Source organism: Oncorhynchus tshawytscha, linkage group LG06 (assembly GCF_018296145.1).
Source record: "Oncorhynchus tshawytscha isolate Ot180627B linkage group LG06, Otsh_v2.0, whole genome shotgun sequence".
NCBI classification, from domain to species: domain Eukaryota; kingdom Metazoa; phylum Chordata; class Actinopteri; order Salmoniformes; family Salmonidae; genus Oncorhynchus; species Oncorhynchus tshawytscha.
In genome coordinates this window covers 47,815,478-48,091,287 of record NC_056434.1, presented here as the reverse complement: position 1 = coordinate 48,091,287, position 275,810 = coordinate 47,815,478, and the positions used below count along the sequence as shown (strand labels likewise).

Below are 275,810 nucleotides of genomic sequence, written 5' to 3'. Positions count from 1 at the left end.
TCTGGAAGAAACCTGGCACCATCCCTATGGTGAAGCATGGTGGTGGCATCATCATTCTGGTGTTACGGCTTTCTTCCGTCGAAGGAGAGTCGGACCAAAATGCAGCGTGGTTAGTTCGATACATGTTTAATGAAAGAATAAACACGACAAATACAAAAACAAGAACAAGAACAAGAAACGGAACGTGAAAACCTATACAGTCTGTCTTGTGCTAACACACACAGAGACATGAACAATCACCCACAAAACACACAGTGAAACCCAGGCTACCTAAATATGGTTCCCAATCAGAGACAACGAGAATCACCTGACTCTGATTGAGAACCGCCTCAGGCAGCCATAGACGATGCTAGACACCCCTACTCAGCCACAATCCCAATACCTACTAAAACCCCAATACCAAAACACAACACAAAATAAACCCATGTCACACCCTGGCCTGACCAAATAAATATATAAACACAAAATACTAAGACCAGGGCGTGACATCTGGGGGGATGCTTTTCAGCGGCAGGGACTGGGAGACTAGTCAGGATCGAAGTAAAGATGCATTCTAGAAGGTGATGATCCTTGATGAAAACCTACTCAGGACCTCAGACTGGGGTGAAGGTTCACCTTCCAACAGGACAACAACCGTAAGCACATAACCAATACAACGCAGGAGTGGCTTTGGGAGAAGTCTCTGAATGTCCTTGAGCGGCCCAGCCAGAGCCTGGACTTGGACATGATCTAACATCTCTGGAGAGACCTGAAAATAGCTGCGCAGCAACTCTTCCCATCCAACCTGACAGAGCTTGAGAGGATCTGCAGAGAAGAATGGGAGAAACTCCCCAAATACAGGTGTGCCAAGCTTGTAGCGTCACACCCAAGAACAATCGATGCTGTAATCGCTGCCAAAGGTGCTTCAACAAAGTATTTTGTACATATGATATTTCAGTTTAAAAAATGTATTTAATCAATTTTAGAATAAGCCTGTAACGTAACAACATTTGGAAAAAGACAAGGGGTCTGAATACTTTCCGAAGGCACTGAATGTTACATATGCTGCTTCAGTCGTTCTACTCATTGCCTCATCTACCTACCGATAGCTTCAGAGTATCCACAGGGTGGATGGGTGGATTACTTCATATCTGGCCACTAAGGAGTCAAGTGGCTTCAGTTTCAAATTAATTAATTTAACATTTATTTAACCAGTGGCTTCAGTTTCAAATTCATTTATCTAACCAGGACATCTCATGAGGGAGAGAACCGAAATATAGAAAAACCTGGAGTGTCTTGCTGAGAGTTGGGGGGGGACAATTATAGGTGCCTAGAATACTGGGTTTTATGACCCTGTGATAACAAAGTGTTTCAAAAAAGTAACATTTGAATGGTAGTGGACATTGAATTTGACTGATTGGAACTCCTGTTTGGATAACATGTAGGAGTATACATTTACGACCCGTACCTTTTGTCTCTATCCTGTTAGCTTTGTTCTCACTCCTTCAGCCTTCTCTGCTCTCATTGGCTAGTGGTGACCTCTGACCCCTCACCTTTCTTTACCCTCTCCTCTTTTGTATTGCTGTCTAGACAAGCCTGGAGTTTCCCTCTGTGTAGCCTGGCCGTGACCGAAGCTTTCATTACAGGTCATCCTCTCAGAGTTGCTTGGTGACCCTGGATCTGGGTTGTTTTCACGACGGCACACCGTAGCAACGGAAAACAAAAAATGAATGTTTCTAATTGGTCAAGTTCAGATATAGCCTCCTCGTTTCACTCAGTTTAAAGATGCTTTCTTCCTATTTGTGCTTACTGAACAAGACCTTGTTTGAGAACGATCTGTCTTTGCCTATAGCCTAATCATGCCACCCTGGTCTTAGTTAAAAGGCCATCATATGGAGATAGATAGAGGAGAGGACCTCTGAGTGCCAGTGCTCTTCAGTTATGTACTAATCAGTTGCTCTGTAATGGCTGGAGCCTGCACCCTGTTTCTCTCATTCTCTTTCTTACTCTCTCTCTCTCTCTCTCTCTCTCTTTGTATTTCTTTCTCTTTATCTTTTTGATACACATACACAAAGAAAGAACAGGTGTATGTTAGATGGGCACAGTTCAGGTATGTTATGTCATAGGATGATTCAGGACCTTTGGAATGCAATGCTGGACACACTGCACTAGTACCCCCCCAACCCCATGCCAACTGATAACGAACCTATCCCAACCTCTCCTCAGCACCCATTCTGACCTACTGAGTCAACACGCACTCATTAAGGCACTAATGTGCTTTGGCAAAGAGCATTGGCAAGAGAGAGATTTAGGAGATATATTTAAAGGTACACAACGACTCCTTATATTCATTATCAACCAATCACTCATGGTTCTAATACTTTACGCTGTTTTTCTTTTGGATAAATCAGTACAGAACAACTCGCTTGAGATGTGAGTTTTTGGGGTATAGATGCCCCCTATTGGTACTCTGCCACTCTTGCAGCTAAAGAACCATTATTATTTTCTGCTGATTTCCCAACCTAATGTATAAATGAATTAACACACACATGTTTTGTCTAAAACCATTTTCATAAGAGAAGAAAGCATTTGCCGCCTCTTCTATAGCACTGGCAATTTTCCCAATATATTTCACAATTCCTAGGTTCTACATTTGGATGAGATTAGGTGAACTTCAACACCTTTATCTATAATTCAAGAACTTGGTTGTCACTCTGTAGATGAACACATCTCAGATGATACCTACAGGCTGTTGGATCTTGGCCTGCATCAAACATTCCTCCCTCCACACACATTCTGCATCAAGGTCATCCAACTCAACCCCAGATATGAGCCGAATAGCATCTGTGTCCCAAATGGCACCTTATTTCCTATATAGTGCACTACGCTTGATCAGGCCCCATAGAGCTCTGGTCAAAAGTAGTGCACTGTACAGGGAATATGGTGCCATTTGGCACAGACTCAGACTGCCCCTGGCATAAAGTAAACAAGACTAATTAGAAGATGGTTTGGGTATAACTATATTCCAGAGTTTAGGTTTGCAGTGGTACGTACACGTGGATGTATCACTCTTTGCACCCATTTTTTATGGAATATTCCAGGCTTCGATCTGCCAGACATACAGTACCAGTCAAAAGGTTGGACACGCCTGCTAATTCAAGGATATTTCTTTATTTGTATAATTTTCTACATTGTAGAATAATAGTGAAGACACCAAAACTATGAAATAACACACATGGAATGATGTAGTTACAAAAAAAGTGTTAAACAAATCAAAATATATTTTATATTTGAGATTCTTCAAAGTAGCCACCCTTTGCCTTGATGACAGCTTTGTACACTCTTGGCATTCTCTCAACCAGCTTTATGAGGAATGCTTGAGGAACAGGTTAGTCGAGGTAATTTGTACAGGGATGAAGTAACTATGCATAGATAATAAACAGCGAGTTGCAGCAGTGTATAAAACAAATGGGGGAGGGGGGGGTGTCAATGTAAATAGTCCGGTGGCCATTTGTTTAATTGTTCAGCAGTCTATTGGCTTGGGGGTAGAAACAATTAAGGAGCCTCTTGGTCCTTGGCGCTCCGGAACCACTTGCCGTGCGGTAGCAGAGAAAACAGTCTATGACTAGGGTGACTGGAGTCTCTGACAATTTTTTGGGCTTTCTTCTGACAGCGGCTATTATTTAGGTCCTGGGCGGCAGGAAGCTTGGCCCCATTGATGTACTAAGCCATACGCACTACCCTCTGCAGTAACTTACGGTCAGATGCCGAGCAGTTACCATACCAGGTGGTGATGCAACCGGTCAGGATGCTCTCGATGGTGCAGCTGAAGAACGTTTTGAGGATCAAATCAAATCAAATTTATTTATATAGCCCTTCATACATCAGCTGATATCTCAAAGTGCTGTACAGAAACCCAGCCTAAAACCCCAAACAGCAAGCAATGCAGGTGTTGAAGCACGTTGGCTAGGAAAAACTCCCTAGAAAGGCCAAAACCTAGGAAGAAACCTAGAGAGGAACCAGGCTATGAGGGGTGGCCAGTCCTCTTCAAGCTGTGCCAGGTGGAGATTATAAGAGAACATGGCCTGTTCGGCCCGCCTTTTCCTAGAGTCCACGATCAGCTCCTTTGTCTTGCTCACATTGAGGGAGAGGTTGTTGTCCTGGCACCACACTGCCAGGTCTCTGACCTCCTCCCTATAGGCTGTCTTGTCATTGTAGGTGATCAGGCCTAACACTGTTGTGTGCTCAGCAAACATAATGATGGTGTTGGAGTCGTGTTTGGCCACGCAGTTGTGGGTGAACAGGGAGTACAGGAGGGGACTTAGTACACACCCCTGAGGGGAGAACATCCCTGGTAATCCCTACTGCATCTGATCTGGCGGACTAAACATATGCTTTGTTTGTAAGTGATGTCTGGGTGTTGGAGCGTGCCCCTGGCTATCCATAAATAAATTTAAAAAACAAGAAAATGGTGTCATCTGGTTTGCTTAACATAAGGAATTTGAAATGATTTATACTTTGACTTTTGATACGTAAGTATATTTTAGCAATTACATTTAATTTTGGTACTTAAGTATATTTAAAACCAAATACTTTTAGACTTTTTATTTTATTTTACTGGGTGACTTTCACTTTTACTTGAGTCATTTTCTATTAAGGTATCTTTACTTTTACTCAAGTATGACAATTTGGTACTTATTCCACCATTGTAATATTGGCACAAGGCACATTCAGACTGGCCACTGCTCTCCTCCCTCAAACAGCTTTTAACACAACAGCTATCTAGTGGTCTGACAGGAACTGAAGTCTAGAGGTGTGGACATAATCTCAGTTACCCTGATGGCACTGCCTCTATGTACACTTTGATGCCGGTCCAAAAATACTTTTCTCACAGTGATACTAAGAAGGGAGGGGTAAAGAGAAAAGAAAAGGACACAATTGTGAAGATTTGGCATATTGTAATGATACTGTATCCAAAAGTTCAACCACTCCTTGTAATTTTATCCTGATACTTCGCACTTCTTTGATTTCTTCCCTGTTTAAACGTTTATTGAGCGTTTCTACTGAGGATTATCTGAGCGAGGTGTTTGTAATGGGTATCTGGAGTGACTAGCGGGTAACTGAGGGTGAGTCAGAGAGAGGCCTTTTGAGTTCTGGTCACAGAGGTAATGAGTAGCTCACAGATAGCTCCCATGCATGTCAACACAATGGCACAGGCAGCAGACTACAGTTTGTGTCCTAAATGGCACCCTATTCCCTATATAGTGAACTAGTCTTGACCAGGGCCAGGAGGGCACTCAACATCTGGAGAGATTATAGGGGCCTCAAATGCCCTTTTGATCCTATGTGTTCCTCATCTGGGACTTGAACCTCTGGGATCACTAGCCCTCTTGTCTCTCTGGCTATACATATTCAAGATAGTGATGTTGTTTTATTGTATACAGTAGAGTAGACCGTATGGTCCTTGCAGCATATCAACATAGATGTAAAAAGGCATGTTTGAAGTAACTGACTAATGTTAGGCATTATTGTTTGGTTTAAAAGAAATGGAGTAACAGTCAACTGAGCATACAAAGTAGACTGGTGTGTGATTAGGGGTATTAGTCACACAAAGAGGGATCTCTTAGATTGCCATAAGCGACTGAGAATGGGGGATTTGCTAGGAGGTCTAAAGGTGTGCCCAGCCCATCCACTTTGATAGATAATGACAGAGTGGATTATTAAAATCACCTCTAGTCGCCCACCAAGAATGGAAGAAATACATAGAAGACGCGATACTGTAGAAGACAACACGGTACTGTGGAAGAGAACACGGTACTGTAGAAGACAACACGGTACTGTAGAAGACAGCACTGTACTGTTGAAGACAGCACTGTACTGTAGAAGACAGCATTGTACTGTAGAAGACAGCATTGTACTGTAGAAGACAGCATTGTACTGTAGAAGACAGCATTGTACTGTAGAAGACAGCACGGTACTGTACTGTAGAAGACAGCACGGTACTGTAGAAGACAACAAGGTACTGTAGAAGACAGCACTGTACTGTAGAAGACAGCACGGTACTGTAGAAGACAACACGGTACTGTAGAAGACAACACGGTACTGTAGAAGACAACACGGTACTGTAGAAGACAACACGGTACTGTAGAAGACAACAAGGTACTGTAGAAGACAACACGGTACTGTAGAAGACTACACGGTACTGTAGAAGACAGCACTGTACTGTAGAAGACAGCACGGTACTGTAGAAGACAACAAGGTACTGTAGAAGACAGCACTGTACTGTAGAAGACAGCACGGTACTGTAGAAGACAACAAGGTACTGTAGAAGACAACACTGTACTGTAGAAGACAACACGGTACTGTAGAAGACAACACGGTACTGTAGACGACAGCAAGGTACTGTAGAAGACAGCACGGTACTGTAGAAGACAGCACGGTACTGTAGAAGACAGCACGGTACTGTAGAAGACAGCACGGTACTGTAGAAGACAACACGGTACTGTAGACGACAACACGGTACTGTAGAAGACAGCACGGTACTGTAGAAGACAACACGGTACTGTAGACGACAACACGGTACTGTAGAAGACAGCACGGTACTGTAGAAGACAACACTGTACTGTAGAAGACAACACGGTACTGTAGACGACAACAAGGTACTGTAGAAGACAGCACGGTACTGTAGAAGACAACACGGTACTGTACTGTAGAAGACAACACGGTACTGTAGAAGACAACACGGTACTGAGAAGACAGCACGGTACAAGACACACGGTACTGTAGAAGACAGCACGGTACTGTAGAAGACAACACGGTACTGTAGACGACAACACAGTACTGTAGAAGACAGCACGGTACTGTAGAAGACAACACTGTACTGTAGAAGACAACACGGTACTGTAGAAGACAGCACGGTACTGAAGAAGACAACGCGGTACTGTAGAAGACAACACGGTACTGAAGAAGACAACACGGTACTGTAGACGACAACACGGTACTGAAGAAGACAACACGGTACTGTAGACGACAGCACGGTACTGAAGAAGACAGCACGGTACTGTAGAAGACAACACGGTACTGTAGAAGACAGCACGGTACTGTAGAAGACAACACGGTACTGTAGAAGACAACAAGGTACTGTAGAAGACAACACGGTACTGTAGAAGACAACACGGTACTGTAGAAGACAACACGGTACTGTAGAAGACAACACGGTACTGTAGAAGACAACACGGTACTGTAGAAGACAACACGGTACTGTAGAAGACAACACGGTACTGTAGAAGACAACACGGTACTGTAGAAGACAACAAGGTACTGTAGAAGACAACACGGTACTGTAGAAGACAACGCGGTACTGTAGAAGACAACACGGTACGGTAGAAGACAACAAGGTCCTGTAGAAGACAACACGGTACTGTAGAAAACAATAAGGTACTGTAGAAGACAACACGGTACTGTAGAAGACAACACGGTACTGTAGAAGACAACACGGTACTGTAGAAGACAACACGGTACTGTAGAAGACAACACGGTACTGTAGAAGACAACACGGTACTGTAGAAGACAACAAGGTACTGTAGACGACAGCACGGTACTGTAGAAGACAACAACGGTACTGTAGACGACAACACGGTACTGTAGAAGACAACACGGTACTGTAGACGACAACACGGTACTGTAGAAGACAACACGGTACTGTAGAAGACAACAAGGTACTGTAGAAGACAACACGGTACACTGAAAACAACACGGTACTGTAGAAGACAACAACACGGTACTGTAGAAGACAACACGGTACTGTAGAAGACAACACTGCGGTACTGTAGAAGACAACACGGTACTGTAGAAGACAACAAGGTACCTGTAGAAGACAACACGGTACTGTAGAAAACAATAAGGTACTGTAGAAGACAACACGGTACTGTAGAAGACAACAAGGTCCTGTAGAAGACAACACGGTACTGTAGAAGACAACGGTACTGTAGAAGACAACGCGGTACTGTAGAAGACAACGCGGTACTGTAGAAGACAACAAGGTACTGTAGACGACAGCACGGTACTGAAGAAGACAACACGGTACTGTAGACAACACAAGGTACTGTAGAAGACAACACGGTACTGTAGACGACAACACGGTACTGTAGAAGACAACACGGTACTGTAGAAGACAACAAGGTACTGTAGAAGACAACACGGTACTGTAGAAGACTACACAGTACTGTAGAAGACAGCACTGTACTGTAGAAGACAGTACGGTACTGTAGAAGACAACAAGGTACTGTAGAAGACAGCACTGTACTGTAGAAGACAGCACGGTACTGTAGAAGACAACAAGGTACTGTAGAAGACAACACTGTACTGTAGAAGACAACACGGTACTGTAGAAGACAACACGGTACTGAAAGACAACACGGTACTGTAGACTGACACAGCACGCACGGTACTGTAGAAGACAGACAGCACGGTACTGTAGAAGACAACACGGTACTGGTACTGTAGAAGACAACACGGTACTGTAGAAGACAGACAACACGGTACTGTAGAAGACAGCACGGTACTGTAGAAGACAGCACAGCACGGTACTGTAGAAGACACAGTACTGTAGAAGACAACACGGTACTGTAGAAGACAACACGGTACTGTAGAAGACAACACTGTACTGTAGAAGACAACACGGTACTGTAGAAGACAACACGGTACTGTAGAAGACAACACGGTACTGAAGACAACAACAACACTGTAGAAGACAACACGGTACTGGAAGACAACGCGGTACTACACGGTACTGTAGAAGACAACAAGGTACTGTAGAAGACAACACGGTACTGTAGAAGACAACACGGTACTGTAGAAGACAACAAGGTCCTGTAGAAGACAACACGGTACTGTAGAAGACAACAAGGTACTGTAGAAGACAGCACGGTACTGAAGAAGACAACACTGGTACTGTAGACAACAGCAACGGTACTGTAGAAGACAACACAGTACTGTAGAAGACAACACGGTACTGTAGAAGACAACACGGTACTGTAGAAGACAGCACGGTACTGTAGAAGACAGCACTGTACTGAAGACAGACAGACACAAGGTACTGTAGAAGACAACACGGTACTGTAGAAGACAGCACTGTACTGTAGAAGACAACACGGTACTGTAGAAGACAACAAGTACTGTAGAAGACAACACTGTACTGTAGAAGACAACACGGTACTGTAACAACACGGTACTGTAGAGGTACAAGAAGACAACACGGTACTGTAGAAGACAGCACGGTACTGTAGAAGACAGGTACACAGGTACTGTAGAAGACAGCACGGTACTGTACTGTAGAAGAAGACAGCACTGTAGAAGACAGCACGGTACTGTAGAAGACAACACGGTACTGTAGACAGCACACGGTACTGTAGACAACACGGTACTGTAGAAGACAGCACGGTACTGTAGAAGACAGCACGGTACAGCACGGTACTGTAGAAGACAGCACTACTGGTACTGTAGAAGACAACACGGTACTGTAGACGACAACACGGTACTGTAGAAGACAGCATGGTACTGTAGAAGACAACACGGTACTGTAGAAGACAACACGGTACTGTAGAAGACAGCACTGGTACTGTAGAAGACAACACTGTACTGTAGAAGACAACACGGTACTGTAGAAGACAACACGGTACTGAAGACAGACAGCACTGTAGAAGACAGTAGAAGACAACACGGTACTGTAGAAGACAGCACGGTACTGTAGAAGACAGAAGACAACACGGTACTGTAGAAGACAACACGGTACTGTAGAAGACAGCACGGTACTGTAGAAGACAACACGGTACTGAAGAAGACAACACGGTACTGTAGAGACAGACAGAAGACACACGGTACTGTAGAAGACAGCACGGTACTGTAGAAGACAACACGGTACTGTAGAAGACAACACGGTACTGTAGAAGACAGCACGGTACTGTAGAAGACAGCACGGTACTGTAGAAGACAGCACGGTACTGTAGAAGACAACACGGTACTGTAGAAGACAACACGGTACTGTAGAAGACAACACGGTACTGTAGAAGACAACACGGTACTGTAGAAGACAACACGGTACTGTAGAAGACAGCACGGTACTGTAGAAGACAGCACGGTACTGTAGAAGACAACACGGTACTGTAGAAGACAACACGGTACTGTAGAAGACAACACGGTACTGTAGAAGACAACACGGTACTGTAGAAGACAGCACGGTACTGTAGAAGACAGCACGGTACTGTAGAAGACAACACGGTACTGTAGAAGACAACACGGTACTGTAGAAGACAACGCAGTACTGTAGAAGACAACACGGTACTGTAGAAGACAACAAGGTAATGTAGAAGACAACGCGGTACTGTAGAAGACAACACGGTACTGTAGAAGACAACGCGGTACTGTAGAAGACAGCACTGTACTGTTGAAGACAGCACTGTACTGTAGAAGACAGCATTGTACTGTAGAAGACAGCATTGTACTGTAGAAGACAGCATTGTACTGTAGAAGACAGCATTGTACTGTAGAAGACAGCACGGTACTGTAGAAGACAACACGGTACTGTAGAAGACAACAAGGTAAGTACTGTACTGTACTGTAGAAGAAGACAAAATAATATATCGAAGACAACAAGGTACTGTAGAAGACAGCACTGTACTGTAGAAGACAGCACGGACAGCACTGTACTGTAGAAGACAACAGCACGGTACTGTAGAAGACAGCACGGTACTGTAGAAGAGAAGACAACACGGTACTGTAGAAGACAACACGGTACTGTAGACAGACAACAGCACGGTACACGGTACTGTAGAAGACAGCACGGTACTGTAGAAGACAGCACGGTACTATAGAAGTCAACACGGTACTGAAGAAGACAACACGGTACTGTAGAAGACAACACGGTACTGTAGAAGTCAACACGGTACTGTAGAAGTCAACACGGTACTGTAGAAGACAACATGGTACTGAAGAAGACAACATTCACTTCAAAGGCTTCTACCGACACAACATTATAAATGAGGCAAAACATGTTAACAAAAACAGCTCAAGTCAGAAGTAATGTTCTCCTTGCATGGTATTCATTCTAAAGCCTCTAGAGAGTGTGTGTGTGTGTGTGTGTGTGTGTGTGTGTGTGTGTGTGTGTGTGTGTGTGTGTGTGTGTGTGTGTGTGTGTGTGTGTGTGTGTGTGTGTGTGTGTGTGTGTGTGTGTGTGTGTGTGTGTGTGTGTTTTTAGACCATCTGATACATCCATATTCCAAGGTTTCCCAAACTTTTACTGCACACAACCCCAAATTGACACTGGAAAATGCAGGAGACCCTACTTGGAAAAATGACGTTCTCTAGTTCACATTGGGCATTCGGCAGGCTGTCGCAACACACCATGACATGAACGTGCATTCTAGTGTTAGTACTAAAACGTTGAATTCTATACCCATGTGAAGAGAAAAAAGTTCTTAATTTGTTTGATAAAATGACAGAATATCTCAGGCAACCACATCTCACGGGTACCAGTCTTTTTAGCTAATATTCCACTCCTGTTATTTGTCTGCGTTTTCACAGGAAAGAAATGTACCAAGAGAACATGAATCACTCAACTGTAGCCCAACAATAATTGACGGCATCCTCGCATTACAAAGCCTTAAGCCAAACGTTTAGGTGCGATCGAGTAGCGTAGCCATTGGGCTAGTGAAGGAATTGACACCAGAGAGACTCCTATAACTTTTCTTGGGTAAAATGTAGACCAAAGTCTGACTTGAGCAAACTGTTGTATTTGCTAGGGAGCTGTCCTTTGAAAAATGTACTTTAAAATCTCATTTGATCACTTGTTTTGTGGCCTAAACAAGTTTAATAAAGGATACAGTTATTTTAAGGCCTAACTCATATGATGGAAACATTACAGTACGATTACATGACATTGCCATGATAATGCTACTAGACTGTAGCGTCCTGGTTGTCGTAGTGTAGCAAAGTAATCACTCGGATTTTAGAATTGAACCATTCTCTGGAATTCAGAATTCTGGTTGGTATTGTGAAGCACAGCATCCTCTTTTATGTCATAAGAGATCATCAAGTGTTCTAAAATCCATGATCAACAAAAACAAAAACAAATTCTGAGAAACATTTATTTATTTTCACCTTTATTTAACCAGGTAGGCTAGTTGAGAACAAGTTCTCATTTACAACTGCGACCTGGCCAAGATAAAGCAAAGCAGTTTGACACATACAACAACACAGAGTTACACATGGAATAAACAAACATACAGTCAATAATACAGTAGAAACAGTCTATATACAGTGTGTACAAATTAAGTAGGGTAAGGGAGGTGAGGCAATAAATAGGCCATGGTGGCGAAGTAATTACAATATACCAATTAAACACTGGAATGGTAGATATGCAGAAGATGAATATGCAAGTAGAGATACTGGGGTGCAAAGGAGCAAGATAAATAAATAAATACAGTATGGGGATGAGGTAGTTGGGTGTGCTATTTACAGATGGGCTATGTACAGGTGCAGTGATCTGTGAGCTGCTCTGACAGCTGGTGCTTAAAGCTAGTGAGGGAGATATGAGTCTCCAGCTTCAGTGATTTTTGCAGTTCGTTCCAGTCATTGGCAGCAGAGAACTGATATGGTGACCAGTGAGCTGAGATAAGGCGGGGCTTTACCCAGCAGAGACTTGTAGATGACCTGGAGCCAGTGTTTTGGCGGCGAGTATGAAGCGAGGGCCAACCAACAAGAGCGTCCAGGTCGCAGTGGTGGGTAGTATATGGGGCTTTGGTGACAAAACAGATGGCACTGTGATAGACTGCATCCACTTTGTTGAGTAAAGTGTTCAAGGCTATTTTGTAAATGACATCGCCAAAGTCGAGGATCAGTAGGATGGTCAGTTTTACGAGGGTATGTTTGCCAGCATGAGTGAAGGATGCTTTGTTGCGAAATAGGAAGCTGATTTCTTTTTTTTTGCTTAATGTGAGTCTGGAAGGACAGTTTACAGTCAAACCAGACACCTAGGTATTTGTAGTTGTCCACATATTCTAAGTCAGAACCGTCCAGAGTAGTGATGCTGGACGTGCAGGTGTGGGCAGCGATCGGTTGAAGAGCATGCATTTCGTTTTACTTGCATTTAAGAGCAGTTGGAGGCAACAGAAGGAGAGTTGTATGACATTGAATCTCGTCTGGAGGTTAGTTAACACAGTGTCCAAAGAAGGGCCAGAGGTATATAGAATGGTATCGTCTGCATAGAGGTGGATCAGAGAATCACTAGCAGCAACAGCAACATCATTGATGTATACAGAGAAGAGAGTCGGCCCGAGAATTGAACCCTTTGGCATCCCCATAGAGACTGCCAGAGGTCAGGACAACAGGCCCTCCGATTTGACACACTGAACTCTGTCAGAGAAGTAGTTGGTGAACCAGGCGAGGCAATCATTTGAGAAACCAAGGCTGTTGAGTCTGCCTATAAGAATGTGGTGATTGACAGAGTCCAAAGCCTTTGCCAAGTTGATGAATACAGCTGCACAGTAATGTCTCTTATCAATGGCGGTTCTAATATCGTTTAGGACCTTGAGCGTGGCTGAGGTGCACCCATGACCAGCTCTGAAACCAGATTGCATAGTGGAGAAGGTACGGTGGAATTCGAAATGGTCGTTAATCTGTTTGTTAACTTGGCTTTCGAAGACCTTAGAAATGGCAGAGTAGGATAGATATAGGTCTGTTGCAGTTTGGGTCTAGAGTGTCTCCCCTTTTGAAGAGGGGGATGACCGCGGCAGCTTTCCAATCTTTGGGAATCTCAGACGATACGAAAGAGAGGTGAAACAGGCTAATAATAGGGGTTGAAACAATTTTGGCAGATCATTTTAGAAAAAGAGGGTCCAGAGTGTCTAGTCCGGCTGATTTGTAGGGGTTGAGATTTTGCAGCTCTTTCAGAACATCAGCTATCTGGATTTGGGTGAAGGAGAAATGGGGGAGGCTTGGGCGAGTTGCTGTGGTGGGTGCAAGGCTGTTGATCGGGGTAAGGGTAGCCAGGTGGAAAGCATGACCAGCCGTAGGAAAATGCTTATTGAAATGTACAATTATAGTGGATTTATCAGTGGTGACAGTGTTTCCTAGCCTCAGTGCAGTGGGCAGCTGGGAGGAGGTGCTCTTATTCTCCATGGACTTTACAGTGTCCCAGAACTCTTTTGAGTTTGTGCTACAGGGTGAACATTTCTGCTTGAAAAAGCTAGCCTTAGCTTTCCTAACTTCCCTGAAAAGTTGCATATCATGGGGGGCTATTCGATGCTAATTCAGAACGCCACAGGATGTTTTTGTGCTGGTCGAGGGCAGTCAGGTCTGGAGAGAACCAAGGGCTATCTGTTCCTTGTTCTACATTTTTTTAAATGGGCATGCTTATTTAAGATGGTGAGGATCAAATCGAATCAAATCAAATCAAATTTTATTTGTCACATACACATGGTTAGCAGATGTTAATGCGAGTGTAGCGAAATGCTTGTGCTTCTAGTTCCGACAATGCAGTAATAACCAACAAGTAATCTAACTAACAATTCCAAAACTACTGTCTTATACACAGTGTAAGGGGATAAAGAATATGTGCATAAGGATATATGAATGAGTGATGGTACAGAGGAGCATAGGCAAGATACAGTAGATGGTATCGAGTACAGTATATACATATGAGATGAGTATGTAAACAAAGTGGCATAGTTAAAGTGGCTAGTGATACATGTATTACATAAGGATGCAGTCGATGATATAGAGTACAGTATATACGTATGCATATGAGATGAATAATGTAGGGTAAGTAACATTATATAAGGTAGCATTGTTTAAAGTGGCGAGTGATATATTTACATTTCCCATCAATTCCCATTATTAAAGTGGCTGGAGTTGAGTCAGTGTCAGTGTCAGTGTGTTGGCAGCAGCCACTCAATGTTAGTGGTAATGGTGGCTGTTTAACAGTCTGATGGCCTTGAGATAGAAGCTGTTTTTCAGTCTCTCGGTCCCAGCTTTGATGCACCTGTACTGACCACGCCTTCTGGATGATAGCGGGGTGAACAGGCAGTGGCTCGGGTGGTTGATGTCCTTGATGATCTTTATGGCCTTCCTGTAACATCGGGTGGTGTAGGTGTCCTGGAGGGCAGGTAGTTTGCCCCCAGATGGTGAGGAAGGCACTTTTAAAGAGTAACCAGGCATCCTCTACTAAAGGGATGAGGTCAATATCCTTCAAGGTCAATATCCTTCCAGGATACCTGGGCCTGCTCGGTGAAGTGTTTTAGGGAGCGTTTGACAGTGATTACGGGTGGTCGTTTGACCGCAGACCCATTACGGATGCAGGCAATGATCACTGAGATCTTGTTTGAAAACAGCAAAGGTGTATTTGGAGGGCAGGTTGGTTAGGATGAAAAGAAAAGTGTATGCAGTCCTATTAGCCAACGTACAATCATTGGATAACAAAATGGATGAGCTCCGATCAAGACTATTCTACCAACGACATGGATAACATACAGCTGGCTGGGTTTTCGGTCCATCGGCAAGATAGAACAGCAGCACTGGGTAAGACAAGGTGTGGTGGTCTGTGTCTATTTGTAAATTACATCTGGTGCCCAGAATCTAACTTTAAGAAAGCCTCGAGGTTTTGCTCACCTGAGGTAAAGTATCGCATGATAAGCTGTAGACCACACTATTTACCAAGATAGTTTTCATCTATATTTTTCGTAGCTGTCTATTTACCACCACAAACCGATGCTGGCACTAAGACAGCACTCAACGAGCTATATAAGGCCATATCAAACAAGAAAATGCTCATCCAGAGGCAGCGCTCCTAGTGGCCGGGGACTTTAATGCAGGGAAACTTAAATACGTTTGACCTAATTTCTACCAGCATGTTAAATGTGCAACCAGAGGAAATAAACTCCACACACAGAGATGCGTACAAAGCTCTCCCTCTCCCATTTGGCAAATCTGACCATAACTCTATCCTCCTGATTCCAGCTTACAAGCAAAAACTAAAGCAAGAAGTACCAGTGACTCGCTCAAAACGGAAGTGGTCAGATGACGCAGATGCTAAGCTACAGGACAGTTTTTCAAGCACAGACTGGAATACGCTCTGGGGTTCTTCACATGGCACTGAGGAGTACACCACATCAGTCACTGACTTCATCAATAAATGCATTGATGACGTCGTCCCCACAGTGACCGTATGTACATACCCCAACCATGGTTTACAAGCAACATCCGCACTGAGCTAAAGGGTAGAGCTGCCGATTTCAAGGAGCGGGACTCTCTTAAGAAATCCCGCTATGCCCTCCAACGAACCATCAAACAGGCTAAGCGTCAATTCAGGACTAAGATTGAATCGTACCACCACCGCCTCCGACACTCGTCGGATGTGGCAGGGCTTGCAAACTATTACGGACCCAGTTGCATAGGGAGGAGTTCAGTCCCAGGGCTGTGAGCTTTGTGGTGAGCTTAGAAAGCACTATGTTATTAAAGTCAGAGCTGGAGTCAAAGAGCAGCCTCCTCACGTATGCATTCCTTTTGAATTGCTCCTCCACTTTGTCCTTATATTTGTGTATCGCTATCTTGATCGATCTGCACAGGTCGTATTTGTACTGTATAACCATACAATTGTCCCCGTCACCTTGCATGTTTATAAGCAGCATCTCTCAGTTTCCCGACTAGGCTGTCATCAATCCACGGTTTTTGATTCAGGTAAGTTTTGAAAGACCATCGGAATCACATGTTTTTATGAAATCGGTGACTGCGTATTCATTGATGTTATCCCCAGAGGTTCCCCAGAACTTATTCCAGTCCATGTGATCAAAACAGTCTTGGAGCATGGATTCTGATTGGTCAGACCTGACCACCGGAACTTCCCTCTTGAGTCTTTGGTTTTTTGAGGCGGGGAGAAGCAGAATGGAGTCATGGTCAAAATACATGTAGGAGTCAGGCTTAACTCGGGAAAGACCTAGTCAGTTATACTACTGAATTCCTTCAACTGAAATGTGGCTTCCACATTTAACCCAACTTCTCCATATCAGAGAAGTGCAGGGAGCTGCTTTAATTGACGTCCATGTCTTTAGTACCCAGTGCAGAATGACAGATTTTTACCTTGGGGATTTGATCCAGCAACCTTTATGGTTACTGGCCCAATGCTCTAACCACTAGGCTACATGCCACCCCAACTAAGCCTAAAACATATGGTCTTCATGAGAGTTACTCTTTGAGACTTATTTGTTACTAGCCCAACTCATTAGTGCTGCACATCGGGATTCTGCAGCTTGTGGTCAGGTTCCTACCAGCTTGGAAAGCATGAGCTAAGGTCATGCTGAGGTCATATTGAGTTCACGCTTGGTTCAAAGACAACAACAAAAAGTGTCCCAGCCATAAAGGTATTATATTAACTAGAGATCCCTGGCCTAGTATAATCTGCTGGAAACAACCAACCAGTGAGAAAGATAAGATGACCCTAGGCCTACAAAGCTCAACGTCATATTTGGAGTTAATACAGTAAATCAAATGTAGCATATTTTTGTTCCGCTTCAAATAATCCCTTGATAACGACTTTTTCTCATTTCAAGCAATCCAATATTTCTGTTTCCACCTTTACCTAGTGTACGTCATTGGCGTAGGCTGATGGAGGCTGATAAAGCCTGGACCACTATTTGGACAAAACACTTAATAAGACATTTTAGCGTGTATTGTCACAGAGTAGGGTAATAGTTTGTCTATCTGGGATTTTACTTTTTTCCAATGTGTGCACTTGTCGTATTCACCTTCACTGGTAATCAAGCATGTCTGATGGCGATTCAGGGTTTATACATTTTACCACAGTAATTAATCAGAGTAGTTCACCATGCAGGATTACAGTACCATCTAGTGGAAATAAATAGCGCATCCACGGTAGTGAATGACATACTGTATACCACATGCATATCCCTGTTGCATTGATACATTACTGCAAATGTGGTCAAATGTAAATACATTTCACCCCCCAAAAATCAGAAACAAGATACAACTGGCAATTAATTCTAACTGGGTACATTTAACACGCACGCTATACTTATAACATATAACACAATTTACAACTATATTATTTCAATGTTATTTCGTATGACCAAACATATGCTTGCAAAACCATGGACTGTATGTTCAACACATGAAGTGGGACTGACGTGCTTATGGATAATAATTAGTCCCTGATTGGTGAAGTGATGATATCTTTCATATGTATGTGCACACAAAGCAAAATCAACTGTATGATGCTGCCGAAGTTGTGATTCGGCTTCGACAAGCTGCTGGTTCCGGAAGAAAAGATGGCGGATCATGAGGAGCAGTTATCTGATGAGGCTAAGGTAAGATGTCGTTTTTATCCACATTGGAGGATATATGATATCTTTGGGGTTTGTATGTGCATGCTTTGATTTAAGCTACTGTGTATAAGAGCTGGATAAACAAACCGCGATTATTGCTCGGCTAACGTTAGTCTAGCTGTTATTTTTAGCTCGGCAGCCGCTTTGCCCAACTTCCGCTCCTTTGCGAATCTCAAATGCAGACTCCTTGTACGGTCCTAGCTCTAAAATAGGAACCGTGCAGCATATAACACATTAATCAAAGTTAACCTCGCACCCTCCTAATCGAAAACATTGTAACAAACGTTGTGCTTTCATTTGTCTCTATCGCTTTGTGATCATGTCTTGAACTTCTCACAAATGAGCAGCTAACGTTAGCTAAGCTAGCAACCTACACCTCCTGTCAACGTTCTTTGCACAATCATTGCTGATAATGTGCTATTTACTGCCGTTTGTGTGTGGCCGATATGATTAGTGTTGAATCTCTTATTTAAATATAGGTCCAACTGTCTAGCATGATGATCGCCAGAAGATAGCGACACTACCATTACGCTTGTTTACACTGAGCTGCACGGGGGTCGGAACGCAATCATGGTAATGGCAGAGATCCCATTAACGCATAAGTTCTGATAGCTAGGCTTGCTTCGCCCCCATGTTGGTGTAAGCAGGCTAGGTATTGCTACGTATCAACAGTCAATCCACTAGGGGCTGGAAACTACACTAGAGTGAGCTTCAATTGGTTAATCACGACGAGACGTTGCAGAGTATTTGAATAAAGTTTGGTTTGTTCCAACTTTGGTGTCACCCATGCTCGCATTGCCCAATGCCCAATTTGCTCCCTTCATTGAAAATGAATGGGCTTCCTTTGTTTGATCGCCTTCAACATACTATGTTCATCTCCTGCGTTACATTAAGACACCTTGGAGCCGGCAGGAGATATAGGTTGGGAAACGTACCTCAATACAGGGTGGGGTATTCCACTGTACTCCAAATGTTACCTTTAACCACACTGCTCCACTGAGAAGCTTGAAATACTGCTAGCTAGCTGTTTACTCCCCACTTGAGAGATGCTGAATGTACAGAACCCTAACCGCTTTTTTGGTATTTTATTAGGATCCCCATTAGCTGTTGCAAACGCAGCAGCTACTCTTCCTGGGGTCCACACACAACATGACATAATACAGAACATTAATAGACAAGAACAGCTCAAGGACAGAGCTACATACATTTTTTTTAAAGGCACATGTAGCCTACATATCAATGCATACGAACTATCTAGGTCAAATAGGTCAGTAGCTTAACACAGCCAGATACATAGTTGCGTACATGTCGACTTTTGAAATGCCAGTTTGTGCCGATGTACTCAAGTGAGGGCTGAACTTGATCAAAGTGTACCATGGAAAAGCCTAAGAGAGAGTGGTGCATTGGTTCCTCCTTCAGAGCCCAGAGATGGCAAGAATATGGCGTAGCCTAATGGCATAGAAAGCTTTCAGGTGTAGCCTACTGAATATACTAGGCCAATGCATGCCTTGTTCATTGAATTGGCTAGAGCAGATTGGCTGTCGACGGTTTGATAGGGGAAGTAAAGTGCAGCCTCACAGAGCCAGTATAGCGATCAATTTACAAACCTCCGAAATACCACAGCCCAGCTCCACTGCTGTCTGTCTGGTGTTACCCTCCCACACATACTTGACTACTCCTGTATCACTGTCTGCTCCACCCTGACTTTTAATGGCCGTTTTAAGCCTCAGCCATTTAACATGGCTTAAGTTGAAACTATGAACAACTGGTGTTTGGGTGTTAGTCGTGTGGTCTGTGTAATCGGAGACTTTACTGGAGGAATGTTGTCAAGTTCTCTAATTCGCACCATAGTTACTGGCTGGACAAATAGCCACATAGAAAACACTTAATTTTTTATTGGCCTTCCCCATTTTGAAGTCTCATCATGATCTATCTAGGTTAGGTCGAGTCCTATGTAACGGAGTTGATAACATTGCTGTAAACGTTTGATGGAGCCATCAAATCGATTGAGTGATACAAAAAGCTACCGATTGGAACATTGTCAAGGAGGGTGGTCACGTGTTTTGAATCACTGGTTTGAGCCCAGTATGGGGCAGTCGGACAGCAAAGGAAGCTAAGCTGTTAACCCCTTTACCGTTCGAGCTGCAACTATAAACTGAAAATTGAAGCATTTTGCGTACGTCAGTAATTTTCTATGATTTTTGCTACACAGCGTTCTTGTTTATTGTTCTAAAACCATTATATGGTCAACAGTGATAGCCTATGCATTATGTTGATTCCTGCTATGAAAGTATCGGTCTGTTTCTGTTTCACTGTCAGCTGATGTGTGACCGACACACTCTCACTCCCATTGTGCGCAACGAGGGAGAGATGCATTCTGAGAATCACAGGCATATGACCCTTGCTCAATTGTAATTGTGGAAGAACATGCAGTTAACTGCTGTTCTAGTTACAGAGAGAAGAGTCACAGCTTTCTGTATGTATTTCTCACTTCTTAAACCCCTTAAGGTTGATATCCACACCAATTAAATTAGCATAATACAAAAATCTGCATAAAAATTTCAGTTTAAGCTGGAGAGATGTTTTTTTTTTTTGCGTTGGATTCATCTGTCCACCAGAGCATGTGAGCAGAGTTGAGCAGTTGGAAAATCCTGCTCATGGAGTGGCGCTTCCTACTGCTCCGCTAAAAATCGCTCTGTGCTCACAGGAAAAAAACTGCTGCTCCAAATCCGCCCCATTCATTAAAATCACAGTTTAACCAACACCCACCTATTTTGTTTGACTACCTGGACCGACCATTTAGGTTTTATAGTATTGAAATCAAAACGTGTGAATTTGAATAAAAGTATTTGAATTAACATGAAAAGGTGAATGTAAGAAGCGCATATTTCAAATTGGCTACATGTCATATTAAACAGTATATAAACACTCTAAATAGGTCATGAGCCAGACAGGGAGCCGAAGAAGGAATAAACATGGATTATTTAGGCTATATTCCTTCAAGGCTATAGCCTACAAAGAAATACATTGAAGCATTTGCATGTGTGACACAATAGGCTGGTAGGGACATAAAGTGCTCAGCATTTAAACAACATTTAGTTGAATTAAATCATTATAGTCTATAAATTGCGCATATAGGCTGTGACTTATTTTAAAATAAATACAAATTCAACAAAAAATGGCTTAGTGCCTTTTTGTATTCTTAAAACATTTTTTTTTGCCACTCTGTGGCTTCAGGTTCATGCAGTGGTGCCTGGAGAGCAGGTCAGCAGCGGAGAATACGCTCCCCACACATGCAGAGCCACTGGGGAGGCTAAACACCCATTTCGCCATTCTTGCCAGGCTGGGCAGAGTTGATTTTTCTATAATAAAACAAATGATATATATAAATAAAGCCTAAATGTTTTTAGGCAAAATAACCCAATCAAAACGTAAAACTCCTTGAATGTGGGAATGTTCCAGGCCTATTTGGCCCAAATTAATGATGGCCTATTTGTATACATTGGGGCGGCAGGGTAGCCTAGTGGTTAGAGTGTTGGACTAGTAACCGGAAGGTTGCAAGTTCAAATCCCCAAGCTGACAAGGTACAAATCTGTCGTTCTGCCCCTGAACAGGCAGTTAACTCACTGTTCCTAGGCTGCCATTGTAAATAAGAATTTGTTCTTAACTGACTTGCCTAGTTGAAAAGGTTAAATAAAATACATAATAAAAACCAAAATGAACGATGTTTAAGAGATCAGATTTTTTGTTTGCAAATGCTTTGCTAAAATGACACACTTAGTTATCTACCCCCCTCATCCCTTTTCGCATGTGCTTGTAGTGTGTACACCATCATGCTTTCGGGATATGTCTTTGCAGATTCCACAATGATTATTTAGTTGTGGACACGACATCACTGCACTCCCTCTAAGTCATCTTGATTTAGCACCTGTGTGTTTTATCAGTTTCTTTATGAAAATGTTTAGCAAACTCCATGACAGTAGCTAAAGCAAGTGTCGATAGCGGCACACAAGTAGACTACAAGTGCATGCTGGGCCGGGCATGCCCTGAGCTCATGAAGTGAGCGCTACTGGAGCGAAATTGGAGCGGGCGAGAAGGTTCCAGCCTTTGGGAATCTCACACTGCGTTCCAGTCAAATTGGGCACGCTCAGCTCCTTGCTCCGCTTACATGCTCTGCAGTCCACTTATGTTGCACTTTCGCATCTCAATCAATCAAATGTGTGTATCTATTAAGCCCTTCTTACATCAGCCGATGTCACAAAGTGCTAGACAGAAACCCAGCCTAAAACCCCAAACAGAAAGCAATGCAGGTGTAGAAGCACGGTGGCTAGGAAAAGCTCCCTAGAAAGGCAGGAACCTAGGAAGAAACCTAGAGGAACCAGGCTATGAGGGGTGGCCAGTCCTCTTCTGGCTATGCCGGGTGGAGATTATAACAGTACATGGCCAAGATGTTCAAATGTTTTTCATAGCCGATGCTTTTCACAGCCGTTCATTCAGAGTTAGAAACAGCAGGTGCGGTAGAGAGTGAGTCAAAAACAGCAGGTCCTGGACAAGGTAGCACGTTTGGTGAACAGGTCAGGGTTCCACAGGCAGAACAGTTGAAACTGGAGCAGCAGCACGACTAGGTGGACTGGGGGAAACAATGAGTCATCAGGCCAGGCATGGTCCTAGGGCTCAGGCCACCGGATAAGACGGGAGAAATTTTCCAGATATAACAGACTGACCCTAGCCCCCCGACACAAACTATTACAGCATAAATACTGGAGGCTGAGACAAGAGAGGTCGGGAGACACTGTGGCCCCGTCTGGCGACACCCCCAGACAGGGCCAACCAGGCAGGATATAACCCCACCCACTTTGCCAAAGCACAGCCCCCACACCACTAGAGGAATATCTTCAAACCACCAACTTATTACCCTGAGACAAGGCCGAGTATAGCTCACTGACATCTCCCACACGGCACGAACCCGAGGGGCGTGCCAACCCGGACAGGAAGATTACGTCTGTGACTCAACCCAGTTTAGTGACGCACCCCTCGTAGGGGTGGCATGGAAGAGCACCAGTAAGCCAGTGACTCAGCCCCCGTAATAGGGTTAGAGGTAGAGAATCCCAGTGGAGAGAGGGGAACCGGCCAGGCAGAGGCAGCAAGTACGGTTCGTCACTTCAGTGCCTTTCCGTTCACCTTCACACCCCTGGGCCAGACTACACTCAATCATAGGACCTTCTGAAGAGGTGAGTCTTCAGTAAAGACTTAAAGGTTGAGACCGAGTCTGCGTCTCTCACATGGATCGGCAGACTATTCCATAAAAATGGAGCTCTATAGGAGAAAGCCCTGCCTCCGGCTGTTTGTTTAGAAATTCTAGGAACAATGAGGCTTGCATCTTGTGACCGTAGCCTACGTGTAGGTATGTACGGCAGGACCAAATTGGAAAAATGGGTAGGAGCAAGGCCATGTGATGTTTTTTTTTTCATCTGTAGGGTCCGAACTGTTTGGTCTACACACAAATATGTGACTCGTTTCAAGAAACTAGGCATATGTCGCACGTCACTATTTCACAGGAGTTTGAACATAAACATTAGATTTTTTAACTTCAAAATGTGTTTTTTGTTGTTGTCAGAAATGCCTTCTGGAACATGTGAACTTTCATGTGCCTTAAAAAGATGAGGCCTGTAATTTTCATCATGGGTACACTGCAACTATGACAGACAAAATGAGGAAAAAAATTGAGAAAATCACATTGTAGGATTTATAATGAATTTATTTGCAAATTATGGTGGAAAATAAGTATTTGGTCACCTACAAACAAGCAAGATTTCTGGCTCTCACAGACCTGTAACTTCTTCTTTAAGAGCCTCCACTCGTTACCTGTAGTAATGGCACCTGTTTGAACTTGTTATCAGTATAAAAGACACCTGTCCACAACCTCAGTCACACTCCAAACTCTACTATGGCCAAGACCAAAGAGCTGTCAAAGGACACCAGAAACAAAATTGTAGAAATGCACCAGGCTGGGAAGACTGAATCTGCAATAGGTAATCAGCTTGGTTTGAAGAAATCAACTGTGGGAACAATTATTATGAAATGGAAGACATACAAGACCACTGATAATCTCCCTCGATCTGGGGCTCCACGCAAGATCTCACCCCGTGGGGTCAAAATGATCACAAGAACGGTGAGCAAAAATCCCAGAACCACACGGGGGGACCTAGTGAATGACCTGCAGAGAGCTGGGACCAAAGTAACAAAGCCTACCATCACTAACACACTACGCCGCCAGGGACTCAAATTCTGCAGTGCCAGACGTGTCCCCCTGCTTTAGCCAGTACATGTCCAGGCCCGTCTGAAGTTTGCTAGAGAGCATTTGGATAATCCAGAAGATTGGGAGAATGTCAGATGAAACCAAAATTGAACTTTTTGGTAAAAACTCAACTCGTCATGTTTGGAGGACAAAGAATGCTGAGTTGCATCCAAAGAACACCATACCTACTGTGAAGCATGGGGGTGGAAACATCATGCTTTGGGGCTGTTTTTCTGCAAAGGGACCAGGACGACTGATCCATGTAAAGGAAAGAATGAATGGGGCCATGTATTTTGAGTGAAAACCTCCTTCCATCAGCAAGGGCATTGAAGATGAAACGTGGCTGGGTCTTTCAGCATGACAATGATCCCAAACACACCGCCCGGGCAACGAAGGAGTGGCTTCATAAGAAGCAATTCAAGGTCATGGAGTGGCCTAGCCAGTCTCCAGATCTCAACCCCATAGAAAATCATTGGAGGGAGTTGAAAGTCCGTGTTGCCCAGCAACAGCCCCAAAACATCACTTCTCTAGAGGAGATCTGCATGGAGGAATGGGCCAAAGTACCAGCAATAGTGTGTGAAGACTTACAGAAAACATTTGACCTCTGTCATTGCCAACAAAGGGTATATAACAAAGTATTGAGAAACTTTTGTTATTGACCAAATACTTATTCATTAAAAATCCTACAATGTGATTTTCTGGATTTTTTTCCGTCATTTTGTCTGTCATAGTTGAATTGTACCTATGATGAAAATTACAGGCCTCATCTTTTTAAGTGGGAGAACTTGCACAATTGGTGGCTGACTAAATACTTTTTTGCCCCTGTGTGTGTATCCAAAATGTACATTTATTTGGCGCGTTTGATCCAGAAACATTTGTAGTCACGTTGCGCAAGTTATCTCAAAAGTTACATGTAAACTTTGCCATAAAATTGAAGACGGGATGATCTGTGTTCAATACAGGAGGAAAACAAACTGTAGCTAGCTTTCTGGTCACGCACCTCTATCTACAGTACACTTCAAGTTACCCTCGTTCAAGATGGCCGTACTTCCTTACACAAAGGAAAAACCTCAACCAATTTCTAAAGACTGACATCCAGTGGAAGCGATAAGAACTGCAAGAAGGTCCCTTAGAAATCTGGATTCCCAATGAAAACCCATTGAAAAGAATGACCTCAAAAAACAAAACATCTGATGGATTGTCCTCAGGATTTCGCGTGCTAAATAAGTTCTTATACTCAGACATGATTCAAACATTTTTAGAAACGTAAGTGTGTTTTCTATCCAAATATACTAATAAGATGCATATCTTATCTTCTGGGGATGAGTAGCAGGCAGTTGAATTTGGGCATGCATTTAATCCGGATGTGAAAATACTGCCCCCTGTCACCAAGAAGTTAATAACAAACTTGCATGCCATCTGTAAATAACAATGGAAAAAGTCAGGAACCTTCCTGCTAGCTATGATTGGCTGAGATAATGGATGGGCTGGACATGCTGAGAGATGAGTTCAGATTGGTTTGCCATGTATCATGCTTCTGTCTATAACATGAGCTGCTCAGTATGTGTAGCTAATCCTTTCTCATGCAGCTTTTTTTGAACAATATCACAAACTGCAAAAAAAAAATGCTGTTTGCATTGCTAGTTATAGCCTAATGTTAGCTAGCTAACATTGAACCTAGTTGGTTAGCTTTAGCTACCTGCAGGTTCATGCATTGTAGTAACGTTATGAGTTGTGATTTTGGTTCATTGTAAACAAAAGACTCCACTATGCAAGTAACCATTTCACTGTACCGTTTACACCTGTCTCCTGTGCATGTGAAATGCATTTAGATAATATTTTATATAGTGTGTGTTTGCCAGAGAAGGTAATGTGAAGAACAGCATGACCTGCACCAAAGTCAAATTAGGATATAACGTTAGGCCAATGAGACGGTGTCAAAGTTATAAAATTCTCCAGTAGAATGCCCTGCTTTTATTTCGTAACATTCACAATTGTCAGCTATTTTCTGTAATTAGCTCGCCGTTAATTATTTTCCCGTAATAATGAGTACTAATTAGCTAAAGTTAAGACGTTGTCAGCTATGATATAGTCATTGTTAGAACTAACAAGCTAGAAATGAACCAAAACGTTGCTTGGTTTGCTAAATTTAACTATTCTAAATTCATTTTTAAACAGATGGGTTTATTTGTGTTAAATACCCCAGTTATACTATTTTGGACCACCAGGCTGTTGATGTCATGCAGCCTGTCGTTTTTGTGTTATACTTTTTCATAACTACAAGTTTAATGTCGGACGACAATAGAATGTTCATGATGTCACTGCGACAACTGTCTACAGACATGTCGATAGACATAGTATAAACCTTTTAGTCTTGAAATGTTTGGTTGTTTAGTACACTACTCACTCTGTTTAGCACATGGCCTCACATGTGAATCCTTAAAAAGATGGGTGGGGCTTAAGAAGGTATGAACTATGCTGAATGGGTATAGACAAAGAAGAGCTCTCCAGTAGGTGAACCAAAATATTCAAGGGCCATTTTCTCAAAGTTGGGTTACAAGTTTATCAACTTTCAAAGTAGAATTACTTTCCCATTGTTCCTCAACTGTAGTGTATGATATACCATTTTCTAGCTCAGTCTCTATTTTTACCCAATGTAAAAAAAAAAAAAAACATTGGTCACAAATGAACCCTCTGTGAAAAGGTGAGACTCGAACAAACACATACAGTACCAGTCAAAAGTTTGGAGAACTACTCATTCAAGGTTTTTCTTTATTTTAACTTTTTTCTACATTGTAGAAAATAGTGAAGATGTCAGAACTATGAAATAACACATACGGAATCAAGTAGTAGAGGTCGAGCGGCATGGCCGATTTAATTAGGGACGTTTTCATTAAAAATTGTTAATTGGCATTTTTGGGCGCCGATTACATTGCACTCCACAAGGAGACTGCGTGGCAGGCTGACCACCTGTTACACGAGTGCAGCAAGGATCCAAGGTAAGTTGCTAGCTAGCATTAAACTTATCTAAAAAAAAAACAATGAATCTTAACATAATCACTAGTTAACTACACATGGTCGACAATATTACTAATTTAAATAGCTTGTCCTGCGTTGCAAATAATCAATGCTGTCCCTGTTTCATCAAATCACAGCCTACTTCACCAAACGGGTGATTTAACAAGCGCGTTTGAGATAAAAGCACTGTCGTTGCACCAACATACCTAACCATAAACATCAATGCCAAGCTTAAAATCAATACACAAGTATATTTTTAAAAACTTGCATATTTAGTTAAAAGATTCATGCTAGCAGGCAATATTAACTAGGGAAATTGTGTCACTTTTGAGTCTGGGTGTATGCAGCAGTTTGGGCCGCCTGGCTCGTTGCGAACTGCGTGAAGACCATTTCTTCCTAACAAAGACCGTAATTAATTTGCCTGAATTTTACATGATTATGACATAACATTGAAGGTTGTACAATGTAACTGCAATATTTACACTTAGGGATGCCACCCATTTGATAAAATACGGAACGGTTCCATATTTTACTGAAAGAATAAATGTTTTGTTTTCAAAATGATAGTTTCCGGATTTGACCATATTAATGACCTAAGGCTCGTATTTCTGTGTGTTTATTATAATTAAGTCTGATTTGATAGAGCAGTCTGACTGCACGGTGGTGGGCAGCAGCAGGCCCGTAAGCATTCATTCAAACAGCACTTTCCTGCGTTTTATCGGCAGCTCTTCGCAATGCTTGAAGGACAGCGCTGTTTATGACTTCAAGTCTATCAACTCTCTAGGCTGGCAATACTATATGAAATACAAATGGTATAGAGAGAGTCCTATAATAACTACAACCTAAAACTTCTTAACTGGGAATATTGAAGACTCATGTTAAAAGGAACCACCAGCTTTCATATGTTCTGAGCAAGGAACTTAAACGTTAGCTTTTTTTACATGGCACATATTGCACTTTTACTTGGCACATATTGCACTTTTACTTTCTTCTCCAACACTTTGTTTTTGCATTATTTAAACCAAATTGAACATGTTTCATTATTTATTTGAGACTAAATTGATTTTATTGATGTATTCTATTAAGTTAAAATAAGTGTTCATTCAGTATTGTTGTAATTGTCATTATTTATTTAATCTGTATCGACTTTTTTTGATCCTCCAATAATCGTTATCGGCGTTGAAAATTCCTAATCAGTCGACCTCTATCATGTAGTAACCAATAAGGTGTTAAACAAATCAAAATATACAGTTGAAGTTTACATACACCTTAGCCAAATAAATTAACTCAGTTTTTCACAATTCCAGACATTTAATCCTAGTAAAAATTCCCTGTTTTAGGTCAGTTAGGATCACCACATTTTAAGAATGTGAAATGTCAGAATAATAGTAGTGATTTTATTTCTTTCATCACATTCCCAGTGCATCAGAAGTTTACATACACTCAATTGGTATTTGGTAGCATGGTCTTTAAATTGTCTAACTTGAGTCAAATGTTTTGGGTAGACTTCCACAAGCTTCCCACAATAAGTTGGGTGAATTTTGGCCCATTCCTCCTGACAGAGCTGGTGTAACTGTCAGGTTTGTAGGCCTCCTTGCTCGCATGCAGTTTTTCAGTTCTGCCCACACATTTTCTATAGGATTGAGGTCAGGGCTTTGTGATGGAAAGTTTTAGAAAAGTTTTGAGAATGACAAATATTAAGTTCCACAAAGTTTGCTGCTTCATTGTCTTTAGATATTTTTGTCAGATGTTACTATGGAATACTGATGTATAATTACAAGCATTTCATAGGTGTCAAAGGCTTTTATTGACAATTACATGAAGTTGATGCAAAGAGTCAATATTTGCAGTCTTTTCCAAAACCTCTGCAATCCGCCCTGGCATGCTGTCAATTAACTTCTGTGCCACATCATGGCTGATGGCAGCACATTCTTGCATAATCAATGCTTGGAGTTTGTCAGAATTTGTGGGTTTTTGTTTGTCCACCTGCCTCTTGAGGATTGACCAAAAATTCTGAATGGGATTAAGGTCTGGGGAGTTTCCTGGCCATGGACCCAAAATATCAATGTTTTGTTCCCCGAGCCACTTAGTTACCACTTTTGCCTTATGGCAAGGTGCTCCATCATGCTGGAAAAGGCATTGGTTGTCACCAAACTGTTCATGGATGGTTGGGAGAAGTTGCTCTCTGAGGTTGTGTTGGTACCATTCTTTATTCATGGCTGTGTTCTTAGGCAAAATTGTGAGTGAGCCGAATCCCTTGGCTGAGATGCAACCTCACACATGAATGGTCTCACTGTTGGCATGACACAGGACTGATTGTAGCGCTCACCTTTTTTCCGGATGCCTATCTAAGGTCTTCGAAAGCCAAGTCAACAAACAGATCAATGACCATCTCGAATCCCACCGTACCTTCTCTGCTGTGCAATCTGGTTTCCGAGCCGGTCACGGGTGCACCTCAGCCATGCTAGAGGTACTAAACGATATCATAACCGCCATCGATAAAAGACCGTACTGTGCAGCCGTCTTCATCGACCTGGCCAAGGCTTTCGACTCTGTCAATCACCATATTCTTATCGGCAGACTCAGTAGCCTCGGTTTTTCTAATGATTGCCTTGCCTGGTTGTCCAACTACTTTGCAGACAGATTTCAGTGTGTCAAATCGGAGGGCATGTTGTCCGGTCCTCTGGCAGTCTCTATGGGGGTGCCACAGGGTTCAATTCTCGGGCCGACTCCTTTCTCTGTATATATCAATGATGTTGCTCTTGCTGCGGGCGATTCCCTGATCCACCTCTACCATTCTGTATACTTCTGGCCCTTCCTTGGACACTGTGCTATCTAACCTTCAAACGAGCTTCAATGCCATACAACACTTCCGTGGCCTCCAACTGCTCTTAAACGCTAGTAAAACCAAATACATGCTTTTCAACCATTCGCTGCCTGCACCCGCACGCCCGACTATCATCACCAACCTAGAATATGTGGACATCTATAAGTACCTAAGTGTCTGGCTAGACTGTAAACTCTCCTTCCAGACTCATATCAAACATCTCCAATCCAAAATCAAATCTAGAATCGGCTTTCTATCTTGCAGCAAAGCCTCCTTCACTCACGCCGCCAAACTTACCCTAGTAAAACTGACTATCGTACCGATCCTCGACTTCGGCGATGTCATCTACAAAATGGCTTCCAATACTCTACTCAGCAGACTGGATGCAGTTTATCACTGCCATCCGCTTTGTTACTAAAGCACCTTATACCACCCACCACTGCGACCTGTATGCTCTAGTCGGCTGGCCCTCGCTACATATTCGTCGCCAGACCCACTGGCTCCAGGTCATCTACAAGTCCATGCTAGGTAAAGCTCCGCCTTATCTCAGTTCACTGGTCACGATGGCAACACCCACCCGTAGCACGCGCTCCAGCGGGTGTATCTCACTGATCATCCCTAAAGCCAACACCTCATTTGTCCGCCTTTCGTTCCAGTTCTCTGCTGCCTGTGACTGGAACAAATTGCTGAAGTTGGAGACTTAGCTCCCTCACCAACTTCAAACATCTGCTATCTGAGCAGCTAACCGATCGCTGCAGCTGTACATAGTCCATCGGTAAATAGCCCACCCAATTTACCTACCTCATCCCCATACTGTTTTTATTTATTTACTTTTCTGCTCTTTTGCACACCAGTATCTCTACCTGCACATGACCATCTGATCATTTATCACTGCAGTGTTAATCTGCTAAATTGTAATTATTTGCCTACCTCATGCCTTTTGCACACAATGTATATACTCTTTTTTTTAAATATATATTTTTTGATTCTACTGTGTTATTGACTTGTTTATTGTTTACTCCATGTGTAACTCTGTGTTGCTGTCTGTTCACACTGCTATGCTTTATCTTGGCCAGGTCGCAGTTGTAAATGAGAACTTGTTCTCAACTAGCCTAGCTGGTTAAATAAAGGTGAAATAAAAAAAAATGCCCCAAACAATTGGAAATGGGATTCATCTGAGAAAATTACTTTACCCCAGTCCTCAGCATTCCAATCCCTGTACCTTTTGCAGAATATCAGTCTGTCCCTGATGTTTTTCCTGGAGAGAAGTGGCTTCTTTGCTGCCCTTCTTGACACCAGGCCATCCTCCAAAAGTCTTCGCCTCACTGTGCATGCAGATTCACTCACACCTACCTGCCTGCTGCCATTCCTGAGCAAGCTCTGTACTGGTGGTTTCCCGATCCTGCAGCTGAATCAACTTTAGGAGACGGTCCTGGCTCTTGCTGGACTTTCTTGGACACCTTGAAGCCTTCTCCACAACAATGGAACCGCTCTCCTTGAAGTTCTTGATGATCCGATAAATAGTTGATTTGGGTGCAATCTTACTGCAGCAATATCCTTGCTTGTGAAGCCCTTTTTTTGTGCAAAGCAATGATGACGGCATGTGTTTCCTTGCAGGTAACCATGATTGACAGAGGAAGAACAATGATTCCAAGCACCACCCTCCTTTTGAAGCTTCCAGTCTGTTATTCAAACTCAATCAGCATGACAGTGTGATCTCCAGCCTTTTTCTCGTCAACACTCACACCTGTGTTAACGAGAGAATCACTGACATGATGTCAGCTGGTCCTTTTCTGGCAGGGCTGAAATGCAGTGAAAATGTTTTTTTTTTGTGATTCAGTTCATTTGCATGGCAAAGAGTGACTTGGCAATTAATTGCAATTCATCTGATCACTCTTCATATCATTCTGGAGTATATGCAAATTGCCATCATACAAACGGAGGCAGCAGACTGAAAATTACTATTTGTCATTCTCAAAACTTTTGGCCACGACTGTACATTATTTTCTTTAGGAATGTAGTGTAGCAAAAGTACTATTTTTACTTAAGTACTTTACACCACTGTTAGTTGCAGTAGTGCCCGTGGACCATATCTGCAGTTGGGTTTAGCTGAACTCCCGGGGTAGCTTGCTTTGTAGTGATTTTATGAGGCGTTAGTGTAACGGATTTATGCTGTAAACTCACGCCACGGCTTGCTTGAAATGTTGCAGCTGGAGCCACCCAATCGGTGCCTTTTTGCATGGCTCAATCGGTTTACACATTGTCAACCATCATGGTCATGTGTATGCTGCGAAGCAGAGGTTCACTTTCGAGCCCTGTGTGGGGGGACTGGGACAGTGGAGGAAGCTAAACTGTTTAGCAGCACACTGACCTCTGTGACACCTACTTCTCCTGTGTGGTTTTGTGAAGAATGCATGGCCAAAGTAGGAACGCTTATCCTTTTCTGTGCATGTCTGCCCTGCGGTCATAGATTTGGATGTAGAGAAAATGGCCCCGTTGGTGCTATTCTGTCTACAAACAGCTCCACATATGGGTCTTTCTATAAATAACGGGGCCAATGTGTGACATTGGGATGAACATTTCAAAATGGTTTGAAACAAAAATAAAAAAGATTTTCATGCATTTCCACAAGTGTACTTAGAGGAATAAAAATGTATATGCGAAATGACCCATAACTCGAGCTATACTACACCATAGGTGTAGGACTATACATCCTTTTTAAGCAGGGTTCATACAGACATTGGCAAGTCACATTCAAAGACTTTCAGGGATGTTTTAAAGCTCTTAATTGTAATTTAAGGACCTCAATGTTATACAATTATATATATTTTTTATGATTGTACATATAGGACCTAATATGGAACCCCCCCACCCTCCCGATTCTTCTGTAGCCTGTTTCCCCATTGCTGTTTTTATAATGAAAGTGACTACAAACCACGTTTGTTTTTAAAGGAAGGATTTGTATGGAAAGCCAAGTAGAAGCCAATATTAGATTTTGTTATCCTCCTAATAGCTGCATGTGATTTTTCAACAGAGTAGCGCAATACCCTTCAATTGAAGCAGCGGGAAACAAACACAAATGGTCACATCTCTCAGAATAACCAATATAAAATGTAATTATAAGGGTGCAGGAGAACTTATAAATTGGCTACAATAATTACAATATCTTTTCAAGTCCCAAATTGAGGAAAACATGTAATAAAGTAACAATAAAATAACAAAGCTATATACAGGGGGTACCGGTACTGAGTCAATGTTCGGGGTCACATTTTAGTGGAGGTAATTTGTACATGTGGGTAGGATGACTATGCATGGATGATAAACCGTGTGTAGCAGCGGTGTAAAAACAAGGGGGGGGTCAGTGTAAATAGTCCGGGTCGCCATTTGATTAATTGTTCAGCAGTCTTATGGCTTGGGGATGAAAGCTGTTAAGGAGCCTTTTGGACCTCAATTCGGCGCTCCGGTACTGCTTGCTGTGCGGTACTGGAGAGCACAGTCTGTGACTGGAGTCTGACCATTTTTGGGGGTCTTCCTCTGACACGCTTAGTATATAGGTCCTGGATGGTAGGAAGCGTGGCCCCAGTGATGTACTGGGCCGTATGCACAACCTTCTATAGCGCCTGCCGAGCAGTTGCCATACCACGTGGTGATGCAACCGGTCAGGATGCTCTCGATGGTGCAGGATGCTCTTTGTCACGCAATCTTTGATAAATCCATCAAGACATCAACCATTATAAAGGGTTAAACAGGTTTTAAATGAACGTGACTTTTTTAAGTATAGCGATGACCCCCCCCCCTTATTTCTTAATGTAATGGCATTACATTATTTTTGCCAATTATATTTTCAATTACTTAACTGTAACAAGCTGCCCAGTGTAGGAAGTCCTCACTGGTACCCCTAGTTTTTTACAGAAGACTCATAGATGGTCTGGGCCTGCTACAGTAGGACTCTGGGGTGGAAGAATAAAATACAATACAGCTAGCATAAGTTTGAATTTGTTTAGATGGGCAGTAGTATTATTAGGTCAAACACTAACTGCATTTGTCAAAGAAACAAAATCAAGGGCTAGAAGAGCAGTGGTCTCATTGTGCCAAAAGCTGAGGAATTGGGTAACATGCTGACCACTCTCGTTGCAAAATCAAACATGTTATTCAATTATTGCACCCACCCTGCTCGCGCACGCCAACGAGCGTTGCCAAGCTCTAAAATAGAAGTTATATTTGTGATGCTGAATGCGGTGTTCTGCCTCTCCCATCTCCTCATTGGTTTATTGAAGCAGAAACCCACGTGCCATCTCCTCATTGGTTATACCCACGTGGGTGATTGAAAGATGAACTGAGTTCGGTCAGTCATCGTGGTAACTATGAAAGTTAGATGAAACTTAGTTAGATGCCAAAGAAGAAAAAGCCTGGAAGGAGGAGAAATTACTAAACTATTCGGTTGACCGTTTTATGTGTGAATTAATTGTCGGAGTAGAGGACCTTGTGCATTTCAGGTAAAAATAACAAAGCCGCGTTTTATATCCGTGGACAAATTATCTAGCAACAGCAAGCTAGCTAGCTAAATTGCCATAAATGTTTAATGCTTTTTGACCTGTCCCCAAATTAATATAATTGGTTCAGAGTTTGTTTTGATATTTTAACTTGTGTGTCGTGATCGCGTTTGGTGCGGGGGGACAAAGTCAACTTGCGCACGATGGCGCACGTGTGCGGCCTGTTTGGATACGGTGTAAGAATGACAGATGAGTGGCTGATAAACAGCTCAAAAGGTACTAGACATTTTGGTGTTGTCCTTTTTGCCCAATTTATTTTAGTGGTTCTGGTCCAGTTACTTACAGGTACATTGTGGAGATGAACTTGGTTGGCAGTGGGTGGGGAATATATTCTTCCCATCGCCTCAATGGATGAGACGGGACAGAAGACCCTATGCAGGCTCTACATGTGTACTGTTTTTCTAGTTATTCCAGTTCTGTTCTCAAGGTGCCTATTCATAAAGGCCTGGTCCCATTACATATATGGGGATGGATGGAGAGGTGCCAGGAAAGAGGATTCAGCCTCCTAGAGAATAGAGTTGGTGCTGTCTTCTACCTCTATAGGATTCCTGCAGGTCAGATTATACCCCCACTCCCATTCCTCACTCTCATGGTTTAGGGTTCTGGAGTGTCCCGATAAGAGGTGTGATTCTGGGATAAGGGTTAGTTCCACTGGAGATGCGTGTGTCTTGGGATAATAGATGCTACTGGGAGTGTGAATGTGGGGAAACAAACAACACATTATCACTGGAGGACAGAGAACACAAGAGAGAACAGAAAGCCCAGCTGGTGACTGTCTGCCCAGGACCTTGCAAAGACTAGGCTCCCGCAGGGGGTCTTTGTGTGTTCATTGTGTATGTGTGCGCATGACTTTGTTCGTACAGTGTATGTGTTTTGTGTTATTGTCTAGGCCTAAGTATGTTTTAGGTCAATTCCACGGTAACAGTGATGCTGAGATTTTTCACTTTAAAATATTAAACTTTGGATTGCAAAGTTACCAAACTTCTGCACTGCTTTTTAAGTAAATGTGTTTTTGTAATCTATTCTGTGGAAATTGGTAAAAGTTGCCCTTGTGCATAGTTGTATGGTTTGTTTAACTTTGCAATCATTCCTTTTTTTTGCTGTACATTTTTAAAGTGAAAAACACTCTGTTATGGTAGAATTGCTCTTTATAAGATTATATTGAGTAGAGTGGCTGTCTAAATTGTGCCCAAAATGTAAACAAAAAGATTACGCCCTTTGTTGGGAGTTGAGGAAAGTGTCAAAAACAATTTTCCTCTTGAGTCTGTCCCACGATCCGCTGTCAGCATCCCTGTTCTCAGTGTTCCTGTGAAATGACCTAAGTGTGTGTGCGCGCGCCCGCCCACCCGCCCACCCGGGTGTGATTCAGACCTAGCGCCATAAAAGTTGTTTCTTCTGCAGACACGACAGCTCAAGCTCTCTCACGCCAAACAACCAGTTAGTCAGAGGCACAGATAAAGTTGCAGAACAATAATTGTCAGTGTGTGTCGTCTGTCAGACCAAAGCTCCCCACGTGGTGAAGCATCGCTTCATTGTCTCGCGTCATAAAATATTCACAGCTGTGGACAATAGAGTTAATGAAGTGCCATTCGGTCTTTTATTTATGCTCTGCACCAGAGGTGTCACTGTTTAAAGAATAAAGATAGCCAAGGGGTTGTGTTTTGTGGTGGCAAGTGAGATGCAATGACATATTCTTCCAGTCATTGATCCAACAACTATCCATTTAAAAGCGCGTCTTGTCAGAAATATATGAGTGCATTCGCAAAGTAATCAGACCCCTTTTTCACAGTTTGTTACGCTACAGCCTTATTCTAAAATGTATTGCATTTTTCTCCCCTCAATCTGCACAAAATACCTCAATGACAAAGCAAAAACAGGTAAACATCACATTTACATAAGTATTCAGACCCTTTACTCAGTACTTTGTTGAAGCACCTTTGGAAGCGATTACAGCCTCGAGTCTTCTTGGGTATGACACTACAAGCTTGGCACACCTGTATTTGGTGAGTTTCTACCATTCTTCTCTGCACATCCTCTCAAGCTCTGTCAGGTTGGATGGGGAGCGTTGCTGCCCAGCTATTTTCAGGTATCTCCAGAGATGTTCGATCGGGGGCAAGTCCGGGCACTGGCTGGGCCATTCAAGGACATTTAGAGACTTGTCCCGAAGCCACTCTTGCGTTGTCTTAGCTGTGTGCTTAGGGTCGTTGTCCTGTTTGAAGATGAACCTTGACCCCAGTCTGAGGTCCGGAGCGTTCTGGAGCAGTGGTGGAAAAAGTCCTCTATTGTAATACTTGAGTAAACGTAAAGATGCCTTCATAGAACATTTACTCATGTGGAAGTCACCCAGTAAAATACTACTTGAGTAAAAGTCTATCAAAGAATTTGGTTTTTAAATATACTAAAGTATCAAAGGTAAAAGTATAAACCATTTCAAATTCCTTATTTTAAGCAAACCAGGCGGATAGCCAGGTGGCACACTCCAACACTCGGACATAATTTACAAATGAAGCATTTCTGTTAAGTGAGTCCAGTCCGCCAGATCAGAAGCAGTAGGGATGACCAGGGATGTTCTCTCTTATAATTTGTGAATTGGACCATTTTCCTGTCAAAATGTAACAAGTACTTTTGGGTGTCAGGGAAAATGTATGGAATAAAAAGTACATTATTTTCTTTTAGGAATGTAGTAAAATATGAATAGTACAGATACGCTTAAGTAGTACTTTAAAGTATTTTTACTTAAGCACTTTACACCACTTCTCTGGAGCAGGTTTTCATCAAGGATCTCTCTGTATTTGCTCCATTCATATTTCCCTTGATCCTGACTAGTCTCCCAGTACCTACAGCTAAAAAACATTCCTACAGCATAATGCTGCCCCTACCATGCTTCACTGTAGGGATGGTGTCAGGTTTCTTCCAGACATGGTGCTTGGCATTCAGGCCAGAGAATCTTGTTTCTCATGGTCTGAGAGTCTTCAGGTGCCTTTTGGGAAAACTCCAAGCCGGCTGTCATGTACCTTTTACTGTGGAGTGGCTTCCGTCTGTCCACTCTGTGGAGTGGCTTCCGTCTGTCCACATCCTTCTGGAAGGTTCTCCTATCTCAAGGCTGTAATCGCTGCCAAAGGTGCTTCACCAAAGTACTGAGTAAAGGGTCTGAATAGTTATGTAAATGTATTTCAGTTTTTTTTAAATATACTTTTGCAAAAAATTCTAAACCTATTTTCACTGTCATTATGGGCCATTGTGTGTAGATTGAGGAAAACAATTAATTGAATCCATTTTAGTAGAAGGCTGTAACGTAACGAATGTGGAAGTCATGAGGTCTGAATACTTTCCGAATGCACTATATATTTTTGAATTGCATATTTTTTTTGCACCAGCAAGAATTTAGATGAGTGTAGGGGAAACACTGATATTATTATGGGGTTGGAAAAGGGCAAGTGAATTGCACTGAATTCATATTGAACCTTTTTTTACCTAGGAAGTCGGCTGGTGAAATGGATGCGTCACGGACCATGGTTTAGTAACTAACTACTGACATGGTTCAAATTGGTTTCATGAGAATCACCCCAATAGTCGCAATGAAGTGCATCATGCTTTTTATTCACGCCCAACAGACGTGTTGTTGTCACGATATAGAAGTAAACCCAGTAAGGCGGTAGGGTAACGATATGATGGGGTTGTTTTTAAGGATAACGCTTATTTTTAAGACGACACATTCTCTTTTACGAAAGTGACCCGACCCAAGAGGGAGCAAATTAAATAGAATCGCACAGCTTCTCACAATGCTAGGCTATAAGAGCAGAGTTCAGTGTAAATGGAGCATAACCGATAGCCCCGTAGTGGCCCTGCAGTGTTTTTCAAGTAAAGTTTGTTTACATCTCTCTAAAGCATAATAAGGGAGTCCTGATCCAAATGGTTCCTCCATAGGGATTTCAGCAATGCACATACTCTCTTTCCAGAGCAACACACACACGTAAGAGTCCCTGAGTGCCTCTCTGGTTCACACTGTATCATCACTCATTATGAGAATCGGTCTGCAGCTCGTGCATGAGAAGCTTTGGTGCTCAGCACACCACTGATGAGATGCGCGCATGCGCGCACACACACCTCCCTTTCCAAGCTTGTCAGTCCAGGGGGGTGGGGATGATGGACTAGCCAAACCATTGAAGCCACATGCCAAGCCTTACACTGGCAGAGAAAGCAGGAGGGGTGTACTTCACTACTAGGCTTCTCAGCACATTTTCATGCCCTTATATGTTCACGAGCCACTCGAGGGAGGGGCTGCCCGCCCCTGGCTGTTAGTTTCACATATCGCCTCCAAACAGGAAGTGTTGTGGTGCAACTGAGTAGCGGCGGGCAGACAGATGCTGGAGGCGCCAACGTTATGAAGAGAGGGATGAAAACACATCTACCCAATGTTTTCCCTATGATATTCCCTGTGCTGGTCCTGATGTTTGTGTTGCTGACCTCACCAGTCTCCAGACATGAGATCTCAAAGTTTAGGAAAGCGTTCAGGAAAATGTTGCCTGTGTGACTCACTGATCTCAGAGATCTGTGTTGGTACTAAGCCTACCCTTGCATTTCTGACGTGTGTGTTTCTTTGTTTTTGCAGGTACACATAGCAGCGAACTTTGTCATCCACGCCCCACCAGGAGAGTTCAATGAAGTTTTCAACGGTGAGCTTTTGTGTGTAGGCTCTTTCTTTTTTTGGGGGGCGGCGGCGTGTGTATTGACCAAAGCCAGGAGCAGGGGATCACAACTTGCACTTTAGGTAGTAAGCTGTAGCGAGTATTTCTCACTAGAGATGTTATGACACAGATAATTCCTCAGCACCTTGAAACCACACACTACAGAGCAGAGCACTCACACATAGAGCCTTCTCTCTTAGCATCTAGCTAACACCCACACATACAGAGCCTTCTCTCTTAGCATCTAGCTAACACCCACGCATACAGAGCCTTCTCTCTTAGCATCTAGCTAACACCCACGCATACAGAGCCTTCTCTCTTAGCATCTAGCTAACACCCACGCATACAGAGCCTTCTCTCTTAGCATCTAGCTAACACCCACGCATACAGAGCCTTCTCTCTTAGCATCTAGCTAACACCCACGCATACAGAGCCTTCTCTCTTAGCATCTAACTAACACCCACACATGTAAGCTTCTTAAGTATCAGCTCTGAAAGAGAGGTGAGTCTTGTTTTTAAAAATTTTATTTAACCTTTTATTTAACTAGGCAAGTCAGTTGAGAATAAATTGTTATTTACAATGACGGCCTACCAAAAGGCAAAAGGCCTGCTGCGGGGACGGGGGGGGGCAAGAGAGGCACAACACTACATAAAGAGAGACCTAAAGACAACAACATAACAAGGCAGCAACGCATGACAACAAAGCATGGTAGCAACACAACATGGTAGCAGCACAAAACATGGTACAAACATTATTGGGAAAAGTCGAGAGCACAAAGGTCAAGAAGGTAGAGACAACAATACATTAGAGGTCAACCGATTTAATCGGAATGGCTGATTTTAATTAGGGTATTTTGGGTTGCTGATTTTTATATTTATTTTATACCTTTTTATTTAACTAGGCAAGTCCGTTAATAAATCCTCTTACAGCTCCCCCCCTACTTTGTGCAATTTCCACCTGAAGACACCCAAATCTAACAGCCTGTAGCTCAGGCACAGAACCAATGATATGCATATTCTTGGTACCATTTGAAAGAAAACACTCTGAAGTTTGTGTAAATGTGAATTGAATGTAGGAGAATAACACACGATAGATCTGGTTTAGATAAAACTATGAAAAAAAACATACATTTTTTTATTCTTGTGTCATCTTTAAAATGAACAAGATAAAACAAACATTCAGATATGATGATGGGGACAATTTCAGTGAAAAATATACGAGGGCAACAGTACTTGTGCAAAGTTTCAGAATGATAACTTCCAAAATGAGTGTGCTACATGACATTTATCATGAAGTCACCCAGGTGTCCCACACAAGTAGCCCAAATGTACCCAAGTGGCCAAATTGGTGAAGGTATACATTTTGAAACAAATAACTATAAACAAAATACCAACATGGTATTCTAACACACCCCCAAAAAAAAAAAAAAAAAACATTGAGAAAAATAAATGAGAGGAAAAAAATGATTTTTTAAAAGTTTTTATTCATTATAAAATATATGAAAAAAAAAATATATATATATATATATATTTACAAAATTACATTGGTAACTCTTTACACACTTTCAATATTTGGAAGACCCTCAGTCCTCTATCAAATCAAATCTATTTATATAGCCCCAGCCTAAAACCCCAAACAGCACGCAATGCAGGTGTAGAAGCACGGTGGCTAGGAAAAACTCCCTAGAAAGGCAAAAACCTAGGAAGAAACCTAGAGAGGAACCAGGCTATGAGGGGTGGCCAGTCCTCTTCTGGCTGTGCCGGGTGGAGATCACAGTGGTTGTAGAGGGTGCAACAGGACAGCACCTCGAGTAAAAATTAACAGTTTAGGGTTCCATAGCCGCAGGCAGAAGTGTTGAAACTGGAACAGCGGCAAGGCCAGGTGAACTGGGGACAGCAAGGAGTCATCATGCCAGGTAGTCCTGACGCATGGTCCTAGGGCTCAGGTCCTCCTCCTCCGAGAGAGAATTAGAGAGAGCATACTTACATTCACATAGGACACCGGATAAGACTCCAGTTTGGAGTCAGTGTCACTGTGAAAGAAAATGTTCAGTTAGAATAGTTTCACATATGAGCCCTGTATCAACAGGTATAATAAACAGATATATTTATTTATATATTTATTTATTTATTTATAGAGAGAGTTGAAGGTTGAATATATTAGGTTTAATATATTATTATTACCTGCTAGATGTACATTTCTCTTTTATATTATGACAGACCAGCTGTATCTACTGTCTCCATTTCACTTTGGCCATTGATGTGGTCCTGCCCTCTCCTCAACATCCTCAAATAGGCTATTTCATGTGGGTTGGGGTGGGGCGGCAGACACACGCATCTCACATTTCATGACATTACATGTTTTTATATATTGCTTCTAAATTTAAAAAAAAAATCACAAATAATATTTTATATTATTAATTTCAAACAAGGGCATTAGCATGATAAGAACTTACCAGTCCAAAACGATGTCCTCTCCCGTTGAAAAAATATTCCTCCACAATCACTAAATGAAGCGTCCTACAACAATCTCTGTCTCACCTTCCCAATCAATGTATTCTAAAATTGTGTGTACATCTGTATATCTAGACTTAGATTTAGCTTTCCTTGACTTAGTCGTCATAATGATTGATATATAAACAGCTGAATCTGTACGTTCACCAAACACTGCAGTGCGTAATATGTGTAGCTTCTTCCGGTATGAAACTTCAATAGCGAATGACTCACTTTACGCTGAAGCTTACTACATGGGTTGGTCTTGCAACACATAAACATGGCGTATTTCTGTTTAGCTCAGCTCATTGGCGATCTACCCAGCTAGATTTCAAGACAATCAGTGGTCATTGGGTTAAAAGACAGTCAATCAACGAAACAGCGGGCAAGTCATTGGTGCACAATGATGTCATGACTTGTTGTCTTCAAATCGGTTTCTTTCAGTCAATATGTCCCACGGAATGGCCCATTAGGTTTGATTGTGTTACAAACAAACCAGTTGATTGCAGTGAAACCAAACATGACTGGAAAAGTCATGTTCTGTGTGGGTTATTTACCTGGAATGTGTTGTCGAAAATGGAATGAGACAGTATTCAGTCCTCTAGCGGTTCACAAAATGTTTCGTGTTAGGCTATAAAAACAGATTTATTTTTCAAACAAAAGATCATTCATTGTGTAACAATGAGCATTGGAATTGCAAACAGATGAAGATCGTCAAAGGTAAACTATTTATTTTAATGTAGTTTGTGATTATGTTACGCCTGTGCTGGTTAATAAAAAATTAAATTTATGGGGCTCTATGCTCAGATAATCGCATTCTTTTGCAGTAAATCATTTTTTAAATCTGACAACGCAGTTGGATTAGCAAGATTCTAGGCTTTCGATACATGTGAGACACTTGTATTTTCATGAATGTTTAATATGACTATTTATGTAGCGATCACCGTATGTTGTGGAATTTCAGCCCGCTAGCGGGTTCCGTGCGCAGGGAGGTTAAGAACACATGCTTATTTTCAATGACGGCCTAGGAACGGTGGGTTTAACTGCCTTGTTCAGGGGCAGAGCAACAGATTTTCACCTTGTCAGCTCGGGGGATCCAATCTTGCAACCTTACAGTTAACTAATCCAACGCTATAACCACCTGCCTCTTGTTGCACTCCACGAGGAGCCTGCCTGTTACGCGAATGCAGTAAGCCAAGGTAAGTTGCTAGCTAGCATTAAACTTATCTTATAAAAAAACAATCAATCATAATCATTAGTCATAACTACACATGTTTGATGATATTACTAGTTTATCTAGCGTGTCCTGCATTGCATATAATCGATGATTTAACAAAAGCGCATTTGCGAAAAAAGCACAATCGTTGGACGACTACCTAACCATAAACACCCATGCCTTTCTTAAAATCAATACACAGAAGTGTATATTTTTAAACCTGCATATTTAGCTAAAAGAAATCCAGGTTCGCAGGCAATATTAACCGGTTGAAATTGTGTGACTTCTCTTGCATGCAGAGTCAGGGTATATGCAAAAATGTTTGGGCAGCCTGGCTCATTGCGAACTAATTTGCCAGAATTTTACGTAATTATGACATAACATTAAAGGTTGTGCAATGTAACAAGAATATTTATTTAGACTTAGGGATGCCACCCGTTAGATAAAATAACGAACGGTTCTGTATTTCACTGAAATAGTAAACGTTTTGTTTTCTAAATGATAGTTTCCGGATTCGACCATATTAATGACCAAAGGCTCGTATTTCTGTGTGTTATTATGTTATAATTAAGTCTATGATTTGATAGAGCAGTTTGACTGAGCGACGGTAGGCAGCAGCAGGCTCGTAAGCATTCATTCAAACAGCACTTTTGTGCGTTTTGCCAGCAGCTCTTTGCAAGCACAGCGCTGTTTATGACTTCAATCCTATCAGTCTCCAATCAGCCTCATGGCTGGTGTAACCGATGTGAAATGGCTAGCTAGTTAGCTGGGTGTGCGCTAATAGCGTTTCAAACGTCACTTGCCCTGAGACTTGGAGTAGTTGTTCCCCATGCTCTGCATTGGTAACGCTACTTCGAGTGTGGCTGTTGTCGATATGTTCCTGGTTCGAGCCCAGGTAGGGGCAAGAAGAGGGACGGAAGCTATACTGTTACACTGTTACACTGGCAGTACTATACTACTAATACTAAAGTGCCTATAAGAACATCCAATAGTCAAAGGTATATGAAATACAAATGGTATAGAGGGAGAGAGTCCTATAAATACTAAATTAACCACAACCTAAAACCTCTTACCTTGGAATATTGAAGTCTCGTGTTAAAAGGAACCACCAACTTTCATATGTTCTGAACAAGGACCTCAAACATTAGCTTTTTTACATGGCACATATTGCACTTTTACTTCAACACTTTGTTTTTGCATTATTTAAACCAAATTGAACAGTTTCATTATTTATTTGAGGCTAAATTGATTTTTTAAAATGTATTATATTAAGTTAAAATAAGGGTTCATTCACTGTTGTAATTGTCATTATTACATACCGATTAAAATCGGACAATTTTTATTTGTATCGGCTTTTTTTGGCCCTCCAATTATCGGTATCGGCGTTGAAAAATCATAATCGGTCGACCTCTACAATACATCATACAAAGCAGTCATAACTGGCAGTAAGTGTGTCCATGATTGAATCTTTGAATGAAGAGATTGAGATAAAACTGTCCAGTTTGAGTGATTGTTGCAGCTCGTTCCAGTCGCTAGCTGCAGCAAACTGAAAAGAGGAGCGACCCAGGGATGTGTGCACTTTGGGGACCTTTAACAGAATGTGACTGGCAGAATGGGTGTTGTATGTGGAGAATGAGGGCTGCTGTAGATATCTCAGATAGGGGGGAGTGAGGCCTAAGAGGGTTTTATAAATAAGCATCAACCAGTGGGTCTGGAATGGTCTACCATATCAAAAGCTTTGGCCAGGTCAATAAAAATAGCAGCACAATATTGCTTAGAATCAAGGGCAATGGTGACATTGAGGAACTTTTAAAGTTGCAGTGACACATTCATAACCTGAGCGGAAACCAGAGAGAATACTATAGACATCAAGAAAGCCAGTCAGTTGATTATTGACAAGTTTTTACAACACTTTTGTTTAACAGGGCAAAATAGAAATAGGCCTGTAACAATTAGGATCAGCTTGATCTCCCCCTTTAAATAAAGGATGAACTGTGGCTGCCTTCCAAGCAATAGGAACCTCCCCAGAAAGGAGAGATGGGTTAAAAAGGTTTGAGATAGGATTTCTTCAACCTTAAAGAAGAAAGGGTTTAAACCATCTGACTCAGATGTTTTTTGGGGGGTGAAGTTTAAGGAGCTCCTTTAGCACCTCGGACTCAGTGACTGCCTGCAGAGAGAAACTTTGTAGCGGGGCAGGGGGAAAAAGGGAGAAGCATCAGGGATAGTCGCATTAGATGGGGTGGGGGATGAGGAAATGTTGGATGGGCAAAGAGGCTTGGCTGAGTCAAATAGGAATCCTGACTTAATGAAGTGGTGATTTAAGGAGCTCAGCCATGTGCTTCTTGTCAGTAACAACCACATCATCAACATTAAGGGACATGGGCAGCTATGAGGAGGGTTATTCTCCAAGTCTTTAACCGTTTTCCAGAACTTCCTGGGGTTAGACCCACTGAGAGAGAACTGCTCCTTAAAGTAACTAACTTTGGACTTCCGGATAGCCTGAGTGCACTTATTTATCATTTGCCTGAATGATAGCCAGTCAGCCTGCGCGTGCCGAGCCTTTCGCCAAATGCAATTATCGAGGTGGAGTAACTCTGCAAGATCACGGTTGAACCAGGGGCTGAACCTGTTTTTTTAATTCTAATTTTCTTTAAGGGGACGTGTTTGTTAACAATACCACTGAAAATATCAAAAATTAAGGTCCAAGCGGTTTCAACAGAGGAGATCAAGCTGATTCTATACCATTTTACAGAGGCCAGTTCATGAAGGAAGTTTTTTAGCAAGCGTTTATGACAAATCAGGACAAGTCGTTTCTCTGAGCATCCATTACGAACACAGGCTGTAAAACATTACAGAAAACACCAGACTGATACCTATCAGGTTTATTTGTGAGGATAACATCGAGGAGAGGAGCCTTTTCTAGGTGTTTGGAGTCATATGTTGTGGGATTGGTGATTTAATCTGAGAAAGATTTAGGGAGTCCCATTGCTTTAGGATTTGGTCAGGTGGTTTAAGCATGTCCCAGTTTAGGTCACCTAGCAGGGCAAATTCAGACTTAGTGTAAGAGGCCAGGAGAGAGCTTAGGGCAGGTAGGGTACAGGCTGGTGCTGACGGAGGACGATTGCACCCAGCAAGTCAACAAAGAGCTATTTGAAAGTTTTAATGCTTAAAACCAGCAAATCAAATTGTTTGGCGACAGACTTGGTAGAGACAACCGAGCACTGAAGGTGATCCTTGGTGAAGATTGCCACTCCCCCGCCTTTTGTAAGATATGTCTTGACGAAAAAGGTTATAACCAGAAAGGTTAACCTTTCTAGGACACACCGCTAGCGCAACCCCTCGACAACATTCCGCTGAAAAGGCAGCGTGCGAAATTCTAAAATATATTTTTTGAAATATTTAACTTTCACACATTATTAACAAGTCCAATACAGCAAATGAAAGATAAACATCTTGTTAATCTACCCATGTCAGATTAAAAAAATAAAAATGGTAGAGTGGCCAGACGGAAGCCACTCCTCAGTAAAAGGTAAATGACAACCCGCTTGGAATTTGCCAAAAGTCACCTAGACTCTCAGACCATGAGAAACAAGATTCTCAAGTGTCGACAGCCTGCGCAAAAAAAGCTTGTGACTGTTTCAAATCATCATTAGTCGCGTCATGCAGCCTTAGAATGTATGAAAAATCAAAACCTATAGTCCACCATTTGTATCACAACTGAAGTTACATTGCTCAAAATTAAAGCATATTGGAGGACCTGCTTCTTTAACTGCTCAACACAGAATAGCCGCGTGTGCACACTCCCTGAAATTGTTTGGAGAAAATATATTTTCTAAGCTAATCTCTTTGCTAATTTTAATGAATGTAGCCCACAGACATATGGCATAGCCAAATCAGGGCCTAATATAAGGACAACTTGGGAGTATGCTTCTCTGTTGTAAAAAAAAATAAAAATAGACTACATTTTCTTCATACCTGTCTTAAAATAAGGGATTTATTGTGATTGTGTATGCTATATTACACAGATGTATTTGCGTGGAAGCAAGGAGATGCTAAATCTTTTTTTTTTTTTTTGTTAAATGGTCAACTATCGTGAGACCGGCAGTTATTTGCTTGACAGTCACCGACTGACACAATTTCATGACCGTCACAGCCCTAGTCATCACCAAGCCAGACTGGGTCATACAGTCAGTAGGGCAGCTCTTCCTCACTGAGGCCTCAGCCCAGTGCATATGAACACTCACATGCTAATGGAGGGACAAAGACCCAGGGACTAATTAGCACACTAGCTAGGTTTCCATCCAGTTGACAACAGATTTTATGCAAATATTCTAAAATCTGCATAAAAACAATATTCCCACCAGAGATTGTTCCATCAAATTGAATTGCTGCAGATTTAAAGGCTGTGAGTGATGACGGTGCACATAAAAATACATTTTGCGGTTAAATCTACTGTACCAAATAAAACTGAAATGGGTTTGCATCACATTTTCAGCTCTAGTGATGGTTTTCTCACAATTTATTTTGCATTATATAGTGAGTCTACCCATGCTGGTGTTGGCATATGCTCTCTAGCCAACAGCACTCACTATCTGCGTATATCCTACATGATGAGAATATTATGGACAAAAGAGTGAGATTATAATTTTTCCCAACATCAGCCAAGCATCGATTATCATGTCACCAGAATAAGACCCTAGATATTTATTGTAAAGGAGCATCAAGCTCATCACCTTGTACTTTTAACACCCTGTGACGTTCATCACTTATTTCTTCTGTAGTTGAATAAACTGCATGCTTTCTCAACAAGTCATAGTGGGAGAACCACACTACATGTCATTGTGTGACTCAACATTTAATTCGATATAATGGTTATGTTAATGTTTATGCATAAAAGCAGTTCTGTTGACATTTCTCGCGTAGTTCATTTTACTGACAAGATCTCACCTTGTCTAGCGGATTTTGTTTTGTCGACATTTGGAAAGTTGACTGAAATATGTTCTGTTTCCATCAGGCCTATCATGACTATTTTTTTTATTTTTTTTATCCGACATGTACTTTACTCACATAAAAAGGTTGGAATGAAACCTGGTTATTGACGCACACAGTAACACTAAAGCAAGAAATACACAGAGAATCTCACTGCTGACAGACTGCTGATAGGTACTCCCATTGGGAGGCCTTTCCTGTTCTTGCTAGAACAAAAGCGGTACCTGCTACGTGCCGACCCCGGTAGCGACGAACCTATCGTTTCTACTTGTAGAATGGCAATGCCCGTCAGAGGCCAACAACTTGACTTTGAGCCAGTCAGAAAGCACGAACCCCCACATGGGGGAACCAACAGGAGTGACAACAGAAAGGAAGGAAAGAGGGCATTTTCTCTGTACAGCCACAGATTAGCCAGTCACACTTCATATGCAATGGTAGCTAGCTAAGTGCACAGACGCAATGCACACAACGCTAAATACTTCCTCCAAGCTAGCTAAACACTGTAGCTAGTATTGACATTAGAATTAGTGGATTAGCTAGTTTCCATGAAACAGCTGCCTATGTTAGTGCCTGTAACTAGCTATGTTGGGCTAGCTAGCGAATATGCTAATGTTATTGGGCTAGCATTTGGATGTGGATTGGCACTGGCACTATGGGATTATGGAGAGTACATTTGACTGTTTCTTTGTTATCTATCTTTGGTCATCTGGCTAGTATCAACAAGGGCCTTCTACAAAATAGCAACATTTAGCGCAGCTAGCTACTGATGGGGGTCATGATAGGGGCTGCACCAAATGATTGATGTATTATAATAATTGATTATGCTTATATTGTTAATAGAAGGGGAAGGGCTATAAGACCCACTACATTTATAGGGTCCTGGACTAGATTAGCTATTTATTTATTTATTTATTTATTTATTTATTTATTTATTTATTTATTTATTTATTTATTTATTTATTTATTTATTGTTCCACAGTTCTTTTCTCGTCTCTGCCTCTTATATTGAAACGGTCTGAGAGATGTGAGTTATTGCAGTCAAAACAGGGTGTCTGTAAGAAAGTGCCTCAAGACTAAAAGAGATTCATAGACACAGAACCCTGCAGGGGAGTGAAAGAGATGAGACTATTCAGACATACAATTACTGCTGAGCCCTTAGAAAACACTCGTACTATTGTCTCTCCTGCAAGTTTGTATAACTGTATATGCATGGGCTTGGTCTCGTGAGTAGAAGGTGTTGACGTAGGCATTTACATCACTGCAAGCATATTAAATCAACTTGGACCCTTTCCTATTTTGCAGAACTTACTCGGAAACATCAAATCAAATGTATTTATATAGCCCTTTGTATATCAGCTGATATCTCAAAGTGCTGTACAGAAACCTAGCCTAAAACCCCAAACAGCATGCAATGCAGGTGTGTTGAAGCACGGTGGCTAGGAAAAACTCCCTAGAAAGGCCAAAACCTAGGAAGAAACCTAGAGAGGAACCAGGCTATGAGGGGTGGCCAGTCCTCTTCTGGCTGTGCCGGGTAGAGATTATAACAGAACATGGCCAAGATGTTCAAATGTTCATAAATGACCGGCATGGTCAAATAATAATAATCACAGTAGTTGTCGAGGGTGCAGCAAGTCAGCACCTCAGGAGTAAATGTCAGTTGGCTTTTCATAGCCGATCATTGAGTGTCTCTACCGCTCCTGCTGTCTCTAGGGAGTTGAAAACAGCAGGTCTGGGACAGGTAGCACGTCCAGTCAGGGTTCCATAGCCGCAGGCAGAACAGTTGAAACTGGAGCAGCAGCGCGGCCAGGTGGACTGGGGACAGCAAGGAGTCATCATGCCAGGTAGTCCTGAGGCATGGTCCTAGGGCTCAGGTCCTCTGAGAGAATTAGAGAGAGCATACTTAAACCATGCATGCTATGTTTTCATTGTCAACTTCTGTCTGCAATTGCATTAATAAAAGTTTTTGCTTGATTTACTTAAAGATATTGTCTGATTGCTGATTTCACCAATAAGCAAATGATTGACAAGGAACCTACACCAACACTACCTAGCTAACATTGGAATCTAGACCATAAGCAACACGAACATTAGGACTTCAAGGTCTTTGCTGTGTGAACACAAACGAGACCGACTGCCCACAGTGTTCAGAGGTGCTAAGTACTGTGTGCGGCAAACGTTACACAATCCCTACCGGTGTGTCTGAACTTTAACACACTGCCTCTCGGTTACAAATGTGACACACTGTCACAGGACAGGGGAGCCTCCTTTAAGCAGCTGACAGTGAGATGAGGTTGTGAAAAGAGAGGAGGAATTGAGAGGATAAGTGTGTGTTGGGGAGAGGGTTTAAAGATAATCTATTTATTGGATGGATTCTGAGGGCTGTGCGTGCGTATAATCCTGCCCCCCATCATGATTAGCTTTGTCACTGAGGAGCGCTGGGGGGCTGTCTTTGCCTCCTTATCGCAGCCAAACACACACACTCCCCGCTACCAATGTGCCATCGCTTCTCCTTTCATCTCTTTTGATTTCACAGCCCTTTTCTTTGTGTCAGCTTGTCATGACTTCTTTAACATCATTCTAAGTCCATCTTTCTCTCTCTGTTTCTAATGGTCTTGCGCTGTCTCTCTCTCTCGCGTGCTCTGATTTGTCATTTTTAGCCCCATGCTAGGTGTGTGCACTTATTTTATTTTGTGTCAATCCTTCTGTGTGTTTGCTGTAGGTTTCTGAGCTCTGACATGTGGTTCTGTTCTTCCCCACAGATGTACGATTGCTGCTCAACAATGACAATCTTCTCAGGGAAGGCGCAGCGCAGTAAGTCGACACTCTTTACTGTCAAAGTGACTCATAGACTTGTGGTCAGTTGACGTCATAAACAATCTACTACATGGAGTGAATGTACTATTGACAACTGTGAAATAGTCAATTGTTTCTCCAGGAAATATTTGACTGCTGGCACTGATTTAAACTTGTTTCTGTTTTGATTCTGTAGTGCTTTTGCACAGTACAATGTGGACCAGTTTACTCCGGTGAAAGTAGAGCAATATGAAGACCAGGTAGGCTACACCCATTGTCTTTAGTCAGATCGCAATTTTTCGCCTGTCAGTTGAGAAACGAGCGTCCCGTAGGAGTCAAGCTATCTGTCAGAATACAATGGTCTTCACCATGTCCTCTGGAAATGCAGAGAAACAAGACACTGTAGTCAGCCCCTCTAGAACCATACCCTATGATGCTAGTGACTATTGACCTGGTGTCATTGGAAACAGAAATCGCTATAGGGATAAACAGCTCTGGTCATTTGGACTAGATGAATGAATGAATGAATGAATGAGACCAGCCTTACGGATGTCTAAGTGGATGAACTGAAGAATATTAGCCTTGTCGCATTGAAATTGATTGTGTTGTTTCTGTGTTTGCTATACAAACAATGAATTCCTCTCTTGGTACTATTCCAGTTCAGCATGATTGTGCTGTTGCCTAGGTAACGCTATGATTCACTGATAAATGTTTTAGTTGGCACACTAGACTGAATGTCATGAATATAAGGAATGGGTCACACAACTCGTATACCAGTGGTGGGCCGTCAGGGCCAGCAAGGCCTTCTCTGCTGGCCTAAACATCATCAGAATATATATATTTTTTAAATATATTTTCCCACAAATATGTATTAAATTATTCCCCAGAGTAAGAGTTACACTCTTCATTTCATAGCGTTCCTCTTGGTTGCACTGCTTCCAGCCCCAGGTTGAGATTTGGAGGGCTGGTATTTATGTTAGATCTTTTATCATATTCAGCCATCATGTGTTGCCAGGGGTCTAAAATCTGCCCTCAGGCCTTCAGAATCAACAGTGCGGGCGCTTGTAGCTTAAAGTGAATGGAAATAAAAAAAATTGTGTCAACCAATCAGCTTTAGAGTTGGCTATTGTACGCCTGCTGGCTGGCTCCAGTGTTACACAGGAGCCAGCTAGCAGGCGTAGTGCGTGCACGTCTTTTGATTGGATTACCAATATTGAGAGGCAGGTCAATATTATATGGGCAGGTCTCAGAACTAGGAAACTGAAATTGATCAACGAATTAATTTGCGTACTACTAAGCTGTTTTTTCAACCCACAATGGCGGAAGGAGAAGATATCTATTTGGTTGAGGATATAATTATAACGCCATTCTCAAGACAAACTTTTCAAGAAAAGTTAGACATTGTCAGGAGAGGTAGACGCCGACACTACAAAGCCTGTCACAAGCGGGAAAGGGGTTCGTTCGCCACTTTCAACTATGAATGAGTCACAGGCTCCGAGAAGCACTGCAAACTGTACTGCTGGGATACCTATTATTTGCAAGTGATCAATTTGGTGTTTGGGGCCACACTGGCTTTGCAAACCTGAGTTGTCTGACCAAGGCAGCAACGAGACACCAAAGTACGGCTGGGCACTTACAAACAATGGTGCTTTTGAAAACTTTTGGGGACACCCGAGTGGATCTACAGCTCAACGAACAAGCGCGCAGGGCAACGAAGCTGCACAATGAAAAGGTATTGTACTCTTCCCCTGCAATTCTCTGAATAAAAATGTCAATTTCAAGGTGACGCCTGGTTATACTGCATTTCTGTCTAAATGTTTAGTGTTTAGAACCATGGCATCATAATGATGGTAATAAGAGGTGGATTAATTCGGGTGGGACTGTGTAGGACTTCACTGAAGGCCCAGGCCCCAGAACCACGGCACGCTACTGTCATATACACTGAACAAAAATATAAACGCAACCATTTCAAAGATTTTACTGAGGTACAGTTCATCTAAGGAAATCAGTCGATTTGAAATCAATTCATTAGGCCCTAATCTTTGGATTTCACATGACTGGGAATACTGCTGCGTCTGTTGGTCACAGATATAACTTAAATTTCTTTTTAAAAAGCTAGGTTCGTGGATCAGAAAACCAGTCAGTATCTGGTGTGACCACCATTTTACCTCATGCGCAACACTTCTCCTTCAGAGTTGTTCAGGCTGTTGATTGTGGCCTGTGGAATGTTGTCCCAGTCCTGCTCAAAGGCTGTGCAAAGTTGCTGATATTGTCAGGAACTGGAACACGCCGTTGTACACGTCGATCCAGAGCATCCCAAAACAGGCTCAATGGGTGATATGTCTGGTGAGTATGCAGACCATGGAAAAACTGGGACATTTTCAGCTTCCAGAAATTGTTTACAGATCCATGCAAAATGGGGCTGTCGTGCATTATCATGCTGAAACATGAGGTGGATGGCGGTGGATGAATGGCACTACAATGGGCCTCAGGATCTCGCCACGGTGTCTCTGTGAATTCAAATTGCCGTCAATGAAATGCAATTGTGTTCATTGTCCTTAGCTTATGCTTGCCCATACCATAACCCCACCGCCACCATGGGGCACTCTGTTCACAATGTTGACATCAGCAAACCACTCGCCCACACGACACCGGTACAGTTGAAACCGAGATTCATACGTGAAGAGCACACTTTCTAACATGCCAGTGGCCATCGAAGGTGAGCATTTGCCCACTGAAGTCGGTTATGATGCCAACCTGCATTCAGGTCAAGACCCCTGGTTCGGACGACGAGCATACAGACTGTTTCTGACCGTTTGTGCAGAAATTATTTGTTTCTGCAAACCAACAGTTTCATCAGCTGTCCGGGTAGCTGGTCTCAGATGATCCCCAGCCGGGAAGAAGCCGGATGTGGAGATTCTGTGCTGGCGTGGTTACACGTGGCCTGCGGTTGTAAGGCCGGTTGGACTTACTGCCAAATTCTCAAAAACAACGTTGGAGGCGGCTTATGGTAGAGAAATTAACAGTAAATTCTCTGGCAACAGCTCTGGTGGACTTTCCTGCAGTCAGCATGTCAATTGCCCGCTCCCTCAAGTTGAGACGTCTGTGGTAGGGATGAATATTTTCAAATCTACCAAGTTTCAATACTGGGAATAATTCTTATTTATCACGAGAGTCCTGGGAAATACCGCAAAAATTGCAAGTGACCATTTAAAACCAAGATATGGTCACTCGGGTTCTCCCAAAATAAGATTGTCGGTGAGCCATATTGCCATCTTGGCTGTGCCACTATTTAGTCATGAGAGTGACGTTTAGCACCAATTATATTGTTGTGAATTGCAAAACAGGCCGTTCAAAATTCAGAGCTTTATCATGTTCCTCAATTAATATGGCGCATTTCACCAGTAAGCCAAGGCTATCTCTACACAGAGCGCCCTCAGGAAGCACAGTGCACATCCCCTAGTAGGCCATTAGCTTTATCGAATCATACAAACCTTGTAACGGCAGTCAAACAAAAGTCAAATGACCAAAGTTAGCTTGCTAGATAACCTCCAATGAATGACTGAATATATTCAATTTGGCAAAATTGAGATGATGACAGTGCATCCAGCTGAAGAACAACGGTTAGATAAGAGGAAATTGTTTAAATATCAAGGTATCTTAACTAGAGGTCGACCGATTTTATGATTTTTCGCACCGATACAGATTATTGGAGGACCAAAAAAAGCAGATACCGATTAATTGGCCTATTTTTATATATATATATTTATAATAATGACAATTACAACAATACTGAATTAACACTTTTATTTTCACTTAATATAATACGTAAATCAAATCAATTTGGTCTCAAATAAATGAAACCTGTTCAATTTGGTTTACATAATGCAAAAACTGTTGCAATAGAAAGTAAAAGTGCAATATGTGCCTTGTAAAAAAGCTAACGTTTAAGTTCCTTGCTCAGAACATGAGAACATATGAAAGCTGGTGGTTCCTTTTAACATGAGACTTCAATATTCCAAGGTAAGAAGTTTTAGGTTGTAGTTAATATAGTATTTGTAGGACTATTTCTCTCTCTACCATATGTATTCCATATACCTTTGACTATTGGATGTTCTTATAGGCACTTTAGTATTGCCAGTGTAACGGTATAGCTTCCGTCCCTCTCCTCGCTCCTACTTGGGCTCGAACCAGGAACACATCGACAACAGCCACACTCGAAGCAGCATGGGGGTTCCTTTTAACATGAGTCTTCAATATTCCCAGTTAAGAAGTTTTAGGTTGGAGTTATTATAGGAATTATAGGACTATTTCGCTCTATAACATATGTATTTCATATACCTTTGACTATTGGATGTTCTTACAGGCACTATAGAATTGCCAGCCTAATCTCTGGAGTTGATAGGCTTGAAGTCATAAACAGCACTGTGCTTGAAGCATTGCGAAGAGCTGCTGGCAAATGCAGGAAAGTGCTGTTTGAATGAATGCTTACGAGCCTGCTGCTGCCTACCACTGCTCAGTCCGACTGCTCTATCAAATATCAAATCATAGACTTAATTATAACATAATAACACACAGAAATACGAGCCTTAGTTCATTAATATGGTCAAATCCGGAAAGTATAATTTCGAAAACAAAACATTTATTCTTTCAGTGAAATATGGAACCGTTACATATTTTATTGAATGGGTGGCATCCCTAAGTCTAAATATTGCTGTTACATTGCACAGCCTTCAATGTTATGTCATAATTATGTACAATTCTGGCAAATTAATTATGGTCTTTTGTTAGGACGAAATGGTCTTCACACAGTTCGCAATGAGCCAGGCAGCCCAAACTGCCAGGTGACCACACACATTAGTATAACGGTTGCATATGACTGGGGGTATCAGTATAAGCAAGAATTTGATACATGCCTTCAATTGCATTCGCTTACTTTATTCCAATATTTTCATCATTCAGTTGATCATAACTAAGGTGAGTTTTCCCTCTCTTCTGTGCTTTTTCTTGGCCCAATAGCTGTTTCCTCGTCTCCTCAATCCACTGCCGACCTACTCCACCGCGTTGTCCTTAACGAGTTAAAATCTATATAACATATATTGAATATATATTGGGGAAAAAAATCAAGAAAAGAAAATGACACAACAATATGAGGCGATATAAAGGGGGTACCAGTACCGAGTCAAGGTGTGGGGGTACATGTTAGTCGAGGTAATTTGTAAAGTGACTACGCATAGATTATAAACAGCGAGTAGCAAAAGGGGGGTCAATGTAAATGTTCCAGGTGGCCATTTGATTAACTGTTCAGCAGTCTTTCTAAAAAAAATAAAAAAAAATAAAAAAATTCGGGTTGGGGCTCATTTTAATTTCTGTGATGTCGGACCAGACCTGGGCTCGGGCTTTAGTTCTGATGTGAAATTTAATCTGCATTCGGACTTGCAGTGTCAATTATGCGTGTGCTTTGTATGAAGTAAATATGCTAGGCTAAAGGCTTCCTTCCATGTGACAACCTGTTTGGATAATGTGCAATTTTATTTTTGGCCAATCTACTGCTGCACATGTTGTGTATTTTGTAGAATTGTGTTAGAAAATGTCGTAATTTCCCAGGTCTTGTCATTTCATTTTTTTGGGAAATGTGAAATGATCCCGGTTAACCGTGTTGATACCTGTTGTGTAACAGAACTGCACATTGTAGTGGCCTGTTAGTGTCCCCAGCACAAGGGCGGCAGTGTAGCCCTAGTGCTTAGAGCGTTGGACTAGTAACCGAACGATTGCAAGATCGAGTCCCTGAGCCGACAAGGTACAAATCTGGAGGTCTGCCCCTGAACAAGGCAGTTAACCCACTGTTTCTAGGCCGTCATTGAAAATAAGGATTTGTTCTTAACTGCCTAGTTAAATAAAGGTAAAATAAATTTTTAAAAGGTGCACCTGTTTAATCAGCTTCTTGATATGCCGCACCTATCGGGTGGATGGATTATCTTGGCAAAGGAGAAATGCTCACTAATAGGGATGAAAACAAAATGAGAGAATTTATTTTCTGCGCATGGAACATTTTGGGAATCTTTCATTTCAACTCATGAAACATGGGACTTTACATGTTGCGATTTTATATTTTTGTTCAGTGTAATTCCTATTCTTAACCACACAACTATTTTCTCTAGTCATTTGACCCCTCCCCCTACTTCCCTCCCTCCTCCTCTCCAGGTCTTAATTACAGAGCATGGAGACCTGGGCAACGGTAGGGTCCTGGACCCTAAAAACAAGATCTCCTTTAAGTTTGACCATCTGAGGAAGGAGGCCAGCGACCCACAGCCACACGATTTGGACGGAGCAATGGAGGGCTGGAGGAGTGCTGTGGACGGTGCTGTCCGGGCCTATGTCAAGGAGCACTACCCCAACGGAGTCTGCACTGTACGTTTGGGCTGCATAACACCTTTTTCTTGGCTGGTCCTGCACTGCTGAATTTGTCATTAAATCATGTAGCTAATATTATGTGATAATGGAGTTCACTGAAAATATGTGTCGCTTCTCCCCTTAGATTTACGGCAAAACCATTGATGGACATCAAACCATCATCGTGTGTATCGAGTGTCATCAGTTTCAACCAAAAAACTTTTGGTATGTATGGATTTTTGGAATCAAATATGCGGGGATAAAGTACATTTGTAGTTTAGGTTTCTAATTGTTTACAATGCCTTCGGAAAGTATTCAGACCTTTTTGACTTTTTCCACATTTTGTTACATTACAGCCTTATTCTAAAATGGATTGCATTTTTAAAATGTTTATAATCAGCAATCCAAACACAATAGCCCATAATGGCAAAGTGAAAACAAGTTTAGAATTGTTGCACATTTATTACAAGTAAAAACAGACTCGAAATTGAGCTCAGGTGCATCCTGTTTCCATTGATCATCCTTGAGATGTTTCTATAACTTGATTGGTGTCCACCTGTGGTAAATTCAATTGATTGGACATGATTTGGAAAGGTACACACCTGTCTATATCAGGTCCCACGGTTGACAGTGCATGTCAGAGCAAAAACCAAGCCATGAGGTTGAAGGAATTGTCCGTAGAGCTCTGAGACAGGATTGTGTTGAGGCACAGATCTGGGGAAATGTACCAAAAAATGTCTGCAGCATTGAAGGTCCCCAAGAACACAGTGACCTCCATTCTTAAATGGAAGAAGTTTGGAACCACCAAGACTCTTCCTAGAGCTGGCCGCCTGGCCAAACTGTGAAGGGCCTTGGTCAGAGAGTTGACCAGGAACCTGATGGTCACTCTGACAGAGCTCCAGAGTTCCTCTGTGGAGATGGTTGTCCTTCTGCAAGGTTCTCCCATCTCTGCAGTACTCCAACCAATCAGGCATTTATGGTAGATGGAAGCTACTCCTCAGTAAATGGCACATGATTGCCTGCTTGGAGTTAGCCAAAAGGACTCTCAGGCCAAAAGGACTCTGTCCATGAGAAACAAGATTCTCTGGTCTGATGAAACCAAGATTGAACTCTTTGGCCAGAAAGCCAAGTGTCACATCTGGAGGCAACCTGGCACCATCCCTATGGTGAGGCATGGCGGTGGCAGCATCATGCTGTGGGGAGGTTTTTTAGTGGCAGGGACTGGGAGACTAGTCAGGATCGAGGGTAAGATGAATGGAGCAAAGTACAGAGAGATCCTTAAGTAAAACCTGCTGCATAGTGCTCAGGACCTCCGACTACGAAGGTTCACCTTCCAACAGGACGATGACTCTAAGCACACAGCCAAGACGATGCAGGAGTGGCTTCGGGACAAGTCTCTAAATGTTCTTGAGTGGCCTAACCAGTGCCTGGACTTGAACCCGATCAAACATCTCTGGAGAAACCTGAAAATAACTGTGACACTCCGCATCCAATCTGACATAGCTTGAGAGGATCTGCAGAGAATAATGGGAGAAACTCACCAAATACAGGTGTGCCAAGCATGTAGCGTTATACCCAAGAAGACTCAAGTCTGTAATCGCTTAATACATTTTAGAGTAAGGCTGTAACGTAACAAAATATGGATAAAGTCAAGGGTTCTGAATTCTTTCCCAAATGTACTGTAAATGGTTTCTAAATCTCTCCAGGCAGAATCAAAGTATGTTTATCCTGTGAACCATCAATTGTCTGGTTTACACTCTAAACACTGTTTCAACACTAAGCTTGCTTTGTTTGGTACTTAGCTAACCGCTGCCTGTTGGTTTAGAGATCAGTGGCCCCCCATTACCTTGTTGAGCCAGCGCTGATCCGGTTAATTTAATTGGATAAGGCCTGTGGCAATCCTCTTTGTGGGTGGGCTTTTACTGGGCTTAAGGCTCCTTGAGTGTAGAGATCTGATTTCCGCTGAGGAAAGACTTGGCTGTGTCGTGGAGGTAGAGGGAGACGACACTAAATTCACAGACGCACTTTGTATGAGCTTGTGGATGTAAAAAAATGTTGCGTCTTTTCTCTCTCTTTGTAAAGGAATGGACGTTGGAGGTCAGAGTGGAAATTCACCATCGGATCCTCCACTACTCAAGTGGCCGGAATAATGAAAATCCAGGTGTGTGTGTCTGCGTATTTTATACAGAGCCTTCAAAGTATTCACACCCCTTTACTTTTTCCACATGCTGTTGTGTTACAGCCTGAATTTTAAAATGGATTCAATTGAGATTTTGTGTCACTGGCCTACACCGGTGGCGGTCGGTGCCATTTTAAGATGAGGGAAGACCATTTCTTATGAGCATGGCCTTTTTTCTATTACAGCTTATTAGATGACTGTCATTCTTATTTAAATCCACCCATCTCAATGTAACATCGATAGGTTGAGGCTTAGTACATGATACACACATTTTCCCTATAACCATCATGAGGGTTGCTACAACCTAGCCTAGGAATGAAAGTTTACAATGCAGGTGCACAGGTTGAGAAAAATGTGAGTAATCAAGATGACAGACAGTGACACGTTCAATACTGCTTTGCACAGTATTGTCTGCATCTAGCTGATCTAGGGTGTAATCATTAGTCCAACGGTTTCTATCATTCTAGTCATTTTATCCCTGTTTTCATTCAGTTTGCTTCCGTTCAACCTTTTCTGGATAGGACCCTTCATTTCAATTTCCGCCTAAAATGACACTCAAATCTAGCTGCCTGTAGCTCAGGACCTGAAGCAAGGATATGCATATTCTTGATACTATTCGAAAAGAAACACTTTGAAGTTTGTGGAAATGTGAAATTAATGTAGGAGAATATAACACAATAGATATGGTAAAAGATAATACAAAACAAAAAAAACATGTTTTCTAAATTGTATTTTTGTTGCATCTTTGAAATGCAAAAGAAATACATTGAGAGAGGAAGCTGAGGATAATTTAGGTGTTGTCCACAAGAGGGCAACAGTGTGTGTGCAAAGTTTTAGACTGATACATTTCAAGAATGAGAGAGCTACATAATATTTAGTATGAGTCTCCCAGGTGTCCCTCACTACTTTGCCCAAATGTACCCAAGTGGCCAAATTAGTCAATTGATACATTTTGAAGTACATAACTATAGGGAACATACAAAAATGCTATGGTAATTAAATGAAAAAATTAAATTTACACACTCCCAGGAATACATGCTGGCTCATTAGCTTCCCTACATAAAAGGTACTAACGACATGCGACGAAAAAATGGATCCAACGCCTCCCGACACAGAAGTGAACTATTTAAGATAAGAGCCAAGTTAGCAGCCAACACTGATCTAATGACATAAGTGCACACTCCACAAACCACACACAAAGTGAAAAAACAAACTATTTACAATTAGAGCATTTTGTACACCCACAGTCCTCTACACCAGATTGTGCTGCTGATGCCAAGTCCCATAGCAGTCTCTTTCTGCTGTGAAGCAGAGGGTAACAACACAAGTAGTGCAGGTGATGGGAGATTTCTTGTGGCACAGAGTACAACACCTCCCTGCTGTGCTGGATTGGTCCTGAGGCACATTCAGGTCTGCAGTTATGTATTTTGGCCTGGTGTGGGTGTGGAGCCAGAGCCAGAGACAGCAGCAGGTGTCAGACTGGAGGAACCAGTTCCTAAATTTGAATGAGTGGGGGATGGAGGACTTGAATGGGGTCTCTTTGGAGTTGACTCCGGGGTCATCTGAGTCTCTGCCACTATTCATGAAAGTAGCCACCCTTTGCACACTCTTGGCATTCTCTCAACCCGCTTCATGAGGAATGCTTTTCCAACAGTCTTGAGGGAGTTCCCACATATGATGTGCACTTGTTGGCTGCTTTTCCTTCACTCTGCAGTCCAATTCATCCCAAACCACCTAATTCGGTTGAGGTCGGGTGATTGTGGAGGCCATGTCATCTGATGCAGCACTCATCACTCTCCTTGGTCAAATAGCCCTTGCACAGCGTCAAGGTTTTGTTTTGAATCAATGTTCTGTTGTTAAATGATAGTCCCACTAAGCCCAAACCAGGTGCGATGGCATAGCACTGCAGAATTCTGTGGTAGCCATGCTGGTTAAGTGTGCCTTGAATTCTAAATAAATCACCAACAGTGTCACCAGCAAAACACCACCACACCACCTCCTCCATGCTTTACGGTGGGAACCACACATGCAGAGATCATCCGTTCACCTACTCTGCGGCTCACCTAGACATGGCGGTTGGAGCGAATAGTCAAAACTTTGGACTCATCAGACCAAAGGACAGATTTCCACCTGTCTAATGTCCATTGCTCATGTGTCTTGGCCCAAGCAAGTCTCTTCTTATTTTTTGTGTCCTTTAGTAGTGGCTTCTTTGCAGCAATTTGACTATAAAGGCCTGACTCAGTCTCCTCTGAACAGTTGATATTGAGATGTGTCTGTTAATTGAACTCTGAAGCATTTAGTTGGGCTGCAGTTTCTGAGGCTGGTAACTCTAATGAACTTATCCTCTGCAGCAGAAGTAACTCTGGGTCTTCCTTTCCTGTGGCGGTCCTCATGAGAGCCAGTTTCATCATAGCGCTTGATGGTTTTTGCGACTGCACTTGAAGAAACTTCCGAAGTTCTTAATGTTCTGCATTGACTGACTTTCATGTCTCAAAGTAATGATGGGCTGTCGTTTCTTTGCTTATTTCAGCTGTTCTTGCTATAATATGGACTTGGTGTTTTACAAAATAGGGCCTTCTGTATACCACCCCTGCCTTGTCACAACACAACTGACTGGCTCAAACGCATTTTGGTTAAAAATAAAGAAAATCCCCTTGAATGAGTAGGTATGTCCAAACTTTTGACTGGTAGTATATGTGTGTGTTGTTCGAGCAGTACCACACACAATCGCAGTCGACCAACAGCCTAACTACCAAACAATCTACCATTCGACTAATTGGTGGCAGCCCTAGTGGAAGCCCATAGGGGACTGGACATCGATCCTAAACAGTTTAGCCCACAAGGATGCAACCCCAGTCTGTATGGCACCTTTAATATATTGTCCATTTAATAGCTAAGTCATCGATGTTTAAATGTCCTTGAACATTGACAATATGATAAAACTGAAGTCCAATGTTCAGCAATAATAATAATGGTGTTCCTTTTACCCAATTTGGTTTCCTCATCATTGGCTTATGCTGAGTGCATCGTCACAGCCATATGCTAGGCTGCGTGGATAGCATACCTGAATATTGAGGCAGCACAATTGTGGTTAGACTAGATCTGTCACCTCGTCCTTTTTGTGTGTTGTACTTGATGTGTTTATCAAAGAAGTCTTGAGCCTCCCTGGCAGTGGAAAACGTGTGTGTTGTGTTTCTGGAAGGTAAAGTTGAGTTTTGCCGGGTGGATGAAGCCGCGTCTCAGGTTTAGCTTGCGTGGCTGGGATCTCACTTCGTTGTAGGTCGCCCTCTGTTTGAGCAGTTCTGCACTCCGATCTGAGTAGATATTGATCCTCTTCTCTGCATAGATCAGAGCCCCCGATTCCGCTGCGAGGCGAACAATTTGCAGTTTGACTTAAGAACTGTGGAGACATACACCAAAATACATTCTGGAGAGGACCCTTATGGTGTGCAAAATGTTTCTAGCTTAGTGTGCTCTGTTTCCAGGTCATGGAGTCGCCCCTCTGTCACATTTGTCGCTGTCTCCAAACTTTCCAGTTTTAGTTGAGTATGTATCCACTTTAGAAGTGAGCAGAAGTCTGTTATTTTGTTAAAGAAAAGCCACCCGTTTCCTGCATGCCACCAGAACTGGAAGGTAATGGACTACAGTGGAATTATGTTTTGATAAATTAATGAAAAATGTCAAGCTGAAATGTCTTGAATCAAACAAATATTCAACCCCATTGTTATGGCAAACTTAAATAAGTTCAGGGGTAAAGCTTTGCATAACAAGTCACAATATTGCAGTATAGTGTTTTTAACAAAAAAATTGTATGACTACTTCATCTCTGTACCCTACACATACAATTATCTGTCTTGTCGAGCAGTGAATTTCAACCACAGATTGAACCTCAAAGACCAGGGAGGTTTTCCAATGCCTCACAAAGAAGGGCACCTATTGGTAAAAATACGAAAAGCAGATGTTGATTATCCCTTTGATTACACTTTGGAGGGTGTATCAATACACCTAGTCACTACAAAGATAGTCATTGTTCCTAACTCAGTTGCCTTTAAAGGAAGGAAACCACTCAGGGATTTCACCATGAGGCCAATGGTGACATAAAAATAGTTTAATGACTGTGATATGAGAGAACTGAGGATGGATCAACAACTTTGTAGTTGCTGCACAATACTAACCTAATTGACAGAGTGAAAAGGAAGCCTGTACAGCAGGTTTCCCCAACTCGCGGCTCTGCCCGCAGGCTAAAGGGTTTTATTTGTCCCCCCCCAAGTTTTCCAAATAAAAACAAAACAGTTTATTGGACATAAGACTATTAAAAACACCAGGAAATCAGTATTCATGCGCATAATAGAGAGACACACATGATCGTAAACAAATGTGAGCAAGATTTGAAATGATTGCTTTAGTCTAAATCTGTTTGGGCTTCTTGCAGTCAATTTGTAGTCTACAAGTGATTTGTAATTATGTTCCGCATAAGAAGAAATCGTCCCACGGCTAAATCTAGTTGATGATCCCTGCTGAACAGAATAAGAAATATTCCAAAACATGCATCCTGTTTGCAACATGACACTAAAGTAATACTGTAAAAAAATGGGTCAAAGCAATTCACTTTTTTGTCCTGAATATGTCGGGGGTAAATACAACACATCACTATGTACCACTCTTCATATTTTCCAGCACGGTATTGGCTGCATCATGTTATGGGTGTGCTTGTCATTGACAAGGACTAGGGAGTTTTTTTAGGATAAAAATAAATGGAATAGAGCTAAGCACAGGCAAAATCCTAGAGGAAAACCTAGGTCAGTATGCTTTCCAATAGAGACAGGGAGACACATTCACCTTTCAACAGGTGAATAGCCTAAAACACAAGGCCAAATATACACTGAAGTTGCTTACCAAGATGACATTGAATATTCCTGGTTGGCCTAGTTACAGTTTTGACTTAAATTGGCCTGAAACCTATGGCAAGACTTAAATGTCTGTCTAGCAATGATCAACAACGAACTTGACAGAGCTTGAGTATTTGTTTTTAAGAATGTGCAAATATTGTACAGTCCAGGTGCGCAAAGCTCTTAGAGACTTACCCAGAAAGACTGTAATCACTGTCACGGGTGATTCTTACATGGGGTTTGAATATTTATGTAAGTGCGATATTTATGCATTTCATTTTCTATAAATTAGTCCAAAAAAATCAAAACATGTTTTCACTTTTTCATTATGGGGAATTGTGTGTGGATGGGTGAGGGGGGAAAAATCTATTTGATCCCTTTTGGTTGTAACTCCACAAAATGTGGACTAAGTCAAGAGGTATGCATACTTTCTGAAGGCACGGTATGTGTGTATACATTTGGGCAAGGTTACATTTAGGATCATCACACAGTGCTAGAGGCTCAGCGGTCTAAGGCACTGCATCTCCGTGCTAGAGGTGTCACTACAGACCTTGGTTCGATTCCAGCCTGTGTCATTACTGGCTGTGATTGGGAGTCCCATAGGTCGGCGCACAATTGGCCCAGCGTCGTTAGGGTTTGGCCGGGGTAGGCCGTCATTGTAAATAAGAATTTGTTCTTAACTGACTTGCCTAGTTAAATATTTATTTTTTAACTCTGTCTGGTTGTAGGTTCATTACTATGAAGATGGCAACGTTCAGCTGGTCAGCCACAAAGAGGTCCAGGAATCCATGTCCATATCTGTGAGTGCTTTATTAAATAGAATACATGTGGAACAACCCCCATTGAAAACATTCACAGAAATGAACTCCTCTGCTGTAAAGTATTTGGGTCAGGTATGTCATTTTTATTCTCATTACTTGGACATCTCTTGTTTCACCTCCCGATTTCCACTCTGTTCCCCTCCGCCAGAACGAAGCTGCAACTGCAATGGAGTTCATCAAGATCATGGAGGCTGTGGAGAACGACTACCAGGTGTGTGTGGGATTAGGAATGGGAATTGTTTGATATGCGCACAACTGCCAAAATAAAGGAAAAGCTGATATAAAGTGTCTTAATAGGGCGTTGGACCACCACAAGCTACAAGTGACTGGAACTATTGGAGGGATGCAACATCATTCTTCCACGAGAAATGTGGTGTTTTGTTAATGGTGGTAGAAAACGCTGTCTCAAGCGCCACTCCAGAATCTCCCCTAAGTTTTCAATCGGGTTGAGATCTGGTGTCTGAGACGGCCATGGCATATGGTTTACATTTGTTTTCATGCTCATCAAACCATTCAGTGACCACTCGTCCCCTGTAGATGAGGGCATTGTCATCCTATGGGGACATAGCCATGGTAGCCAAAATAATGGCTTGCACAGCACTTTTATGTGACCCTAAGCATTATGGGATGTTAATTGCTTTTAATATACTTTGTATCCCTCATTTACTCGTGTTTCAATTCATCTGGCCGTTACCTGTACATATACAAATTGCTGTAACTTCAAGTACATGCAATAATGATATTTTGCCATTAGTGTCACATGACATGTCTGTCAGGTGTTGTTCATATTCTTGTGTAACGTCAAAACATTATCTGGAAACCATTGCCACATGACACTGTTCCTGTCAATTGTGGTTCTTATTAGAGATGGCACGGTTAAGGGATTAATTGAATATCAGAATAGATTACTTTAAGTGAGTGTTCATTTTGAGAAATTTCTTTTAGGCCTATTTTAACAATGAAAAATACAAGTCTACAAATGATCCTTATGACATTAACTACAAGAATATACAATGACATTTTGGCATTTTTTCATTTAATAAAACAACCAACTTTTGAGTCTAGTTTTTATAACGGTGCACGTTTAACCCTCCAGTCTGCCCTGACGTTGGTGTGCTATTGTCCCCACTTCAAATAGCAGTTACAGGAATGTGCACCTAAATGTTTCCACAAGACCGGACACGTCAATACAAAACACTCAACAATAACTTTTTTTGTATCAGTTCTATCGTGGTGAAAATCAGGCTTCTCTTTCACTGTGTAAGTTTACGTGCACACTAATAATTGGATATCAAACTGATTATGGCATTAGGCAGAGTATCGCATTAGTCGTGTAAACACCTCTCTGCTTATCTTAATCGGGCATAAGGTCATTATCATAGTAAGCATAGGCCGATTTAAAACACCTGCTTTTCGGAGCAATATTTTGAAATAATTAGGACATGTAAACAGTTTAATCAGAGTTCCAGCTGTGTGTGTTATCTGCGCATGTGAAACTGCCTGGAAATTCTTTCATGATGGTTTTTCCCAAATAGTATACAAACATGCCCCATTCCACAGGTTCAGGGTTAAAAGGCGGGATAATCCATGGTTTTCATCTGAGATGTCTTGTATTATTCACGACCGTAATCTAGCCTGGGCTAAAGCAAGGAAATCATGTTCTGATGCTGATTGGCTTATTTTTAGGCAGTTAAGAAACAAGTGTTATTTTCTTCTCAGGAAGGCAGAGTCTGAATATTTTATGTCTGTTACCACTGATAACCTGAATGACCCTAGAAAGTTTTGGAAGGCTATTAAGTCTATGTCTGGTAACAGTAATGTTAATGAATTAACGTCATGTGTTTTGAAGGACTCTGTTGCTATATATGACAGCTGAATTGTTTCAATGAGCACTTTGTATCATCTGGTAGGCTGTTTGATTCAGTGTCCTCTCTCTGTACAACCCTGTGTGGATGAACCAGTGAGAGCTGGTCAAACTTTTAGCTTTTTGCCATTCTCAGTGCAGGTGAAATCCTTAGATCAGAGAGCCTGCAGGTCCTGATCTTTTGGATCCCTGCTTTTTAAATCTGGCAGCTGATTTCATAGCTGAATCACTTAATTCTCTGTTCAATCCAACCCTGGAATGTAATGAAATTCCAAAGATCTGGAAATCGGTATTTGTCCTATCACTTTTTTTAAAGGGGGAGATCCAACTCTTTTAAATAATTATAGGCCCATCTCAAAGCTGTCACCCCTGGTGAAAATACTTGAAACCCTTGTAAGTGAACAGCTAAAAGAGTTTTTATTTACTAACTCTATTTTATCAATGTACCAATCGGGCTTCAGGAAGAAGCATAGCACAATTACAGCAGCCATGAAGGGTTTAAATGATATCACTGAAGCCATTGACAAAAAAAACAGCACTGTGTCTCACTTTTTATTGATTTCTCTAAGGCTTTTGATACAGTTGTTCATGCTATACTAAGGCAGAGATTTTCGAGTGTAGGTCTTTCGGAACATGCAGTTGCATGGTTTGCTAACTATCTGTCTGATAGAACTCAGTGCACTCAATTTTATGGGCTTATGTCTGTTAAATTGTCTGTCTTGAATGGTGTGCCCCAATGCTCTGTACTTGGTCCTCTCTTATTCACTATTTATATAAATTATTTAGACAAAAATGTCCAAAATGCACAACTTCATTTTTATGCTGATGATCCTGTTATTTACTGTTGTGCCTCGCCTCTTACAAAAGCTTCCCAGAACATGCAAACTGCTTTTTATACTGTTCAACATACCTTGTGTCAATTGAAGCTTATCCTCAATACTGACTAAACTAATGGTGTTTTCTAATGCAAGAAATAGACCTCTGAACCTTTCACTTATTACTACCTGTCAGGGCAAGGAGATTGAGGTTGTAACCTCATATAAATATCTTGGAATTTTAATTGATGACGGCCCCTCTTTTTTAAAATTGCATATTCAACAACTTGCAAAAAAATTGAAGCTGAAATTGGGATTTTATTTTAAGAATAAGGCCTGTTTCTCTTTTGAAGCCAGAAGGAGGCTAGTATCAGCTACATTTATGCCTTTACTAGAATATGGGGATATTTTATATATCAATGCTTCCGCTCAGTGTTTGAGATCAATTGAAACTCTTTACCATGGCACTTTGAGATTTATTTTAAACTGCAAAACCCTTACGCACCACTGCACTTTGTATACCAGGGTTGGCTGTCCTTCTCTAGTCACTCGTAGGCTCAGTCACTGGTATACTTTTATTTACAAAGCCATTTTGGGTTTACTACCTTTTTTATTTGTGCATTTTATTGTTTAGAAATGTGGTGGGTACTCTCTTTGTTCGCTGGACTTTATCCTGCTAACTGTTCCAAATGTCCGAACTGAATTTGGTAAAAGGGCTTTTATGTACTCTGCGCCATCGTCTTGGAACATCTTACAGAATACTTTTAAACTGGAAGAACTTGTCCCGATTGGTGTTTTTAAATCACTGATGAAGGATTTTGAGGCTGATTCCCTGACCTGTCAATGTTTTTAATTTGCTGTTTTATACTCTTGTGAATTCAATGGTTTTTACTAGATTACTTGTGGTTTTTCATGTCTGTTTGTATTTTTTTTTGCAATGACTTGGTGCTGCCTATCTTGGCCAGGGTAGCTCTTAAAAAACTGATTTGAATCTCAATGAGCCCTTCCTGGTTAAATTAAATAAATAAAAATGTGCTAGCACTGGTAGCTCAAGCCTCCCTCTTATGTGCGAGTGAAGTGAGTGCTGGAAAAACTGAAAGTATGCATCTTAGAAATAATTGTCCGAACTCAGAATCAAATGGGTTATCAAAAATAACATGGTTACTGTGGTAGAATGTTTTTATTTTAATGCCCATTTGCATAATTTTGGTTGGTCAAGAGCAATTCTCTATCCGGATATCATTATTTTTTTTTTTTAAATATTATTCTAATAGGCATTTCAGTACAATAATTTCTATCTCTATTGTGACACCCCAAAGCCCTCCCTAATTCCGCCCTCCTTTTTCCCCGTCAGACCGCCATCAACGAGAATTACCAGACCATGTCGGACACTACCTTCAAAGCCTTACGCCGCCAGCTTCCTGTGACTCGCACCAAGATCGACTGGAACAAGATCCTGAGCTACAAGATCGGCAAGGAGATGCAGAACGCTTAAAACAAACAAAACAGAAAAGCCCAGCATTGCATGGCTGGATTATTGTATCGTCTTTGTACAAATTAGATAAATGGGAGCGGAAAAATGTTTTGTCTCACGGACAAAATGTCAAACATTATTACACTTAAGATGTCTACTTTTATTAATGCTTTTATACAGACACAGTTAAAAAGATAATCTGTATAATACATAGATGATAAAGTAAGTAATCATATTATTGGCCAAATAGGATGTGTTTCCTAGAAGAGGGGTGGGTGGTGGAGCTTCGTTCATATGCAAACCTGACAACCTGATATACATTTTGTGACAATGTTGTGTCAATATTTATGAATATGGTAGTTAGACCACACCTTTGACCCTAGAAAAACTATACCAATTGCAATGATGAAATTTATTATTGAGGAATCTGTCTCTGTGTATACATTTAGATTAGGACTTTATTGGCTAATGCAGGAAAAGAATCCTGTACTGTAAAAGAGTCCTTCCGTTGTGTTCAATGGCTTGTACTTTTATGACATCAGAATGACATCTTTTACACGCGGTTTGTCACCTGTCATTTTCGACCACTCAATGTTCTTCTTGGTCCCCTTATTGGTTCTCCCCACACCGTTTACCCCAGACCTTACGTTAAAATCTCCAGTTTGTGTGACCGTCCAAGCTAAACTGCAGCTTAACTCATTGATTTCTGAACTGAACTTTCATGACACCGTGAAAGTATGGTTCCTATAATACCCTAACAAGCTCAATTATTAAAAACCCTTTAATTGCTACCAAATGTGGATTAAAATGTTCAGTTCAATTCAATTAAACAAGTATGTCTTATTTTGAATTAGGACAGACCTGACTGTATTATAACATGGCACATTGTAATATATACCTGTATTAAACATCCTTGTCCTTTGGTTTGGTGATTTATTTCCTTGAGATTGAATTACAATTAATCAATCATTAAGTTTGTTGCATTTAAATTACACATTTTTCTATTTAGTGTCTCACTCAATTTTGACCTTTGATAGGGTTCCTGTTTATAGGGTTTAATGTTAAACACTACTTCTACATTTGCAGAACCCTGATCCAGGTCGGATTAGTCTCGGTTTGCTACAAATTTGGAAATGGTGTTAGAAACCTATCGATATGAATTACCAATCTGATCACCCCAGTTGACCTAAAGGCATGAAACATTTAGAATTTTTCGAGAAACACTTAAAACGCTGCGCAACAGGAATACATCAGGACATAATGTGATGCCTAAGACTCATTTTACTTGCAGTCATTAGCGGCCGTTAGATTCTATGTTCCTTCTTCCTTTTTTTTTTGTCAGAATACAACAGGATATAATGAGGACTAAATAAAATGTCTTGCATGTAATGGACATTAAAAAAAAAAGGACTGGTCTTGCGATATATTTAGGTTATATTTTTTCAATGAAACAATTGAGCAATTGAATCCAATAAACCGAGCAGGCTGGGCTGACAAGTTTATAACCTTGCTAGGACTTTCTAATATCAGTATGCATTTATAAGATTGTGCTGTTATTATTTCTATTAATATTCCTATAACATTTTTTTTTCTGACTTTTACATGTTATTTGGCAAATTCTCAAGCATCCTCAGATATTTATGTTATCATGGGACTGCCCATGTTTCCCTCTGGCCAATGCCAATTGTCGGCCAAGGGTTTGCCTTAGGACGCAAAGGTGCGTCATGAATCAGGGAGATGGTCTTCGTGACAGCAGACCTAGATATGGGGATAGGTTTTAGTGGGTGGAATATTAGGATAATTGGAGGTTTACAGAGTTGCAGCTACAGTATACTTAAAAGTGCAAATTATGGTACAACTAAACTCAGCAAAAAAAAAAAAACCCTCTCACTGTCAACTGCGATTATATTCAGCAAACTTTACTTGTAAATATTTGAATGAATATAATAATCAACAACTGAGACATAAACTGAACAAGTTCCACATGTGATTAACAGAAATTGAATAATGTGTCAAAGGGGGTGCCAAAATCAAAAGTAACCGTCAGTATCTGGTGTGGCCCCCAGCTGCGTTAAGTACTGCAGTGCATCTCCTCCTCATGGACTGCACCAGATTTGCCAGTTCTTGCTGTGAGATGTTACCCCACTCTTCTACCAAGGCACCTGCAAGTTCCCAGACATTTCTGGGGGGAATGGCCCTTGCCCTCCCCCTCTGATCCAACAGGTCCCAGACGTGCTCAATGGGCTTGAGATCCGGGCTCTTCACTGGCCATGGCAGAACACTGACATTCCTGTCTTGCAGGAAATCACGCACAGAACGGGCAGTATGGCTGGTGGCATTGTCATGCTGGAGGGTCATATCAGGATGAGCCTGCAGGAAGGGTACCACATAAGGGAGGAGGATGTCTTCCCTGTAACGCACAGCATTGAGATTGTCTGCAATGACAACAAGCTCAGTCCGATGATGATGTGACACACAGCCCCAGACCATGACGGACCCTCCACCTCCAAATCGATCCCACTCCAGAGTACAGGCCTTGTGCATTCCTGGTGTAACTTGGGCAATTGTTGTTGCCATCCTGTACCTGTCCCGCTGGTGTGATGTTCCGATGTACTGATCCTGTGCAGGTGTTACACATGGTCTGCCACTGCGAGGACGATAAGCTGTCTTAGGCTTCTCACAGTACGGACATTGCAATTTATTGCCCTGGCCACATCTGCAGTCCTCATGCCTCCTTGCAGTATGCCTAAGGCACATTCATGAAGATGAGCAGAGACCCTGGGTATATTTCTTTTGGTGTTTTTCAGAGTCAGTAGAAAGGCCTCTTTAGTGTCCTAGGTTTTCATAACTGTGACCTTAATTGCCTACCATCTGTAAGCTGTTAGTGTTTTAACGACCGTTCCACAGGTGTATGTTCATTAATTGTTTATGGTTAATTGAGAAACAGTGTTTAAACCCTTTACAATGAAGATCTGTGAAGCTATTTGGATTTTTACTAATTATCTTTGAAAGACAGGATCCTCAAAAAGAGACGTTTCTTTTTTTTGCTGAGTTTATATAGACACTTAATCATCATGATGCCTTTTAATGGTAAGTTTACAAACATTGGTTGTGATAAGTAGAATTTAAACTTGAGAATCATTATGTAAGTGGGGAAATAAGTATAGCAAATTATAATTGTAATGGCTTAGCATATCATAAAAAATGAAAAAATGTATATGGGTAAAAGAGAGAATATAATATCTATTGTTTACAGGAAACTCATTCTACAATAGATGAGGTTGGGTGGAAAAAGGACTGGGTGGGATAAATATATTTGTGTCATGGGCAAAGAAACTCAAAGGGTTGATTATACTAATTAATACAAATGTTGATCCAATTGTGCAAACAGATCTGCAAGGAAATTATTTTAAATATGTTATTGGACCAAAAACAGTTCTGGCTAATTAATCTATATGGGCCAAATAATAATGATCCACACTTTTTTGAAAATATATATAATAATCTATTGAGATCACAAGCAATGAAATAATCTATTATTATGGTGGGAGATTATAATACGGTTTTAAGTATCTCAATGGACCGTAAAGGAAATCACTACAAACTATCACCCTCAAACACTTCAGGACATCACAAAGATCATGGATACATTAGAACTAGTGGATATATTGAGGTTGAAAAACCCTGACCTAGTGAGATATACATGGAGGAGGCTTCATCAAGCTAGTCATCAAGATTACTTCCTAGTCTCATTCTTGCTGGCATCAAATGCGATCGGACCACCATCTACAGTGCCTTGCGAAAGTATTCGGCCCCCTTGAACTTTGCGACCTTTTGCCACATTTCAGGCTTCAAACATAAAGATATAAAACTGTATTTTTTTGTGAAGAATCAACAACAAGTGGGACACAATCATGAAGTGGAACGACATTTATTGGATATTTCAAACCTTTTTAACAAATCAAAAACTGAAAAATTGGGTGTGCAAAATTATTCAGCCCCCTTAAGTTAATACTTTGTAGCGCCACCTTTTGCTGCGATTACAGCTGTAAGTCGCTTGGGGTATGTCTCTATCAGTTTTGCACATCGAGAGACTGAAATTTTTTCCCATTCCTCCTTGCAAAACAGCTTGAGCTCAGTGAGGTTGGATGGAGAGCATTTGTGAACAGCAGTTTTCAGTTCTTTCCACAGATTCTCGATTGGATTCAGGTCTGGACTTAGACTTGGCCATTCTAACACCTGGATATGTTTATTTTTGAACCATTCCATTGTAGATTTTGCTTTATGTTTTGGATCATTGTCTTGTTGGAAGACAAATCTCCGTCCCAGTCTCAGGTCTTTTGCAGACTCCATCAGGTTTTCTTCCAGAATGGTCCTGTATTTGGCTCCATCCATCTTCCCATCAATTTTAACCATCTTCCCTGTCCCTGCTGAAGAAAAGCAGGCCCAAACCATGATGCTGCCACCACCATGTTTGACAGTGGGGATGGTGTGTTCAGGGTGATGAGCTGTGTTGCTTTTACGCCAAACATAACGTTTTGCATTGTTGCCAAAAAGTTCAATTTTGGTTTCATCTGACCAGAGCACCTTCTTCCACATGTTTGGTGTGTCTCCCAGGTGGCTTGTGGCAAACTTTAAACAACACTTTTTATGGATATCTTTAAGAAATGGCTTTCTTCTTGCCACTCTTCCATAAAGGCCAGATTTGTGCAATATACGACTGTTGTTGTCCTATGGACAGAGTCTCCCACCTCAGCTGTAGATCTCTGCAGTTCATCCAGAGTGATCATGGGCCTCTTGGCTGCATCTCTGATCAGTCTTCTCCTTGTATGAGCTGAAAGTTTAGAGGGACGGCCAGGTCTTGGTAGATTTGCAGTGGTCTGATACTCCTTCCATTTCAATATTATCGCTTGCACAGTGCTCCTTGGGATGTTTAAAGCTTGGGAAATCTTTTTGTATCCAAATCCGGCTTTAAACTTCTTCACAACAGTATCTCGGACCTGCCTGGTGCGTTCCTTGTTCTTCATGATGTTCTCTGCGCTTTTAACGGACCTCTGAGACTATCACAGTGCAGGTGCATTTATACGGAGACTTGATTACACACAGTTGGATTGTATTTATCATCATTAGTCATTTAGGTCAACATTGGATCATTCAGAGATCCTCATTGAACTTCTGGAGAGAGTTTGCTGCACTGAAAGTAAAGGGGCTGAATAATTTTGCACGCCCAATTTTTCAGTTTTTGATTTGTTAAAAAAGTTTGAAATATCCAATAAATGTCGTTCCACTTCATGATTGTGTCCCACTTGTTGTTGATTCTTCACAAAAAAAAATACAGTTTTATATCTTTATGTTTGAAGCCTGAAATGTGGCAAAAGGTCGCAAAGTTCAAGGGGGCCGAATACTTTCGCAAGGCACTGTACTTTGTACCCGTTTCTTCCAGCATCTTCACAAGGTCCTTTGTTGTTGTTCTGGGATTGATTTTCAGTTTTCGCACCAAAGTACATTCATCTCTAGGAGACAGAATGCGTCTCCTTCCTGAGCAGTATGACGGCTGCGTGGTCCCATGGTGTTTATACTTGCGTACTATTGTTGGTACAGATGAACGTGGTACCATCAGGCATTTGGAAATTGCTCCCAAGGATGAATCAGACTTGTGGAGGTCTACAATTTTTTTCTGATTTCTTTTGATTTTCCCATGATGTCAAGCAAAGAGGCACTGAGGTTGAAGGTAGGCCTTGAAATACATCCACAGGTACATGTCCAATTGACTCAAATTATGTCAATTAGCCTATCAGAAGCTTCTAAAGCCATGACATAATTTTCTGGAATTTTCCAAGCTGTTTAAAGGCACAGTCAACTTGGTGTATGTAATCATCTGACCCACTGGAATTGTGATACTGTGAGTTGTAAGTGAAATAATCTTTCTGTAAACAATTGTTGGAAAAATTACTTGTGGTCATGCACAAAGTAGATGTCCTAACCTACTTGCCAAAACTGTAGTTTGTTAACAAGAAATTTGTGGAGTGGTTGAAAAACGAGTTTCAATGACTCCAACCTGTGTATATAAACTTCCAACTTCAGCTGTGTGTCACATATGCAGTTATTGAAAATGGGAATAACTACTTAATCCAAATTTACAACCAACTGATTGCAGCACTACCAAAAAAATGGAAGAGGGAAGTGGAAAATGGAGAAGGTAGGGAACTTGTTCTCCTGCCATATATTAAAGATACAAATTGGCTGAAAGGAACTGGCATAAATAGAAAAATATACCAGTTTCATCTGAGGACAAATATGTTGACAGCTGAGCAATGCATGTTGTAAAATAAATGGGAGGAGCTTTTCAATGTAGCAATTCCAACCCAATTCCAATACCAACACATGGTTTATGGACTGGTACAAAAAACTACACTTGATTCAACACTTTGAGTTTTTCAATTTAAATGATTATATAACATTCTTGCCACCAACAGAATACTATATATGGGGCATACAACAACCTTAGCTCTACAGATTTTGTTGCGATGAGACAGAATCAATAGATAATTTATTCTGGTATTGCCCCTTTGTAGCTTGTTTCTGGTCACAGGGTCAGGAATGCTTTAAAAAAAATCACAACATGCTATTAAAATTAACCTTACAAATAGCAGTGTTGGGCAATTTGGAAAGCCATAGTCAGTCAATAAATAAAATAATAATAATCTTTAGCTCACCATCTGTGGATACTATATGATTAGAAACTCCACTCGCTGGAAGAAGAAGGATGAGTACAACCCCAAGAGCACCATCACAACCGTGAAGCATGGAGGTGGAAACATCATTCTTTGGGGATGCTTTTCTGCAAAGGGGACAGGACGACTGCACCGTATTGAGGGGAGGATGGATGGGGCCATGTATTGTGAGATCTTGGCCAACAACCTCCTTCCCTCAGTAAGAGCATTGAAGATGGGTCGTGGCTGGGTCTTCCAGCATGACAATGACCCGAAACACACAGCCAGGGCAACTAAGGAGTGGCTCCGCAAGAAGTATCTCAAGGTCCTGGAGTGGCCTAGCCAGTCTCCAAACCTGAACCCAATAGAAAATCTTTGGAGGGAGCTGAAAGTCCGTATTGCCCAGCGACAGCCACGAAACCTGAAGGATCTGGAGAAGGTCTGTATGGAGGAGTGGGCCAAAATCCCTGCTGCAGTGTGTGCAAACCTGGTCAAGAACTACAGGAAACGTATGATCTCTGTAATTGCAAACAAAGGTTTCTGTACCAAATATTAAGTTCTGCTCTTTTGATGTATCAAATATTTATGTCATGCAATAAAATGCTAATGAATTACTTAAAAATCATACAATATGATTTTCTGGATTTTTGTTTTAGATTCCGCCTCTCACAGTTGAAGTGTACCTATGATAAAAAATTACAGACCTCTACATGCTTTGTAAGTAGGAAAACCTGCAAAATCAGCAGTGTATCAAATACTTGTTCCCCCCACTGTATATGCAGCAAAAAAGCTGTAAAAAAAATAAGATGTTTGTCCTATGAAGGGGGGTGGGGGGGAGGGGTTAAATATAAATATATATATATATATATATATATAAGTAAAAATAAAACGCTGCTCTTCTGGCACCGAATGACCGATTAGAACGAAACTTGATATGTGTTATCTATGGACAATATGGGCAATATTTTCCAGAATAGTACCTAAAACCATAAACATTCACATGGGTGTGGCCTAAATGCATATAAATCAGTCAAGGATATTCGTAGCACAATTTGGTACACGTTGCAAACACTGTCAAGAATCGACATATGCAAGAACATTCATGTCAACCACACAGTGGTGCTATAATGTTTACTGTTGGCTTTTTTTGTATCATGGTCAATGATACACTGAGCAGTCATATGAGACAGAATTTACTAAACTGTCACTCTTTCTCGCAAGACTGATTGGAGAGGTTGTGTGGAGGGCTCTGTCCTTTATCTTTAGCTTATTTCTTGTTTCTATTTTCACGGTGGAGGGCTAAAACATTGTTATTGTCCCCCACAATGAAATCGGAGGGGGACTATGGATCTGTCTCAGTCCATTCGTATGATAATCACACAATATATCTCAGCCAACACTGGCCTGATTTGGGGTGAATGATGCCATAAAGATCTGGCATTTACAAAATTACACCGATAGGCCCAAGGGGAGTCTATAGTGATCAACTAAAATTCCAAAAATTGAACAAGTACAGTATATCCCCTGTCCTGTTTGAGTTTGAATTGTTGTCACTAATTGGCCCTCTGGGGGACAACTGTTGCCTTGTTCTCATTTTTAAAAAGGTGAAAGATAGTAATCTTTCATAAATAATTTGAATATGTTTTTGTGTATGTTTTGTTGCACTATACTAATAAACTCTCAAATGACAGGTTTCATCAAAGAAGCCATATGTTTCCATCCTTGAAAGTCATTGAAGTATCATACATCGTCCCAGAATACACTGAGAGCCCAGAGTATCATGGCTGAAAATGGGACAGGCATATTAATAGAACAACTCAAGTCCTCCATTGCCTGGTCTTGGACATACTTCTGACAACCTGGTTCTCTGTTATGGTTATTTTTGGTTTACATTTTACGAGTGCCATTCAGATACAGCGACAACCTGACCACAGGTGAGAGTCTCTTATGTCAACATCCTTTTTTAACGACTTCAAAGTTGTAGGTGGGCAACTTGCTTGCTAAGAAAGTTCATCGGGACTAGCTCGAGCTAATGCGTGTTTGCTAACAGACACGTATACAGTCTCGCGCTCTAGCCAGACATAAATCTTGTTCTTCCTTCGCTTGTTTTGCTAGCATAGCCTAGCTAGTTTTAGCTAGTACGAAAATGCAACCGATGCCTGTTATTGCTGGCTTTCACCTAACTCATTTCTCGGTAAGACAATTCAACACCTTCGCATTTTGTGTATAGTGTTTGTGGACACTGTAACCACACTTTTTCAAAGTTTCTATATTTGCTAACTTTGCTAGCTGCAGTAAGGGGTCCGCAACCCCTTAGCTATCTAGCCAAGTCATGTTCCAAGTGCACTTAGATTACTTTAGCTAACCGTACAGATTACAAGCATGCCGCCAGATTGTGCGCTAATGTCGCAGTACAATTCACTTTTGTTTTATCTTTCTTTACCCAGCTAGCAAATCTACTAGTTAGCTAACGTACATGACTAGACAGTAAGGAATGTCTCATCTATGAAACCGTGTTTGTAGTAATAATCCATTTTAATATATTTATATTTTTTAAGTCGGTCTCGGATAGGGGTATAAAATAGATATGTGAGATGTCTGATGTGGGTAGCTAACTATACCGAACAAAAATATAAACGATTTTACTGAGTTAGTTCAATAAAGGAAATCAGTCAATTGAAATAAATTAGGCCCATATTTATGGATTTCGCGACTGGGCAGAGGCGCAGCCATGGGTGGGCCTGGAAGGGCATAGGCCCACCCACTTGAGTCCGGTCCACCCACTGGGGATCTATGCCCAGCCAATCAGAATTTGTTTTTCCCCACAACAAGGCTTTATTACAGACAGAAATACTCCTCGGCACCCACCTCCCGCCATACAATCCTTCAGTTGAAGATGCTGTATGTGGAGGTCCTGTATGTGGAGGTCCTGTATGTGGAGGTCCTGTATGTGGAGGTCCTGTATGTGGAGGTCCTGTATGTGGAGGTCCTGTATGTGGAGGTCCTGTATGTGGAGGTCCTGTATGTGGAGGTCCTGTATGTGGAGGTCCTGTATGTGGAGGTCCTGTATGTGGAGGTCCTGTATGTGGGAGGTCCTGTATGTGGAGGTCCTGTATGTGGAGGTCCTGTGCTGGCGTGGTTACATGTGGTCTGTGGTTGTAAGTCCGATTGGATGTACTGCCAAATTCTCTAAAATTATGTTTAAAAAATTACATTAAATTATCTGGCAACACCTCTGTTGAACATTCCTGCAGTCATCATGCCAATTACGTGCTCCCTCAACTTAAGAAGTCTGTGGCATTGTGTTGTGTGACACAACTGCACATTTTAGAGTGGCCTTTTATTGTCCCCAGTACAAAGTGCACGTGTGTAATCATCATGCTGTTTTATCAGCTTCTTGATATGCCACACCTGTCAGGTGGATGGATTATTGTGGCAAAGGAGAAATTCTCACTAATAGGGATGTAAGCAAATTTGTGCACAACATTTGAGAGAAATAAGCTTTTTGTGTGTATGGAAAATTTCTGGGATCTTTAATTTCAGCTCATGAAAAATGGGACCAACACTTTACATGTTGGGTTTTTATATTTTTGTTCAGTATGTAAAATAGCTATATGATTATGAAATACTTAGTGTTTACTTCTGTAACCATTTTATCAAACACATGGCATGTGTTTTCTGGTTGCCATTTATGATTTCAGGAGAGGCTCAACAAGCACTTGGGGGGTCAGAATAAGTCATTGTTGGCTTGTCAGTCAGTCATATATGATTTTCATAAAAAATGTTATGTCAAAGTTGGCATTTGATTAGGTGGTTCCTTGTGAACAGCATCTAGTCTCTGTCCTCTGTGACAGAGTAGTGGTGAGGAGCAGATGAAAGAATGTGCTCTTTCAGTGGGCCAGCTGGCTGGCTGAGGAGTGTAGGGCCAGGCAACGTTTAGATACACAGACTAGCTGAGGGACATATTTGGTATAAAATCACCAGTTCAGTGTGCACTATAGTGTGTTTTCTTGTCTCTGTTTTTTTTTTTTTACTGTCATTGGTGTTTGTGTATGTTTGCCGGCGAGCAAACGTGTGTGTCGTGGGGGGTTGAGGTAGGGGCAGGGTGGTAAGAACTGGAATGGGCCTGGGGAAGCAGACCAGGCATGCATGTTGAAATGCAAAGTCACTGTACTTGACTTAGGTGCTGGGTTCACTGTGGCATGAATGCTCAGCCTCACCCACAACCCCATTTTTGCTTATGACATCACAATGTCTTAATGCTGCAATATGTAACTTTTTGGGCGACCTGACCAAATTAACATAGAAATATGAGTTATAGATCTTTCATTGAAAGCAAGTCCAAGAAGCAGTAGATCTGTTCTGTGTGTGCTATTTCTATGCGTTCCGTTATTTTTCATTTTTGCATCTTTTACTTTTGGTTTTGTACACCACTACCGCTTAAACTATATTTATGGTTATGGAAACTATTTCAGAGGTTTAGATGGTACAATGATTCTCTACACAATGACTTCTTGTTTTGTCCCATAAACTTGAAATTAGGCGATATATTTTAAATTTAGCAACCAGGAAATGCGATTTCTGCATAAAGTATTGCACCTTTAAAGTAACTGCACAGTGAAAATCTTACTTTTAAAAGTTCATACTCTGTTAAAGGAAAGGTTCACCCATTTTGAATGTTATATTGTTTTTTATGCATTTCATGTTTAAGTGTTTCTGAGTTGTTGGCATTCGAGCAGGCAGAAATCTGTCCGGTATGATGTAGCACTGTGATAAAGTCGCTCATACTACACTGGTAGTTAATAGATATTTTTTGCAATCTACTTTGTATTCCTATTAATTCATTATTATTGTGTTATTTTTTTAAACTGCATTGTTGGTTAGAGGCTCGTAAGTAAGCATTTCACGTAAGTAAGCATTCAAGGTCTACCTATAAAATTAGATTTGATCATACAAGTCAGATTTCAATCCTGGCCAATGTCATAACTCGGGAAGATGTCTTCTCTTGAATGAGCCATTGAGTATATTTTTGCGATATTCCTATCTCTAGAAATGTGCAATTTAACAGAGGTTCTAGCAATTTCTTTTCATATTTTTCTGCCTATTTCGACCAGGGTGCATTACATGGTGCTGTTGCCAGAGATATTATAGAAAGGAGATAGGAATCCGATGAATAAAGGAACGTAAAATGCCCCGCCCAGCAGACTGTCGACCATTGCGTTCACGTTGTCACGCTGCGTCTTTCGGTTGCTAAGTTAGTCGTCACGCAATCCTTTCTCAAAGGTGATTCTACAAAGTATCGACTTAGGTGTGAATACTTTGTAAATTATATTTCATTTTCAGTAAAAAAAAATTAAATGTCAAAAAACATGTTTGCACTTGATCATTATGTGGTATTGTGTGTTCAAAAGTTTTGGGATCACTTAGAAATGTCCTTGTTTTCCATGAAAACTATACTAATAAACTCAAATGAAATGAGTTGCAAAATGAATAGGAAATATAGTCAAGATGTTGACAAGGTTATACATTTGAATTTCCTCCATTTGCAGTAATTATAGCCTTGCAGACCTTCCCATTCTAGTTGTCAATTTGTTGAGGTAATCTGAAGAGATTTCACCCCATGCTTCCTGAAGCACTCCTACAAGTTGGATTGGCTTGATTGGCACTTCTTACGTACCATGTGGTCAAGCTGCTCCCACAACAGCTCAATAGTGTTTAGATCCAGTGACTGTGCTGGCCACTCCATTATAGACAGAATACCAGCTGACTGCTTCTTCCCTAAATAGTTCTTGCATAGTTTGGAGCTGTGCTTTGGGTCATTGTCCTCATGTAGGAGGAAATTGGCTCCAATTAAGCACTGTCCACAGGGTATGGCATGGTGTTGCAAAATGGAGTGATAGCCTTCCTTCTTCAAGATCCCTTTTACCCTGCACAAATCTCCCACTTTACCACCACAAAAGCACCCCCAGACCATCATCCGCCATGATGGTGTCAAGCACACCTCCAGCAGCTCTTCATTTTTTTCTGCGTTTCAAGATTGTTCTTCTTTGTGATCCGAACACCTCAAACTTAGATTTGCTGTCTATAATACTTTTTCCAATCTTCCTTTGTCCAGTGTCTGTGTTCTTTTGCCCATCTTAATCTTTTTTTATTATTGGCCAGTCTGAAATATGGCTTTTTTTTCCCTGGAGTCAGTTGCCTCTTGACTGTTGACGATGAGACTGGTCTTTTGCGTGTACTATTTAATGGAGCTGCCAGTTGAGGACTTGTGAGGCATCTGTTTCTCAAACTAGACAATCTAATGTACTTGTCCTCTTTCTCATTTGTACTCTGGGGTTTGCGCTGTTCTGTGACAGGAGTAGTACACATCGTTGTACGAGATCTTTCTCAAAGAAAGTTCTTTGTTTCTGGCCATTTTGAGCCTGTAATCAAACTCACAAATGCAGATGCCCCAAATACTCAACTAGTCTGAAGAAGGCCCGTTTTTTTTATTGCAGTTTTCAGCTGTGTTAACATAATTGCAAATGGGTTTCTAATGATCAATTAGCCTTTTAAAATGATAAACTTGGATTAGCTAACACAACGGGGCGGCAGCGTAGCCTAGTGGTTAGAGCGTTGGACTAATAACCGGAAGGTTGCGAGTTCAAACCCCGAGCTGACAAGGTACAAATCTGTCGTTCTGCCCCTGAACAGACAGTTAACCCACTGTTCCCAGGCCGTCATTGAAAATAAGAATATGTTCGTAATTGACTTGCCTGGTTAAATAAAGGTTAAAAAAAAAAAAAAAAAAAAAAAACGCGCCATTGAAACATAGGAATGATGGTTGCTGATAATGGGCCTCTGTATGCCTACGTAGATATTCCATTAAATAACTACTGTTTCTAGCTACCATAACATTAACAATGTCTACACTGTATTGCTGATCATTTTAATGGACAAAAAAGTGATTTTCTTTCACGAACAAGGATATTTCTAAGTGACCCTGAACTTTTGAACGGTCATGTATATTTAATTCATTTTTATATCAAGCTGTAACATAACAGAATGTGGAATTAATCTTTCTGAAGGCACTGTACATGAAAACAAATCAATGTTTCTACTGATCTGCGTGCCAGTTATGGTTTTCACGTTAATTTATAATAACGTCTTCCTATCTCAAAAACATTGTCATTTGGTTCATCACAATTCTGTCCACATCTGAATGAACAGGAAACAAACCTAGAAGTTACTTTTTTTTATTGCCATTGCCTACTATCAAAAAATAGCCTACATAAAGCCAACAAATAAAAAAATTGCAGCCTGCAAGTAGAAAATAAATATCCTATAAATCACATTGGCTAAACATGTCCCGTCAGCAATGAACTTGAAACGTTGTGCTACTGTACTACTATTAACTTCGGTCAAGCCCAAAGCTTGCACTAGCAAACTTATTCTGGGCTCTGAGCTTCCGTGCCAGTGAGCGCTGGACAGACACCGCTGTAGGCTATTTGCGCAAGGGTGGCAGGTGCTGAGCACTGGCACCTCACATTTTCTACTGCTTGAGCTCCTGTTCCTCTTATAGAATATTAGCTCAAAAATATTGTGTAGCTCCTGCACCTACATTTGAACAGTATCAGCACACAAAATTGAGTACCAGAACTGATTTCAGTCCAAGTCAAGCACTGATAAGAATGAATCAGGTAGGCCTATTTTATGACGTTTCCACTGGATCTGAGCATGACATTTTTCCCTTTCACGCTGAGTGGTTTTAGAAAGGGAGAGAGCTGGAAAGCTTTTTCAAATACATTGAGGAACTATTGTAATTCTCAGTGGATATAAAAACAGACATTTATATTCCTACATTTACGTGCAGGCCAGATATCCTATAGGCCTAACTCAACATTGACACGAGCGCTCCAAACACAAGACTGACTAAATTTGACAACAAGTAAATGGAATAAAATAAACCAAAACTTGTTTCTCACAAGTGTAGCATAGGTTGTTCACTCTGCAAACAATGTGTCCACTATGACAATGATAACGGGAAGACTGGAATAATAATATTGAAAGTATTAACATAAACTACCGTAACCAAAGAAACATGTAGATTAGGAATAAATGGGGAATGTACTTCTGGTGATATACAGTGCCTTCGGAAAGTATTCAGAACCATTTAATTTTTTCGCATTTTGTTTGGGTTACAGCCTTATTCTAAAATGTATTAAATATACACAATACCCCATAATGACAAAGCAAAAACAGGTTTTTGGATTTTCTGCTCATTTATTAAAAATAAATGTATCATATTTACACAAGTATTCAGACCCTTTACTCAGTACTTTGTTGGAGCACCTTTGGCAGCGATTACAGCTTTGAGGCTTGGGAATGACGCTACAAGCTTGGCTCACCTGTATTTGGGAGTTCCTCCCATTCTTCTCTGCAGATCCTCTCAAACTTAGTCAGGTTGGTCGTGGAGCGTCGCTGCATAGCTATTTTCAGGTCTCTAGAGATGTTTGATCGGGTTTAAGTCGGGGCTCTGGCTGGGTCACTCAAAGACATCACTCCTGCGTTGTCTTGGCTGTGTGCTTAGGGTCGTTGTCCTGTTGGAAGGTGAAACTTCACCCCCAGTCTGAGTTCTGGAGCAGGTTTTCATCAAGGATCTCTCTGTACTTTGCTCCGTTCATCTTTCCTCGATCCTGACTACTGTCTCAGTCCCTGTCACTGAAAAACACCCCCACAGCATAATGGTTCCCTTACCATGCTTCACCGTATGGCTGGTGCCAGGTTTCTTCCAGACGTGACGCTTGGCATTCAGGCCAAAGAGTTCAATCGTGGTTTCATCAGACCAGAGAATCTTGTTTCTCATGGTCTGAGATTCTTTAGGTGCCTTTTGGCAAACTCCAAGTGGGCTTTCATGTACCTTTTACTAAGGAGTGGCTTCCTTCTGGCCACTCTACCATAAAGGCCTGATTGATGGAGTACTGCAGAGATGGTTGCCCTTCTGGAAAGTTCTCCCATCTCCACAGAGGAACTTTAGAGCTCTGTCTGTGACCATCAGGTTCTTGGTCACCTCACCTCCCCCAGTTGCTCAGTTTGGCTGGGCGGCCAGGTCTAGGAAGAGTCTTGGTGGTTCCAAACTTCTTCCATTCAAGAATTATGGAGGCCACTGTGTTCTTGGGGACCTTAAATGCTGCACACATGTTTTGGTACCCTTCCCCAGATCAGGTCTCTGAGCTCTACGGACAATTCCTTCAAACTCATGGCTTGGTTTATGCTCTGACTTACACTGTCAAGTGTGGGACCTTTTATAAATCATGTACAATCAATTGAATATATACCACAGGTGGATGCCATTGAAGTTGTCAAAACATCTCAAGGGTGATCAATGGAAACAGGATGCACCTGAGCTCAATTTCAAGTCTCATAGCAAAGGATCTAAAGAAGGTATTTACATTTTTTTTAAATACATTTGTTAAAATGTATAAACCTGTTTTCACTATTAAAAAAATAAAATTACATAAAAAATATGTGGCCAATTTAATCAGTATCAGCTTTTTTTGGTCCTCCAATAATCGATATCGGCGTTGAAAAATCATACATCGGTCAACCTCTAGTCAAGATAGTCACAATGGTGCAGATCTAGAACCTTTTGAGGATCTGAGGGACCATGCCAAATCTTTTCAGCCTCCTGAGGGGGAAGAGGCATTGTCGTGCCGTCTTCACGACTGTTGGTGTGTGTGGACCATGTTAATTACTTATTGATGTGGACACCGAGGAACTTGAAGCTCTTGACCCACTCCACTACAGCCCTGTTGATGTGGATGGAGGCATGCTCAGCCCTCCATTTCCTGAAGTCCACGATCAGCTCCTTTGTCTTGCTGACGTTGAGGGAGAGGTCTAAATGTCGTCGGTGATGGTCAGGCTTACCACGTCATCAGGAAACTTAATGATGGTGTTGGAGTCGTTTGCGGCCACGCAGTCGTGGGTGGAGAGGAAATACAGGAGGGAACTCAGCACGCACCCCTGAGGGGCCTGCGTGTTGATCGTCAGCATGGCGGATGTGGTGTTGCCTACCCTCACCACCTAGGGGCGGCCCGTCGAGGTCCAGGATCCAGTTGCAGACGGAGGTGTTCAGTCCCCGGGTCCTGAGTTTAGTGATGAGCTTTGAGGGCACTATGGGGTTGAAAGCTGAGCTTTAATCAATTAAAAGCATTCTCACACAGGTTTTCCTGTTGTCCAGGTGGGAGAGGGCATTGTGGAGTCCATTTGAGATTGCCTCATCTGTGGATTATTGGGGCAGTATTGCAATTGGAGTTGGTCCATGGTGTCTGGGATGATATTGTTGTGAGCCATGACCAGTCTTTCAAAGCATTTCATGGCTACAGATGGAGGTGCTACGGGGCATTATTCATTTAGACAGGTTACCTTGGTGTTGTTGGGCACAGGAACTATGGGGGTCTGCTTGAACCATGTAGGTATTACAGACTGGGTCAGGGAGAGGTTGAAAATGTCAGTGAAGACACTAGTCAGCTGGTCAGTGCGTGCTCTGAGTACGCATCCTGGTAATCCTTCTGGCCCTGTGGCTTTGTGCATGTTAATCTGTTTAAAAGTCTCTTACTGATTCTCTTACATCGGAGAGCGAGATCAGTCGTCTGGAACAGTTGGTGCTCTCATGCATGGTTCAGTGTTGCTTGTCTCGAAGTGAGCTTAGAAGGCGTTTTTGCTCATCTGGTAGGCTCGCGTCACTGCTGGGTTTCCCTTTGTAATCTGTAATCCGTGATAGTTTGCTAGCTCTGCCACATCCGATAATCGTCAGCACTGGCGTTGTTGGATTAAATCTTTAGTTCTGTATTGACGGTTTTCCTGGTCATGCCGTTGACTGATGTAGTAAACTCCTTAATGTTATAGGATGAATCCCGAAACACATTCCAATCTGTGCTAGCAAAACAGTTCTGTAATTTAGCGTCCACTTCCGTATTGAGCGCGTCTGTGGTACTTCCTGTTTGAGGTGTTGCTTATAAGCAGGAATCAGGAAGATGGTGTTATGGTCAGATTTGCGAAAGGGAGGGCAAGGGATATGCTTGTATGCATTTCTGTGTGTGGAGTAAATGTCATCGATTTTTGTCACCTCTAGTTGTATAGTTAACATGCTGGTAAAAATGAGGTAAAATGGATTTCGGCATTAAAATCAGTGGTCATGAGATTGCGCCACCTCAATGTGCTTTTTCTTATTAGTTTATGACCCTATATTGCTAGTTTAGTGCTTGTGGTAGTATATAGACTGTTGTGAAAAATATAGATCTTGGTAAATAGAATTATCTGTAGGTATTCTGAGGCGTTCTAATTCAGACGAGCCAAATCTTGAGACTTCCTTAACATTAGAGGTTGCATCAGCTGTTTTTACAAAGAGACACACTCCTCCTATTTTTGTCTTACCAGAGGCTGCGGTTCGATCTCGACGATGCATGGATAAACAAGCTAGATGTATAATTGTCTTTCTTCAGCCACGACACTGATAAACCTAGAATATTGCAGTTCTTCAGGTCCCGTTGATAGAGGATAGTGTGAGCTCGTCCAGTTTGTTATCTCTCTAGTGATTGTACATTCACCAATAGAACGGAGGGTAGAGGTGGTTTATTTGTTTGCCAACGTAGTCTCGTCAGCATGCCGTCTCGTTTATCTATTGCGCCATCACTTCCTCTCCTCTTCGCAGGAGAGTGCTGTTCTTGTCCAGTGCTGCCGACTCGTTGAAGTAGAAATTATCATGCAAATCAAGTTTGGTAATCGCTATTCTGATGTCCAGATGCTGTTTTATGGCTACGACATGTACAAAAAAAGTTAAGATCACCGTAGTTTAACACACAAAATAGCAGAATTGGTCAGGAGCCTGTAAAGTGGCTGCTATCCACTGCAACGCCATCTAAAAAACAACCATGGTTTGCCAGTTATGTGATAAGATATTATCAAACAATAAATGTGAAGAATTTATCGACACTGTGCGTTAGCTAGTCAGCCAGTTTTAGAGGAATGATTCCGTAATTTTTAAAAATTAAATAATATAATAGCAACCAAAATATGAGTCATTTTATGGTCTGTTTACATATATTATAGAGGCTATTTATAGCGAACATTTGTATACATCCATAAACTGTATAAACTATAATTATGTGACTATTTTAGGTTGACTAATTCAATTACACAATTTCAGATACATCACATGCCTTTTATTTTCCTGCATAATTAAAAGCAGGAAATGAATCACCTATGCCTATACTTCCAATTAGATAGATTTTGGATTTCTCCCTGACCAAGATGGCTGCCATTTTCACCGCATTCTGGAACTTTATAGGGTTTGTGACATAGCCTCTCTAGTAAATTTAATAGGATTTCTATAGTATGTTCCTTGATATCATTTATGGCAGGGGTAGGCAACTAGATTCAGCCGTGGGTATGTTCCTCAAATCATGTTATCTAGGCAACTAGATAACATTATTAAAAAAAAGATTTGCCTAAAAACTTTGGGGCCGCTTGTTGCCAATCCCTGATCTATGGTATTACTATGACATTTGTTACGGCTTTCTTCCGTCGAAGGAGAGTCGGACCAAAATGCAGCGTGGTTAAATCGAGACATCTTTAATGACGATAAATACGAACAATACAAAAACAACAAACGGAAATGTGAAAACCTATACAGCCTTTCTGGTGACAACTAACACAGAGACATGAACAATCACCCACAAACACACAGTGAAACCCGGGCTACCTAAATATGGTTCTCAATCAGAGACAACGATAATCACCTGACGCTGATTGAGAACCGCCTCAGGCAGCCATAGACTTTCCTAGACAACCCTACTCAGCCACAATCCCAAATACCTACTAAAACCCCAATACAAAAACACACCACAACATAAACCCATGTCACACCCTGGCCTGACCAAATAAATAAAGAAAACACAAAATACTAAGACCAAGGCGTGACAACATTACAGTTTTCTATTTCTTAGTTCCCCCTCCCTCCCCCTCATGCAAAAACAGCTCTGGGTATTTCCTTGGAAGCTAGAAGTCAGTGGTGTGCAGCAGTGGACTATAGCAGAAGATTAGCCCAATAAAGTAGAAAGGGAGTTCAGTTCTAGCCATAAAAGAGGATGAGAAAATATACTTGACTCGAGTATGCATGATGTGCTGTGTCTGACTGGCTGTGAAGAAAGTAATAGAAGTGCCAGATTCCCTTTTTTAGCAGTTCCTCCTCCCTCCCTTACTGTGACTCATGGGCGAGAAAGAAAGAACCTCTTTGTGGAGAGGTCACATAAGCACCAACGTGTAAAGTTCATATGAACATGTCAGAGTCAATATTGTTTTGAAATTATAGTATACAGTGAATTCGGAAAGGATTCAGACCACCTGACTTTTTCCACATTTTGAGTTGTTACAGCCTTATTCTAAAATAGATTATATAAATAAAAACAATCCTCATCAATCTACACACAATACCCCATAATGGCAAAGCAAAAACAGATTTTTTAAAAATTTGAGCAAATTTATTAAATAATTTAAAACAGTATTCAGACCCTTTGCTATGAGACTCAATTGCATCCTGTTTCCATTGATCTTGGTTGGAAAGGCATATATACATTCCCACAGTTGACCGTGCATGTCAGAGAAAAAAAACAAGCCATGAGGTCGAAGGAGCTCCAAGACAGGATTGTGTCGAGGCACAGATCTGGGGAAGGGTACCAAAAAATGTCTGCAGCATTGAAGGTCCCAAGAACACAGTGGCCTCCATCATTCTTAAATGGAAGAAGTTTGTAACCACCAAGACTTTTCCTAGAGCTGGCTGCCCTGCCAAACTGAGCAATCGGGGGAGAAGGACCTTGATCAGAGAGGTGACCAAGAACACGATGATCACTCTGACAGAGCTCGAGTTCCCAGACATTGTGGCCAGACATTAATCAATCAATCAATCAAATGTATTTATGAAGCCCTTTTTACAACAGCAGATGTCACTAAGTGCTATACAGAAACCCAGCCTAAAACACCAAACGGCAAGCAATGCAGATGTAGAAGCACGGTGGCTAGGAAAAACTCCCTAGAAAGGCAGGAACCTGGGAAGAGGGGTCCTTCTGGCTGTGCCAGGTGGAGATTACAAGAGTACATGGCCATTAAGGCGAGATTGTTCTTCAAGATGTTCAAACTTTCATAGATGACCAGCAGGGGCAAATAATAATCACAGTGGTTGTAGAGGGTGCAACAGGTCAGTACCTCAGGAGTAAATGTTAGTTGGCTTTTCATAGCTGATCATTCAAACGTCGAGACAGCAGGTGCGGTAGAAAGAGAGAGAGAGCGAGTCAAACAGCAGGTCTGGGACAAGGTAGCACGTCCGGTAACAAGGTCAGGGTTACCTAGCCGCAGGCAGTACAGTTGAAACTGGAGCAGCAGCACGACCAGATGGACTGGGGACAGCCAGAGGTCATCAGGCCAGGTAGTCCTGTGGCATGATCCTAGGGCTCCGGTCCTCCGGTAGTGGAGAGAGAGAGGGAGAATTAGTGAGCATACTTAAATTCACACAGGACACCAAATAAGATCGGAGAATTACACCATATATAACAGACTGACCCTAGCCCCCCGGCACATAGACTATTGCAGCATAGATACTGGAGGCTGAGACGGGTGGGGTCTGGGGACATTGTGGCACCGTCCGACGTAACCTACGGACATGGCCAAACAGACAGGATATGACCCCACCCACTTTGCCAAAGCACAGCCCCCACACACTAGAGTGATATCTACAGACCACCAACCTACTACCCTGAGACAAGGCTGAGTTATAGCCCATAAAGATCTCCTCCACCCGAGGGGGTGCAAAACCGGACAGGAAGATGACATCTGTGACTCAACCCACTCAAGTGACGCACCCCTTCTAGGGACCGCATGGAAGAGCACTAGAATGCCAGTGACTCAGCCCCCGTAATAGGGTTAGAGGCAGAGAATCCCAGTGGAGAGAGGGGAGCTGGCCAGGCAGAGACGGCAAGGGCAGTTCATCGCTCCAGTTCGTCGCCGTTCACCTTCGCACCCCTGGGCCAGACTACACTCAGTCATAGGACCTACTCAAGGTCGAGACCGAGTCCGCGTCTCTCACATGGCTAGGCAGATCATTCCATAAAAAAGGAGAAAGCCCTGCCTCTAGCTGTTCTAGGGACAATAAGGGGGCCTGCATCTTATGACCGTAGACCGCATGACCGTAGACTGTAGTATGTATGGCAGGACCAAATCAGAAAGATGGTTAGGAGCAAGCCCATGTAATTCTTTGTAGTTAGCAGTAAAACCTTGAAATCAGCCCTAGCCTTAACAGGAAGCCAATGTAGAGAGGCTAGCACTGGAGTAATATGATACAAGTATTTGGTTTTAATGAGGATTCTGGCAGCCGTGTTTAGCACTAACTGAAGTTTATTTTGTTCTTTATCCGGGGAGTAGGGTATTGCAGTTGTCTAGTCTAGAAGTGTCGAAAGCATGGATTAGCTTCTCTGCGTTTTTGGACAAAACTTTTCAGATTTTTGCGATGTTACAAAGATGGGGAAAAAAGCTGTTCGTCAAAAGAGAGATCAGGGTCCAGAGTAACACCGAGGTCCTTCAGTTTTATTTGAGACGACTGTACAACCATCAAGATTAATTGTTAGATCCAACAGCAGATCTTTGTTTCTTGGGATCTAAAACTAGCATCTCTGTTTTGTCCGAATTTAAAAGAAGAACATTTGCCACCATCCATTTTTTATTTCTGAAACACAGGCTTCCAGGGTAGGCAATTTTGGGGCTTCACAATGTTATATGGAAATGTGTTGTCCGCATAGCAGTGAAAGTGTACATTGTGTTTCCAAATGACATCACCAAGATGTAGAATATATTGTGAAAACAATAGTGGTCCTAAAACAGAATCTTGAGGAATACAAACTTACAATTGATTTGTCAGAGGGCAAACCTTCCACAGAGACTAACTGACTTCTTTCTGACAGAAAATATCTAAACCAGGCAAGAACTTGTCAGTGTAGACCAAGTAGGGTTTCTAATCTCTCCAAAAGAATGTGGTGATTGATAGTGTCAAAAGCAGCACTAAGGTCTAGGAGCACTAGGACAGATGCAGAGCCGTGGTCTGATGACATGAAAAGGTAATTTATCACCTTCACGAGTGCAGTCTCAGTGCTATGATGGGGTCTAAAACCAGACTGAAGCATTTCGTATACATTATTTGTCTTCAGGAAGGCAGTGAGTTGCTGCGCAAAAACTTTAAAAAATGTTTTTGAGAGGAATGGGAAATTCGATATAGGCCTTTATTACTCCCACTTTTAGTGAGTTTGGTACACATCCGGAGGATGGGGAGCCATTTATAATGTTTTACATAGGAGGGCCAAGCAGACAGAATCCACTCCTCAGTAAAAGACACATGACCGCGGCACGGACTGGGAGACTAGTCAGGATCGAGGAAAAGATGAATGGAGCAAAGTACAGAGATTTTTTGTGTGATTTTTACCCTGTTTTCTCCCCAATTTTGTGGTATCCAATTGTCTCATTGCTGCAACTCCTGTACAAACTCGGGAGGGGTGAAGTTCGAGAGCCGTGCGTCCTCCGAAACACAACCCAACGAAGCCACACTGCTTCTTGACACAATGCCCACTTAACCCGGAAGCCAGCCTCACCACTGTGTCGGAGGAAACACTGTACACCTCACGACCGTGTCAGCGTGCACTGCGCCCGGTCCACTGCATGAGACTCTAGTGCTCGATGGGGCAAGGACATCCCTGGCGGCCAACTCCTCCCCTAACCCGGATGACGCTGGGCCAATTGTGCGCTGCCCCATGGGTCTCACGGTCGCGGCTGTCTGCGTCACTCGGGAGCCGAGACTCGAACCCAGAATCTCTAGTGGCACAGCTAGCACTGCAATGCAGTGCCTCAGAACACTGCGCCACTCGGGAGGCCCGTACAGAGAGCTCCTTAATGAAAACCTGCTGCAGATCACTCAGGACCTGACTGGGGCAAAGGTTCACCTTCCAACAGGACAACGACACTAAGCACACAGCCAAGACAATGCAGGAGTGGCTTCGGGACAAGTCTCTGAATGTCCTTGAGTGGCCCAACCAGTGCCTGGACTTGAACCTGTTCGAACATCTCTGGAGAGACCTGAAATTAGCTGTGCAGCAATGCTCCCCATCCAACCTGACAGAGCTTGAGAGGATTTGCAGAGAAGAATGGGTGAAACTCCCCAAATACAGGTGTGCCAAGCTTGAAGCGTCATACCCAAGAAGACTCAAGGCTGTAATCGCGGCCAAAGGTGCTTCAACAAAGTACTGAGTAAAGGGTCTGAATACTTATGTAAATGTGATATTTCAGTTTCTTATTTTTTATGAATTCGAAAACATGTCTTCAAACCAGTTTTTGCTTCACAACTGGTGTAGAGTCCATGCTCAAATCTGCTCATAGGCCTACACATGTTTTTTTTCGAGCATCTTATAGCCCAGAGCATTGGCTCTATGTAGGCCTACCCTAAGATTCCATGAGCTCGCCTAGCCTGGCGACTTCAGTTGCAGTGTCAGCTTGGTGGAAATACCAATGTCCCTTGTGTTTGTGAGAGGGACCCAACTGGAATGGGGGCCTTAATTTAGAACTTGTGTGCAGTCAGTAACATGAGCACAGAAAACAATGTTTGCCATTCCTTTGACAGGCCAGGCTGCCCTACCCTACCAATCGCTCTAGTTCGCTTCAACATTTCTGCTTTCAATAGCCACCAATCTGAAAATGTCAACCTTGGATGTTGTTTTGGGGACTCTTGCCCCCCCCCCCTGTCTTGGGAGAAAGTCTAAGCCAGGGAAACACTACAGAACCTCACCAGGCAGCTGTCCCTCAATGCTCCTAACACTGAGCTGTCCTCTAGTCACCAGAGCTGCCTGGAAAGGAGGGGTCTGGCCAAGTAAGCTAAGTGTCAAGAGCAGGCTAGAAATCAGCACAAGTGCACTCTACAGGTGCTGCTAGCCAATATATGTCAGGGTCAGTGTTTTTTCCTGATCCAAAAGGGGCTTAGGTGGTGGAGAGTTCAGCTGCACCCCATCATGGCGATGTAGAGAAACTTTTGCATTTTAAAGCCAATTTCCTGCAATTCTGCACATTTATCCATGGAGCTAATATTTATTTTGACCAGTTTAAAGCTTATTTCCTACAATTGTACATATTTTGCCATGAAGCAAAGAGAAATTATTTTGTCATTTTTAAACCTAATTCCCTGCAATTCTAAGCATTTTGCCATGGCTAAAACTGTGTTCTTTTGCTCAAACATAATAACAAAATCAATACTGCTAATTTCATTGTTTTTGGAATTTTCTATTCTCCCTGACGGTTTAGCTTTTATTTTGGTCATTGTTAGTTCTCAAAGATTATATTATTTAAAAATATATATGCCCATTTATCTTTTCTACATACTTAATCTGGTTTTAGTCGTTTAAGTTTACACTGAAAGCGTTTTTCCATCTCGGGTTTCCCACTTTCCATAGCAGGACAGTTTGGTTAATGGCCAGGCCGGAGATTATAGTGTTTAGATTTTCAGTATTTGAAGTTTGAATTCATGCAAATGGTACAAAGGGAGTTATGAATGATGTCGGCGCATATGATACTACAACCATACTGAAGCTGGAGTGAAAAACATTGGGTTTCAGGCCTGTAGACTCAGATTCACAGCTGGTGAATAAGGCCTAGCCTAGCTACCAAGCTTCCTCTAGTGATTATGTAAGTAGGCCTATCACCATTGTTCAATCTATATCAGCCCGCTCAGAGAAGCACAAGATTGAACTTCACACAACTTTCTAGAGTTTTCCCCTTTTTAGTTACCACTATCATCAATGTTTCGCTCTACTGTGGGAACTGTGCTCGAATCAACTCAATATGAGCCTCTTTCAATGTAACATACCAAAACAAACTATGCAAGGACTTAGTATGCACAACTAATTGATCAATATATTTTTTTTGTAGGCAGAGTGCATTGGAGTAGGTTCTATTGCATTGACAGGCAAGACTCAGGCCCGTGCCATAACCAATCAGAGCTTCTAGGCCTATATGCAAATAGACATTGCCATTCAGTGCAGTCGGAAAGTATTCAGACCCCTTGACTTTTTCCACATTTGGTTACCTAAATTCTGCACAAAATACCCCATAATGACAAAGCAAACACAGGTTTTCAGACATTTTTGCAAATGTCTTGGCTGCGTGCTTAGGGTCATTGTCCTGTTGGAAGGTGAACCTTTGTCCCTGTCTGACGTCCTGATCGCTCTGGAGCAGGTTTTCATCAAGGATCTCTGTACTTTGCTCTGTTCATCTTTCCTCGATCCTGACTATTCTCCCAGTCCCTGCCACTGAAAAACATCCCAACAGCATGATGCTGCCACCACCATGCTTCAGTGTAGGGATGGTGCCAGGTTTCCTCCAGATGTGAAGCTTGGCATTCAGGCCAAATAGTTCAATCTTGGTTTCATCAGACCAGATAATCTTATTTCTCATGGTCTGAGAGTCTTTAAGGTGCATTTTTGCAAGCTCCAAGCGGGCTGTCGTGCGTTTTACTGAGGAGTGGCTTCCGTCTGGCCACTCTACCATTAAGCCCTGATTGGTGGAGTGCTGCTGATATGGCTGTCCTTCTGGAAGGTTTCTCCCATCTCCACAGAGGAACTCTGGACCTCCTTAAGAGTGACCGTTGGACTCTTGGTCACCTCCCTGACCAAGGCCCTTCTCCTTTGATTTCTCAGTTTGTCTGGGTGGCCAGCTCTAAGAAGAGTCTTGGTGGTTCCAAATGTCTTCCATTTAATATTGATGCAGGTCACTGTGTTCTTGGTGAACTTCAGTGCTGCACACCTTTTTTGGTGCCTTTCCCCAGATCTGTACAAGAGCCCAGAGCTCTACAAACAATTCCTTCAACCTCAAGTCTCATATCAAAGGATCTAAATACTTATGCAAATAAGGTATTTCAGTTTTTTATTTTTAATACATTTGCAAACGTTTCTAAAAATATATTTTCACTTTGTCATTATGGGGTATTGTGTGTAGATTGATGAAAATATTTAACGTTTTTAAAATTTATTTAATCCATTTTAGAATAAGGCTGTAATGTAACAAATTATGGAAAAAGTCTAGGGGTCTGAATACTTTCTGAATGCACTGTATATGGACGTGCCATTCACTTTGAACTAGACTGTGTTTACAGCATGAGCCGTCACAAGTAGATGCGCTTGTTTTGAAATCAAAGCGAGAGCTGCATGTAGCCACCTCTGCACATTTGTTTATATTATTAGCTAGTTAATGAGTTTATTAGCCCATTTATAGCTGATTTCTAGTCTTCAATGGGAGAGTGGTTGCTTCCTACAAGAGCACAAAATGTGTGCATTTCTAGCCATCTTTGAAAAGTGAGTCGGGTGAAGAGCTTTTCTTTGTCTTAAAGGGCGGTGTTGTATTTTGAGACTGGTTGGAATAAGCTAAGTAGCCAATAGGCAGAAGGTAGCATAATTTGTCTGGTTCTCTGTAATAATGGTATGGGGAATAATTATAAAATGAAGTCATTTCTTGCATCAAACACATTTTCAGTCACCTCCTTGTCTGAAGTACAAATGGATCAATCGGTTAATGTCAAGCCCTGCATGTTGTTTTCAAAAGTCTCATGGAATGTAGACCTGCATTTAACACCATACATTTGCTGCTACTGTAGGCTGAATGATATAACCGTTATTTCCATGTTAAAATGTTAAGGGATGCATTTTTCTCCCTTGTTTGTTATGGTAGGCCTCGCAGGCCTACATTATGATGAAATAGCCACAATAACCTATTTGGCCACTGTTACTTGAAGCATGCACAGCCTCAGTGTTCACAGTTAACTCTCGCTGGAATTTGCACAGAAATGTCACAATGTTTATGCTGGGCCCAGCAGACCTGATATTTGCCCAGTGCCCCCAAAAAATGTATTTGAGGGAACATTGCCTATCACATGTAGGCTATTTTTTTCCCATTTCCCATTTTTTTCCCATCCATAGGTTTTGTTCAGGAGATATTTGAGCATTCATTCTCCTTGTATAGGCAAAAAAATAAAATAAATAGCCTACATGTGATAGGCAATGTTCCATTGAGTCTATTTGGCATTCCATGCAGCCATGTTTATATAATTATATCCCCCATCTGGTTGGAGTGCTTGGCATTCCTCGGGGCTATATGCAGTCTCCCTTGCACTCGCTGTCTCTGGAATGGAATCAGTGTTTGGTGCCAGGGAAAGTGTCTGTAACTACCTTACTAATAGTTCTGACAGACAGGTGAAATCGAGTCACTCAACATTTTGTTTGTACTAGAATTGAGTCCCACACTTCATTGTAACCTTTTATTTAACTAGGCAAGTCGGTTAAGAACAAATTCTTCTTTACAATGACGGCCTACCCCGGCCAAACCCTGGCCAGTTGTGCACGGCACTCCCAATCACAGCCGGATGTGATGCAACCTGGATTCAAACCGGGGACTGCAGTGATGCCTCTTGCACTGAGATGCAGTGCTTTAGAGCGCTGCGCCACTCGGGAGCCCAAGTTCATTCCCTCATAAAGCTAGTAAGGCACAGCTTTCAAAATTACTCACTCATTAATTAACTTACTTTATGCCCCAGTCTCCAGCTTTCATGTAGGCTTCTTATTCAGAGGATAGTTCCTCAAACATTTCAGATGTTCTAACTTGTAAGCCTTATCTCAATAGTTATGCTTCCTTTCCTCATCAACTTCTCCCTCATAACCACAACCTCCGAGGACTTGTTGAACAAAACAATGCAATCTAGTGGAAACTATCAAGTCCTCCTACCTACCAAGGTTCTTGAATGAGAGAAGACAACCAAGGTTGAGACACAGCCTCAGAGTGGAAAAGCTCCACTAAATACCTGCACCAAGTCAGATAAGACTCCCTTCAGAGGAAATTAAGCTGCCATTCTCTCTGTGGCCAGTAGGTGTCACTAGCGTCAGAGCCTAAGCAGTACTGACCCAGTTATGTGAATGCTCTTGCTGCATTTGAATGGTGACCCAATGTAGGTAATCAAAGCTTCGCTGAACTTCCTTTGTGGGTGCCTCATTCTTCTGCTCATGCCTGAATGGAAAATGAAAGAAAGAAAGATGAATAAATGTTCAGATTTGACCACTGGGCACATTAGTTAAGAATTTAAGAAATGGCCACAGGTACACTACAGGGTCAGTCTGTACGCTCTAGGTAGAAGGACAGTTTGTTATTTATGTGTGACTCATTGGCTGTGTGTATTGTCTCCAATTTCACAGGTTATGGTGGTTTGGTTTTGTGATCAGAGCCTGGAAAAGTGGGTGGGTCCATTCCTTTAGTAGCCGAGTGAAGTCACTTCTTAGTTGTCGCCTCATCTCCGCATCTTCTCTGAAGTCCTACCATGTCTTTGATCAGGTTTTTTGGGACAACTGCCCAAACCATAGCCAATAAAACCAGTAGATGGTGATAGTGATGATGTCATCCACAAGTATTTTGAATTTGAAGATTGCCATAATGCTGAATAGCACCAAATTTGCTAAGGATCCTGGGGAAAGTGGCTGTGACTAGCAAAGGATCATGGTTGATATAGTCGTTTTCATCCTGCCTGAGAGTCAACCGGAGCTGCCTCATAGCCTGCCGGCCCGTGATTGGTCTGTCAGCATGTGATCATGTGTGACGACAAATGTAGTAGTCAGATTGTATCAGTCGGACCGGCCACTGGGAAACAGGTGAAGCATATTCCAGGACAGGCCTGATGAATGTCACATATACACTCAGTTTATTAGGTACACCCATCTAGTACTGGTCGGACCCCCTTTGCCTCCAGAACAGCCTGCTCAATTGGTATCAAGGGAGCTAATGTGTGCCAGGGAAACATACACCACCAGCCTGTACCAGGCAGGATGGGTCCATGGACTCATGCTGTGAACTACAAATCCTGACTCTGCCATTAGTATGACTCAACAGAAACCGGGATTAAATGGACCAGGCAATGTTTTTCCAGACCTCAATTGTCCAGTGCTGGTGAACTCATGCCTACTGGAGCCACTTCTTGTTTTTAGCTCATAGGAGTGGAACCCGGTGTGGTCGTCTGCTGCAATAGCACATCTCTGACACTGATTGACAAGATGTGCGTTCCAAGATGCCGGTCTGCACACCAGTGTTGTATTGCGGTGTTATTTGTCTGTTTGTTGCCCGGCTTGTGGGATTCTTGACGTTTTTTGTTTCACTCCAGTCTCTGTAAACTATAGACACTGTCGTGTGTGAAAAGCCCAGGAAGGTGGCTGTTTCTGAGATTCTGGATCTGCGCGCCTGGCACCGACGATCATAATGACGCTCAGTCGCTTAGGTCACTTATTTTGCCCACTCTAACAGTCAATCGAACAGTAAGTGAATGCCCCAATGCCTGACTCGCTGACTGTAGGAGCAATCAGTTTTTGTGAACTGGGTGATGTATCTAGTAAACTGTCCAGTAAGTGTATTTGGCTTAGAACATCTGAAGAAAAACACCCGCGCTTGGCTACGCTCAGGTAATGGATTGTGGGTTGGGCTCTCTTCAGCATGTATCAGAAGTGGGCATCCCATGAGAGGTCTGAAGAGAGCTGCACCCTGATTACCTGGGAGGTAATGAAGGTGGCGTTGACATTAAATTTGGAGTGAGCGTCGACAGCGTTTTTGTCAGCTTTGTACTATGTGCAGCAAGACTGTCAGTGGATCTGCTCTTCATGAAACAATGCTGCAGACTCCGTTTCCTATAGTATCAGGTCCTTCATCATTCTTTCATAGACTTTCACTGCACACAGTCAGTCAGGTGTCCTGCTACTCATGCCAGGAATATAGTATATGCATATGATTAGTATGTGTGGATAGAAAACACTCTCACGTTTCTAAAACTGGTTAAATCACCGCTGTGACTATAACAGAGCGTCTGTTTCATCGAAAAGCGCAAGAAAAACTGATCACTGAAAACTGAAAAAAATATCCATGCGCCACTTGCATGTATTGTTCAAGGGGCAAGAAATTAAATGGGGCGGAGATTGCAAGTCCTACAGCTTCCACACGATGTCACCACTCTTGTCAATTGCCTGGGAGTTGTTCCTTGGTCAAACGAGTTAGAGAGACCACTTTCCATCCGGTCTCCGACAGGACGTTATGGAAGTGAGTTTTCGGAAGATGATTTGAAAGAGTGGAGCTATTGAATACACATCGCCTTGTGATCAATTTGATAGATTATTAACGTTTACTAATACCTAAAGTTGGATTACAAAAGTATTTCAAAGTGTTTTGTGAAAGTTTATCGTCAACTTTTTTAATTTTAAAAAATGACGTAGCGCTTCGAAACAGTGTTTTTTTCTGAATCACACAGTTTCCATAGATGGATATTTTGGGTATATATGGACCGATTTAATCGAAAAAAAGACCCAATAGTGATGTTTATGGGACATATACGAGTTCCAACAAAGAAGCTCGTCCAAGGTAATGAAAGTTTTATATTTTATTTCTGCTATTTGTGTAGCGCCGGCTACGCTAATTCTTTTGTGTACGTCGCCGTCAGGTATTTCGGGGTGTTGCATGCTATCAGATAATAGCTTCTCATGCTTCTCATGCTTTCGCCGAAAAGCATTTTAATAATCTGACTTGTTGGCTAGATTCACAACGAGTGTAGCTTTAATTCAATGCCCTGCATGTGTGTTTTGATGAACGTTTGAGTTTTAACGAGTGCTATTAGCATTTGGCGTAGCGCATTTGCATTTCCAGACGCATAAATGTGACGTCTGCATCCCAGGTAGAGGCAAGAGGTTTAACCAACAATGCAGTTAATAAAATAGTTACAAAAATATTTACTAAATAAAGTTTTTTAAAAATCTTAATAAAAAATAAAAAACTATTTGAAACAAAAAAATAAGTAACACAATAACATAACAATGATGCTATATACAGGGGGTACCGATACCGAGTCAATGTGCCAGGGTACAAGTTAGTTGAGGTAATTTGTACATGTAGGTATGGGTAAAGTGACTATGCATAGATAATAAACTGCAAGTAGCAGCAGTGTAAAACCAAAGGGTGGGGAAGGTGTTCATGCAATATAGTCCGGATGGCCTATGATTTGATTAATTGTTCAGCCGTCTTATGACTTTGGAGTAGAAGCTGTTAAGGAGCCTTTTGGACCTAGACTTGGTGCTCCGGTACCTCCTTGCTGTGCGTTTTACCTGAGAGAACAGTCTATGACTTGGGTGACTGGTGTGGGCCTTCCTCTGACACCGCCTAGTATATAGGTCCTGGATGGCAGGAAGCTTGGCCCCAGTGATGTACTGGACTATATGCACTACCCTCTGTAGTGACCTTACCGTCGGATGCCAAGCAGTTGCCATGCCAGGCGGTGATGCAACCGGTCAGGGTGCTCTCGGTGCAACTGGAAAACTTTTTGAGGATCTGAGGACCCATGCCAAATCTTTTCAGTCTCCTGAAGGGGAATAGGTGTTGTCGTGCCCTCTTTACGGCTTTCTTGGTGTGTTTGGACCATGATAGTTTAGTGATGTTGACACCAAAGAACTTGAATCTATCGACCCGCTCCACTACAGCCCAGCCAATGTGAATGGAGGTGTGTTAGGCCCTCCTTTTCCTGGAGTACATTTCTTTTTTTATTTCTCACATTGAGGGAGAGGTTGTTGTCCTGGCACCACACGGCCAGGTCTCTAACTTCCTCCCTATAGGCTTTTTCATCATTGACTGTGTTCAGGCCTACCACCGTTGTTGTCAGCAAACTTAATGATGGTGTTGTAGTTGCGCTTGGCTATGCAGTCGTGGGTGAACGGAATACAGGAGGGTACTAAGCACGCACCACTGAGGGGACCCCGTGTTGAGGATCAGAGTGGCAGATGTGTTGTTGCCTACCCTTACCACCTGGGGGCAGCCCGTCAGGAAGTCCAGAATCCAGTTGCAGAGGGAGGTGTTTAGTCCCTGGGTCCTTAGTACTGCAAAGCTCATCACTAAGCTATGGTGTTGAACGCAAAGCTGTAATCAATGAACAGCATTCTCACAGGTTTTCCTTTTGTCCAGGTGGGAAAGGGCAGAGTGGAGTGCGATTTGAGATTGTGTCATCTGTGGATCTGTTGGGGTGGTATGCAAATTGGCGTAGGGCTAGGATTTCCGGGATGATTGTGTTGATGTGAGCCATGACCAGCCTTTCAATGCACTTCATGGCTACCGATGTGAGTGCTACAGAACGGTAGTCATTTAGGCAGTTTACCTTTGCTTTCTTGGGCGCAGGGACTATGGTGGTGTGCTTGAAACATGTAGGTATTACAGACTCGGTCAGGGAGAGGTTGAAATTGTCAGTGAAGACACTTTCCAGTTGGTCCGCGCATGCTCTGAGTACTCGTCCTGGTAATCCGTCTGGCCCTGCGGCCTTGTGAAAGTTGACCTGTTTAAAGGTGTTGCTCACATCGGCTACGGAGAGCGTGATCACACAGTCATCCGGAGTTGCTGGTGCTCTCATGCATGCTTCAGTGTTGCTTGCCTCGAAGCGAGCATAAAAGTCGTAAAAGCCTTTCTGGTAGGCTCGCGTCACTAGGTAACTCACGGCTGAGTTTCCCTTTGTAGTCCGTAATAATTTGCAAGCCCTGCCACATCTGATGAGTGTCAGAGCTAGTGTAGTAGGATTCAATCTTAGTCCCGTATTTATGTTTTGTATGTTTGATGGTTCGTCTGAGGGCATAGCGGGATTTCATGTAAGTGTCCAGATTAGTGTCCCGCTCCTTGAAAGCGGCAGCTCTAGCCTTCAGCTCGGTGCGGATGTTGCCTGTAATCCATGGATTCGGGTTAGGATATGTACGTAATGTCACTGTGGCAACGACGTTGTCGAAGCACTTATTGATGTGGCCGGTGACTGAAGTGGTATGCTCCTCAATGCCACTGGATCAATCCCAGAACATGTTCCAGTCTGTTCTAGCAAAACCCTCCTCTAGTGTAGCACCCACATCATCTGACCACTTCCGTTTTGAGCGAGACACTGATACTTCCTGCTTTAGTTTCCTCTCTGGTTGCACATGTGACATGCTGGTAGAATTAGGTCAAATGGATTTAAGTTTGCCTGCATTAAAGACCTCGGCCACTAGGAGCGCCACTTCTGGATGAGTATTTTCTTGTTTGTCTTTCTTGGCCTTATACAGCTCGTTGAGTGTGGTCTTAGTGCCAGCGTCAGTTTGTGGTGGTAAATAGATGGCGACGAAAAATATAGATTGTGTGGTTTACAGCTTATTATGAGTTACTCTACCTCAGGTGAGCAACACCTCCTGACTAATATTAGACATTGCGCACCAGCTGTTATTGACAAATAGACACACACCCCTCATCTTACCGGACGTAGCTGTTCTGCCCTGCCGATGCACAGAGAACCCAGACAGCTGTATATTATACATGTCGTTATTCAGCCACGACTCGGTGAAACATAAGATATTACTACCGTTTTTAATGTCCCTTTGGTAGGATGGTCTCGAACGGACCTCATCCAGTTTATTCTCTGGTGATTACACGTTGGCTAATAGAACAGATGGCAGAGGCAGGTTTGCTGACGAATTCTCACAAAGCACCCTGATCTCTGCCCCCTGTATTTCCTGATTTTCTTCATGTGAATGACGGAGATTTGGGCCTTGTCTGTGAGCAACATTATATCCTTCGTGTCAGAATCATTTAAAGAAAAATTCTTCACCCAGTTCGAGGTGAGTAATCGCTCTTCTAATATCCGGAAGCTCTTTTCTGTCATAAGAGACGGTAGCATCAACATTATGTACAAAATTAGTTAAACAATTTGAAAAACACCCAAAATAGCACTGGTTAGGAGCCCAATTGGTTAGGAGCCCATAAAACGTCGGCCATCCCCTCTGGCGCCGTTCTCCAATCAAATCAATGGACCATGTTTCAGTGTGCTGGCATCACAATACCTGGAAGACAATATCTGTTTTGAATAGTACTGAGATATTCCAGGGCCTGAGAGTCAGATGGGGTCTTTTTTAGAAGATTTGAGGACGTAATAGAGGACAGCAGACACAATGCCGTTAAAGCCGTGTGGTAGGAGAGATGGTCTTAGACAAGTCCACAAACACGCAAAGCTGTCATCCTCAAGGTCCAGTAAACGCTTGTGATGGATGCTGTGCATTATGTACATGGCTACAACCCCACCACATGTGGTTATTCTGTCCTTTCTATGCAAACTATAGCCTTGAAGCCTGACTATCGAGTCTGGAACATCTGCCTTTAACCAGGACTCGGTCACAGCTACAAATTCAGTCTCATTAGCCTGAGTCAGGGTAAAGCTCATCTACCTTGTCTGTTAGGGATTTCGTGTTACACAAGAGAAAGTTGGGACACAGTCTTTGCATCTTTTGATGGGGCATTGTGTGCTCGACACCAGACAGTGCAGGGTAGACTAGATTCAGTCAACAGGGCAATGAGGCTTGTGCTGCTTTACACGCTCACGATTCGGTACAGGTATTCAAATAACTGTTTTCTTCCCGTCTACAACCCCTTGGTTATCCCAAAAAGTCATACTGTGCTAGAGTCCATTTAAGATTCCGAAAGGAGCTGCTGTCAGTTTTTGCATCGCTCAAACTTCAAAATAACCTTTTTATGCAAGTATTCACAGAATTAAGAACTATTATACAACTGGTAGTGCAAGAGTGGCCTCAGACTCAAACTGTTGAAACGCAAGCTGCCAAACAAGGACGCTAAGTTACAATTGTCAAGAGTCAGTGTTGGTCTTACCCAGGACCGGAGGGCAACAAGATGGCTCCCATTCCCAACCGCTGTTTGGACAAACAATTACAAGCCTACACAACTAAAACTGTGGCCAAAGTGATAATAGAGATCCTTGATGAAAACCTGCTCAGGACCTCAGACTGGGGTGAAGGTTCAACTTCCGTGGCCCAGCCAAAGCCCGGACTTGAACCTGACTGAACAGCTCTGGAGAGACCTGAAAATAGCAGCATTGTTCTGATCATGAATATGATTGGTCGCTAGAGAGATTCAAGCGGAGAGGGATGGCTATTTCCAAAGTTGGTATATGGTATTACAAATACAATTGGTATTTTATTAGGATCCCCATTTTAGGTGTTGCGAAAGCAGCAGCTACTCTTCCTGGGGTCCACATGAAACATGAAACATGACATAATACAGAACTTTAATAGAGAAGAACAGCTCAAGGACAGAACAACATACATTTTAAAAAACTGCACACACAGCCTATATATCAATACTTACACAAAATATCTAAGTAAAATAGGGGAGAGGCATTGTGCCGTGAGGATTTGCTTTGTCTGTTTCCTGAAACCAGGTTTTCAATCTCATATTGCTCAAATAAACCGAAGGGAGTTCCATGCAATAATGGATCTAAATAATGCTATACTCCTTCTTGAATTTGTTCTGGACCGGGGGACTGTGAAAAGATCCCTGGTGGCATGTCTGGTTGGGTTTAGTGTGTCTGTCAAAGCTGTGTGTGAGATGACTATGCAAACAATTTAGAATTTTGTTTCTTATAAAAAAATGTTTCTTATAAAAATGAGTGATGCAGTCAGACTCTCATTAACTCTTAGCCAAGAGAGACTGGCATGCATAGTATTTATATTAGCCCTCTGATTACAATGAAGAGCAAGATGTGCTACTCTGTTCTGGGCCAGCCGCAGCTTAATCCTCTAAGGTCGATGTCTGCGCCCCCACAAATCCAATTAGCATAATACACAAATCCCCATCAAAATCCATCATTTTAAACTAGAGATATGTTGTTTTGGATGCTTCTCAATCCACCACATCCGCATATGTAACACTTCTGCATCTGCGCAAAAGGTGACCGAGCTAGAGCGGTATTTGTCAGACCATGAGACAAACAGTTTTCTCACAAAATCATATCTAGCGTCCAAACGGTTTTGCCTACAAACTATTATAGAAAGATAAGACTCTCACTAACACGATGGTGTTCATGTTTTTCACTACGACCAACACAAGCGTCTTGCGACTCGTCTGAAGTCGGGACAGCCGATCTGCCAACGTTTGTCTATAGCGTCCGAATAGTTTGGGCTACACGCTAATATGACCCCTCTGTGTAAATGTTGGTTGTTTTGTCATTTGTTTTGCTCTAGGATGCCCACAGGCCTCACAAGACTCGTCTGAAGTCCCCCAGTACCTGTTGAAAACATTTATGGAAGTATATATGGAGACATTTTTGTCACTAAACAAAGGGGTTAAATACATGTCAAAATAAATAACTAATATTTCCAGATATTTCTTATCTGTCAGATATAGGGCAGACACTTAAGTGAGAATGCCCTCGAAGCCGGTGTTTGGAGGATATATTGGCGCAGGTGTTGTTAATATACCCGTTTCAATATTTCCTCCAAACACTGGCTTTGAAGGCATTATCACTTATATACAACGGTTTACAAATATATTCAAATAATGATTTGACATATTTTCATTAAAAACATTATTGTGATTAATTTGTTCATACTATTTCATCCTTTCACAAGATATAGTCCCAATACAAATCTAGGGTTGCTACCCAAGCCGGCTAGTCGTTCGTTCTATCGGTTCGGTTGCTAGAGACGCGACCCAGTCTTTCGTTCTAAATGTTCCATTGCCATACTGGCTGGCAACGTTCTTATCCCTTGCTTGCTAGCCAACTACGGCTAACTTAGTCATGTCAAAAAGTGCAGCCAGAATAACAGCAAAGTAGCCATATTTGCATTTGTTTAAGCTGTTTTCTAGTGACATTTATTTGGATACATCCATAACAATGAGCTAATGAGGTGCAATTTCGCCTGGCATAGAAAATGTGCTCTCTCGTCAGGACACTGTTGTTCACTGAAGATGGAAAGACTGCAAACTAGCTGCCCTTTGTTTCGTTGGACCTTTTGTCAATTTACATTTCTTTGTCCAGAAAAACGATGCCAGCTGATTCAAGATTTCGATTGGCTGAGAAACGCAACCTGCCTGTCTCATCCCGACTCCTGACACGTTCATTACTATGGGACAGCTGGAGATCGAATTGAATATTGAAACAATGTTGCAGAGACAGACCGCAAGGTTGATACAAATCTCAGCTGTTGAAAATGAAATGTTAGTCTAAAAGAAATGTGAGATCATGTCTAGAATCTAGATGCTTTTTATAGTGGAGATCAAGTTTATAAAGTGCCAGGCTGGTCAGATGAGACAGTGGATTGCGCAGTCAGATGGTACAGAGTTAAACAGGCATTTTAACGTCAGATTTAGCCAGTGGTAACATGTGGAATAGACACCGGCTGAAATGCGGTTTTAACCAATCAGCATTCAGGATTAGAACCACCCATTGTATAATTCCAAACTAAATTTCTTTAGATTTTTTTTTGGGGGGGGGACACTAACTGTTGTTCCATTTAGAGAATCTGTTATTCTATGCGTTTGTATGAGCTAATAGGAGTAAGGCCAAATAAATATTTTCATCAACAACAAAAGATATACTTCAATCAAATAGCAAAGTGGTCGTTGGTTTGACCTTCTTAAAACAATTCCATACAGCTTAGTAGAAACCCCTTCCCCGGCTTAGACTGTTTAGTAACAAAAATAAAGGTTAAATACATGTCAAAATATATATTTCCTGATGTTTCCTATATCCCGGCTTAGATTGTTATGGGTTAACTAGGTATTTCTTTGCAGCACTTGACCACATGACTACAATAATCAAGAAGACAAAACTAGAGCCTTCGGGACTTGCTTTTTGGAGTGTGGTGTCAAAAAAGCTGAGCTTTTCTTTATTATGGACAGACCTCTACCCATCTTGACAACCATTGAATCTAGATGTTTTGACCATGACAGTTTACAATCTAAGGTAACGCCAAGTAATTGAGTTTCCTCAACTTGTTCAACAGCCACACCATTCATTACCAGATTCAGCTGAGGGCTAGAGCTTAGGGAATGATTTGTACCAAATACAATGTTCTTAGTTTTAGAGATGTTCAGAGCCAGTTTATTACTGGCCACCCATTCCAAAACTGACTGCAACTCTTTGTTGAGGGTTTCAGTGACTTCATTAGCTGTGGTTGCTGACACATATATATATATATGGTTGAATCATCAGCATACATGGACACACAGGCTTTGTTTCATGCCAGTGGCAGGTCATTGGTAAAAATAGGAAAGAGTAGAGGGCCGAGAGAGTTGCCATGCGGTACAGCACACCCTAGATGTTTAACATTAGAGGCTTCCATTAAAGGAAATTTGGAGTTCAATTAGATTGCTCTGAATCCATGGCAGAGGTTGAAAATCCACAAAACATGTTTTCTCAAAAACAGGTTATGGTCAATATCAAAGCCTGCACTGAAATCTAACACTACAGCTCCCACAATCACCTTATTATCAATTTATTTCAACCAATCATCAGTCATTTGTGTCAGTGCAGTACATGTTGAGTGCCCTTCACTATAAGCATGCTGAAAGTCTGTGAATTTGTTTAAAGAGAAATAGTGTTGTATTTGGGCAAACAGAATAGTTTGCTCAGAGCTGGCAACAAGCTGATAGGTCTGCTGTTAGAACCAGTAAAGGTCGCTTTGCCACTCTTGGATAGCGGAATGACTTTGGCTTCCCTCCAGGCCTGAGGACAAAGCCTTTCCTCTAGGCTCATATTAAAGATATGACAGATAGGAGTGCGCTACCATCCTCAGTAACTTTCCGTCTGTTGTCCATGACAGGAGTTTTGTAATTTATTGATCAATAACACTAGTTTTCCCACCTCTCCCACACTAACTTTACAAAATTCAAACTTGCTTTTCTTTCATTTTGTTTTTTAATGCATGAATACGATGGCTCACTGTTCATTGTTGGCATTTCCTGTCTGTTTGCCCACTTTGCCAATGAAGTAATCATTAAAATAATTAACATCAAATTGTTTTGTGATAAATAAACCATCTGATTCAATGAATGATGGAGTTGAATTTGTCTTTCTGCCCATTTCATTTAAAGTACTCAAGTTTTTTTTCCCATCATTCTTTATATCATTGATCTTCATAATATAGTTTTTATTTTTGTTCAGTTTAGTCACATCACTTCTCAATTTAGTAAGTAAGTATTTGGTAAGTAAGCCAGCCATCAATAACAGTAAGTCAGCCAGTCAGATGTGCAGCCAGACTTATTGGCCACTTATTGATGGCTGTCTTGCTGCGATTATAACTAGTCCCTCATCCCCCATCCACCTCACCTGGCCCTTGTGGTCGCCATGACAATGGCCCTGCGTCCTGAAGGTCGTCAAGGCAACGAGAGGCCAGAGAGTGTGCCAATTGGCAATGCTCAACTCAAATAACTATCCTGTTTGGAATCTGAACCGATGATGATTGAGGACTTTATGGGCTCTCTGCTTTACTGAAGGCGGCAATTATTCTCTCACAGCTCTTACGCTCGCCATAGTAAAGGACAATGCCCCTTAGCACTTGCTTCCATTCTGTTGAATGCTTTTGTGTATAAACTAATGATTTCATATTGAATCAGGTCCTGGACTCGTTCTAGGCCAGCAGTGCACAAGGCCTTTTTTTTTCTTCCTCTTGGTTCACCTTGTTGAATATTGACAGCGTTGTCTCTAAGCACATGTCCTAAATAGGGCTGGGACGATACCAGTATCCCGATACCCCTTAGTATCGTGGCAAGGAAACAAAGCTAAATTTTTTTTAATTTTTTTTAAACAGTCCTATTGTTAGAAACAAACATCATAGTGTTGTCATCATAGTCACATATATTTATTTTACAAGTTATAGCGCAATAGTTGACATACAGCGGGTTTTTTAAAAGACCAAAGAGTTTAATCTGCTTCGTGTTTTCATTTTTGGCATGGAACAAATATTACTATAGTATCGTCACAGCCGCAGTCTTACATCAGTTGAGTGTTTTAGAGGATGATTTTACATCTGACGTTATAGATAGTAATGTGGTGTTCATGCCTTGCTTACCCTAGCCCTAATTATGAACACACTCATAAATACTGATTCTAGATCAGATTATGGTAGCTCCAGTCAGATGAAATATTAGGGAAAGCTGACATTTGAGCAGATTAGGATGCCCATGATTACAGATGGGGATTGTTTTTATTAAAGCTAATCCTTGTACAGAACATCCCTCCTCCTCCATTCCCCCTCTTATCTTCCCCTCCTCTTCCCCGGCACGGTGTTTCAGAGACCCTTGTGTAATTAACATGGAGATGTCTTTAGTAGAGGGGGAGGGATGGCGGGATAGAAGAGGAAGAAGGATGAGGGAGGGAGGGATGGGTGAAGGTGGGCCGGTCCTGTCTCCGCTTGAAGGACAAAGACGTTGGGTTTTGGCGAAGGAAGAGAGGGAGCCACCATGTGTGAGGGACAAAGGAGAAGAGGCCTTAGTCAAGACTCCCTCTCTCTCTCTCTTCTTCTCCCTTTCTTTCTTAGTCACAGAACTAGGCTTAATCCTAACGCTGCTATCACACTCCAGTCCTTTATTCAAATGACAGTTTGGGCTGTCTCACATGACAGCAAGTCTTACATATAGGCCCAGTGTTAACACACACACACACACAAAATATTAGCTCTTTTTAATAGTGTACAGTTTTTAACACGCAATGGCATTTAGAATTGTTGCGCAATAAAAATGCATGATGACTAACGAAAATACACACAGGCCAATTTAATTCCACTAAATTATGCACATTAACCTATAGACCGATAACAATGATGGTCAAATGAATTTACATCCACTGGTATTTCAATCAATGAACAAAAAGCATTATTTTGCAATGGGATTTTTTATCTTTTTCTCCAGGTCATTTTGGCAACTGTTTTATTTATCGGCTTTTAGGTTGTTTTTTTTTAATCGCCCAAAGTCGGCAATTGCTGGCTAACGGAAACCCTGACACACGCACTCATCATGAACACCCTTGGTTATTACATAAACACTCAGCATAATCGCCCAGAATACACACATACTCGTAGTCTCCTATTCACATAATCACCTACGTATGCACTCTGATAATGATATTCCTAGCTTCTAATCTACTACTATGCATTCATGTGTACAACATGCAGATTCATTCAATAGGTTAGAGATAATACTGAGTGAATAATCACGTGCTCTTACCAGACTGTGGGTATCATGCTCAATCAGTGTCATCATTCAGATTTTAAAAAATGTTGCAGTTTGGCGCGTGACTGATTTTGTTTGCTGACCGTTGCATTTTGCTGAATGTTAATATAATTACAACCCACCCACGCATATATAGACCTAATATTTTTGGTAGCTTATATGGTTGAATGTGGTTAGATAATTCCCTGTACTGTAGGTAGGTGAATTCACCTGGTGTACGTGTTCATTAGTGGAGCCGCTGCACAGGCAGGTATACACACAGCTGTCTCCAGAGTAGTGGTTCTTATTCATTCAGCTGCCACATTGGACCTGCCTCTACTCCCCTTAGCCTACCGCTCCTCCGGTGGGGGATGTGTGTGTGTTTGACAGCAGTTTTTTTTTTGGGGGGGCATACTAGACAACCCCATATGATTGGTCTTTTCCCAGTACCACTTGCGTGCCCCCTCCCTCCCTCCCCCTTTGCCCTCTCTCCAGCAGCAGTCAGTCAGTGGGCGCATTTCTCTGCCCAGGCATTGCTTACCCATGCCAGGTCTTATGACGCCTGGATAGGTATTTTTAAGTGTCAGCTAACAACATATGTCATAACAATCTCACCCTTGGCAGCGTTGGAAGAAAGCAGATGTTGCCGGTTTTCAGGAATACCGTATTTTTAACTTCCGATTCCTCTGCTCAGGCGTCTTTTTTCGCCTTCTACGTTAGGTTATAGCAATCTGGTACCTGACAACGCAGTTGATGACGTGGCACGCCACTATTGGTTGATGCATGCAACGTCTGAGCAGGGGAACGCGACCAGTGTCGGTCAGGGTTCCTGACATCACTCACTGTTTGCATCGATATAGAATTAACCACCAGTCTGCCTACAGGATTGCAGTATTTGCTTTCAGCTTTTTTACCCGGGACGGCCCGCCTCTCGTTCTCGGCTGCATGGACATATACAACGAGAGATAGAGAAACGGAGGATAGTAGGAGACGGCAAGAGGAGGAGAGGAGAGCTAGCTGCAGCAGGCAGGCAGCTCCTTCTCTGTCTGGATTTAAACACGCATGTTTTCTGTGGAGAAGGAAATCTATTGCTGGATGGTTTTTTTCCTCTCTTGAGGCCCCTGTTCAGCGGCTGGACCGTGTGTGTTTTGGGAGCTGTGTGTGTGGAGGAAGGCCGTTTAACGGCTACAGGAGCGGAGTGCGAAGCTTGTGAGCGAGCCGAGCATCTGAAAGCCAGGGCAGGCCGGCTGGCTGCATTGTGTGCTTTGATGACCCCCGCTGTGTAGCTGCCTGCTCATCAACCCCCCTCACTCTCTCTCTCTCTCTCTCTCCCTCCCTCTTCCCTCTCTCCCTCTATCTCCATCGCAGCGCCCGGCCCAGCCATGTTTGGCACAGAGTCCTCATGTAAGTACCGTATCGCCATCCTCCAGCCTCATCTGTCTTTCTCTCTGTGTGTTGTGTGTTGTCTGGTGTTACGGTGTCTGCTCGCTTCATTCTGGGCTGCTCGCTTCATTCTCTTTCCATCCCTCTCTTTTTCCCCTTTCTCTGTCGTTTGTGTTGTTTTCCTTGTTTCCTGTTGACAGATTGCTCGGCAAGAAAGCTGGGATCTACCATTTTGCATAAAGGGTCTATGATAGCTGGTTGTGATGGAAAAAAAAAATCCATCTTTCTCCCTCTTAATCCCTTCCAACACCTTCCTTCCCTCCCCTCCTTTTTTCCAGTTTTTTTAATCCACAATAGTCTTCCTGCACGCCTCCATATTTATCCCAGATTTATCTGATTTATTCTGTTATGCATTTTATTCTCTTCTCACCTCTCTAAATGTAATGGCTTGGCTAGCTATCCTGAAATAGACACAATTACTGACTCTCTGTGTGCATGTTATGTGTGCGTGCATTCCACGTGACATGTTTTATCGATAGATAGATAGATAGATAGATGAATGGATCATGTTTTTCTACAGTGAGCTTTAAGAACCCTCCTGCCATTGCAGGTAGTTCTCTCAGTCTCCGTCTCCATCTCTCTCCTGCTCGGTCAGGTGACATTGAGCGGGGTGAATGTAGCATTTCCACACGCTAAGGAATGGAGATGCTAGCATCGGGGGCTCTAAATTAACATCTTTCATTTGTAGCTCTGGTGCTCCCAACTTTTAAAAGTTAGGAGCACCAGAAAATATTTTGAGATATACCCTGTATTGGGCCTTTTATGTATTCGAGGTACTTCTGAAGCACATGTTGTGCCCTAGAGACTATGTAACAATGGAAATACATGTGTTTATTATAAAAAGCCAAAATGTTGACACAAATACCAAGTCATTTGTGGAATATTATCCATCTTTCTGTGGCCTCAAATGTTCGGATATAGCTTACTAGTAAAGTTACCAGGTGGCTAGCTAAGGAGGTAACATGACTGCACAAGGTGTAAACAAATGTCCCCCAAGCAGTTTTAGAACGGCCTGCAACATGGTTTATGTATGTACAATGCAGCTCACCAATCCCCCTGCAATAAGAAGAAATAAACATTGGGCTGGTAATATCTTTTTATCTGTTAGGGCTAAAAACAAGCCATTTTCCCTGTAGTAATGGTACAGCCGTGATGCCAATGAACATGTGTTCACTTTATATTTCAATAATTACAAGATGCTCCCAAATTTAAAAAAAATCCAGGTCACAGTAAGTATGGGGTAACTGCAGCCCAATATGGCGACTGAGTATGGGCGAGTAGGTATGTCAAAAGGAGTGGGTGTGTGGAAAGCAAATCGGCTAATTTGGGAAGATTTGTTGCCACTCAAGACCATTTTGCGTGGCTGATTTGGGGTGCATGTTTTGCGTGGCTGATGACCAGTGCACCAGTATCAAGGTGCCTGCCGACCTGAGGTCGGGGCAGCTGTATCTGGGTGTCGCCGGCGGTAGCTGACGTGGCAATTTTTTTTCCTTCCCATGATTTTAATTAAAGTAGGATAGCCACACAAGAAATAACTCATATTAATAACCATCTAGATGTCACCTTGATACATACATACAGTTTAAGTATGTATCAAGGGGATGAACGGCTTCAACACTGGGACATGGTGTCCTTAGTTCCCGCTTCCCGCAACGGCGTGGAAAGTAGCTACCTAGTAGCTAATTACAGAGTGATAGTCACAGGGCCTAAAATTGTCAGCTACTGTGGGAGGTAGATTTAAAAGTCTACCAGCCACTCAGATTACCAGAGAAAATCTTTTTTTCTGCAAAATTGACACCAACAAATCACAAACGGATGAATCAAATTGTATTTTTCATATACACATGGTTAGCAAATGTTAATGCGAGTGTAGCGAAATGCTTGTGCTTCTAGTTCCGAGTAATATCTAACAAGTAATCAGATTCACAAAGACTACCTTGTACACACAAATGTGAAGGGATGAATATGTACATGTAAATATAGGGATGAGCGATGGCCGTGCGGCATAGGCTAGATGCAGTAGATGGTATAGAATCCAATATATCCATTTGAGATGAGTACGGTAGGATATATAGACATTATTAAAGTGCCGTTATTTAAAGTGACTAGTGATACCTTTTATTAAATCCATTTATTACATTTATTAAAGTGGCAAGAGATTTGAGTCTGTGTGTTGGCAGCAGCCACTCTGTTAGTGATGGCTGTTTGATGGCCTTGAGATAGAAGCTGTTTTTCAGTCTCTCGGTCCCAGTTTTGATGCACCTGTACTGACCTCGCCTTCTGGATGATAGTGGGGTGAACAGGCAGTGGCTCGGGTAGCTGTTGTCTTTGATGATCTTTTTATCCTTTCTGTGACATTGGGTGCTGTAGGTGTCCTGGAGGGCAGGTAGTTTGCCCCTGGTGATGCGTTGTGCAGACCGCCTTGCAGTTATGGGCGGAGTAGTTGCTGTACCAGGCAGTGATACAGCCCGACAAGATGCTCTCGATTGTGCATCTGTAAAAGTTTCAGAGTTTTGGGTGTCAAGCCAAATTTCTTCAGCCTCCTGAGGTTGAAGAGGCGCTGAGAGGTTATTTTCCTGACACCACACTCCAAGGGCCCTCACCTCCTCCCTGTAGGCCATCTCGTCGTTGTTGGTAATCAAGCCTACCACTGTAGTGTTGTCTGCAAACTTGATGATTTGAGTTGGAGGTGTGCATGTCATGGGTGAACAGGGAGTACAGGAGAAGGCTGACAACGCACCTTTGTGGGGCCCCGGTGTTGAAGATCAGCGGAGTGGCACGTCAGAAAATCCAGGACCCAGTTGCACAGGGCGAGGTCGAGACCCAGGGTCTCGAGCTTAATGACGAGTTTGGAGGGTACTATGGTGTTAAATGCTGAGCTGTAGTCAATGAACAGCATTCTTACATAGGTATTCCTCTTGTCCAGGTGGGATAGGGCAGTGTGCAGTGCAATGGCGATTGCGTCATCTGTGGACCTATTGGGGCGGTAAGCAAATTGGAGTGGGTCTAGCGTACCCGGTAGGGTGGAGGTGATATGACCCCTAACTAGTCTCTCAAAGCACTTCATGACAGAAGTAAGTGCTATGGGGGGGATAGTCATTTAGTTCAGTCACCTTCGCTTTCTTGGGAATTGGAACAATTGTGGCCATCTTGAAGCATGTGGGCACAGCAGACTGGGATAGGGATTGATTAAAATATTTCCGTTAACCTCTCTCTGGGATATGTGGGACCTGGCCAAAAGCCAGGGAAAATTCCAAATTCAAATAAATTACTATAAAAATCAGACGTTCATGAAATCACACATGCAAGATAGCAAATTAAAGCTACACTTGTTGTGAATCCAGCCACCATGTCAGATTTCAGAAAGGCTTTTCGGCGAAACCGGTTCCAACTTGCGCAACGTGACTACAAAATATCAGTTACCTGTAAACTTTGCCAAAACTACTTTTGTAATACAACTTTAGGTATTTTTTTATGTAAATAATTGATAAAATTGAAGACGGGATGATCTGTGTTCAATACAGTAAGAAAACAAACTGTAGCATGCTTTCTGGTCACGCGCCTCTATCTAACAGTACACTTCAAGTGACCCTCGTTCAAGATGGCCATACTTCTTCATTACACAAAGGAATAACCTCAACCAATTTCTAAAGACTGTTGATATCAGTGGAAGTGATGGGAACTGCAGGTCTCTTAGAAATCTGGATTCCCAATGAAAACCCAATGAAAAGAGAGTGACCGCAAAAAAAAATAACAAATCTGAATGGTTTGTCCTCTGGGTTTCGCCTGCTAAATAAGTCCTGTTATACTCACAGACATGATTGAAACAGTTTTAGAAACGTCAGTGTTTTCTATCCAAATCTACTAATAATATGCATATCTTATCTTCTGGGGATGAGTGGCAGGCAGTTGAATTTGGGCATGCATTTCATCCGGATGTGAAAATACTGCCCCCTGTCACCAAGAAGTTAACACACCAGCCAGCTGGTCTGCGCATGCTCTAAGGACGCAGCTAGGGATGGCGTCTGGGCCGGCAGCCTTGCAAGGGTTAACACGTTTAAATGTTTTGCTCACGTTAGCCATGGTGAAGGAGAGCTCACATGCTTTGGTAGTGGGCTGTGGCACTGTATTGTCCTCAAAGTGAGCAAATAAGTTGTTTAATTTGTCTGGTAGCAAGATGTCAATGTCCGCAACGAGGCTTGTTTTCTTTTTGTAATCCGTGATTGACTGTAGACCCTGCCACATACGTCTCGTGTTTGAGCCTTTGAATTGCGACTCTACTTTGTCTCTCTACTGATACTTTGCTTGTTTGATTGCCATGCGGAGGGAATAGCTACACTGTTTGTATTCGGTCATGTTTCCAGTCGCCTTGCCATGATTAAAAGCGGTGGTTCGCGCTTTCAGTTTTGCTCAAATGCTGCCATCAATCCACGGTTTCTGGTTAGGGATGTTTTAATAGTCACAGTGGGTACAACATCACCTATGCACTTGCTAATGAACTCGCTCACCGAGTCAGCGCATACATCAATGTTGTCCCCAATAATGGCCCCGACAGAGATGGTCGCCTCTCTTCAGGTCCTTAGGAAACTATGCAGTAATTTAGTTTTTTTAATGTATTATCATTTACATTGTTAACCCAGAAAATCTCAAGTGTTATTGCATACAGACGGGAAGAACAATTGGATATAAAAGCTACGTCAACTTACCAACATCACGACCGAGAATACGACTTTCCCGAAGCAGATGCTTTGTTCGGACCTCCACCCTGGACGTGGGATCTTATCCCAGAGGCCGATCCAAAACAACGTGGTCGCCGTAGGAGAGGCAGACGGAGCGACCTACTGGTCAGACTGAGAAGGCGAGCACACCATGCACCGCTTCTGAGCATATTACTCGCCAATGTCCTATGTCTCGACAACAAGGTCTTCCAGAGAGACATTAGAGATTGTAACATTCTCTGTTTCACGGAAACATGGTTCACTCGGAATATGTTGTCGGAGTCGGTACAGCCACCCGGTTTCTTCACGCATCGCGCCGACAGTAACAAACAACTCTCTGGTAAGAAGGAGGGGGCGGGTGTATGCCTTATGATTAACGACTCATGGTGTGATCTTAACAACATACAGGAACTTAAGTCCATTTGTTCACCTGACATCAAATGCTGACCGCATTATCTACCAAGAGAATTCTCTTCGATTATAGTCACAGCCGTGTATATCCCCGCCAAGCAGATACTTCGACGGCCCTGAAATAACTTCACTGGACTCTATGTAAACTAGAAACCATACATCCTGAAACTGCATTTATTGTAGCTGAGGGTTTTAACAAAGCTAATCTGAGAACAAGACTTCCTAAATTCTATCAGCATATCGAATGTGCAACACAGGCTGGTAGTGTACTCGACCATTGCTAATCTAACTTCTGCAATGCCTACAATGCCCTCCCTTCGGCAAATTTGACCAAGACTCCATTTTGTTGCATCCAGCCTATAGACCAAAAGTAAAACAGGAAACGCCCGTGCTCATGTCTATCCAACACTGGTCTGACCAGTCGGATTCCACGCTTCAAGATTGCTTTGATCACGTGGACTGGGACGTGTTCCGGGTAGCCTCAGACAATAAGCATGCTTTGTAATGTTTCTAAAACAATAAATGTATTTCTAGTAAGAAGTAATGTGGTATATTGTTTAATTAGACATATTTGTGACCTGAGTCTTTTAACCAAAATATCACAGATGAGACAAAAATGTTCAATTGCCTCTTTAAGGGCGGAGGTTACCGTGGTAATGCGGCTGGAGTCCTGTTTGTGGCTGTGAGATATGGTCTGACTAGTAGAAGTGTTGTCTTCTCTTCCCTAGCAGTTGAAACTCAAACATAGAAAAAAGACCTAGCTTGTGAACGAAACAATGTAAATAGACTTTGAACTTGTGTTTCTTGGCTAACTTCAGTAAACTTTCTTTTCAAGTAAACTAGACCAACTTTTTGCCTCTGCGCTGCACTTCTAAAAATGAACCTTTCACTCAGCGCTTCATGTGCGCACAGCCCCGAGCCATGCAGTGTTGCAGCGCGAGGTGGAATAGTTGTTTAATACATTTGCAAACATTCTAAAAACATGTTTTTGCATTGTCATTGTAGGGTGTTGTGTGTAGATTGATTGAGGGGGGAAAAAATATTTATACATTTTAGAATAAGGCAGTAAGGTAACAAAATTTGCAAATACTTTCCGAATGCACTGTATATGCGACCAATATGGACGCATTTAGAGCCTTGGCTAGCATACATGCTGTCTTAGGTATGATATATCACCAGTGTTTGGATGCGTGTTTATAGATTAAAAAATGTTAAAAATTATTTAGCAAATCTGTTAAAGTATTACCACGAAGAAAATATATTTATTTATTTTCAAATATATTCTCTGTCTGGGGCGGCAGTGTAGCCTAGTGGGTTAGAGCATTGGACTAGTAACCGAAACCGGTTGCAAGTTCAAATCCCTGAGCTGACAAGGTACAAAATCTGTCGTTCTGCCCCTGAACAGGCAGTTAACCCATTGTTCCTAGGCCGTCATTGAAAATAAGAATTTGTTCTTAACTGACTTGCCTAGTAAAATAAAGGTTAAAAAATACAAAATAAAATAGTTGTGGTGAATTTTCCACACACACACACACACACACACACACAGTCCTTTTGAGGAGCTGTCACACTGATCTGCAGGTGGTTTGCTGTTCCAACTAATCTATTTGTGACCCCCCCTTTGATCAGGCCTATGATGCCCCTGAATCTACCAGCACAATGACGCAAGTCATATCCACAGCTGTGATCTAATATAAACTGTTGTGGTCACACACAGTCACAGTACCAAAGTTAGACTACTTCTTTCTCTCTCCAGAAAGTCAGATTAGAGATTGCGTGCAACAGTCTAGCAGCAAGCAACCCTTTCTGTTACCAGTTTCCCTGGCTTCTAAACAGAGAGCGGAGTTGGGTGGACTTATCATGCATCAAAATGCTGCTTCCACCTATCATATCATCTGAATTGAATCTTTTCATTTGAGAAATTGTATGGTGGTTAAGTGGATAAGGATGATCTGTTATCTATCTGAAGATTTGATTTGATCAAACAGTTGAGTCCTGTTCCGCAGGAGTCTCGCTAAAGGTCATTCAGACCTGTTGTTGTTCTGAAGAACTTAGTGTAAGTCTGTAGCCAAAAGGTGCATCAGTGGAGGGTCATTACCTGCCCTCCATTAATGAATTACTACAATGCTTTGTCTACCTGGTGTGATACAAAGCAGAGTCGGTGAGTTGGTCAGCTAACCAACATACTCTAAAATAGCCAGCACTATGTCCAGATTAAATGTGTGTTATGGGTGAATGTTACTGCTGGTAAGATATTATTCCAGTAGAGGCCCACTGTCTGCTGATTTGTTTCGGGGCTCAGATTTATCCACCTGTTGCTGGTATACTCGGTCATGTTCTCTTATTTACGTTCCTATGGCGATTGCTTTGTGGTGGCGAGCATGGTTTCTTCCATTGTCGCATGGCTAGGTTTTTGCTTGGACTTTTCAGTGTCTGTGGTGGCTGACAAACTGGTTGGTCATTTTAGTTTCACTCTTACTAAACCTGAATCATAAGCAACACACATCAGACACTTGTATGTTTTTTACTACAAACTCAGACTCACATGAACTACAGACTATCTAAATTGCATACAGTGTTCAAATACTAGCTCTAACAGTCACAAATAACTACATAGCGGACACAATTTACCACACACTGTCACAACAAACTACAGTGTTTGGCCTATAAACAGGCAGGGTTGGGGAGTAACAGATGACAAAAAAACAAACTGTAATCCATTACGTTAATGGCAAATACAGTTGAAGTTGGAAGACAGGGAACTTTTACTAGGATTAAATGTCAGGAATTGTGAAAAACTGAGTTTTAATGTACAATTGATGTTGGAAGTTTGCATACACCTTAGCCAAATACATTTAAACTCAGTTTTTCACAATTCCTGACATTTAATCCTAGTAAAAATTCCCTGTCTTAGGTCAGTTAGGATCACCACTTTATTTTAAGAATGTGAAATGTCAGAATAATAGTAGAGAGAGTGATTTTATTTCAGCTTTTATTTCTTTCATCACATTCCACGTGGGTCAGAAGTTTACATACACTCAATTAGTATTTGGTAGCATTGCCTTTAAATTGTTTAACTTGGGTCAAATGTTTTGGGTAGCCTTCCACAAGCTTCCCACAATTAGTTGGGTGAATTTTGGCCCATTCCTCCAGATAGAGCTAGTGTAACTGAGTCAGGTTTGTAGGCCTCCTTGCTCGCACACGCATTTTCAGTTCTGCCCAGAAATTTTCTATAGGATTGAGGTGAGTGCTTTGCTATCAGAAGCTTCTAAAGCCATGACATCATTTTCTGGATTTTTCAAGCTGTTTAAAGGCACAGTCAATTTAGTGTATGTAAACTTCTGACCCACTGGAATTGTGATACAATGAATTCTAAGTGAAATAATCTGTCTGTAAACAATTATTCTAAAAAATTACTTGTGTCATGCACAAAGTAGATGTGCTAACCGACTTGCCAGAACTATAGTTTGTTAACAAGAAATTTGTGGAGTGGTTGAAAAACAAGTTTTAATGACTCCAACCTAAGTGTATGTAAACTTCCGACTTCAACTGTATATTGTAATCAGATACAGATACTTTCGAAAAAATAATGTTTCATGAGCTGAAATAAGTTCCCTGAAATGTTCCAGAAACATAAAAAGCTTATTTCGCTCAAATTTTGAGCACAAATTTGTTTACATCCCTGTTAGTGAGCTTTTCTCCTATGCCAAGATAATCCATCCACCTGACAGGTGTGGCATATCAAGAAGCTGATTAAACAGCATGATCATTACACAAGTGCACCTTGTGCTGGCGACAATAAAAGGCCACTCTAAAATGTGCAGTTTTGTCACACAACACAATGCCACAGATGTCGCAAGTTTTGAGGGAGCGTGCAATTGGCATGCTGACTGCAGGAATGTCAACCAGAGCTGTTGCCAGAGAATTGAATGTACATGTTTCTACCAAATGCCGCCACCAACATCGTTTTAGAGAATTTGGCAGTACGTCCAACTGGCCTCAACCACATACCACGTGTAACCACACCAGCCCAGGACCTCCACATCTGGCTTCTTCACCTGCAGGATCGTGTTAGGGGGAGCTGAGGCATATTTCTGTCTGTAATAAGGCCCTTTTGTGGCACACGTACAGTATACACAGGTTCGTAATTAGGTTTGGGTATTGACTGCTGCTCCTCTTTCCTGGTTTCATTTCAATGGCCTTTAGCACTATACTGTAGAGTGTAGCGGTTTCTATGGGAAATGCACCTAAAAATGTTGGATGTACAGAGGGGATACAGAAGAACACCAAAAGGAGGCTGAATATGTTGTTTGTGTTGATTTTTCAGAGGTACACTGTTTTGGTAAAGAATGAGCTGACTACAGCCACACAAGTCTGACCAAATGGTCCAAGCCAACTTACTTTTGCAGTGATAAGTCTATTTTACCCTTTGGCCATCATATTAGACTGAATCACTTGCCCAGCTGAGATATAGACCAAGAAAACTCATCTTATAATGGCGTCCTTGTGTATGTATTGTGCGAGGCACTGCATTTTTTTGTGGTGAAGGTGACCTGTAGTTAAAGACCGAGTGGTATTGATTGATCTATCTCTGCCTCAGTATGCAGCTTTGGCATGAAAGACTGTTGATATCATATGGTTAGCAGTTAAGATGGACACCACTACAATATACTCTCATAGTGTGATGATGCTCATGTGAAGGCCATTACAATATACACTACAGTTCAAAAGTTTTGGGTCACTTAGAAATGTCCTTGTTTAAAAAAGAAAAAAAGAATGTCCGTTTAAAATATCATATTGATCAGAAATACAGTGTAGACATTGTAAATGACTATTGTAGCTGGAAACTGCAGATTCTTTTATGGAATATCTACAAGGGCATACAGAGGCCCATTATCAGCAACCATCATTCCTATGTTCCAATGGCATGTTGTGTTAGCCAATCCAAGTGTATCATTTTAAAAGGCTAATTGATCATTAGAAAACCCTTTTGCAATTATGTTAGCACAGCTGAAAACTGTTGTTTGATTTTAAAGAAGCAATACAACTGGCCTTCAGACTAGTTGAGTATATGGGGCATCAGCATTTGTGGGTTTGAGTACAGGCTCAAAATGGCCAGATACAAAGAACTTTCTTCTGAAACTCGTCAGTCTCTTCTTGTTCTAAGAAATGAAGGCTATTCCATGCGAGAAATTGGCAAGAAACTGAAGATTTCATACAATGCTAGTACTACTCCCTTCACAGAACGGCGCAAACTGGCTCTAACCAGAATAGATAGAGGAGTGGGAGGCCCCCGTGCACAACTGAGTAAGAGGACAAGTATATTAGTGTCTAGTTTGAGAAACAGACACCTTACAAGTCCTCAACTGGCAGCTTCATTAAATAGTACCCACAAAACACCAGTCTCAATGTCAACAGTGAAGAAGTGACTCAGGGATGCTGGCCTTCTAGGCAGAGTTGCAAAGAAAAAGCCATATCTAAGACTGGCCAATAAAAATGGGAAAAAGAACACACACTGGACAGAAGAAGATTGGATAAAAGTGTCATGGACAGATGAATCTAAGTTTGAGGTGTTTGGATCACAAAGAAGAACATTCGTGAGACGCAGAGAAAATGAAAAGATGCTGGAGGAGTGATGCCATCTGTCAAGCATGGTGGAGGCAATGTGATGGTCTGGGGGTGCTTTGGTGGTGGTAACGTGGGAGATTTGTGCAGGGTAAAAGGGATCTTGAAGAAGGAAGGCTATCACTCCATTTTGCAACACCATGCCATACCTTATGGATGAAGCTTAATTGAAGCCAATTTCCTCCTACAGCAGGACAATGACCCAAAGCACAGCTCCAAACTATGCAAGAACTATTTAGGGAAGAAGCAGTCAGCTGGTATTCTGTCTATAATGGAGTGGCCAGCACAGTCACCGGATCTCAACCCTATTGAGCTGTTGTGGGAGCAGCTTGACCGCATGGTACATAAAGAAATGCCCATCAAGCCAATCCAACTTGTGGGAGGTGCTTCAGGAAGCATGGGGTGAAATCTCTTCAGATTACCTCAACAAATTGACAACTAGAATGCCAAAGGTCTGCAAGGCTGTAATTGCTGCAAATGGAGGATTCTTTGACAAAAGCAACGTTTGAAGGACACAGTTATTATTTAAATTAAAAATCATTATTTATAACCTTGTCAACGTCCTGACTATATTTCCTATTCATTTTGCAACTCATTTCATGTATTTTTTCATGGAAAACAAGGACATTTCTAAGTCTCCCCAAACTTTTGAACGGTAGTGTAGATGCACTTACTGAACATCGACGGGGACGCCCTTCTGGGGAAGGACACAGGTGAAAGTCCATAGGCTCCAAGGTGCGACAATGAGAAAATGTTGACCTAGGTCAAAGAATGGGGATTGGTACTTGAACCTGAAAAGCCTATGAGCAGACTGCGGCCTTGGACAGTGGCTGGTAGAACACAATCCACACACTCGCTTAGGGATGCCAAGGGCAGTAGTAAAGTGAAAGATGAAATAATATGCTTCTCAGCGGCTAGTAGCTGCTCTGAAAGGATCTTTAGCACAATAGACGACATGTCCTAGAACGAGCTAAAGGCTTAGAGACTGGGTCTAAGCAACGTGCCTTCTCTGCTCTCGGGGCCGTCAGACCTGAAGGCGGGAGAACGCGGTTGTTTGCCCCCATCTCCTAAACCATCTCGAGGATATCCGATCATCATCCTTGTCATCCCATAACTCGCCTTCGCCTGACACTACGTCGTCAGACCGTGAGGGGAGGGAATGGAGGCTATCCATGACCTCTCCCCACCTGGGTTCTGTTGCGGGGAGCTGAGCCTCAGCCTTCGCTGTTGGATCGGAGGCGTGTGCTAGGCTTGGCTCGTCTTGTGATGGCTAGCAAATGGTAGCTTGTGTAAACCGTCTTATAAGCTGGCTAGTTAGAAGCCTTGTAACTAATAGATAGCAATTATAAGCACAGTAGAATGCTATAGCCTTTAAAACTTTTAGACAGTTTCCATTTCGCGACGCGGATCCTGTGTTCTGCCTTACAACCAGGACAACGGAGTGGATTCCATGCAGCGACCGAAAAAAACGACTCAGAAAAAGAGGGAAGCGAAGCGGTCTTCTGGTTAGACTCCGGAGACGGGCACACCGTGCACCACTCCCTAGCATTCTTCTTGCCAATGTCCAGTCTCTTGACAACAAGGTTGATGAAATCCGAGCAAGGGTAGCATTCCAGAGGGACATCAGAGACTGTAACGTTCTCTGCTTCACGGAAACATGGCTCACTGGAGAGACGCTATCCGAAGCGGTGCAGCCAGCGGGTTTCTCCACGCATCGCGCCGACAGAAACAAACATCTTTCTGGTAAGAAGAGGGGCGGGGGCGTATGCCTTATGGCCAACGTGACATGGTGTGATGAAAGAAACATACAGGAACCCATCTGGACAAGAGGAATACCTATGTGAGAATGCTGTTCATCGACTACAGCTCGGCATTCAACACCATAGTACCCTCCAAGCTCGTCATCAAGCTCGAGACCCTGGGTCTCAACCCCGCCCTGTGCAACTGGGTACTGGACTTCCTGACGGGCCGCCCCCAGGTGGTGAGGGTAGGCAACAACATCTCCTCCCTGCTGATCCTCAACACTGGGGCCCCACAAGGGTGCGTTCTGAGCCCTCTCCTGTACTCCCTGTTCACCCACGACTGCGTGGCCACGCACGCCTCCAACTCAATCATCAAGTTTGCGGACGACACAACAGTGGTAGGCTTGATTACCAACAACGACGAGACGGCCTACAGGGAGGAGGTGAGGGCCCTCGGAGTGTGGTGTCAGGAAAATAACCTCACACTCAACGTCAACAAAACTAAGGAGATGATTGTGGACTTCAGGAAACAGCAGAGGGAACACCCCCCATCCACATCGATGGAACAGTAGTGGAGAGGGTAGCAAGTTTTAAGTTCCTCGGCATACACATCACAGACAAACTGAATTGGTCCACTCACACAGACAGCATCGTGAAGAAGGCGCAGCAGCGCCTCTTCAACCTCAGGAGGCTGAAGAAATTTGGCTTGTCACCAAAAGCACTCACAAACTTCTACAGATGCACAATCGAGAGTATCCTGGCGGGCTGTATCACCGCCTGGTATGGCAACTGCACCGCCCTCAACCGTAAGGCTCTCCAGAGGGTAGTGAGGTCTGCACAACGCATCACCGGGGCAAACTACCTGCCCTCCAGGACACCTACACCACCCGATGCTACAGGAAGGCCATAAAGATCATCAAGGACATCAACCACCCGAGCCACTGCCTGTTCACCCCGCTGTCATCCAGAAGGCGAGGTCAGTACAGGTGCATCAAAGCTGGGACCGAGAGACTGAAAAACAGCTTCTATCTCAAGGCCATCAGACTGTTAAACAGCCACCACTAACATTGAGTGGCTGCTGCCAACACACTGTCAATGACACTGACTCAACTCCAGCCACTTTAATTATGGGAATTGATGGGAAATGATGTAAATATATCACTAGCCACTTTAAACAATGCTACCTTATATAATGTTACTTACCCTACATTATTCATCTCATATGCATACGTAGATACTGTACTCTATATCATCGACTGCATCCTTATGTAATACATGTATCACTAGCCACTTTAACTATGCCACTTGGTTTACATACTCATCTCATATGTATATACTGTACTCGATATCATCTACTGTATCTTGCCTATGCTGCTCTGTACCATCACTCATTCATATATCCTTATGTACATATTCTTTATCCCCTTACACTGTGTATAAGACAGTAGTTTTTTGGAATTGTTAGTTAGATTACTTGTTCGTTATTACTGCATTGTCGGAACTAGAAGCACAAGCATTTCGCTACACTCGCATTAACATCTGCTAACCATGTGTATGTGACAAATAAAATTTGATTTGATTTTAATGGTTATAAGATATATAGCTGGCAAACATTTAGTTGTGAATTCCATTCTGTAACTAGATTAGCTGGCACGTTGCTGCACAACAGTTAGTAACTCGCTTGTGAAGAAACACCATGTGACTGGAGACTGCCATTAAGATTCATAACGAAAAATGTGACTGGTGAAATTAAGAATGTGATCTGCTGTGTCTCCTATTGTATTGCACAAGTTGACTGCATGTATTTACTTAAAAAGTAGTTACAAATATTAAAACATTTCAAAGAAATAGTTTCAACAGTATTGACAATATTGAAAAACCATCCTGTGGTTATTAAAAATAAGAATTTGTTCTTAACTGACTTGCCTAGTTAAATAAAGGTGGGCTAACCCAGCCTGGTCTCATAGACTAGACATAACATGGTAAAGGTACATTTGTCCACTCAAATTAGTATTGTTACATTTGGTATGGTTACATAAGAAAGATAATTAGTTCATTAAGTAAAAAATGAAAGCAGGGTGATTTGTAGTGGTGGATGGGTGGGCGTATACACGAATGTCGAATCTCATCATGGACAATTTACTATCAACTTTTCAACTATTTACTACTTTTTAGCTACTTTGCAACAATATTGATAACAACGATGCTGTTTTAAATCCACTAGTGTTCTATAATTACACTAAGTTTGTGTTTCTTACATCTGCAAACAGCTAGTTTGTCTTAGTAAGTTGGGCCTAAATCTTGTTAGCTCCTAATGCTAATTGGTAATGCTAATCGCTAGCTAACTAATACATGTACTGAGTCAGAGCAAACATAACTAGCCATATAGCCTGATAATACCAGTGATGGTGTAGACCTAAATCTGCATGTGTAACAGTATCTTCTAAATCAAAGGAATACACAAAGCAAGAATATGTTAGCTATATGAAGTAGCTAAGAGAGGACATTCAATGTATATGAAGATTATAGGGTCCCCTAGGAACACTTGTCAACACTTTGGTTTCTACTCTGTCACAATAACTCCTCCCTGGCATTTTCATTTGTAATGTCAAAACACTGCATTTAAAGTATCCTATATTATATTCTAACTATAGAATTAGAATAATCATTCTATTCACAATTCAAACCGCAATTTTAACATATTGTGTAGCCCTACGTGGCAGTGTGGAAATGGTTGAGAATTCTGAAAATGTATTTTGGTTTGAAGTTGCATTGAACAGTATAAAACAATCAGAATGGAGAAAAACAAATTGAAATCACTTAGAATGTATGTGTTGCCACCCTAGGGTCACGCACTACTCATAAAGCAAATGTACAACTTTTATCATTCAAAAACATAAAATACTGTCAAAAATGTTTACACCATAATATAATCATTTGGCCATATCGCACAGCTCTACTTAGCATCTTAGCTAACCCTAACCTTAATCCTTTTAGCTTACCCTTTAACCTAACTCCTAAACTTAGCCTAGCTAATTTTAGCCAGCTAGATAACGCTAGCCACCTACCTAGAAGTCGTAAAATACATAAGTTTAGTAAATTCATAACATATTGAACGTTTTTTGCAAATTCTGAACATTAATTCGTAACATATATGAAATGGGTGATGGGCATACACAAATTAATACATACTATACGAGTGTCTCGGATTTATGTACAGAATAATACGAAATGCTCTGAGACTAGGTTGGCTAATCGAGTCTCAATAGATAGCCGTGAAGCTAGCTACCAAAGGAGACTGAGGTACGAAAGGAATTTCTACGCAGTTAAAAACCTTTTGGTCAATACTGAACCTTTCCACAGGGTCTGAAAACATACGCTTGGCAGTGATATCCTTCAGGGTTCGCTTTTGAGCAGTTAAGCAGGAAGTCAGGGATCCAGTCGTGCTGAGGATAGTTGGAGAGTAATGCTCTTCGAGAGGGGGAAAAAGCGAGTGACCAGGCGCAGGGTGGGTGGCTCCTTTTTATAAGGAGGTGAAGGGCTCACCTCATTCTCAACTTTACTTACCTGTCTCCGACAGATGCTTTTGATAGTTCCATCCGAGAGTATTGGTGATCCTGGCAAATCCCCCTAGTGATACATCAACACAAGTATTTAAAAGAGAACTATTGAACGGTTTGGGACAGAGACGCATATTTCTACATTGTAATGGACACTGTGCAACCTTTGGTAGGCTGTTGGAAGGCTTTTTGGCTGCGGTACAGCAAAGCCAATTCAGCCTATGCTCAGGGTTCTCACAGGCTAAGTTAAATGATAGGCTACAATGACTTTGCTCATGATGCATACCACAAAAAACACGGATACAAATATAACAACAGCACAACAAAATAGATATGTTCCTTGAATTTTCTATCGCAGGTGCTTTAATCATACATTACTTGACTGAAAAGTATGTGGACACCTGCTCGTCGATCATCTCATTCCAAAATCATAGGCATTAATATGGAGTTGGTCCCCCCCTTGCTGCTATAACAGCCTCCACTCTTCTGGGAAGGCTTTCCACTACGTGTTGGAACATTTCTGCTAGGACTTACTTCCATTCAGCCACAAGAGCATTAGTGAGGTCAGGCACTGATGTTGGGTGATTAGGCCTGACTCGCAGTCGGTGTTCCAATTCATCCCAAAGGTGCTCGATGGGGTTGAGGTCAGGGCTCTGTGCAGGCCAGTCAAGTTCTTCAACACCGATCTCAACATACCTTTTCTGTATGGACCTCACTTTGTGCACGGGGGCATTGTCATGCTGAAATAGGAAAGTGCCTTCCCCAAAACTGTTGCCACAAAGTTGGAAGCACAGCATCGTCTAGAATGTCATCGTATGCTGTAGTGTTAAGATTTCCTTTCACTGGAACTAAGGGGCCTAGACTGAATAATGAAAAACAGCCCCAGATTATTATTCCTCCTCCACCAAATTTTACAGTTGGCACTATGCATTGGGGCAGGTAGCGTTCTCCTGGCCTCCGACAAATCCAGATTTGACCGTCGGACTGCCCGATGGTGAAGCGTGATTTATCACGCCAAAGAATGTGTTTCCACTGCTCCAGAATCCAATGGTAGTGAGTTTTACACCACTCCAGCCGATGCTTGGCATTGCACATGGTGATCTTTGGCTTGTGTGCGCCTGCTCGACCATGGAAACACATTTCATGAAGCTCCCGACAAACAGTTATTGTGTTGACATTGCTTCCACAGGCAGTTTGGAATTCAGTAGTGATTGTTGCAATAGAACAGGCAATTTTTATGTGCTACGCTCTTCAGCACTCAGCAGTCCCATTCTATGAGCTTGTGTGGCCTACCACTAAGTGGCTGAGACGTTCTTGCTCCTAGACGTTTCCACCTGCTTCTAGACGGGGCAGCTCTAGCATGGCAGAAATTTAATGATCTGACATGTTGGAAAGGTGGCATTCTGTGATTGTGCCATGTTGAAAGCCAATGTTTGTCTATGGAGATTGCATGGCTGTGCGCCATTTTATACACACGTCAGCAACGTGTGTGGCTGGAATAGCCGAATCCGTTAATTTGAAGGGGTGTCCACATACTTTTGTATATATAGTGTAATGTGACTAAAACTATTGACTTAAATTGTTGTGCATCATCATGGGTAAGCCCTGGGAATATTTCAGATGAAAAATGTGGATCTTTGTGTTTGTGGATGTTTGGGTTTCCATCGCATTTTCAACTCTACCAATGATTTTGCCATCAAAATCATTGTTGTGATTTAAATAGCAAACATGCGTAATCTGGTTTTGGCGCATGCTCCCTAGACGAGTCCGCTGATAAAGTGGACAGGGGGTTATGAGATCGGGAGAAGAGCAAGATTATCATTTTATTTGATAATTGACAGCCAAGCACCAATCATGACATCAGCTTTCAAATAATAGCCTACCCTCGATATTTAGCCTTTTGGCTTAACACCCTAAACCCTCTTCATGTTGACTGCTAGGTTGGTGATGATGAGGGAGTTTGGGTTAAGGACACAGATGGATTAGACGTCCTGTTATGGTTTGAAATGCAAATGCATAGAAATCATCGACATTGTTCAAGCATCTCCCATAGAGGCATCTTCAAAGGAAGTCCAGGCGAGCTCACAGCAGAGGGCCCTTAGGTAATTGGTTCAGGGGGATCTTGTTTAGAAAATTATAATTCATCATATTTCTGTTCGTTCCCAGCAGCTACTGTACCACTGTATGATTTAGTGTAACCGCATCATACATTTAATTTCATTGGGCTCTCTATCTGGCAGTTGTCCAGTTCTCATTGGGCTCTCTGTCTGGCAGTTGTCCGGTTCTCATTGGGCTCTCTGTCTGGCAGTTGTCCGGTTGTCATTGGGCTCTCTGTCTGGCAGTTGTCCGGTTGTCATTGGGCTCTCTGTCTGGCAGTTGTCCGGTTGTCATTGGGCTCTCTGTCTGGCAGTTGTCCGGTTCTCATTGGGCTCTCTGTCTGGCAGTTGTCCGGTTCTCATTGGGCTCTCTGTCTGGCAGTTGTCCGGTTCTCATTGGGCTCTCTGTCTGGCAGTTGTCCGGTTCTCATTGGGCTCTCTGTCTGGCAGTTGTCCGGTTCTCATTGGGGTCTCTATCTGGCAGTTGTCCGGTTCTTATTGGGCTGTCTGTCTGGCAGTTGTCCGGTTCTCATTGGGCTCTTTTTGGGGAAAGGCAACAAACAATTGTATTGTTTAAAAATATTTTTAAATAATAAATTAGAAAAGAGTAAAACCATATGCATTCTATCTCCAAGACGGTTGGGACACATGGCATTAATGGACTAGCTTGACTGTCTTTCTAGCGTCTTCTAGTCATGCACTCTCGTGTAGGTTCGTTGAGAGGGGTTGTCATGGTTACCTGTTTCATGCAGAGGTGAAAGAAAAGCCCACCCCCACATTTAAATGAGAGCTACTGATTGGCTGAGTGGCTGGTTACAGACCCCCCTCCTGATTCTACAATGTTACTAAAGGGAAAGGGGAATACCTAGTCAGTTGTACAACTGAATGCATTCAACTGAAATGTGTCTTCCGCATTTAACCCAACCTCTCTGAATCAGAGCTGCCTTAATCAACATCCACGTCTTCGGCGCCTGGAGAGAGGGCAGTCCTGCGTTATTGGCCTGACCAGCTGTCACTCAAATACAGATGCCAATCACGTACAAAGAAACTGGACTAAGGGAGGGTTAGGGGGCCCTCAAGCAAATTGTGTGCTGTGTGCTCTTAGGTAAGGTTTTATTGCCTTGACTCTCACTGTGTGTGGTTTGCCTGTGGTGTGTTTCTCTGTCATCAAGACGGATGTCACTGAGAAATGGAAGGTGAATTGTAGCCTACATAATGTGCGTCAGCTTCTCTTTACACAGCTTGAGTAGGGTGAAATGGTGATCTTTTCTGTGATGTCTTTTTTGGGCTAGACTGTTAGGTCAATGGCCTTTTTGATAGTGTACTGTACAGTTGGTACATACACCGAGTCGTACCGTTAGTTTTTTATTCATGAACTCAACAATTTGCTCAGTATATTGGCGAGCCTAGGTGCCTGTTCATATGAACTTGTACTGTGAGTGTATTTGTACTTGTGTGATTGTTTGCTCTTGGGCATGCGTGTGTTTGTTTTGTATATATGTGTCCTTCTTCAAACATTGGAGTTAACTGATAGCTGTGTATACATAGGGGCCATAGAGCTAGATGAGGATATCAGTGTTCCTGACAGATAGACATGGTCTGTGTCCCAAATTGCACCCTATTCTCCATATAGTGCACTGTTTTGAAGCAAGGCCCATGGGGTTCTGTAGGGAGTAGGGTGACATTGGTGACGCAGGCCTGATTCTGTTCTTGGTCATTGTTGTTGGGAAGCACAAGGCTAATCCATTCTGCACATGTGTATATTCTCCACACGTAGAGAACAGGCGAATGGTGCTTGTTTAATAAAGTTATGTCAAAGCTGAATCTCAATGTCTGCAAGATCACATAATGACAATATTCTACATAACAGAAGCGAATATAATAGCATAGTATAACGTTACTGTAAGACGAAAAACACCAGCGCCACCATATTTTTCTCTCATGTGTCCAAAACTCAACAGAGTGTGCCACTAGGCACAATACACATGTAGGCTACGCTGGTTTGTTAAAGCTCAGACACACCGGTAGGATTGTCAAATGTTTGCCTACCGACAGTACTTTGCCTGCCGACAGTACTCAACTGTTTGCCTGACGACAGGACCTCTGACTGCCGGTACTCTGTTCAATCTCTTTTGTGTTCACACAGCAAAAATCTTGGAAGTCATCCGCCTTGTTAAAGTACTCCAAACCAGAAGGTGGCAATAGCATTGTTTGGCCAAGCATATCTGTGCATTTTGCTTATGATCTAGATTTTAATCTATCTGCACTAGTGTTGCTATTGTGCAGAAAGCCCTTGTTGATACTAGCCAGATAGCCACCACTAGATAACTACCTAGCAAGATGACAAAGAAACAATTTAATTCACTCTCCAATCCCATACTGCCAGTTCATAGCCAAATGTTTAGCTAGCTAACTAAAGTTAGCATATTCGCTAGCTAGCACATAAATGTGATTTAATTCTACTGAACAAAGATATAAATGCAACATCCAACAATTCCATCGATTTTTATTAAGTTCATATAAGGAAATTAGTCACTTTAAATATTCATTAGGCCGTAATCTATGGATATCACATGACTGGGCAGGGGCGCAGTCAGTGGCTGGGCCTGGGAGAGCATAGGCCCACCCAGATTTGTTTTTCCCCACAAAAAGGCTTTATTACAGGCAGAAGTACTCCTCAGTTTCATCAGATGTCTGAGTGGCTGGTCAGACAATCCTGCAGGAGAAGAAGCCAGATGTGGCGGTCCTGGGCTGGCGTGATTACACGTAGTCTGCGATTGTGAGGCCGGTTGGACGTAGTGACAAATTCTCTAAAGCGACTTTGGAGGTGGCATTGTGTTGTGTGACAAGACGGCACATTTTAGTGGCGCCTTTTATTGTCCCCAGCACAAGTTGCACCTGTGTAATGATGATGCTGTTTAACCTCTCTATGGGGTGTGGGTAACGTCCCACCTGGCCAACATCCAGTGAAATTGCAGAGTGACAAATTCAAAAACAGGAATACTCATTATAAAAATGCATAAAACATACGAGTGTTATACATCGGTTTAGAGATACATTTATTGTTAATCCAACCATGGTGTCAGGAGTTACACAAGTCGGAAATGGCGATAAAATTAATCACTCCCATTTACTCAATAAATGTTTGTTTTGTTCGATAAAGTCCCTCTTTATATCCAAAAACCTCTTTTGTTTGCGCATTTTTTTCAGTAATCCATGGGCTCAAAGGCAGTCACAACAGGCAGATGAAAAATCCGAAAAGTATCAGTAAAGTTCGTAGAAACATGTCAAACAATGTTTATAATCAATCCTCAGGTTGTTTTTAGTTATAATAATCAATAATATTTCAACCGGACAAAAGCTTCATTAATATAAAAGGAAAACGAGAAAGGCGCGCTCTCGGTCGTGGGCATGAAAAACTTCTGGTCCACTCATTCAGAGTGGTCTTACTCCCTCATTTCTCAGAATACAAGCCTGAAACAATTTCTAAAGACTGTTGACATCTAGTGGAAGCCATAGGAAGCACAATTTGAGTCCTAAATCAATGGAATCTGAAAAGGCAGTCAATGGAAAACTACAAACACAGAAAAATCCCAACTCCTGGTTGGATTTTTCTCAGGTTTTTGCCTGCCATTTCAGTTCTGTTATACTCAGATATTATTTTAACAGTTTTAGAAACTTTGAAGTGTTTTCAAGGATAATTTTGCTCCTGTAGGTATCAACATTTTCTAAAACATTTTTGGGGATGAAACATTTCATTTGTCCCATAGAAATAACAGATTTGTACATGGAAAAACGGTCAAACATTTTATCAAAAGGAAGAATGTTTTGAAGTGACTGTCCTATATCTGAGAGAGATAAGGAAGCTAATAATTTTTACCATGGAATTAGTACCAGTCAAAAGTTTGGACACACCTACTCAGTCCAGGGTTTTTCTTCATTTGACTTTTTTCTACATTGTAGAATAATAGCGAAGACATCAAACTATGAAATAACACATATGTCATCATGTAGTAACCCAAAAAGTGTTAAACAAATCAATGTATTTTTGTATTTGAGATTCTTTGAAGTAGCCACCTTTTGCCTTGATGACAGCTTTGCACACAGCTTTGCATTCTCTCATCCAGCTTCATGAGGTAGTCACCTGGAATGCATTTTAATTAACAGGTGTGCCTTGATAAAAGTTAACTTGTGAAATTTCTTTACTTCTTAATGCGTTTGAGCCAATCAGTTGTGTTGTGACAAGGTAGGAGTGGTACACAGAAAAAAGCCAAGTCCGCATAATGGCAAGAACAGCTCAAATAAGCAAATAAGCAAAGAGAAATGACAGTCCATCATTACTTTAAGACATGAAGGTCAGTCAATGCGGAAAATCTCAAGAACTTTCTTCAAGTGCAGTCTCAAAAACCATCAATCACTATGATGAAACTGGCTCTCCTGAGGACCGCCACAGGGAAGGAAGAGTTACCTCTGCTGCAGAGGCTAAGTTCATTAGAGTTACCAGCCTCAGAAATTGCAGCCCAAATAAATGCTTCACAGAGTTCAAGTAACATACACATCTCAACATCAACTGCTCAGGGGAGACTGCGTGAATCCAAATAAAATCTTATCAAATCAAACTTTACTTGTCACATTCGCTTAATACAAGTGTAGACCTTACCGTAAAATGCTTACTTACAAGCTCTTAACCAACAAACAGTGCAGTTCAAGGAAGAGTTAAGAAAATATTTACTAAATTTTTAAAAAAGTAACACAATAACATAACAATAATGAGGCTATATACAGGGGGTACCGAGTCAGTGTGCGAGGGTACAGGTTAGAGGTAATTTGTACATGTAGGTAGGGGTGAAGTGACTATGCATAGATAATAATAGTAAAAGCAAAGTCAATGTAATAGTCCGGTGGCCATTTGATTAATTGTTCAGCAGTCTTATGGCTTGGGGGTAGAAGCTGTTAAGGAGCCTTTTGGTCCTAGACTTGGCGCTCTGGTACTGTTTGCCGTGCGGAAGCAGAGAAAACAGTATGACTAGGGTGACTGGAGTCTCTGACAATTTTATGGGCTTTTCTCTGACACCGCCTATTATATAGGTCCTGGATTGCAGCAAGCTTGGCCCCAGTGATGTGCTGGGCCATACGCATTACCCTCTAGTGCCTTACGGTCAGATGCCGAGTAGTTGCTATACCAGGCGGTGATGCAACTGGTCAGGATGCTCTCGATGGTGCAGCTGTAGAACTTTCTGAAGATCTGGGGACCCATGCCAAATCTTTTCAGTATCCTGAGGGGGAAAAGGTTTTATTGTGCCCGCTTCACGACTGTCTTGGTGTTTTTGGACCATGAAGGATCGATGGTGATGTGGACACCAAGGAACTCTAGATCCGCTCCACTACAGCCCTGTTGATTTTAATGGGGGCCTGTTCAGCCCGCTTTTTCCTGTAATCCACGATCAGCTCCTTTGTCTTGCTCGCATTGAGGGAGAGGTTGTTGTCCTCGCACCACACTGCCAGTTCTCTGACCTCCTCCCTATAGGTAGGATAATTGTAATCATAGGTCATCAGTATTTTCCAATGCTTGCATGTTAGCAAGTACAATTGTTGGCAGTGGGAGTTTACTCGCTTGGCTACGGAGTCTCAAAAGGCAGTGCGATCCGCGTCCTCTTTTCCTCTGTCTTTTCTTAACGCAAATTACGGTGATCTGGGCCTGTTCCCCGGAGAGCAGTATATCTTCTTCCAGTCCGTGGTGAGTAATCCCAGTTCTGATGTCCAGAAGTTATTTTTGGTCATATCAGACGGTAGCAGCAACATTATGTACCAAATAAGTTAAAAAACAAGTTACAAACAACGCAAGAAAATTAACTAAATAGCACAATTGGTTACGGGCATGTAAATTGTCAGCCATCCTCTTCGGCGCCAGCTTAAAAACAACTTTTATAGTCGATTTGCTGCAAAGAAACCATTACTAAACAACAGCAATAAGAAGAAGACTTGCTTGGGCCAAGAAACATTAGCAATGGACATTAGACCGGTGGAAATCTGTCCTTTTATTCTGATGAGCCCAAATTTGAGATTTTTGGTTCCAACTGCTGTGTCTTTGTGAGACTCAGTTGGTGAACTGATCATCTACACATGTGTGGTTCCCACCGTGAAGCATGGAGGAGATGGTGTGAGGGTGTTTTAATGGTGACACTCTCTGTGATTTATTTAGAATTCAAGGCACACTTAACCAGTATGGTTACCACAGCATTCTGCAGCTATACGCCCTCCCATCTGGTTTGCACTTAGTCCCACTATCATTTATTTTTCAACAGGACTATGACCCAACACACCTACAGGCTGTGTAAGGGCTATTTGACCAAGAAAGAGAGTGATGGAGTGCTGCATCAGATGACCTGGGATCCACAATCACCCAACCTCAACCCAGTTGATTTGGTTTGGGATGGGTTGGACCACAGAGTGAAGGAAAAGCAGCCAACAAGTGGTCAGCATATGTGGGAAATCCTTCAACCATTCCAGGCGGAGCTGGTTGAGAGAATGCCAAGAGTGTGCAAAGCTGTCATCAAGGAAAAGGGGGGCTACTTTGAAGAATCTCAAATATAAAATATATTTTGATTTGTTTCATACTTTTTTGGTTACTACATGATCCCATGTGTTATTTCATAGTTTTGATGTCTTCAGTATTATTCTACAATGTAGTTAAAGGTATTTAAAAAAAACTTTTTTTTAAATAAAATTGAATGAGTAGGTACTGTATATATACTGTATATCCTTGAATGAGTTGGTACTGTATATAATTTTTGTAATTTAATGAAATAAAGTAAATATTAATGGCCAGCTCGTGAGGCACCTTGATGATGTGAGGCCTGAGGAAATGGCCTTTTCGGTCTAATGGTAAGTCCACCAGTGCATGCGAGTTTGTGCACTCTAATTGTTTCAAAGTCAAGTTGTTGGCCACTGATGAGCATTGCAATTATACAAGGTGAATTGCTAAGTTCGTTTGTACCAGTTCGGCTCGCAGCAGGTACTGCTTTTGTTCTAACGAGAGGGAATGGTCTCCCACTGTGAGTACCTCAGATTATCAGCAGTGAGATTCTCATTGTTTCATGCTTTAACAGCGTCTACTTCAGAATTTGCTCTCAGTACATAATTCAAAACGACACACTGTAGGCTACTTCAAAACAACAATGTATAACTCAAGATCTAAATGCTGTGATGAAATGGTTGGTATGCAGATGCTGCATGGATGTTTTCACTGGTAAAACTTCAAATTATATTATTCACTATTGAATGCTGTGGTGTTTTTGTCTTACGGTAACAATATACTATGCTATTATATTTTGGTTCTGTACTGTAGAATACTATCATTATGTGATCTTGCAGACATTGATTCAGCTTTGACCTAAATTCATTACGCGATCACCATTCGCCTGAGTAGCCTTTTCTCTACGCGTAAGGGAGAGAATATAAACCTGCGCAGAACGTCATCCGCAGATGCGTTTAGGGATCCTGTAGGTTCTTTTAGTCAGGCTGATTTAAAGATTCAGAAGATGTCGGATCTGCAGCTGCTGCCTTTTTCCTAAAGGCCAACTGTTGCGCGTGAACTGGCGCATGCATGTTCTGTGGTATATTTTGTATTTACACAACATTTCTGCGAGCGTGTCCTGCTTCCATGATCATTCTGATCAGAACAGCGGTCACCCGGGTGTCCTATCCTTACTAGAGGTCACAACTACTGGTCTGCAATGACATTTTGTTGTCTTGATTATTAAGCCAGTTGACATTTTCTGTAGACATGGTGCAACCAGTGGTGGGCCAGCTAGATCTTAATTGCCCTTTTACTGATGAAATAATGAAACTTTGAGTGAAGAGCTGGTAATATGTTGCAGTGTCAATTATAATGCAACTCAACTGAGCCAAGACCCAAAACAAATCATTGCATCTAGTCCTATTCATCACACGTGGACGTTTCATTTCCTCTGTGTTATGAGGTCAGACAGACTTGAACCTACATCCGCTTCTGCAACAACATCATCCTACTGATTCAATCTTTCACGGGGCTGTACACACTGGAGGACAGCTGTATCTTCACCGGTACACAAGGTGTAAGGCACCCCCCCACACACATGTACATAGGCCTACTGTTCGCCACTCTCTCTCCATCCGGTAACTTCCTCTCCCATAGAGTGTAGCCTGTTTTAGGTCGGTGAGGCTTTGACTGCTCCATAATGCTACCCTCTCAGGAGGAGAAGGAAGCCACTCCAGAGGGTGGAATAGCTACAGCTGGTGCTGCAGTGTAGTAGTAGGATGGACTGGCCGTGTGTGTGTGGTTAATAGAAGAGCGCGAGGCATGTCTGAGTGGTGTCTTTGTCCCAGCCTCTCTCTCTCTACAACTGGCTCCTTGAGAAGGGACACCCAGCTACCCTCTGGTCTAGACGGGCATCCAACCACCCTGTTATCTACCGCCACTGACAACTACACCAGTGTTTCCCCTACCATAAATGACGTGGATAAAGACGCCTGGCCTAGTTCTGTTGCCCATCTGCCTAAAACCAATTTGAAACCAGTGTTTACATCATTCACCTTACCAGCATTGTGTTTCCACATCTTTTTTCTTGCCAGTACATGATGTACGGTACATTCTGGCGTACTACTACAGTATCCACATTCCACCATCCAGGCCAAAAACTCCCACAGATCACATCACTGGCCACCTCATTATGGGATGATCTGGTTTTAAGGATTTGCCTCTTCAGTCAGTGTAGCGGGGCTTTAGCCTAGGCTGATCCCATGTGTGGTGAATCCCATGTTAGTCATGTGTATGATGGCTAGCCCACCTAGCAGTGAACATTGTGACATTGCCGTAACACTGACACCACTGTGCTGATCTCCCTTGTCGTGTTGCATGAAAGAGTGTGTGTAAAAACCCTTTATCATGAGATCCTCAATACGGGGTCATTCCATATGATTTCAATCCCTTTCTGACTGCACCCCTTTTGATTTGAACGAAACCTTCTATACGTGTTTGCCCATGGTAGAAGCAATGTTCCCTCTAAGCTCCGGGCAGCTCCCCAGGGACTGCCGGCAGAGAAGCATGAGATTGAACTTCACTCAACTTTCTAGAGTTTTCCCCTGTTAGTTAACGCGATCAACGTTTCCCTTTACTGTGGGAATTGTGATCGAATCAATGCAATATTAGCCACTTTAAATGCGACATACCGAAACACAATGAACTAGGCAAGAGATTTTGTTGTAGGCAGAGCACATCGTAGTAGGATTCTATTGCATTGACGGGCACAACTCAGGCCCGTACTCTACACAGACCAGTTCGCAATAACCGATCAGAGCTGCAGTAGGCTTATATGCAAATAGGCTATTGCTATATATGGATTTGTACCATTCACTTTGAACTAGACTGTTTTACAGCATGAGCGGTCGCAATTATTCTGCTTTTGTTTTGAGATCAAAGCGAGAGCTGCATGTAGCCACGTGTGCACATTTGTTCATATTCTTTGCTAGTTAATGAGTTATTAGCCCAGTTACAGCTAATTTGTATTCAGCAATGTAGGAGTGATTGCTCCCCACAAGAGCACAAAACGTGTGCATTTCTAGCCATCTTTAAAAAGCGAGTCAGGTGAAGAGCTTTTTTTTTTGTCTTAAAGGGGCGGTGTTGTATTTTGAGACCGGCTTGAATAAGCTAAGTAGCCAATCGGTAGAGGGTAGCATCATTTGTCTGATTCTCTGTAATAATAGTGTGGGAATAATAATGAATTTTATTTTGTCAAGTGGTTTCTTGCATCAAACAACACAGCAAAATGTTCAGTCACCTCCTTGTCTGAAAGACAAATGGATAAATCGGTTGATGTCAAGCCGTGCATGTTTTTTTCAAAGTCTCATAGAATGTCGGCCTGCATTGGCTGCTACTGTGAGCTGAATGATAGAACATCTATTTCCATGTTAAATTGTTATCTGATGCATTTTCTCCATTGTTTTTAGCCACAGTAGCCTACTTGGCCACTGTTAAAACAGTCAATTAAAGTGGGTACAGCCTCAGTGTTCACAGTAAACGCAAACCAGAAATTTCACATGTTTCAAGTTTGCGCTCAACAGACCTGAAATTTGCTCAGTGACGAAAAATATTAGAGGGAACATTGGGTACAAGTGGTCAGAAAGTTACTTTTTTAGAGTCCCAAAACATTCAGGAGAGAGTGCATTTTGAATGCGCCACCCTACCACGAGCCTTCTATGTCTTCATCACTGAAAAAGATGAATGGTTGAGTTTGATATCATTCGAAAGCTTAAAAACACGGTTGTCAAACTGTTTTATGATTCATAAATAAAAAATGATTTTAAGATTAAATGTACATTTTCTACAAATGCATAAATGCTCCCCCCCAAAACAATCTTAATGTTCATTTACAGTACCAGTCAAAAGGTTTGACATCTACTTATTCAAGGGTTTTTCTTTATTTTACTATTTTCTACATTGTAGAATAATAGTGAAGACATCAAAACTATGAAATAACACATGGAATCATGTACTAACCAAAAAAGTGTGAAACAAACAAAATATATTTTAGCTTCTTCAAAGTAGCCACCCCTTTGCCTTGATGACTGCTTTGCACACTCTTGGTATTCTCTCAGCCAGCTTCATGGGGTAGTCACTTGGAATGCTTTTCCAACCGTCTTGAAGGAGTTCCCACATATGCTGAGCACTTGTTGGCTGCTTTTCCTTCACTCTGCGGTCCAACTCATGCCATACAATCTCAATTGGGTTGAGGTTGGGTGATTGTGGAGGCCAGGTCATCTGATGCAGCACTCCATCACTCTCCTTCTTGGTCAAAAAGCCTTTACACAGCCTGGAGGTGTGTTTTGGGTCTTAGTCCTGTTGAAAAACAAATGATAGTCCCAATAAGGGCAAACTAGATGGAATGGCGTATCGCTGAAGAATGCTGTGGTAGCCATGGTGGTTAGGTGTGCCTTGAATTATAAATAAATTACAGACAGCGTCACCAGCAAAGCACCCCCACACCATCACTCCTCCATGCTTCACGGTGGGAACCACACATGCAAAGATCATCGGTTCACCTACCCTGCGTCTCACGAAGATGGTTGGAACCAAAATCCTCACATTTGGACTCATCAGACCAAAGGACAGATTTCCACCAGTCTAATGTCCATTGCTCGTGTTTCTTGGCCCAAGCATGTCGTCTTCTTATTGGTGTCCTTCAGTAGTGGTTTCTTTACAGCAATTTGACCATGAAGGCCTGACTCACGCAGTCTCCTCTGAACAGTTGATATTGAGATGTGTCTGTTACTTGAACTCTGAATCATTTATTTGGGCTGCAATCTGAGGTGCAGTTATTTGCCGATTTCTGAGGCTGATAACTCTAATGAACGTATCTATCCTCTGCGGCAGAGGTAACTCTGGGTCTTCCTTTCATGATAACCAGTTTCATCATTGCGCTTTATGGTTTTTGCGACTGCACTTGAAGAAACTTTCAACGTTCTTGTCATTTTCCGGATTGACTCACCTTAAAGTAATGATGGACTGTCTTTCTCTTTGCTTATTTGAGCTGTTCTTGTCATAATATGGACTTGGTCTTTTACCAAATAAGGCTTCTTCTGTATACCACCAATACCTTGTCACATCAACTGATTGGCTCAAACGCATTAAGAAGGAAAGAAATTCCACAAATGAACTTACGAAAGCACACCTGTTAATTGAAATGCATTCCAGGTGACTACCTCATGAAGCTGGTTGAGAGAATGCCAAGAGTGAGCAAAGCTGTCATCAAGGCAAAGGGTGGCTACTTTGAAGAATCTCAAATATTTTGGTTACTACATGATTCCATGATTACTACATTATATCATAGTTTTGATGTCTTCACTATTATTCTACAATGTGGAAAATATTCAAAATAAAGAAAACACTTGAATGAGTAGGTGTGTCTAAACTTTTGACTTGTACTGTATGTAGGCTTAAACCCTATTTTACCTCCTCTGAGGTGTTGTTATGCTCGTCATTGGTTGAGACACAGCAAACTCTTGAAAACAAGGTGGGTGTCATGTTTTGACTGATAAATGTACTAAAATGTGAATAAAGCTACAATATCAACTTTAAAATGTTACCACACAGATGGTTGGAGGTCCACACATGAGTGAGAATAGTAACTTGAGTGAGAATATCCATTGTTATAAGTTAAACTGTCAATCTTCCATAGGAAATCTAATGAAATCATAGAAATAAAGATAATAGAATAGACGGCGGGGGGATCGATGGACACCTTTACTGGTAGTAATTGGAAGTTAAAGTTTCATTAAATGTTAATGGTATATCAGCTAAATTGCAAGAGTCTGAAGGGATAGGTTCATTCTATGAATTCTCTTTCTATGATTGAAATGAAACACACCCTGTATTCAAGAGTTATGCGGTGTCTCAACTGATGATGGGAATAACACAAATATATCAGATGTCAAATAGGGTCTAAGCTACAACATTTGTGAAAAATCGGAATTCATACGTTTAGATAATTGACGGTTAAACAACAAATAAATATATATTTTAAACATTTTTTCAATAAATCCTTGAATAGCAAGACAACCCTGTTTGTAAGCTTTCAAATTAAATCAAACTCGACTGTTTCTCTTTTTCAGGGATTAAGACGTGGATGTTTCGTTGTAGGGCAGGGTATGCGAGATGGGTCAACTTTGAGCACCAATATTTCCTGAATGTTTTGGCATTCAGGTCCGAGAGGTCGCTTTCCGACCACTTCCACCATGGGCAAATGTGTGAAAGGTTTCTTACAAATCAAAAGGTGTGCAGTCCGAAAATGATTGAAATCAGATGGAACGACCCTACCGTATCATAGCTAGCTGGAATATAGCCTAATATAATGGTAATAGAAGGGATTTATGCTACAATACAGCTTTGTTAAATTCGTATCGGAAATGTGTTTTTGCCTCTTTTTTTTACAGAAATGCTAACAGTGTTTGTATTTTTCTGTGTCTCCTCTATAGTAAGCATGTTTCTGAACACCCTAACCCCCAAGTTCTACGTGGCTTTGACGGGGACCTCCTCCTTGATATCTGGACTCATACTGGTAAGTTGATAATATTATGCCATTTAGCACGTTTATCCAAAGCGACGTACGTACATTTTATTATATGATAATCTATGCTATTTAGCAGACCATTTTATCCAAAGCAACTGACTTACAGCACAGGGAGTGCATAGCCTACACTACACTTAAATATTATGTGAAGCCAGTGGGAATTGATCCCACAACACTGGTGTTGCTATCGCCGTGCTCTTGCCACCTGAGCCACACAGGATCATCAAGTTGAGCCCTCATTTGTCTAGTACAGTGATTGAACTGTGCTGCAGTGGTCTTCCTTACAAGTAGAAGAAAAAGAGAAGAGCTACAAGCTAGCGAACCCCCTACCTCTCTCCGTAGACTGGCCAGTTTGTTTAGCCGCCTGGCAACGACGACGAGTCTCACAGGCCTCTTAATGTGTCCTCTGAATAATTACAGCGGAGAAGAAATTCTGTGTACTGGGCTCGGCTGTGATGTGTTGCAATACAGATGCATATCAGTTATATGAATTACAGTCAGTGGAGACTGGAGAGGTTTAGATAATTGAGTGGTCACTTTAGGACAGTACGTTACTCCATCGCCAGCTCTAGACGTAGCCTAGATACGAAAGCGATACCGTTGGTGTGTATGGATTAAGACCATTAAAACCATTAAGGTCGAGGAGTGTGTGCGTGTTTGCGGATACGGAGTCTGAGTTGCATGTCGGGGGCATCTTGTCTTGATTAGGCCATGCTAAAACAGAAGTATCTGATGTGTTGATTGCCTGTGTGCAACCTCTGTATAAATGTGTATCGGACGTGCAATTTGTCTCATAACTTCAGTATTTAGACCTCTAACTTCCAAAAATTATGCTATGTTAGTTTGGGTTACATTGTACTTCAAGCGGCATACCAAAATAAGACACTATTACAACGTCTCAGTCGTATGAAGTAGCCCAAATGGTATTGGACTGAATCGACACGGCCCTAAAGACGGATTGAAATATTTTTTGAACCTTTTTTAAAATTTATTTAACTAGGCAAGTCAATTAAGAACACATTCTCGTTTACAATGGCGGCCTACCAAGAGTCAAAAGGCAATCCTGTTGGGACGGGGGCTGGGATTAAAAATGTAGGACAAGAGACACTACGTCAAGAGAGACCTAACACAACACGACGACAACACATTGTAGCAGCACAACATGGTAGCAGCACAAGCATGGTACAAACAATGTTAGGCACAGACAACAGCACGAAGGGCAAAAAGGAAGAGACAACAAAAGATCAGGCAACGCAGACACAAGTGTCAGAAAGTGTGTCCATGATTGAGTCTTTGAATGTAGAGATGGAGATAAAAACTGAATAGAACACATACATATAAGTATCATATTGTTTCTCTATGGCTCGAACCCTGCTGAATCATCCCTGAACGAACTGCCTCCTGTCTGTCCCATCAGATATTTGAGTGGTGGTACTTCAGGAAGTACGGTACTTCCTTCATCGAACAGGTGTCAGTGAGCCACCTGCGCCCTCTGCTGGGTGGCGTGGACAACAGCTCCCCAACCAACTCCAACAGCAGTAACAGCGACGCAGACTCCAACCGACAGAGTGTGTCTGGTAAGACTCTGAGATTTACTAGATAGGTAGAGCATTCGCTAGATCTAAACAATTATCTACTGAAGAGATATATATGTAAATGCTCCACCTAGTGTTCGCCCTTATGCTAGAGCAGTGGTTTCCAGCCCGGATTACTAAACCCCCTGAAGGGTACCTGGCCTATCCACAGGGGGTACTTGGAAGACTCATGAGATCATAGGCCTACTGGTAAAATGCACACGAGGGGGTACTTCAGGGGTACTCTGGGCAGAGCAGAATTCAGTTGGTGGTACAGTAACTGACAAAAGGGTTGGGAACCACTGTGCTCGAGCGTTTTACTACAGCCAGAAGTATAGAGACGCAACCCAGCTCACTTAGTAGAGGTACCAGATAGAGCATTTACCATAGAAGTCTTCTTTGTTTCGCCCACACACTTGATTAGAGGCATGTAGGCCTACGACAGCCAAATAGAGCGTTCAGTACCATAGAGAGCCATATTGTTCGTTCCCACACCAATAGGAAATCCAATGCGTGTATGTTGAATCAACACGGCATGATTGGAGAAATAGTTTTATAATTATTTGCTGTTGTAATCCCTCTGTCTGGTAAAGTAGAGTGATTTTAAGATGACAACTGGCTAGTGGTGTTTTATTTGTGGATTTGGGACGCAGTCTGGTAGTACGGACCTAAAGTTTATAGACTCTATGAGATGGTCTTACTGTAAGGTACTTTAGTGTAGGAATATCATGATGTACACTTGATCCCTAGCTTGCTCAGAGGTACACTTAGGACTCTACTTTGTCTGACACACCCAAACAATGTCTTTCTCCTTTTGTTCCCCCAGAATGTAAAGTATGGCGAAATCCACTGAATTTATTTCGAGGGGCGGAGTATAACCGGTGAGTCACATGATCCCTCACCATTTCTAGCTCTCTCCTCCCTCACTCTCCATTTTGTTTTCTTCTCATCCCCCTCACTCCCTCAATAACTCCTGATTTTCTCTCTCTCTCTCTGTCTCTCTGTCTGTCTGTCTGTCTGTCTGTCTGTCTGTCTGTCTGTCTGTCTGTCTGTCTGTCTGTCTGTCTGTCTGTCTGTCTGTCTGTCTGTCTGTCTGTCTCTGTCTCTGTCTCTGTCTCTGTCTCTCTAGCTCTCAACCTCTGATCTGTTGTTTTCTTCACTCTTTTCCAACCTGTTTTCTGTTCTTCATTCCCTCTCTCTGTTTCTCTGCCCTGCTATGTGTTCCCGCTCTCTCTCCCTGGAGAATTGGTAGCAATGGCTGGGGCTGATATGCTGTCCCATGGTGTCAGCTTTAATGCCAACCGGTTGAGAGAATCCCTGCCTCACCAGGAGCCCACACTCATAAATTAGATCAGTGCTGCCTCGTGACTCCTCATCAGCTTTTTCCACCTCTTTTCTCTTCCGCTCTTCTCGTCTGTCTTCTCTTCAACCTACCTCTCTCTCACGCCCCCTAGACTTTAAAGAAAAAAAACTTTTAACTGTGTGTATGTGCGCGCCCTCCAGGTATACGTGGGTGACGGGCCGAGAGCCACTCACGTACTACGACATGAATCTCTCGGCACAAGACCACCAGACCTTCTTCACATGTGACTCGGACCACCTCCGGCCAGCTGACGCCAGTAAGGAACACAGAGACGCACGCACACGCACACACACACACACACACACATTCACACACACACATTCACACACACACGCGCACACACATTCACACACACACGCGCACACACATTCACACATGCGCACACACACACACACACACAGACACACACACACACACACACACACACACACACACACAGTCAATCTCACCCCATCTCCAGGAAGGTTTGATTCATGTTCACAAGTGTTGTCATTGTGACCTCTCTGACCTCAATAACACAAACTAACATGTTTGTGTCTTCAGTAATGCAGAAAGCGTGGAGAGAGAGGAACCCACAGGCACGCATCTCTGCCGCACACGAAGCCCTTGAACTAGAGGAGTGAGTAGTGCTTATTTCACCTACAGCGCTATCATGCCGTGTAACGTGGTTGGCCTCAGTTCACTCATGCGTGTAAATAATCCCATTATTTCTCCACGAGGACTCTTCATTAATAAATCATTCGTAAATATAATTTCACCTCAATTGACTGAAGTTAAGTGGAATCAACCACATCTCTGCTGTATACAACCCGAATGAAAAGTGTAAGATGCACACATAAAATACTGTTTGTAGCTAATATAGTAGGTTATTGGCCTACCTCTGACTTGTGCAAACAGCAGATTTGCACATTACTCTCTTCTTTTATTATATTTTTGCTTAGTGCAAGTACTTGGTCTCCCCCTGGTGTATCCTCCAGCTATGCCATCTTCTGCTGTGTCATTTCCCCCCCCAAATTCTCTCTCTGTTCCTCTCAGCTGTGCGACAGCGTACATCCTGCTGGCAGAGGAGGAGGCTACCACCATCGTGGAGGCAGAGAAGCTCTTCAAACAGGCCGTGAAGGCAGGAGAAGGTTGCTACAGACGCAGCCAACAGCTTCAACACCACGGAGCGCAGTATGAGGCACAGCACAGTGAGTAGAGTACACACACACACGCACCGGACATACGCACCCGCACTCAAACGCTTACATATACGCAAATAAATGCATTCGTGGGTGCGCACTGACGGATTCGTCTGAATGTGCATGTGTCTGTAAGCATGTGTCCGTGTGTCTGTTACACCAGCTAAAATAACTTTGCTGTGTCTCTCAGGAAGGGACACCAATGTTCTGGTATACATTAAGAGGAGACTGGCCATGTGCTCTAGAAAGCTGGGACGAACCAGAGAAGCTGTCAAAATGATGAGAGACGTAAGTACAGTATACGCCAAGCTGCCAGGTGAATCCTAGTTTCCACTTTAGTTTGAATTTTCAGTTAGTCCAAGGGGGAGGGACTAAGTGAAAGTTGTACTTGAGTGACAGTTAGGATTTGCCCCGTTTTTATATGCCCACGTTTTCCGTCACGATACATTTTCAATGGTGATATTCTCTGACATTCATTAAATTGGGGGTATTTGATAAGAACATGTATCAGTAAATGTAAAAAATAAAATTTTAAAAAATCTAATAAATGCTACCATCTCAGATAGACCATGTAGGCCTGATGGGGCCTGTGGATGGGGGGGTTTGAGGTAGCCTGATCCCAGATCTGTTTGTGCTGTCACATGCCATCCCCTATGGTCATTGTCATGCCATGACAGTAAAAAGGGGATGACGACAAGGCAGCACAAACAGATCTGGGACCAGGCTAGGTCTGAGGCTGTGTGGGACTGGGCGGGGGTGAACTAAAACTCATGTTTCTGACTGTGTTGTGTTTCACTGCCTGTCCGGTATTACATGTAACAACAGTTGTATGTTTTCCAGTTAATGAAGGAGTTCCCTCTCCTCAGTATGTTCAATATCCATGAGAACCTGCTGGAGTCGCTGCTAGAGCTACAGAACTACGCAGACGTACAGGCCGTACTAGCCAAGTACGACGGTAGGACACACACACACTGGCGCGCGCACACACACACACAGTGAGTGAAAAGAGTCCACGTTAATCGTTGCTTATTGGTGACGCTCGAATGCTTCTATAACAGACATCTATGCAGCGCTAACAATGTCACTTGTGATTGTATTTCTGTGGATTAGACGACCAGCCGCAAGGGGAAGTTTGTATGACAGACATTAGATAACGAAAGTCATAAAATGCAAATAATTCGATAATAGATGAATACTTCTAACCGTTATGACTTGAAGTAAAGTGAGACTATATTGTAGTAAAATCCTGACACCTTGTAAACCCTTCTGTGTCTTATCCCAACTGTCCTATTCTCCCCTGTCTACTGTCATTTCATTGTGTGTAATTGTTATTTTTCCTCCACTTAACACTGTTCATGTCTGTTTTGTCTCCTCGCAGATATTAGTTTACCCAAATCTGCAACAATATGCTACACAGCAGCTTTGCTCAAAGCCAGGGCGGTATCGGACAAGTGAGTATCCTTTTACTACTGTTAAATTGGCACCAAGCGGAGTACCTGGATTAGTATTTAAAAGTTAGCCTGGGGCTATTTGTGCAACACAGAGAGAATGGTATTGAGTGACTTGCATTTTGAAATGGGTTAGGGGTCATTTTATTTTAAAATAGTTGTGTATTGTGAAAACACATTTTTTTCTTAGCCCTTGTGCCTGCCGGCACGCACACGTTGACACTTTCATACACTCAATAATCCACATTCTCACACACACACACACACACTGATCCCCCACACACCCACACACACACACCCATCTTTGAGAGTGTCCTTTCTTCCCCATGCAGGTTTTCTCCAGAGGCAGCGTCGAGGCGAGGGTTGAGTACAGCAGAGATGAATGCTGTAGAAGCCATACACAGAGCTGTGGAGTTCAACCCACACGTCCCCAAAGTAAGGCACAACAATGGAGCTACGCACTTAACACTGCTAGTAGCATTATTGCTACTGTACCTCCACACACTGAACACAAAAATATAAACGCAACGTGTAAAGTGTTGGTCCCGTGTGTCATGAGCTGAAATAAAAGATCCCAGAAATGTTCCATTCTCTCACACACAGCTTATTTCTCTCAAATTCTGTGCATAAAGGTGTTTACATCCCTGTTAGTGAGCGTTTCTCCTTTGCCAAGATAATCCATCCACCTGACAGGTGTGGCATATCAAGAAGCTGATTAAACAGCGTGATCATTACACAGGTGCACGTCGGACTGGGGACAATAAAAGGCCACTCTAAAATGTGCAGTTTTGTCACAAGATACAATGCCACAGATGTCGCAAGTTTTGAGGGAGTGTGCAATTGGCATGCTGACTGCAGGAATGTCCACCAGAGCTGTTGCCAGAGAATGTAATGTTAATTTCTCTACCATAAGCCACCTCCAAAGTCGTTTTAGAGAATTTGGTAGTACGTTCAGCCGGCCTCACAACCGCAGACCACGTGTAACCACACCAGCCCAGGACCTCCACATCCAGCTTCTTTACCTACAGGATCATCTGAGACCAGCCACCGGGACAGCTGATGAAAATGAGGAGTATTTCTGTCTGTAAAAAAAAGGGGGGGGGAGCCTTTTTGTTGGGAGAAACTGATTCTGATTGGCTGGACCTAGCTCCCAAGTGGGTGGGCCTATGCCCTCCCAGGCCCACCCAGCCATTTGAAATCCATAGATTAGGGCCTAATTAATTAATTTAAATTTTTCCTTGCATTTATATTTTTGTTTGGTGTACTACTACTATTACAACTACTGTGCTTCTGATGGTGCTACTTAAATTAAATGCTGATTGATGTTCTCCAGGTTGTAAGATAACTGGTATAACTTTGCATTAAAATGTATGTATGTTTATGTTGTTGTTCATTTTCTATTGTCCCTGCTGACTCTCGCTCTGCCCCCCGTCTCGCCTTCTCTCCACAGTACCTGTTAGAAATGAAAAGTTTAATACTGCCCCCAGAGCACATTCTGAAGCGAGGGGACAGTGAGGCCATAGCCTACGCCTTCTTTCACCTGCAGCACTGGAAGAGGGTGGAGGGGGCCCTTAACCTGCTCCACTGTACCTGGGAGGGCAGTGAGTAACACACACACACCATCAGCTTTACATTATATGCCATAACAGCTTGTTGTGTTTCACATCTTGCCTTTACTCTGTAATATGCACATATATACACACACACACAAACGTACACATTTCGAGGGCAGCGATTACAATAAAACATTTTTTACGTTTTTTTCTCATGGTACTCCATTTTGATGCATAACCAGAACCCCCCCCACCCCCACCCACTTCTTGGCTCAACACAAACATTTGTACATGACTGTACCTATTCTGAATGCTTTGTCTTCTGTCCTCCCCAGCTTTTAGAATGATCCCCTACCCTCTGGAGAAAGGCCACCTCTTCTACCCATACCCCATCTGCACCGAGACCGCAGACAGAGAGCTGCTACCAAGTAAGAGACGCTCTGGATTCAAGTTTGTGTGTGTATGTATGTATGTAGGTATGTATGGACTGAGTGTACAAAACATGAATATTAAGTTGCACCCCTCCCCGTTTGCCCTCAGCACAGCCTCAATTCGTTGGGGCATGGACTCTACAAGGTGTAAAAAGCGTTCCACAGGGATGCTGGCCCATGTTGGCTTCCCGCAGTTTTGTCAGGTTGGCTGGATGTCCTTTAGGTGGTGGACCATTCTTGATTCACATAGGAACCTGCTGGGTTTTTCGGGCTCAACATCGTTGCAGTTCTTGACACACACAAACCGGTGCGCCTGGCACTTACTACCATACCCGGTTCAAATGCACTTAAATATTTTCTTTCCAATTCCCCTTCTGAATGGCACACATATGCAATCCATGTCTCAATTGTCTCAAGGCTTAAAAATTCTTATTTTCCCTGTCTCCTCATCGACACTGATTTGAAGTGGATTTAACAAGTGACATCAATAAGGGATCATAGCTTTCACATGGATTCACCTGGTCATTCTATGTCATGGAAAGAGCAGGTGTTCCTAATGTTTTATACACTCAGTGTATGTGTGTGTACAGTGTGTTGACTGAGTTGTTGTGTGTGAGGTGTACTCTTGGGTTAACATTCTCTGTCACTGCAACTGATTTCAGTCATATGGATGACGCATGAGGTTTGTGGGGGGGATTATTATTTTGGGTTAAAGGCCCAGTGCAGTCAATTCCTATATGTTTTCAAATAACTGCCCTTTTTCTGGCCCGCAAATAAATGTAGACAAACAAATCGGTCATAAAAAGGTCTGTGTGGCCCTCGAGTCAGAGTTTTCCCACCGATCTGAGGATGACTTAAGTTTAAGTAATGGGATTTCTTTTAGCTTCAACTCCTCTGAACTGTGTGTGTGTGTTTGCGTGTATACAGTGTTGACCCTGACTATGTATCTCTCTGTGGAAGCTGTGTGTCATAAGGTGTTGGTGTACATTGTGTGTGTATACAGTACCAGTCAAAAGTTTGGACACACCTACTCATTCCAGGGTTTATCTTTATTTTTCTGATTTTGTAAATTGTATAATAATATTGAAGACATTAAAACTATGAAATAAGACGTATGGAATCATGAGGTAAACCAGAAAAGTGTTAAAACAAATTAAAATGGATTATTGATTCTTCAAAGTTTCCACCCTTTGCCTTGATGACAGCTTTGCACACTCTTGGCATTCTCTCAACCAGCTTCAGGAGGTAGTCACCTGGAATGCTTTTCCAACAGTCTTGAAGGAGTTCCCACATAAGCTGAGCACTTGTTGCTGCTTTTCCTTCACTCCGCGGTTCAACTCATCCCATACCATCTCAATTGGGTTGAGGTCGGGTGATTGTGGAGGCCAGGTCATCTGATGCAGAACTCCATCACTCTCCTTCTTGGTCAAATAGCCCTTACACAGCCTGGAGGTGTGTTTTGGGTCATAGTCCTGTTGAAAAACAAATGATAGTGGAACTAAGTGCAAACCAGATGGGATGGCGTTTCGCTGCAGAATGCTGTGGTAGCCATGCTGGTTAAGTGTGCCTTGAATTACAAATAAATCACAGACAGGTTCTTCAAAGTAGCCGCCCTTTGCCTTGATGACAGCTTTGTACACTCTTGTCATTATCTCAATGAGCTTCATGAGGTATTCACCTGGAATGCATTTCAATTAACAGGTGTGCCTTGTTTAAAGTTAATTTGTGGAATTTCTTTCCTTTTTAATGCATTTGAGCCAATCTGTTCTGACAAGGTAGGGGAGGTATACAGAAGATTTGGTAAAAGACCAAGTCCATATTATGGCAAGAACAGCTCAAATAAGCAAAGAGAAACAATAATCCATCATTACGAAAAATGTCAAGAACTTGAAGTTTCATCAAGTACAGTCGCAAGAACCATCAAGCGCTATGATGAAACTTGTTCTCATGAGGACCTGCTGCATAGTATAAGTTCATTAGAGTTACCAGCCTCAGAAATTGCAACCCAAATAAATGCTTCAGAGTTCAAGTAACACACATCTCAACATCAACTGTTTAAAGGATTCTGCATGAATCAGGCCTTCATGGTCGAATTGCTGCAAAGAAACTACTGAAGGACACCAATAAGAAGAAGAGACTTGCCAAGAAACTCAAGCAGGGACTTTAGACCGGTGGAAATCTGTCTTTTGGTCTGATGAGTCCAAATTTGAGATTTTTTGTTCCAACCGCGTGTCTTTGTGAGACGCAGAGTAGGTGAACGGATGATCTCTGCATGTGGTTCCCACCGTGAAGCATGGAGGAGGAGGTGTGGTGATGCTTGGCTGGTGACTCTGTTGGTGATTTATTTAGAATTCAAGGCACACAACCAGCATGGCTACCACAGCATTCTGCAGCGATACACCATCCCATCTGGCTCGCACTTAGTTCCACTATCATTTGTTTTTCAACAGGACAATGACCCAAAACACACCTCCAGGCTGTGTAAGGGGTATTTGACCAAGAAGGACAGTGATGGAGTGCTGCATCAGATGACCTGGCCTCCACAATCACCCGACCTCAACCCAATTGAGATGGTTTGGGATGAGTTGGACTGCAGAGTGAAGGAAAAGCAGCCAACACGTGCTCAGCATATGTGGGAACTCCTTCAAGACTGTTGGAAAAGCATTCCATGTGAAGCCGATTGAGAGAATGCCAAGACTGTGCAAAGCTGTCATGAAGGCAAATGGTGGCTACTTTGAAGAATTTAAATTATGTTTTGTTTTACACTTTTTTGGTTACTTCATAGTTAATGTCTTCACCAGTATTCTACAATGTAAAAAATAAAGAAACCCACGAATGAGTGTCTAAACTTTTGACTGGTACTGTACGTTGTGTATAAAGTATGTACAGTGTGTTGATGCTCTCTTTGTATCTCTCTCATGTGGAAGCAGTGTTTCATGAGGTGTCGGTGTACCCTAAGAAGGAACTGCCATTCTTCATCTTGTTCACGGCTGGTCTCTGTTCCTTCACCGCCATGCTGGCCCTCCTCACACACCAGTTCCCCGAGCTCATGGGAGTCTTCGCTAAAGCCGTGAGTCTCCTACACCGCTCTCACACACTATCCAGTTGCCTTTGTAAGTCAAATCCCCAATAAGGTTCTTTGCATTCAGATTCTTCGTAAGGTGGCCATTCATTTGGTTGCGTTCATGTCCTGGACAGACTCTAACAATCATAGACCTGCCTTCGTCAAGTCTGGATGACAGGAGACTAGCCAAGCTCTATACAAGTTGCAACATCCTCTATCAATGTAAGTTCTTGTAGATAAGCGGGGAAGGAAATGAGTAAAGGACGCAGCCTCAGACTATTGAATCCACCCATGTAGAACCGACACAACTCCCTCTCCCATCTGCCAGTGGAGGGCTCTGTCCTCTCCTCTACCTAATGTTCTTCCTCAGTAGGCTTGTACTGTCTGATGCCACTCCCCTGGAATGTGTGTGAGCTCATGTCTCTGCTCCTGGTGTGACACAATCAGCAGCTACTATCTCCTCTGCAGGGGCTTGCTCTGACCCCACACTGGTTGTGTGCTGCCTGCGAAGAGCTGATGACACACACACACATTTTAAATACTTTATTTGAATTCACAAATCACATTACAGTCAAAGGATTCAAACATTTCAAAGGTCATGGATATCTGGACAGTTATGGATATAGAACGTACCTTCTCCATACAGCTATGCCGCCCATGATCGCTGACAACAGAGCAGTACCTTGCTAGCTGCTTTTCCTTTGACCTATGCAGGCCTGCAACCTGAAGGCCACGTACTGTCAGCCTATGTACTTGGACGAAACTCCAAAATAGAACTCCCAAATATCAGCACCACAAGTGATAACCAAGGCTGTTCAGTCGTGACACAAAGGGCTGGTATTTCAGCAACTTGGCAGCAAAGTTCTGCTCCATGTAGGAGTACAAAAGAGCAACCCTCTTCCAAACTGAGCACCTCCCTCCGGCCTCCCCCCACAACAACAATATCAGCCATATTTGGTATACAAGAAAGCACGTCATCGTCAACATCAAACCAGCCTCCTCTGACAAGAGAATGTTTGTGCATATGCACTGATGGTGGTACTACCTGTCTCACCTCACTAGCTAGATCAACAAGGTGGTCATGTCTAGCTATGTACAGGTAGGTCCTTGTATGAACGGCAACCATTCACTTGTGTGACAGACTCCATTACATTTGACTCATGTGAGATATAAGTGGATCATGGTTTGCAGGGTACCAGAGTGCTAGGTTGTGTTTTGTTGGTAGAACCTGCAGTCTCGCCTTAGCGATAAAGGTGAGAATGTCCTCACCAATAGCAGCATTCTAGTATATGGAATGAGAGAAAGAATGGTCAGACACGTGTATACACATACACACAAGCTCACTGACCCACTTCCAATACTTTGAAAGTGCACTCTTCTAAGACAAACTAATCAGCACCTGGTTTACACACTAGGGTTCAAACAGATGTGCCTTCTTCCTTACTCTCTTCCTTAAAGTAAATATCCAGTGTTTCCAGATTTCTATGAAATATGACATTTAATTATTTACAATATGAGTGAAATGGTTTTCCTTCCAAAAATGTCTAAGTATGTTTTTCTGTGTTGGAATGGTGTCGGTGTACCCCAACAACAGACTTGTGTGGGCGGATACAGGTCATAAAAAAACTAAATGATTAGACTAGTGATTGGCCAGCTCATCCTCCTCAGGCCAGCTCATCCATCCAAGGAAATACCGGTAGCAAGCGTTTTTTCAAACGGTCTGTTATGAGATACAAGTTTAAGGTGGTTTTTCCTCCAATTTATGCTTTAGCCACAAATACGAGTATGTGATGAGTCAACAACAATATTTGGGTATGGGTTAACACAATATGAACTTTGAAGTGAGATTTTCACCGGACAGTTACTTTAAAGTAATCACTGATCTAATATGATTGAATTGATGAAAACACGACTTGGCTTTCACCTATCAGATCAGTGGCTTCTCCCAAGGAAGGGTGCATCTTCAAAGGGTTGGAACAGGGCCTCTTTCCCTCTTAGCGTGTAAACGAGGTGCTCGTTTCACCTCTCTCTCTCCCTGATGGCCTTTTTATCTGCCATCTGACTAAGCCGAGCCTCCATGACCCGCAATCCCTCTGAGGGAGCCCCTATCCCCCACACTGCATGTTGCCAAAACACAGAGGAACGAGGGATGAGCAGAGAGACAGAAAGAACACCTCTGAGAGAGAAGGGGGAGTTGAACGGGGGGCTGACCGAGAGAGTCAACCACCACTCTCAGGTGTTAGAACACAGCCAGTAGTCAACATACCTGGGAGAAAAGTTATGGTTCTGCCCCATAGAGCACAGTACCTCAACTGGCATGCTACGGTGCTCCTATCATATTCCTCTAGCATTTGAGGTCATCGACAACACACACTACCTACCTTGAAATGTGCAGAGATTCAGTTGAGATGGCTACATTCTAAACTGGCATGTTATGGTGCTCCTACCACGGGCCTCTAACTAGCATTTGGGAGGCCGTCTACATACGGTACCTTGAAATGTTCCGAAAAAGATCTGGTTCACGTTGGTTCCAGTAGGAATTGGCGTAGTGTGTGAGAGGTCATGTGTTCTAACATCTTCTCTCTCGCTGTCTGTCTCTAGTTTCTTAGCACCCTGTTTGCTCCTCTGAACTTCATCATGGAGAAAGTGGAGAGCATCCTGCCATCCAGTCTGTGGCATCAGCTCACACGCATCTGACAGTGACCAGCCTCGCCCGGACTTGACTGACACACTCTTTGTGCCAATATCATGGATTAGACGGACAGTGAGGATGGATTGGAAGAAAAGGGAAACATGGAGTTCTGAATTGCTTTTGACTTTATTTGATATTTTGTCTTCAAATCTCATGTAAAACCGTTTTTTTGTTGTACAAAAAAAGGTGATCAATTGTCATCATTAAAAAAGTGAAAAAATACATAAAATAAAGGACTTTTTGTGTATAGCAATGTGTAACCTGCCATTTTGATTGTGAAGCATATCAACATTTTAATAAATATTGGATCATAGCTGCAGGTTAGGTAACTAAACTGTGTTTTGTAACTGGCTGGTTGAGGAAAGGGGGGGTGTGGTCAGGTCTGCTATCAATTTCAAACAGATTCCATAAACTATATAGACATTGGGTTTGTTTAGCGGCAAAACAGAGGGGGATTGGCTTAGATAGTTGACAACGTCCCCAATGTTTATTGTAAAGAAATACATTTGCACAATGAGCACTTGTCTCTCAAATACATCTTTCCAGTTGTTGGTTAGCTAGCTAGCTAATTTTAGCATTGACATCAGCCAAAACACCTCAAAACAAGACCTGGTATCAAGAATAACATGAAACGAGCCACTTACAATTCCCCACATGGCAGTTTCTTGTCATTCTTGCTAGCAATCTGGCCATGCAGAATCACACCACGCTGACTTCTGACCCATGGAAGTGCACACACAGTTTGTGACGTGGTCAGCTAACCCATCTATACTTTCTTTTAAATTACATAAAGTTTGTATTTACATGAAGGTTATTTTGTACTCGGGAAAAAAAATTGTAAATAAATATAATGGAATGTAAGGGAAGAACGAAATTAGATTGTGTATCTTTGGACTGTAAAAAGGCATTATTGGCGGAGTAGCCGACATGTGGCATAGGGGCCCATGGTCAAACGTAGTGCACTAAATAGGGAATAGGCTGCCATTTCAGACAGACGTTGTGCAAGCGGTTGGTTGGTGGTTCGCAATGGTCACGTCTGGGCCTTGCAGGTGTGCACATCCACATCTAGCTTGCAGTCCCGGCAGTGTACAGCGCAGCACCAGTGGAACTTGCACTCACACTTGGTGTTGCGGCTGATGTGCGATGTGTCATAACCCCGGCCACAGCACATCACCTCACAGCTGTCCACGCCGCGAGATGTCCGGTTGCATACCCGCCCGCCCGTCCCCACCGAACCTGAAGAGGGTGAGAGAAATGAAGAGACAATGTACAGACGGAATATACGCGAGTCAGTCATTCCTAAAGCTTGTTTAACCTTGTGACCCACATACAAGCCTTTTCAAATGTGCTTATATCTCGCCAAATATACTTAATCAAAAATCTTTGCAGCCTAGCTGCAATCCAGAGATTAGCTGCAATAGAGTGATATTTGGCAAACAGCGGTCTAAGCCCCACTACCCTACAGGTATTGACATCATTCCAATAGAACACAGCATTCTCAATCTAAACTGGGTAGACACGGACTGAGGGAGAAAGCAAGGGATGGGAAGGATAAGAGGATGAAAAGAGGCAGGATGGCAGAGGAGAGATGAGAGATTGATGATAGAAGCCATCAGCTGGGGCTCAGGGTCTTCATCAGGTGTTAATTTTCCAGGCGCCTTCATTCTGCGTATACCCTGGCTGGCACACAGTCTCACTGGCGCAAACACACACCCTGTTGGCTGTCACACACTCTTGCACCTCCTATCATCTCAGAATGAGGACGCTGCAAGGGCGTCTGACAGGCTTAATGGACTCACTCCCAGAAATCAGCCCATAATACAATTACACGAACTGATCAATAAATTGTGAATATTCACCTCGAGGCCTCTACTCAAACCTCAATAGTCTAAAGTAGCTTCCGTAGCTCCTTCCTTTTCATTATGGTGAAACCCCTGGACAGGTGAAGGTAAATGTCCTGTCTTAAAAGGGGCTAGCTAGGGGTCGATTTGGGATTGGGAACAGACCATGTCTGTTCTAGGCAGCCTATTTCTATGCCCCGCTGCTCTTTCTCCCTCTGTCCAGTTGACTCCACCTGTTCCTCTGCTGAGAAGGAGGAGCGAGGTAGGTATAGAAAGAGGGAGAGCAGCCAGGTCATGTCTGGGCACGGCAAGACTCCACCCACTCCTGACAACGTTCAGTTCATGGTATGCTGTACTGCTAGGGGTGACGTCAAACACTCTTCCCCTCTCCTTTCTCTCTCGCTCTTGCTCCCTCTTCTCTCCTGGCGTCTGCTTATTGAATTATGATGAGAGGGCGCCGAGAGATGAGTTTAGCACCTGAGCCTCCATGCGGCTGAGGGAAATTGATTTCACACTTCGGAGAGGCACAAGGGGGTGCAGTCTCCACTGTGTGTGTGTGTGTGTATGTGTGTGTAGTCCCAGATGACTGGAGCTAATGTCTGTGGAGAGAGGTTCTCACAAGATGGGCGCTGATCAGTGAACTCCCCATGCTCACATGTACACGGTCCATAAAAGGGCCTTCGTGCACTGGAACTGTACTGTACAAATCAGTGTTCAAAACAGGACCCTCTTCCAAAACACACTTCCAAACGCACGCACTCTTCAAAACAGAACTGTACAGTCGTGGCCAAAAGTTTTGAGAATGACACAAATATGAATTTTCACAAAGTTTGCTGCTTCAGTGTCTTTAGATATTTTTGTCAGATGTTACTATGGAATACTGAGGTATAATTATAAGTGTCAAAGGCTTTTATTGACAATTACATAAAATTGGTGCAAAGAGTCAATATTTGCAGTGTTGACCCTTCTTTTTCAAGACCTCTGCAATCTGCCCTGGCATGCTGTCAATCAACTTCTGGGTCACATCCTGACTGATTGCAGCCCATTCTTGCATAATCAATGCTTGGAGTTTGTGGGTTTTTGTTTGTCCACCTGCCTCTTGAGGGTTGACCACAAGTTCTCAATGGGATTAAGTTCGGGGGTTTTTCCTGGCCATGGACCCAAAATATCTGTTTTTTTTTGTTCCCCGAGCCTTATGGCAAGGTGCTCCATCATGCTGGAAAAGGCATTGTTCATCACCAAACTGTTCCTGGATGGTTGGGAGAAGTTGCTCTCAGAGGATGTGTTGGTACCATTCTTTATTCATGGCCGTGTTCTTAGGCAAAATTGTGAGTGAGCCCACTCCCTTGGCTGAGAAGGACCCCCACACATGAATGGTCTCAGGATGCTTTACTGTTGGCATGACACAGGACTGATGGTAGCGCTCACCTTGACTTCTCCAGACAAGCTTTTTTTCCCAGATGCCCCAAACAATCGGACAGGGGACTCATCAGAGAAAATGACTTTACCCCAGTCCTCAGCCGTCCAATCCTTGTACCTTTTGCAGAATATCAGTCTGTCCCTGATGTTTTTCCTGGAGAGAAGTGGCTTCTTTGCTGCCCTTCTTGACACCAGGCCATCCTCCAAAAATCTTCACCTCACTGTGCATGCAGATGCACTCACACTTGCCTGCTGCCATTCCTGAGCAAGCTCTGTACTGGTGGTTCCCCAATCCCGCAGCTGAATCAACTTCAGGAGACGGTCCTGGCGCTTGCTGGACTTTCTTGGGCACCCTGAAGCCTTCACAACAATTGAACCGCTCTCCTTGAAGGTCTTGATGATCCGATAAATGGTGCAATCTTACTGCCAGCAATATCCTTGCCTGTGAAGCCCTTTTTGTGCAAAGCAATGATGACGGCATGTGTTTCCATGCAGGTAACCATGGTTGACAGAGGAAGAACAATGATTCCAAGCACCACCCTACTTTTGAAGCTTACAGTCTGTTATTCGAACTCAATCAGCATGACAGAGTGATCTCCAGCCTTGTTCTCGTCAACACTCACACCTGTGTTAACGAGAGAATCACTGACATGATGTCAGCTGGTCCTTATGTGGCAGGGCTGAAATGCAGTGGAAATGTTTTTGTGGATTCAGTTCGTTTGCTTTGCAAAGAGGGACTTGGCAATTAATTGCAATTCATCTGATCACTCTTCATAACGTTCTGGAGTTTATGCAAATTGCCATCATACAAACTGAGGCAGCAGACTTTGTGAAAATTAATATTTGTGTCATTCTCAAAACTTTTGGCCACGACTGTACATCAGTCATCAAAACAGCGAAGGTAGCCTACTGTAAGATTGAGTGTATCTCAATAGTCTCCTTTCCTTCACTTGCACTGACATGAAAGACCTGTTCTCCAGATTACCTTCACAAATCCTGTGACTTTAGGTCAGTGTAATGAAGGAGAGGAGACAAAGAGAGGAAGCAACTTCAGAAAGGCCCCCCAGGTCTACATTAGGGGTGGTTGGCTTTGATGGGAAAGCGTGCAGAGGTGTGTGTGTGTGTGCCTTGCTCAAGAGGGGGTAATTTATAGCAGTGTGCAGCAGGTCGGGTTTCATCCCAAAGAACTGTGTAATGGCCCTTAAACTGGCCGACACCCGATCGCCTCGGATCACCTGCTGCCTGACAGGCACCCAGGTTCTCCGGATCACACACACTTTTCTCCCCTTCTCTCTCTGTCACACCCACTTTCTTTCTTACCATCTCACTCTCACACACTCACACACACACACACACACACACACACACACACACACACACACACACACTTCTCCCCTTCTCTGTCACACCCACTTTCTTTTCTTACCATCTCACACACACACACACACACTTTTCTTCTCTCGCGCACGTACACAAACGCATTCCCTCTTTTTTGCACTTACTCACACACTCTACATCTGGTGTTATCCAGTGCAGCATGAAGAATAACCCTAGGGTACAAGAGACTGAGCGCTTACCCTCTGAAGATATTACCACATACTGAAGATATTATGGACAAGTAGTATGGTGGTCTACTCTACAGACAGACAGTCATGTCAGATGTCAAATAGACAGACAGCACTCACAGTCTAGTCAGTCTCTTTGCTTGCTTGTCTGTCTGTCCAATGTCCGTGTATATAACTGCTTTGAACATCGAGAGCTGTGGAGTAAATCTGAAAACGCCAGACTCACCGGACTCTTGGTCTCGTATGCAGTAGTCTGGCGAGTCCTCGAAGTAGACCAGGTCGTTTTTGCTGGGCCGTTTGAGATGCCGCTGTGCGGTGGTGAAGCCCGTGCCATACTGGTTCATGACCACCTGCACTGCCCCGTTGTAGCGCCGCCGCAGATGGTCGCCCGTGCGGCGGAAGTCGGCCAGGGCCAGCCAGCAGGTCCGGACACTGCAGGAGCCGCTCACGCCGTGACACTTACACTCCAGAGACAGTAATCGCTTCACTGCCTGGGAGATGAGGAGGGAGAAGATGCAAGTCAGGGAGCTAGGTGTGTGTCAAGTTGGTGGTAGAGTGGTGGTAGGACGTTAGGGTGTGTGTATGTGTGTGTTAAGGACTTGGTAACAGTCGATATACTTCCTCTAGATCAGTGTTTGACTACTTGATTCAGGTGTGAATAGTTCAGGAACAATAAAAAAAAAGTGTAAAATGTCTGGTGATTCCTCTCAACACTGATCTAGATCCAGTTGGTTCTGGTCCATCCCCTCTAGTGTGTATGAACTTTGAACCCCACCTTCCTCCCGGCGCGGTTGTTGTGAAGGTTCATCAGAGCCCTGGCATCTCGCTCCTTCCGCTCTTTGGCATCTACAAAGGCCTGGCTGAATCTCATGGCGTGCTCCACGTGGTCGCTGCAGCCACCCCAGTCGAACGCCCCCTTGGCGTCCCGGGACGAGCCCTTCTTGGTGGGGTCGCAGGAGCACGACTGCAGCTCTCCCTGGCTGCAGGCTCGGGTCAGGGTGTGGACCACCCCGGCCGAGGAGATGGCGTACACAAAGGCTGTTTCACGACTGCCTGGAAGAAAGGGAGAGAAGGATACTGGACGAGCATTAGTGGTGTGACAGGAAGGACATACAAACACAGGTAACATCGTACACACAAGAATTGTGTTTTTTTACTGCCTGGGGGAATAGGGGGCGGCTAAGCACACTGGTTGAACACACACACACTACACACACGCGTGGGACAGCATGCACACCAGATGGGATATATTACGTGGACACGCGTATTAGGCATACCGGCCGGGCCAAGGCTCAAATGCACAAAAGCATACATTTGCTCATTGTACACACTTAGAAGTTACACAAATATGCAGATCTAAATTGTATAACATCTAGTAATTCCATAAAGATGCATAGAAAGTGTATAGAAATCGTGCATTACGTAAATGTTATTTCCATAATCTCACTTGGGAGTGTCACAGTTAAAATAGGATCTTCATTGGAGCTTCAACACAAAACAGAAAGAGGTAGCTGGTGCTGTTGGTGTACCTGCATGAATACGGTCTGTTGCTGCTTTCTTTCAAGTCTTTTATTTCATGCATGGCAGTGTTTTGCTTCATCTAACTCTGAGATGGATAAATGGGTAACATTTACCAGCAGTGGTCTGATAAAGGACCCGTATGACCTGACTGCTCTTGTAACGGATGAGAGATCTGTGGGATCAAAGGCTATAGATGACAAGAGGTGTGTGTGTCTGTCTGTGTGTGTGAGTTGGTGTCCAGTCAGGAAACATCCAACTTCTGTGGTTGAGTGTCTTTAACACGGTTAATAGGGAGAATAAAACAACCAAACAGTGAGAACATAAAATTAAAAATAAATCCCAGTAACTGTTTTAAATTAGCGTCCTGACATTGACAAAAAAAAAGTAGCTCTCACGGTACCACAGCGATAATGCTGCCAATCAGAGCAGCTTCCTAATGTCGTGTGACACAACCAGAGCCGTGCCTGGGAAGTATGAACTCCACAGGCCCAATTAAATAACCAGATTACACTGAACTCTCAGGGCCAGTTTCCCGGACACATATTAAACCTAGTCCTGGACTAAAAAATACTTTCAATGATGAATCTCCATTGAACATGCTTCTTAGTCCAGGACGAGTCTTAATCTTTGTCCGGGAAACTGGCCTTTAAAGTTCCGCCTCAAATTAATTTAGAGCGAATATAAGAGCAGGACTGGAACATGATGCCCAAAACAATTACCAATTCAAGTTCTATGACCCCCCCCCCAAGGTCTCGAGTGGATCCTGAGATTTATACCAATTAAAAAGAGATTCCAAAATTGAGCGGACTGATTAGTCCATAGTTGGTCAGGTGACGAGATGGGAGGTGACACTTTCTTATTCTAGACTCCCCACATTAGTCAGGCGTGGCAGTTTTATAAACACGCCGCGCATTGGATCAGAAACCGATCAGAGCAGCAGCAGCAGCAAGCACGCGCGTCAACTTGATAAATGTATGACAGTAAAGTGAGACAATGCATGGAATGCAATGCAAGCACGGGGGAAAACATCTGTTAAGGAAGAACATGTATTTCACACGAATTCTTTCACTTTGATAAACGCTAGAAGAACTTTATAGGTTCACCACTGTGAAGAATTGGTGGGAGAAAAAGCGCATACCATTTTGCCATTGATCTAGGAGCCTATAGTCTATAGCAGATGTGAATGATAAGATCACCATTTACAAGCCTATTGTGCAGACGTGCGTGTCTTGTAAATGAGGACAAAGATGAGTAGCCTATATCACTTTCCCAGGACATAATAGAAACAACCCAGCATATCAGCTATTTCAGGGGTTTTCACATTTTTCTTGCAAAGGGACCCACGCCTAGGCAAACCGGCGACCCAGGGACACCCGTCATATGCCATGTCAAAAAGTAATGTCTTATCAGGTGAATGATAACGGCAAGTAGAAGTAATTTATTGTAAAAATTAATCGATTTTGTGGGCAGTTCATACCTTTATTTCAGTCAGAAAATATAAACCTACGTCTGCGCTCGATACATGTAATAGCTTAAATACATATTTTTAAAGTAGGGCTTACACGTGAGGTTTTCTCTCCCTCTCTCGCGCTCAATACTTACTACGCAGCAGTAGGCGTCCGAACACATTGTGGTCTCGCTCTATGGTATTGCAGTTCCAGCGGTGGTTCTGAAACTGATGTTGGCACTCCCCGATCCAGTCTTTAATCCCGGCTCCGATCGCCTGCATAATGTTGGGATGCTGGCGGCACAGCTGCCGCTGTTTGTTGACTAACCCTGGGATGTTGTCGCACATCACTTGCGACCCAAGGGTTCCCATGTACCTGCATACAGTGGTGGAAAAAGTACCCAACTGTCATACTTGAGTAAAAGTAAAGATACTTGAGTCATTTTCTAATAAGATAAAAGTAAAAGTCACCCAGTACAATTCTACTTGAGTAAAAGTCCATGTATTTGGTTTAAAATATACTTAAGTACCAAAAGTAAAAGTGTAAATCATTTCAAAATCCTTATGTTAAGCAAACCAGGCACCAGTTTTTATATATGTTTTTAATTTACGGAAAGCCATGGGCACACTCCAACACTCAGACATAATTTAGAAACAAAGCATTTGTGTTTAGCGAGTCCGCCAGATCAGAGGCAGTAGAGATGACCAGGGATGTTCGGTTGATAAGTACGTGCATTTCACTATTTTCCTGTCCTGCTAAGCATTCAACATGTAACAAGTACTTTTGGGTGTCAAGGAAAATGGAGTAAAAATTACACTATGTTCTTAAGGAATGTAGTGAAGTAAAAGTAAAAAATATAAATAGTAAAGTACAGATACCCAAAAAAACTACTTAAGTAGTACTTTAAAGTAGTTTTACTTAAGTACTTTACACCACTGACTGCATAGAAAGTTGAGGTTTTGGCTTGGACCATGCAAATTTAATCTGTTTTAATGTCCTTTTGGCAATGATGGGTTATTTAAAAAAGAATGGAAAAACTAGGCTTCTTCACTCAAATAAAGGAATAGAAAATTATCTGCCCTATAAAATGTGTCCAAATGAAAGAAATGCATGCATGTCTAACGTTATTGGGGGATACATTATATTATTTTACACACAAATGTATTATCAATTTTTGACAATGATTCAACTAGTTTAATTAAAACAATAATTTAAAGACAGATCATAGCCTACAGTATACGTGTCCTTGACTAGTATACAGTACAGACTTCATTGTGTAGGCTATACTTATTTTTGATCTAGCCTATAAATCACTGCTTAATATGTAATATATGTTCAATTAACTTTACACTTGCATTAAATGGTTGGTGCTATGTTCCATTTTTTTTGTCTACTCACCATAAAGATCCGCCGACCCTTGACGTTAGCCAGCAGATTACTACAGATAAATAAAAACATTTTCCACTTGGCAATAAATTCATATTACTAAAGTTTCGTCGGTGTGCACATTCAGGCACTTGTACTGAGCATTTCCATGAGTAGAAAACAACACAGGCGCGCGTCAGACAGGAGTCTTGACAGCTTCTCGATTGCACAAATCAAAGTTCTACTTTGTCTTGCATTAAAAAAATAAATCGATCAGAAGAGGTTTACCGCCCGGATGGATCTTTGTACATATAAACCATCACGCTTATATGACAAAGAGGATGGTAAAAGAAGCTCATTAGATATTGGAAGCGCATGAGATATTGAGTCGATCTAAAGTTAACAGATATTTGCAGTGTAAAGATAGGCAGATGATCGTTTGCTATCAGGTTTAAATTGCTTACACAAGGGGTGGGCGCAGTCCTGTCTCAGGAATGAGGTGAAGAAATTAGATGTCTGAAAGTATCTGTTCAGGCTAGCTTGATACCAGACACAAGTTTGGCCGATTTCCAAGCGGCAAGGTGTAGAATGTGGTACGAGGTAATGTGTTAAACCCTGAGCGTTTTAACAAAAACAATCAAATTGACGTGTTTAGAAGGAACTGGTGCGCTGCAAACGTGCTTAGTTATGCTTATGCCTATAACACAAAGTCGCCAAAAATTCCAGAAACGTACAGCCATGACGCCATATTATGCACACAGGTTAAGAATTAGACGAGATGCGGCCATGATGACTAATAATATTTGCAGAAGTTAAATGCAGATTAATCAAAGGCCGCCCAAAAGTTTGGGTGCATTTACAATTAGATTATGAAATTCTTTTGAACTCGTTTCGCGATCTGCTCGATTGTCACATTGCATTTCCTTTATCTTTGATCTCCGCTTCATGCAAGCGATTTAATGTTCCCAATCCCGTCTCTCCTTTGTAATTGGGAGGTCTGGTGCTCGGTCTCCTGTTGGGATGAGGTTAAGGCTGAAATTGGATTCTCTCATGATCTTCGTGGAAGAAACGAACAAGACGCAGGACAATTCATAAAAATCAACATGCCTCCAGTAGAGAAACGTTATAATGCTTAGTATAAACTCCATTTGCAGAGACAAAAGATTAACATAGTATTTTTTCAATTACATGTATCAACCCTTGAAAAAACAAAACAAAAACTGTTAGAAATTGTAAACAAAATTTTAATTGAAAATGTATATTAAATGTATCTCCAAGAAGAAATACGATATTTCCATAAAGCAAACAATATTTACTTTATATCAGAACATATTCAAATAGTTTTAGTCATATAGTCAACTAAAATAATTTAATCTTGAACAATATGTGGGAAGTGTATTTCACCGACAGTGTTCTAACATGTGCAGCAATTTAATGCAGTAAAAGTTTTTTTTTCTTTTCAAAAGCCCACAAAGGATTAAGAACAAAATAAATAAAAAACTATTAAGATCCAAGTATACAAATAATAAGGAACGTCAATCAGAAATACTACAACTTTTCTCGAAAGGTCTGCATTTGAGATATTCTCATTTGGCATAATTCCTCAAACAGAAATGTCAATTAGATAAAACAATTAAGCAAATTGATTGATAACCTTTGACCTATGACATTATTTATCCAAATGAATAGTGATTGGATATTACGGGCAGAGTCGATGTCTATTAGTAAAAGAGCAGGCCTGCTCCGAGCATGCTCAGTGCGAGCGTCTTCAGAACCCGTTTCCTCCAGTCGCTGTGGGAACCAGGTCGAGGAAGCGGGCAGGAACCTCCGGCCGGGTCCATTTGAGGAGGAGGAGGGGGGAGGAGGAGGAGGAGGAGGAGGATCACAAGGGAATATGTGAGAAAGAGTAGGGTGGACACAAACTCGAGACACACACGTCTCTCTCACACACACACACACCAGAGGATGTGAGCGGAGTGCATTGGGCTAGAGTTGAGTTTGAGTAATTTGGCTGGAGCGTGGGCTTTCTCTACCGCTCCAATTTCGCTCCGGTATCGCTAAGCCACAAGCTAAAGCCATGCTCAGCCCAGCAGTATTCTTTTAATTAGGCCTATACTTTTGTATACCCCACCACTAATGCGCATGGATGTTGATATGAGTCGACCAAGAAATAGGTCATACAGTCTGTGTAATTGATGGAAAGACAACCAAAGAGCCCATGCAGCAACACCGGAGACGTTTTGGTTTCTATATAGTCTACTGTTGAACGAGAGGAGTAAGTTTGTAACAGTGCTAAAGTTGTCTATCAACTGTAAAATGTGAGTGCAACAGAGCCCGTTACAACTGAAGTATCTGATCATAAATAGAGTAGAGAAAAAGCTATTTGGTTTTTTTAACACAGTGCCCATGTAGCCTGTCGCCTATGTAGGTCCTTGTTCATAGCCTACAACATGTTGTGGAAATGTTGAAGCTTCTTATGATAGTCTACTTCAAAACCAAATGGTACATAGTCACAAAAGTAGATGGTGTGTTTGTTAAATGATCTTTCTTTAAACAATGAATGGAGCTCATTTGGAGCAACAGTTTATTTTCCTGTGAGTGCTGAGCAATTTGTAGCGGAGCAGGGGAAGGGCCATTGAGCGCCAGAGCGGTGCACAAAGACCACTCCGTGACCGGTGAGTGAGATTTCCAACAGCTCAACTCCGCTTACATACTCTGACACACACGCCACTTCAAGTGGACATAATTACCTAATGAGACTCTGACCTAATCCTGACCAGACCCTTTTAGGGCTGCATCCCAAATTGCACCCTATTCCCTACATGGCCTTTGCTTTGAGTACACTACATCTGTGAGTCTTTTTAAATCAAATGTATTTATTTAGCCCTTCTTAGATCAGCTGATATCTCAAAGTGCTGTACAGAAACCCAGCCTAAAACCCCAAACAGCAAGCAATGCAGGTGTAGAAGCACGGTGGCTAGGAAAAACTCCCTAGAAAGGCCAAAACCTAGGAAGAAACCTAGAGAGGAAGCAGGCTATGAGGGGTGGCCAGTCCTCTTCTGGCTGTGCCGGGTGGAGATCATAACAGAACATGGCCAAGATGTTCAAATGTTCATAAATGACCAGCATGGTCAAATAATAATAATCACAGTAGTTGTCAAGGGTGCAACAGGTTAGCACCGCAGGAGTAAATGTCAGTTGGCTTTTCATAGCCGATCATTGAGTGTCTCTACCGCTCCTGCTGTCTCTAGGGAGTTGAAAACAGCAGGTCTGGGACAGGTAGCACGTCCAGTCAGGGTTCCAGGGTTCCATAGCCACAGGTAGAACAGAATAGAAACTGGAGCAGCAGCACGGCCAGGTGGACTGGGGACAGCAAGGAGTCATCGTGCAAGGAGTCATCAGACCTGTAGTCCTGAGGCATGGTCCTAGGGCTCAGGTCCTCCGAGAAAGAGAGAGCATACTTAAATTCACAAGACTAAGAGCTTTTCACACCTGGATTGTGCATGATTTGCCCATTTATTCTTTTCAAAATTATTCAAGCTCTGTCAAGGTGTTGGTGATCATGGCTAGGACAACCATTTTCAAGTCTTGCCATAGATTAGATTTAATTCAAAACTGTAACTTGGCCACTCAGGAACATTCACTGTCTTCTTGGTAAGCAACTCCTGTGTAGATTTGGCCTTGTGTTTTAGGTTATTGTCCTGCCAAAAGGTGAATTCATCGCCCAGTCTCTGGTGAAAAGCAGACTGAGACTGAGACAGGTTTTCCTCTAGGATTTTGTCTATGCTTAGCTCTAATCTGTTGCCTTTTTTTATCCTGAAAAACTCCCCAGTCCTTAACAATTACAAACATACCCAAAACATGATGCAGCAACCACTACAGTATTCTTGAATATGTGAAGAGTCGTACTTAGTAATGGGTTGTATTAGATTTGCCCCAAACAAACATTTGTATTCAGGACAAAAAATGAATTGTTTTGCCACATTTTTTTTGCAGTATTACTTTAGTGCTTTGTTGCAAACAGGATGCATGTTTTGGAATATTTTATTCTGTATAGGCTTGCTTCCTTTTCACTGTAAATTAGGTTAGTATTGTGTAGTAAATAGAATGTTGTTGAGCCATTCTCAGTTTTCTCCTATCACAGTCATTAAACTCTTAACTATTTTAGAAATCCCTGAGTGGTTTCCTTCCTCACCGGCAACTGAGTTAGGAAGGACGCCTGTACCTTTGTAGTGACTGAGTGATACACCATCCAGTGTAATTAATAACTTCACCATGCTCAAAGGGATATTCAATGTATGCTTTTTTTCCCATCTACCAATAGGTGCCCTTCTTTGCGAGGTATTGGAAAACCTCCCTGGTCTTTGTGGTTGAATCTGTGTTTGAAATTCACTGCTTGACTGAGGAACCTTTACAGATAATTGTATGTGTGGGGTACAGAGATGAGGTAGTCATTCAAAAATTATGCTGCACACTATTATTGCACACAGAGTGAGTCAATGCTTCTTATTATGTGACAAAGGGGTTGAATACCTATTGACTCAAGACAATTCAGCTTTTAAATTTGAATTAATTAACAAAAATCTTAATTTAATCCATTTTAAATTCAGGCTGTAACACAGCAAAATGTGAAAAAGTCAAGGGGTGTGAATACTTTCTGAAGGCACTGTCTAGGGAATAGGGTGCCATTTAGGACGCAAGCCCTTAGTTTTCCGCCAGTTCACAGGCCTAAGACATTTCAGCCTGAGTGGGTGGGCATTGGCTCAATGACTGCTGGGTGATTGGCTGAATAAAGTGGAAAGAAAGCTAGTTACTACCTGTGGAGATGGCATGTCTGATTGTATCATGTATCAAGGATCAGCGCTCAAGAGCTAACAGGCCTTGCCCGCTCACTGCTCAGCCACCCGATTCATCCAGGCCCAAAGACTGCCCCATCTCGCTCACTCATGGCCAACCACGACCTACATATCGTACTGAAACAGCAGGGAGCAGGTCTCGAACCCTCGACCTTCGAGCCTGACTGCCACAAAAGCATGCTCGAACGGCAGAGTCGATTTACGCGCTTATAAACCCAGGGTTGTTACAATATATTGTAAAACACTGTAGTAGCCGTACTTGTTGAATATCTAATATTCCTAGAAGCTACTGCTTTGAAGGAAAATGTACTTACTACGACTGATTATGTGGTTGTCTCGCCTAGCTATCTTAAAATGAATGCACAAATTGTATGTCGCTCTGGATAAGAGTGCCGGGTAAATTATTCAAATGTTTAAAAAAAATAATAATACATATGTGGCATGTATAGTAGTTTGAGGGTGTAGCCTATGGACTCTAAGAGCATTCATAATGCTGTATTGTATTATAGCACAGATATAGCACTGTTCCCATAGGCGTAAGAGCAATGGAGCAAACTGCGTAGTCTGAGGTCCTGAGCGCTCTGGAGCAGGTTTTCATTAAGGATCTCTCTGGACTTTGCTCCATTCATCTTTCCCTCGATCCTGACTACTCTCCCAGTCCCCGCTGCTAAAAAAACATCCCCACAGCATGATGCTGCCACTACCATGCTTCCCCATAGGGATGGTGCCAGGCTTCCTCCAGATGTGAATCTTGGCATTTAAGCCAGAGTTCATCGATCTTGGTTTCATCAGACCAGATAATCTTGTTTCTCATGGTCTTTGAGAGCCCTTTAGGTGCCTTTTTGGCAAACTCCAAGTGGGCTGCCATGTGCCTTTTACTGAGTAGTGGATTCCGTCTGGACACTCTACCATTAAGGCCTGATTGGTGGAATGCTGCAGAGATGGTTGTCCTTCTGGAAGGTTCTCCCATCTCCACTGAGGAACTCAGGAGCTCTGTCACTCTGAACCATCGGGTTCTTGGTCACTTCCCTGACCAAGGCCCTTCTTCCCCGATTGCTCAGTTTGGCCGGGAGGCTAGCTCTAGGAAGAGTCTTGGTGGTTCCAAACTTCTTCCATACCCTTCCCCAGACCTGTGCCTAGACACAATGCTGTTTCGGAGCTCTACGGACAATTCCTTTGACTTCATGGCTTGGTTTTTGCTCTGACATGCACTGTCAACTGTGGGACCTTATATAGACAGGTGTGTTTCTTTCCACATGTCCACTCAATTTAATTTATCTCAGGTGGACTCCGTTAGAGTTGTAGAAAAACCTCTAGGATGATCAATGGAAGGATGCACTGAGCTCAATTTCGAGTCTCATAGCAAAAGGTCTGAATACTTACAGTGGGGCAAAAAGGTATTTAGTCAGCCACCAATTGTGCAAGTTCTCCCACTTAAAAAGATGAGAGGCCTGTAATTTTCATCATAGGTACACTTCAACTATGACAGACAAAATTAGAAAAAAATACAGAAAATCACATTGTAGGATTTTTAATGAATTTATTTGCAAATTATGGTGGAAAATAAGTATTTGGTCAACTACAAACAAGCAAGATTTCTGGCTCTCACAGACCTTCTTTAAGAGGCTCCTCTGTCCTCCACTCGTTACCAGTATTAATGGCACCTGTTTGAACTTGTTATCAGTATAAAAGACACCTGTCCACAACCTCAAACAGTCACACTCCAAACTACACTATGGCCAAGACCAAAGAGCTGTCAAAGGACACCAGAAACATAATTGTAGACCTGGACCAGGCTGGGAAGACTGAATCTGCAATAGGTAAGCAGCTTGGTTTGAAGAAATCAACTGTGGGAGCAATTATTAGGAAATGGAAGACATACAAGACCACTGATAATCTCCCTCGATCTGGGGCTCCACGCAAGATCTCACCCCGTGGGGTCAAAATGATCACAAGAACGGTGAGCAAAAATCCCAGAACCACACGGGGGGACCTAGTGAATGACCTGCAGAGAGCTGGGACCAAAGTAACAAAGCCTACCATCAGTAACACACTACGCCGCCAGGGACTCAAATCCTGCAGTGCCAGACGTGTCCCCCTGCTTAAGCCAGTACATGTCCAGGCCCGTCTGAAGTTTGCTAGAGAGCATTTGGATGATCCAGAAGAAGATTGGGAGAATGTCATATGGTCAGATGAAACCAAAATATAACTTTTTGGTAAAAACTCAACTCGTCGTGTTTGGAGGACAAAGAATGCTGAGTTGCATCCAAAGAACACCATACCTACTGTGAAGCATGGGGGTGGAAACATCCATGCTTTGGGGCTGTTTTTCTGCAAAGGGACCAGGACAACTGATCCGTGTAAAGGAAAGAATGAATGGGGCCATGTATCTTGAGATTTTGAGTGAAAACCTCCTATCAGCAAGGGCATTGAAGATGAAACGTGGCTGGGTCTTTCAGTATGACAATGATCCCAAACACACTGCCCGGGCAACGAAGGAGTGGCTTCGTAAGAAGCATTTCAAGGTCCTGGCCTAGCCAGTCTCCAGATCTCAACCCCATAGAAAATCTTTGGAGAGAGTTGAAAGTCCATGTTGCCCAGCAACAGCCCCAAAACATCACTGCTCTAGAGGAGATCTGCATGGAGGAATAGGCCAAAATACCAGCAACAGTGTGTGAAAACCTTGTGAAGACTGACAGAAAACGTTTGACCTCGGTCATTGCCAACAAAGGGTATATAACAAAGTATTGAGAAACTTTTGTTATTGACCGAATACTTATTTTCCACCATAATTTGGAAATAAATTCATTAAAAATCCTACAATGTGATTTTCTGGATTTTTTTTTTCTCATTTTGTCTGTCATAGTTGAAATGTACCTATGATGAAAATTACAGGCCTCTCATCTTTTAAGTGGGAGAACTTGCACAATTGGTGACTGACTAAATACTTTTTTGCCCCACTGTATATGTATAAGGTATCTGGTTTTTTTTTATACATTTGCAAAACATTCTAAAACTGTTTTTGCTTTATCATTATGAGGTATTGTTTGAAGAATTTTTTTTTTGAGCCTATAGGCAAGTCAGTTAAGAACAAATTCTTATTTACAATGACGGCCTACTGGGGAACAGTGGGTTAACTGCCTTGTTCAGGGGCAGAACGACAGATTTTTAAAAAAACTTTTAGAATAAGGCTGTAACATAATAAAATAGGGAAGTGGTCTGAGTACTTTATCCACATCTGAATGCCCTGTAGATTTATGGAACAGATCTATGATTTTACCAACCCCATAGATTGGAGATGGGCAGAAGCACAATCCTTCCATCTGGCCAAGCACTCTGTGTATGTGTGTTTAGGGGGGTGGGTGTCAAGACGAGCCCCAACAGATAAGATAAACTGGTGCGAGGGCCTGCCCCCCTGGGCCCTGAGCCAGTCTCTCCAAATGGCCTCCGTTGGTTGTCAGATTCCTGTCTGACACCGCCAGCGTCTGGGGCTCCCAACCCCCCTTTCTTCCCCACCCTAACCTCCCCATCTCCACATTGACAGGACACTGTCACACTGTGTCTGAGTTATGGGCTGTGAGGACTCACCCTGTCAGAACCCTTACACACAGGACCCTACACATAGAGAGGGTGCGAAATGGGAATTGACCCGAGGTTGTGAGAAGTTTGGAATTGGACCAGATGGGAAGAGAGAGCAGTGAAAAGGTGTGCAGGGACGGATAGAGGAAACTGAGACGGGACTCTCATTCATTCAGTCAGAGTGGCCCAGTAAGGAGAGCGGAAATATTGTAGCGGGGGCTCTTGAGTGGCAGGGCTGAGGTGACACACAGACACACGCAGTCAGAGGAAAAAAATACCTACCTTGTGAAGCAGGTTCCTGAGACAGGTGACTTCTTTCTGCAGGTCTCCAGCCTGGGCCACCAGCTCATTACAGATGGCCTGGGCTTCCTCCTTAGGATCCAGGGACAACACCAGCTGGGGAGTGGCGAGAGGGAGAGAGTTAGTGGAGCTGGAGAGAGTACAGTCCAAAGAACAACCACAAGCCCCTACACTATACCTTGGCACTTCTTTTGATCTGAAAGTAATTGGATAAGTGTATGCAGTATGGCTAGATTTTAATAGTGAGCTTTCAGTTAGACACTATAGCACTTATTGATCAGTCCTTAGCCTGGTGCACACAAACACGTGTACCTCAGAGGCTCGACGGGGGGGGAAGCGGCTGATGACGTCCTGCACGGTCTCGGTCAGGCAGCAGCGCTGCTGCCGCAGGCTAATCAGGAAGTTCCACAGCGCCTCACTCCTACAGGGAAGGACGCAGACACCACTATTAGACAACTTCTCACTTACGGTAGACGACAATGAGCCAAAACCTCAAACAGGACATGGTTGTGGTACACTTCCAGCCAACTCGGTGTTGATGAGTCTCTTCACACTTCGACCCCAAGTGTGTTTTAAGTATGACGGTCTGAGCTTAATTGTGTGGGTGAGCAGCACAACCTGTGTCCCTCCCAAACTCTGTCCTGGGGTCCCCCCGTGTCCCTCCCAAACTCGGTCCTGGGGCCCCCCGTGTCCCTCCTAAACTCAGTCCTGGGGCAGCTCCGCAGTGCACATTTTTGGTTTTGCCCAAGAACTACTCAGCTGCTTCAAATGATCAAAGCTTGATGATGAGTTGGTTATTTGAATCAGCTGTGTAGTGCTCGGGCAAAAACCAAAATGTGCACATGGGGGGAGGCCCCAGGACCGAGTTTGGGAAACCCTGCCCTATACAATACAGTACAGTACACCTAAACCAGGAGGGAGGGAAAGAGAGGCTGCCTGCAACAGACAGACATCTCCCCCTATCTTCCCCTCTGCTCTCCTATCCCTGTACTAAGTGTTGCAACGAGAGCCTATCAGTCTTTGGTGTGATAGATAAACTAACAGCGCTATAGTCCCAGGTCCCGGGGAGGAGATAGTAACTCCAATCTGACTGACACTGTTTACACGGCAAGCTGACAGAGTGTGGGCATCACAAAACGGCTGCTACACATGCAGGGAGAGGTACCATTTCAAATCAAATAACCTGTCAACGAACACAGGACAGCGGAGCGATAGCAGCAACAACAACAACAACAACTGGAGCCTTGATGAACATGATGTACAAATCATTTGGATGTGACGTTTCTTTTTTTTTTCTCGGGTTCAATTTTTGTTGTTGTATATATTATACTGTCGTTTTTGAGTTATGAGGGGAAATACTGGACATTGGCCACACACAGGGTCTTATGTATTTGTATTTGTCTGTTGTGTAGAGGTCAGTTGGGTTTGACTATCTGTGTCAGTTGTCCCCCGGTATGAAAATCTCTGTCCCCCTGTCCACCCATCTGTCTGTCAGTACATTTTGTCATGTACTGCAGGTGGAATGCCGTCTAACATACACTACATGGCCAAAAGAATGTGGACACCCTTTCAAATGAGTCGATTTGGCTATTTCAGCCACAGCCATTGCTGACAGGTGTATACAATTGAGCAGACAGCCATGCAATCTCCATAGGCAAACATTGGCAGTAGAATGGCCCATACGGAGGAGCTCAGTGACTTTCAACGTGACACCGTCATAGGATATCACCTTTCTAACAAATCAGTTTGTTGAATTTCTGCCCTGCTAGAACTGCCCCAGTCAACTGTAAGTGCTGTTATTGTGAAGTGGAAACATCTAGGATCAATAACGGCTCCACTGCGAGGAAGTGGTAGGTCACACAAGCTCACAGAAGGGGACTGCTGAAGCGCGTAGCGCGTAAAAATCATCTGTCCTCCATTGCAACACTCACTACAGAGTTCCAAACTGCCTCTGGAAGCAACGTCAGCACAATAACTTTTTGTCGGGAGCTTCATAAAATGGATTTCCATGAATGAGCAGCCGCACCCAAGCCTAAGATCACCATGCGCAATGCCAAGAGTGGTGTAAAGCTCACCGCCATTGGACTCTGGAGCAATGGAAACACGTTCTCTGGAGTGATGAATCACGCTTCACCATCTGGCAGTGTGACGGACAAATCTGGGATTGGCGGATGCCAGGAGAATGCAACCTGCCCAAATGCATAGTGCCAACTGTAAAGATTGGTGGAGGAGGAATAATGGTCTGGGGCTGTTTTTCATGGTTCTGACTAGGCCCCTTAGTTCCAACGAAGGGAAATCTTAACTCTACAGCATTCAATGACATTCTAAACTATAGACATTCTAAACTGTGCTTCCAACTTTGTGGCAACAGTTTGGGGAAGACCCTTTCCTGTTTCAGCATGACAATGACCCTGTGCGCAAAGCGAGGTCCATACAGAAATGGTGTGTCGAGATCGGTGTGCAAGAACTTGACTGGCCTGCACAGAGCCCTGACCTCAACCCCATCGAGCACCTTTAGGGTGATTTGGAACGCCAACTGCGAGCCAGGCCTAATACCCCAACATCAGAGCCCAACCTCACTCATTGCGCTGAATGGAAGCAAGTCCCCGCAGCTATGTTCCAACATCTAGTGGAAAGCCCTTCCAGAAGAGTGGAGGATATTTTAGCAGCAAAGCGGGGACCAACTCCATGTCAATGCCCATGATTTTGGAATGAGATGTTCGACGAGCAGGTTTTCACATACTTTTGGCCATGTACCAGCCCAACTAGAACATGAAATGGGCCACGTCAATATAACCCGGGTGAACTCTCTGAACAAGTGTAGCCAATACCTCCTGGGATGAGCATAGCCACATCCCTTATGCTGTATCTAGTGGTGTAATGTTTACAGTGTGGCCATCATCAGAGGATTTACCCCAGGGGATGTACAGTCTGTAAAAGTAGCCCGGTATGCCTGACATGAAAAGTAGAGTAGAGGGGAGAACATGGCCATAAGGCCTCAGGATTCATGACGTGAGGGGCTGCAGGCAGACATGGTCGCTTGGCCTGAGAGCTGGCCTGTCATCAGTCACAGAGAGGCTGGAAAGAGAGAGAGAGGGGGGGGGGATTTAATTCCATCTCCTCTCACCTTACAAATCATTATGGCCCTCTTAAACTATGAGGACTCTGCTCTCAGAGACTTGAAGAGGCAGTGGGAGAATAACAGTGGGATCCGTCTCTCTGACAGATGACTTCCAGCACTTGAGAATGGACTGTGTACAGTATGCGGGGATGATGCTGAGACCTCGCCGGTGGGGAGGGGGTCCTGAATGTAATGTCTGAATCCTGGAGAGAGGATGTCCACATCAGGGTTTCATAACCCTCTCGCCCCCAGACATTTCACATTTTAGTTTTAACCCTAAACGGCCACACCTGATTCAATTAGTCAAGTAATCAACAAGCCCTTGACTAATTGAATCAGGTGTGGCAGTTTAGGGTTAAAACAAAAATGTGATGTGTCTGGGGGGGAGAGAGGGTTGCGAAACCCTGGTCTTTAGGCGTATGGGTTTAAAAGTATAATGCATGTGTAAACTTGGAAGGGATTACTCTAATAGAAAGAAAAAAAATGTGTACTGTACCCGCTGTTTATGTTCTCAAGCAGGCTGAGTGTGTCCAGGTCGACCCGGTCCAGATGCATCTCCTTCACCACACTCTGAACCTTCTGCTGGTCCTCTGGGTTGGAGATACCAATCTGAGGAAGAATGCAGTATTAACACCTGAAAAACTCACCAGCAACCCTAAGTTAGCCAGGGTTTACATTGTGTCATTACAATATTACGGATGTACATTACAGCCAATGCACTCATACTTGAATTGTGTCTCTTCTGAAAATGTCTAGTGTAAATGTGGCACAGATGCAAACCTGACAGACAGACAGACAGACAGACAGACATGGAGGCCTTTCTTACCTTCTCCATGGTCATCCTTCTCCATAGTCATCCTTCTCCCTGGTCATCCTTCTCCCTGGTCATCCTTCTCCAGGTCATCCTTCTCCATGGTCAACAAGTCATTTTCATGCCCAGAAAACAAATGATACTCTGCATAAAAATATATAATATGACAGCTTCAAACCCTGGCCTGCACCCTGAGATGTACATTACAGTTACAGTATGTGTTTGTGTAGCTACCTGCTACCAGTATGTAGTTGCTCCCCGTCATTCAGAGGCCGCCTGTTTTGCATGTTATTTTGTTGTTATATAACATGTTATAACATGTTGCATGTTATTTTATTATGTTATGTTATAGTTTACAATGTTAAAAAAAAAATTGATTAAAAAAAATCATTGAGTTAATAAAGCTGCATTTGAACATGGTCTCTTTTTTTTGCTTTCTTGAGTAAGGCAGTTCCAAAATGCAGGTGTTTCATTCTAGCTCAGTGCTTTCTGTGGTGGTGGGGTGAGCCAGCAGAAAATACAGAGTGTAGGGGATGGTAATGTTCTCTAGTTTTGCTGATGTTGGCTCAGTGTTCTGTCACTCATGGGGACACTACGTCACCGCAAAATCTACGGGGAGAACGCAAAAATTCAAGCAACTTGGGTGCTGCCATAGAGTTGCATTAAAAGTGCCGATCCAAGAAGGCTCAAGGAAGGAATCGGTGGCTAACTGCAAGCGTGGCAAAGCAATCACTAGCCTGCTATTCAGTGGAGTGAGTGTGTGGTCCAAGTCTGGGTGTAAGGGTCTCTTTTCCAAGCTTAAAAGAGAAAACATTCAACATCATGAGCTAGGAAACTTTGCATACATTGGTCATGCTGTCAATCCAGCATGATTTCCGACCTGTTCAAAACAACTGGAAACTCAGAACTAGGAAATCTCAGACTTCAGTGAGTTCAAGAAAACTGGGAACTCTGGAAAAACAATGAGCTCCGACCAGAAAAATAAGTTTTGAATGGTCATCCAACTTGGAATTCCAAGCAGGGAACTCTGTCCTCTTTCTAGAGCTCCGACTTGAAGATCACTGACATCATGATTCTACATTGTTTTTATCCGAGTTCCCAGGTGTCTTGAAAGCACCATAAATCCAGAGAATGACAGACTTTGATGACAAAATTTGCCCACATAGACCGCTGCGCCACCTTCCTGTTCAAGTGAGCACAGCGCAACAAGGTGAGTCCAAAAATATATTGTATGCTGCTGCATAAATGATGTAATATGCCAGGGAGATATGTATACTGTAGCTAAGACAGTAATACTAAGTGTATGTTGTCTAGTAAGCTGTTAGTAGCCCATGTGCCTCACCCTAATAATTTGGTCCCTTTCCCCCTCAACTTAGCTTACTATTCTGACTTGGTGGTGCACATGTAGCCTATAGCCTGTTTTAGAGAAATGTAATCATCTACTATTGAAAAAGCTTTCATTGTCTGCTTATATGCCCCCTTTATTTAACCTACGGTTCTGATTTGGTGTACAAGGAGAATACTGTAAGAATGGCCCATGTTCTGAATTATGTCACTGTACATTTCAAAAGTGCTGAACAAATAGTTATATTTACTACGTCCGTCCTAGCTCGCTCATTAATGTCTTAATCGAAATTACGGATTGCATCTTATCTGCTCGTCGTCCCTTATGCCATAGTTTGTACATGTCAATTGTCAGTAGAAACCACCTATGGCATGTCCGCCATAACAGCTCTTTTTTTAAAGGCCGTAAATGAGGCTGAATTAATTGTTACGCTGTATGGTAAACCGTGGGGTGTTGGGTTGAGCGTGCAAAGATAGAGACAGAGATTTTTAGTCTGCAAAAACAACTTTACTATGACAGAAAATAAACATAAAGAAAATCACTTAAGTTTTGCTCGGTCCTTCTCTACTTTTGCTCGGTGTCAGTCTCTCCCCATTCTCCCTCACGGTGTGCCACAGTGATCCTTTTATTTGGCCTCCACGGCTGGTTGGCACTTTCCCTAATTACCTCCACTTGGAGCTGTCTGTGTCTGGGCGCCCAGCTCCTGTATTCCCAGCAGAGGGAGCCAACGTCGCCTCACATACCTCCCCTCTATTACCATCCCCCGGGGTAGACCTTCTGGTATACCACAGCTGCAAGACAAGGCTCCGCTGATAGCCAGGTGTTGCAGTGGTAAGGAGTCACTCCATGGTTCTGTAAAGAAAGCTCTGCTGTTGGGACAGGTTTATGTAGGCTCTAACAGTTTGTGGGCAGAGTTTGTCACCGTTATAGTGCAATTCATGTACTGTTTAGTGTTTCGCAGTGTAGTGGCTTTGCTGGCATGCATCTAAAACATCTTTTTTTAGTTTGCCCCACCAAGATTTACAGTTGAAGTAGGACGTTTACATACACTTAGGTTGGAGTCATTGACTCATTTTTCAACCACTCTGCAAATTTCTTGTTAACAAACTATAGTTTTGGCAAGTCGGTGCATGAGTTTACATACACCAAGTTGACTGTGCCTTTTAAATAGCCTTGAAATTTCCAGAAAATTATGTCATGGCTTTAGAAGCTTCTGATAGGCTAATTGACACCATTTGAGTCAGTTGGAGGTGTAGCTGTGGATGCATTTCAAGGCCTACCTTCAAACTCAGTGCCTCTTTGCTTGACATCATGGGAAAATCAAAAGAAATCAGCCATGACCTCAGGAAAAATATTGTAGACCTCCACAAGTCTGGTTCATCCTTGGGAGCAATTTCCAAACTCCTGAAGCTACCACATTCATCTGTACAAACAATAGTACGCAAGTATAAACACCATGGGACCACGCCGCCGTCATACCGTTCAGGAAGCAGACGTGTTCTGTCTCCTGGAGATGAATGTACTTTGGTGCAAAAAATGCAAATCAATCCCAGAACAACAGCAAAGGACCTTGTGATGATGCTGGAGGAAAAGGGTACAAAAGTATCTATATCCACAGTAAAAGGAGTCCTATATCGACACAACCTGAAAGGCCGCTCAGCAAGGAAAAAGCCACTGCTCCAAAACTGCCATTTAAAAAAGCCAGACTACGGTTTGCAACTGCACATGGGGACAAAGAGAGTACTTTTTGGAGAAATGTCCTCTGGTCTGATGAAACAAACATACAACTGTTTGGCCATAATGACCATTGTTATTTTTGGTGGAAAAAGGGGGAGGCTTGCAAGCCGAAGAACACCATCCCAACCGTGAAGCACGGGGGTGACAGCATCATGCTGTGGGGGTGCTTTGCTACAGGAGGGACTGGGGCACTTCACAAAATAGATGGCATCATGAGGAGGAAGATTGAGATTTTGCTTCAATATATTCACAAGACATCAGTCAGGAAGTTAAAGCTTGGTCGCAAATGGGTCTTCCCCAAATGGACAGTGACCACTAGCATACTTCCAAAGTTGTGGCAAAAAAGTAAAGTCAAGGTATTGGAGTGGCCATCACAAAGCCCTGACCTCAATCCTATAGAACATTTGTGGGCAAAACTGAAAAAGCGTGTGCGAGCAAGGAGGCCTACAAACCGGACTCAGTTACACCAGCCCTGTCAGGTGAAATGGGCCAAAATTCACCCAACTTATTGTGGGAAGCTTGTGGAAGGCTACCTGAAACGTTGCACCCAAGAAACAATTTAAAGGTAATGCTACCAAATACTAATTGAGTGTATGTAGACTTCTGACCCACTGGGAATGTGATGAAAGAAATAAAAGCTGAAATGGATCATTCTCTCTACTATTATTCTGACATTTCACATTCTTAAAATAAAGTGGTGATCCAAACTGACCTAAAACAGGGAATATTTACTTGGATTAAATGTCAGGAATTGTGAAAAACTGAGTTGAAATGTATTTGGCTAAGGTGTATGTAAACCTCCGACTTCAACTGTACATGCTAAAATACGACACTGCAGTCATATTGTGCAGAATCATTGATCAACAAATCACCTTTTTAAATCAACTACTCATAATTATTTGTAGATCAGTCAGTTTGCTCATGCTCTCGAACACAAGCAATGTGTTTGCAATAACTTACCCGGTTAAATAAAGACAATATATAAATAGGTTTAAGAGCATACTACATCAACCATCTGTTAACAACAGAGCCCACGGAACCAAGTCGGCCCATTAAACATTCTGCCTAAAATATTTTAGAACAGATAAACATTGACAGTTTAAACAGGCCAGATTAGAACACTGAATCTTCAACAGTGAGACATATGGCATGAGATAAAGGGATATTGTGCAGATTTAGCAGCTAGTCCTAGTGGTTGGAGTGTTAGACTAGTAACCGAAAGGTTGCAAGTTCAAATCTCCGAGCTGACAAGGTACAAATCTGTCGTTTTGCCCCTGAACAGGCAGTTAACCCACTGTTCCTAGGCCGTCATTGAAAATAAGAATTTGTTCTTAACTGACTTGCCTAGTTAAATAAAGGTTAAAAAATATATATTATTATTATTTATTTTTTTTTAAGACAGGACTAAACAAGTATGAAGGTTTTAATGGGAAAGGGCATTTCCCTTAATGTCCACTAGAGGGCCACAAATACACAATCATGGCTCCTGGCCTCTACTGACAGATGTGATGGGGCCTTTTCTCAATTCATCTTTCCTCGATTCCTCGCATCCTCTCGCCTCTTCCAAAATGGTTGAGAAGAGGAGATGGGATGCGAGGAATAGTAAGACGAACTGAGGTTAAACCATGTTCTCCCCTCTTCTTGGAGGCAGCAGGGGGATTGGGGTCCCTCTTGAAGAACTTAGGAGGTCTCCTCGGAGATGGTCACCAGGGCATGGCCTGGGGACGCCAGGATCCTGGCAATCTGAGGGGGAAGAAGAGCAGATATATTTGATATAATGTTGAGATATGACCTTTTGTTGTGTCCTGAAACTCTTCCCCATTTGATTTAGAATGGGTTTTACAAGAGACAGGGAAAATGGACTACCATTTCAAACTGCGTGGCAAACCTAGTTTTGCTGTGGTCAAAGTGGTGGTTGATGTTTACCTGTGGTTGTTTTGAATGGCAGAGTTATGTATTTAGTTTGACCACAACTATGTACACAACTAAGTGGTTTGATTTGTTTTTACCTGTGGTCGTTTGAAGACTTTGGCTGTGTCAGCAGCAATCTTTCCTGCTTTGGTCTTGTCTGCCCCCAGCTAGAGAAGCTTGAGGACCGGCTCCTCTCTGCCATACTGCACCGCCACAGTCGGGACCTGGGGGTCAAAGCTCACAGGTTATCTACAATCAACATCTAGGACCATCCTATATACTTATCATTGAAGGCCCAGTGCAGTCAAAAAATAGATTTTCTGTTGTTTTATATTGACTTCTACACTAAGGTTGGACTAGTACTGTGAAATTCTGAAAATTATGATAATGTCCTCTTAGTGTACGAGCTGTTTGAAAAGACCGCCTGAAATTTCAGCCTGTTTTGGTGGGATGGCTTTTTGGCCTGCCTGGTGACCTCACCAGGTGGTAAATTATTTAATAGACCAATAGGAAAGAGCGTTCCAAACCTCTTACTGCATTGGACCTGCAGGAATCTAATTAGAATAATTTTTAAAATCCCCATAGAAATCTGACACTTTAAGCTAGAGATGTTTTTTCTTGCATTGGATGCGTCTCAATCCACCACATCCGTCAATGTCGCACTTCCGCATCTTCCTGAAAGGTGACCAACCTAGAGCGGTGATTTGTCAGACCATGAGACATCCTAAAAATGGGTCTTCTCACAAAATCGCCTGAGGCGTCCGAACAGTTTGGCCTACACACTATTATCACCCCTCCATGGAAAGATGAGTGTTCTCAGTTTTGATCTATGACACCTACAAGTGTCTTGGGACTTGTCTGAAGTCGGTACAGCCGATCTGCTAACTTCTGTCTGTAGCGTCCAAGCATTTTGGGCCACACACTAATATGACCCTTTTGTGGAAAGATGAGATTCTCACAAACTGGTACATGTTGTTTTGCTCTAGGATGCCCACATGCCTCACAAGACTCATCTGAAGGTCCCACAGTACCAGGTTTAAAAAATGAATGGAAGTACACTATATATACACAGAAGTATGTGGACACACTTTCAAATGAGTGGATTCTGCTATTTCAGCCACACACACACCCGTTGCTGACAGGTGTATAACATTGAGCACACAGCCATACAATCTCCATAGGAAAACATTGGCAGTAGAACAGACTTATTGAAGAGCTCAGCAACACTCACTACCAAGTTCCAAACTGCCTCTGGAAGCAACGTCAACACAATAACTGTTCTTCGGGAGCTTCATGAAATGGGTTTCCATGGTCGAGCAGCCGCACACGAGCCTAAGATCCCCATGAGCAATGCCAAGCGTCGACCGGAGTGGTGTAAAGCTCGCCGCCATTGGACTCTGGAGCAGTGGAAATCCATTCTCTAGAGCGATGAATCCAATTCAACATCTGGCAGTCCAACGGACGAATCTGGGTTTGGCGGATGCCAGGAGAACCCTACCTCCCCAAATGCATTGTGCCAACTGCAAAATATGGTGGAGGAGAAATAATGGTCTGGGGCTGTTTTTCATGGTTCGGGTTAGGCCCCTTAGTTCCAGTGAAGGGAAATCTTAATGCTACAGCATACAATGACATTCTAGACAATGCTGTGCTTCCAACTTTGTGGCAACAGTTTGGGGAAGGACCTTTTCTGTTTCACCATAACAATGCCCCTGTGCACAAAGAAAGGTCCATACAGAAAAGGTTTGTTGAGATCGGTGAGGAAGAACTTGACTGGCCTGCACAAAGCCCTGATGTCAACCCCATCAAACACCTTTAGGATGAAATGGAACTGGCAGTCAAGTTGGGCGATTAGGCTCGACTGCAGCCTAATCGCCCAACATCCATGACCGACCTCACTAATGCTCTTGTGGCTGAATGGAAGTCAGTCCCGACAGCAATGTTCCAACATCTAGTGTAAAGCCTTCCCAGAAGAGTGGAGGCTTTTATAGCAGCAAAGGGGGACTAACTCCATATTAATACCCATGATTTTGGAATGAGATGTTTGACGAGCAGGTGTCTACATACTTTTGGTAATGTAGAGAATATATGGAGACTTTAGTGCCAAAAATAAGGGGTTAAATACAAATAATTCCTCATCTTTCTTATATCTCTTAGATATAGGACAGACACTTCAGAACAAACTTCCTTTAGATGTGTCTGTTCCATGTAGTGAATCTGTTATTTAATGCGTTTGTATGGGCCAATAGCAGTAAGGGGGCGGCAGGTAGGCAAGTGGTTAGAGTGTTGAACTAGTAACCGAAAGGTTGCAAGATCGAATCCCTGAGCTGACAAGGTAAAAATCTGTCATTCTGCCTCTGAACAAGGCAGTTAACCCAATGTTTCTCGGCTGTCAATTTAAATAAGAATTTGTTCTTAACTGACTTGCCTAGTAAAATAATAATTTTATAGATTAATTTTATACTTCAAGGGGTCTTCAAATCAAATAGCTAAATGATCCTTGATATGACATTCTTAAAACAATTACATATATACTGAACAAAAAATATAAACGCAACATGTAAAGTGTTGGTCCAATGTTTCATGAGCTGAAATAAAATATCATAGAAATGTTCCATTGACACAAAAAGCTAATTTCTCTCAAATTTTGTGCACAAATTTGTTTACGTCCCTTTTAGTGATAATTTGTCCATTGCGAAGACAATCCAGCCACCTGACAGGAAGCTGATTAAACAGCATGATCATTATACAGGTACACTTTGTGCCGGCGACAATAAAAGGCCACTCTGAAAAGTATAGTTTTGTCACACAACACAATGCCGCAGATGTCTCAAGTTTTGAGGGAGCGTGCAATTGGCATGCTGACTGCAGGAATGTCCACCAGAGGTGTTGCCAGAGAATTTACTGTTCATTTCGCTACCATAAGCCGCCTCCGTTGTTTTAGAGAATTTGGCAGTACGTTAAACCGGACTCAAAAATCGCAGACCACGTGTAACCATGCCAGCCCAGGACCTCCACATCCGTCTTCTTAACCTGTAGGATCATCTGAGACCAGCCACCCGGATAGCTGATAAAACTGAGAAATATGTTTTTTTTTCTCTGTAATAAAGACCTTTTGTGGGGAAAAACTAATTCTGATTGGCTGGGCCTGTTCCCCAGTGGGTGGGCGTGGCTCCCAAGTGGGTGGGCCTATGCCCTCACAGCGCCCCTGCCCAGTCATGTGAAATTCCTAGATTAGTGCCTAATGAATTGATTTAAATTGACTGATTTCCTTTTTGAACTGTAACTGCATATTGCGGCATAGACAGGACTTATACCAGGGTGCCCCAACTGGCAGCCGTCGGGCCGAATTTGGCCCGCGGGTGGTTTCATTTGCCCCCTCCAGGTTTTCCGAGCAACAAAAAAAAGAAACAAAAATAACTTTTACTTTTTTTTTTAAAATGTTCATTGTTGGACACAAAAGACTGTAAAAACAGCAGGAAATCCGCTCCAAGTGATTTTCATTTAAGAAATCTGTTCCCATGTATTCCGATGCATAATAGAGAGACACGTGATCGTGTACAAATGCAAGCCAAGTTTGAAATGATTATGTTATAGTCAAAGATATCTGTTTGGGCTTCGTGCGGTCAATTCGCATTCTACGAACCATCCGCTCAAACAAAAAAAATCGGCCCGCGGTTGAATCTAGTTGACGATCCCTGGGTTTAGACTGCTATGGGTTAATCATCACCATGTCACTACTCATTAATATCAATCACAGTCAAAATCAAGGAAAGGAATGTAAAAACATTTGATTGGTGTAAGCATGGGCTGGACAGAGTTTCCACCATATATGTTAAAACAGTCATTTTTTCAAATCTGTCTCCAAAGGGAAGTAAAAAATTCCACACTTGGGGAGAAAGAAGGGATTATTGGGATGCAGGGAACACTGAGCTATGAAACCAAAGCGTTCTCTTATGCAACAGGCATCACGCCAGGTGAGGTGGGCATCATCCTTACTGTCTACCCATTTTCATCCTGGGAGTTGACCTCTGCCCCGTGAGACACCAGCAAGTTGATTACCTGACTGTAGCGGTCTCGGGACACCAGCATCAGAGAGGTCATACGAGACCTGGGAATAGAGTAAAATAGAATATATTGTTTACTGTACATTTTTGAGAGAAGCAGACATTTGTATTCTCCCAAGCTAAACTTGTCTCCTGCCTATCTGGGTAAGAAATAACGAGGGTAGGACTGGTTTTGAACACTTGAAACCACTGGAGGGCAACAGACACCAAGCCCTCAACTTGAGTGACCAACTGCAGAAGGGTTTTCCAAACTCAGCCCCCCCGAATGCACGGTTCAGTTTCCACCCTAGCACTACACAGATGATTCAAATAACTCTCCACCAAGCTGGGTGGGGGGCAGGACTGAGTCTTGGAAACCCTGAACTCCAACAGACCTGGACATGTTACGTTCTCTGTGGAAACATACTATAAGGGAGCAATTGTTTTCAAACACACACTGCGGCACATGGCTTTGACAGCTTTAGGGTAACATAAAAACATATGCTACTTTAAGTTACAATAAGTAAAACAACTATTGTAAGTTCAGTATTACTTAGTGATTCACCACACTGTTTGGCCCAAACAAGCTATGCTCTAGGTCTAGGTTAATGAGACTTGGCACCCAAAACACAATGTTATTGGGCAAGAGTGAGGCAGCCCATGCCACTGATCACCCGTCCCATTGTGCCAAAGTTCAGTATGTTGAGCAACAAACCGGCAAGTGTAAATAACCATTGATAAAACTCAACTTTATCACCCGTGACTCAGTCAGAACAGAGGGTAAGAAACTACATCAATCCAGAGGTGTGGGAACGCCCTATGGTCATTCATCACAATGTGACGTTTCCCAGGGCCAGAGGGGTGTGTGTGTGTGTGTGTATTGGTGACATCTAGCCCCAGAGTCGGGGGCATATTAATCCTCATCCTGACATATTCCAGGCATTCACTTTTTACTTCCTCTTTGACCACATGAGACATGACAGGCTCCCGAGGGTCACTGAGGGTTTTAGTTTCCTGAGAACCTGTTTTCCCAAGATGCTGGTCTCAGTGGCAAACAGGTGTCAAGGTTGTTCGCTCGCCGCGGGGGTGCAGCCAAAGAGTGAAGGGGTGGTGTGTGTGTGTGTGTGTGTGTGTTTGTACTTGAAGTGTTTTTGATCACCAGTTCCCACACAAGAGCAGAGAATTGATACAAAGACGTTTTTTTTGTTGTTGCAAAAAAACTCAAAAAGGTTTCAGATGAAACTGATTTCCAACTCTTATCCAGTGGACGGGTCATTAGGCGACAGGAAAAAGCTTGACATTCAGCTGGTATCCAAAAGTGTTTACAAGCCAGAGGACAGGTACAGTAGAGGTTGCAGAGGACAAACTAGAGATGCGATCATATAGCCTATTGTCTATGCAAAAACCCAACATCTTGCTCCTGAACAATCACAGCATCTTTAGGGGTTAATTTGTTTATGAGACGAGGGAAGGAAATGCAGCTGGTATGAATTGCTGGTCAAAAACTCAGAATGTAAAAGCCAATGAGGTGGCGGGGAATATTTCTCTGCCCACAAGAACCCCTGGTCTTCTTTCTTCTCCTCCCTTTGCTGAAACTCAGTTTTTTCCCCCCTTTCCACTTGTCCGCATCCTCTCTGTCTTTTGTTACCGTTCTTCAAATATTTTGGCTGGAGAGGAAACAATCAATTTCCTACCCTGCCTGCTCTTGTTCACTCTCTGGCTGGTGTGTGTTGGAGGGCTCTGGGCGGTGTGTGTTGGAGGGCTCTGGGCGGTGTGTGGCTCAGGCGGTGGGCATGAGACAAGGGTGGTGGAGAGTTTGTGAGGGCGGTGGAGGCGAAAGGGAGAGGGCGAAGTTCAGGGCTTCACCCTTCGCTTGCCATGAGAAATGTCCACAGATGATGACAACGGGTAAGTGGTTCCAGAATCCCCCTCCCTCCTCTCTCTCCCTCACTTCTTCTTTCCATCCCTCCCTCACTCTTTGTGTCTGGGCAGCATCAGGCAGTGTACAGTACAGTGAGTTTAGGTGGTGGGGGGTGCTCTTTCCCCCGCTCCATGAGTGTTTGTTTTTGTCTGTCTGAAGAGGGCCTGGGCACATGTGCATGCAGATGCCATAACAGGACATTCCACACAGAAGACCAATGTAGACACACCAACCAACACTGACACACACACACACACACACACACACACACACACACACACACACCGTACTCCATGTGTTGCAGTGGTGTACGGGGACAGTGTTGACAGCAAAGGAAGAAGTCTTAAGGTAGTCAAGGCCAGGATCAAACCCAGACATGGTTGCGAGGCAATGGGAAACACTGCCTCTATCAGTACGTTCAATCACATTCAACAATGTATTAAAGAGCTATCAGAATATAAAGTGTAATCAGAACATACTATTAAAGAATTAGCATGACATATTCTGTAATCTATTGTATATTATCTTCACCCATACAATGTATATGAACAGGAACTTCAAACGGTACTGCATGTGACCTTTTGTAATCTGCACTTCAAAAATGACAGTGTGGTCCTTTTTATGTCTAGTGAACTGAAATGAAATTAGTGTTTCACATTCATAGTCACCCAGGGATAGGAGGCTTGCATGTTCACATATCATTCCCTGTCATGCGGAGTCTAAAATGTACTGTGTGTATCTTGTGATGATATTGAATGGAATTTCACTCTATAAAATGCACAGACACACTCATTCTCATGCGCACACAGACACAGAGTCCCTCACTTGTTGAATGTGTTGGTCAGCGTTTCTGGACAAGAGCAGCTCCACACACTTGACCATCTTGTCCTCTCTGGCAGAAGCCATGCATGCAGCCATCAGTACCGTGTACTGGTCTATGCTTGTGTGAGGACACAGACACACACACACACACACACACACACACACACAAAACATAACAGCATTAGTACTGGGACATATGTTCAGTAACCAATTATCCCCATTTTGCATATTCTTATTTAAATATTGCCAGAGATTCCATTCAATGATGACAACTAAACAACAGAACATGTCAACGGATAAAACATCCCATTACATATTAAATCATGAGTCATGACAATAATAAAGAGCCAGGCATCACACCAAACAGAGCAGGATGAGACAGGATGTTAGAATTGTGAAGTTGGTAGCATTCACATTGATGTGGTCAATATTCTTTTATCTTAATCTGGGAACTGTGGTGTTCTCTATGGGGTTGACTTCAGTGGAATTGTCTTCTCTCTGACTCGGAACACGATAAGGACTCAGTGATTTATTCTTGGTATGGAACATTTGTAAAATACAGGGAATATAAAATCTGCTTTCTACTTTGGCACTGACTGACTGTGTGTGTTAGGGTTTAAAATGTTCCAGGTATTTTACAAATGTTCCATCCCGAGATTAAATCACTTTTCTCCCGGGTAACCCAGTATTTCCCGCCAAAAGTGTAATTCTGAAACATATACTGTAAGTATGTCTGGATTTGATTAGAGCATTGATCGGGATGAAAATTCAAGCCAGATGCTACCTGAGCCCTACATTAAATACATTGTATAAGCCCTACATTAAATACATTGTATGAGCCCAGGCCCAAAAAACCTAAATGATTATCCAATACATATGACATATGATAGGCTACAGGCTACTGCACAATTGCGCATGACAGAAAAGTCCATAGATGTATGTTCTCTTGGGTAAATAAATGAAACCAGCTCCAGTAATCTTTTTGAGTGTGGACTGTATTCCTGTACTATATTGTTATATGAACCTAAATTATGAAGCTGGGAGAGAACACGAGATGCTGGTGCAGGACATGCGGCCTACAAAGTTACAATTATAGGATCCCGAATTTGATCTTCATTTTGAAATATAATAGAGCCTATTTGACATGCGTATTACCTCCTCTTGCTTGCTCTATTGTTGCTTCAATCCTTTCTTACTCAACAGTTAAGTGAACTAAGTTTCATTGGCCTTATCTTCATCATTGTAATGACGTGGTTGAATAATATAAGACTAAGACACGGATGGCTTTCACTTCTCTTCACGAACATTGAATTTGTATTTACTAAGGATCCCCATTCCTGGGGTCCAGCAACATTAAGGCACTTATATATCATTTAAAATATAACATGACATTACTTTTCGGGAGCACTTTACCCAATACATTTAGTGTGTTGCCACTACTCCACTATCACATTTTACAATACAACATCCATGTGTACATGTGTCTTATCATGTGCCTGTGTGTGTGTGTGTGTGTCTCTTCACAGTCCCCGCTGTTCCATAATGTGTATTTGTATCTGTTTTTTAAATCCGATTCTACTGCTTGCATCAGTTACCTGATGTGGAATAGAGTTCCATGTAGTACTGTGTGCCTCCCATAGTCTGTTCTCGACTTGGGGATTGTGAAGAGACCTCTGGTGGCATGTCTTGTGGGGTATGCATGAGTGTCCGAGCTGTGTGCTAGTAGTTTCAACAGACACCTCGGTGCATTCAGCTAGCCAATACTTCTTACAAAAACTAGTAGTGGTGAAGTCAATCTCTCCTCCACTTTGAGCCATGAGTGATTTACTTGCATAACGTTGTCAGCGGTCTTTGTACTTTTAAGGGCCAGTCGTGCTGCCCTGTTCTGAGCCAAAATGTTATATTCCGAGGTCCTTCTTTGTGGCACCTGACCACACAACTGAACAGTAGTCCAGGTGCGACAAAATTAGAGCCTGTAGGACCTGCCTTGTTGATAGTGTTTATTATGGACAGACTTCTCCCCATCTTAACTACTGTTGTATCAATATGTTTTGACCATGACAGTTTTACAATCCAGGGTTACTCCAAGCAGTTTAGTCACCTCAATTTGCTCAATTTCCACATTATTCATTACACAATTCAGTTGAGGTTTAGGGTTTAGTGAATGATTTGTGCCGAATACAATGCTTTTAGTTTTTTAAATATTTAGGACTAACTTATTCCTTGCCACCCATTCTGAAAATAACTGCAGCTCTTTGTTAAGTGTTGCAGTAATTTCAGTCGCTGTAGTAGCTGATGTGTATAGTGTCATCAGCATACATAGACAAACTGGCTTTACTCAAAGCCAGTGGCATGTTGTTAGTAAAGATTGAAAAAAGTAAGGGGCCTAGACAGCTGCGTTGGGGAATGATGGAGCTGAGTTTGCCTTTTTGCCCAAAATTGAATTTTAGGTGCTCCAAAGCTTTTTACTATCATTCTTTGTCATGTATCTTTGTTTCATACTGTAGTATAGTTTTATTCTTTATTCTCATGATTTCTCAATTTGGAATATGTTTGTGAATCGATTGTGCAGCCAGACTTATTTGCCATTCCTTTTGCCTCGTCCCTCTCCGCCATTACATTTTGAAATTCCTCATCAATCCACGGGGATTTAACCGTTTTTACAGTCATTTTCGTAATGGGTCCATGCTTATTAGTAACTGGAATAAGTCATTTAAAAAATGTATGAAGTGCAGCATCTGGTTGCTCCTCATTACACACCACAGAACAACAAATATTTTAATGGTAATGGGTCTGAATAAATAACTGCTGTAGCCTATCGCCATCACACTTTCACTCTTCTTTCCCTGTGAGTTATTTTGCCTGCTGTATTTAACATTCAGCAAACGAGAGCAAGCTTTCATTCCTCTTAAAATAGTCTATTAGTGTAAGAAATTATCCCCCAAAAAATCAACAAGCTATTCTAGTCTAGCTTTTCCTGGGACTCCACAAGAGCTAAGGAGAGAGGCCAGAGGAGATCAGGTGCTTACTGCACAAGAGTGGAGACAGAGGTTACAAGTTAGAAGCATATGCAGATTAACCCAGTATTCATAAGCTAAATAAGGTTAATATTGCATTGAGGTTATTACATGAAAGAGGTAGGCTAGGACATCTATATACTATTCCTTCAGAAAGCATTTCCACCCCTTGATATATTCCACATTTTGTGTTCCATCCTGAATTCAATCATTTAAAAAAATCACACCCATTTACACACAATACCTCATAATGACAAAGTGAAAACATGTTTTTAGACATTTTAACAAATGTATTGAAAATTAAATACAAAAATATCTCATTTACATAAGTATTCACACACCTGAATCAATCATTTGTAGCAGCACCTTTGCCGGCGATGACAGCTTTGAGTCGTCTTGGTTATACAGTGCCTTGCAAAAGTATTCATCTCCCTTGGCATTTTTCCTATTTTGTTGCATTTCAACCTGTAATTTAAATGGATTTTTATTTGGATTTCATGTAAATGGACATACACAAAATAGTCCAAATTGTTGAAGTGAAATGAAAAAAATGACTTGTTTCAAAAAATAAAATACAAATTAAAAAGTGGAGCGTAACTCACCCCCTTTGCTATGAAGCCACTAAATAATATCTGGTGCAACCAATTACCTTCAGAAGTACCATAATTAGTTAAATAAAGTCCACCTGTGTACAACCTAAGTGTCACATGATCTGTCACATGATCTCAGTATATATACACACCTGTTCTGAAAGGCATAGTGGTGTTGCAGACTCATGGGCAAGGGGCACCATCAAGCAAGCGGCACATTGAACACCAAGGAGCTCTCCAAGCAGGTCAGGGACAAAGTTGTGGAGAAGTACAGATCAGGGTTGGGTTACAAAAAAATATCCATTAAATCCACCATTAAATCCATTATTAAAAAATGGAAAGAATATGGCACCACAACAAACCTGCCAAGAGAGAGCTGCCCACCAAAACTCATGGACCAGGCAAGGAGGACATTAACCAGAGAGACAACAAAGAGACCAAAGATAACCCTGAAGGAGCTGCAAAGCTCCACAGCGGAGATTAGAGTATCTGTCCATAGGACCACTTTAAGCCATACACTCCGCAGAGCTGGGCTTTATGGAAGAGTGGCCAGAAAAAAAGACATTGCTTAAAGAAAAAAATAAGCAAACACATTTGGTGTTCACCGAAAGGCATGTGAGAGACTCCCCAAACATATGGAAGAAGGTACTCTGGTCAGATGAGAATAAAATAGAGATTTTTGGCCATCAAGGAAAACGCTATGTCTGGCGCAAACCCAACACCTCTCATCACCCCGAGAACACCATCCATTCTGACCAGTTTCCCAGTCCCTGCCGATGAAAAACATCCCCACAGTGAAGCATGGTGGTGGCAGCATCACGCTTCACTGTGGGGATGTTTTTCATCGGCAGGGACTGGGAAACTGGTCAGAATTGAAGGAATGATGGATGGCGATATATACAGGGAAATTCTTGAGTGAAACCTGTTTCAGTCTTCCAGAGATTTGAGACTGGGACGGAGGTTCACCTTCCAGTAGGACAATGACCCTAAGGATACTGCTAAAGCAATACTCGAGTGGTTTAAGGGCAAACATTTAAATGGTTTGGAATGGCCTAGTCAAAGCCCAGACCTCAATCCAATTGTGAATCTGTGGTATGACTTAAAGATTGCTGTACACCAGCGGAACCCATCCAACTTGAAGGAGCTGGAGCAGTTTTGCCTTCAAGAGCGGGCAGAAGATGTGTCAAGCTTGTAGATACATACTCCAAGAGACCTGCAGTTGTAATTGCTGCAAAAGGTGGCACCACAAAGTATTAACTTTTTTTTTTTGGGGGGGGTAGTGAATAGTTATGCATGCTCAAGTTCTGTTTTTTAATCTTATTTTGCATCTTCAAAGTGGTAGGCATGTTGTGTAAATCAAATGATACAACCCCCTCAAAAATCACATTTAATTCCAGGTTGTAAGGCAACAAAATAGGAAAAATGCCAAGGGGGGTTGAATACTTTTGCAAGCCACTGTATCTGTATCAGCTTTTCAAATCCGGATTTGGGGATTTCTCATTCTAAAAAACAGAAATACCTTATTTACATCCCCAAATCATTCAAATCAAATTTTATTTGTCACATACACATGGTTAGCAGATGTTAATGCGAGTGTAGTGAAATGCTTGTGCTTCTAGTTCCGACAATGCAGTAATAACGAACAAGTAATCTAACTAACAATTCCAAAAAACTACTGTCTTATACACAGTGTAAGGGGATAAAGAATATGTACATAAGGATATATGAATGAGTGATGGTACAGAGCAGCATAGGCAAGATACAGTAGATGATAAGTTCATAAGTTCCTCTGTGGAGATGGGAGAACCTTCCAGAAGGACAACCATATCTGCAGCACTCCACCAATCAGCTCTTTGTGGTAAAGTGGCCAGACGGAAGCCCCTCCTCAGTAAAAGGTACATGTCTTATTGTCTTACATTTTTTATACATTTGTAAACATTTCTAACAACCTGTTTTTGCTTTGTCCTTATGGGGTATTGTGGGTAGATAAGGGGAAAAAACGATTACATCTATTTTAGAATAAGGCTGTAACACAAAATGTGGAAAAAGTCAATACTTTCCGAATGCACTGTATCAATCTTGAAAAGGATTATCTATTTTAGATTCAATTTGAATGCAATTGATGGAGAGAAAGACAGTGTCGTGTGCACAATGATTTAAAGCAACGATATTCAAGTGATAGTCTATTAAAACCTTGCAGCTGCAATTAAGATTAAAATAATCGTTACTATTAAAAAATAAGGTGACCCCCGAAAGCAAGAATGAAATGTGTAAATTACAAGCGCATTCAGAAATATTAGTCCTAATATTAATGTAGGCTATGCTGCAGCAAATGTACCTGACAATTAAAAAAACTAACTGATGAGACAATACATGCACTGTGAACTGTGCTCCATATGAGATACAGTGGGGCAAAAAAGTATTTAGTCAGCCACCAATTGTGCAAGTTCTCCCACTTAAAAAGATGAGAGAGGCCTGTAATTTTCATCATAGGTACACTTCAACTATGACAGACAAAATGAGAAAAAAAGAAAATCACATTGTAGGATTTTTGATGAATTTATTTGCAAATGATGGTGGAAAATAAGTATTGACTATACAGTCACCTCTCATGGCAGACCTTGTGAATCTGCTGCCATAGGTTTGGGTTTTCTGTTTAACAAAAATACTGAGTGGAGGGGGAGCCAGGCCATTTAGGATCTTGAATGCAAGACATGTGTCAGTGTATTGCACAAGATTTTCCCAACAAAGGCTCTCATGCTTTCTGAGGATGTAACAGTGATGATGGCTATTGCGCTTCCTATCAAGCACTTTGAGAGCCTGTTAATAGACAGACTGAATGGGTTTTAATGTTGTACAGCAAGCTTTGTATTTGTATTTTTTAGGGATCCCCATTAGCTGCTGCCAATGCAGCTCTTCCTGGTGTCCAAACATATTAAAGCACTTACATTGCATATAAAACAAAAGATAAAACAGTACATCATATAACATTATTACACCACTACATATCTACAATACAAAATGTTTAATACCACCATACAACAATATTACAATGTATGCGTATGCATGTGTCTGTACATGTTTTAAACAGACAGCTCGGTGCATTCAGCATGTCAAAACCTCTTACAAAAACAAGTAGTAATGAAGTCAATCTCTCTTGCACTTTGAGCCAATTTTCCTAAGTCCCTCTTTAGGGACTTAGGAAAATTGCAGTCGGCAATAATGTTGTTAAGAAGGCAGAGCAGCGCTTTATTATGGACAGACTTCACGTCATCTTACCTACTGTTGTATCAATATATTTTGACCATGACAGTTTACAATCCTGGGTTACTCCAAGCTGTTTAGTCACCTCAACTTGCTCAATTTCCACATGATTCATTATGACATGTAGTTGAGGTTTAGAGATTAGTGAATGATTTGACCCAAACTTATTTCTTGCTACCCATTCCGAAACTAACTGCAGCTCTTCGTTAAGTGTTGCAGTCATTTCAGTTGCTGTAGTCACTGACGTTTATAGTGTTGAGTCTTCCGCATACATAGACACACTGGCTTTACTCAAAGCCAGTGGTATGTCGTTAGTAAAGATTGAAAAAAGTAAGGGGCCTAAACAGCTACCCTGGGGAATTCCTGATTCTACCTGGATTATGTTTGAGAAGCTTCCATTAAAGAACACCTGTGTTCTGTTAGACAAGTAACTCTTTATCCACATTATAGCAGGGGGTGTAAAGCCATAACACCTACTGTATGTTTTTCCAGCAGCAGACTATGATCAATAATGTCAAATGCTGCACTGAAGTCTAACAAGACAGCCCCCACAATCATTATATCATCAATTTCTTGTGCTTGTTGAGTGTCCTTCCCTATAAGCGTGCTGAAAGTCTGTTGTCAATTTGTTTACTGTGAAATAGCATTGTAACTGGTCAATCACAATTTTTTTCCAGAAGTTTATTAAGGGTTGGTAACAGGCTGATTGGTCAGCTATTTGAGCCAGTAAAGGGGGCTTTACTATTCTTGGGTAGAGGAATGACTTTAGCTTCCCTCCAAGCCTGAGGGCACACTTTCTAGTAGGCTTAAATTGAAGATATGGCAAATATGAGTGGCATTATCCTCCGCTATTATCCTCAGTAATCTTTTCACACCTGCGGCCCAAAGATGGTACTGGACCTGAAATGACTGCCCGTTTTTTGGGGTCTTTTAATGCTAAAATCAGTTCTTTAAAATCAATTTTCAGATGTTCAGAGCTAGCCCTCTTGATGTTGTTTGATCCCACATGGACTACGACAGCGTCAGCTCCCGGCATCTGCCATAGAACAATCGGAAGCAGCCTTGTGATGTCCTGTACTTGTGCTCCTGGGTAGCACCGGGTTTTTGCATTGGTGACCGAGATGATTCTCGACATAAAGCTGCCGATGATGACAGCTGGTGATGTTGAATGGGCAGGTCTCTCAGGCAGCCTTACGTTCTGATGAGGGTGGGAGCACTGAAGATCTGAACCCGAGGTAGAAGCCACCGGAGAGCGAGACAGAATAGAGGATGAAGACGCAGGTACCTCTGGATCCGATCTCGAATGGGAAGCCCCTAAGGAAGAAGGCGCCAGAACCTCTGGATCCAGGGCGGCAAAGTCGTTTCTGGTCTGTGTCAGGTCCGGGCTTAACATCTCCAAGGAGACCCCCGTCGCCAGAGGATGCTTTCTTCAACTTCCACGTCGACTGACGTATCTCCATGGCTGGTTGGTTGGGTCGAGAACAGCTCCGTTCTCCAGGAAAGAGGGTGACGCCTTCGGGGATGGATCCCAGTTGGCTGTGGAGAGCCGACATGGCGGCGACACTTCCACCAGACCAAAGTGGCATGCTGCTACTGGGGTGGAAGACAAATTAAAAGTAGGCGGGCATGGATTCCCCAGTAGCTTTTGTAGGTTTACTACTTGCTTGCTAAGAATAGCCACTTCGCCCCATTGTCCTCCGCAAGCAAACAGTTGCTTCATTGAAAGTCAGCACGTTCCACATTGTCCCGGAACAAAGCAAAGTAAACACCGCTCCTGCAGTGCTGGAAACTTTCATTAGCGATCTCCATTTGAGAGCCGAGCCAGCTCGGCTAGCTGGGCGTCCGTGTCTCTCCCCCTATGCGGAATCTGGCAGCATCCCGGGACAGACAGCAGCGCTCACAGCAACTATGCCCAACAGAGCCGCAAAATAAAATAAAATAATATAAAATCAAAATGTCCAAAGAAACACTATCAACTTGACAAAAACAATAAACCTTTCATTCAGCTTTCAACAACAAACGTTGTGCTCAGATGACGAGTGTATTTTAGTCAGACCAGCCTGACTAAAACACACGACTATTGCAGCATAGACAAGCATGTATTATTGTGTTTTGTTAGATATTACTGCACTATTGGAGCTAAGAACACAAGCATTTCACTACATCCGCAATAACATCTGCTAAATATGTGTATGCGACAAATCAAACTAGATTTTTTTACTTTTGGGTTTGGGCAGGAAATCTTGGTATCATGGTTCCTGCATTAAAACCTACTGTGTGTGTACGTGTCTGTATGGGAAGTGTATGTTTGTGTGTTAGAGGGGAAAAGCAAGGGAGGGCAGCTGCTGGTCTGTTCAGGTGTAGAAAGCAACCAGACTACCGGTTTGTGTCTGCGGTTGCCGGGGGGAAATAAATAAAAGTCTGGGGTTGGCCCGGTGCTGTGACGACAGCGCCACACTCTGTGTACCAGCTTTATCAATCATTCCTGCATTCCTTACTCAATTTTTTTCTCTCTTAGCGGAACACAAATTAGGAAGTGACCACCACTCTCCCATTTAATTGTTTCCTTTCAAAGCCTCCAGCACCAGTCGCCGCCGCAGTGTGTACACACACACACACAGACATAGAAACACACACCAACACTAGTGATGCGCGGGTTGACTCATAACCCTTGGTTATAGTGCATTCGGAAAGTATTCAGACCCCTTCACCTTTTCCAAATGTTGTTACATAACAGCCATATTCTAAAATATATATTTTTTTAAATGTCCCTAATCAATCTACACACAATACCCCATAATAAAAAGCAAAAACATGTTTCCAGAAAATGTTGCTAATTTATATATATTTTTTAACAAATACCTTATTTACGTAAGTATTCAGATCCTTTGCTATGAGACTAGAAAGTAAGCTCAGGTGCATCCTGTTTCCATTGATCATTTTTGACTTGTTCCTACAACTTCAAAAAACCAAGCCATGAGGTCGAAGGAACTGTTCGTAGAGCTCAGAGACAGGATTGTGTTGAGGTACAGATCTGGGGAAGGGTACCAAAAAACGTCTGCAGCATTGAAGGTCCCCAAGAACACAGTGGCCTCCATCATTTTTAAATGGAAGAAGTTTGGAACCACTAAGACTCTTTCTGGGGACAAGGGCCTTAATTAGGGAGAGAGCTCCAGAGTTCCTCTGTGGCGATGGGAGAACCTTCCAGAAGGACAACCATCTCTGCAGCACTCCACCAATCAGGTCTTTATGGTAGAGTGGCCAGACGGAATTTGCCAAAAGGCACATAAATGACTCGCAGACCATTAGAAACAAGATTCTCTGTTCTGATAAAACCAAGATTGAACTCTTTGGCCTAAATGCCAAATGTCACGTCTGGAGGAAACCAGGCACCGCTCAGCACCTGGCCAATACCATCCGTACAATGAAGACTGGTGGTTGCAGCATCATGCTGTGGGGATGTTTTTCAGCGGCAGGGACTGGGAGACTAGTAAGGATTGGGGGAAAGATTAAAAGAGCAAGGTACAGAGAGATCCTTTATGTTACAGTGCCTTGCAAAAGTAATCACCCCCCTTGGAGTTTTTCCTATTTTGTTGCATTACAGCCTGCAATTTAAATGGATTTTTATTTTTATTTCATGTAAATGGATATACACAAAATAGTCAATTGTTGAAGTGAAATTAAAAAATAGCTTGTTTCCCCCCCCAAAAAAAGTATAATTAAAAATGAAAAAGTGGCGCGTGCATATGTATTCACCCCCTTTGCTATGAAGCCCCTAAATAAGATCTGGTGCAACCAATTGCCTTCAGAAGTCACATTATTAGTTAAATAAAGTCAACCTAAGTGTCACATGATTTGTCACATGATCTCAGTATATATACACACCTGTTCTGAAAGGCCCATGAGTCTGCAACACCACTAAGCAAGGGGCACCACCAAGCAAGCGGCACCATGAAGACCAAGGAGCTCTCCAAACGGGTCAGGGACAAAGTTGTGGAGAAGTACAGATCAGGGTTGGGTTACAAAAAAATATCTGAAAATTTGAACATCTCACGGAGCGCCATTAAATCCATTATTAAAAAATGGAAAGAATATGGCACCACAACAAACCTGCCAAGAGAGAGCTGCCCACCAAAACTCATGGACCAGGCAAGGAGGGCATTAACCAGAGAGGCAACAAAGAGACCAAAGATAACCCTGAAGGAGCTGCAAAGCTCCACAGCGGATATTGGAGAATCTGTCCATAGGACCACTTTAAGCCGTACACTCCACAGAGCTGGGCTTTACGGAGAGTGGCCAGAAAAAAAGCCATTGCTTCAAGAAAGAAATAAGCAAACACATTTGGTGTTCGCCAAAAGGCATGTGGGAGACTCCCGAAACATATGGAAGAAGGTACTCTGGTCAGATGAGACAAAACATTGAGCTTGTTGGCCATCGAGGAAAACGCCATGTCTGGCACAAACCCAACACCTCTCATCAGCCTGAGAACACCATCCCCACGGTGAAGCATGGTGGCGGCAGCATCATGCTGTGGGGATGTTTTTCATCGATTGGGACGGAGAGATGAGATTGAGATTGGGACGGAGGTTCACCTTCTAGCAGGACAATGACCCGAAGCATACTGCTAAAGCAACGCTTGAGTGGTTTAGGGGGAAACATTTAAATGGTTTGGAATGGCCTAGTCAAAGCCCAGACCTCAATCCAATTGAGAATCTGTGGTATGACTTAAAGATTGCTGTACACTAGCGGAACCCATCCAAATTGAATGAGCTGGAGCAGTTTTGCCTTCAAGAATGGGCAAAAATCCCAGTGGCGAGATGTGCCAAGCTTATAGAGACAAACCCCAAGAGACTTGCAGTTGTAATTGCTGCAAAAGGTGGCTCTACAAAGTATTGACTTGGGGGGGGAATAGTTATGCCAGCTCAAGTTATAAGGCAACAAGGTTATAAGGTTATAAGGCAACAAAATAGGAAAAATGCCAAGGGTGGTGAATATTTTCACAAGCCACTGTATGTGTGATGATTGTGAGGTGCTATACAAATTCGACAGTCACGAGAAGGGGAATTCAAAATGGCACCTCAAGGCAACTATAGTGTTCAGTTGGGTAAATGGAATAGTAGCCTAACTGAAATCTGGACACTGACTGTAGGTCTAAAACCTCAGACATAGCTTAATATAATATTAACTCCTATAGAATTAAGCATTACTTGCAGTAAAATTATACACCAAATGTACATTTTGATTCAGGAACACGAGTGGAGAAATATTTCTTTCTTTCAGCATCCTGAGAGAGTGAATGAGTGGTTAGGGAATGTCTGTAAATGTGCCGTCTTTAACAGCATCATGAAAGCTGATAGTATTTCAACCACATAAAATAGACATCCAAGCCAAACTGAAATCTAATTAGAAACATGTTGGGTTGTTTTAACAGCTTTTAATTTCCTTAAAACTGCTGAAACTCATTTGGAAATTTTGCATGGAATATTTTTAAATTGCATTTTCTCCCCGGTCCCGAAACAACATCCACTGTGCTGAGAGAAGCAGAGAAGAAAGAGAAAACAAACATTACTGATGTCAATCAGATTCAAGCAATTATTCTATTGATTTATGGCATTATTCTGGTGAGCAAGGGTTTATTTAGTATTTTAGGGCAACAATGACAGAAGATAAGCTGCATGTATCTAATTATAGACAAGTTGACTAACAGATAGACTACCAAAATGTTGGAAATAATAAGCGGAAACAGGCTTATCTAAAAAGGACTGTCAAAAAATTATTCTGTCATCTCTGACTGTAGGCCTTAAAGCGCATTTTCAATATATGCGGATTAGGGTTGGGTGCGGGCCTCAGATTTTTAGTTTATCACATATTGTCGGGCGGTTGCGGATTGGTTATTAGTAGGGGTGTAACGGTACATTTATCGGGTTTGGCTGCAATAGCCAAATCCACATTTGAAGGGGTGTTCCCATACTTTCATATATACAGTACCTGTCAAAGGTTTGGACACCTACTCATTCAAGGTTTTTTTTTATTTTTTTACTATTTTCTACATTGTATAATAACAGTGAAGACATCAAAACTATAAAATAACACATATGAAATCATGTAGTAACCAAAACATTGTTAACCAAATCAAAATACATTTTATATTTGAGATTATAAAAAGTAGCCACCATTTGCCTTGATGACAGCTTTGCACTCTCTTGGCATTCTCTCAACTAGCTTCACGAGGTAGTCAACTGGAATGCATTTCAATTAACAGGTGTGCCTTAAGTTAATTTGCGGAATTTATTTCCTTCTTAATGTGTTTGAGCCAATCAGTTGTGTTGTGACAAGGTAGGGGTGGCATACAGAAGATAGCCCTATTTGGTAAAAGACCAAGTCTATCTTATGGCAAGAACAGCGCTAATAAGCAAAGAGAAATGACAGTCCATCATTACTTTAAGACATGAAGGTCAGTCAACCTGGAAAATTTCAAGAACTTTGAAAGTTTCTTCAAGTGTAGTCACAAGAACCATCAAGCGCTATGATGGAACTGACTCTCATGAGGATCACAGCAGGAAAGGAAGACCCAGAGTTTCCTCTGCTGCAGAGGATAAGTTCATTACAGTTAACAGCCTCAGAAATTGCTGCCCAAATAAATGCTTCACATAGTTCAATGAACAGACACATCTCAACATCAACTGTTCAGAGGAGACTGCGTGAATCAGGCCTTCATGGTCGAATTGCTGCAAAGAAACTACTACTAAAGGACACCAATAATAAGAAGAGACTTGCTTGGGCCACGAAACACGAGCAATGGACATTAGACCGGTGGAATCTGTCCTTTGGTCTGATGAGTCCAAATTTGAGATTATTGGTTCCAACCTCCGTAACGTTGTGAGACACAATGTAGGTGAACGGATGATCTCCGCATGTGTGGTTCCCACCGTGAAGCATGGAGGAGGAGGTGGGATGGTGTGGGGGTGCTTTGGTGGTGACACTGTCAGTGATTTATTTAGAATTCAAGGCACACTTAACCAGCATGGCTACCACAGTATTCTGCAGCAATACACCATTCCATCTGGTGGGACTATAATTTGTTTTTCAACAGGACAGTGACTCAACACATCTCCAAGCTCTGTAAGGGCTATTTGACCAAGAAGGAGAGTGATGGAGTGCTGTATCAGATGACCTGGCCTCCACAATCACCCGACTCAACCTAATTGAGATGGTTTGGGATGAGTTGGACCGCGGAGTGAAGGAAAAGCAGCCAACAAGTGCTCAGCATGTGGGAAGTCCTTCCAGACTGTTGGAAAAGCATTCCAGGTGAAGCTGGTTGAGAGAATGCCAAGAGTGTGCAAAGCTGTCATCAAGGCAAACTTTGAAAAATCTAAAATATATTTTGATTTGTTTAACACAATTTTGGTTACTACATGATTCCATATATGTTATTTCATAGTTTTGATGTCTTCCCTATTATACTGCAATGTAGAAAATAGTAAAAATAAAGAAAAATCTTTCAATGAGTAGGTGTGTCCAAACTTTTGACAGGTACTCTGTACATTTACCGTTAATTTCTAATCTACAATCTTTGTTTGATTACGGTCTTTTCTGTTAATGCATTCACTATATTATTATTATTCTAGTCTTTTACCGTTCTCATTGTCGGAGTGGACAAGTTGTTTGCAGAGTGAACAACCTATGCTTGTGAGAAACAGGTTTTGCTTTATTTCCTTCCATTTATGAGTTTAGTCAATTTAGTATGTGTCTTTTGTTTGGAGTGCTCTTGTCAATGTTGAGCAAGGACAAGCATCTGATTATGCATAGAAGTAGGCCTATAGGCTACCTGGCCTGTGCACAAATGTAGGCATATAAATGTGCCCATTTGGGGATCTGATAGTATTTCTGATTGGCTTAAAACACCACCACTCATGAGCTGTGGAGCTTCTCGAAGTAATGTTTTCTTAAATCTCAGACAGCAAGCAAACAAAGTCTGTTTTTGCATCCATTGAGAATGACAATAGTTAATTAAATCTTTCCAGCTCTCTCCCTTTCTATAAATATAATGCTCTGATCCAGTGGAAACGTCATAAAATAGGCCTATCCGATTACCTTTTATCTCTTGCTCAAATAGCCTACAGCTGTGTTTGTCCCGATCTCACTGACATTGGCAACTCTGAGGGCCCAGAATATTTTATACAATGGCCAGACCCAAGTTGATTGTTGATACAATGTTTCAAGTTCGTTGTGACTTTCTCGTTTGTATCATTTTAATTTCGATTTGGATAGAATTTTGATTAACCACATGACACTAATTTTGAGATACAAGGATGTTATTATAAATTGAAATTAAACTGTGCATATGAAAACCATAACTGGCACGCTGATGGGTGGAAATGGTAAGATAAATTGGCATTCCACATGAGAAAGGTTGCCGAGTCCTCGTGGAGCCTGTTACAGGCAACTTCAGGAGAGTAATGGCAAAAGCCAGCCGGAATGAGAGGAGGATGGTCCGGTCAGGTTAAGGTTTTTTCTTCCTGTTATCTTGATCTCTGGCTCCCTCTTGAGTAATCTGTGTCTTTATTTAATCAAACCGTGTGCTTGAAGCATCAGACAAGCTCAATACATATAGTTGCTTTTTATTAAAACACATAGGGTGTGTCTACAGTGGGGAGAACAAGTATTTGATACACTGCTGATTTTGCAGGTTTTCCTATTTACAAAGCATGTAGAGGTCTGTAATTTTTTATCATAGGTACACTTCAACTGTGAGAGATGGAATCTACAACAAAAATCCAGAAAATCACATTGTATGATTTTTAAGTAATTAATTAGCATTTTATTGCATGACATAAGTATTTGATACATCAGAAAAGCAGAACTTAATATTTGGTACAGAAACTTTTGTTTGCAATTACAGAGACCATATGTTTCCTGTAGTTCTTGACCAGGTTTGCACACACTGCAGCAGGGATTTTGGCCCACTCCTCCATACAAACCTTCTCCAGATCCTTCAGGTTTCGGGGCTGTCGCTGGGTAATACGGACTTTCAGCTCCCTTCAAAGATGTTCTATTGGGTTCAGGTCTGGAGACTGGCTAGGCCACTCCAGGACCTTGAGATGCTTCTTACGGAGCCACTCCTTAGTTGCCCTGGCTGTGTGTTTCGGGTCGTTGTCATGCTGGAAGACCCAGCCACGACCCATCTCCAATGCTCTTACTGAGGGAAGGAGGTTGTTGGCCAAGATCTTGCGATACATGGCCCCATCCATCCTCCCCTCAATACGGTGCAGTCGTCCTGTCCCCTTTGCAGAAAAGCATCCCCAAAAAATTATGTTTCCACCTCCATGATTCACGGTTGGGATGGTGTTCTTGGGGTTGTACTCATCTTTCTTCTTCCTCCAAACATGGCGAGTGGAGTTTAGACCAAAAGGCTCTATTTTTGTGTCATCAGACCACATGACATTCTCCCATTCCTCCTCTGGATCATCCAGATGGTCATTGGCAAACTTCAGACGGGCCTGGACATGTCCTGGCTTGAGCAGGGGGACCTTGGGTGCGCTGCAGGATTTTAATACATGATGGTGTAGTGTGTTACTAATGGTTTTCTTTGAGACTGTGGTCCCAGCTCTCTTCCGGTCACTGACCAGGTCCTGCCGTGTAGTTCTGGGCTGATCCCTCACCTTCCTCATGATCATTGATGCCCCGCGAGGTGAGATCTTGCATGGAGCCCCAGACCGAGGGTGATTGACAGTCACCTTGAACTTCTTCCATTTTCTAATAATTGCGCCAACAGTTGTTGCCTTCTCACCAAGCTGCTTGCCTATTGTCCGGTAGCCCATCCCAGCCTTGTGCAGGTCTACAATTTTATCCCTGATGTCCTTACACAGCCTTCTGGTCTTGGCCTTTGTGGAGAGGTTGGAGTCTGTTTGATTGAGTGTGTGGACAGGTGTCTTTTATGCAGGTAACAAGTTCAAACAGGTGCAGTTAATACAGGTAATGAGTGGAGAACAGGAGGGCTTCTTAATTAAAGAAAAACTAACAGGTCTGTGATAGCCGGAATTCTTACTGGTTGGTAGGTGATCAAATACTTATGTCATGCAATAAAATGCAAATTAATTACTTAAAAATCATACCATGTGATTTTCTGGATTTTTGTTTTAGATTCCGTCTCTCTCAGTTGAAGTGTACATATGATAAAACATTACAGACCTCTACATGCTTTGTATGTAGGAAACACTGCCAATTTTGCAGGTTATCAAATACTTGTTCTCCCCAGTGTATATGTGACCCACCACCTGGATTCGGTCCTACATTTAAAAAACTTTTTTTTTACATTAAATAATGGTATAGACTCAGAGCTAGAAGATGGTATATCATTCACTGCAGTTGAGAGACGATGGGAAAGTAATTCTGCTTTGAAAGATTATAAACTTGTAATGCCACTTTTGAGAAAAAAGGCCCTTAGATGTTTTGGTACACCCACTGGAGAGCTCTTCTATGTCTACAGCCATTCAGCATCATTCACACCCTCTTAAGCCTTAGACCCACACATCTCTGTAAGGATTCACATGAGGCCATGTGCTAAACAGAGTAGTGTAGTACATTTCAAGTAGTTGCCTACAATAAGGGAAAAAATCAAAGTAAAAATACACTTTATCTAGTCCTTAGCTTATATCCTAATCTGACTTTGGTGCAGGTCATGCTGTTCATTACCGTCTCTGGTAAACACACACTATATAAAACCAAATCTAAGTTTATTTGTCACATGCACAGGATACAGAAGGTGTAAATGGCACTGTGAAATGGTTACTTGCATAAACAATATCAAAAACAGAAAATGTGCAAATATTATTATTAGATGATGCTTACCCAGACACACTTGTCTAAATTGATGGGTCATGTGAAAGACATGCTGTAACCACCCCCCTTGCCACATCTAGCTACGTGGATGGGTCACTATTCTCTAGACATGTATACATGTTCATGAAATACTTTAGATGGCCGTAATCACCCCCCAGACACACCTGGCTAACTTGATGGGTTATGCAATCATCTGGCCAAGTTGAGTCTTGATTAGACATGTAGCTGGGTATCTAGCTAACTAGCTAAACAATAAACCGGCATAATCGCAACTCATACTACTACCACCAATACAAGCATTGTCATACCTGTAGTATTAATCTGCAGGTAGCTAAAGCTAACCAACTAGGTTCAATGTTAGCTAGCCAAAATCATGCTATAACTAGCAATGCAAATTAGTTCTGATTTAGAATAATATTACTACACAGGTCATACACGTAACATTAGCTAGCAAGCCAGTAAGCTAAAGTTTGCTAGCTAACTAACAGTACACATTTCATCTTGCAATGAAAATTACTTTCTGACAAAATGAACATATAATATCATATATCAAACATATATCTGAAAATATTGCTAGACCAGTATACAACGATGAACGCCTCACAGCAGACTTGAACCATTTAACTCTGTTTTGTTTGTAGCTACATCTTGTTTGGCCAGCTTTGAGTCAAGTCACTCCCATTCACACTGAAAATGGCGTGTGGAGAAAGTAGCCCATCACAACTTTTTTCAACTGATCTGTCGATAGCGCCTGCTAAATTCAGGGCATCAATGTTGTTGAAAAAAGTAGCAAAACTTTTGTAGTTCTCGATGGAAAACGTTATATCTTTCAAAAACGCCACAGTAGAAAAGATTATCAACTCATACTGAGCAACTCACGTTATACAGGGGCATGCTACATGGCAGACCAATCCAAACTCATCTCCCAGCATGTCCAGCCCAACCATTCTCAGCCAATCATTGCTAGCAAGAAGGTTCCTGCCTTTTTCCGTGGCTAAACCAACTAAACTTGTAATTAAAAACAAATATTCGTATTTACAGATGGAATACAAGTTTGTTATTAAGGCACATGAAAGTTCACGTTCTAGTAGGCATTTCTACCAAAATAACAAATGTTGATAAAAAAAATTATAAAATGCCTCTCCTGTGAAGTAATGAAGTGCCACATATGGCTAGCTTCCTGAAACAGGTCAAATATACTACAGTTCAAAAGTTTGAGGACACTTAGAAATGTCCTTGTTTTTGAAAGAAAAGCAAATTTTTTGTCCATTAAAATAACATTTATCAGAAATACAGTGTAGACATTGTTAATGTTGGAATATCTACATGGGCATACAGAGGCCCCTTATCAGCAACCATCACTCCTGTGTTCCAATGGCACGTTGTCTTAGCTAAAAGAAGCAATACAACTGGCCTACTTAAGACTAGTTAAGTATCTGGAGCGTCAGCATTTGTGGGTTCGATTACAGGCTCAAAATTGCTAGAAACAAATAACTTTCTTTTGAGACTCGTCAGTCTATTCTTGTTCTGAGAAATGAAGACTATTCCGTGCGAGAAATTGGCAAGAAACGGAAGATCTCGTACAACGCTGTGTACTACTCCCTTCACAGAACATTTCTAAGTGAACCCAAACTTTTGAACGGTAGTGTATATGGAAAAATATACGTTTTCTATGTAGACCAATCGATTGGTTGAAAGAACAGACGACTTTCGGTCAACCAAGATTTTTTGGGATCGGGGACAGCCCTAATGTCGCCACGCTCAACGACAACAGCCTATGCAGCTGCCAACACCTCAAACATATTGACACATTTACACGGACATCAGCCCAGTATACCGGAGCGAGACAGAAATGCAAAGAAACTACAACACAATGTCTGCACTCTGCAGTCAAGCAGCACTTGGTAGCTGATTCTGACCAGGCCAAAGAAATTACAAGAGCAATAGGTAGGCTATGTTTATATTTTTTTCAATGCTAGTAACGGATATTATAGTTATTACATTTAACATTGGATTTATTAACTACAAAAAGGTAAGATGTGTTTTTAATCCTGGTCCTGCTCTGCACACACAAAACCTGTTAGCTAGCTCTGGTCCAACGTTAAGCAAAGTCTCAGAGGTTCAAAACATTAAAGGTTCATCCATAGAAGCTGCTCCTCAGTAAGTTTAACTCTGTGGGCCCAATTCAGATAATGCATAGCATAACTCTCTTGGTTGTGTCGAAGCTAGTCATAACAAGATGCCCAGCACTTCAACCACAACCTTCCTCCACCCCCTCTCGCACTCTCCCCGCCAGCAAAATGTTAGTTGCGGCCTGTACTTGTCTGACCATCGCATATGTAAAAAACTATAAAGCTTACCCGCGCCATAGCGAACTGCTCTATCCGTACTGGTGAAGTACAGTGTCTTGCGAAAGTATTCGGCCCCCTTGAACTTTGCGACCTTTTGCCACATTTCAGGCTTCAAACATAAAGATATAAAACTGTATTTTTTTGTGAAGAATCAACAACAAGTGGGACACAATCATGAAGTGGAACGACATTTATTGGATATTTCAAACTTTTTTAACAAATCAAAAACTGAAAAATTGGAAATGCAAAATTATTCAGCCCCCTTAAGTTAATACTTTGTAGCGCCACCTTTTGCTGGGATTACAGCTGTAAGTCGTTTGGGGTATGTCTCTGTCAGTTTTGCACATCGAGAGACTGAAATGTTTTCCCATTCCTCCTTGCAAAACAGCTCGAACTCAGTGAGGTTGGATGGAGAGCATTTGTGAACAGCAGTTTTCAGTTCTTTCCACAGATTCTCGATTGGATTCAGGTCTGGACTTTGACTTGGCCATTCTAACACCTGGATATGTTTATTTTTGAACCATTCCATTGTAGATTTTGCTTTATGTTTTGGATCATTGTCTTGTTGGAATACAAATCTCCGTCCCAGTCTCAGGTCTTTTGCAGACTCCATCAGGTTTTCTTCCAGAATGGTCCTGTATTTGGCTCCATCCATCTTCCCATCAATTTTAACCATCTTCCCTGTCCCTGCTGAAGAAAAGCAGGCCCAAACCATGATGCTGCCACCACCATGTTTGACAGTGGGGATGGTGTGTTCAGGGTGATGAGCTGTGTTGCTTTTACGCTAAACATAACGTTTTGCATTGTTGCCAAAAAGTTCAATTTTGGTTTCATCTGACCAGAGTACCTTCTTCCACATGTTTGGTGTGTCTCCCAGGTGGCTTGTGGCAAACTTTAAACAACACTTTTTATGGATATCTTTAAGAAATGGCTTTCTTCTTGCCACTCTTCCATAAAGGCCAGATTTGTGCAATATACGACTGTTGTTGTCCTATGGACAGAGTCTCCCACCTCAGCTGTAGATCTCTGCAGTTCATCCAGAGTGATCATGGGCCTCTTGGCTGCATCTCTGATCAGTCTTCTCCTTGTATGAGCTGAAAGTTTAGAGGGACGGCCAGGTCTTGGTAGATTTGCAGTGGTCTGATACTCCTTCCATTTCAATATTATCGCTTGCACAGTGCTCCTTGGGATGTTAAAAGCTTGGGAAATCTTTTTGTATCCAACTCCGGCTTTAAACTTCTTCACAACAGTATCTCGGACCTGCCTGGTGTGTTCCTTGTTCTTCATGATGCTCTCTGCGCTTTTAACGGACCTCTGAGACTATCACAGTGCAGGTGCATTTATACGGAGACTTGATTACACACAGGTGGATTGTATTTATCATCATTAGTCATTTAGGTCAACATTGGATCATTCAGAGATCCTCACTGAACTTCTGGAGAGAGTTTGCTGCACTGAAAGTGCACACATTCAGCAAACAGTTATTACCCGCTCCACTGTTTATAAGCAAACCGACTGGGAAAAATACACTTCAACGGCCCTCAAACTGTTTTTACTAGTTGGAAACTCGTCTATCATCCTGAGCACCCACCACTTCCACGTGGTGACCTCTGACGTCACTTACTAAGGAAATGGCCCCTATAACAGCATTTTCAGCAGTTAAATGCAACAACAAAACAGTATAAAAAGCAATCTCTTAAAGTGTTTTTTTAACTCTATAATTAGTTTACACGCATGATAGCTGTACTTTTAGTTTATTGTTGACACAGCTTGTTGGCCATTAGTCAATCAGCGTTTCTCAATGAGTTTAAATCACATGAATGCATACCAACTGGTATTTAGGACTTCAACTGGTAAACTCGCACATTCCATATGGTTACAAACGCAGCATCAGAGTGGAAACCCAACACAACAATCCGGTCACAACGGACAATGCAAGGAACTTTGAATGCTGAACATTGAAGTACATTTCATTTTTCCACTGAACCGTGAACCCAATAGTGCAATACGCACCGAACCATGGACTTGGTGAACCTTTACACCCCTAGTTATTAGCAATTGGGTGCGGGTGAACAAATGGCTGACCCGCCCATCACTAATGTACACACAACCATCCATCCCATATGTGCTGACTGGAGTAATGCACAAACGCAAGCACAGACTGTGACACCCCTCCCTTATCACCCAACCGGGGTAACACTCTCCTCTGTCTATCCATGACTTTGACTCTCTTGTCTCCCTTTCCTAGATCCCTGATACAACGATACCCCGGAAGATGCATTCAATTTCTCCACCAGAGTGAGAGAGGCAGGAATGATATGGTCGGAGCTGTAAACTGAAAACACACCGGCGGATTAGCAGCATGTTTTTCTAAGGTTCCTCTTTAACGTCATAGACTTTAAGTAAAGGCAGATGAAGCTAGTGCCAAGGCTTCTAATTGGCTCCCCAGTCTTTGGCCGGGGCACGTGTGGAAATTGAGAGAAGGTGCGAGAGGTGGGGTAATTAACTGTGTGTGCATGTGTGTGATTCAAGTGCGATACAGTTTTTTCATGGAAAGCAGAAGTGGCCTGTCGGGAGACAGGGGGATTAAGTCTGGACATGCACAGCTTGGGTCATTTTATATCACAGGATTCCTTCCTTCCTTTCCTTGTCCATCATTGCTGTGTTATTTCAATATCCTGCTATCTGTCCTACTTCTGACAGGAAGGTCATTTGAGCCTGTGTCAGCAGCAGTGTTCTCTCTTTTAATTGGTGTCTCTATAGAGCACCAGGATGTAGTCAACAGAGTGCTGATGGGAGCATGGTATTGAATACAAGCTGTAGCCTACATAATATGACACAGTTGGTCTTGTGTCTGCTGTAGTTAGCGCTGGCTAATATGAATCGTTGGTCTTGTCTCTGCTGAAGTTAGCGCTGGCTAATATGACGAGTTGGTCTTGTCTCTGCTGAAGTTAGCGCTGGCTCCAATGTCCAGCAGCAACTTGGCGATGTCATAGTGACCCACGTGCACAGCACACATCAGCGGTGTCCACTCAAAGCCCAGCTTGGCCTCGACATCCAGGCCTCGACATCCAGGCCTGACACAGGAATTAGAAAGGTGAAACCAGGCCATACAGAGTTACAACACTTAATTATTTAACTGGGTTCAAAGAAGACCCCAAACAGCAAGGTTGAAAACACTGTCATGTACCCGAACATTGCCTGAACAAGAGGGCGGAACCAAAAGGTTACAATTTTCAGTTAAGGCAGACTCAATAGGGCTGGGATTTGCCAGGGACCTCACGATACGATATTATCATGATACTGAGGTGCTGATACAATATGTATTGCGATTGTCAAGATTTGATGTGTTTTAAGATTCAATACTGCAATATAATTACAATTTCATGCTCCGAACATATTGCTCAATATATGTATGCTGCAGAGAGACAAGAGAGAGCATTAGAACATTTGTTTTGATCAGTCATGGAGTGCTGAAAACATGTTGGCTCACTATTATAAAAGAAAATGAAGAGCAAGCTATAGGATGAAAAATACTGTAGTTTTGGCTCAGATACAGCCGACAAGCGCCAACTAGCTCTACCTAGCAAAAACATTTTTACAATTCGATACTTGGACTCAAAGTATCGATATACACTGAACAAAAATATATATGCAACATGTAAAGTGGTTGGTCCCATTTTCATGAGCTGAAATAAAAGAGCTAAGAAGTATTCCATACGCAGAAAGATCTTATTTCTCTCAATTTGTGCACAACTTTGTTTACGTCCCTGTTATTGAGCATTTCTCATTTGTCAAGATAATCAATCCACCTGACAGGTTTGGCATATCATGAAGTTGATGAAACAGCATGATCATTATACAGGTGCACCTTGTGCTGGGGACAATAAAAGGCCACTCTAAAATGTGCAGTTTTGTCACACAATACAATGCAACAGATGTCTCAACCTTTGAGGGAGTGTGAAATTGGCATGCTGACTGCTGGAATGTCCACCACAGCTGTTGCCAAATAATTTTATGTTCATTTTTCTACATAAGCCATCTCCAATGTCATATTAAACAATCTGGCAGTACGTCTAACTGGCCTCACAACCACAGGCCACGTGTATGACATTGAGCAGTTTGCTGATGTCAACGTTGTGAACAGAGTGGCCCATGGTGGCGGTTGGGTTACGGTATGGGCAGGCGTAACCTACGGACAATGAACACAATTGCATTTTATCGAGAGCCATTTGAATGCAAAGAGATACCGTGATGAGATTCTGAGGCCCATTGTCTTACCATCTGCCGCCATCACCTGATGTTACAGCATGATAATGCACAGCCCAATGTCACAAGGATCTGTACACAATTCCTGTAAGCTGAAAATGTCCCAGTTCTACCATGGGCGGTATATGTCACCCATTGTGCATGTTTGGGATGCTCTGGATCGATGTGTACGACGGCGTGTTCCAGTTCGCACCAATATCCAGCAAATTTGTACAGCCATTGAAGAGGAGTGGGACAACATTCCACAGGTCACAATCAACAGCCTGATTAACTGCATGCGAAGGAGATGTGTCGCGCTGCATGATGAAAATGGTGGTCACACCAGATGCTAACTGGTTTTCTGATCCACGCTCCTACCTTTTTTTATGGTATCTGTGACTAACAGATGCATATTGGTATTCCCAGTCTTGTGAAATCCATAGATTAGGGCCTAATGAATTTATTTCAATTGACCGATTTCCTTATATGAACTGTAACTCAGTCAAATCTTTGAAATTGTTGAATGTTGTGATTTATATTTTTGTTCAGTATAATCTCGTCCAAAATAATATTGCAATATGTAACTGTATCGATTTGTTCCCCCATCACCAAGATTCAGTTTAACTGGTGCTTTAAATTCAAAATTTCCAACAGATCTTACAAAGTCATATGGAAATTTCAGGGTTCCCCAATTAAGTTCAGCCGTGGAGCGATTTTTTTGTTGTTGCTTTCTCTTGAACGATGGTCGGGGGGGTCGGAACATAGTTATAAATCATTTGTACACTGCAAATTGACCGCAAGATTCCCAAACAGATATAGTATTTGACAAAAACGGAATCATTTCAAACCTTGATTACATTGGGCTACGATCACATACAGTAGTAAAGTGTTGCAGTGGTGCCTGGAGAAGTGGGTATACTCACATTTTGCCAAAACTTTCCCAAATGGCCTAAACAGTAACACACTCTGAATGACCTAAAATTATAAATCCCATATTGGTCTTTCAGTCAGGCCAGCCCAAGTTGTACTGCAAGCTGTAATGTGCAAGTAGGCTAATAGTAGGCCTACTATTGAAATAGATTAATGAAATCGTCAACTGACTCAGAAATTTCGCTCTCAAAGTCTACAACAATGCTTAAACCACATCAGATAACCACTTTTGAGGTCTGGGAAAAATCTAATACATTTAGATTTTTTTTGTGTGTAGTTAGCCTTTAAATCAACTTGGCAGGCACCTAGCACTGTTGTATGGTCAGCAGTGTTTCTGTAGCGCACATGAGATGGAGATTGCAAAACAAATGGCCACTTGATTGATGCAACTAATCATGATATCATCGGTGGTGCAGCGTATACCCTCCACTACACCACTGATCACATATGCCTCTATTTATTTGTAGGGATACTTGGGAACAGATTTCCTCAATTAAATCACTTTGAGCTGATTTTCTGGGGATTTGACAGTATTTTAAGACCAACAATTAATTATTATTATAAACATTTTTTGCTCCGAAAAACTTTGGGGGCCAAATAAAATCACATGCCTATTGGGGAACCCTGATGTAGAATTTACAGTAGTTCATTATCAAAACCTGCCATTTTCCAACAGCTGGTGAACCAGCTGGACATCTCCGGTGTTGATGGCTCTATCAAAGCACAAGGTGAGACCCAGATGCAGACTCAGGAGGCCGATGGTTGGAGTCTTACAATGTTTATTAATCCAAAAAGGGGTAGGCAAGAGAGTGGTCGTGCACAGGCAAAAGGTCAAAACCAGTTCAGTCCAATAGGTATCGAAGGGCAGGCAGATTCAAGGTCAGGGCAGGCAGGATGATCAGGCAGGCGGGAAACTAGTCCAAAGTCAGCAGACAGTGGTTAAAACCGAGAAGACTAGCAAAAGTGAATAGAAAAGTAGTATGGGGAAAAACACACTGGTTGACTTGACTAAACAAAACATACAAGACGAACTGGCACAGAGAGACAGGGAACACAGGGATAAATGCACTGGGGAAAATGAGTGACACCTGGAGGGGGTGGAGACAATCACAGGGACAGGTGAAACAGATCAGGGCGTGACACTATCCCCCCCTCCAGGGACACCGTCCTACCTGGGCGCATACCTGGTTGACCGGGGTGTCGGCGGTGGAAATCGGCGATGAGAGCCGGGTCCAAGATGTCTTTAGCAGGAACCCAGCACCTCTCCTTCGGGCAAAAACCCTCCCAGTCATCCAGGTACTGGAAACCCCTGCCCTGTGGTCAAACCCTCAGGAGGCGTCTCATCGTATACGCTGGCTGGCCATCGATTACCTGGGGGGAGGGATGGGCCTGGAACAGAAGACAAAGGACACAGGCTTAATTCTGGACACATGGAAAGTAGGGAGGGTACGAGGTAACACAAGACGGACAGCAGTGGAACTAAGGAGATGGGAAAAGGACCGAGTGGAAAGCCATACCCTCTGCCCAATGCGGTAGCGGGGAGCTGGAGTCCGGCGACGGTCCTCTTGTCGACGGTACCTAGAGTTGGTTTTGAGAAGTACCGCTCGAGCTCTTCTCCAGGTACATTGACAGCGGCGGACAAACATCTGGGCCGAGGGTACTCTGACCTCTTCCTCTTGTTCCGGCAAGAGTGGAGGTTGATACCCCAAAGAACACTCAAATGGAGAGTCCTGTGGCCGAACAGGGAAGGGTGTTCCGGGAATACTCCACCCAGACCAGTTGTTGGCTCCAGGTAGTGGGATTGGTTGAGACCAGGCATCTCAGGGTGGTTTCCAGGTCTTGGTTGGCTCACTCCGACTGACAGTTGGTTTGGGGATAGACGACCCAATAAGGCTGCAGAATGCCTTCCAGAACTGAGACGAGAACTGAGGACCCCGATCGGAGACCATGTCTACCGGGAGTCCATGGATCCGGAAGACATGCTGCACCATAAGCCGGGCCACCTCCTTGGCAGAAGGTAGTTTGGGAAGAGGGATGAAATGGGTGGCCTTGAAGAACCGATCGACTCCGCCATTGGGCGGAGGGAGCCCAGTGACAAAGTCCAGAGATAGATGAGACCAGGGACAATGAGGGACCGGTAGGGGCTGAAGGAGGCCAGAAGGAGCTTGCAGTGGAGTCTTGTTCTGAGCACACACTGTGCATGCGGGCATCGGAAAAAAAACTCTACGTCCCATGGAAAAATATGTAGGAATATTGCAGGAAATTAACTCTAAAACCCCCAAAATATATTCACTGTCAAGAGGGGGTCCGCTAAAATATTTTGCTTGCAACAGAATTTCAATTTCCCCCAAAATCCTAGGGCCAACTCTGACTGCATGCATGAGTATAGATGTGGATACAGAGACCTGCGAGCCACTACGGTGGCCCCTCATGATGAGCTCAGATTTTTGGGGGGGGCGCCCACCCCCATCAAAGTTGTCCATCCCTGGTCTAGACCATTCATATATCCCTCAGTGGTCTAGACCAGGATCTAAATGAATTTTGAGAACAGGAATTGGGGGTGTTGGAAAACTGACTGGCCAAAGGGGCAACCTATTTGATATTGAAGCTTCCATTCCAGTTTTAGTTTTAAGAATGAGCATGTTTGTTTGAGTCCAGCGATGCCAGCCTGCATTCCTGCTGGCTTTTCAGAGTTAAGCATTGGGCCCGGTTTGTACTTGGGTAATCTCACTTCAGCCCAAATGAGTCACTGTTGCCTAGGGTCGGGTAACAAGACTAAAAAAGTGTCACCAGAGGAGCCCTGGTTCCATCCTTCAAATAAGATGTTAAACAAGAACCTGACACTCCGTGGTCAATAGACATCCCACCACACTTATCACAAGATGTCCTAGCTAAATTCCATATCATTATGGTTCTCTAATCCCCCTGCCTCCAGTTGACAAAATTCATTCCTTAACATTTTGAAACTACAGTGAATCTTCTGTTTGAATGACCACAACAATGAATGAGTCACGTGTGCTCCCTCTCCGGCATAGCGTAGCAGTCAGACGTCTTTGTCCTGTCGTATCCCTTGTATATATTTTTTATATCTTTTTCTTCGCATATCTTTTTAAAATATTTTCCTAAACCTCAACTTCTAAACACTCTCCTGCAACCCACCTCATCCAATGTGGCGTGGATCAATTTTTTTCTAAAGTATTTCTATTTACTTCGGATCAGAAATTCCTCAACTGAAGCTAGACAGCTAACTACCTACCAGCTATCAGTCAGGAAACCATTGCTAGCGGTCATCAGCTAGCCTTTAGCTCGGAAAGCTCTCGCCAGTCCGTACAACGTGATTCAAACCAGAGCATAGCGGACCTATTTTTTCTCTCCATATCCCCAGATTCCTACCGCAAACTAAAATTTTCATCTGGATCTTCGCAACTAGCTAACCGCAATCCCGAGTGACTACTCCTGACTATCGTTTCAACCCCGGGGCAAGCACCAATTAGCCTGAAGCTAGCCTGGCTAGGGCTCCTGGGCTACCACCGAAGCCCACACCTGGGCTACAATATCTGGACCCCTTCTACTGCCGGTACGGGGCACAGAACCCCGCCGATCCTCTACGACTGGAATACCAACATAATCTGCCCGAGGATTCCAACAGGCCCCTCAGGCGCGACATCCGCTGAAGGCCCATTCTGCTAACCGTGGCCTGCTAGCTACCTAGAGCTACTTGGACCCCTACTAATCCACGACTGGTGTATCGACCTTCTGCTAACTTGCTAGCCCCGGTCTACTAACTGCTAGCTTGCCTTCTCCGCTATGCAATCTGGTTCCAGAGCTGGTCATGGGTGCACCTCAGCCATGCTCAAGGTCCTAAACGACATCATAACCTCCATCGATAAGAGACATTACTGTGTAGGCGTATTCATTGACCTCAATCACCACTTTCTTATTGGCAGACTTGACAGCCTTGGTTTCTCAAATGATTGCCTCGCCTGGTTTACCAACTACTTCTCTGATAGAGATCAGTGTGTCAAATCGGAGGGCCTGTTGTCCGGACCTCTGGCAGTCTCTATGGGGTGTAATCAGTAGTGTGTAGAGGAGTCAGGCGCAGGACAGCAGATAATAAATGTAATTTACTCAATTTACTCAAAATAGACAAAATACAATAACACAAGCCCACAATAACGGACCGTATACATACAGACAATTACTCACAAACACACATGGGAGAACAGAGGGTTAAATAATGAACAAGTAATTGGGGAATTGAAACCAGGTGTATAAGACTAAGACAAAACAAATGGAAAATGAAAAGTGGATTGGCGGTGGCTAGAAGGCCGGTGTCATCGACCGCCGAATGCCGCCCGAACAAGGAGAGGGACCGACTTCGGCGGAAGTCATGACAGTAACCCCCCTTGACGTGCGGCTCCAGCAGCACCCCGACCTCGGGGATGATCCAGAGGACGAGGCGCAGGGCGATCCGGATGGAGACGGTGAAACTCCTGCAGCAACGAAGGGTCCAAAACGTCCTCCACCGACACCCAGCATCTCTCCTCCGGACCGCACCCCTCAGACTCCACGAGGTACTGAAGGCCCCCCCCCGACACCTCGAGTCCAGGATGGCGCGAACAGCATACGCCAGGGCCCACTCGATGTCCAGAGGGGGCAGAGGAACCTCCCTCACCTCAGACTCCTGGAGTGGACCAACCACCACCGGCCTGAGGAGAGACACATGGAACTAAGGATTAATACGGTAATCTGTGGGAAGCTGTAACCTGTAGCATACCTTGTTCAGTCTCCTCAGGATTTTGAATGGCCCCACAAACCGCGGACCCAGCTTCTGGCATGGCAGGCGGAGGGACAAGTTTCGGGTCGAGAGCCAGACCCGGTCCCCCGCGGTCGGTGCTCGCCTTCTGCCGCCTCACGGCCCATTGCAGGTGCACATAGGCAACGTCCCAGGTCTCCTCCGAGCGCTTAAACAATTCGTCCACCGCAGGGGCCTCGACCTGGCTCTGATGCCAAGATGCCAGAACTGGCTGATACTCCAGTACGCACTGGAAGGGGGAGAGGTTAGTGGAGGAGTGGCGGAGTGAGTTTTGGGCCATCTCTGCTCAGGGGATGAACGCCACCCACTCCCCCGGCCAGTCCTGGCAATGTGACAGCAGAAACCTACCCACATCCTGGTTTACTCTCGCCACATGCCTGTTACTCTCAGGGTGAAAACCTGAGGTGAGGCTGACTGAGATCCCCAGACGTTCCATGAACGCCCTCCAAACCCTGGACGTGAACTGGGGACCCCGATCAGAGACCCCGTAGTGCCGGAAGACGTGAGTGAACAGGGCCTCTGCAGTCTGTAGGGCCGTAAGGAGACCGGGCAAAGGGAGGAGACGGCAGGACTTAGAAAACGATTCACAATGACCCATGGTGTTGCCCTGAGAGGGAGGAAGATCCGTCAGGAAGTCCACCGACAGGTGCGACCACGGCCGTTGTGAAACGGGTAGGAGTTGTAACTTCCCTCTGGGCAGGTGCCTGGGAGCCTTGCACTGGGCGCACACCGAGCAGGAGGACACACAAACCCTCACGTCCTTGGCCAAGGTGGACCACCAGTACTTCCCACTAAGGCAACGCACCGTCCGACCGATGCCAGGATGACCAGAGGAGGGTGACGTGTGGGCCCAATAGATCAAATGGTCACGAACAGCAGACGGAACGTACAGACGCCCAGCTGGACACTGAGGGGGAGTGGGCTCTGTGCGTAACGCCCGCTCGATGTCCGTGTCCAGCTCCCACACCACCGTTGCCACCAGGCAAGAGGCCGGAAGTATGGGAGTGTGATCCATGGACCGCTCCTCTGTGTCATACATCCGGGACAGTGTGTCTGCCTTAGCGTTCTGGGAACCTGGTCTGTAGGACAGAGTGAAAACACAACGGGTAAAGAACATGGCCCACCTTGCCTGGCAAGGGTTCAGTCTCCTTGCCGCCCGGATGTACTCCAGATTGCAGTGGTCAGTCCAGATGGGAAAAGGGTGTTTAGCTCCCTCAAGCCAATGTCTCCAAGCCTTCAGAGCCTTGACAACAGCCAACAGCTCCCTGTCCCCCACATCATAGTTTCACTCCGCCGGGCTGAGCTTCTTCGGAAAAGAAAGCACAGGGACTGAGCTTTGGTGGCGTGCCCGAGCGCTGAGAGAGCACAGCTCATATCCCAGCCTCGGACACGTCCACCTCCACTATGAACGCCAAAGAGGGATCCGGATGAGCCAGCACGGGAGCCGAGGTATATAGAGCCTTCAGGTGATCAAAAGCTCTGTCCGCCTCAGCCGACCACTGCGATCGCACCGGTCACCCCTTCAGCAGTGAGGTAATTGGAGCCGCTACCTGACCAAAACTCAGGATAAACCTCCGGTAGTAGTTGGCAAAGCCTAGGAACCGCTGCACTTCCTTTACCGTGGTGGGAGTCGGCCAATTATGCACGGCTGAAATGCGGTCACTCTCCATCTTTACCCCTGAAGTGGAAATGCGGTACCCTAGGAAGGAGATGGACTGTTGGAAGAACAGACATTTCTCAGCCTTGACGTACAGGTCATGCTCCAACAGTCCACCCAGCACCCTGCACACAAGGGATACATGCTCCGCGCGTGTAGCGGAGTATATCAGAATGCCGTCGATATACATCACTACACCCTGCCCATACAGGTCCTGGAAAATCTCGTCAACAAAGGCCTGGAAGACTGATGGAGCATTCATGAGAATGCCGCCCGAACAAGAAGAGGGACCGACTTCAGCGGAAGTCATGACAGAGGGTGCCACAGGGTTCAATTCTCGAGGCCGACTCACTTCTCTGTATACATCAATGATGTCGCTCTTGCTGCTGGTGATTCTCTGATCCACCTCTACGCAGACGACACCATTCTGTATACTTCTGGCCCCTCTTTGGGCACTGTGTTAACTAACCTCCAGACGAGCTTCAATGCCACCCAACTCTCCTTCCGTGGCCTCCAACTGCTTTTAAATGCAAGCAAAACTAAATGCCTGCTATTCAATCAATCACTGCCCGCACCTGCCCGCCCGTCCAGCATCACTACTCTGGGCAGCTCTGACTTAGAATACATGGACAACTACAAATACCTAGGTGTCTGGTTAGACTGTAAATGCTCCTTCCAGACTCACATTAAGCATCTCCAATCCAAAATTAAATCTAGAATCGGCTTCCTATATCGCTACAAAGTATCCTTCACTCATGCTGCCAAACATATCCTCGTAAAACTGACCATCCTAAACTGACCATGTCATCTATAAAATAGCCTCCAACACTCTACTCAACAAATTGGATGCAGTCTATCACAGTGCCATCCGTTTTGTCACCAAAGCCCCATACACTACCCACCACCGCGACCTGTACCACTGCAACCTGCAACCTGGGTTGGCCCTTGCTTCATACTCGTTGCCAAACCCACTGGCTACAGGTTATCTACAAGTCTCTGCTAGGTAAAGCCCTGCCTTATCTCAGCTCACTGGTCACCATAGCAGCACCCACTCGTAGCCCGTGCTCCAGCAGGTATATCTCATCCCCAAAACCAATTCCTCCTTTGGTCGCCTTTCCTTCCAGTTCTCTGCTGCCAATGACTGGAACGAACTGCAAAAATCACTGAAGTTGGAGACCCACATCTCCCTCACTAGCTTTAAGCACCAGCTGTCAAAGCAGCTCACAGATCACTGCACCTGTACATAGCCCATCTTTAAACAGCCCATCTATCTACCTCATCCCCATACTGTATTTATTTATTTATCTTGCTTCTTTGCACCCCAGTATATCTACTTGCACATTCATCTTCTGCACATCTTCCATTCCAGTGTTTAATTGCTATATTGTAATTACTTTGCCACCATGGCCTATTTATTACCTTAACTCCCTTATCTTACCTCATTTGCACTCACTGTATATATACTTTTTTTTGCTTTCTTTTTTCTACTGTATTATTGACTGTATGTTTTGTTTATTCCATGTGTAACTCTGTGTTGTTGTGTGTGTCGAATTTCTATGCTTTATCTTGGCCAGGTCGCAGTTGCAAATGAGAACTTGTTCTCAACTAGCCTACCTAGCTAAATAAAGGTCAAATTTAAAAAACAATAAAAGGTCACCAGGCTGCTCGTCAGGACACACCTTTCACCAGCGTTACCCGCATTATGACACTCACCTGGACTCCATCACCTCCTTGATTACCTGCCCTTTAAATGTCACTCCCTTTGGTTTCTTCCCCAGTCGTCATTGTTGGTGTTTCATGTCAGTGCACTATTTGTGTTTCTTGTTTTGTTAATTTATTAATTAAATGTATTCACTCCCTGAACTTGTTTCCCAATTCTCAGCGTACATCGTTACAGAATGGATTTGATTGTATCTCAAATAGATAGTCCTATTTGAGTGTAAAGTGTTAAACTGTGAGTAATTCAATTTAAATATCAGATATTTTTGAACAGGTTCCCTTGGTAAAGGGAATCTAGATAATTCAATTGGATTTAGACAGATTCAGCACTAATAATCCCTCCATCCTAGCCCGTGGTGATTTTAGCATGTAAATCTTGGTGGTACAAACTCAAATATTTTTTGGGGGGGATGCATTCCAGCAAAGCGACTACACAACACAACACTAAACAATACATTAATTTAACTATAACAAGCAGTGCCCACAAACTGTTAGGACCTACATAAAAGTGTCCCAACAGCAGAGCTTTCTTCTTTCACCATGGGGTGAATCCTTACCACTGCTACACCTGGCTATCAGCGGAGCCTTGTTTGGCAGCAAAACAGTTAATTTAGCCTAATTCACTGCCTGTTAAAAACATAGCTGCTATGGCTGGCTGACTTGCTTCAACAAATGTGGTTTCTACTGACAATTGAGATGTACAATCTATGACATAAGCGGACAACGAGCGTATAAGAGGCCATCTGTAATTTCGATGAGGACATTAATGAGTGAGCTGGGACGGATGTAGTACATATAAATATTATTACAGTATTCTCCCTGTACACCAAGTCAGAACCATAGGATAAACAAATAGGGCATATACTGTAAGCTGTTAATGAAATCTCTTACAATATTCTATGATTACCTTTCTCTAAAACAGGCTATAGGCTACATGTGCACCACCAAGTCAGAACTGTAGGCTAAGTTATGAGGGGGAAAAGACCAAATTATTAGGGTGAGGCACATGGGCTACTAACAGCTTACTACACAACATATGTGTAGTATGACATTCTTAGCTTGTCACGGTTTTCTGTAGGCAAAGGAGAGTCAGACCAAAATGCGGCGTGGCTATTGAGATTCATGTTTAATAAAAACAAAGTAAACACGAATCAATACAAAAACAATAAACGTAATGTGAAAACCGAAACAGCCTAAACTGGTGCAAACTAACACTAGACAGTTACAAGGACAGAATCACCCACCTACCAAGGACCAAGCGGCGTGGTAAAAGACGGCGACGACAGCAGCAGCAACAACAACAGCGGGCAGCATCACAGGACTCCTGGACATGGGAGGAGATACTGAACGGAGAGGGACCCTGGGCACAGGCTGGGGAATATCGCCGCCCCAAAGCAGAGCTGGAGGCAGCGAAAGCTGAGCGGCGGCGATATGAGGAGGCAGCACAGCAGTGCGACAGGTACGAGAGGCAGCCCCAAAAAATGTTTGGGGGGGAGCAGACGAGGTGTGGTACTAAGCCAGGTAGCAGACCTGAGCTCACTCCTCGGGCTTATTATAAGCAGCGCATTACTGGTCAGGCACCGTGTTATGCGGTTAAGCGCACGGTGTCGCCAGTACGTGCCCATAGCCCGGTGCGCTATAGGACAGCCCCCCGAGAGTGCCATGCGAGTGTGGGCATCGAGCCAGGGCGTATGGTGCCGGCCCAGCGGGTCTGGTCGCCGGTACGCAGTTTTGGTCCAGGTTATCCTGCGCCGGCTCTGCGTGCTGTGTCTCCGGGGCGCTGGGAGGGTGCAGTGCGTCCTCTGCCTGCGCTCCGCTCGTGCCGGGCAAAAAGACGCCCACCCAGACCCTCCCCTATAGGCCAAGGTTTTGCGGTCGGAGTCCGCACCTTTGGGGGTACTGTCACGTTCTGACCTTTATTTCCTTTGTTTTGTATTTATTTAGTATGGTCAGGGCGTGAGTTGGGTGGGCAGTCTATGTTTGTTTTTCTATGATTTGGGTATTTCTATGTTTCGGCCTAGTATGGTTCTCAATCAGAGGCAGGTGTCATTAGTTGTCTCTGATTGAGAATCATACTTAGGTAGCCTGGGTGTCACTGTGTGTTGGTGGGTGATTGTCCTTGTTCCTGTCTTTGTGTTTTGCACCAGATAGGGCTGTTTAGGTTTTCACACGTTTCTTGTTTTTTGTAGTCAGTTGTTCATGTGCACATTTATGTATTAAAAGAACCATGGACACTTACCACGCCGCATATTGGTCCTCTGATCCTTTTCGCCTCTCCTCTTCGGAAGAAGAGGAGGAAATCCTTGACATAGCTACAGTATACATTTCTCTAGTCACTTTGAAATGTTAGTTTTGTTGTGTAACACAACAGTGGGGCCTAAATGTATTTGTGTGAAATAAATGTAACAAACAATATCATGTATAATTACTAATATAATTTCTATATTATCTTGTCTTTCGAAGGTCTTGTGGAAAAACTAAAATCTACTTAAAGAAGACAAATGATGTTGCTTGTAGAGAGCATTTCAAGACTGGTAATACCAAAGACAGATGAGCTAGGGGACTTGTTGACCAGAATTATTGATAGACAGTAACCCCATGGAAGGTATCCCCTATGATGCCCATTTAGACAGTTCAGATGGGGGACCGTTCCAATCCTCATTTGGTAGGACACATTCATAAAAACCTGTGCCATCCCCGGACTGCAGGGAATATGTAATGTTGTCAGTCATCTCTTGCACTCCCATAATAAAAATCATGTAATGAACTCAACTCTTGAAGAAATAATGTCCTCTAATGCAGCAACGTAACCATTTTCTAGAGGCAGATGATCACCATAGCTTGGAGGGAACTTGTCTTAACAGGTTGAAGGTCAGCCTGCTTCATCTGCAGCAGCCAGGAAGGAAGATTGTGTCACTGACCCGGGCCGGAGGATAAAGACAGAGGCTGAGTGTGCATGAGAAACTAGCCATGGAATTTAATGAGCCCAAACGAATGTATTTAAAAGAAGAGCATGATATGAAGATGCACATCCTTCATGTTGAGTTGGCTATGAAATAGGAGGGAAATGTGAAGTAGAAATGTTCTTCTCCAACCAGCACCAGTTCAGGATCCAGATATTACCATCTGTGAATATCCATGGCTATTTTTTTTTGTTGCTTCAATCACTTGAGGTATCTGTTGTGAGGAGTGCTGCACAGCAAAAGCACCTCTGCAGGCTTGTCCATTTCTGTCATTGTCTGCCTCAACCATGGGAACATCTGGATCATCCTCACCTCCAATGCAAGGACCTGGGCAGCCGTGCTATCTGAGGTAATTGTGAAGCTTGGTTGAAAGCGCACTGGAAAAGACTCTTCCCATACACCAAACATGTGCTCCAATACACCTCTGGCGCGGATATGAGCTTGGTTGTACTGTTGTTGCTCAGGTCCTATTGCATGAAGATGGGGGGTGAACGAGAAGTTAGTCTGTGCATATTCCCACTGTCGCCAAGCATGGCTCCACTATCTTGTCCTCCTTTAAGTTGAGCATACAAAGAGGAGTTTTGGAAAATCCTTGAGTCACGAGTTGCACCTTTCCAACGTGCAACAATGTTGGAGAACTGCAAATTGGGAGTATACATTACACTTTGTACGTTTTTTGAGAACCATAATTTGCAAATAAATTCATAAAAAATCCTACAATGTGATTTTCTGGATTCTTTTTTCTCATTTTGTCTGTCATAGTTGAAGTGTACGTATGATGAAAATTACAGGACTCTCATATTTTTAAGTGGGAGAACTTGAACAATTGGTGGCTGACTAAATACTTTTTTGCCCCACTGTATATCTATATAGCCCAATGACTCCAGGGAAGTTCCCACATTCATAAAACTCTACTTTGTTGTTGACTTGGGATCAATACTTGCTGGGAAAGAGAGATGGGCCTTCCCCCTAAGAGTCAGATGAAAGCCTTGGCTCAATCAAGTGAAATGTCAGCTACATTTTCTTTGAACATATGGAAATCATTCAGTGGGTTGCTCCAGTCTATACGCGCTTCTGCCTCGCCTTGGTGGTGCTGCAACGTATATGCTGGAAGTCGGAAAGCAAGTGCAGGTGGTGAGTTTAATAGTAAACGGAACATGGTCCACAGAACAATATAACAAACACAAGTAGCGTATAGACATGAAGCACATCATCAATTCTGCCTGGGGAATGGACCTCAGGAGGTGACAGATATAGGGGAGGTAATCAGTGAAGTGATGGAGTCCAGGTGTGCATGATGATGAATGCCAGTTGCACGCAATGATGAATGCCAGGACCGGTTGTGTATTATTTACTGTATTTGATTGTAAAGCAATTGAATGTATCTCACACTATGACGTTTCTCTTGCTATTTCGAAGTGTAAAAGGGTCATTCCACAAAACGAGTCCCTTTTGGGTAGTGTAACTTGTTGAATTTAAAAAAAAAATCATCTCATTTTTAAACTGAACAAAAATGCAAACGCAACAAGTAAAGTGTTGGTCCCAGGTTTCATGAGCTGAAATAAAAGATCCCAGACACTTTCCATACACACAAAAAGCTTATTTCTCTCAAATGTTGTGCACACATATCTTTACATACCTGTTAGTGAGCATTTCTCCTATGCTAAGATAATTCATCCACCTGACAGGAGTGGCATATCAAGAAGCTGATTAAACAGCATGATCATTACACAGGTACACCTTGTGCGGGGGACAATAAAAGGCCACTCTAAAATGTGCAGTTTTGTCACACAACACAACTGAGTCTTGTGAACCTGAAGAGCAGGCTGAAGCATCCTCACTTGCCCCTGAGTGGCACTCTGATGGCACCTACCAAAACAAAAAAACACTCCCGAATGCATCCATTTGGTGAGAAGTTATTCTGTGGAGTCGGGAAGCAAGTACAGGGAGTGAATAATTTAATTAATAAATAAAAGAACATGGACAAAACAAGAACCACGAGCAGCGTACAGACATGAAACAATAACCCCTGGGGAAGGAACCAAAGCGAATGACAGATATAGGGATGGTGGGTCTGGTGAGGCGCTTGTACGCGTAACGATGGTGACAGGTGTGCATAATAATGCGCAGCCTGGTGACCTAGAGCGCCGGAGAGGGAATATATGTAAGAATGGAGTTGTGAGGGCGAGCGGTTTGCTGATGTCAACGTTGTGAACAGAGTGCCCCGTGGTGGCAGTGGGGTTATGGTATGGTTAGGAATAAACTACGGACAATGAACACAATTACATTTTATCGGTGGCAATTTGAATGCACAGAGATACCGTGATGAGATCCTGTCTGGTTTTCTGATCAAAGCCCCTACCTTTTTTGGAAGGTATCTGTGACCAACAGATGCATATCTGTATTCCAAGTCATGTAAAATCCATAGATTAGGGCCTATTGAATTTATTTCAATTTACTGATTTACTCAAATGAACTGTAACTCAGTAAAATCTTTGAAATAGTTACATGTTGCGTTTATATTTTTGTTCAGTATATATTCTGCCATGAAGAGCACATGTTTAACTTAATAAAAAACATGTTTTCACCATCTCAATAGGTTAATTATAATGGGTTTTTTTTAAACTATAGTAAGTGCCTATTAAGTGCCAAATAAAGTAGCAGGGTTATTATTTTACATAATGAGTTGACTATTAGAGGTTCATTTTTTCTTTTGAATTTTCTTTGTTTTAATTAATAGTTTCACCATATTAAAACGAGAGTTCAGGTCACATAACAGGGTTGACATTAAAATGAGGGAACGTTTTTTTTTAACCTTTTAATGAATCACTAATCGCATGAAATAAATAATAATTGTCAGAAATGACTTTGTCAAAGCAACGAAATAATTAGGGCTGTGCAATGATAGTGATAACTTGGAGGAGAACGCGTGGAGAGGAGTGCCCAGAGGGACATGTCAAAACGCGGAATTTCACAAATGTCTTTATTCATATAAAAAAAATCTGATTCATTTCATTTTCCAAGTGGTCTATATTAAAGTGCACCTAATTTAATATAACAGCCTTTTAAAATGCAATATTGATGCACAATTTCTACATAAAATAAAAAAGGACTCAAAAGGACTCATTTCATGGAACAGACCAGAAGATGCCAGGACATTAGCTTACTTTTTCTTGAATATTCTCCAGACTAACTAACTCCATCATCTAGTCTTATTCTGATACATTGCTTGGAGCCCAGGTGATGTAACTGGGTTTTCTGAAGGACATATTCATTCTAATAAATGAATGAGATCACATACCCTTTTGATTCAAATAAATTGACATAATTGCAGAAGAGGTGATTTCTTTGAAATCTGCCTGCTAAAAATTGGTACGTCATTATAGATGTAGTAGTTTATGTCTCCGCAAATTGGGTTGCTACAATATGCAACCCGTGTACGTTTTTGAAGAGGCTTGTCAGTATGGAAATGACGCACTCCGGGATGTTTGGAGAGTCCATAAAGGATTCTCTCTCGCTAACCGACGTGTTCTCATTGTCGGGATCGAGGCAAGGACAAGACAGCCCATTTGCTGCGGTCTGTGTGTTGTGTGCTCTGCATTGTGTGTTAGTTGTTTGGATAGTGGTCGCAGCTCCGGCTTGGAGACAATTTCACACCAGTGACATCACCTCTGCTCTGCGCATTTATACAGTCGGCACAAGCTGGGACAGTCAGAACAGAACTAGCCGTCATCCACGAGAAAAGGGGAAGCGATAGGACACAGGTGCAGTGAAATAAAACTGGCGGTGCTCTTAGGATGCAGAAGTCACCCGTGGAAGATGCAAACTTCCTCTCCAAATATGTATTCTGGTAAGGAATGATATGTTTTCTTCAGATATGTCGTAAATAAACACTTGAATGGTTTGCCAGAGGCTGTTGCCAGATATGGTGAGCGCATTGGTGAAAGGGGACAGAGTCAGTTTTCCGGCAAGTCAGGTCACAGGAATCGTATTATTTTTCAATGTTCACTTTTAGTAGATTCTTGTAAATGCTAAAAACGAAAGTGCAAATATGCTCCAAGGACCGTTTCTGTGTGTTTTGCTCCGAGATGAAATTCCAGCAGCTCTTTGCGCTCCATCTTTCAATTGTGATGTCTTTGTATGAAATGAGTCAATGATATTGAACATCTCTCGTCGTTTGTCCTGCATGTATAGTGTATATGTATAATGTCACGTAGGCTACAACACTCACCACATGCGTCCTGTCATGGGAAAAGCCCATGCCATCCCAAAACTCATTATGTAACAGATTTAGGATTGCTCTAAAAAAAAAATTTTTTTTTTACAAATTATGCAGCTATCTAAATTGTAGACCTCGGTCTAATTCTCATGCTACATGCATGCTGCTGATATAATACTGTATGATTTTGCCACCCTATATGACTGCATGGGCGTTTGGTTAATACAATGTATTACGTTCTTGAGTAGGCTTATCTGTGCTCAACTTCAGAGGAGATTGGTCTACAGGTAGGTACCTCAGAAGTAGGCTATTATATTCTATACTTTTTCACCAACCAAACCTCCCATACCCATCCATTCTGTTGTTTTGCAGGTGGACATCTCCACTGTTGAGGAAGGGCTTCAGGAAGAAGTTGGATTTGACCGATGTTTACAAAGCACCGTCGTTTGATCTGGCGGACAATCTTTCTGAACGACTAGAAAGGTTTGTAAATCAGCCAAAGTGTCTCCCTTTATGACCATTCAAGGCATGTTGAACACACCTGTGCATCCTTGGAAGTTACTCAATTCTAAATGACTTTCTTTTTTTCTTCATTACGCACACACGTTCGCACACACCGTGCTGTGCTTTGATGACCTATTTTAACTCCTGTCCAAATTTAATTCCAGCCATTTCAATGATACGGAACACAAACACATGTCACAAAGGATCAGCCCCAGGCCATAACAATAGATCAACGTGCTCCTGTTGGGGTTGTTGGTCCCTTCTTTGTTGTTGTCTTGTTGAGTTGAGAGAGTTGAGAATGGATGTTTCTTACTGCCCTTCGGGGCTAAAGTGTATTTACTGTTATAACTTGGAGGAGAACGCCCCCCCCCATTCAATGATCGCAATGATTAGCTAAAGAACTGGAAATTCTAGATGACCCACGCTAACCTAAAATATGGGATGGCCTTTGGTTGGAGGGGGGCAGACAAACATAAACTTTGGCATGTCCCAAACAAACACACCGGAGGTGGGGTGGGGCAGGCTGGGCCCTCTCTGTACTGTCCTCTCTCTCTCTCTCGCTCTCTCTCTCTCACTCTCTCTCTGCTTTCGCTCTCTCTTCTCTCAATCTCTATGCACTTTTCCTATATTTTAATCTCATTATCTTTCTCTCATTCCTCTCACCACTCTCTTTCTCTCTCTAATTAATTCAGTCAATTTCTCCTCTCAATCTCTCTGGCCCTCTCTCTGTCTCTCTCCCCTTTCCCTTCACTCTACGTCCTTTCTGCTCTGTCCCCGTTCTGTGATGTGTGTAAATGTCACACCTTTGAAAGGATTGTAGAAAGAAAAAAGGGAAGGATCTTAGGTCACCTGTTATATGCCACGCGTGTTTTTTGTCTCCGAAACAAAATAAACACAACCATGTCCCATGCTGGGCCACTATGGGGTAAGGGTAGGGACAGTGTCACAGTAAAGTGTGCCAGCGGCCCTTTAAATAGGTGTGAAAGTCGACCTTTGAAAGGGCCAGATGTTCAGAGAGTGCTGAATTATGTGCATTTTTTTTATCTGCCAAATTCTGCTGGTAGCTGCATGGGAATTTGAACTTTACCTTGAATTAACATGTTGGTAAGGTCCCTCCATCTATCATGTGTAATCACACATTCTCTTACCCTCTCTCTGTCCCTGTCTCTCTCTCTCTGTCCCTGTCTCTCTGTCCCTCTCTCTGTCCCTCTCTCTGTCCCCCTGTCCCTCTCTGTCCCTCTCTCCCTGTCCTGTCCCTCTCTCTGTCCCTCTCTCTGTCCCTGTCTCTGTCCCTGTCCCTGTCTCTGTCCCTGTCTCTGTCCCTCTCTCTGTCCCTCTCTCTGTCTCTGTCCCTGTCTCTGTCTCTGTCCCTCCCTCTCCCTGTCTCTGTCCCTCCCTGTCTCTGTCCCTGTCTCTGTCCCTCTCTCTGTCCCTCTCTCTGTCCCTCTCTCCCTCACCTTTTTCCCTCTCTCCCTGTCCCTCTCTGCCTTTTTCCCTGTCCTGTCCCTCCCTCTCGTCCCTGTCTCTTTTCTCTCTGTCCCTGTCTCAAATTCTCACATTTCTCCCTCTCTCCCCTGTCTCTCTTTTTCTCCCTCCCTGTCTCTGTCCCTCCCTGTCTCTGTCAAGGTCTCTGCACTCCATTTAACAAGTCCCTCTCTCTGCCAAAGTGTCCCAGTCCCTCTCTCTGTCCCTGTCTCTGTCCCTCTCTCTGTCCCTCTCTCTGTCCCTCTCTCTGTCCCTGTCTCTGTCCCTGTCTCTGTCCCTCTCTCTGTCCCTTTATACACCCTGTCTCTGGGCCTGTCCCTGTCTCTGTCCCTCTCTGTGTCCCTCTCTCCCCAGGGCCCTACTTGCCCCTACTTTACTTTTACTGTCAGCCAATGTGTGTGTGTGTGTGTGTGTTTTTTCCATATAGATTCTAACTTCTCCGCTCTGTTTTCCTGGTGTAGAGAATGGGACCGAGAAGTGGCATCGGCCAAGAAGAAGCCTCGTCTTCTGCGGGCGCTCTCCCGTTGTTTCCTCTGGCCTTTTGTGTTCTACGGAATCCTGCTGTACTTTGGGGTGAGTCCATCTCTCCACATGAAGCACAGGTGTCCAACGGTTGCAGTTAGTTAAAAAGAAAATGTGTTGCTCTAGTTTAACTAACCCACATTAGTCAAACTCTATATAAAACCGAATAACAATCTATTTGATCAGGTGTCGTAGAGCTGGGCTAGAACGAAAGCCTGCACACATTGTGGGCTCGCCACAACCAGAGTCAGCCACAATTGTTATAAAGGCCTGCATACTTTATTACTACGATACCAGGTGATGAACAACCTTGTATTTAAAATGTGGGTTGCCATTTGGGTCTTATTATAGTGTTATTTTGCCCCTTTGAAGTGCATCTGTCTCTCATACAGGATCTCTCATATGAGAACAGATCATATATTTTGACAGCAGAGGTGTTATACCATTGATGGGGTTGTGTGTGCAGTCAATTCCATTTCAATTCAGGAAGGAAATGGACGTTCCAATTCTAGAATTTAAAAAAAACGGGATCATTTGTCAATGGGGAGTTTCAGTTTCTCATTCAACACATGAACTGAGTTCAACTTCACTTTGTTGAATTGGAGGGAATTGGAACTGGAATGGAACTGACCTCAACCCAACCCAGGCTAGCTGTTAGCCTGTTCTGTCCTGTACCTGTGTGGTACTTACTAGTGAATTAGCGGCATGACCATAGTATGGAGAAGAAGCATGTTTCACTGCCGTGTGAGTATCCCAGTTTCCTCCGCTCGGTGAGGAAGTTTGACGTCAGCAGCAGGTCTTGCGTAACCTGGTGGTGTGAGGTGATCCCCATGGAACCTTCTAGGAATGCCCATCAGTTCAGGGTTTATGTGAGATTAAGAGCAGAGGTATCAAGGTATATCATTAAGATCATGATGTCAAAGTGCCACCAAATTCAGTTTTGTAGGGCAACCTTTTCCCCCCGCACCCCTCCCCCATACTGGATACGTTTTTCATTATACAGGCTACTTCAGATTTTCAGGAACACACTGATCATTATAGCATGACAGATATATATTTTTTTCTCTCTTTTCTTCCAGGAGGCGTCGAAGGCAGTGCAGCCCCAGCTCCTGGGTCGTATCATTGCCTCGTTCGACCCCTTTCATGCCCCGGAGCGGGAGCAGGGCTACTACCTGGCCCTGGGTCTCAGTCTTCTCTTCATCACTCGCTTCCTGCTCCTGCAGCCAGCCATCTTTGGGCTGCACCACCTGGGCATGCAGATACGCATCGCTCTCTTCAGCCTCATCTATAAGAAGGTGTGTGTGGGAGGGGAAAGTGGTGTGTGTGGGAGTGGGAAGTGGTGTGTGTGTGGGATAGGGAAGTGGTGTGTGTGGGAGGGGGAAGTGGTGTGTGTGGGGAGGAAGTGATGTGTGTGGGAGGGGGAAGTGGTGTGTATGTGTGTGTGGGGGAAGGAAGTGGTGTGTATGGGAAGGGGAAGTGGTGTGTGTGGGGAGGGAGGGGGGAGGAAGTGGTGTGTGTGGGGGGGAAGTGGTGTGTGTGGGGGGGAAGTGATGTGTGTGGGGAGGAAGTGATGTGTGTGGGAGGGGGAAGTGGTGTGTGTGGGGGGGGGTGGTGGTGTGTGGGGGGGAGGAAGTGGTGTGTGTGGGAAGGGGAAGTGGTGTGTGTGGGAAGGGGAAGTGGTGAGTGTTTGTGTGCATCTGACATGCCACCACCTAGGCATGCATGCAGATCCACATCACTCTCTTCAGTGTAGCCACTCTCTGGTGTGAGGGTCAGCTATGTAGCTGCTACATCCTCTTAGTGTCACACAGCAGCCTCTCCTGTGTCACGTTTTAACCCTTTGTGTCCGTCCTAACTCCTGACCTTCAACCCCCAAGACTCTGAAGCTGTCCAGCCGGGTCCTGGACAAGATCAGCACAGGTCAGCTAGTCAGCCTGATGTCAGCCCATCTCAACAAGCTGGATGAGGTAAGAACCACCCAACTCATCTGCTGTACTAACCCTAACCTCAACAATATGGATTAGAATTCAGGACCCAAGTAATTTACTTACACTGAACAAAAGAATAAAAACTCAACATGTGACAATTTCAAAGGCTTTACTTAGTTACAGTTCATAAAAGGAAATCAGTCCATTTAAATCAATTCATAAATTCCTAATCTATGGATTTCACATGTCTCAGATACCTTTTAAAAATAAAGGTAGGGGTGAGGATCAGAAAACTGGTCAGTATCTGGTGTGACCAACATTTGCCTCATGCAGCATGACACATCTCCTTCTCATTCTGTAGATTTGATCAGGCTGTTCATTTTATCCTGTGGAATGTTGTCCCACTCCTCTTCAATGGATGTGCGAAGTTACTGGATATTGGGTGGAACTGGAACACGCTGTCATACACGTCGATGCAGAGCATCCCAAACATGCTCAATGGGTGACATGTCTGGTGGTAGGCCATGGTAGAACTGGGAAATGTTCACCTTCCAGGAATTGTGTACAGATCCTTGCGAAATGGGGCCGTGCATTATCATTCTGAAACATGAGGTGATGGCGGCGGAAGAATGACACGACAATGGCCCTCAGGATCTCGTCACAGTATCTCTGTGCATTAAAATTGCCATAGATAAAATGCAATTGAGTTTGTTGTCCATAGCTTATGCCTGCCCATACCATAACCCCACTGCCACCATTGGGCACTCTGTTCACAACGTTGACATCAGCAAACCGCTCTCCCCTGTACATCTGTCCTGTACAGTTGAATCCGTGATTCATCTGTGAAGAGCACACTTCTCCAGTATGCCAGTGGCCATCGAAGGTGAGCATTTGCCCACTGAAGTCGATTACAACGCTGAACTTCAGTCAGGTCAAGACCCTGGTGAATACGACGAGCACGTAGATAAGCTTCCCTGAGACGGTATCTGGCAGTTTGTGGAGAAATTCTTCGGTTGTGCAATGCCAAGTTACATCAGCTGTACGTGTAGCTGGTCTCAGATGATCCCACAGGTGAAGAAGCCAGATGTGGAGGTCCTGGGCTGGCGTGGTTACAAGGGGTCTGCGGTTGTGAGGCTGGTTGGACGTATTGCTAAATTCTCTAAAATGACGTTGGAAGTGGCTTATAGTAGAGAATTTAACATTAAATTCACTGGCAACAGCTCTGGTGGACATTCCTGCAGTCAGCATGCCAATTGAACGCTTCCTCAAAACTTGAGACATCTGTGGCAATGTGCCAAAACTGCACATTTTAGAGTGGCCATTATTGTCCCCAGCACAAGGTGCACCTGTTTAATGATCATGCTGTTTAATCAGTTTCTTGATATGCCACAACTGTCAGTTGGACCTATTATCTTGGAAAAGGAGAAATGCTCACTAACAGGGATGTAAACCTTTTGTGCGTATGGAACATTTCTGGGATCTTTTATTTCAGCTCATGAAACATGGGACCAAGACTTTGCATGTTGCGTTTATACACTGAACAAAAATATAAACATAACATGTAAAGTGTTGGTCCCAGGTTTCATGAGCTGAAATAAAAGGTCCCATAAATGTTCTATACACACAAAAAAGCTTATTTCTCAAAAAATTTTGCTCACAAATTTGTTTACATCCCTGTCAGTGAGCATCTCTCCTTTGCCAAGACAATCCATCCACCTGACAGGCATGGCAGGGTAAATACATTTGAATTCGAACATACATTTGAATTCGAATTTGAACATTGGGGCAGCAGGGTAGCCTAGTGGTTAGAGCATTGGACTAGTAACTGGAAGGTTGTGAGTTCAAACCCCTGAGCTGACAAGGTACAAATCTGTTGTTCTGCCCCTGAACAGGCAGTTAACCCACTGTTCCCAGGCCGTCATTGAAAATAAGAATGTGTTCTTAACTGACTTGCCTGGTTAAAAAAAAAAGGTTATATATTCAATCCCATTTTGACAGCATTCCTTTTGATTGAAACAAAACTCTCCATACATGTTCACCCATGGAAGAAGTGGTCAGAAAGAGACTCTTTGGACCTGAATGCCAAACACATTCAGGAGACTAAGGTGTTAATCAAAGTTTACCCATTGTGCATAACCCACCATACCGTGAGACATCCATGTCTTCGTCACCGTTGAGTTTGATATCACTTAAAAGCTTTTACAAACAGTACTGTGTTGCTGCATCTCTCTTCATACATTCATGTGTGTTGCAGAGCCTTGGCCTGGCCCACTTTGTGTGGATCACCCCTCTGCAGTGCATCCTGTGTGTGGGGTTGATCTGGGAACTGATCGAGGTGAATGGTTTTTGTGCCCTGGCTGCCCTCACCCTGCTGGGCATCGTACAGGCCTGCCTCTCACAGAAGATGGGACCTCACAGGTAGGTACTGGACTAACATTCTACCACTAGTAAGCAACATTGCATCGTTAAATGCGCATCAATTGACACAAAATAGTAAGAAACGTGTAATCAATATCGCGGGTTACTCACGTTTGATATTGGACACGCAGATAACAGAAAGAAACTGATAAATGCTAACAAGGTTTTTCCCCCACTGCCTGGAAAGTCTTCTTCTTCGGTGGAGTTTAATGGCGGTTGGCATCCAATATATTGCATTAGCGCCACCCAACTGAACTACAATACACATCCATTCAACTTTGTGATACAAAATGGGAAAAGGGCAAACGACCTTATTCCACTACTTTAACCCCATCTGACCCTACCCCAGGCCAAGACCACTGTGGACCGGACACTACCACTCAACACGCCCTGTAACTCTTCTGAAGTCAAATCTCGTACCCCCAAGTACTTCCCTGCAGCTGCCGCCACAACATCTATTTTCTGTGACTTACGTTCCACCTCTGCGGTACAATTGATATCCATGGCTATTGAATGCTAAGAAGCCAACCTTACTGAAACATATATCACTCATTGGCCTGTCCCTCTGTTCTGGCACATATCTACTATTCACAGGGATCCTCTCAGAATCCCTCACCCTTGATCCACCTTCCTCTGCTTTCTTCACTGCCTCAGCATACAATATCTTCTGCACTACTCTGACCCTGGCCACCTCAACTTGCCTCTCTCGAACCGGACACCTCTGATCCCCAGCAACATGGGCACCCCTACAGTTGACAACTGTTCACACCAAAACTACACCTTCCTCTGTCCCACAAGTCCTCCTTCACACTTCCCACATCTTGGAATCTCCCTCCTACACACTGTTGTGACATGCCCATAAACGTGACACCTATAATACCACAGTGTATTCGGCACAAAAACCTTTTTACCCAGGAATAAATCTGGTTCATTAACATGCAGACCCATCAAGTTTGGATGTTTATCCTCAGCCATCTCTCTGAACTTGGAAATTAATTGTATCATCTGGTGTGTGTATGTGTGTGTACGTACGTGTCTTATTCTGTGTTTGTGTGTGTTTGTGTGTGTGTGTGTTTGTGTGTGTGTGGGGGGGGTCTATAATCAGGCAGAAAAGAGCAGGGATGATCAGTCGTCGCCTGGCTCTGACCTCCGAGATAGTAGAGAACATCCACTCAGTGAAGGCCTACGGCTGGGAGGAGGTGATGGAGACCATCATCAAGAACATCAGACAGTAAGACACACACACACAAAACCCTCCATAACCTAACTACAACCTAATACTGTACATCGGGGGTGTCATACTCCACGGCGGCCGAGTGTCTGCAGGTGTTTGTTTTTTCCTTTCAATTAAGACCTAGACAACCAGATGAGGAGAGTTCCTTAGTAGTTGGTGACGTTAATTCATCAATCGAATACAAGGGTTGATGAAAACTTGCAGACACGTGGCCCTCTGTGAATGAGTTTGACACGTGCTGTACATCAACAGAGCCAAGTGACCTAACGAGCAATTTTTAAGGCAATTCAGCAAACATGACTCCATTGGCCCCATGTTGGTATTCAGTGGGCAAGGTGGGTACTGGCTAGCCCACACCAGCCCGACACAGGCAACCCAACAACAAGCCCAACACAGGCTAGCCCACACCAATCCCACACCAGCCCAACACGGGCCAGCCCACACAAAGCCCAGCACGGGCTAGCCCACACCAAGCCCAGCATGGGTTAACTCACACCAAGCCCAGCTAAAGGCATTTTGGTGGCGTTTTCTGCGCAATTATTTTTGCGCAATCATTACTGAGTGTGTCATTCCAGTTTTGGTGTTCTAAATAGTCATTAAATAAATTCCTATTGGGCATCCTAGATGGGGCCACAGTATTAGCGTGCATTGGGCTCACATTTGTGTCACTTTACAATAAATGTCGAGGGTCTTATACAGGTGACAGGATGGTCGATGCTTGACTGCCGTTTGACAAATAAAAATAATCTAGCTCTTTTGTCCATAATAATATCATTAAACAGGCTCTACCCGCACTGTATCTGCGAGATGTTGACTAAAGGGCATGTGCTAATACCAAAGTGGGCACACTCGCTATATAACCAGTGTTGATTTTAGAATGTAAATCTCAGTGGGGCAAACGGTAAAACAAATGTGCGATACATGCCAGTAAAGCCACTAAAAAACAAAACACAACACAATAGTAAACAGTACATTAATTGCACTATAACGGTGACAAAACAGTGCCCACAAACTGTTAGGGCCTACATAAAGCTCTCCCAACAGCAGAGCTTTCTTTTCAGCGACATGCAGTGAATCCTTACCACCATTAAACCTGGCTATCAGCATAGCGAAATAGTTCATCTGGCAGCTAAACAGTTCATTCAGCCTCATTTACTGGCTTTTTGAAAAACATAGCTGATTTGGCTGACTTGCTTTGACAAATGTGGTTTATACTTACAAATGAGATGTACAAACTATGGCATAAGGGAGCGATGGGCGGAATAAGAGGCAATCCGTACTTTTGATTAAGACATTAATGAGCAAGCTAAGACAGACTTTGTCAATATTCAGTTGAAGTCGGAAGTTTACATACACCTTAGCCAAATACATTCAAATTGTTAAACTATTAAACTACCACTATAATTATTTATTTCAGCTTTTATTTCTTTCATCACATTCCCAGTGGGTCAAAAGTTAACATACAGTCATGGCCAAAACGTTTGAGAATGACACAAATATTAATTTTCACAGTCTGCTGCCTCAGTTTGTATGATGGCAATGTGCATATACTCTAGAATGAAGAGTGATCAGAGGAATTGCAATTAATTGCAAAGTCCCTCTTTGCCATGCAAATGAACTGAATCCCAGAAAACCATTTAAACTGCATTTCAGCCCTGCCACAAAAGGACCAACTGACATCATGTCAGTGATACTCTCATTAACACAGGTGTGAGTGTTGACGAGGACAAGGCTGGAGATCACTCTGTCATGCTGATTGAGTTCGAATAACAGACTGGAAGCTTCAAAAGGAGGGTGGTGCTTGGAATCATTGTTCTTCCTCTGTCAACCATGGTTACCTGCAAGGAAACACGTGCCATCATCATTGCTTTGCACAAAAAGGGCTTCGCAGGCAAGGATATTGCTGCCAGTAAGATTGCCCTAAATCAACCATTTATTGGATCATCAAGAACCTCAAGGAGAGCGGTTCAATTGTTGTGAAGAAGGCTTCAGGGCGCCCAAGAAAGTCCAGCAAGCACCAGGACCATCTCCTAAAGTTGATTCAGCTGCGGGATCGGGGCACCACCAGTACAGAGCTTGCTCAGGAATGGCAGCAGGCAGGTGTGAGTGCATCTGCACGCACAGTGAGGCGATGTAATAGGTCTGGGTGTAGCTGGTGCAGAGGAGTCAGGCGCAGGACAGCAGAGATGAGTAATACACATAATTTTACTCAAGACTTACAAATACAAGTCGATAATACCTAGCCCACAAATACAGAAGGTAAATACAACAAACAATTACTCACAAACACACATGGGGGAACAGAGGGTTAAATAATGAACAAGTAATTCGGGAATTGAAACCAGGTGTGTAAACACAGACAAAACAAATGGAAAATTAAAAGTGGATCGGCGATGGTTAGAAGGCCAGTGATGTCGACCGCCGAACGCTTCCCGAACAAGGAGAGGGACCGACTTTGGCTGGAAAAACATCAGGGACAGACTGATATTCTGCAAAAGGTACATGGATTGGACAGCTGAGGACTGGGGTAAAATCATTTTCTCTGATGAATCCCCTTTCCGATTTTTTTTGGGGCATCCGGAAAAAAGCTTGTCCAGAGAAGACAAGGTGAGCGCTACCATCAGTCCTGTATCATGCCAACAGTAAAGCATCCTGAGACCATTCATGTGTGGGGTTGCTTCTCAGCCAAGGGAGTGGGCCTACTCACAATTTTGCCTAAGAACACAGCCATGAATAAAGAATGGTACCAACACATCCTCTGAGAGCAACTTCTCCCAACCATCCAGGAACAGTTTGGTGACAAACAATGCATTTTGCAGCATGATGGAGCACCTTGCCATAAGGCAAAAGTGATAACTAAGTGGCTCGGGGAACAAAACATCGATATAAACCCACAAATTCTGACAAACTTCAAGCATTGATTATGTAAGAATGGGCTGCCACCAGTCAGAATGTGGCCCAGAAGTTGATTGACAGCATGCCAGGGCGGATTGCAGAGGTCTTGAAAAAGAAGGATCAACACTGCAAATGTTGACTCTTTGCATCAACTTCATGTAATTGTCAATAAAAGCCTTTGACACTTATGAAATGCTTGTAATTATACTTCACTATTCCATAGTAACATCTGACAAAAATATCTAAAGACACTGAAGCAGCAAACGTTGTGGAAATTAATATTTGTGTCATTCTCAAAACTTTTGGCCACGACTGTACAGTTCTGTTTTGAAGTGTGTTTTGAAGAGTGCGTGCGTTTGGAAGTGTGTGTTTTGGAAGAGGGTCCTGTTTTGAACAGTAGAGTTCCAATTTTGGCCACGACTGTACACTGAATTAGTATTTGGTAGCAATGCCTTTAAATGGTTTAACTTGGGTAAAATGTTTTGGGTAGCCTTCCACAAGCTTCCCACAGTAAGTTGGGTGAATTTTGGCCCATTCCTACTGACCGAGCTGGTGTAAGTGAGTCAGGTTTCTAGGCCTCCTTGCTCGCACATGCTTTTTCAGTTTTGCCCACAAATTATCTATAGGATTGAGGCCAGGGCTTTGTGATTGTCACTCCAATACCTTGACTTTGTTGTCCTTAAGCCATTTTACCACAACTTTGGAAGTATGCTTGGGGTCATTGTCCATTTGGAAGACCCATTTGCGACCAAGCTTTAACTTGCTGACTGATGTCTTGAGATGTTGCTTCAAAATATCCACATAATTTTCCTCCCTCATGATGCCATCTATTTTGTGAAGTGCACCAGTCCCTCCTACAGCAAAGCACCCCACAATATGATGCTGCTACCCCTGTGTTTCATGGTTGGGATGGTGTACTTCAGCTTGCAAGTCTCCCTCTTTCTCCTCATAACATAACGATGGTCATTATGGCCAAACGGTTATATTTCTGTTTCATCAGACCAGAGGACATTTCTCCAAAAAGTATAATCTTTGTCCCCATGTGGAGTTGCTAACCGTAGACTGGCTTTTTTATGGCGGTTTTTGAGCAGTGGCTTCTTCATTGCTGAGAGGCCTTTCAGGTTATTTCAATATAGGCCTCGTTTACTGTGGATATAGATACTTTTGTACCGGTTTCCTCCAGCATCTTCACAAGGTCCGTTGCTGTTGTTCTGGGATTGATTTGCACTTTTCGCACCAAAGTACGTACATCTCTAGGAAACAGAATGCGTCTCCTTCCTGAGCGGTATGATGGCTGCGTGGTCCCATGGTGTTTATAATTGTGTACTATTGTTTGTACAGATGAACGTGGTACCTTCAGGCATTTGTAAATTGCTCCCAAGGATTAACCAGACTTGTGGAGGTCTACAATTATTTTTCTGAGGTCTTGGCTGATTTCTTTTGATTTTCCCATGATGTCAAGCAAAGAGGCACAGAGTTTGAAGATAGGCCTTGAAATACATCCACAGGTACACCTCCAAATGACTCAAATGATCTCAATTAGCCTATCAGAAGCTTCTAAAGCCATGACATCATTTTCTGGAATTTTCCATTAAAGGCACAGTCAACTTAGTGTATGTAAACTTCTGACCCACTGCATTGTGATACAATGAATTTTAAGTGAAATAATCTGTCTGTAAGCAATTGTTGGAAAAATTACTTGTGTCATGCACAAAGTAGATGTCCTAACCGACTTGCAACAACAAAACTATAGTTTGTTGGCAAGACATTTGTGGAGTGGTTGAAAAACAAGTTTTAATGACTCCAACCTAAGTGTATGTAAACTTCCGACTTCAACTGTAATTATTTGTTCAGCACTTTTTAAATGAACAGAATTCAGAACATGGGCCGTTCTTACAGTATTCTCCCTGTACACCAAGTCAGAACCATAGGATGAATAAAGGGGGCATATAAGCAGACAATGAAAGCTCTTACAATATTTTATGATTACATTTCACTAAAACAGTCTATAGACTTCCTGTGCACCACCAAGTCAGAACAGTAGGTGTGAGGGTGAAAGGGACCAAATGATTAGGGTGATGCACATGGGCTACTAACAGCTTACTACACAACATACACTTAGTATTACTTTCTTAGCTACAGTATACATATCTCCCTGGCATATTACTTAATTTATGCAACAGCATACAATACATTTTTGAACTCACCCTTTTGTGGTGCTCACTTGAACAGGAAGGTGGTGCAGCGGTCCTTCGTTGGCAAATTGTGTCATCAAACTTCGTTCTACAAATCTGTCATTCTCTGGATTTATTGTGTTTTCAAGACAACTGGTAACTATGAAAAAACAAGGTTGAATCATGATGTCAGTGATCTTCAGGTCAGAGCTCTAGAAAGAGGCCCAAGGTTCCGATTTGGAAATCTGAGTTGGATGTCCATTCAAAATGTATTTTCCCAGTCAGAGCTGGTTGTTTTACGAGTTCCCCGTTGTCTTGAACTTACTGAGTCTGAGATTTCCCAGTACCAAGTTCCCAGTTGTCTTGAACTTACTGAAGTCGGAGATTTCCCAGTTCCGAGTTTCCATTTGTTTTGAACGCAGCAGAAGTCATGGTGGCTTAACAACATGGCCAATGTATTGAACCTTTTCTGGCCCATGGTGTTGCATGTGAATGTTCATCATTTTAAGCTGGGAAATGATACCTTTAAACTGTATGGATCGACTCTGGTAGAGACGAGAAGCAGGTACAGGGAGTGAACATTTAATGAAAACGGACATAGGACAGCATCTGGACATAAACACATAACAACATTAATGCTGACACAAGGAACAAACAGGGGAGCAGACAGTTATAGATGGGGCAATCAACAAATGGAAGGAGTCCAGGGGAGTCCAATGAGCGCTGCTGCACGTAATGATGGTAACAGGTATACTTAATGAAGGGCAGCCTGGCACCCTCGAGTGCCCGAGAGGAAGAGCGGGAGCAGGCGTGACATAAACCCAGACTTGGACCACACACCACAAAAAAGGGATTGCTTTGTAACGCTTGCATGTAGCCACTGACTCCTTCCAAGCCACTCGCTGTTGAATTGGCGATTTCTAACTTGTTGTGTAATGTTTATGTCCAACGCCCGATGAGCATCGATACCTTTTAATAATTTCTCTTCATATGACAAGGATTGAAAAGGATTTGCTAGTAGATGTCACGTTGTATAATGATCAGAGACAAGCGCAGGAATAGGTCATAGTTTTTAAAAATGTTCTCCACCCAAACAAAAGAGCGAGGTGTAAACCTCTAAATAATACACGGGAGGAGACCGTAAAACAAGTGCACAGTAACACATAGCATGGAAGCCTATACAACAGCACAGGTGCACACAAGACCAACGGACATGGTAACAATAACCGACAAGGACAATGAGGAACAGAGGGCACACATATCAAATCAAATCAAGCTGTATTTGTCACATGCGCCGAATACAACAGGTGAAGGAAGACCTTACTGTGAAGTGCTTCCTTACAAGCCCTTTAACCAACAATGCAGTTTTAAGAAAATACCTCAAAAAAGTAAGAGATTCAAGAGCAGCAGTAAATAACAATAGCTGGGTTATATGCAGGGGGTACAGGTACAGACGCAATATGGGGGAACCGGTGTCGAGGTAATTGAGGTAATATGTACATGTAGTTATTAACGTGACTATGCATAGATAATAACAGAGAGTAGCAGCAGTGTAGAAAAGGGGGAGGTGGCAATGCAAATAGTCTGAGTATCCATTTTATTAGCTGTTCAGGAGTCTTATGGCTTGTGGGTAGAAGCTGTTGAGGTGCCTCTTGGACCTTGACTTGGCGCTCCAGTACTGCTTGTCTTGCGGTAACAGAGAAAACAGTCTATGACTTGGGTGGCTGGAGGCTTTCATAATTTTTAGGGCCTTCCTCTGAAACCGCCTGGTATAGAGGTCCTGGATGGCAGGAAGCTTGGCCCCGATGATGTACTGGGTCCTACGCACTACCTTCTGTAGTGCCTTGCGGTCGGAGGCCGACCTGTCAGGATGCTCTCGATGTTGCAGCTGTAAAACCTTTTGAGGATCTGAGGACCCATGCCAACTCTTTTCAGTCCCCTGAGGGGGAATAGGTTTTGTTGTGCCCTCTTCATGACTGTCTTGGTGTGCTTGAACCATGTTAGTTTGTTGGTGATGTGGACGCCAAGGAACTTAAAGCTCTCAACCTGTCCCACTACAGCCCCGTCGATGAGAATGGGGGCGTGCTCAGTCCTCTTTTTCCTGTAGTCCACAATCATCTCCTTTGTCTTGATCACATTGAGGGAGAGGTTGGCACCAACACCGCCAGGTCCTGACCTCCTCCCTATAGGCTGTCTCATCGTTGTCGGTGTTGTGTCATCAAAAATCAAATCAAATCAAATCAAATGTTATTTGTCACATACACATGGTTAGCAGATGTTAATGCGAGTGTAGCGAAATGCTTGTGCTTCTAGTTCCGACAATGCAGTAATAACGAACAAGTAATCTAACTAACAATTCCAAAAAAACTACTGTCTTATACACAGTGTAAGGGGATAAAGAATATGTACATAAGGATATATGAATGAGTGATGGTACAGAGCAGCATAGGCAAGATACAGTAGATGATATAGAGTACAGTATATACATATGAGATGAGTATGTAAACCAAGTGGCATAGTTAAAGTGGCTAGTGATACATGTATTACATAAGGATGCAGTCGATGATATAGAGTACAGTATCTACGTATGCATATGAGATGAATAATGTAGGGTAAGTAACATTATATAAGGTAGCATTGTTTAAAGTGGCTAGTGATATATTTACATCAGCAAACTTAATGATGGTGTTGGAGTCGTGCCTGGTCATGCAGTCATGGATGAACAGGGAGCACAGAAGGGGACTGAGCACGCACCCCTGAGGGGCCCCCGTGTTGAAGATCAGAGTGGCCAATGTGTTGTTACCTACCCTTACCACCTGGGGCGGCCCGTCAGGAAGTCCAGGATCCAGTTTCAGAGGGAGGTGTTAGGAGGATAGAATTCTGGTCGGATTTGCCAAATGGAGTGAGAGGGACAGCTTTGTACACATTTCTCTGTGTGGAGTAAAGGTGGTCTAGATTTGTTTTCCCTCTGGTTGCACATTTAACATGCTGATAGAAATGAGGTAAAACTGATATGTTTCCCTGTATTAAAGTCCCCGGCCACTAGGAGCGCCGCCTCTGGACGAGCATTTTCCTGTTTGCTTATGGCGGTATACAGCTCATTGAGTGTGGTTTTAGTGCCAGCATCGGTCTGTGGTGGTATGTAAGACAGCTACGAGAAATACAGATGAAAACTCTCTTGGTAGATAGTGTGGTCTACATCTTATCATGAGGTACTCTACCTCAGGCGAGCAAAACCTTGAGACTTCCTAAGATATCGTGCACCAGCTGTTGTTTACGTATATGCATAGGCCCCCGCCCCGTGTCTTACCAGAGGTTTCTGTTCTATCAGTCCGGGGTTAGTGGTAATGAATCCAGTTCAGTGACGCCTAGAGTGCTGGTGACGTAGACCTCCGGAGCTGCTGAACGGAATGAGCAGCAGTACCGGGGGAATCCGTGACAGTAGATTGTCAATGTGATTCATGATGATGACTGCTTGTCTAGCTTGCAGTCCAGTCAAAGCTACGGTAGATATAATGTGATTTGATGTAATTTTATCTGTGGCCAATGACCTTGAGCCTTCTTGGATGGGCACTTATTTTTATTTATTCAATTGTTTTGCATTTTACCCCTATTTCGTGATATCCAATTGCAATCCAATTACTATCTTGTCTCATTACTGCAACTCCCCAATGGGCTCGGGATAGGCAAAGGGGAAGTCACACATCCCACAAAACATGACCCAACAAACCGCGCTTCTTAACCCACATCCACTTAACCCTGAAGCCAGCTGTACCAATGTGTCAGAGGAAACACCGTTCAACTGATGACCGAAGTCAGCCTTCAGGCGCCCGGCCCGCCACAAGGAGTCGCTAGAGTGAGATGAGCCAAGTAAAGCCCCCCCGGCCAAACCCTCCCCTAACCCGGACGACGATTTGTCAATTGTGCGCCGCCCAATGGGACTCCCGGTCACAGCCGGTTGTGACACAGCCTGGGATCGAATCCGGGCACTGTGATGCAGTGCCTTAGACCGCTGCGCCACTCGGGAGGCCAGATGGACACTTCTAATGTAAATCTATGGCAGCACCCAAGGGGGCTGCAAGGCCCTCCCCTGGCCACCCTCCCTTCAGCAAATCAGATCACGACTATTCTGCTCCTCCTTTCCTATAAGCAGAAACTCAAACTGTAAGTACTCGTGCTAAGATCTATTCAACGCTGGTCTGACCAATCGGAATTAATGCTTCAAGATTGTTTCGATCACGCGACTGGGATATGTTCTGGGTTGCCTCTGAGAATAACATTGATGTATACACAGACATAGTGACTGAGTTCATCAGGAAGTGTATAGGGGATGTTGTTCCCACTGTGACTATTAAAAACTACCCAGACCAGAAACCGTGCATAGATGGCAGCAATTGCGCAAAACTGAAATTGTGAACCACCGCATTTAACCACGGCAAGGTGACTGGGAATAATGGTCAAATACAAACAGTGTGTTTAATTTGATTTGACTTGACATTCAATCACTCCCTTTAGATTTTGCAGTGACGTAGTATTCCCAAGAGTGACAGAACACTGAGCCAATCACAACGCAACTAGAGAAGCTTACCAACCCCTGCACTCTGTATTTTCTGCTTAAACACATTTTGTAGCTGCCGTATTCAAGAAAACAAAAAAGAGACCATGTTTATATGTGGCTTTATTAACTCAATTCATTTTTTGCTACATTGTATGCAAACTGATATGTTTTATTTATTTATTTAACTAGGCAAGTCAGTTAAGAACAAATTCTTATTTTCAATGACAGCCTAGGAACAGTGGGTTAACTGCCTGTTCAGGGGCAGAATGACAGATTTGTACCTTGTCAGCTCGGGGGTTTGAACTTGCAACCTTCCGGTTACTAGTCCAACACTCTGACCACTAGGCTACCCTTAACACATGTTAATGCCAAAATAACACTGGGAAAATCCACGTTGGTGTGGCCCAGTGTGGGCAGCACATTACTGGTAAGACAGCTTTCACTTAGCCTAAAATAAGCCCATGAGCAGATGAGCAAAAGCGCATTGGCCCTATATTGGCACCCTACTCGGGACCCATATTTTAGCTTGCATTGAGCCCACATTTTGTTTGCTGGTAACATTCCGAGAACTATGGGGAAAGTGGTCATGCTTTGACTCTAACACAGGGATGGGCAACTCCAGTCCTCGGGTGCCAGAGTGGTGTCACATCTTTTCACCATCCCTAGCAAACACAGCTGATTAAACTCATTTCATTCTAAACTGAAGATCATGTTTAATTGATTCTTGGAGTCATGTGTGTTAACTGGGGCTGGGGCATAAGTGTGACAGCAGTCAGGCACCTGAGGACTGGAGTTGCCCATCCCTTCTCTAACTCTAATACTCTGAGGTGAAAGGTCATGGTAGGAACACTATCCCATCCACCAGAGATCTTCTGGGAATCAAAAACTGTTAGCTGGGATAGATGACCTGTGACTGTCATTAATAAATAAGATTCCCATCAAGATATTTTCACTTCAATTCCATTAAATATGAGCCGAAGCTCAAAGGGAGGATTAATTGCCATCTATGATCATGACACATGACATTCACAAACAAAGCCAATCAGAGAAACACTCCTGCATTGTGTAGTCTAGTCAATCCTTGAGTCAATTGCCAATGTTTAATCCCTGTCTGATTTGGGTGAATTGGGCCTAAATACATAATTGGATTCCCCTGTTGACGTCTGTCCACCTATTGGCGCCTCTCTGTCAAGACCTTTGACAAGGCGCATTGTGACCTTGGCTTCCTTGTCTAGTCCAAATTTGGCGTAAACTATGTTTTTTCAATGAGAAAACCGAATAATTCCAATGAATTAGAAAATGATTTAAAATACAAACGTAAGAGAGGTTACGTAATAGGAAGTATTATATAAAATGAATCCCCCACCTACCTCTTACAGGGATGAGATGTCATTGACGCGGAAGATTGGTTCTCTGCGTTACTTCTACAGCGCCTCCTACTTCTTCTCTGCCATCCTGGTCATCGTGTCAGCCATTGTGCCACACGCCCTCAGCAAGGTACTTTTCCCACTGGCCTTTGTATATTTATATCCATTTTTAATTTACTCAGGATGTTTTTTATGTGGTGAGTATTTGTATTGTTTGTTTTTTACTATGACAGTATGACCAATGAATTTCCACTTGGTGATTAATAAAGGAAGTGCACCGTTTTCACATACACTGCATTCGGAAAGTATTCCCACATTTTGTTAGATTAAAGCCTTGTTCTAAAATTGATTAAAATGTTTTATCAACCTACACACAATAGCCCATAACGACAAAGCAAAAACTGGTTTTACATTTATTTTGCAAAAAATATATATAAATCAAAAGACCCTTTAACTCAGTACTTTGTTGAAGCGCCTTTGGCAGCGATTACAGCTGTAATCGATTACAGCCTTGAGTCTTCTTGGGTATGCCTCTACAAGCTTGGCACACCTGCATTTGGGGATTTTCTCCCATTCATCTCTGCAGATCCTCTCAAGCTCAGTCAGGTTGGATGGGGAGCGTCCACTCAAGGACATTCAGAGACTTGTCCCGAAGCCACTCCTGCGTTGTCTTGGCTATGTGCTTAGGATCGTTGTCCTGTTGGAAGGTTAACCTTCGCCCCAGTCTGAGTTCCTGAGTGCTCTGGAGCAGGTATTCATCAAGGATCTCTCTGTAGGGCTTCCCAAGTGACGCAGTGGTCTAAAGCACTGCATCACAGTGCTTGAGGCATCAATACAGATCTGGGTTCGATCCTGAGCTGTCACATAGCTGGCCACGACCGGGAGACCCAAGAGGCGATGCACAATTGGCCCAGTGCCGTCCGAGTTAGGGGAGGGTTTGGCCGGCCCGGGATGTCCTTGTCCTATTACACTCTAGCAACTTCTGTGGCGGGCTGGGTGCATGCACGCTGACACAGTCGCCAGTTGTATGGTGTTTCCTCCGACACATGGCTTCCGGTTAAGTGAGCAGTATGTCAAGAAGCGGCTTGGCAGGGTTGTGTTTTGCAGGACGCATGGCTCTCGAATCTCGCCTCTCCCGAGTCCGTACGGGAGATGCAGCGATGGGGCAAGGCTGTAACTACCAATTGGGGAGAAAAAGGGTAAAATAATAATGGGTGTAAATAATAATTTTAAAAAGTATCTCTCTGTACTTTGCTCCGTTCCTCTTTGCCTCGATCCTGACTAGTCTCCCAGTCCCTGCCGCTGAAAAACATCCCCACAGCATAATGCGGCCACCACCACCATGGTGCCAGGTTTCCTCCAGATGTGACACTTGGCATTCAGGCCAAAGAGTTCAATTTTGTTTTCATCAGACCAGAGAATCTTGTTTCTCATGGTCTGAATCCTTTAGGTGCCTTTTGGCAAACTCTAAGCGGGCTGTCATGTGCCTTCTACTGTGGAGTGGCATCCATCTGACCACTCTGTCATAAAGGCCTGATTGGTGGACTGCTGCAGAGATGGTTTTCATTCTGGAAGGTTCTCTCATCTCCACAGAGGTACTCTGGAGCTCTATCAGAGTGACCATCGGGTTAATGGTCACCTCCCTGACCAAGGCCCTTCACCCCTGATTGCTCCCATCCAGGAAGAGTCTTGGTGGTTCCAAACTTCTTCCATTTAAGAATGATGGAGGCCACTGTGTTCTTGGGGACATTCAATGCCGCAGGTATTTTTTTTGTACCCTTCCCCAGATCTGTGCCTCGACACAGTCTTGTCTCTGAGCTCTATGGACAATTCCTTTTACCTCATGGCTTGGGTTTTGCTCTGACATTCACTGTCAACTTTGGGACCTAGACAGGTGTGCCTTTCCAAATCATGTCCAATCAATTGAATTTACCACAGGTGTAACGTTTGTCATCGGAAGGAGACCAAGGTGCAGCGTGGTAGGCGTACATTATTTTATTTAAATGTTCCACCAAGAAAAAAAAACAATAAACACTACCACGAACGAAAAGCTTCGTCGTGCAAACTACATGCACTCAAACAAAGACAAGATCCCACACTGAAGGAGGGAAAAAGGGCTGCCTAAGTATGATCCCCAATCAGAGACAATGAAAGACAGCTGGCTCTGATTGGGAACCACACTCGGCCAAACACATAGAAATAGAGTTTAACATTGAGGTTCATCTCTGACATTGTGGTGGACATTGAGGTTAAACTCTGACATTGTGCTGGACATTGAGGTTAAACTCTGACATTGAGGTTAGAAATCTATGGAATTCTCCCAATGGGGATTAATAAAGTCCAATCTCAATCTGATCTCTACAGGGCATTATCCTGAGGCGGATCTTCACCACTGCCTCCTACTGCATGGTGCTCCGTATGACCCTCACCAGACAGCTGCCCGGCTCCATACAGATGTGGTACGACACGCTGGCGCTGGTCACAAAGATAGAGGTGAGGCGGATTCGTGTACATGGGTATGGGAGTAAATGAGGGAGTGGGAAATGGGGGAAGGACAGTGGGAGGTGAGAAGGATGGATGGGATTTGAAGGTTCATCTAGATGTGGTACAGTACACTGGAACTTTGAGTCATTGTCAAATTGGGCATTTTGCTTGGGTGAAGTCTGGTCGAGGGCTGTAATGGTTGGGATTGGGGGAAAACTAAATGAAGACGTTAGATGGAGTTGGGTTGGAGGAGCACCTGTTATAGTTATTGATACTGTATATAGTGTACATTTGCCTGTGGAATGTACAGACTTGACAAGAGGAAGTGGAGGGGAGAGGAGTGCTTGTTAACATAGGTTGATGATAACTCTGGTTTTGTTAATGAGCTATTTTTATTTACATCTGGTGGAATTGGCTTACACAAACACACCCGAATGCCCAAACCAGACCTGGGTTCACATATGGGTTCACACACATGAGTATTTGAGTACATGATTATTTGGACTCTTCTCAGTCCAACATCTGGAATCCAAAACCTTCCCAGCCACACACATGCGCTTCACACCGCCTTGCCGTAAAGGCACATCAAGGAATAGACAGAGAGACAGACACACATGTCATCCTCAGCCAAAAAGGCCATCACAGTACAGTTGTTGTATCAATCTTATCAGTAATTCCTCTCAGTCTCCTGAACATGCTGTTTATTCTGTCTTTATACTGCACAGGACACTACAGTCGGACAACACATGCTTTGCGTTCGTCTTACACTACTGTTTATATTTATACCCAGAATAAGTGTGTGTGTGTGTGTGTGTGTGTGTGTGTGCGCATGTGTGTGAATGTGTGTGTGTGTGTGTATTGACCTGACTTGTTGTTGCCAAGATAACGTTCTTGTTTTGTTATCCATTGTCTATCCTGTAGGAGTACCTCTGCAAAGAGGAGTACAAAGTATTGGAGTACAACCTGACCACCACTGAGATAGAGTTGGTGAATGTGACCGCCTCCTGGGATGAAGTACGTGTGTGTGCGTGCGAGCGTGCGTGCGTGCAGCTGTATGTATGCATTCTATTCTTCCTGAGAATGATCCTACTACTATCTAAGAAAAAGGCAATTCATTACCACAGAGTAACATTATCAGTTTGAAATGTCACAGGCAGTGTATTTCATTTTATGGATACGTTTTATGACCATCCCAAGTTGGCAGAAAATCATTTGTGTTCAGACACTGTACACTAATTTAGATAAGCAACAGCTGATGGATTAGGGGGCAATAATGACATTTGAGTAATATACTGGCAAGAGTCTCCTATTTCTCAGTGATTCCCAGAATATTGAAAAAGTTCTCGGCCGGATGGCTGACGCATTTCAGCGTAAAGCCTTCATCATAGCATTTTCTCACAAGTCTGTTTTCCATTTTATGCCCAATTAGTATTCCTATTACAGCCAGAAATGTATGCATGTGAGCTCACTTTTTCAAACAAGCTGGTCTAGCCATATTGTATGAGAGAAAATTCAATGTAATATCTCTCTCTCTCACTCACTCACTCTCACTCTCTCTCACTCTACCCCCGTCTCTCTTTCACACCCTACTCTCTTCCCCCTCTCCAGGGTATCGGGGAGCTCTTTGAGAAAATTAAGCAGGAGAACAAGGCTAACGGCCACCCTAACGGTGACGCAGGGTTGTTCTTCACAAACCTGTATGTCACACCCGTCCTCAAGAACATCAGCCTGTACCTGGAGAAGGGACAGATGCTGGCCGTGGCTGGATCCACCGGCTCTGGGAAGGTACCACTACCACTCACTGTCTGGGAACACTGGGCTGGACGGCTGCCTTTCTTTATTTGAATTGGCAGGAACAATGTACATGAATCAACATTTCTGTAAATGTGCCAACTGCAGTCCCTGCAAAGTCCCTGCTACGCTACAGCCATCGGGCGTCTGGCTTTGCCATCGGCCATTGAGGGAATGCTTACTTTTAAGTCGGCGAAAGCTACTGCTTGAGTTGGTCGCCCCCAATGGCAGCGTCCAAGCTCAAGATTCGCAGAGGTTCAATTCCTGAGTGCTGATGCACGCACGTCCATTCTATCTTGTGAATTAAAATGCTTTGGTTTCCGTGTAGCAGGTGGAACATCACAACAGAGTGTGCACTTTAGATGTAATGTAGCTGAAGTGTGATTCTCATATCTCGCTATGTCATAGTGTGTTTCAATATGTTTCCCTTTACTAAGGATCCACAGGCTCAGGAAAGGTATTGGACCACTCGCTGTCTGGGAACAATGACAGGGGTGGATGGAGTGTGGGCTCCTCATTTCTCAATGGGTAATAATAATATTATTGAGACACAGGAGGACATGGGCATTAATATAGAGTTGGTCCCCTCTTTGCTGCAATAACAGCCTCCACTCTTCTGGGAAGGCTTTCCAGCAAATCCTGGAACATTGCTGCGTAAACTTCCTTCCATTCAGCCACAAGAGCATTAGTAAGGTCGGGCACTGATGTTGGGCGATTAGGCCTGGCTCACAGTCGGCGTTCCAATTCATCCCAAAAGTGTTACATGGGGTTGATGTCAGGGCTCTGTGCAGGCCAGTTAAGTTCTTCCACACCAATCTCGACAAACCATTTATGTATGGTCCTTGGTTTGTGCATGGGGTCATTGTCATGCTGAAACAGGAAATGGCCTTCCCCAAACTCTTGTCTCAAAGTTGAAGCACACTGTAGCGTTAAGATTTCTCTTCACTGGAACTATGAGGCATAGTCCGAACCATGATAATCAGCCACAGACCATTATTCCTCCTCCACCAAACTTACAGTTGGCGCTATGCATTCGGGCAAGTAGCAGTGTGCATGGTGATCTTAGGCTTGTGTGCGGCTGCTCGACCATGGAAACCCATTTCATGAAGCTCCCAACGAACAGTTGTGCTGAAGTTGCTTCCAGAGGCAGTTTTGGACTCTGTAGTGGGTGTTGCAACCGAGGACAGACGATATTTACGCGCTGTGCGCTTCAGCACTCAGTGGTCCCCTTCTGTGAGCTTGTGTGGCCTACCACTTCGCAGCTGAGCCGTTGTTGCTCCTAGACATTTCCACTTCACAATAACAGCACTTATAGTTGACCGGGGCAGCTCAACCAGGGCAGAAATACGATGAACTGAGTTGTTGGAAAGGTGGCACCCTATGACGGTGCCAATGTCTGGAATCGAGCAAATAGAGAGGCATCCAACACATGGAAACCATGTGTTTGATGTATCGGATACAATTCCACCTATTCCGCTCCAGACATTACCAGGAGCCTCTCCTCCCCGATTAAGGTGCCACCAGCCTCATGTGATTGAGATATATTACATGTTGAGACAAAGTGAAAGACTTAATATTATAAATATCTCACTTCGTGTCTATGCCTCAATTCCACCTCTACTGGTGCTATAAAGTGCAGTCAAACCGAGGTTTGGAGATGAGTGTCTGCCCCCCTGCCTACAGTTACACGCCATCCCTTCCCCCGGTGAGCTGAAATGGATAGCATATCATAGAATACATTATTATTCCACTCTCTCCAGGGCGTACATAGATTAGGGATGCACATATACAGTATCTCTCGCCTCTCTGCATATTTTTACTCCATAGTGTTCAGAGGTGTTCTGACATTTCTTCCCTTCACAACAGGATTAACACACACCACCAAGCTTATCTCATTTATGGTGCTGGGAATTACTTCCCCCCAAAAAAATCAACACACAATTTTACCCCATCACATGTATTGTGCTCGACGCTTCGGATATTGTGCCCCCCCCACCCCAGAGTTCCCTACTGATGATGATCCTGGGGGAGCTGGTCCCGTCAGAGGGGAAGATCAGACACAGTGGGCGGATCTCCTTCTCCCCCCAGACCTCCTGGATCATGCCCGGAACCATCCGTGACAACATCCTGTTTGGCCTGACCTACGACGAGTTCCGCTACACCTCTGTCATCAAGGCCTGTCAGCTGGAGGAGGTACGGATGGAGGGAAATATGCTGTCGCTCTGTCGTATTGTCTGTCGGCTGTTAGCTTGGTTAGAATTGTTTTGGTCTCAGGTATGGTCTTTGACGTTCTCGTGGTGGATGTTTCTCTACTTCTGCTTTCCTCTGTCTTTGCTTTATTTCCGTCCACGTTCATTTAAAAAAATATTTTTCTCCCCTCTTTTTACCAGATTTTTTTTTTCTTCTACTCTCTTTACCTCCCCATGTCCTCTTGCTCATCTCTCATTCCTAGCCCTGTTCTCTTTTCCTCCCTTGACTCATATGTTCCACCTGGCTGTCTACCCAGGAGCCTTTGTGAGGAGTTAAGATGTCATAGTGTGTCACTGGATTACTGTCCCTGACACTCCCGTTGCCATGGACACCCCACATTATGTCATTGGGATGGAATATCAGCTTGCTCAGTCACAAGCATGGATGTAGACTAGACTAGAGCATTCATTGTCAATCTGTGTTTCTGTCTATCTCTGTGTACGTGACCTGACCAGAAAACTCTGCAACAGAGCTACTATGCAGTAGCATTTATTGTTAGACCACTGAGAAGGCGTGAAAATGATTAGTGGCACACTGGCACCGCTCATGCCCTGGGGGTATTGATGATTTGGCGCAGATCAATTGGATGGTGTGTTACCTGAGGCATCTTGAGGCACTGTTTGAAATCTGCGCCAGCCCGCCCCCCAATAAGTGCGAAGTAAACCGCTGCGTTGAAAAAGGCTGTTACAAAAGACGTTACGGAACAGCTCTGATGATGTGCCACGTGCTAGGCCTAAGTGTGCCGTTGCCTGTTTCGAAGCAAACACTACTGTATGCACCTATTTTTTTAACCCTTTGACAGCTCCCAATGAGCACCTTTTGACCTGACCTTTCAACTCTTATGTAACTGTGTAATGTTCACCTGCATCCAAACTCTCAACAACTGAGTGACTTCAGAGGAGTCATGAATATTCCATCTCCCAAAAGAGAATATGACAAAAGCAATCTGGTATACGTGGTCTGAGACAGAGAGGATAAAGAGACACCTGTGAAAGACATCTGTGTTCCCAGACGTATCAGACTGTGTGATCATGCTCCAGTCTATTTTTCGACCTCTCCTAGGACCAGAAAATGATCATGGTTGGGCTGTTTCTTGTAAACCCCAATCATTTTGCACGTCAACAGTTAGCTAGCTTGTAATCTCAGCACCCAGAACCAAGGTTTATGGTGAGAGAATAGTTAGCTTGTAGCGCTAGCCACGCTTTTTTTTGTCAGTGTGAGACACGGTGCCTTTTCTCCACTTGCTGTGTTTTACGACCTGTTAAACAACCTCTGAACTTAATTCCCAATGCCTTCCGTTTGGATAGCAGAAGTAGCGTTTATAAAGGTAGGTTTTATGTATGACTAAATTCATTCTTTCACATGTTGGTTTACATGTTTCAGACATTTGTGTTTGAAATCATCTAGCTATTAAAGGGCGACTGCACTTCCTGATTTGGCCTCGTTTTTAGATTTGGTTCATTACAAAAATTAATGCTAGCGGCCATGACTGAATTCAAACGTGAGTTGGTTTCGGGTTGTGATTTTCACATTAGCTTCAGCTGGCGGGTGTGCAACAGTGGCAAAGTTGGTTTGACTCGCTCCGGGGCTAGTTAGGAGCCATCAATAAATTATTACACAATATAAATGAGACACTATTTTGTTCACACCTTAGAGTTTTCTCCTTAAATGTTTTCAATATTTGTATATGAATTTCTACAATTTATATTTTGTTTTAACAAATTATAACATGTTTAACAAATTTTAACATATTGTCCCATGTACATTGTGTTATTATCCCTAACTAGTCCCATAGTCAATCCAAATTTACCACAGGCATTATGATCGGGTTGATTGCAGCTGCACTCCAAATTGATGATTACTTGTGCGTTGCCTACTGTGGGCATGTGGGCAGATTTGAAACAAACCCAACCTTACGTTGCGATGCAGTCACGACCACAAGTCTCACAAAACGATATTTTATCAAAAAATCCTATTTAACCTTTGTAGTCAATTTTGACAATAGAGTACATGTTTCTGACTCATATCGATGTTTTCTAAATGACAAGTTGTTTTTTAGTGGGCATTTGTGAAGTTTTTCATACTCTTTCGATGTTTCAGTGTATCTTGTTTGGTATGTTTGATGTGGTGGAATTAGACTTTTGAAATTCCACCTTTCTGTCTTTCAGCTACTGTACTTCAAAGCCGTAACTGCAGCTTTAAGTACATGTGATTTGATTGCTTTGCAGCTATATACCAATATGAAAAAGTAATTGGATTTGCAAAACTCATTTGTATAACTGTCACACGGTACTTTAGATCATCTTTTAACCAGGCCCCAGGTTATTTTATTTCACATTTAAACACTTGACTGAAAAACTAGGGGATGTTGAACTGAGTCAGTGCCCAGTTTGTTAACCACCTTTTTTCAGGAGTAAATGACATAAACAAACTGTTTGTTTATATTTTTGTAGCTGACATTTCAGTCTGTTATGTCTACTAACACAGAACTTTTCTCTTTGTTTTCCCTGATACATTTACTACTGCTTTGACATTCCAATTCCCCTACCTTTCATGTTTCTGTTTTTGTGTGTGGGTGTGCATGTCTATGTCTATGTCTCAAACATTTATCTAACCCTCCCCTGCTCTCCCCTCAGGATCTGGCCCTGCTGCCGGAGAAAGACAAGACGCCCCTTATGGAGGGAGGGGTGACCCTAAGTGGAGGTCAGAGGGCGAGGATAGGCCTGGCCAGGTACGTACTGGTGCACACACACACACACACCTGTCTCTCAGCATGTACGACCTGTGGAAACACTCATTCAACACTGAAGATATATAACATACGGTACTTGGCAGACCGCTGTGGTTGATTTTATTAAAAGTCATTACTCGTGTTATGGCTTTGAAATGCTATAGCACGGAAATGTCAGTGGAATGTGACATAATTCTCTTGAAGGAAGAATGCATCTTGTGTTGTTTTGCCCATGAGACTGCTGTTATGTGTATACATGGATCGTGTATATTCCGATACTTACAGTACTTTCTATAATGGAAATGTCAATGGAATGTGACATGACTACAGGAAAAGGAGAACCGAGCACACCCCAATTCTCATCGACAGGGCTGTAGTGGAGCAGGTTGAGAGCTTCTAGATCCTTGGTGTCCACATCACCAACAAACTATCATGGTCCAAACACACCAAGACAGTCGTGAAGAAGGCACAACAAAGCCTATTCCTCCTCAGGAGACTGAAAAGATTCGGCATGGGTCCTCAGATCCTCAAAAAGTTCTACACCATCGAGAGCATGGTGTAGACGATCCTTATGCAGGGAGGGGTGACCCTAAGTGGAGGTCAGAGGGCGAGGATACTGGCCAGGCCTATCCTCGGTTGCATCACTGCCTGGTATGGCAACTGCTCGGCCTCTGACCACTAGGCACTACAGAGGGTAGTTCATAACTGTGGCCAAGCTTCCTGCCATCCAGGACCTCTATACCAGGCGGTGTCCGAGAAAGGCCCTAAAAACAGTCAAAGACTCCAGCCACCCTAGTCATAGACTGTTCTCTCTGCTACCGCATGGCAAGCGGTATGGGAGCACCAAGTCTAGGTCCAAGAGGCTTCTAAACAGGCTTCTACCCCCAAGCCATAAGACTCCTGAACAGCTAAACAAATGGCTAACAAGACTATTTGCATTGACCCCCCTACAGTACATGTACATATTACCTCAATTACCTTAACCGGTGCCCCCGCATATTGATTGACTCTGTACCGGTACCCCCTGTAAATAGCCTCACAACTGTTATTTTACTGCTGCTCTTTAATTATTTGTTCAATATTTTTTACTTAACACTTATTTTTCTTAAAACTACATTGCTGATTAAGGGCTTGTAAGTAAGCATTTCACTGTTGTATTCGGCGCATGTGACAAAAGAAAATGGATTTGATTTTGATACTCTTGAAGGCAGAATGCATCTTGTGTTGTTTTGCCCACGAGACTGCTGTTACGGGACAATGTATGCATGGATAGTGCATCCTAATGGTCATAATGCCCTATGAAAAGATGATTACTACCGAATCAATATTATTATTATTTTCTTCATTTGACTGTTAGTTCAGCTCCTGTAACTGTGGTGTTCTATGATCTAATTTGTTTTATTTGTTTTCTTTATTTTTGCAATTTTCTATGTTGTAGAATAATAATGAATACATCAAAACTATGAAATAACACATATGGAATCATGTAGTAAGCAAAAAAGTGTGAAATAAATCAAAATATATTTTATATTTGATATTCTAGAAAGTAGCCACCCATTGCCTTGATGCCACTTCCACAAGTTAACTTTTAAGAAAGCACACCTTTTAATTGAAATGCATTCCAGGTGACTACCCCATCAAACTGGTTGAGAGAATGCCAAGATTGTGCACAGCTGTCATCAAGGCAATGGCTGGCTACTTTGAGGAATCTCAAATATAAAATATATTTTGATTTGTATATTTTGAACACTTTTTTAAGTTACTATATGTGTTATTACATAGTTTTGAAATTTTCACTATTATTCTATAAGGTATAAAATAGTGAAAATAAAGAAAAACCCTTGAATGAGTCGGTGTGTCCAAACTTTTCACTGGTACTGTATATTCCAATGTTCCGACATTCATTATTTATTGGTTTTATTGTATTGGGTGCCCATTTTCTCCCACTTAACAAAATACACATTTGTCAGTTTGGCTATATTGTCATAGTAAATGTATCACTTAAACAGAGTTGAATCCCACAGGGACTTAACTTCCTCATTTACAGGCCTGTTTAATTTATGACTTTTTTCCCATTCACGTTTCCGTGTGTTTGTTTCTCTGTGTGTTTGTGTGTGCTATTACAGAGCTGTGTATAAAGACGCCGACCTCTACCTACTGGATTCACCTTTTACCCACCTGGACATTGTGACTGAGAAAGAGATCTTTGAGAGGTCTGTCTGTGGCTCAACACTGAGGCTTTCATATTGGCCGGGGCCTGGAGGATGGGGGAGGGTTGGTCTGGGCTGGGTGGAATGAGCAGGGTGAATGGTTAAGGAGAGGAGAGAAGGTTAAGGTCAAGGTTGTGTCTTTCTTGTTGTGTTTGACCTAGTGACAACTTGGGTTAGTTGGTGAGATGTTATTTTGGTCGATCAAAGGGCTTTTCGTGGAAATGTAACTTCCTGTCTGACATTCATGACCTTTGGTCTAATTTCTCATGTTTGTGTTATCAGCATCTTCCCACCCAGAAATGAGGGCAAGCACATGATTGAACAGAAATGCCTAAAGTAAAGTTTGATAAACTAAAACAAAGGATACATGTATTTTCTCCTGCCAGGTGTCTGTGTAAACTGATGTCTTCCAAGACTCGCATCGTGGTCACTAGTAAGCTGGAGCACCTGAAGAGAGCGGACAAGATCCTTCTGCTTCACAACGGAGTGTGTTACTTCTACGGCTCCTTCTCTGAGCTGCAGGCCAAGAGACCAGACTTCAGCTCCCTGCTCCTGGGCCTGGAGGCCTACGACAACATCAATGCCGAACGCCGCAGCTCCATCCTCACCGAGACCCTCCGACGTGTCTCTATCGATGAATCCGCCGTCTTCCGTGGCCCCGAACCCATCCACCAGTCCTTCCGCCAGCCCCCGCCACCGATCATCTGTACAAACAATGGTCCTCAAGCCATCACCATTGCCGGGGGCGACGGTCTCATAGCAGCGGAAAAACGTAAACAGTCACTTATCCTTAATCCGTTAGCGCCGGCCCGTAAATTCTCCTTCATCGGTGCGGGATCCCAGAAAGCCCAGGCTCCTCCACCCGGGTCCACCACTATCGAGGATGCCGTGCGAGAGCTGTCAGAGAGGAAGTTCTCAGTGGTGCCCGAGGACGATCAGGTGAGGCTGCTTCTCTACTTATCTTCTTTGACTGAGGGGAGGTTTCTTGCACACAGACTAAGCTTAGTCCTGGACAAAGCAATGCTTTCAATGGAGAATCTCTGATGAAAATACTTTTTAGTCCAGGACTACGCTTAGTTTGAGTCTGGGGAACCGGTTCAAAGTATTCTTATTGCGCTGTTTTTCTACTGTTTGAGAGGAGAGCTCGCATTTCAACTAAGCATTTCATTGCACTGTGTACACTACGATGCTGTGTCCCGTGCATCTGACTGATCCATTGATTTGATTGCAGGTGCATCTGCTAAATGAGGTGTCTGCTAATAAGCATCTGCTAAATGGCATATGTTATATTATTATTTATTGTAGGTTGAAGAGTCGCTGCCACGGGGGAACCAGTACCATCATGGCCTGCAGCACCTGAGCGGGCAGCGCCGCCAGTCTGTGCTGCAGTTCATCACCAACGCCCGGGTGGAGGGCAGGAGGGAGCAGCTCCAGACGTCTTTCAGGAAGAAGCTGTCCATCACGCCGCAGTGCGAGCTGGCCTCTGAGCTGGACATCTACGCACGACGCCTGTCCAAAGATAGTGTCTATGACATCAGCGAGGATGTGGACGAGCAGGATATGGAGGTAGGTTCGGTGAAGGGAGCTGGTTGGGTTCAAGGCAGGTTGGATGTTTTCCTCTGTAACTGCTGGTCTTCATGAGCACATGGAGGTTAGCGTAAAGGTTAAGTTTAGGGTTAGGGTCAAGGAATAGCCCAGGGGACGTCACCGAAAGTGCACCAGTGTTTGAACCCGAGACATTTGAAGACAAAACACTAAGAACAGCTAGGTTCGAGTGTTTCATTCGACACACATCTTTTGTCTGTTTGCAGCAATGCTTTGCAGATGAGCGCGAGAACGTGTTTGACACGACGTCGTGGAACACCTACCTGCGTTACATCTTCACCAACAGGAACCTCGTCTACGTCCTCATCTTCATCTTCCTCATCTTCGCCGTAGAGGTAAAGAAACAGTATTAAATGATAGCATTAGATAATACCTGTCTTGGAGATATTATACTAAACAATAAAAGTACTGTATTAGAGGGAATCAGAATCACCTTTTATGCATGATACGGATGTATAAACAATTTACAATGGATGATGTGCAATGGAGAGGAACTATATACTTTATATATATATATATGCTACGCCATTGTTGAATACTCGTTTCTGATTTCCCTTTATGATTGATTGGCTGACAGCCGTGGTATATCAGACCGTACACCACTGGTATGACAAAACATTTATTTTTACTGCTCTAATTACGTTGGTAACCAGTTTATAATAGCAATAACGCACCTCGGGGGGTTGTGATATATGGCCAATATTTTACGTACCTTTCTTTAGTATTTTAGAGATAGAAAAAAGTATTTGTCCACAATCTGCTATGTATAAGTTCGGTCATGGAATGTCTTAGCAAAATTAAAGCAGGCTGACTTCATCCAGTGTCTGGAAAAAGTGGATATGCATGAAATGCAGATAGGTGCATATTTAATGAGAAATCATATAATTTGCTTATTTTAATCAAATATTTCTGAAAAATTGTAATGCAAAAAAGTTTTATCTGTGTCCACATTCAACTGGTAAAAGTTGTAATATGATTAAGGGGAAGAAAATTGCCCTATTAGATTCTATATTAACCCATAACAATACTGTATAAAATGGAAGATTCTATATTAACCAATAACAATACTGTATTACAGGGAAGATTCTATATTAACCAATAACAATACAGTATGAAGGGAAGATTCTATATTAACCAATAACAATACTGTATGAAGGGAAGATTCTATATTAACCAATAACAATACTGTATTACAGGGAAGATTCTATATTAACCAATAACAATACTGTATTAGAAGGGAAGATTCTATATTAACCAATAACAATACTGTATTAGAGGGAAGATTCTATATTAACCAATAACAATACTGTATTAGAGGGAAGATTCTATATTAACCCATAACAATACTGTATTAGAGGGAAGATTCTATATTAACCAATAACAATACAGTATGAAGGGAAGATTCTATATTAACCCATAACAATACTGTATTAGAGACCCCTAACCTCAACTCCAGCCTTTCTGGAATTCTTGAACGAGAATACGGAGTGACGTAGTGCGAGACTACAGGGTCTCTCAAAAATAAAAAATGCCTTTATTTGTATGGCATGTTCAATAGAAACAACGTTTTACATTTTTACAACTTTGTTTCTATTGAACATGCCATACAAATAAAGGCATTTCAATCAATTATATGAAGAGTGCCTTGGTCCTCCTTTCTTTTTGATGACCGATTCACCCCTTTTACCAAAGAGCACCTTCTGTGTCCCAAAATGTACTTTTGTGTACCTTTAGTAGCACTTCCCTTCCTCCTCTTTCTACTACAGGGTCTCTGTTGGAACATAATTGCCTAATTATATTGCCTGTTGACAATTTAATTACAATGCAAGGTGCCACCCTCAGTCTAACTGTGTTTGCCGTGTGTTGTAGGTTGCTGGCTCTGTCCTGGGGATATTTCTTATCACAGAGTAAGTTTATTTTTATGTGTAATATTCATTCTACAGAAGATAATGGTAGAGGAAACCCCACAAAATAACAGCAAGAACCCCCTCTGCAGTTTAGAAAATGCTGTCGTAATGCTGTGCTGATAAACATTTGCAATACATGTTTAACATCAGCCTACGATCAATTGTGAACAAGTAGTATTCACCACAAGACCCCAAGATCAGCCCGATAACATATAAACAGCCCAATACAAAGTACAGTACTCAGACAAAAGACCACCATTCAGATACCATTGCAACCATTGTGCTTGCTTCTCTCCCTCCCAGTAAGATCTGGACAGAGGAGGCCAACCCGTCGGCGCCTAACTTCGTAGACCAGCAACACGCCAACGCCTCGTCGCCCGCCGTCCAAAAGCCAGTCATCGTCACGCCGACCAGCGCCTATTACATCATCTACATCTACGTGGCTACGTCGGAGAGCGTTCTGGCGCTGGGGTTCTTCAGAGGCCTGCCATTGGTCCACACTTTACTGACCGTGTCCAAGAGGCTGCATGAACAGATGCTGACCGCTGTGCTCAGGGCCCCCATGGCTGTACTCAACACTATGAAGACTGGTGAGCGCAGCTGCTGAAACCCCGGGCTTAACCAAGGGTTATGCATCAGCTGTAGACACATAGTGTACATGCATCTACCGGTGTCTGAACACTTTAATGGCTAACTTATCAGTCAGTTGTCCATACAACCTCACAGCCTATACATCAGTCAGTCAGTCTGTCAGCCTTTCAGTTAGTCAGTACGACCACCAGCGGCAGTCAATTCCATGCATGTGGTTTTCTGCCCTGCACTTTAGGTCGGATCATGAACAGGTTCACCAAAGACATGGCCACCATCGACGACATGCTTCCCCTTGCACTGTTTGACCTCATCCAGGTAGGTGACTGTCTGCTCTGCCCGTCTCAGTCTCTATCTGTCTCTCTCTCTCTCTCTCTGACTCTTTCCTATTCTCTCCCTCCAGTTAACTCTGATCGTGCTGGGTGCCATATTCACTGTGTCCATCATGAGGCCGTACATCTTCATTGCCGCGATCCCATTGGCCGTCATATTCGTGGTTCTGAGGAAGTACTTTCTGCGTACGGGACAGCAGCTCAAACAACTGGAGGCTGAGGGTGAGACTGGGAGGGGGATTGGGTGGGGCTCTTGACAGGTTAACCTGGGGCTGGGGATGGGGAACTCTCAAGTACTGGAGGTGTGCGTGATTAATCTTGATTGGCGAGAAAGATGGGCAGATCCAGAAGTTACATTGTACTGTGCAAGGAGCCGAACAAAGTAACGGTTATACATTCTCCCTCACCACAACAATTCCCAACACTCTGAAAACATTCCATACATTCCCCCTAACTTACTTAGTGAGAAAGAAGTGTGTGTGTGTGTGTGTGTGTGTGTGTGTGTGTGTGTGTGTGTGTGTGTGTGTGTGTGTGTGTGTGTTGTTCGTGCCGGGTCTTGGGACATTCCGACATTACTCCTCCTGATCCTGTCATTCCGAGTGTGTCGCCGATGGCCATGGAGAGAGAAAACGTGATCAGGGATTTCCTCTGGCTCCATCCTGGCATCGCTCTCTCACGGTCCCTCACTGAACACACACAGACTCACTGTCCCCAAAAGGACAAAACTCTCTCCCTGTCTCCCAATGCACAACTAGACGAAACACACAGTTAACCCCCAACGGCAACTTTTCGATGACGTAAACTCTGATGTTTTGTAGCTTATGTGGCGTACTGTAAGTCAGGGTTGGGGCCAGGAAGTGAATTGAAATTCCGTCAACAAGTCCACATCAACCATGCGTTTTGGTGAAGAAGTACATAGATATTGTGTCGGACCTCCTGTGAGTGATTGACTAATGCTTCTGTGTTTCTCTTCTCTCCCCCTTCCTGCATCTCTCCATTCGTTATCTCTCTACTTGCCTCCTCTCTTTCTCTCTCTCTCTCTCTTTCTCTCTCTCTCTTTCTCTCTCTCTCTCTCTCTCTTTCTCTCTCTCTCTCTTTCTCTCTCTCTCTCTCTCTCTTGCCTCCTCTCTTTCTCTCTCTCTCTTTCTCTCTCTCTCTCTCTTTCTCTCTCTCTCTCTTTCTCTACTTTTTCTCTTCTTCTTCTACAAACTCTTTTCTCATCTCTCTCTTCCTCACTCTGTTTCTCTCATTCCTCCTCCTCTCAGCCCGTAGCCCAATATTCTCCCACCTCATCATCTCTCTGAAGGGTCTGTGGACTATACGTGCATTTGGTCGTCAGTCCTACTTTGAGACGTTGTTCCACAAGGCCCTGAACACCCACACGGCCACCTGGTTCCACTACCTCGCAACGCTGCGATGGTTCCTCTTCCGCTGTGACATCATCTTCGTCTTCTTCTTCTCAGCCGCAGTCTTCATCGCCGTGGGAACCAACCGTGAGTGACACAGACAGACAGACACACACCCCATTTTGACAGCTTAGAAATACGTTTGGGACATAGTCAGGAGATGCTGATTGCATTGCATGTACACATATTTACTTTCGACCTGCATAAATGCCAGTATGTTTGCATGCACCTGTAGAATGTCTCAATGGACCACAGTGTTTTATGTTGGGAGTGAATTTAGAGGTAATTTGACAGCGTTCGCTTTCATTAATATCTGTGCGTTTGTGTGTGTATAACATCAGGATGCAAATGAAGTGTGCTATTACCAGTGTGTGACTGCATGCGTGACACTTTGTTTGTGATACTGCTGACTGCGCTGTGTGTGGGTGTGTGTGACTGCTGACTGCCCATTGATAATGTGTGTGACTGCTGACTGCCCATTGATAGTGTGTGTATGTATTCCACAGAGGACAAGCCTGGGGAGATTGGCATCATCGTGGCCTTAGCCATGCTCATCCTTGGGACGTTCCAATGGGCTGTCATTACCAGCATCACTGTGGACGGACTGGTATGTACACACACACAGTTTGGATCAATCATCACTAGCATCACGGCAGATAGATGTGTATTTGCATTCACATACCACATTACCCGTGGTCAGTCATCAGTAACACAATCACACGCTCCATGAAAAATGAATCTCCTTGGCTTTGCTTGTGCGGGATACTCTACTTGTTTTATTGTTCGGTAAGAGTATATTCAGTTCTCCTGTGTGTGTGTGTGTGTGTGTGTGTGTGGGTGTGTGTGTGTGTGCATATGTATTGTTGCTGTTGAAATGAGCTGCGGTCAGGCTCCGTGATTCTTCTAATCACAGTGCAGGACATGTAGTTCTCCTCGTGCTCACAGAGTGAGAGGAAACACTCACTGTTATTGCCAGACTGACTGACACTACTATGTGGGAATAGAACTCGTTAACCAGGGAGGGGAGCTCACTACTCAAACATACCGTCACACATTGCAGGGTAGTAGGTAACACACATGTACTTATTTACAGATTGTTTGTTATTCTCTCATGACAAGTGCACAGCACGTACACACAACTCCCTCCAATCGCTCTTATCTCTCCATCCCCTATTCCCCCAGATGCGATCGGTAGACCGGGTCTTCAAGTTCATCGACCTGCCTCAAGAGGAGCCCAGACCCAGCGGTGGAGGTGGTAAAGGAACAGACCTGGTGATCGACAACCCCCACGCCCAGGACTGCTGGCCCAATCAGGGCCACATGGACGTCCAAGGACTGACCGTCAAATACACAGAGGCTGGACGCTCCGTCCTGCAGGACCTCTCCTTCACTGTGGAAGGAGGACAGAGTGTAGGTCACTCTCTGTGTGCGTGCGTGCCTGCGTGTGGCTGATGAGGGGCTGATGGTCCTGCTCTCAGGCGGGGAATTCAGTATATGAATCTCTCTCGGGCTGTTAGGAGGCTAGAGAGACTCAGACTCCCTGTGGTATGTCTTGAGAGGTAATTAGGATAGATACAGTTCCTAGTAACGAGGCCTGAGGGAGACTACCTTAGTGTCAGCACTTTAGCCTACCGCCCTAGCCATTAGCTAAAGCTTCCCGTTAATGCCTAACTCACTGATGCTCTGGCCTGTGGGAGAGTGGTTCTACACAGTGTTTTGGAAGCTACTCTGGAAATATAGTTTACCAAGTTACCAATTACTTCTCACTGAAAGAAGTTAAGCTACGCTAAATCTACCCTTAAGAAGAATATAGTTGACTTAACAAACGTTACTTCGAAAAAGTAGTTCACTACATCAAAACTACTTCCTGGAAAATATGCATATCTAAATCTGAAACGTCATCGGCTAACAATCAGAAGAACAGATCTGGAGTCAGATGTAAACAGAATGTGTCGTCTATCCTTTTAAACACAACTATGTTTCAAGTGAGAATTAGGCAGGTCTGATGCCGAAAAATAAAGGAAATTCTGGCCTATTTCACCCATATCTTCTCTTATTTTTGTATTTCCAGTAGTTAGCTCCTCAAAAAAAAGCAATTAACTACTGAAAACACTAACGAGATTTAAGTTTATTTGAACTACCACCAAGCTACTGCAAGTTCAATTACTGGTTGAACTACATGTAGTTCACTACTCCCCAATACTAATTCTACAGTAGTCTCCCGTTCCACATAGTGTTGGTTAATCATGGTAGAAATGCTGGCTCAAGATCTGTACTCTACATTTTAGGGACATAATCGGAATACTGTGTTGCTTTGTGTCGGCACTGTAGGAGGATATTTGAACCGGGTGGATGTTCATTGCTTTGTGTGTAGGTGGGTGTGTTGGGGAGGACGGGCTCAGGAAAGAGCACCCTGCTATCGGCCCTCCTGCGGCTGGCCTCTACAGACGGAGAGATCTCCATCGATGGGGTCTCCTGGAACTCGGTCACCCTACAGACCTGGAGGAAAGCCTTCGGCGTGGTGCCACAGGTAAATACCACCCCGCAACTAGACTTAGTGCTCAGATGTTCATTGGTATTTTTGCTATGGTGAATGTATGCCCTAATCTGATTTTCTGGACAGAAAATCTTCATCCTGACTGGTACATTCCGTATGAACCTGGATCCACACGCTCGCTACAGTGACGAGGAACTGTGGTGTGTGGCTGAGGAGGTGAGACACGACATTCACATCAGTCACACTGGTCTCCGGTCTAACCCTAACCCTAGCTTCATGTCCACATCCCTGTTCCACCCTAACCCTCAACCACAGCCCTAACCCTCAACCACAGCACTAACCCTCAACAACAGCCCTAACCCTCAACAACAGCCCTAACCCTCAACAACAGCCCTAACCCTCAACAACAGCCCTAACCCTCAACAACAGCCCTAACCCTCAACAACAGCCATAACCCTCAACAACAGCCCTAACCCTAGCTTCACGTCCACATTCCAGTTCAACCCTAACCCTCAACCACAGCCCTAACCCAGCAACCACAGCCCTAACCCTAGCTTCACATCCACATTCCAGTTCAACCCTAACCCTTCCCCCAACCGTAAACTTCAACCACAGCCCTAACCCTAGCTTCACGTCCACATTCCAGTTCAACTCTACCCTCAACCCTAACCCACAGCCCTAACCCTAGCTTCACGTCTACATTCCAGTTCAACCCTAACCCTACCCTCAACCCTAACCCACAGCCCTAACCCTATCTTTATATCCACATCCCGGTTCAACCCTAACCCTACCCTCAATCCTAACCCACAGCCCTAACCCTAGCTTCACGTCTACATTCCAGTTCAATCCTAACCCACAGCCCTAACCCTAGCTTTATATCCACATCCCGGTTCAACCCTAACTCTAGCCTCAATCACAACAGGTCCCCTCTATCACTGTCCTCCCTCTCTCTTCACCTTTCTCCTGTCTGTCTGAGCGTCCTTCTGTCTGTACACTGCAGAGAGTCCCGCTGACCCCTTTCCTACCATGCCGTAGTAACCTCGTTCTGACATGCTATGCTGATGGTAAGGCGCTGCTGTGTTCGTGTGTGTCAGCAGGGCAGTGACGGTGCCACCATAGCCACACCATACTGGTAGTTGCATAGTAACCACTGCCAGGCGGGAAACAGGAGTCACATGCAAGTCTGCTTCGGCTTGACTCTGTGACCATAGCGCATGTGAAGTTGCTCTCCTATAAATTGATCACCTAACGCACGCACCGTATTTGCTTACAATGACGGTGTGTAGAACTAACCTGAAATCCACATCAGACTCCATGTCACCTGTTTTGCCCTGCCTACGGAGGTCCGTTGGTGTCCACTGAGTCAGTGCATTTCATTTGATTGGTTGATTGTTTATTTGATTGATTGAGATCCTCCGGTGTTTCCGGTCCTATGTGTTGTCCAGGTGGGTCTGAAGTCCGTGATAGAGCAGTTCCCAGACAAGCTGGACTTCCAGCTGGAGGATGGGGGTTACGTCCTGAGTAACGGACACAAGCAGCTCATGTGTCTGGCCCGCTCCATCCTCAGCAAGGCCCGCATACTGCTGCTGGACGAACCCAGCGCCTTCCTCGACCCCATGTAAGAGGAGAGAGTGAGCGAGAGAAAGCGAGAGAGTGCGTGTTGGACATGGAAGATAAGTGTTATGTGCCAGTGGTGGCTAGTGGCACTTTAAGTGAGTAATGGCTGGAACGGAATGAATAGAATGGTCTCCAACACGTCAAACACCTGGTTTGCATGTGTTTGATATCATTCCATTGACTCCATTCCATGAATTATTACGAGCCGTCTCCCCCTCACCAGCCTCCTCTGGTGTTTTGTATGAGGCTGCATTTACACAGGCAGCCCAATTCAGATCTTTTGCCAACTATTTGCATATCTGATACCTATCTGATCTTTTCGCTAATGTGTAATCAGCAACAACAAAAAAACACATGGAATCAGATTTTTTTGGGCTGTGTTTACACAGGCAGCCCAATTGTGATCTTTTTCATTAATTGCTTTTGACCGATCAGGTCAGCTCTTTTGCCAATAATTGGGCTGCCTGTGTAAACACAGCCTTTGACTTCAGATTCATACCGCCTCCATACAGTATGTGGATCTGGATCCTGACACAAACCTGATCTTCCGTATGCGACCTCTGTCTGGACGCTCAAACAGATTTGTTTGCTCTGAAGTGTTTTTCTGTTGTTGCCCATGACCAGTCATTACAAGGACAACCTCCCCTCTGAGGCTACATCCGTGTGAATGTGCAAATCCGATATGGATCACATGTAAAACAGTGTGGACGTCCAGAAAAAAAGATTGGATATAGAAAGAAAATCAGATTGGGTTCTTATGGTGGCTGTGTAAACGCAGCCTAAGTGTCTCGCTGCATATGGTGACAATTCCAGGACTTACTGTAAGTCTTTGACTGTGTGTGTGTTTGCACAGAATGGGTGTAACCACACGTAAAGACACAGGTCTTTAAGCTAAATGGTGCCTGTCATGAGTGAATTAGTGGTGGTTGATGACACTGGTCTACTTCAGAGTAATCTCAGCAGTAAGTGCACATTGGGGAAGCTAGAGTGGAAGGAGTTTGTACGTGAAGGGAGAATGAGAGACGGTGCGCGTGTGTGTGTGTGTTTATATGTGTGTATGCAGGCCTACTGTTAAACTCTCTGGTTAATTGAGTGTACTCTGGTTTGTTGATGGTTGACTGAAGAACATTGTCTGATGGTTGCGTTTTGGTTTGTTTCTGGTTCACAGAACCTTGCAGGTCCTGAGGAAGACCCTGAAACAGTCGTTCTCCAACTGTACAGTCATACTGTCAGAACACAGAGTGGAACCACTGCTGGAGTGCCAGTCCTTCCTGGTTAGCGCGCACACGCTCACACCTATCTCCCTTTAAGCATTAGGTTACCCTTTGTTAACTGCCTATCTCTTCTATTAAAATTATTTACGGCTCTATTAGCAAATACTGCATTCACGGTTTCGTCTGCTCAATAGGAAATGACCTTTACCTACATTCTTCAGCGATACAGATTGAATAGAGCAGTGTTTCCCAACCCTGGTCCTCGAGTACCCCCAACGGTACACATTTTTATTGGCACCCTGGACAAGCACACCTGATTCAACTTGTCAACTAATCATCAAGCCCTCAAATAGGTTGAATGAGGTGCGTTTGTCCAGGGCTACAATGAAAATGTGTTCTGTTGGGGGTACTGGAGGACCAGGGTTGGGAAACACTGGATAGAGCCCTTGGTATTTCCCTGTAAGAAGTGAGAATAGAGCACCGACCACTAGCTTAAACAAACATTATATCGTCCATTTTAGATTCAATTCTTCTATCAGTGCATCACCAGTTGTTAGCCTCGCCATAAACAACATATTTGATTTACGGTGTCCCATGACTCAGGGCATGGTGTCGGCTGTGTGTGTTGGTACACGCTCCCTGTATAAGTGACCTGCGTTTGTGTTCACACAAGCAGACAGCGTGACAATGCAGGCACAGTGGCATGATGCTGGGTGCTTGACACTGGAGCATCTTCAAACATGTCATTCGATCCGCATTACACAACCTGGTGTCATTTTAACCCTTCGATGTACCAAATCGTCAGTTTTACTCCTCTCTCCCTCCAGATGATCGAGGGCAGTTCTATGAAGAGGTACGACTCCATTCAGAAGCTGTTGAATGAGACCAGCCACCTGAAGCAGGCCATGAGTGCTGCTGAGCGCCTCAAACTCTTCCCCCTGCACCGCCTCAACTCCAGCAAGCGACCCCCTCAATCCCAGCCGCCCAAGATCACCGCCCTGCAGGAGGTGGCTGAGGACGAGGTCCAGAACACGCATCTTTAAGGAGCCCCGGATTAACTGGACCCCATTTTGTCTTCTGGAATGCTCTTTCTCGATGAAAACTCTCCTCATTGCCTTGCATCCTCTCTCCTCGGCTCCTTGTCAAAACACATGGGAAAAAGTAGGCCTGAGGGACCTTGAACCTTTTCCTCCGATATGGTTGAGGAGGCAAGGAGATAGGTTGCAAGGAATCGTGGAAAGATGCGCTGCCGACTCATCCAAGTGCCTCTAGTCTATAGATGATGATAAGAGTGTGAATGTGAGAGGTGGTCGGTCCTTATTGGTACACACAGGGATCTGTTCAATCAAAACGCACCATCCTGGTGTTTCCAGAGTGAGATTTGTTTCACTTTGAGAACATTGGAATGCCAGTTTTGTTTGAATATATAAGGCCATACTTTTTTAAAACAAGATTGTAAAAAGCATACAGTCCCTAAACTCAAAAGCTGCCTGTAAATACAGAGTAGGATGAAATTGCCCAGACACTGATCTGAGGTCAGTTTAGTTTCCCTCCCAATGGTTGTTCGGACTTGGAAGGAAAACTGTGCCGCAGGGCAACTTATATTCAAAGCTATAAAGACACAAAACAGGAATGAATGGTGGGTGATGCTATGGCGATGCTATGGACAAGTGTTTCTATTTGTATGCACTTTAAAGAAACCAGAGGTACTTTTTCATGGTGGCCTGGCAGGGTAATAGCAAGGAAAATAAATGATCAAATTCTGCATACATTTAATTTGATTTTTTAATTATTTTTCAAATGTGATTTGTCAAGCTCCCTCTTATACTTCTGGAACTTGAAATATTTGTCTGTCCTTTCTGGTCTTTTTATTTGGCACATTGCTCCTTAGTGATATTGGAGAACAGTTTTTATAACGATACGATAAAATGGTACCGACACCTTGAAACGTAACTGACTATAGACAATTTTTTTCTTGTGTAAAAGGCTCTTTCTTATCCATCGGAAAGAGACACATGTCAAAATGTATAACATTGTTTTGTTTTTCCATTAGAATAGTTTGATTTCAATCAATTATATTTCCTGTAAAATGATTTTGAGAAAAGACGAGGTCATTGTTAAGACAGCGTTTCTCAACTCCCCCCTGTAATGCAGGTGGTTTTCAATTTTTTAAAAATGTCTCTCGTTAACTTGACCTGCGTTGTAGAGAATTACACCTGCAGTCTTGACGTGTTACCGCCTTCCCTTAGAAATGATTTGTGAAGCCTCTATGTAGTGCTTCGTAGAGCATTCATAAGTCGTTTGTTTTAGATTCTCAGTCGAAGGTCCTACATACTGTACCCAGGCCA

At 43.0% G+C, this 275,810-nt stretch overlaps 4 protein-coding genes and 1 pseudogene across 8 annotated transcripts; 3 read left to right on the top strand and 2 right to left on the bottom strand.

The window, feature by feature from the left end:
* Positions 1-18,207: 18,207 nt before the first annotated feature.
* Positions 18,208-70,603, top strand: LOC112252649 (F-actin-capping protein subunit alpha-2). Its single transcript, XM_042323335.1, has 10 exons — positions 18,208-18,353; positions 39,680-39,743; positions 51,212-51,263; positions 51,442-51,505; positions 57,450-57,656; positions 57,784-57,863; positions 59,721-59,799; positions 65,435-65,506; positions 65,676-65,738; positions 69,561-70,603. The coding sequence occupies exons 1-10, from the start codon at positions 18,315-18,317 to the stop codon at positions 69,699-69,701; spliced, it is 861 nt and encodes a 286-aa protein (XP_042179269.1). The 5' UTR covers positions 18,208-18,314; the 3' UTR covers positions 69,702-70,603.
* A 7,539-nt stretch (positions 70,604-78,142) lies between these two features.
* Positions 78,143-157,773, top strand: LOC112252646 (suppressor of tumorigenicity 7 protein homolog). 4 transcript variants are annotated; one of them, XM_042323331.1, is made up of 16 exons: positions 78,143-78,327; positions 112,886-112,921; positions 144,124-144,206; positions 145,636-145,795; positions 146,619-146,673; positions 147,296-147,411; positions 147,699-147,774; positions 148,191-148,345; positions 148,527-148,624; positions 149,177-149,291; positions 149,715-149,787; positions 150,117-150,219; positions 151,235-151,385; positions 151,673-151,765; positions 154,696-154,838; positions 157,434-157,773. In XM_042323331.1, exons 2-16 carry the CDS (start codon positions 112,900-112,902, stop codon positions 157,527-157,529), a joined length of 1,539 nt encoding a protein of 512 aa, XP_042179265.1. In that variant the 5' UTR covers positions 78,143-78,327; positions 112,886-112,899; the 3' UTR covers positions 157,530-157,773. The 4 variants fall into 4 exon arrangements, with proteins under 4 accessions (XP_042179265.1, XP_042179267.1, XP_042179266.1 ...); XM_042323332.1 differs by lacking the exon at positions 78,143-78,327 and adding an exon at positions 78,419-78,587; XM_042323333.1 differs by lacking the exon at positions 112,886-112,921.
* A 282-nt stretch (positions 157,774-158,055) lies between these two features.
* On the bottom strand, positions 158,056-167,623 carry LOC112252647 (protein Wnt-2). 2 transcript variants are annotated; one of them, XM_024424086.2, is made up of 5 exons: positions 166,717-167,623; positions 165,473-165,693; positions 163,125-163,426; positions 162,576-162,840; positions 158,056-158,760 (listed from the first exon to the last, which is right to left on the bottom strand). In XM_024424086.2, exons 1-5 carry the CDS (start codon positions 166,797-166,799, stop codon positions 158,555-158,557), a joined length of 1,077 nt encoding a protein of 358 aa, XP_024279854.1. In that variant the 5' UTR covers positions 166,800-167,623; the 3' UTR covers positions 158,056-158,554. The 2 variants fall into 2 exon arrangements, with proteins under 2 accessions (XP_024279854.1, XP_024279855.1); XM_024424087.2 differs by having other exon boundaries at positions 163,125-163,402; positions 166,717-167,618.
* Positions 167,624-175,106: 7,483 nt separating this feature from the next.
* Positions 175,107-221,541, bottom strand: LOC112253489 (annotated as a pseudogene).
* A 9,512-nt stretch (positions 221,542-231,053) lies between these two features.
* On the top strand, positions 231,054-275,231 carry LOC112252645 (cystic fibrosis transmembrane conductance regulator-like). The gene is made up of 29 exons (XM_042323330.1): positions 231,054-231,376; positions 232,118-232,228; positions 234,196-234,307; positions 235,336-235,551; positions 236,134-236,223; positions 238,439-238,602; positions 239,708-239,833; positions 250,843-250,960; positions 253,195-253,323; positions 254,236-254,328; positions 254,923-255,099; positions 257,107-257,298; positions 259,992-260,086; positions 262,213-262,299; positions 262,683-263,235; positions 263,602-263,862; positions 264,108-264,236; positions 265,771-265,808; positions 266,112-266,398; positions 266,635-266,714; positions 266,800-266,950; positions 267,994-268,221; positions 268,641-268,741; positions 269,317-269,544; positions 270,509-270,664; positions 270,758-270,847; positions 272,077-272,249; positions 273,417-273,522; positions 274,290-275,231. Exons 1-29 carry the CDS (start codon positions 231,324-231,326, stop codon positions 274,503-274,505), a joined length of 4,560 nt encoding a protein of 1,519 aa, XP_042179264.1. The 5' UTR covers positions 231,054-231,323; the 3' UTR covers positions 274,506-275,231.
* Positions 275,232-275,810: the final 579 nt, after the last annotated feature.

What these genes read in the sequence shown, in the direction of transcription:
- LOC112252647 (XM_024424086.2), bottom strand. Translation starts at nt 166,799, where the DNA reads ATGAATTTATTGCCAAGTGGAAAATGTTTTTATTTATCTGTAGTAATC. An exon ending in AGGGTCGGCGGATCTTTATG is followed by an intron (nt 165,694 to 166,716) that starts GTGAGTAGACAA and finishes CACTGTATGCAG; the next exon opens with GTACATGGGAACCCTTGGGT. An exon ending in CATACGAGACCAAGAGTCCG is followed by an intron (nt 158,761 to 162,575) that starts GTGAGTCTGGCG and finishes CACCCTCTTCAG; the next exon opens with GTTCGGTGGGGACGGGCGGG.
- LOC112252646 (XM_042323331.1), top strand. Translation starts at nt 112,900, where the DNA reads ATGTTTGGCACAGAGTCCTCAT. An exon ending in GCAGTATGAGGCACAGCACA is followed by an intron (nt 148,346 to 148,526) that starts GTGAGTAGAGTA and finishes TGTGTCTCTCAG; the next exon opens with GAAGGGACACCAATGTTCTG. An exon ending in CTGTCAAAATGATGAGAGAC is followed by an intron (nt 148,625 to 149,176) that starts GTAAGTACAGTA and finishes TATGTTTTCCAG; the next exon opens with TTAATGAAGGAGTTCCCTCT.
- LOC112252649 (XM_042323335.1), top strand. Translation starts at nt 18,315, where the DNA reads ATGGCGGATCATGAGGAGCAGTTATCTGATGAGGCTAAG. An exon ending in TAGAGCAATATGAAGACCAG is followed by an intron (nt 51,506 to 57,449) that starts GTAGGCTACACC and finishes CCTCCTCTCCAG; the next exon opens with GTCTTAATTACAGAGCATGG. An exon ending in ACCCCAACGGAGTCTGCACT is followed by an intron (nt 57,657 to 57,783) that starts GTACGTTTGGGC and finishes TTCTCCCCTTAG; the next exon opens with ATTTACGGCAAAACCATTGA.
- LOC112252645 (XM_042323330.1), top strand. Translation starts at nt 231,324, where the DNA reads ATGCAGAAGTCACCCGTGGAAGATGCAAACTTCCTCTCCAAATATGTA. An exon ending in TGACCGCCTCCTGGGATGAA is followed by an intron (nt 254,329 to 254,922) that starts GTACGTGTGTGT and finishes CCCCCTCTCCAG; the next exon opens with GGTATCGGGGAGCTCTTTGA. An exon ending in GAGAAAGAGATCTTTGAGAG is followed by an intron (nt 262,300 to 262,682) that starts GTCTGTCTGTGG and finishes TTCTCCTGCCAG; the next exon opens with GTGTCTGTGTAAACTGATGT.